The sequence below is a fragment of the Neopelma chrysocephalum genome, unplaced genomic scaffold (genome assembly GCF_003984885.1).
Source record: "Neopelma chrysocephalum unplaced genomic scaffold, ASM398488v2 Primary Assembly neopelma1_59, whole genome shotgun sequence".
Taxonomy (NCBI): domain Eukaryota; kingdom Metazoa; phylum Chordata; class Aves; order Passeriformes; family Pipridae; genus Neopelma; species Neopelma chrysocephalum.
Window position 1 is genome coordinate 25,310,978 of NW_020897714.1, and position 248,297 is coordinate 25,559,274.

At 40.5% G+C, this 248,297-nt stretch overlaps 2 protein-coding genes across 7 annotated transcripts in view; both read left to right on the plus strand.

The window, feature by feature from the left end:
- The first annotated feature begins 5,052 nt into the window (after positions 1-5,052).
- DGKI (diacylglycerol kinase iota) lies at positions 5,053-215,265 on the plus strand. Of its 6 annotated transcripts, none has more exons than XM_027680570.1 (34): positions 5,053-5,310; positions 80,668-80,776; positions 90,352-90,447; positions 92,769-92,843; positions 95,322-95,378; positions 96,576-96,641; positions 102,601-102,672; positions 102,992-103,108; positions 108,793-108,888; positions 109,190-109,264; positions 110,493-110,588; positions 112,373-112,455; positions 113,925-113,985; positions 117,108-117,221; positions 117,775-117,912; positions 119,072-119,150; positions 123,173-123,228; positions 124,061-124,123; positions 124,356-124,429; positions 126,193-126,304; positions 128,779-128,978; positions 142,173-142,273; positions 152,437-152,516; positions 154,260-154,304; positions 157,919-157,988; positions 160,476-160,516; positions 162,097-162,224; positions 162,814-162,939; positions 181,590-181,615; positions 199,662-199,699; positions 201,238-201,358; positions 208,812-208,848; positions 210,619-210,718; positions 211,627-215,265. In XM_027680570.1, exons 1-34 carry the CDS (start codon positions 5,120-5,122, stop codon positions 211,741-211,743), a joined length of 3,060 nt encoding a protein of 1,019 aa, XP_027536371.1. In that variant the 5' UTR covers positions 5,053-5,119; the 3' UTR covers positions 211,744-215,265. The 6 variants fall into 6 exon arrangements, with proteins under 6 accessions (XP_027536371.1, XP_027536373.1, XP_027536374.1 ...); XM_027680572.1 differs by having other exon boundaries at positions 102,992-103,093; XM_027680576.1 differs by lacking the exon at positions 5,053-5,310 and adding an exon at positions 37,266-37,546.
- Positions 215,266-238,786: 23,521 nt separating this feature from the next.
- The window catches only part of PTN (pleiotrophin), an 80,969-nt gene continuing 71,458 nt past the window's right edge, over positions 238,787-248,297 (plus strand). Inside the window, exon 1 of the mRNA XM_027680577.1 lies at positions 238,787-239,087. The gene's annotated coding sequence lies outside the window, so the exon portion shown is untranslated. The remainder of the gene's footprint in view (positions 239,088-248,297) is intronic.

A 248,297-nucleotide genomic window follows, 5' to 3' on the forward strand; every position in this document is an offset into this window, starting at 1 on the left:
TCTTCTAGGAAAGAGACCTCGTATATGAGTACCGTGCATCCATCCAGTAGCAACCAAGAATTTATCCTCTGCAGTATTAGTGATGGAAATAATAGTTCCAGCTTTACTGAAAGTGAAAATGGGAGCGTGAGAGATGGCTTTGATGCCTCCTTTTCAAGGCCTCTTAAAAAAGACTGCTTTAGAGGTTGGAGAAGGCAGCGTACCATGAAAATTGGAACACCGTGGCCTGCACTAAATTTGTGGCTGATGCAGATTTTTGGAAATGCCTTGGTTTGGGGCTAAAAAGTCAAAGTAGCAAAAGAAATTGGTAGTGGAGGAAAACAAAAGCTCCTCCAAAGCTCTACCCTGGGTGCCTCTTGCTTTCTGAACAGGCAATTTCACTTGCCAGAACTATTGATCTAGGGTACTTGTTAGCAGCATCAAGCCATATATAGCATTTTTAGAGGAAAATCATTAGATTGTGACTGATTGGGAAAGTTACCTTCAGCTTAGTTTCAGCTGAGCTCAGTTCCTGCAAGCATACAAAACATGGACCAGTGATTAACGATTGGTTAAGAATCTCCTTGGATCTCAGTATTACCCTTAAATCATCACACAGCAGGTGATGCTGCAGGGAGTCTGTGATTAAAAAAGAAACCCACATACAATGAAGAAATGCTGGGTGATGAGCTGTCAGCCTCACTACCTATCAGCCTCCGGTACATGCTGTTCTTTGAAAAGGATGTTACTGCTTGAAGTCAAGGCTGAATTTTGATACTCCTTTCTCAGGCTGATTCCCATTGCAGGGCAGGTAATGCAGCTTGTGATGCCTCTCATGGCATGGTTGGGTGGTTAAGTCCTCTCCCTTTGCTGTTAGCTATTGCTTGTACCTATTTTACAAGCACAGACTTCACCCTTCTTGAAGGTATTTCATGAAAGAGTCATTCCTGGCGCTCTCTTTCCTGGTTTGTTTGCTTTAGAATTTTTTTAGAAACCCAAACCTCATGCTTGTGGCATACTGGTGAATTTGGTTTACCCTTCGCCATGCTTCAGATTCCTGGTCTGCAAAGCCAGTGGTAGCTTCCTCCTCTCTATAAAGTACACTGAGATTAAGCAAAGCAAGATGATCCAAAGGAGCTAATGATTAGAAACAAAAGCCTTTTTGTTTTCTAATTAATAATAATGCTAATGTGTCTTGTCTCCCTCCAGTTTGTACTTTAAAAAGTTGAAGTAATTTTTTTGATTCCTCATTTTCTTGGTGTTGTCTCTTTGTGGGCTTCAAATGGTCTGCAGGAATGACTTCTTTGACTTTTTATTATTCTACTCACATAGAACTGTATCTACATGAGTTCTATACATTGCTATAGAATTACTACTTTGTGTATCTCCAGTAAGGAGAAAATTACAAGCTCTGGCCCCTATCTTTGCTGTGATACTGCTGAGGGAAGATAATCACTGTAGAGTAAGTCCATGATTTTTGAGTTGTCTCACTTCCACTGTCCCAAGAAATGCTTACGTTCTGGTTGTCCCTCTTTTTTTAAACCTCTGTGGTGAAAACCTGGGTTTGATCCATGCTGTCTGTGAAGGGGCAGCACCCAGGCACTTCCAAGCAAGTGACACTTCATTTCACCTCCATGAACACCTTGGCACCAGGTACCAGGGCATATTTCTGGCTACGGCAGACTTCAGGCAGGAAGGGGAGCAGTGCTGAAAAATAGGTGAAAAATGGTAAAAATAAACAGAATGTACCAGAAAGCAGTAACTCAACAAAGAGCTAATTGTTGTTGCAGGGTGAAGCAGCTCTGCCCAACAGGGTGATCTGCTGAGCTGAGCTTGGTCCCTACACGTTGAGCCTCAGCATCCCTCAGTTACTCAATGGATAAGCAGTGCTCTACTGGAACTTCAGATGCTGTGAATGTTTTTGTGGGGGTTATCTATCAGCATTGGATCGGGAAAGGAAGCTGGCTGCTTGTTCAGTCACATTTAAAAATAAAATAAAAATTTGAGGGGATGCAAACTCTTATGTACACGTGTATAAATATATTTTGTATGTTTTCCTGAAGGTTGAATGTTGAAGGTTTTCCTGAGGATGAATTTTGCATTATCTTAAGGAATATGGAACATTTAAAGTAGACTGACTTCTCACTGGGTAGCCTGGCACACTGAACAAGTAGGGCTGCCCCACCCTTTTCTTCCCCAATGTCCTTTTTCATATATCCACCTCTTTTCTATTAGGAAAAAGATTTTCAGTCCCTCCCACTCAGAATAAAACTTAGCGCAGTGCGCACAGTCTGTGCACACTGGAGTGTTCAAAATGGGATTTAACAGGCATGTGAGTAATGGAATAAACCTCCTTCCCCTGGCTTTGCTCCAAAAGGCTGAAATCCCTCCTTTTGCTGCATTTACTCTTTCATTCCCACCATCCGCCCTACTCTAGGTGGAATTCTAATCCATGCTATTCAAAGCATGCAGTGTGGTGAGAAGTTTCCACCCAGGAAAAAGAGCTCCCCACCTGCTGAACCTTGTCAGCTCTCCCAGTTAAGCAGGAGTCACCGCAGAGCGATGTGAGGCGCTCCTCTTAACCTGACAATGCTTAAACAGATGAGAACTCAGACATGGGAATTCAGGTTTTTGCTAGCATGATGATCCCAGATACTGGTAAAACCTGCTAAAAGTCTATTTTTGTGCTCATCCTTTCTCTCCCAATCCAGCGGTATGTCTGCAGCCATGTCTTGGAGCAAAAGTGATGCTCTTCCAAAGCTTCTGCTGTTGCTGCCTTGCTCTAGCCACAGGGAATGACAGCTATGCCACAGGTGTAATTGTGTAAGCAGGGCTTTCCTTCACGAGCCTCAGATTCTCTCATAATTGCTCATATTCAGAAAAAGGCATAGGAAGTCAGTTTAGCACTTCGCGTTTCAAATGAGTCATGCAAATTGCAGCAGTCGGAGGAAAAACAGGTAACCCCAGAGCAGAGTGTAAATTTGGTCATGTGGGGAAAATGGTTATTGACAAGCAGGAGTCACAGGAGGCTTATGCTGGAGGAGGAGGGGGCTCAGTGGCTTGGAGAGGGGGTAGGAAATTCTGATTAGTTGTTAGGCTTTGCTCCAGGTGCTCTGTGGGAGGTGGAGCGATTAGCTGGGGCACAGGCTACAGTGTTGTTCTTATGTGGACCAAAGGCTAAGACAATAAAGCTGTGAGATGATAGGTAGCATTCTGCTCTCTGAGTGCAAAATTAATTTGCAGTTAAAGGGGTTTTTTGCACATCATTGGCATCTTCTCATAGCAATGGTTTTCACCAAAGACAGAACCTTTAAGATACTACTGATGAGAGAAGGACTTAATGGTGCTGCTCCTCATCCTTGAAGCTTAATGTTGGGCCAGCTCTGAACTGGCCTTTGACAGTACCATCCCAAAATGGATTACTTCTTTACTGCAAAAGAGACTTGGCACAATGTTCTTAAATTGAATGCTTTCACAAGCAACACTGGCTGCTGATTTCCCTGGGAAGTTCAACTGGAGACTTTTCAAATGAGAGCCCAGGTCTCCAGGGAAAAGGCAGTGATGGTTCCAGTAGAGCTCCATGCTGGTGTGTAAATCTCTCTGCACACAGAGGGATCCAGAGCAGGATCCAGACCTTCCTTTTACAGTTCTGAATAAGAACTTTAGTTTTGCTTCTAATAAGTCAGGTATTAAATTGCTTAATTATGTTTTAGTCTATGTGCTTTACTAGTAACTAAAAATCTCCTCTGAGATTTGGAGGAGAAAATGTATATCCCTATTGGAGGAAGCACGTGTGCATGTAGGGAATGTATGCATTGATTATGCATATGGGTAGAATATAACTCTGAAGGTTGGTTCAACTTTTAAATACTCATAGTGTAGTAAAAAGATCCACTTTTCACGACCCTTCTCTACTACCAGCAAGGGACAGAAAGATGTCAGTTGGCTGGCATGGTGAGCCTGTCAGTGCTGAAGCTGAGGTGAAAGATGTGTGCACAGTATGTGCTACAGGTGGAGAAGCTGAATCTTTACATGGGGTTGGAGAAGGAGCAAGGATCAGATGTTAAGAACCTATTGACTGTCATACACCAGGTTGATGCTCAAGATTTTGGAACATTTGCACACTGGTGCATATGGGCATATGGTGCCTATGTTGTTAATCCTGGCAATGGTTGTGTTGTGGCACAGGGATAACAAAGAAGAGGCAAGGCTGCTCAGGGAAGTCGTCTGTGGATCTGGTGAGGTTCTAAAATCTGCTCCTGTGGCCTATGCCTTCTCTGTAGAGTACCCTTGTCCATGCTTCTCTTTGTTTTTTTTCCTTATGTCTTTCTAGTTTGAACTGCATTACCTTGGAGAACTTTTGGATACAGAAAACAGAGCCCTGGCTGAGCATAATTCCTGCTATAATTTCTATATAGAAACAGACCTTGACCTTTTCTGTACTTTTTAATCTTATTGTCACTGTCAGCTCACGTGCTTAAACAGCTCCATGCCGACACCTACCTCTAAAGCCTTCCTTAGTGACACGCACCGAAGAAAAGGGAGAAGCAGGGAACAAGGTGGGAGGACAATTAATTTCACGGAGGGGCACCGTGATGCTTGTGTCAGAAGAAACCTCTTTGAAGTTGGGTGCTTTGATTCTGAGCATACCAAATCGAGATCGCCTAGGGAGAAAAATGAGAAGCAATCGCTAGACAAACAAGCTCGGGGTGTAAGAAGGCGAGGGCGTTTCTAGGTGCTCCGGGACACCAGGACTCGTTCTCAAACATGTTTTTAATGTGATACCGGGAGGGAGCCGGGTGCGGTAAGGCCAGGGGCGGGGATGGGGGGGGTGTGTCGTGACAGGGTGTGGCAGCGGGGGCGCGGCGGCGGGCGCGGCGATTGGCTGGCGGGCGGCGGGGCGTGGCAGTGGGGCGTGGCCACACGGGAGTTTCCCACAATGCCCCGCTGCAGTGCGGCCGCCGATGGATGCTGCGCGGTCGCGCTGCCATTTGCAGCCGCCGCGGCTCGCAGCGCGCCCCGCGGCCCCGGGAGCCGCGGTCCCCCGGCCACCGCCGCCCCCCAGCGCCTGCAGCCGCCGGCCGGCCCTCCCCTGCCCCCGCCTCCTCCTCCTCCTTCTCGGCCCCACTGCCCCGACGCAATGAACCCCCCCGCTGCAGCCGGCGGAGAGGACACGGGGGGGGCGGGTGGCGGCGGCTGCCGGGGGGCCGAGGGCGGCGGGGAGGCGGCGGGTGCCGCCGGGGTCCCGGAGGAGCCGGGGCTGTCCGCGGCGGAGGAGTCGCTGGAGGAGAAGCTGCGGAGCCTCACCTTCAGGAAGCAGGTGTCCTACAGGTGGGTGCCGGGCGGGCGGGCGCCTCTCCGGGGAACCTCTCGGGCACCGGGCGCCCGTGGGTGGGAAGGCGCGGGCGGGTCCGGCGGCGGTGCGGCCGGGCAGCGGCGTGAGGGCAGCACCCTGGAGCCGGAGGGGCTTTTTTTCTTCATTCCGAAGCCTAAAAGAGCCCTCCCAGACCGGCGTTCCGTTAAGCCGGCAACCTACTCAGAGCCCCGCTGCTGCCGTCAGGTTTGGGGTGCTCCTCCGGCGCGGCAGCGCCAGGGGAGATGGGGAGGGTGTCGGTGTACGCGGGTGAACTTCAGAGTTACTCAGAGAGAGAGTCGGGGATCTTGCCCGGCTGCCAGGGGAATAGGTCTGTCTTCACGCTTTGCCCTTTCCGATAACAACATACCGCCCGTGCTCCCGGCGCCTCCAAATGCTCGCCAAAGGGATCCGAAAAACCTTTCTGGTGACACCGCTGCTCCCGAGAGGGGTTTCTCTGTGGGATGTCTCACGGGGTGCAGGTCTCCCCTCCGTGCCCGCTCCCCACCCGTGCCGGCAGCAGTTGCATAAGCCCCAGTGGCTGACAAGACAAGGTGGGCTGCTGTGCCCGGCTCCCCCACGCGTGGCTGGGGCTGAGGGCCGAGAGCGGCAGCCACCGGGGTGCCACGGGACATGTAAAGCAGGGGGTTACTTTCATAACCGGGGTCTTGGGTTTTTATGGCTGCGCATTTATCTCCTATCTCTGATGTCAAATAGATGGGTTTCTCCCTTCTGTAACTACACCTGTATGAAGGAGCTGTTGGTGAGGCTTGTCTGCTTTGTCAGCTAGGATCTGTTAATGGTCCGCATCTGCGGAAACTGATTGCTGTCTGAGAAGCTTCATGCCAAAAAGTTTTCGAGTCTTACCTAATTCTAGCTGCAAAGCCCCCGTAGAGGCAGCACACATCAGTAACTGGTATTCTAATGTGCTTAGGGACAAGCCCTCTCAGCTGGGAGGATAGCAAACACAAAGCTGCTACTTATTTTGTCTTTGCAAGAAGAGAGTGTCTCTAGCTCTCGGTAAATTAGCTGAAGAATCTCCCCTTACAGGGGGATACTTGATGATCTGTCAGTTTACATCTGAGATAGCTTAGTAGCTGATCTCAGTCAAAGCTCCGCATGTGGCAGGGCTAAAAAACGATGTAATTAAACACTCTTCATAGCTGAAGTTTTATATAATACTTCATGTGTGCAGAGAGACTTTCCCCATGAGGGCTGATGGCCCCACTGGTGAGTGTGAAGTCTGGAATGATTCATACTGGTCTCAATAAGGTGAACGGTGCGAAAATGAAAACTTGCTGGACACCTATAAAACATTGCATCAGTCAGTCATCTCTTGTACTTTTGCGCCTCTACCCTGACAGTTTTCTTAGCACACAGCATTTAGGGGCAGGTAAGGGCAGTCTGTAGGTGAGTTGTTGAAGTCAAATAGCTGCTAATGAGACAGGTTTCCTAATGTGTCTGCTCTTGGTTACAGAAATCTTGGAGGTGCTCTATTCAGGTTTTCATTTTCTTATTTTCAATATTTTGGCATTTTCTGCCTTTTTTGGGGAGGGGAAGCAGAGGGGCACAGGGAGGAGATAGTAAAATCTGCTTATAATGTTCTGCTCTCTGGATTGTCCAGAAGTGTGTTAAAGACATGGGTATTCTTGAAGTTTTCTGCGTGGTCAATATTTGTAAGGGTTTCAAAATAAATGCTTGTAGGAGGAAAGGCAGGGTTTTTTTCTCTTCTTCCTCTCTCCTCTCCTCTATCTAGTGTTCAACAAGTCTTGAACCTTCAGATATAAAAGCCTTTTCTTAAGCATCTCTTTATGCATATTACTTGTTCTACTTGATATGTGCAAGAAAGTGCATTTTCTTTGCGTCCTTGGATTTCCCCACCTAATCCTCTTCTGGAGCTGGTTTTCTACTGATAACGTGCACTGTTTCATTTATTCATAACGAGAACAATCTGGGTAGATAAAAGAGTAGAAAACTTCCACAAAGGACCTCCACTGAGCTCTCCACACCCTGCACCCCCCAGGCTCTTTAAATTACTACCATTTTTCTCTGTAAATTATGGTGCTGAAATACATTTGCAAATGTAAATGGCTATATTATATACAGGAAAATCTATTTATATTGGCGCTTGGACTCCCTTATCCACTGGTAGAACAGAACTTATTCAAGGTTTCCTACAGACTTTCAAACCGCTCATTTAGGATTCTCTATGCAGGTGCATTACATTGAAATACACCTATACAGCTGTATTTATACATGCAGGAAAAAACCCCACAACAGTTGGAACTTGCTTAAAATAAGAAAGATTCATGAAAATGTAAAAAAAATAAATCTGTTGGTGGCAGTTGAAAGAATGAAATAGGTGTCTGAAAAGGAGGTCAAGGTACTGTCAAAAGGGAAAAAAAAGGAAGAAGAACATTTGCTGTACCAATATTATGACATTATGGTTTACCTGAGACTGGCTTAAAGTACTGTCTTCCCTCCTCCCTCCCTCCCTGCCTCCCTTTTGTTTTGGTCTTGCTAAACAGCAAATTCTTTCATTATAATGCTAATCTAATTAGCTACTGACATAGTTCTTGCATGCAAATAACTTGTTAGTTTCTCTAGAATTGTACCAAAACCATGCATAACATAGTTCAGAAACCAACGTTTTGTACTGATATGAGCAGTATCTTCAAATGCAGAAACTGCTGGATTAAATATGTAAGGATTTCGTGTAGTAAATACCAATGTAGGCATGGTTGTCCCCCAGACAAACCATCAGGAGGAAAAACTTGCTTTAAACAACTCCGGTGTGCCTCACGCGGAGCTTGAAAGCTCCCCTGACCTTTCCATGTTCCCAATCATTGCCACTTTGCACCTGACAATCCAAAAAGCTCCTTGTCCACACCAAAAGCTCTGCCAGAAGTAGATATCTGCTTGCTGCTTACTTTCTAGCAATGTGCTGTCATCATGTATACGCGCACAGCGGGGATGTGCCACTCCTCTGTGCTTGTGCGTGAGCTAATGGGTTTAAAGTGTGTCTGTTTGTGTGTGTGTGTGTGTGTGTATGTGCTGCCAACACACGTCCCTTAAGTGGATCCTAATTTGCAGACGGGGCGCCTGCCCGGCCTGATGTAATGGGGGGGCGCTGCCGCTGGAGCTCAGCCGGTGGGAACCGCTGGTGCAGAGGGAGGGAAGGGGAAATCTGCAATCAGAAGCCTCAATCCCTTGAAGAGGGGTATCTTGCAGAGCTGGTCGCTGTGTAGACTGAATGAAAGCCAGAGAAATGATCTCCCTTTTAAACCTCATGCTGTTAAATGAGGCCAGCTGACTTAAGACTGGGATGCTGACATCAGAATGCCAGCAGCTAAGCAGCAAGTTTAGGGCTAATTTTTGTTTTTACCCTGCAAATAGGGAATTAAGTATCTTAACAACGTTTTGGCTTCTCTGCTTAAAATCTGAAATATGGGCTCACAAAATGAAAAAAATTCTTTTTTTTTTTTTCATAAACTGATCGAACCAAAAATTCGGTTTCCCAGCCAGATGTGAAAAGGTTGGCAAATGAAAAAAAAAGAAAGTGAATTAAATATGTACGTCTGCCAGAGAGAAATGCTTTCTACAGTTTGGTTTTTGGAGTAGTATCAGCCTCCTACATTTCTAGACCCAGCAGATATTTACAAGACATTTGGACACAAAGCTATTATGTAAATTTTTCTTTCCTTGTAATTTTTATTGTTTTGTCACTGCAAATGCCTGTGAGGAACATCATGGTCTCCTTTAGATAAAGTAAAGATTAAAGATGCTTTCCCAAAGAAATGCTTTATATAAATTCAGATTATACCAAAGGGATGCTCAATAAGAATATTTCCACAATGAAAACTAAGGTAAGAGGAAATAAAGCTCTATCTTGCAGTTTTCCTGCAGGTATTTGCATCTCTAAAAAACTCATCTGAAATGCAGTCTTGTCATTTAATTCTTTAAGCCTAGAGAAATAGTAAAAGTAAAAAAAAAAACAACCACAACCCCCCCCGAAACCACAAACAAACAAAAAACCGTCCTTAAAAACCAAAACAACCAACATAACCTAAAAAGCAAACTAACTGAAGCCATCAATAAACCAAATGGTTTTTAATTTCTTAATTAATTATTATTTAGAAATCCAGGGAATCTTGATTAGTGGCATTGGAAATAAAAATACAGTTTTAAGTTTTAATGGCCCTCTTGTGAGAGCTCAAGTGGTATTTGGCAAACACTTGTCACTAGAGAACAGTTTTTCTAGAGAAATGTGTTTTCATTTTGACCAAGTGGAGAAATCCTGACTGAGGCAGTGGGTGGCAGGCTTTAGAATTCTTGCTCGTGCGTGACTCAGGAGTTTCCAAAAGTGGGACCACAGCGAATCATTTCAGAGACCTGTGCTGCTAATGGGCTTGGCACCTCAGTTATGGTGCTTTGTCTTTGGCTAAGGTGCCTTGCCTGAGCAAGAAACCATTCATTTCCCTTTTAGTACTGGGAGTGGCTGGAGGTGCTGGTTTTCATAGCTCACTGTGTCCAGTTCCACTCAGAAATGTCACCATGTAAAATAGGTGGTTTGAGTTTCTTTGGATGCTGTTTCTCTCTGACTTGCCAAATGAATCTGTTTGGGATGTGCCTTGCGTGCTTTCCCGACCCTTCCTCTGCAAGCAGAAGCCAAGAATCAAGCTGGCCTTTCCTCCTGCAGCATCAGCAATAACTGCTTGTCTGCCATGGCAAAAAGTAACAGGAGTTATAATTAGAGTTGGTTTCATCACTGCATTTGAAGGAGAAAAAGTTATAGCAGAGAAGTTCTGGGAAATCCTTGATTATGCAATCCTTGTCACTGTTGATGAGAATATAAGTACCTGAGACTACAGATGGGGCTTTAGACCAAAATAGAAATGTAAGGATAAGCAATATCCTCATTTTTTTTGCTTCATGTATTTACTGACATGATAGTGATCATAACATGCACATCTCTTCTCAGTAAATATTAAATAGAGAGAGGATGGTAGAGGTGTCTCTATTACTAAGACTTAATTATTTTATGAAATATGACAGCATTTACTAGTGTACTGTGAAGTATTATAAATAATTAAAGCTGGATGGCATTTGTAAAAATGAAAACACCCAACACAAGCCTTTGATCTTTTGATTGTATTGATTTATTTTACATAAGTTTCCTTGAATCTTAATACATTCTAATTCTATAAATGAGTGAGATTGTTCTGCACATAAAGGATGGATGAATTTTTATCTTCTACCAAATGTCAAGAAAATAATTCTCGCTCTCCGGCCTAATCTCATAAGATCTGCTTACAACTGTCTTTAAGAGTTTCGGGTATGTGCTGTACATCTTGTTACCACCCACTCTCATAACAGTAACTCAGTTAACTTTGTCACCAAAACTTTCATCACCATTTTGTCATTTTCTCCCAAAGCAGATCACTGGATGTTTTTGGTACATGAAGGGGACTTCATGAAGCTATTTGATTTATAAAGCTTTGAGGTGGAAATCCCGTATGGAAGCAAAATGCAGGAAAAAGCTATGATAGTCACAAAGAAGGACCATACCATGGGAAAACCAAGTTGACATTTGATGTTCCCTCGTGATATTGAGATGTGGCTGCAAGTCTGGCCATTAATGTCTATACGTCACGCAAAGTAAAGGGACCGTCTTTGAATTTAGAGCATGTCTGATGTTCTCCCTTCCATATCTGGGGTTAGCAGCACTTCACAAAAGAGATATTGTGAATGGTAACTCTGAATAAAATTACTCATGAGCTGCAATGGAATTATGTACATGCTCAGAAGGAGATAAGTGCATCAGTGATTTGAAAGGGGGAGCCTCTATGGGCACATAATAAAGCTGTTGTGTAGCACAGGCACGGACCTGTAGACTCAGATTGCCCTCTTACTGTTGCAGGTGGAAAATTTCACCGTGTAAAAAGTGCTGAATCAGGTGCCACATAACTTTGATGAAGTGGAAAACACTTCTGTTCTGGTTAGTCCTTTGGAATAAATGAGCAGGTGGTCAGTTCTTCTCTCCTGGGTCAGTCATGGGGCTGATAAAATTATTTGCTTGAAGCCTCACCAGACTTTTAACAGGTCTGTTTGTTTGTTTGGGTTTTTTTATTTGGCAACTTGGCTGAGTTGTTGGGAAGGATATGTGTATGTGCAACAGCTTTCTGTGCTCTTTCTTCCACTTCGTTGGTACATCCACCAGAACCTGGGCATGAGATACTCATGTGACAGTCGGACAAAGGATTCCCCACATAATAACAAAAATCAGGAATGGGAGGCTTGTTTCTTTGTGTCCACTTCTTCTAGTTAAAGAACTGTCAGTGAGGAACTTTGCCTAGGAATAAAATGGATGTGGAAAGCTGGAGCTCTTTTGTGTCTCGCTCTACAGAGTTCGTTTTGGTTTTTTTTTTAAAGACACTTTGTAAGTGGGAGTGATGCACAAACTCAGTTATACTGTTCACACACATGTCCTGGTGTAGGTTTGGGGGGTTTGTCTCCTCCTTGTGGTTTTTGAATGATTCTATGATTTGTTGCTCTTAGCAGAGAAAAACTATGTGGGACTGGGTGTATTTGAAAAAAATGTGTAAGAGTACATCTCAACATGCCCAGGTATGTTTGTGTACGGGGTCTGTAGGAGCCTCCATATGGTTAGTGCTGGGTGTTTGATGGCTGTGTATGGGTTAGGTAATGCCACAGTGAGTAACTTCAGGGTGAAGGAAGGTATATGATGGAACATGGGCACAAGAAGGACTTCACTGTGCATTTGCAAGTTGTAACTGTGTGGGAAAACCATCTGTGTTTTCTCTTAAATAATTTCTGGACCTTGTGTGGGCTTAGAAAAGTGTACCAGGGTGGGCTGTGTGTTCTGGAGCCTCGGTGCATGCTCTGTATAAATGCCCAGTAACATAAAATGAAGGGATGTCATTATGTTGCCAATGCCAATGTATGGTGTGTGGGTTTTCAGCCTTTATTTAACTGTACTTTCCTCTGAGGTAATACATATTTATGTACATAAAAAGTTAATGTGCTTGCTCATGGTGAGTGCCATAGGTCTGACGGATGCAGTACCAAGAGCTGAGACCCAGGTTTGCAGGCACATCTAAACCCACCAGGCTTCTCTGGTTTCACTTCTCATTTTTGTCTGTACTGTGCTTTTTATTTCTGTTTTTCTGCTTGTCTTGGTGTGGATGTGCTGGCCTGTGGATATAGCTGCTTCTCTGGTACCCATGTTCTCAGCCCTGAATTCTCCTGTTGCCCTTTCTCTTGGGATGCTGAGCTCCTGGTGAGGCTGTTGCTACTTCATGTACAGCCCACTTCATGCTGCCAGCAGGGAAGTTGATTGCCTCTCAGCCAGCTCATAAAAGGCTTTTTCTGCCTCCCTGGAAACTTGTCTTTTGCATTTTGCCTATAAATGAATTCAGGGAGGATTTTGTCAGTGAAGATTAAGATGTGTGCAGTCCTCACACCAGCACCACCTTGTCTAATGTGCTGGCAGAGACTGTCCAGTCTGTGCTTGAGTTGGTCTCTGAGGAAAACACTGGGGTTGGGATGACTACAGATAGAGAGAAAAGTGGTTTTCTTACTTTAAATTTCATTAGAATTTTTTTCTCCTACAAAAGACCACAGCCCCCCATCTTAGTCTGCAGAAGAGATTCACTAATGAAGCAGAAAGCTGTGTAGGGTAAAGGAAGGGGCTGTTTGTTTATTTGACTCAAAAAAAATCTGGTATTCTGGTCAGAGCCTTACCTTAAACAACAAAATGTAATGCTTGTCTATGATAACTTTGTCTCAGCTTTTTCCACCTGTAAAGCTGTAATCCATGATAATACATAACACAGGCAGTGTAGGACCTGAGTCTTTGTAGCTACACTTTGAGAAACGGGAGAAAAGAGCATAAAGTGACTTATTTAGGAGTGCAGATGGAATCTGTGTGACAAAGTGGCAACAGATCCTCAACTCTAGCACTAACAGCAAGACCTCCCATCCAGGCTAAAAGTATAGTGGAACAGAAAAGGATTGAAACTGCAACATGAAAGTTGCAGGAGAGGCAGAGGACAGCTGTGCATGAATATTGTAATTAGATCTTGCTTAGAATATAATACACCCAAATATACCTAAAGGAGGCCTACAGGAAAGCTGAAGAGGACCTTTTTACAAGGGTCTGCAGTGACAGGAATAATGTCTTTAAGCTGAAAGAGAGCAGGTTTATATTAGATATTAAGAAGAAATTCTATATTGTGAGCATAGTAAAGGCACTGGAACAGACTGCCCAGAGAAACTGTGGATGCCCCCATCCCTGGCAGTGTTCAAGGCCAGGTTGGATAGGGCTCTGAGCAACCTGGAATAGTGGAAGGTGTCTCTGCCCATGGAAGGGGTGTTGGATCTAGATGATCCTCAAGGTCTTTTCCAAACCAAAGCATTCTTTGATTCTATGAACTTTTGCTTCTGACTTATTTCATTGAGCAAATGGGAGGGTTCATGCCTGAGGCTGCCACAGGGCACTAAGTGATTCTTCTGAATGCCTTGACATCTCCAGCTAACTTAGTGAAATGGCCCAGCATAAAGGTGGGGGAGAAGTTGAGGGGAAAGGGAAAAATTTATTACGTTTCTGGTGAATAAATGGGCATGAACTACTATGCTCTTTACAAAGGAAGCTGGTGCAGGGCTAAACCTGTCTGCACTGTAGGATCGAGCCTGATTTTTCTCCATTACTTTCTATACTGCATTTTTGAGAAAGCCTGGTCATTTGAAATACTTGTGCTAGAAAAAAGCTTGGTAATAAGGTCCTGAACCTTTCACTTCTGGCTTTCCATTCAACTGCAGATCTGAATGGCACTGCCAGAATCCCTTTCCATTTAACAGCTGTTCAAAAGCTTAGTTAACTTTAAAACTTACAGTTCATAAAGGGAAACTGCTATTTTTATCATCTGGTCCATCCACCCTTTTTTTTGAGGGTTTATAGCATCAAATACCTAACATCAGCATTTGGACAGCACTCTCGGGCACATGGTGTGATTCTTGGGGTGCCCTGCGCAGAGCTAAGAGTTGGACTCGATAATCCTGATGGGTGCTTTCTAACTCAGCATATTCTGTTATTCACTTCTACCTAGAAAGTTTTCCAGCTCACCAACCCTAGAGATTCCGTAACACTAACACCATTGTTGTAGACAAATGGCCGCGTACTCAGAGAGAAGGGAGGTGTCTAATGGTACTTGGGTTTGAGGAATACTAACTTAGGGTATCCTTGCTCCTCCTGTGTACTTCTGTGGCTAAACATGAGAGATGAGAAGATATAGGATGCTATTCCCTCAGGCTGCCAATAAGGTCAATACATCAATACAATACCATCAACAATGAGTTTGCTTATTGGCACTGGGGAATGATGCTGCTGGCAGCCCTCTAACCTCAGCTATGCTATAGAGGCACTGCAGAGATAAATTATATTGATGCCTTTGGTTGACTGGCTGTATGTAAGAGCTCTTGGTGGAGAGATGTGGGCTCTTTTCCAATTCCAGGGACTTGGAGGAAGATGTTTAGTGATCAGAGGTGTGGGTAGTGGGAATGTGGTGGGCGAGTACCTTGTTTTGCTTTGTAATATCCTTTTCAGATGTATTCAAAATTATCTAGTCCTCCCTCACTGTTACTAAGGAATATGTGTTTAATATGTACATCCACAGTATGCCTAGTTAAGGCTATATGATACGCAAGTGTTTGGGGGTATGATCTGATGCTTTTTGCAGAAGGAGAAAAAGAAATTATTATATTTAATATAGACATAATTATTAGAAGCACTATGCTTATGTAGTACTTCAATATTTGTAATTTCGCCAACTTCAAAATATTTCAGAATTGTAAAGTTTGCTTCAATATTTCTCATTTTTTTTCAAATGCTCACAAGTTATGCTTGTCATAAAAACAAACAGCAAAGTCCCTAATAGTCAGATTATATTTCTTCTAAATTGTATGACTCATCAGGAAGCTTGACCCACTGGGGAACCTTTTCGAAGTGGGGCAGGGATTAAGCTTCAATTGCACAGATTCATCAAAGATGATGAGTCGAACATCTTAGAATCCCTCTGTGCTCTGAAACTGCTCCCTGACGCTGTGTAATATGCAGGAGAGGGGACTGCCTGGGATGCTCTGAGAGGTGCCATGGGGTTTCTGGGCACCATAGGAGAGGGTGAGGAAGCAAAATAGCTTTAAAGCCTGTTAGCATTAAAAGATGATGAGAAAATACCTTCCTGTCATCACTTTATTTCATTAGGTTGCTAATGAGTTTCCTCTAGGGATGGTAATGGGGTAGTTCTGATGCTTTTATCCAATTAGTGAATGATCCCAGGAGTATATCCTTTTGTTGTGAAAACACATCGAGTTTCATTCTGCCTGGAGCATTGAATCCTGCAGGTACTCTGAAGGCAATGAAATGCCATGTGTAGGTGCACACTAGGCCAGGTCCTTCATTATTAATTGCTGATGTTAGCCTGATTTATGGTTTTGAGATGATGCCCTAGAGGGCAGTGGACTCTCCTGTGAAAGTAAGCGAAATGCCAAAGACGTGAATAAAGTTCCATTACGAGTTTCGAGGTTACTTGCAAGTTCAGACACTGAGAGAATTCACATTTTAAAAGCCCTCATGTAGATAGGAAACAAAAGATGAGTGCCTTTGATACTATTGCCTTAAGGGATATCTAATACCAATGTCTTACCAGCTGCTTGTGCTCGTAGGAATCTTTGCTTCTGGCACTGTAGTCACCTCCACATTTCAACTTGATTTAAAATGACATTGAGGAAGGAATTAGCAACAGTACTGATGCAGCTGACATGTTTGGTTGTGGGTGGCCTTCCACTGGTGAAAACAACTTAAGCCATTCTTTATTTTCCATTTTTGGTCTCTGCAGGTAGCTGACAGTTGCAACTCTCACCTCTCTTGCAGGGCAGTATATTTGGCTTTGGAGCAGGTAGTTCTGTCCCTGCCCTGCCCAGTGTTTACCATTATAGAATTTCTGGCTTTCTTTATTTTTTAGTTGCTCTCTGTCCCTTTTAGTTCTGTAATTTGCCTTTCTTGGCCTACCTTCACCAAGACACCCATGCTCTGCGTGGGACTGTGCAGTGCATGGCACAATGAATGAGGAACACAGAAGTATATGAACACTGGGCTTCACATTCTACAAGGTTAAATTTAATTTATTGAGGTTGGTCAAACAGGTTTTTTTCCTGCCTCCAAGGTTAATGTGAGCTTTATAGTCCAGCACTCAATCTCTGATTCTTTGCTATTGAGATGTTCATGATAAGCTGCTTCCTTCCCCCTTTAGAGTTGCAATATAGGAAATTTTCAAGCCCTGCAGTGGTAGACTGTTGCAGAGGCTGCAAAGTGATTATGTGCATGCTTTAAGTGTAATAGGACATAAAGATAGAGACTGTGCCTCTCAGTACAATGCAAACCTATGGCAAAAAGGAAGAGGCACAAGTTGCCTTCTCCAGCTTTTTTTTTTTTTTGGTCCAGCTTTTTTGGGTATTAAAGGAATGCTGAGAGGTGTCTGACAAGCCCCACTGATGCATAACAAACAGTGCTGGAGTGGGCTCACAGTGGCTTGGGTACAGGGTAGTGCTGTGATGTTGTGAGAACTCTCTTGGCTTTGGGAATCTTGATTCAGCCCAGATGGCAAACAGCAAAACAGTGTTTTTCATTTCCTTGAGTCTGATATGGGCCATATCACCGTTTGATGAATGTGCTGTGTTCCACAGTGAACAGCAAAATTACTGAGTGTCAGGTTATTTGCTCTCTGTCTTGGCAGCATTTTGTTTCTCTTTTTTCAGCAGATACTAAAAGGATGAGTAATGCTGGCTGTGATGCTGGGGCAGTTACAAGCTGGACTGTGACCAATGTAGCATTGAAGATGCCCCCTCACAGAGTTTGTATGTGGTGTTTAGAAACTGCTAACCTGATGGCCTTCAGTCTAGTGACCTAGGGGTGGCATTTCTTTTCCCCTCAAAATACCCTTACCTATCAAACCTTAATTCATTTGACAGGGAGTAAAACTACAACCTTTAGCAGGGATGGCTGTTGGCAGACTGGCCTGGAAGGCTTTGATGCTCTCCAAAGGGAGGGCTGGCAAGAGCTCAGATTTTCTGCTTTCCAGAGGACATACTGCATGTCTTTCCCTCTGGGAGTAGCCTGGGCTCTCCCAGTGCACAACAAGCTGCTGTCCAGACCCGTTTTGGGAATGTGATGGACATCAAAAACATAAGCCAAGCATTATGTATATTCATCCAAGCCCATAGGCAGTCTCAAGCCAGAAACACTCAAAGAAATGCTGTCCATGTCAGGATGGACCTGAAGAGCTTGTGTGTGAGCTTCCCCCTTAGTGAATGTGTTTTAGAAAAGCTTCACGTGTGATGATCTTTTTTTTTTTTTTTTTTTTTGGTGAAAGACAGAAACCTGAACCATCTCTGATGGCTGCAACTGGAAGAGATGTTTAGTATGACACACAAATAATTTTATTTCCTCACATGTAGTCATCTACAGTCACCTATTCAAGAGGAAGGGATGTATTCTTTCCAGTTTTCACCTCATGTCTGGTGAGAGATCAGATAGCAGGGAATTGAAAAGAAAAACCTCCTCTAATCCCTTGGTTGGGCAATATGGTATTTTTCCCTAATCCCTGAATTGCTCTCTACACTCTTCTTCCCTTGCCCTACCTCCATATTGCAGGAAATAAAGCAATGAAATGTAATTCTGCCATGAACTTTGGTTGAGGCTGTTTTCACAGTCCTGTCCATGCAATAGCTGCTTAAATTTCCAATTCCCCTTTTTTTTCTGAAGAAAGGCTTTGAGTTTGGTGGTTATATCAGTATCTGGTCCAGATAAAGAGTAAGTCACAGCTGCCCCCAGTGTGGGGGCTCCTCTCTTTTCACAGCTCCTACTGTTTTCCTGTGGGAAGAGAAGATAATATGACTAATCTGGGGAGAGAGATGGAAGGAAGAGAGGAGCTGACCTATGGTTGTGAAAGTGCTGGGTTCATTCCTCCTCATTTCCTAATCACTAAGGGCTGTTGTCTGTTCAGGAAAAGTTGCAGTACGGGCAGTGCCAGGGAGAGCTTCCATCACAGACTGATTATGCCTCTCTCCTGACTTAGCAGAAAAAAAGGTAATTCACTTTATTTTCAGTCTTTGGCCTTTATCCTAAGATTACTCATGTCTTTTCCTTCCCAAAAATCAGAGATCATCCTCTTTCACTTGTGAAGTGCCAAGATACCAGATGGCCTTGCCTTTCTGCCACCAGTGGTCTTATTTTACTATCCTTTGCAGCTGTACATCTTACCAAATGAAAGCTGAACATGACTTTCTCCTGAAGGATCCACGTGGATGTGGGCTCGCAGTTGGGTCTGGGAGCTCTGGCATGTGTCTGCTTCTCCCACCTGCTTGTGCTGGGAGCTGTAGGTCATAAAAAGAAGTTTTTGATCATTTCAGCTCCAATCAGACTTCTGGACTCTTCAGGTGAACAAAGATAGGCATTGCCGGTGGGTCACCAGCAATTATGAGATGAGGACAGGAAGGAACAGTGGAAAGTTGTGCTTAAGGTGCACTAGGTAATGCTTTATAACAACAATTTTTCCAAGATTGAAGTGAGCCACAAGGGATCTGAAGTACAGAGAGAACGAAAAGGAGGAGGGAATACTCTGGAATGGCAGAACCACTGCTCAGTTTCTCCCAGTTCAAATCAGTTGCTGAAGAAGAGAAAGATATGAATTCCTCTCCTGTAGAAGCAGCTTGCTATCTCAAGTCAGCTCTCCTGCCCACTCCCACCCGCAACATAAGGATCATGTCCAGAAAAGACAGGGTTCTCCCGGGTCTTGCTGTGGCTGAGCAGTGTCTGGACAGTGGTCTCTGCTTCCTGCGTGATGGCCCCTTCCCCAGCCATCTGTACTCGAACATACAGTGGGAGGTTTTTGTTTCTGATTCAGTTGCTTTGCAAACGGTGTCACAATTTGTCAGGTGCTGAGCGTGATATTTGCTTGATGGAAATGTTGGCCCTATTGTGAATCAATCTTAACAGCTTCTCGCAGCAAGGTTGTAAGACAATGAGACAAATTTACTACACAGGCAGACAAAGCAGCTTCTATTATGTGTGAAAACACAAATAATAGGAGGATAAATTAAAAACAGCGAGAATATCTTTGTGTCAGGCAGTTGCAGGCACAAAAGTGAGTTTCAGCATCTGATTCGAGTGCCAGAGGTGTTGGGAACAGGGAGGTGTGCCTGGAGGGCTCGTGCCTGACGTGGCTGAGCTGTGGGTCCATGTGAAAAAACAAGGAAGATTTCAAAGACATTCTGTGAAGGTTCTGCTCCAAGAGTGGCAACGGGAAAACACATGATTTTTTTCTTAAAATAAAGTGACCTTTCGCTCGTTCTAAATTAACAGAAAATTGGGCGTGAGGTAATACTTGTGAAAGTACCACAATATATGCACTTGCTTGTAATTCCAGTCTTCTATAGTAGAGAAGGGTAGCTGAATAATTTTCTGTGGAACCTTTTTTTTTTTTTTTTAAATTTTGGCATAATATTTTCCAACTGAAATCTTCTGGAGAAGATGCTGATTTGTTTTCAAAAAAATAGATAAGCAACATATTCATATAGTCATCCTTATAACTCAAATATAGATAGTTGATATTATAGTTCCTTAGAATTTCTTAATTCAGAAGAGAAAAGTTATTTTGCTTTGATTTGAATTATGAGAATTTTCCAAAGAATGGAAGTGCTGTGTTCTGGCAAGCCAAGGTTATTTGATAGTATTTGTGAAACTATCTTGGTCACGGTTCATTTTTTATGATAGAAATGTGTTGTAATAACCACATCTGGTGTTAGTCAGCCCTATGATACTTAGCCTCTTCTGAATGACCAGAGACTGAATGAACATGGAAGATGAATTGTCCTCGGAGTGCTAGCAGGAGCTTCTTGATGTCATGATTTAAGTATATTATCAGAGTACTACGGGGTAGTGGATGGCCATCCATATTTTTATACCTAAACAGGGAGGTCATTCTCCAGGGATGTCTGAAAGCTGAATGTATGTCAGGTGTATGGTTAAGGGTTGCTGGTTTGTTTTTTTTTTCCTTCTCTTTCTGAGAATTTTCTGTGTCTGGGAGTCTGTCTCTGCAGCTACTGGTGGAATGCACCTGGTTAATAGAAACCCAAGTCACTTATTGGGCACCAACTCTTGTCTTACACAGAGAATGAAAGTGATGTTTGATGTTAGGGCTGAAAAGGCTTCTGCCCTCAGGAAGCATTGACCTGTTTTTTTTAGCCATTTCTGCTGTTCCTTTCTGACCATGGAGCAGTTGGATCAGCATTTACCCTCTCCCAGGTGAGTGGATCTTGGCAGGGTGGTGGTCTTTCCCACCATGCTCTGGTTGCTGAATTTGTAGAAGTCAAATTTCTGTGAGATTTGGCTCTCTGGACTGAGTTGCTCCCATCCAACTAATCTGGGCAGTGTAGAAGGAGGGAACCATCATATTTTGAATGGCTGTGTGTGGAGGGCAGTCTTCTGTTCAAGGCTGAAGAGTGTTGGGAACTACAGCCTGAAAAGGAATATAAATAATAGGCAAATTACAAGGCAGTGTTTGTTATAGTAAGTTATGTCTGGGCAATGGATTGCTGAATTGTCAGTCATAGAACAGTGTCTGCTTGTACTGGTTTTGCTGTTCCCGACATATGTCTCCCACAAGATTTGAGAACTTTCTTGGGAAGAGAGCATATGAGTGTGCAGTTCTTGCCATTAAGACTAATGCATTTCCTTCTAATGGGTCTGCTGTAATGAATCAGTCCCCACGTGAACTCCTCGATGGTTGGTGTGACTCCTTACTGGCTCTGGAAAGATTGTGAGTACTGGTATGTGTGAAGAAGTCAGTATGAGGAGAGGAGAAATATTCTTGATGGACAATTTCAGGCTGGGGAGGCTACCTTCCCTGGATGTCCTCAACAGGCATTAGCACATGAGGGAGTCTTCTCCACAGGACCATTTTGCCAACATAATTCAGGCTCTGGCTCCTAATTGCCCTCTGGAAGAGCCCATCTCAACTGCAGGCAGTGGGTGGAAAGTCTTACAAACCTAAAATTAGTTTTAATGTGGACCCCTCCTACAAATAAGATGAGTAGATGTATGTGCTTGATAGAGTTTGGGAAATGTTTCTAAAGGAAAAAAAAAAAGAATTTTTCTTGTAAAAAGCATTTTCAGAAGGAGTTTTTCTGTTGCTTTTTTTTCTTTTTTTTTTTGGCAAGATATAAATTTGCTTTGAAGTGGAAGTGGTGACTTCTTTTAGTGGATACTGGCAAGTATGTCAATTTTATAAAGTGCTGCAATATCTCTACAGCCAAATAGAGATGTTGCCATTTTGCCTGCTGTGAACTGCATCTTGAAAGGGAACTGCTTTTCCAGATGCAAGGGCAGCTGGGAGGCACTTGTTTCGTGATTCGATCTGGTGCAGGACATGAAAGTAAATCTCTTGCCCTCTCTACATATCTGGGGGGCACATTTGTCATGTTTTCCAGGAGCTACAATAAATTACCTGGGAAGTAAAATACGTGGATTGCCCATGACCATGCTGGTCTCTCAGGATTGTTCCTTAATGGTTCAAAGCCAGACCTGGCTGCTGAAAGGAGCATTGTTAGAAGTGGGGAGGCAGGTTCCTCTGTGCAGATCCTAATGTTATTCCATGGGACAGCCGTCTTTTTTTGTGAGCTTTGCTCTTAGCTTGACTCCTGCTCTTACCCTAATTCATTCACCTCAGCAGTGGCACAAGACAAACCTGTGGGGTGGGGGAAGGAATGGGGTAAAATCCTCCTTATCGTGAATATGTGACACCTCCAGCTGTTGATGATGTTCTGAATGGTACCCAAGTGGCCAATATTTGACCCCTTGTTCTTTTTCCCTTTTTTTCTTTCTTTATTTCATTGGGAGCTTGAAAAAGTACAGATGAAATGAAAAAGGACTAGAGAAGGGTAATGTAAATCACTTCAGGCATTCAAGTGTGTTTGTGATTATTCTCCAGGAAGAGAGATGACAGACTGTGGCTATTTGGTTTATAAGTAGAAGAAAATATGATGAAATAAGTGAGCTCAGAGGCTTTTTCTTTACTTGCCATACATGATTGTTATGTGTGTATTTAATAGGGACTTCACTGCTGCAGCAAATCATTGAAGGGAAATATTTAGTAGAATCCAAAGAGAGATTAGGCTTTTATAGGAAAATGAATTGCACTCGTAGCAAGTCTGACTACTGAGCACTCACAATGTCACTGAAGCTGCCAATGTTTTTTTGCTTCAGGCAGTGAGATCATGACCTGCAGGGGATGGAAAGGGATTCTCTCTGTGCACTACAACTTTCTTCACTGGGTACACACTGCTGCCTGTGTTTGTCTGCCTTGCCCTAAAATACCAGGTATTGGTGGGATATTGAAAAGAGAGTTCTTGAACTCATGGGCCAGTGATTTGATCAGGCGTGACAGCCGCTAAGGACCTAAACAAATAAAGAAGAAGCTAATTCTGTTCCCCTATCTAAAATTCTAATCTCGTTTGTGACATCATAATTGGTTGCCATAGGGACAATTATGGTGTCATAAAAAGAGGATTAATGATGAGTTTAAGTGAGGATTAAGCAGCTGGAACAGATGAACTTTTTAATAACTCCTGCCTCCTCTGAAAGCTACTGTTTTGTGCATAAAAATATAGCTCCAAATAAAGAATGATAGGCTGGATAAAAGTCAGTAAATATGCACTGAAGGAACAGTTTTGCATCCAAAAGGATATTGCTCTGAGCTGCTGGGGTCTGTCAGGATGCCGTGTGGTAAAGGAAATCTCATCCACATAGAGAGCTATTAGAATGAGCAACAGATTTCCTGTCTCATGTGGACTTTTTCAGGTGTGCAGCCACACAGTTTTTTCTTCTGTGGATCTTTTTTGTTGCGTTTTTAAGCATGAAAAGCTATGTGTACTTGTGGTTATTATTCCACTGTAATTGGTTTAAAAAATAAATATTGCAAATATGATGGAAGTGAAATGTAAAAGATAAATCAATTTTGATGCAACTTAACTGTTTCCTTTGTGAGGGTGCTTCAAATTTTGGTAACTTATGTGTTTGGAATTGGTTTTTTCAGGAAAATCGGGATTCCTGGATCTAGAATACATCAGTACAGATCATCTGATGCTTTAGCTTTTGCCTATGCTGTAAAGGCTAGGAGGGCTACTTAACAGGGAGCAAACTAGATCAGACAAACAGGATTGTTGTGCCCAAGCAGGTGGGATCTGAACTACTGTATTAAATAGTCAGTTGATATGAAATTTCCATGCTGTTGACTGTATGCAATTTGTAAAGCAAAGTTTTGAAAAATTCTGAAGCATTTCTGCAGCATTAATGTCTGTGCTGGCTGCTTTGTCCTCTCAGGTGCTCTTGCACGTTCCCTCAGAGCCAGGCAGGCTCTGCGTCGCTCGACAGTTCTTGCCACCATTTACTGCTCTGACCTAACCCACTCCAGCAGGAATGTATTAGCAGAAGGGCCATCAACAAGAATCATTAATATATAACAGAGGATGGAAAAGTGTGAATAACTGTGGGTAGCACTGGGGATAGACTCCATGGCAAGAAACTACCTGAGGGCTTGTGTGTGGATGTCAGTGGTTTATTTTGTCTCTGGCTCTTGTGACATTTGCTTGCCTCTTTTTGTCTCCCTCCTTCTCACTCTTCTTGGTGCCTCTTTTATGAGGTGGAGAGGAACGTGTGTTTCTGCCTGCATGGGAGTGGAAACACAGGGTTTCTGAGGTTTTTTGAGGATCCAGCTGTCTTGCTTATTGCCATGATGTTGATCCTTGTGACTTTTGAAGTGGCTGTTGAATGTCCGAGCATAGCTGCCCTTGCACCCATTATTGAAGTGCATGGAAATTCTTCCCAGACTGCCCTGGCTTGCAGACAGTGACTTGTATGGCAGGTATTCCTGCGATGCTCTGCTGGGGTGGCCTTCTGCCATGTGGTGTGCTGGTGGCAGCTGAGCTTGGGTCTGTGTGCCCTTGGCCCTGCTTTGGCCTCTACACTCTGAGCACAAGCCTTTCTCTGAAGCATTTTCAGGGAAGAATGACCAATTCTGTGGACTTCTAAAATTATTTTCAGAACCCTATACAGGAATACATTAATCTCTGCAGCATTGCTGGAATGGCAGGGGACAAGCTGTTCTCTTACTCCAGGAGATGAAATTCAGGAGTAAAGGTTAAACCATGAATTTTCCAAAAGTTTGCTAGAGGTGTAAATAGCCCTTTTGGGGTACCTCCTTTGGGACACATGAACTTGGGGCACCTAAAAGTCAGGATTGCACTGAACTTAGCCAGGCCGAAGTTCTTAGCATTATGGAGGGTTTCCATGGGTATAGTGCAAGTAGGTTTGGATGCTCTTTCACTGACTGCTGCCTTCCTAGTACAGTCTTTCAGTTTCTTTTCTTTCCCAAAGTCCTTGACCTTCATTCCTCCTGGTGGAAGCAGCCCCGAGATACAGCATTCCAGCTCAATCTGCCCTTGTACCCCCAGGCAAAGGATTTGCTGGCCAAGGATCCAACCCTGCTGTTTTGCAATGCTTTGGGAAGAGCAGCTTATAAATGCCCTGAGCAGTGCTCTGGCTAGTCCTGCCCTCCAAGGTAGGTGTATTGCAAAGTAGGAACACTGCTGCTCTGAGCTGGGCAGGCAGCTGGGGAGTTCTGTACTCCCAAATCCCGGAGAAGTAAGTGGAGGGCAGAGTGGCATGACGAGCCCAGAGCAGGGCAGATGGCTTGTGCCAGCACAGACCGCTACAGCCTGGGCTTTCACGGGGAGCTAAAACCTGCTGCTGCTTAGACCTGGGTGGTTCTCTTCTGAAATAGATGATCTAGTTGAGTCTCTTATATAATCCCAACAGGCTGCACCACATTGCTCCCTTGTTGGTTATGGCAAAGGCAAGGTGTACAGCTGGAAGCAAGTCTTCCAGCGAGAGCAGGAGGAGGACGGATGGTGTGTTGTGCTGGTGGCATGATACAGGGTTTGCTCCTTGTCGCTTGGCAGATGTGCTATGCAGACTCTTGCTAATGTTGTGGGTTAAGGAGGCAGCATGTTGATATTCCTGAGATAAAAAGAGAGTTGATTGGTCTGGGATGTATCACTTTGTATACATTATCTGCAAGTGCTGTGAGTGTGAAGCACTGGACTGAGCCTATCTCAGCTGTGTCTTGGGGATGTGTGCCTGTCTGTGTATGACATGTGGTCAGTGAGAGGGCACAAGTATGTGCCTCTGAGCTGGGCAGGAGAACATTATTCACGAGTGATCACATGCAGCTGACAAAGTGGGGAGGCGTAAGATAAATTGGACCTTTGGTTACTTCATACTGGAGAAAATCTGAGCCTGGCTCTCCACTGAGTGCATGCTTGCTGCTGGGGCTGGCGATGGAGGTGCCCCTTGTGACAGGAGAGCTTATGATCTGCCTCTCTGTTGGTGAGGAACAGGATAGGACTGTTCCTCCTTTCATACAGGGCGTGAAGTACATCTGTAGGCTAGTACAACTGTTCTCAAAGTCACCTTGCCTGTGCAGAGTTTGGATGCTGCAGGGATGGGCACCAGCTGTACTCTCTGCCTCCAGGCAGAGGGTTTTCTGGAGACTGGTCCTTGCCTGCCTGGTCTGCAAAAGTGTCTGCTGAAAGTGCAGGTCTTGTGATCTCATGAGACGTTAAAGACAGACTGAACTCAAAAACATGTGGGTGCAGTGGGTTTGGGTGTTAACATCTGCCAGAGCTCAGAGGAAGTACATGAAGCAAGGGGAATTTTTCTGTCTGTTGATATCTAGGTAAGAGTCATGAGCAAGAATGCTTCATTATATGCATTTATATGAGCGTCTTGAGGTCCCTGCACCCTGCTTTCCAAAACATACCCATAAGCCAAGTTAGACCTGCTGTCATTTAAAACCCATTTCCATTCCCCTCCTCTCCCCAAGTCTTTTTTCTCTGTCCCAGGGCAATCAGAAGATTGTTAAAAGCCCCTACCCAAACCTAATAAACAACTTCTTAAATTCTAGACTGTGTGTTTGTTTATTTTACTTTAGCTGGAACTGAAGTCTATTACCAGTCATAAGTTCCCAAAAAGCCTTTGTGTAGGAGATATTAATTTGCTCCCAAGTGGGTAAAGACCCTGCTTTGATTTTATTGGTGATCTCCATACCAAGGTGAAGACCAGACTCTGAGGCTAACTTGGAGATCTTTGAAAGAAAGCTAAAGGCAAGCAACATCACAGATTCCATTAATTTCCGTAAGATCTGTTTCCCAGCTTCTTGGATTCCTCTGGAAAATTGCTGCAGGTGGTTTCAACTTGATCCCCCTCGCAGGAGCATTCCCTGGGTGAGGGTTTTGTGGATCTATCCAGGATGTTGATGCTGCCCTTGCTGGTTGAACTGGGGTCTTCCCATGGGTGAAATGGTAGCAGTTTATATCTTACCTAAATTTGGGCCTCACGTTTTAGGGCTCTTTATAGATATTTTAGAAGTATTAAGTATTAACACAATCTAATGCAGGATAGTATAAATGAGATATTATTTCTGGATTTTTATTTCATTTCTGAGGAGGTGCTGTTCAGTCTTATGAGGTTTTTGATGAAGCTAAATGAGAAAAAGAAACCCCTCTAGCAAAATATCTCTTTAACAGAGCCCCCTTTTCATCTGAATCTGGGAACGTGAAAGTGCAAATCTGTCTCTTGCTGAAAAATTTCATTTCTGTTCTAATTTGTAATAGGTCTCTGGGTGCTGAAACAATTTTCCTTTCTCTGCAGATTTATCTTGAGCATTTCTCGATGGTTTTGAACTGAACGGATGTTTAAAGTACATTTTTCTCCTTTCTTTCCCCTTACATGTAACACAGCTAAGCAGGTTGCTGACCAAAACGAGCCATGGAGATCAAAGTGTTAAATGTGAGTCAGACTATCTTTTAGAGGAGCATTAGAGGATGAGTCAGCTTTGGTTTTAAAAAAAGCATTTTAAAGATGATTGGAAAATTTGCTGAATGGAAATATTTCAGAAGAGTCTCTCAGTCTCCGAGAGAGAAGATGGGAGACTTATTTATCTCTATGAAGAAATGATAGCAAGTGTTAAAAGTGGTAATGATGAGATCATACTAAATTGAAGGTGCTTCTTTGGGAGTATCATGCCCAATGTCCTCAGGTGGTCACTTGTAGCAGAGGCAGTAGTTATTCAAGATGAAAGATCAGGGATGCAAACCTGGGTGAGTGAGTCCCTTGATTTACTAGGCACAGGAGCCAGGAACATGTGGGTGATGGGATGTTGCAGGAAGGAGAAAGACTGAACTGCTCTCTGTCTGAGCTGACCTAGTGGCCTTTGGAACTGGACTTGAGTTGAGATGGTGGAGGCTTGTTATTGCCCCCTGGCCAGTGAAACTCAGGTGAGCTGCAGAGGGTGGGATGCTGTGACCACCTTGTGGGGAGGAGACTTCCTTTTGTGTGCACTGAAGCTCAACCATTTTGGTAAGAGGTTAGCAGGTGTTAAGGGGAAGTGTGCATTTAGGGAATGGAAAGATTAAAGAATTGGCAGGCATCTATGAATGGTTTTTTCTCTCCAGGTTTGTTATACCTGCTTCCTGTATTTCATAGCATTACCTTTTTGGAAAAAAGATGATCAGCCCAGAGGTATAATCCTCAGTTGTAAAGCTGGAAAACACCAGCAGAGAAGAGCTGATGACGTGTAACACAAAATAGCAAATGAACCAGCTAAACAACCATCCAAATTCCTAATAGAAAGAATGTATTAATAAAAAGCAGAAGAGTTGCCATTAGCATGGAATGGACTATTGCAGTGCACTGTAAATGAAGTAAATTATTCCTGAATCCACTCTGACTTTAGGAGCTTTGCTTATAGCCAGACAAAATGTTTCTAAGAGGAACATAGCAGCTTCTTCCTACTCATGTATAAAGATGTACCAGCAAACCATGGTAATGTATTATTATTATACTGCATTACAAGGGTAAATGTTATAATGTGCTTTGCCTGGCTGTATAGCCTTTCATAAAGAGTAACAACAGTTGGAGCTTTTAGCAAAGTCACAGTGGTTATTATCTGTTTGAAGCAAAGGCAAGGGATTCTTTATTTACTACTCTAACTCTTGATGCTCATCCCTGTATTTAAAGTAAAATTTCAGGAGGATCTGGAAATTGCATGGATTTTGCTTGCTCTGTTTTTACTTGCTGTCCTGATGTTCAAACGTTGTCAGGTCCTCCACGGAAAAATAAACCAAGGAGATTGGGTTCTTTTTCCTTTTTATAAGTAACTACTCATGTTTTCATCTAAATATGAAAAACAGGAAGGGAAGTGAAGCCTACTGATGACAGTGTTTCCAGTGACCTCTCAGGAACCACATCTTCCCCCCCACTCCCCATCTTTTTTTCACACGGCTACCCTGGGGCAGTCACAGGGCACTCCTCAAACCTCCCTGGGTCTGCTGCTTTCCTGTCTTCATACTGGGCAGCTCCTGCAGTTGACAAGAAAGACAGACGCTGTGTGCTGGGGGCCCGAGGTGCGGGGGCCGGCAGAACTTCTCAGGAATGTGGGACCGGTGGAGAGACAAACATCCTTGGAATACACGAAGGTTGGAAGCTTTTATATATGCTTGTGCGTATATATCTGTGTGGTCCAAGTTGTCATATGCATATATATCTCTGTGGACCATCTACATGGTTCAAGTTGTTGCAATGTGTGTGTCAGCATGTTCACATGTGTACTGTAGCAAGCTTATGTACTAGAGAAACGAAGATGATCTTTAAGGTTAAAGGGCTCACTGTGTTGTTTTCTGTCATGGCAATTTGAGTGGAGAGCTAAAGAGGAATTTTCTCTGCAAATGTCACAAGGACTAAGTGGCTTTAGATATATGGTGTGGTACACTAGAAGTGCTGGGGTGTGACGGAGGACTTTGCAGACTCTGAGTAATGTTATGCTTTTAATAACTTCTCGTGAATTTATGCCTTGAAGTGCAAAAATTTTAGAGGGTTTTTGTGAAGGGTAAAGGGACTGAAATTTGACCTGCCCTGAGAATCAAGGTTGCTTAATGCTTCTGATCTCTGCAGTTCTCATTCTGCCTGCAGTGAGGGTGTGATGTTCTGGATGTAGCAGGCATCCTCTGCTGCCAACCCACTGGCAGCAGGCACAGAAGGGTGGGCCACCTTCAGCCTACCAGTGCAGTTAAGCAACCTTTCCTCTGTGCCTGCTCCTTTGGTTCCCTGAATGGATAGACTGAGCGCTCATCTCTAATGGTTATTCCTCACTTGGCTTGCAATGGTGAGTGGATGGATTCCCAAGAGTTGGCTTTCCTGTTATTGTCCTTCCTTTGTTGAAATTAACCTGTTTTTGAGAGCCCCAAAAGTAGTAGTTTCAGAACCCTTCAATCTTATTTGTAACTCTTGATGGTCAAGATGTATTTGCCTGTGAATGCACACAAATCACAGTGATTTAGAAGACAGGGTGATGAGTTTGCAACAGCCGCTGCACAGACTGTATTAAGTACAGAATAATTTGGGACAAGAGAACCCCAATTGTTAGTTTCCAACATTCATTAGTGAATCATAATATTGGGTGTAGGTCTTCATAAATCTTACTTAGTTTATAAATTCATTGTCTTCTCTCACCTGCTCAGTTTAAAGATGCATCCCTGTAGCAGGCACCGAACATTGCAAGGCCCCTCTGCACTGTTTTCTCAGCTGTTGAGCCCTCATGCTGTGCAGTGGTTTTCTAACCTATCAGCTCTCTAGTTTCCCACTTCTCTTATTCTACCTCTTAGACTTCTTTCAACAGGCCTTTATCCAAGTATTTTCCTGTCTCTGTCTCAGCAGCATCCCTCATTGAAAACAAAAATTGACTCAACATTAAAGCCTGTAGGATTAATTTATTTCAGTTTTTCTTCTCATATCGTGTCTAATTTGGTATCCATTAAAACAGACTGACTCCCTGTGATTTCTTCTGTGGCTGCACTGAGTTCTACTGCCCAACTGTGATTTTTGAAGCATATTTTTGTGATTATTGAATAAGTGTAGATGACTGTATGAGCAGCTGTAGCTGTGGCCCAAGACTCTGCACCTTCAACTTGTCTCTTGTACTTATTTCTCAAGTTTCACTGACTTTTTTTCTTTTTTTTTTTGCATTTATGACAAGAGATGGCATTGTAGAACCTAAAGTGGTTTTACGTTTTTTTTCAATTTCATGAAATGTAATAGCATTTCTCTAACTTGTAGTGATTTGCCCAGATAAGTAAGTAAGCAAGCATTAAGTGTTTGGGTTTTGAAAGCTGGGAAAGGTCTAATACCATCTATCAGGAAAACAACTTTTATGTAACTGAATATAATACAGTAAAAATAGTCTGGTTTTTTTTCATAATATTAAGAAAAACCTCAATGATTATGACTTAAGAGCTATAAAATTCAGCTTTCTGATGGTATTGGCTGTGACTTGTATTTTTAAAATTTAGTAGCTAGCTAGCAGTGAAGTTTTTGCTAAATCCTTTCTATATATTGCTGCTTTTCTCTTAGTTGCTGATAGTGGCATAAAATAAGTGCATTTAGTGTTCAGATTTCTTGTTGTGGCACAAGATGAGGAAAATTTTATTGGCTAGGCCTATATATGCTTTTCAAGTGTGCCTGGAACAGAAAACCTGTTTTCCTTCATCTGAGAAAGTATATATATTGGAAATACTAATTTGTCTGCTTCCAGGGCTGCTGCTGGAAGTACTGGATGTGTCAGATGCAATGTGGTCCAGAGCAAGATCAGCATGATGTGTTGCTGGTTTTGTTTTCTCCTTTGGCATCTACTCATGTTCCCTTGGCTCTATGAGGAGGGGACTGATGGAGTGACAGAGAGTCCTAGAAAGTGAAAACTAATGACTTTGTATTTTGATGGAGGGGAAGAAGATAGGTGTGTTGGTTGACATGCTGTATTAATTGCTTCAAGAGAGGATGTTTGTGGCTTTAGGCTTTCTGTGTCTCAGACTCTGCTCTATAGTTGAACCTGAAGACAGGATTGAGGCGAGGGAATGGATGGCTTTAAATAGTGATGATGATGATAACAGCTTTCTTGGAAATTATGCATATAGGATGGAAGGTTGAAATGCTGCTAGAGACATCAACCAGCTGATTTTGAAGCTGTGGTGTACTTAACCCTCCTGCCCCTAAACATACAACTCCTCCCCCTTCTCTGAATCCCAGATCTCCAGCTCTATTTCAGGACTTGACTGATCACAAACTTCCTGAAATAAGGGAGGAGGCTCAAGGAGGGTGTTAAATTTGGATATTCAAAGATGTTAATTATAATAGAACCAATTTCCTGATGAGAGCTCTTCTCCACAGAGAAGTCATCTCATCATTGTAGAAACACCACCATAATTAACAGGAGCTGAAGCACTTACTGGCAGCTCATCACAGAGGCCTAGGTTAGTATGTGTCCAGATATCACATTTCCTTTTCTCACAGGAATGATATCTTCAGACTCAAAGATGAGGCGTTTTTGATTAGATGGTACCTCTCTGTTACTGCTAGTGTCTTCACCGTTTTCTAAATAGTGAATATGTGATTCTTCTCTCCAGTTTTCCCGACTTGTAATTATAGTGATTAAGCATCTCTTTGGCTAAAGTAGTTCAGCAACTTTCTAGAGTGTGAAAACTCTGGAGGGCAACCTTTTTCTTATGTCTCTTTCCCCATCTCTGTTTTCCTCTGGTGTTTTGTGTGTGAGGCTTATGCTGCATGTTTGGACACTGAGAAGGTAAATGCTATGTGCCTGCTTCTGAGTGAGGAACAAAATGAATCCAATTCCTGTTACCCAGAAAGCAGACTAGTGCAGGGCAAATCAGAAACCTGTTCAGCTGAAGAAGGTGATTGGAAGGGTGGAAGTGCAATTATTGAAGAGTCTCCTATCTGAGATGAATCACAGTTCAAATTCTCTCCTAGGTCTCCAGCAAGGTCACTTGGTTATGCACATCCCAAATAAGTTAGACTTTGAAGTCTTTGCTCAATGTTGGGGCAGAAGTGGTGCCCATCAAATATAGTTGTACAGGTCAGGGAAACAGCAAAAGACTGCTCAGAAAGTGGAGGCATTTGTTTAGCTCCAGGTGCTTCCAGCATTTTTCCAGTGGATATGAAATGAAGAGACACAGAAGTGTGCTTCAAAAGTGAACGCTGTCTCCTAATCAGTACACAAGTGTGACAGAAGACGATTTTAAGAGCAACTACATTTGGTACAAAGGATGCAGATTCCCTAATTTAATCTGATCTGTGCACTCCTTCTGCTTCAACCTTCTTCTCAGCCATTTTCCCAACTCCCACCTGATGCTGCCAGAATTAGAAGTCTGTCCCCATTCCTACCTAAGCGACCCACGGCTCAGCAGGCCCCTTGCCTTCCCAGTCCCTTTCTGATCCAGGCAGACAGCTTTCCCTACACATATCCTTGAATGTCAGGAACATGTTCTCTGCTCCCACCACATCCTCCTTCTGCATGTACATCCCACTCCTCCCCACCTGTTGCTGATCATGGAAAAGGAACAAAAGCAAGCGTGAGCGTATGTGCAGAGCTCATACAGCAGCAGAGATGTTAATCTGAGCAAATCCCCAGCTTTAGCCAAAGCCCTCTTCCCCCTTCAGTGGCAGTGTTACTTTGCAGCTCATGGGCCTTCCTTTGTTAGCACAGACACTGGGACCCAGTGTTCTTTTCTTGCCTCAGCTACAGTTCAAATACAAACTTAGCCCTCAGTGACTACTCAAGCACCGCTGCCTGCAGAGGTGGTGCATAGTCTGGTGGGAAATTAGGGTACCTGCTAGTCCTAAAACCTGATAAGAAGCTTTTGTTGCCCAAAACCTCTTAAAGCAGGGGTAAGTAGTGATATAAAAATCCCTCTTCTTGCATGGGACAAAGCTTCACCATTCAAAGGAGGCAGGAGGTTCCTAAACCAGTCCATAGCACACCATGACTGTCTGCACACAGCCTATGGGTCAGACCCAGACTCCCTGTGTACCACAAACATTGAGCTGCAGTGCAGCACTGTTGCCTCTCCCCACCACTTGTCTGGTCATGGCTGATCTTCTGTACGTGACGAACTTCAACTTTGCCAAAGGCTGTGCTGGGGGAATAAGAGAGCTATACTCATAGGCCTGTTTGTCCTGGTGTCTACAAGCACCAGCTCACAGAGAGCTACTTGAGAGAAGCCAGGAGTGTAAGTAAAAGTTGAAGTCATTTGGTTGGGCTTTCAGTGGCTCTGTCATCCCAGGATGGAGGACTGCAAGAACTGTAGGAGGAAAGTTGGATGAGGGAGGGTGGTTGGGTGAGGATTTAAAATATGTGCAGGAGTATGTGGCTTAATGCATTGAGTGTGTTGGAGGTGAGGAACTAGAAAAAGAGAAGTTATCTTAATAAGTCTGAGTCACTGAATGAGTGGGGGTGGTGGCAGAGAAGTCTTAGTGAGGCAGGGATTCATAAACTGAGGAGGACACTGTGAAAATTTTGCATGGGATGAGCTGTGGAGGGGAAAGGACTGAAAACTGCTGTGCCAAGCTCTTGTGAAGAAGCCCTCAAGCTCACTGCACTGCCCACCTGTTTCTTTTCAGTGCTTACCTTGTGAAGTTTGTGAAAATAGAGTGTGCAAACCTCTTGAGTCTAATTTCAAATAAATGGCAAATGATTAATGTTAAGTGAATAAATCTTGCACAGTTTTCCCCTTGGCCCTTGACCACCTCTTTCTAGTTCAGGTGCAAACTTAAAGGAGGCTTGATTGTTTTAACTGAATTTCTTTTTAAGGTTGTTCAGCTATGAATCTCTGAGCAAAACTGGAGGTAGGAGACTCATGGGGATTGAAGAAGAAGAAATCACCCCCACAGTGCTTTACTGCTGATCTGTGCACTCTGTCAGCCTGGAATATATGTTATATAGAGGGGCTGGCAAAGCCACTTGGGATTCCTATGAGCACCTCTTCAAAAAAAGCAGCCCCCGCAGAGAAATGAAAAAAGCAAAGCAGAGGGAGAGAGGAAACTTAGGTTGAATTTAAAGATGGCTTTCCTGAAGAACAAGGACCATGTTTGTCAAGGAAAAGACACTTCTGACAGAGGACAGATTAATTTAAAGTAGGAATTGGAACACCTTCATCCAGAATAGGAATGAACCTCAGCTGAACTTTTACCTAATATTATTTTATTCACTTGTCTCTTCTTTCTATTTGTAGGCCTGAGCACACATACATAAATATTCCTGGAGAGAGCTGCTTCAGTGCTGTTTCCAGTCCTCCTGGGATGAAGAAGTAGCAGGAATGTCAAAAGGATCCAGATCCTAAGAGATTATAGTTTGGCAGAGTACAGACTAGTGTGCATGAAGTTAGCAGAGACAGATATTTGAAGGTTCACCTGAATTATGCCTGAATTCTATACTTAAAATTAAAGGGCTGCTTATTTCAGAAGGTGTATTTCTAAAAGAGTTGTGGGGAAGCCTAACTGCATTCCTGCTAAATAGACATGTAAGAGCATCCATGTGTGCTGAGCAAGCAGGGGACCTACGTGCAAAGCACAGCAATAAGACAACTAATTGTAAAGCACAATGTTAACAGCAGCTGCTTTTCTGACAATTACTTGCCATAGCTGCTGGATCTTTCAGATAAACTCAGGCCAGTGCAGGCCTCGAATTAGCTAGAAATCAGCAGTCCAGCTGCTTTCAGAGTAGTACTTTTATCCTCTGGAGGCAGGCTGAGCAATGCAAAGTCTTCCATGAGGACCGTGATTCATATGCCAGTGAGCAGCTGCTGCAGATCCCTGGATATGCCCAAATGATCCTGAAACTCATGCTTGTGCTATGGCGTGAGGTTATTTTGTTGTGGTGTGAACCAAGTATTACCTAGTTATTTAGTTTCAGGTAAATAGGATCCTCATTTGCCAGCCTGCTTCAGTGTTGCCTGCAGTGGGAATTCAGCCTCTTGAAAATCCCCTTCTGCCTGTTCTTTCCCATCTTGACACTGTTAATTTTCTAGGTATTTCTGTCCATGCAAATGAATGAGATAACATTACTCTTTTTCTGGATGATATTTGTTGTACTTGAAATTGTTATGAGGGGAAGAACAGCTTCAGAATCTCCGCATTCAGTATATATATAAATATTTATGCCTGCTGAGATGGATAGCATGGTTAGACAATTGCATGTGCACACAAAGCCACACGTCTTTATTCCTTCACCCACCATCCCTTGCCATTTCAGTTTTTTGTCTCTCTTCAAGGATATACATGAAGAAATAAAAATAAAGGTGCCTCTGAGTGGGAGTTATCACCTTCTAAGTATTGGCTTAAGACCAGCTGAAACAAGGTTTGCTTGTGACCTACATAATTCTGGCCTAGATCTGTGGTCCATAGAAAGGCGAAAACGTGCTTCATGTTAAAAAGCTCTAGGCCACTTCAAATACCTCGTCTTCTTAGTGTTTTTTGTATGTTTAGACTTCTTTCTGTTTTCAGCTTTCAGCTCTGGAACACCTTCTCAGAGCTGTCCCCTCACTAATGGCATTAGAATTGCACTGCTGATGTGTAGTGAGGTAGGACAAAGCTGATGATAGGGTCTGTAGGAGTTGCCATGGAAAGTGTTGGAAAGCTTCATCTAAAATAACTGGGATTAGGTCTCTCCATCATTGTCGTTTGTTTCTCAAGCTGCATTATCCTGCCTGTTGCTCTGTGTCTTGCCTTTGCTTTCTCTCCTGACAAATCCAGAGAACACGCAGGCCTGATGCACCCCTCTGCATCATGGGGGCTGTTTCTGCCAAATTATGGATTGGGACTTGAAAAGCTCATAGGAGCTGTGGAGAAAGTAAGAGAGGAGGAGAGGTTGGTTATCAAATATATTTTCCTTTTTTTGATCTCTTTTCTGGGGTGGGGGGTAAAGGGAGGAGAGGAACTGAGCAGCCCATAAAGGTGAGTACCCATGATAGTTTATTTAACAAGCAAACCAAATAAAGATTAGGGTTCCTATGGCAAATGGCTACCAGCAGAAATACCTCAAGGATTTGGGGAGGAGTGAGGAGAATGATGAGATGGTTAACCATGAGGTCCCACCATTTTGGTTTAAAAAGTCCTTTTCCCAGCTGCAGCAGCATCCTCAGCTCATTTGCTGAAGAACGGCATTTCTGTGTGACCAGCACCAGAGGCAGAGAACACATTCTCCCTGTTGAGAGAGACCTTAAAGTCAACAGGCACTGTGTTATTGACAGTCCTGAGCTGTGTTCCCTCTCTGAGGAGTTTGAAGGAGAGGAGTGGGAGATGAGAGGTGATGAGGAGGAGATGGAGGGACCTCAGAAGCTGAGTGGCTGCTGCAGAGGGGACATGAGTTAAGGCTTGTGGATACGATATCGTCTCCCCTACCCTGGGAGGTCCTAGGAGCCACATTCCTTCTTCCAGACATGAGAAAGGTGGTAGAGCAGCTTTCTTCTCTGGCCTTCAGACAATCCAATCTCAACAAAATTGGAGAGGATAAGTGTAGGTACAAGCAGCAGAAAACATTAAAATGTCAGGTTTGTTTGGTTTAGTGTTTTTTTTTTTAATTTTTTTTTTTGTCATTTTCTACAGTACTGTATGTAGTAGCTCCTGGGCAAGCCTGGGTGCTTTTGTTTGTTCTCTGCTTGATGCCAGACCTCCTTCTGAGAACAACATCTCTCATCAGGTATTGTAATTTTTCCATTTCGAGTTAAAATTCCAAACCACATAGTCATTTGATTCTGGGAGTAAGAGAAGGGTGAAGGAGGTTAAGTATAGCTTTTGTTTAGATCAGCACAGCGTGGAAAATAACCATCTTTATACAACCTCAAGGCTCTGTATTGGAGGCCCTACTGAATGGTTCCCTGATCAACCCCAACCCTGAGAGGTTGACTGAGTGACTTCCTTAACTGGATTTTGTGTGTTGATCTCACTTTCTTGATTTTTTTCTTTTCAATAACTTATTATAATCATGCCCTTCTGTCTACTAGAAAAAGCCCCCACACCTCACACTGAAAAAGAATTGTACTTTTCCTTTGGCATCTGGTGGTTGGCACAGCTTCCATTAGAGCTCATGTTACTGCTGAGCAGTGGACATAGAGCAGCGTTCGCTGCTCCTCCTGGGATATGCACACACAAACATGCACCAGCTTGTGCTGACAAAGGTGAGAGAGAGAGTCTGTCAATCAATCTGCTAGTGAAATCTGAAATTAGGCTAATTCTGGTGTTCATGGGGTAAATAGCAAGTTGTGAACTTGTCCTACTCGAAAGAGCTGCTATTTTAGTTGTGTGATATACTGTGTGCCTGGCTCCATGAGTGTTGGCTATCCAGGATTAAACCATGTGATTCATTCCATGTAAGAAGAGAGCACATGGACAGTGTATGACAGAAGACTGCATGTAGCAGGACTGAGACATGCATGGAACTTACAGACACATAAATAACACTTGGGGATGGATGGACTTTTGTTCTGATAAGAAAAACTTATGTCCAAAATTTTGATAGGTCATAGCTGTTAATAAGAGGACCTATCCCACCACTGTTATAAGTGGAGAGGGTGGATGGGGAAGAAAAAAGTTCAGGATATGGGAAATATGCAGTAACATGATGAAGGGAGATAAGCTGATACAAGAACCTGAATAGAATTCAGGAAAATGAAATATAATGAGGTTTCAAACTAGGGCGGGAGGAGAAAGGCACAATGCATTCTGTGTGGGTAGGAATGAAATGGGGGAGTAGAAACTGAACAGGATAAAAGGGGAGGGGAGGAATGGTTAGTGGAGAAAATGAACAGAGTAAGGAAGGTAGAGATTTGTAAGGCAATGGGAGGGAGATTTAATGGGTGAGGTGGAAGAAGGAAGGTAAGCGAAGAAATAAGTGTAATGAGGGCACTGAATTAGAGAGATGTGGGGGTTGGATACCAAAAGGCGGGTGCAGGGAAAGGAGGAGAAAATGTCTGATTACCTAGGGAAAGCAAAGGTTTTTAGAGAGACATTGGGGAGTGGGGGCAGGCGATAGAGAAAACCGTGGACATCAAAAACCTCAGAGAAAAAAACCCCAGAGCTATAAAAGAAAAAAAAGGTTGGAAAATAAAAGGAAAAATGAAAAAAAGAAACAAACCCCGAGAGTGACAGACACTACACTATCAGAAGCTCCTCAACAGTCATGTATGTTCCTGTGAGCTCCTATATAAGCTTATATTTGTATTTCCCCTAAACCTGCAAAAAGCCGCATCTCTATAGAAGTGGGCAGCCAGGGAACAAATGCCTTTGCCAAAGGAAATGAAATCTCCACAGCTACAGGGTATAACTATCTTGATGAGCTAAGAAAAATACCCTCCACACTGCCTCTGCCTGTATATTTGCTACATAAATTTAAGGTCAGAGCACACTTTAATACCAGTTTCTAATACCTTCCTGCTGTTCAGAGAATACCCTTAGTGTACACAGGACTGGGTAGCATACATGTTTTTGAGTAATTTGTATAATAAAGATTTGAGTTTAGTGGTGGGAGCAAATGCTGTCCTCAAGAAGCAGATGTGATCTGTGTATCTTGAGTGGCTCACAGACAAAACTGTACAGTACATCAAATGCTCAAAATTTGTCCTTTAATCAGTGCCTGAAGTATCTTGAGAAGGAGCCTACTGTCATTCTCTTGCATATCTTCTCTGCCCTGGAGCAGCCATGACAAATTGTGACAGGCACAGCTATAGGGAAATTCCCGTTAGCTCAAGCTGCCCAGCCGGTAATGGCATAAAACAGGAGGATGTATGGGATTCTCTGCAAATTCACAAGGTTTGTTCTTGCAGTAGGAGATGTGCCTAGGAATGCTACCACTTCTAAGCCCAGACCTCAGTGTATCTTGTTCTCTGAATGAATTCATGAGCGTGGCCTGCGGCGTACTATTTCTCCCTTGTTCTGGTGTCCTGCAAAACAGCATATTAAGGAAAGCTGTGATGCCTTCCCCAGGCACTCACTTGTGGCTAAACTCTGTCAGAGAGGGAAGTGCCAAATACATGCTCCGATTTGTAAGCACCGTGAAGGATTTCTTCTAGAGGGGGTTGCAGCCATTCAACCGCTCTGCCTAACAGACCTTTTATAAATATTTCATTTATAGTCAAAGATTGAGTCAACAGAGTAAGCCGTGGATGGGGTGAGGCCTCGGGGCTCTTCAGTCAGACAGAGTCTGTCAGGCTCTTTGTGTGGACTTAAATACTGGCATGACTATATTTCTAGGCAAGGCTTTACTTTTCCAGGCTTAGTTTCAGCCTACATCATATCTCACCTTGCCCCTCCTGATCTCCAGTCAAATTTCCTCTGCAATTGTCACCATCAGGAGCAGGTTTTAGTTCACCACTCCTTCAACTTACCCTTTCATTGGGAAATGACTTTTTCCTTTCATCTGGAAACCTTTCATTCTGGTTTCCTCTCTATACTCTACACTAGAATTCTCCATTAATAGTAACTTCTGTGTGTTTAGACCTACTTGAATTAAAATAGGTTTTTATATTAGAGCTGCATCTGAAATGCAGAATTTCAGTGGTGGGCTGAACATGGGTGGAAATCAATCACGCCTTTGGCTAATCTACAGAAAAATGCCTTTCTGCTTGTGCGAGGGTTACAGGCTTGTGTGTCTGTCAAAAAAACTCCAACTCTTTTGTAATTTTTGAAAGGATGGTGGGAAAAACATTAGTTTTGTAACACTAAAAGTAAGTGAGGAGGCATAAAGACTTGGATGGGGCTATGCTGACTGTTGAGTCCTGTTTCTGTAATTGCAGGTAACCATATAATAATTAAAAATTCTGGATTCAAAAGGAAAAAACTTTCTAAATTTCCTTGTATCACAATTTTTAAGGAACTCTTATATCCTTGTAACAAGGTTAAGCCCTCTAGCACAACATTTGAAAAACTCTTCTGTGCTGCAAGTAACCATCAAGTGAGATGTCAGACATTGCCAACCTCCTGTGTTGCTGCAGGAGTGGGAATTTGGTAGCGAAAACACCCAGATGATCTTGGGGAAATACACAGTGCCATCTGCTATTTGGAAATATAAGAAAGGTGTCTGCTGGTCTGAGCTTGTGGGAAAGTCATTGCTGGTCTCAAGGTGGTGATGGCTTCAGTCACAGGTATATGAGCAAGACACTGGTCAAGTAGCTGAGGGTTTTACTGGTTAACAGTGCCAGTGCTCCCCATCCAAGGTATCAAATGATGGATATTCATTGTAAGGAGGCCAACCAGTAGAGAAATTAAAGGAATGTAAGATGTTATTTCTAGTCTGTGACATCCACTAAATCTATTCAAGTAAACCAAGATTTATAAAGAAGGTTAATTTGTTCTCTTATGCAATCTCAAAATAATAGCATAATCTGTTAGGATGCCTAGCACTGATCCTGACTAAACTGCCTCCCACTTTTTTGGTGGTGTTAACTGCTTTGTGCAAATGTAACAAAGATGGGGAAGGTCAGTCATTCTCCACTTGATCCCTGTCTCACTGTTACTGTAAATTGAACCTGTATCTTATCTGTAAGTGGATTTTATCTGTTCCCAACTGGTGTTAGTGCAGATGTGTGTAAAACCTCTATCATCTTAATTGTGAGTGCTGCTGGTTTGTGTTGAACCAGCAATCTTGTTTTGGAAAATTCTCTTGTTTTTTTTGGACATTAAATATTTAAAGCTTCCATTTTAGTGTGTGCTTTTTGGCTGGTGAAAGGAAAAACTGTTTGAATGCTTTTCTTCTTTGTTTCCCCCGTAGTGTGCTTGCCCTCCTGCACTGACTAGGTAAGCAATTTTATAGAAGGGAGGTTTTTTCTTTTGCTCCTGATGCAGCTTTTCTTGTCAGCTTCAAGCTGCAAGTTTCTCAAGATGAAACCTCCACCTTATGCAGATCTTTGGAGCTTTTTTAAGAAAAATCCTCCTCCCACTCCTCAAAGTTGTGTGGCTTTGTACCACTGTTCTTGCTGCATGCCTGCTGCCTGTTGCAGAGCTGCATGGAGTCTTGGCTTAGATTCTCTTTTTTTCCTCCTCTCCTGTGGTCTGAGATACTGCTCTTGTGTCGTGACTGGACACTGTCTGTATGTGATAACAGCTCTGCTGCAGTAAATTGTAAGAACAAATGGTTTCTCCTATTGAAAGCACCAGCTTTTCTCTGTCTCAGTATTTGACTGAGAATTAGGACAAACAGTTGCTTATTTTCACATTGCTGTACTCCTGCAATCTAAAATAGCTTTCAGAAAGAAAATGAGAAAGTCCTGAGTGCATCTATGAGTTCATCAGCTCTGAAATAGGAGGTAGCTACTGTGAGGACAAAATTGGTGCTGATACCTTGGCATGTGCTGGAGCCAATACTTTCCTGCAGCTGCTTTCCTCAGCAGGAAGAATTTTAAACTGCTCCTTGCCTTATTCGTACTGATGAAGCTTAGCTGGCTCTCAGTGAGTGAGAACTGACCCTATATTAGTGTTTGTAGAGGGTAGACACCAAGAATTTCCAGAAATAAGAATTTTATGTAAGGGGGAGAAAAATCGATATGATCTGCAAAGACCAACTGGATACAATGACTAAGACAAAAAGAGACAAACATTTGCCCCAATTCAGGAGCAAGTAATTTTGGAGGCTCCACCATGTTAGGGTAGCTTTTTGTGAAAGGAGGACAAAATGCACTGAGAGCAGTGTGTGCCTGTGCCTGACTTTCACAGCCAGAGGTAGAAATGCCCCAAGGAGGCTTTCATACAGCACTTCTCCCTGATCACAGGCAGAAAATCCCAGCTGGTTCCTGAGAGGCAGGTGGTTCTTTGTATGCTCTACAGACTGAGTTGGGAGATGGGGTAAGGGGAGCAGTGGGTGGAACCTGCCAAGAGCCTGAGTGAATCATGCAAAGGTAATTTCTGTACTGCAGGACTGGAAGGGACCGTGGGGAGGGTAGTCAGCCAGCAGGTGTTGGCAAAAGGCAACTGCATGGAGTATCATACCTCCCCCAGCCTTTGGTGATGGGCCAAGCAAGAGCAAGGTTTTTCCAGCTGGAACCTACCTCTGGCATGTCTGATGAAGGATAGATGAGGAGGTTGCCCTAGAAGTGTCCAGAACCAACCAGAGATGAGGCTGGAGGCTTTGCTGCTGAGTCAGTGCCTGAGGCAGCCTGTGCCTCCTGCCAGCCATGCAGAGACAGCTGTGATTCCCCTGCACTCACAGACTGACAGCCTTTGCCCTCTGAGCTGTGAGCATGAGCACTCAGACTTTGCAGAGGTACCTGGAGCTTAGCGCAGCTCAGCAGAGATCTCCTCCTGACCCTTTCCAGCCCTATTTACAAAGACCCCTTGCCACCAGCTAAATATTTTGAGCTTCACGGTTGCTGTTAAAAAAAAGGTAAAAAGGCATTTAAACTCTGCTTTGCAAACTATCCTGAAGATTTCATAAAGTGGATATTTTTAGCATGTCATAAAAATATAAAGACTCACTCTTATTTTTATCCCTTCAGTCTCTGCAAAATTAATCGAAGGCATTTACCTTGCTTTCCTTTGCTTCCTTGACTTTGAGAGACTAGCTAACTTTAGGACCCAGGAGGGAATGCATCATCAGATGTTGGCAAACGCTGGCCATGTTTTGTGTCTATTTATAGTAAGTGTGTGTCGAACCACCTTGTCGTTCTTTTCTTAGCATCAGCTGGACGAGCACAGCTATCAATTATCCATGAAGCTAATGATAATACAAGGAAAGCTATGTAAAGCAGGTGCTCAGAGGAGAGAGAGAAAAAGAGGGGGGAGGTAGGTGATAGGACAGGGAAAATGAGGTTTTAGGAACTGAAAAAAATCCCTTTACTCAGCCTGAAAACCCTTATTATCTGTAATAATTATTAATAACAGGGGAGCCTGCACAAAGTCATTGTGGCTGCTTTCAGCTGGTACGTCCCTCCCAAATGTTATTTCCCTCATTTATTTTCATTGTGTTGGCAATCAAAGGCAGTGGGGGTTTTTTGCCTTTTTTTTTTCCCTACTCCCTTTGCTTTTAATAGACCTTAAGCTGTGTGTTCTCCTTCCCCCACCTCTCTGTCCTGGGTTCTGATATTTGGGTTGATAATAGCAGGTTCTAGTTTCCCTGTGAAAAACTGAGCCTCTGGTATTTCTCACGATTGGAGATTGCATGTACACATTTGTTTCCTCTTTTGTCTCCATTTCAGAGAGGATTTTGCCTGCAAGGACTCTGGAGGGAGAAGGGGGGAAGTGAAGGGATGTCGTTCTACTCATTGCCAATGACAAAGCTGATTGTCAGCTGTTTATCAACCTTCTTTTTTTTTCTTTTCTTAGTGTCTTTGCTGCTTTTATCTCTGAGTGCAGGGGAGCAGGACAGTGTGAACTCTGCTCTTGACAGCAGCTCAGGTTCTGACACCATCTGCCACCTAATCCACTTCCAAGGAAGGGTCTGACGTTTGTGTGCATGTGTGTGCACATATACTCTCCCCACCCGGACATACATCATTTTGGCAGACTCACATTGACCAGCTCACAAGCAGCATTTCTCTTCTAAGAATTGGCCTTTGGTGTTGATTCTTTTCTTCCTCCTGATTTAGATTTCCCTGATTCAGTTTGACATGCTATGGTGGGAGGCACTTCTCAATTTCCTACCTAGCCTGGCTCTCCGAGGTGTGACTTTTCCTGGAAGTTATGAGTGTGAGATGCATGGATTTCTTTTGCAAAAGCAGCAGGAAACAGAACAGGTGCAAAATGTCTGTGTCAGGTTCCTTGGATAGCTGGTAAGTGGGCTCTTGCAGGAACTGTTGAATTTTAAGCTTTTCAGTGACATAATGGCCAGTCTGACTGCTGTCTGCAAGCACTGAATGTGTTTCAAGCTTTGTAGATCTCCTTTCTCTCAGAGTACATGAAGAATGACAGTTACTGTCACACGTGATGCTGCGGTGTATCTGCTGATGTTTTTAGATGAACTGTATTCAACACAGTTCACTGATTGTAATGGATTATGTTTGCTCATGGCACTCAGTACTGTGCACATTCAGTGCTGTGGAAAACGGCTTGAGAATTGAGATGAGAAGAGGGGCTTTGGGAAGGATGGAGAGGGAGGGAACAGTATGTATTCAGAAAAGCCAATTGTTTTGCTTGCAATAATCAGTTGTGCTATTTTTCTGGGCTATAGTAATGAATGTTTGAATTAACTTCTGGAAAACAGTATATGTCTCTACTGCTGGGTGGCTTTTGCACCTGAGTGTTGTGATTTCTTCCTCCTGAGTGCTCATGCATAATCCTTTCCTCCCCCTTGAAAGAGTCTCTGTTGTGAAAAATGGGGCTTTTTCCTGGCAGAGGAGGAAGGATTAGTGCTTCTTTCAGAAGTTAACACAGTCTTCAGAAAGGGATCTCTGCCTCTGCCAAACAAATAATGCAACTTGCCTGCAAAGCTGAGCAGAATGCTGCCATGTAATGCAGAGGGTTTGATGCAGGGCTTCCTGATGGATATGGAAAGACAGCCGTCATCTGCAGGGGACTTCACTCTCATTGATTCCTCTGAAGATCTGCTTTGCTTTGTGGTTGGATTTTTTCCCCCTTCCATCTGCCTTTGTTGACCCTCTCCCTCATTTTCCAGGCACATACTAAAGGCAGGATGCTATTTGCCTGTGTGAGCATCATACTGAGCATGGCCCAGAGGAATCCTACTGTTCAGTTGCCCTTCATTTCATCAATCACACTTAAAACAAAATAAAAAAAAAAATCAGTTTCATACTGAGTAATGCTTATTAATGAAGAAAGCAAAGGAACTTTATCCTACCAATTGAAGGCAGATTGCTGTAGAAAAACTAGTTTATCACCAACTTTTGCTAAGTGCATTTTATTTTTCTCATAGCAGAAAAAATGATTTTTTGATTCTTTGAGGTTATTTGTGGAGGTGTTGAAAAAAAGGTTTCTATTGAGATCATATTGACATCTATTGATAAAGCCTGAAAACTTCCTTTCCCATTGCAGAAAATTGCTTTCATTTGTCACTTCTAAAAAAGGTAAGGGAATAATTCTCCACCTTCAACTAGCAATTTAAGATTGATCTGATTAAGACAGAATATTTCAGACAATAGATTAAAGAACTTATCTTCTAACCCTGGTTTCAGCTTTTGTGTAGGATCATTTCCTGTTCACAACAAGACCCTTGCAAGCTTCAGGTTATATTTGAAAGGATGTTCTCCAGAACAGAGTAACAGTGGAACTGGCAGAAGGGTACGATGCTATGGTTTTGTTTAGAGGATGTTGTCCTTCACATTTTGCACTTGTCTGTATAGTGAAAGTAGCAGTGTGCACATGGTGGAACTGGACTTCTGAAGTCACTTTTTTTTTTTTGTTAAACATTGTCTTTTTTCAGTGAAATATGTATCTACAAGGCAATGGGAAAAATGGTAGTGAGTGTTGTGTGTGTGAGAATTGTGCTTCATTTTGAATTCAAAATATTCAGAAAGTCCTCCTTTTCCTAGTTGCTTTGTTTTTCATTAGAAAATATCTTCTAATGACTACTAATTATCACTGATGCATTGGTCATCTAAGATAAAAACAAAGCTCCTTTTACTGCTGGAACATCTCTAGGGAATTAGAAAGCTCTCATTCCCTTCAGTACTAGAAAGTTTAGTGATTTGTTGTTTTCCAGCTTTATCTTTCTGCTTCTGTGTGTCTACCATTCTGTCTCAGCATGGTGATTGTGTCACACAAGCACAGACCTTTTCCAGCCTTCCCTTGAGGTTTTGGCAGACCTACTCAGGGAGGGAAGGGGAATTCCCTTGGGCATGGGTACTCCCTCTGTGCCTCTAGCCAAGCTGCAAGGGGCCCAGCTGGTCCTCATGGGAGATGCAGACTGGTCTTGCAGTTGAAAACTTGGAAAATTCCAAATAAATCCCCGGAAAAACATAAATGTCTGAACTAAATCCAGACATTTTGGGGTCCAATTTCCAGGGAAGTAATATGCGTGTAAGCAGAGCAATGTTGAAGACTTTAGTCAGCTCATTGCAGTCAAGCTTATCCAGCACTATTAGTAAGCTGAAACCCTAAGAAAAAAAGAAAACCTGAGACAAACAAAAAAGGAGCTGAGATTGTCTCCTTTAGTAATGTTGGGAGTAACTGTTAAAAAAAAGGGACAATGGGATGCTGCACCTGCTCCTGGATCTAGCAGTTCAGAATATTTCTGCCTGTGTTATCTATATCACCTGTTTGGATGACTTGAGCTAGCTGTGTTATTCTCTGTGGAGACAAATGTTTCACTGCATTTATTAACCTTACTAGTGAAAAAATAATGTAATTTCTGAATGTGCATAAAATTTAAACCAGATTATATTGTTGGGGTTTTTTAACTAAAAAAAGAAAGGAATAATATTGTATGGCCATGTTGAGACCAATAAACTAATTTGCTGAGCCTGAGTGCACAGTCATTTTTGAAAACATCTTTCATATTTGTTTGTTCGTTCGACTTTTTACTTCAAATTAACTTTGGAAATGTAAGTAATAGGAAGTGACATTTTCATTCCCTTTGTTTTGGAAATGGTGGATATAGCAAATGCTTGCTTATTTCCTCATCTGTAATATGCATATATATGAATTATGGTCAGCATTTCATAAATTGTTTTTAGGCTGAATATTTTTAACAACTTTAGTCTCTTCTGATGACAGGTCAAATAATTAGCTGCAATTATATAGGCAATTGGAAGGCATTGGTCTGTATTTGAAAGTGTAATTTGCACAGCTCCTTAAATGTAACAGTAGCAACTGCTCTACACTGGAGACTCTTGTGTTAGTATTTGTTGCCTTTTTTTTTCCTATTTTTTAATTTTTTTAATAAAAAGGGGAAGTGGTGATCAGAAATACCCATGAAGAATCTGAAAGACTGACGTGAATCTTTGAAAAGTATAGCTTAACTCTGTGTTAACTCAAACAGCAGTAGCTTGTGGTCAAATCCAGGATGACAAGCTCCCATCTGTGTATTTGGGGTGATCTCGAGGCAAACATCTGTTTTACAGTGTGATTGAATTTAAAAACAAGTTACCATCATCTAGAAATATTTGTTGCAAGTAAATTTGAGATTTTTACATCAGGAACAAAATATTACTCTGTTGCTTACTCTCAATACTCTGGATTTTTGATCTGCATGTGCCTATTTTGCACAAAGCAACTAGAGAATACAAGGGGTGACTGATCACCTAGACCGGATGATACTCATCTCGGGTTACTGCAGGGAATAAAGTGTGAAATAGCAGCGGTACTGATGAGGACATGTGATATATCCTGAAAAATCAACAGCTGTTGGTGACAATTGACAAAGCACCAGTGGGGGATCTGCCTCCAGACTGGAGCAGCAAGGTCCCGGAAATCAGGTCATGGGCGAGCTGCCTTGTTGCAGGGGAACTGACTGAGAATCTTGGTATAGCGTAGGGCAGGGTGTAAGTCTAGGGTTGAATTACCATTTCACTTGAAAGGAGGAATCTTACACCTGTTAGACTTTGCAAATATGAAGTTGCATAGATGTGGGATTACAAATGAACACAGAATAAGGAGAGTCCAGTGAAGTAGACCTGAGTTACTTGGTTTTTCAGAAGACTTTTTGATTAAGTTATCTGTCAGGATTTGAAGTACATATCATGAAATGGTGACAATAACAATTAGGAAGTGAGTATAATTTCTGCCAGCTCTCATCTCTGTGCTATCAATTAAATGCTCATTTTAGTCAGTAGGTTCTTAAATTCCTGTTTGTTTTGGTCTGAAGCTGTTCATTTTATATCTCACCCTGGAGGTGGATGAACACAGCTCATCACTGTATCTTTATTCTTTCATTTCTGGGAAATTTGCATGCAGTAGTCTGCTTCCTCAAATATTCCTAACAAAAAACTGCTGTTGCAACCAAATCCTCAAAGACAAACACAGTTAAGACACGCTCTCTCAAAACTCTGGATGAGTATTTGTGCCCATGCCAAATGCTGCAAACGCTTGTAAAGGTATGTACAGATGTATGTCTGGAAGCATCAGTGTAGTTCACAACTGCAACCTCCTGCTCTCAGCACTGATGTTAAATGGCAATCCAACTTCAGACCCTGAATATCCTCTTCCTTTAGGGTGGGTGATCCCTTTATAAGATGATATCGACACACTGAGATAAAGCTGAATGTATAAATGTCCATCTGTTTGTGAGCCTGCATGCTCTTTGGAGAAGCAGGGTATTTCACAGGCCTGTCAACAGGGCAGTTCACATTTGCAGTATATTCATATTTCAAAAAGGAAGAGTAGAAAGTATTTGGTAGAAACTGTAAAGGATGACAGAAATCTCCAAGTAGATTTCGGTGCACCAGGGACTGTGTATCATGGCGACATTCTCTAAATGTCAAGTATTGCGTGCTGGCAAAAATGGTCTAAATTCACATAGAGTGATGTGCTCTGAAGCTGTGGAGTTCTCCAAGGAATAAAAGTCACTGTGGATATTTCAGGGAGGATATCTAAAGAGAGCATTACTGCTGCTGGGGGAAAAAAAAGGGGGGGGAAGACAGAGGAGGGGATTTCTGAGGAACACAGAGGAGGCTAAGTAGAAATTTCAGTGGGTAACTGGGTTCATCCATGTCTTCTATAATTTCCCAAGGATCAGTCTCTTCTGTAACAATCTTATTCTACCTACAATAATCAATAAAATAGTGCACTTTCACTGTAATTAACCAAAAGCAGAACTGAGGTGGGAAACCTTTGCCTAACTCCTACTCTTGCCTTGCCTGCACAGATCTTGAATAAAACTCACCAGGTGTTTCCATATTTATTGAAATTCCCTTAACTCAAGGTTTCCCCTCAGCTTTGGGGTAGGAAATGTTGGTCTAATCACTCTGAATTGTGAAGGAGTCACTGGAGTCCTTTGACTGGAGAGGAGTTCCTACAAAGAGTGAAGTGCTCTACTGCCAAAGGTGTTTATTTGTTATGTTGTTTTAAAGAAAGCATTTGAATTGCTATATAATGTTCCTTCTCTGCTCTCTTTCCTGGTGAATATGTAGGCAGTCGTGAGGAATGAAGAGGAGCTCACATGGCTCTGTATTTGAGTAGGAAACTGCTATTTTAAATCAGGTTTGAAAAGATTATTTTGAAACTGATGATTGTGCCCTTAGAAAAAGCATCAGAGGTGTGGGGACTTGGAAAAATTATAGGGATTGGTGTATTTAGCCCTTTACAGAGTTTTAGGTTGAGATTTATGCCCCTTCATGGGAGGGAAATAGCCAGTCACCTGGATGTTTTGGAAAGACTGAGATACAGGGGTAGAGCTGATGATGCACGACTTGGTTTCTCTGCATCAAGGTCTGAGATTTTGCTTTCAACGGGAGTGCATCTCACACTGTTGGATTCAGCAAGTGTTAGAAAGACTGTGGCTACTACAAGCTACTAAAAGCACTCAGCAGTTTCAGATGGCAAAAATCTCTGCCCAGAGGGAAAATGGTTATGGAGCTGTAGTATCTCTCTCGCCTATACAGAGATGAAGCTGGGAACCAACTCCCGTGGGCTGGGTGAGCTGCAGTGAGTTAAGGCAGGGAGGTGAGCAACATGAGAAGCTGTAGAAGCTCTTGTTCGATGGGTTTGGGATCTCACTAGCAATATGGTCTGTCAGGAAGGCTGTTGGATCTAGGCAGGTAACTGCAGCGTCTGAGGTTTCTCTTCTCTCTACAGCTAAGGAAGCCACCTCAATCCAGTACTTAAGTGCTGCCTGCCATATTTCAGGTTGCTTTGCTATGCACTCCTGTGCATGCTTCCAGGTGAATCTCATTTGCTTCAAAGCAAAGTAGGCAGATGACCTTTCTTTGCAGCTGCTTTAACTAATACGGACTGTGCTCTCTGCAGGAGGTTTTAGGTGAGAAAATTAGCATGTAAAATTGTTAGCATAGTGGTGTTATTCAAGAGTTGTTTTCTTTCTCTCTTTGGGTCTTCATATAAATCACCCTGTGCCAACAGACTTTGGTACTGGGATGTGATTTCCATGAATGATGTGTCTAATATTAATTACAGAACAAAATTGATTCTTTTCTATTTACTGCTTAGAAGGTCATTGATGAGGGTAAGCTCATATTTTAGTGAACTTGTAAATACATGGTTATATCCTATATAGTGCAGAAAGAGTATTATCCAAACAAAGTGGAACTTTGAGCAGTTTAGGATTATGTTCTATGGGAAAAGACAAAACTGCTGTCATTATAAAGTCAATAAACCCTTGAATTGATCCATACTGACATTTTTCTGGGTTGCATCCTCTTCTGCCATTCCCTGTGTGGGAAGGAAATGGTTTTGTGAAAATGTTTCTGCTGATATCAGTGTTGGTGTTCCTGAACACAAAATGAATTCAAATGTTCTGGGCTTCAGTGGCAGCCCAGCACTTCTTGATCCTGGTCAATATAAGTCTTAGTTCTCTTATAATTTACTTGACATGCATTTGGACCTCTTTCTCAATTTTACTTGTTTCTGTCTGTGTTGCTTGCACTAGATAAAAATGTGTTAGCAACAATTTTTGTCTTTCATTCATGGGAGAGAGACCTGTTTCTTTGTTTTATAACTATTTTGCATTGTTGTTAAAGTACTTTTCTACAAAAAGCAAACTTCAGTCTGTATTGTCCTTTCTATGAACAAAATCAGTGATAGAAGAACTGTAGATGTACTCTTCCTCTTAGGTCAGGGCTGCTGATGCTTTTAAGGGGAAAGGGGAAGAAAGGCTTCAGAAATGCACTTTAATTTAGAGATGCATGAGAATTTGAATAGATTTACAATTCTTCTCTTAAAACAATGCAAAGCTGAAGTCTGCAGGGCTTGAAATTGGAAGAAGTCTGAGACAACAAATGGAACTATTGGACTGTATAGAAAATGATTGTCTGCACAGCCCAGTGAACTGAGGGGAATTGCAAGAATAAAAAAATGTACGCAGCTGAATTCCCAGACTTATTTTCTTCTTTGTGAGTGCTTCTAATGGAGACTCACTAGTGGGCTAAAATAATTTAAATCTTAAGGTGTGTCCTCCTTGGCAACCCGGTCTCATGCTGTAGAGGCTCCAAGTGCCTTCACTTCTTTTCTCATTTGTGATGCCATTCCCAGTTTCCTGCAGACACCTGGGACATATTGGCCTCACTGGGGAAGTGGTGTGGGGTAGTTACTGTGCAGAGCTATCTGGCAGCTGAAAGGCAGCATAAACATCTTAGCTGCCTGGTGGAAGCAGCTATTAAGGCACACTTCAATTGCATTGAATCTAAAAATATTTAAATTTATTTAATCTAAATATACACAGAGAAAACTTTGAGCGATGCCTGCTACCTCCACGTTTTATACAGTATTTGAATTGTATCTATAAGAAAGGAAGATACCTATTTTTCATCTAGTGAGGGCATGTTATTCCCTCCCACCTCGACCTCCAGAAATGCTCCAGGAATTATTTAGGACCATCAATAACTATCCCGTGAGCAAGAGCTGTGGTATGTTACAGCTTTAGGGATGAGTGGCTAGTACTTTATTTCCCATACATGTGAGCTTTGAGATAACTGTGAATCCTCTAGGGATTTGGATTTACTATTGATATGCAGACAAATCCCTAAGCCTGCCTGGGATTTGCTTGCATTGAGTTTGGATTGCTCAAGGCTCGAGATGGTCTGAAGTGGCAGTATTTAGTCACACTACTTCTGGTTCCTCTGCCAAAGCTGTTTGTTTATTTTATGATCTAGTTGACATAATGTGTCTTCATTTGCTTTTTTTTTCTTTTTATGAACAACATTCTTCTTAGTCTAGAAGAAACAAAATTGTATTGCATGGGGTGAAGATTCTTGGTCTAGAAACTGATTAAAAAGTAAGACTAGACACAAGTACTTTTTGGTCTAGAGGGGTGTTTTCAGGGATTTATGTGGAGGTAGAACAGTTGTTGCTAAGTGCACTCTTGGAAATTGCTTGGAAACAGGAAATAAACTGTGGGGTGCTGAAACTTGTCTCTAGGCTATTTAAAATGAGAATTAACTGTGGAGTTGCAGAAGGATCAATTGTAATGAATGAATGGACTATAAAATGGGGGTTGCTATTCTGTGTTGATAGGGCTACTTTTCTCCATCTGCACTACATTGCAGTTAACTCAGGCAGGGATGGACTGTGCATTACTTATTACCCATTTGGAGAGAGATTTAGTAGTCACTGTAGATAAGTCTATGAATATTTCTGCTTACTGCTCAAAGAAGAAAATAGAAGGCAGAAAAGGCAACCAGAGCAATAGTAATTTGATCAGTGAAATGGAACAGTTTATGGATGAGAAAAGACTGCATAGAAAAAGTTTTACCAGCTTGAACGGCATGGAGAGCAAACAGAAGTCAGGTAGGGAACAATAATTCAGTCTTTCCTATGATGTAAGAGCCAGAAAACATAAGATAAATTTGTCAAACAGGTTTAAAAGAATGGAAATAATTTTTGCTTACAATTCAATATTGTATAGTGGTTCTCATTGCTGCATAATGTCACGAAGACAAAAATACCTGTATTAAAAGAACAGATAATTGAACACTGTAAAAATGCATTGGTTAACAGGTTAACAGGAATTAGGAGGATTTGATGCAGCCCATTCCAAGGGGACCAAAGCTTTGCTGAAGGCAAGATGGATACGTGGAAGGCAGTATAACTTTGGGCTTGCCACGTTCTCGTGCTTTCTCTATTAGCATCCATTACCAATTTGCTGCAGGCAAAAGCTGCTGGCTTAGGTAAACATTTGGTCTGTCTCAGTAAGATTGTTCTTTTAGTCTTAATGTCTGTCTACAGTGGTCAGAGGTGAGATTATACTACCCTTTGCAGAGTACAGGCTGTGAGCTTGAGTCTGAAAAACAGCTCATCTTGTTAATGTGATACTGAGACTGATCCAAAACCCACTACTAGCAGGGTTGCTGGATCCTGCTGCCTTGGAGTTGCTCAATGTGAGATCCATCCACGCAGGGTGGCACAGACATGCAGGTGCTTGCTCTTGCAGAGGCATCAGGACTGTGTGTGAATTTTAAGCTGAGAAGGGGACCACCCTTGCTGCACTCTCCTAGCAACTCCCCACTAGCCAACTTAGTTGATATGTTACTTGTAAGAACCCGATTCCTTTCTCCTAATAAATAATTATTTAGGGAACCCGTATTTCTTTATGTGGGGCCAGTTATCTAAAATTGTATCTGTGTTACAAGACTCCACATCAAAACACATGAACCTACTCCTACCTCAAGCTGTTGTTCTGGAGCCTCCTTTTTTACAGGTGGTTCCTGCTATGTTCCAGTGTTTTCATTTGTACTGAAAGCTGAAATTGTAGCTGTAATTGTGTGTGTGTTTTAATGGTCTAAAACCAGTTAGGAACTGCAGAGAAAGTTCACTAAGCTTGAAATAATCCATCTTACCCACATGATTCTAGTTTTGCTGTTGAAGGCACAGAAAATCCTTCAAACTTCATAAAGATCAGTCTGAGAAAAGCAATTTTGCTGAGTTGCCAGACAGGGAAATAGCTGCATTTGTCAGATCTCTGATATTTTTGCAAAGCAAGAGAACAGGAATGGAAGCTGAGTTTGGTGGTGTTGTTGGCTTTTCTTTTTTTCTTCTTCACTTTCTTGATGCTCTAGTCTTCATTGCAGAGCTGTACAGAATGATGCTGGCCACTACACACTGATGTGGCTCTGCAGTTGTGCCACTGCAGTTTATACTACCTGAAAATTGAGTTGTGAGACATTCAGCACTTGTTTTTTTTTGTTTTTGTCAAAGCTGTAGTGGAAGTTTTTTGCAAGGTGGTATCATTGACTTCAGAGAGCTCAGTTTGTATCCTCTTGTCCTTCAGCATGTGGCATCATAGAGATCCATGCCAAAAAGAGATTATCTACAGAAGCTGGCACATAGTTTCCAGGAAAAACAATGAAAAATGCTTTCCACTTCTTCTATATGTGTACACAGTGCCCTCCACCAGTCCTTTGAGGTTTGGCTGTTACATTAAGGAAGAGTAATGTGGTTTAAAAAAAGAAAAAAATTGACTTATTGTAAAACTCACCTCTTTGTTACAGTTTCCAGTTCAGAAGTCTTTTTTTTTTCCTTCCTTTTAAAATTATTTTTCTTTTTGAACATCTTCTCTGGCTGGCTGTAGCTGGGGTCGAAGTAGAAGTCAAGCTGGTGCCCTCAGTTCTAGCACAAGATGTATATGGCTCCCACGAGGAAAACAAAAATGTTGACAGTCAAATGATTTTTTTCAGGTACCTTAGTCTATCTACTTCTGATCCAAAGATCTCATTGACTTGCAAACTGGAAAGGAAAAATGGTTTGCTTTACTCACTCAAACAAATAAACAAAACAACCCCCTACCCCCAGAAAAACCCAAACCCAACAACTCCCAAACCCAAAAATGTAGGCAAAACAGGCCTTACAAGAAGAGTGAGAGAGATAAGGAAACGATATCTGAAGAACAGAATTAGTTCTTAACTGCGTATGAAGTACAAAAATTAAGGTGCGTGGGATCAGATTATATTGTCTCTGATTTATTGCTCATTTTAGTGAGGTCTTCTGCACCCTTGGTGCTGTTCTTTTCAGGATTATCTTTGACCACAGAAAGCAACCATTTCTGGCACTGGCATGTTGAAGGAAGCTTGCTGTCTCCGCTCTCCGTGAGGTCCCAGGCTGACCTTTCTAAACTGGATTAAGTGGTTTCCCACCATCTGTGCAGACCAGGATTGTTTGACTTGGACCATCCCCTGTTAGCTTGGTGACTCCTGCCTAATATAGGCCTCAGGAGGTGTGATAACATGTGGTGTGGAACCAGGAGCATTGGGGCAGTGGAGGCTACACGAGCTGTCTCTGTCCTGTTCTGAGAGCAGCTGTGGAATGGTGTGGGTGGCACTTAGTAACATGTTTAGTGTTACATGTTTTGACACGTTCATGGATGACCAGCCAAAGGAGCATCGAGTGTCCTTTGCCTGCTCTCATGTGTCTTGTACATCTGTTTGGCACCTCTCACCTTTAGCTGGCACCTATTGCTTCAGCTGTCTGGAGAGATGATTTCCTGCCAGCTACTTCAGCCTAGAAAAAGCAAAGCTGTAGGTCTTGTTAAATATTGCTTTCATCTAAGATACGTGGAAAATAAAGTTTTGGAGGAGTTTGCTTCTTTTCTTCCCAGTGGGGGTGCCAGTTGAGTGGGATTTGTTAGTCATTAGTCTGATACAAGTAACAAGGATATTCTAATTTGCCTGAAAATAACAACCCAGAAAAAATAACATGAAAGATTGGTTACATGGAATGCTCTGGTTTTTTGTTTAAAGTCTGTAAGTTCACACAAGGACCTGCCCTTCTACCTGCTCATTTTCAGAACGCTTCTGAGGTGTACCCAGTGCATAAAGCTGCCTCCCAGCACATTACGTATCATAAGGTAATGCGTCAAACCGAGAGAAAATAGATACTTTGACAGAGAGTTCTGCACTTAAAAAAGCAACATACCACCTAGCTTCCAATCTTTTTGGTTAGATACTTTTTAAAAGTATTTTCCCACAAAAGGAATTTATTGCTAAGTCTAAACCGTCAAAAGTGAGAAATGTAATCATTGTTTTGAATTGGAAGGGTCTAAGGGGGAATGATAGGTGGTATAAGCAGTGTGGCTTGTTAGCAATGGCTGCAAGTGACAGGTGTGTGGTTCAGTAGCTATTGCATTGTTTTATTTATTTCTGTTAAAGTCCTCAGTTCCCCTTCTTCCAACATGACTTCAGTTCCCTGTTTTCCCTGCTTTGACTCTTGAAAATTAGGTAAAGAGAACAAAAGCTATGCTTACCTACTTTTTTTATAAGTCATGCAGGAGAACTAGGCCTTCAGAGGGGATTTAAAAGGGAAGAGGATAATGGTTTAAACTGGTGTAGAAAGTAAACTTAAGAGGATACAGAATCTAATCTGTGGTGAATAACAAGGAGAGGAAAGTAACGACAATAAGAAGAATATTCAAGTTGCTCATGGTTTTGGAGGGAGTAATGGTAAAGAGGCCTATAAGGAAATAAATCACGCTTTATAATGCCCTTTTGACGTGGAAGAATACATCACATACTATAAAGACTCTATTGTCAATAATGAATTTAATTTTAATTTGAATGAACTGGACAGGCTGGATATTCCACATGTGTGTCTATTGAAAATGAGAAACCTATTTTTGGGGAGGAAAAGACACTTCGTACCTCTTATGTGACATCTGTATTTGGTACTATTTTGTATGTGGAAAAAAATCATTAGAAGCCCAAGTGTCCAGGAGGAAAATCAAGACTTTCTTTTCATTCCAGTCCTCTTCAGTGAGAATATCCTCTCTCTTCTCCAACCAAACTTGTATGGAATTAACGTCTTTTGTCTGAAACAGCCCAAAGGGACCATCTAGAACCCAACAGAACTTACATGTCAAAGTAGCTCTTATATTTTCTCTCTCATTCACATTACTATTGCAAATGCTTGTGTTTTGCTCTTTTTTTCTAAGTCCAGTAGGAGATGCTTTACGTTAGGGACTTTTAAAGGTTTTATTTTTTTTCTTCTGGAAGCTCCAAAGAAAAGAAATAGTAGAGGTGATTAAGGAAACACTGTCAGGGAAAGTAAGGTCATGCTGAGAGGAGAGGTTGTAGCACTTTAACTACTGAGGTAAAGTATTAATCTGGACATTACATTTCTACTGACCTTACTTTTCTTAGTGTAACTTTAGCTGATCAGGGTCAGGCTTAAGTGAAACACTTTAAATCTGAAGCCAGGGCTTCAATCAGGAGGTATGTTCTCCTGTGACTTTTGGATGAATGGAGCTTTTTTCAGTTGGACACGGGTAACAGCTTAAAAATCCCAAACCTAGCTGGCTTAAGAGGTCTCACATTATTTGTTAAACCCTATGCACTGTCTCCACATGGGTGATGAGCTGGTATCTCCCTAACATACTCTGCAGTAGTTCATGGAGGTGCTGGGAGCTGTTAAGAGCTGTCCCAGGTTGTCCCTAGAGGAAGATCTCCAGGGCATGGACCTATAGTGGCTGTGAGGCCAGATTGCTGTCTGGTTGCTACTGGGCTTGGGCCTGTGGCAAAGCTTTTTCTTCCACAGCCAGCAATGTTCCTGTTCCTTCTGTTTTGATTTGTGCCCTCTTTGATTCTTGTCTCTGCCCTCAATATGAAGGTCTAACCTTAGGCTTGACTGCCAAATTGTGATTGCACCAAATTCCTGAGACTGTTTTTAGCTTTTCAAGTCATTAGGCATTTTCAAAAATTGTACTATACACTTCTTTCAAAATAGCGCCTTTTATTTTAAAATGAACCAAACTGTTCACCAGGGTTCTGCTTTAGCAGAGCCAAACTTCCTTCACTGAAACCAAGGGGTAATAGATTCGGTATTGCTGGAAGGGATTTTGTAACAGTGACTGTCAGGCTCACTTGTATGTTCAGTCCAACCCTTAGCAAACTGTTAGTGGTGGGCAGTGGCTGTATAAATAAATATAACTGAGAACACTAGCCCAAAAGGACGTAACTGCTGAAGGAAAGGAAATCTCAGCAATGAGGACATAGATTAGCTAGTGGATGGAACTGGGATGGGAATTTTCTAGTTGAGCTGGGATTTTTCTACCTGTAACAGAGCTGTCCCAAAGAATCAGATCCACTATTGCTGCTGCTTTGGGTTTCCTCTGAAGCATTCTACATGGACCAGCAACAGAAGGACGTTTCTGGGGAGATCCAGCCAAGATGCTGCATTGGAACTTATGTCCCAATGTGAATTGATAGCTCCTGTGGCAAAGGAAAAAAATACATTTTCCTTAAGATTATTTCAGACAAAATTGACTTGAAGCACAGAGGAATTCTTGCTGAACATATTTTGTCATTCCTTAGTCTGTTGCTCATTGTATTTGTTATTATACCATGGAGGCTTGATTAGCTTTTGCAACAAAGCTGCAAACCCTTACCTTCATACTGCATACTATGAGGATGCTGAGTATTGGGAATCCTCTGAGCAAAATATGTGTAGTTAATTGATTTGGAACAGACTGCTTTATTAAAATGGGTTTTTGGCTAGGCTGTTGCACATATTGTTGTGTGTATGTGTTAAGGTAATAAGATGATTAACATAAAGTGTGAGTTGGAAGGAGGAAATTAATCCATGGTGCAGCTAAAGCCCAGAGGTGCATCTGTTTTGGTTATCATGTTTGACCTGCTGCTGACTTCTGCAGGGTGGTTTTGGCAGCCATATGGGTGGATATAAGACATATTAAAGCACAGGGAGTAGGGAGAACAAATAGATGCCCATATTATCTATGTCTATTAAAGTACATTCACCTATGACAACATAGAGATTGTGCTAGCAAGACATTGTGTTGTGTGTTGTTTCCCTTCCCCTCTCCCTATACTTTTTTGCTCTGCTCTGTCTTGGTCCTAGGATTTCCTCCTGACTGATGCTCTGTTTTGATGAGGTCCACAGTTCAGTTTCCCCAAAGGAGAGACTGCTAGCTAATCCCAGGTGAATCATCAAGATAGGGGAGGCTGAGTGATGTGCTATACCCCATAGACTTGGTTTGAAGATAGGGTGTCATTGAGAGAGATGTTAATGAGACATGCTACTTGAGGAAGATTGGTCAGAGAGATGAGAAGCTGGGAGGGGCAGCAGGAATGCAGCTATTCCTAGGAATGGTGTTCCATTTCTTGATATCTTTTCCCCCTGCTCCTCTGCATGCATTTGCTGCACAGGCAGAGGAGGTGAAAATTACAAAACTTACCATATAATAAATTAATTGTTCACTTGTTATTAAGTAATGCTTAATATCAAGTGACTAGAAGAATTGCAAACTTTTCCATAGGTAATCTAAATGTAAAATGTGACCTTCCTCCTTTCTTTCTTCTGGAAGTGAATACAATACAATCAGCCCCTGGAATCCTTGAGTTGCTGCATTGACTTTGAGGGGGAATAATTTAAAGCAGAAGCTTATCTCTGCAAGAGGAGGAAACAGTGCATATCAGCAGCTTTGGGACTGCTCATGTAGTGCTTCAGATGGCAAACCCCAGACTATTTGAATCCAATTATTCATTATCATATATTTTATTGGCAGGCAGGAGTTATGAGAAGAAGGTGGAGAATTTGCCTGAACCAGAGTGTGGCCTGTGAACTGAGTTAGCTGACTGCAGCCAATATAAGTCCTTTAAAAAGAGATCCTCTTCTGATTTTTTCTTTTTCCTTCCTCCTCCCCCTCACTGATGCTGCAACAACCTTTGACAGCTTGCTGTTGAAATCTATTCCCTTAGTGACTGACTTCTCCTCTGGATTCCCTTCTGAGTTACTAAAAGTTGCTTGTGAGTGCTAGTCTTTGTGTGTTAGCCTCATTTTTCTTTCAAAGCCTATGTTTGCTCTATCTGAAGTTCACATGGTGTTTACAACCTATCTAGTCGATCCTTCATTTGTAGAAATGGACCTGAATTCTGTTTCAGGGTATTTCTGTAGAATGAGGATAAAACTGGTTTGGATTTGGACACTCTCCCCATTCGCAGAACTGCAAGGTGACCATCCTTGCTGTGATGTGAGTGCCCCAGCTGATGGCTGTGACTGCAAGGAAGTGGTTAAGCAGAGTGCAGCCCTTCAATTTGGAGAGCACAATGCTGAATTACAGCCTGGAATGTTTGTTTACATACTGGTCGTGCTTTCACGGCATATGGAAAAGGAGTGCTGTTGAGACTGCAAAATTAAACATGCAAAAGTTAGGAAATGCCAGGACGTGAATTTTCCCACCTGCTTGCACATATGCCTTATGATTCAGTCTTTAATTATGCAGTTGCACACTGTTTTTCCACAGAATTCCTGTGTCCCTCTGTGCACAGGATGTCCACTGCTGTTTGAATGAGTAGCTATTCAATATTTTGTTTTCTCCTTATTGTTCCTCATGACATTATTCAGGCTGCACAATGAGGGAGGAATTACTGATGGCCTTATTGTTTTGTTTTGTTTCCTTGCTCTTCTTCACCACAGTATAAGGGGCCAGTGTTTCATGAACACTCTTTGCAGTGGCCCTGCCTGATTGTGGATGCTGTGTTGGCCCCATTCATGAACTGGGAATGCAAGAACATTGGGAATGGACAAATAGCCTCACCAAGTGTTTCTCATTTCTCTATCTCCATTATTTTCCTCATTCCCAGTGTCCCACTTCAAATCCCAGTTGGAGTTTTTTCCTCCTCTCTTACCTGGCTTTAAAAAAATAAATTGATATGGTAATTTTTTTTGTTACCTATATGTGGTTTTAAAATCCTCTCTGGAGGTATCCTGCATCAGAATAGAGCACCAAGGCTCTTCTAAAATTAATACTTAGACAACCACAGGGGAGAGAAAAACTAAAGAATAGGAAAGGCAAAGTTGTTTCTACTCCCACAATCCATCTGGTTTTGTATTATGCTTAGTTTTTTCTGTTTCAGTGAAATTTCTCTATTTATTACCTCTAAGTAGCGCTTTGAGAGATGCAAACACCATCCATCACCTTTCTTTTAGTTGGTAGGTTAGCACAGCACTCTGTTATCAATAAGCAGTAACATATATGGAAAAGAATGTGGGTCTTCTGGCTTCAGGTAATGGTCTGAAAGCCCGGCTCTAATTTCTTTTGGTGCTCTTGAATTTTTGTAGGAATTTGAACAAGCCACCAGTGTAATCTTGTTTCTTTTTTTTTTATTTCTACTAGCCAAAATATTATTGTTTCTCTATCATGATGATACCATTAGAAAAAAATCAATAAATGTCGGAGGATGCTGAAATACTAAATGCGGCAAAAACCAAATAAGTTGATTGTTGTTATACTCATCTGGTTATATTTTAATTGATTTACCAATATATTAGCTTCAAAGGCAATCCCGGTATAAAATATATTGACATGTAGTTACATCACAATGATTCATACGTTTGCTGTAGTCAATATCACAGATTGTGTTTGGTGTTTACATTTTATATGTTCACCGAGTTTACCCAAAACACGAAGTTATTTCTAGCCCTGGTCTTTCTGTAAAGCTGAGTTTTGGAGTCCAAGTTGGCAAAGCGCTGCTGCTTTTTATTAGTATGGTTTAAACCAAAACAGAGCAACTGTCTTTTCCTCTGCGTTAAGTACTCCATTTCATTAAAGTTTCTTGAGAGTCTTATTTCAATGCCATGTAGTTATTTACTGTCATTGTGACTGGACTTCAAGCTGTGGAGCTTTTTGACTTGACCATATTTGAAATAAAAAGAAAAGAAACACCAACTCTGTAAAATAAGTCACCCAACTTTTAGTTTTTCACCAGAACCTTTATACAATATGCAGTAAATATGTGGTTTGAAAAACAAAAATTGTTTACAGATTAATGTGTAGGATCACTGCAGCATTTGGGAAATTCTGCTTTCTGGGTTTGGGTTTTTTGCATATATTTTCTCTGTTTCTGATTCACATTTAAATCTACTGAGAGTTTCATGTTCAAACAAACCTAAAAACTCTTGAATATTTGCTAATCTTTTATTCTAATCTGGGCAAAAGAATCGCATTTGGCATTCCTTTTACCCTCTGGTGTGCTGAGCTCGTAAGAGATAGGGCACACACTTTTGTACAGAAACAATAAAAAAATTCCACACTTGTAGATCTGCTGCCCCAGACCTTCAGTGTTTGGCTTTGTGGGTCATCATGGTGCAAAGTACCACTGGCTTCTCTACTTTGTAGATTAACTAAGAGTCATTTTCTTTTATAGATCTAAATTTGAGATACGGAAGGGACATTTTATTCTTTATACAGTCTCTCTATGGTTTTGTGTGCCTATAAGAGCCTACTAATAAATCAGATATGATTTTCATTTCCACCGTGTGACTTCTGTTTGGCAAGCCTGCTTACAGATCCAATCTTAATTTCTCTTTATTGGTATTAATTCTGTGTTAAAAATCAAAGTTCAGCAGCAGTTCCCAACAGGTTGGTCCCAGTGACACCTCAGGAGAGACATGTTCTGAGCAGCATTGAACAGGAGAATCAAAGTAGAAACAACTACGTAGAAATAATCAGAAAATACTGGGTTTTGTTATCGTTTTTTTATGTCCTGGAAAATAGCAATTTGGCAGATATTTTCTCTGCCAAGTGTGCACTTGTGTGTGTGACATGTAGGCTTTATTTGTTCCACATAGTGCTGGTTTCCTCACACTGAAGGGGGAGGAACTGTATGGGGGATTGTTTCCTTCGCACTGTAGCACCTGTGTAGTGTGTGAAGTCTCTTTGCCCGGGCCCTCTCCTTTGGACAGGCACTGTGCAAACTGATCTGGCACATTCTTCATTGAATCCTTTTAAAACCCGTAGCTCTGATCAGTGAAAAATGATGATATTGCAGCTAGGACAAATGGAGAGTCAGGACACTTAACTTCAAATGAATGAAGAAACAGGTATAACTTAAGTTCAGATCTGTGAGGTTGAAAGTCTTCTCAGCACAGCCCAGAGGCAGTGCAATCCAGTGGTGGAGGGGTCCAATGAGTGTCTTGAGGAAACCTGGCGACTCTTTGTCTTGACCGTGGCAAATGGATGGTCATTTCACACCTCTGCTTCCTTTCCACTCACTGTGAGACCAGTAGCTTTTAACAGCAGAGTCTCTCATTTATGGTGTACCTTTCTAGCTCTGTGAAACTTTGATTTTTGGTTTCAACTCATGCTGTAATGATGATAATCTCCAACACAGCAATCTAGAGTGATCCTTTTCAGTCCCCAGCATGTAGCCATGGGTGGCAGGGCTAGATAAAACTGAGATACAGACACATTGCGAGGGGGCTGGAGTGTGGCAACACATTTATAGTGTTGCTTTTATTAAAGCTGCCCTTTCTTTCTCCTCCTCCTCCTCTTCCTCCCTCAGATGATGATGATGACATTGTTTTATTTGTTTTACTTCTATAGTTAGCAAACTTAGGGAGCCAGATTAAAAATAAAGCAGCAACCCTTCTCTGTTCTAGCCTTGTGAGAGCTGCTTCTGCTGAAGCTTTGCACTGCAAAAGGGGTATCAATTCCTACCCCTAAGTGGGGAGATTGTGCTCCAGGTTGACACGCTGTTGAGTAGCTGGCAATTTCTGTCCTCTTTCTCTCTTTTGTGTGACTTCAGGCATCTGATCATTAATGTCATCTTGGTTAAGGAGTGAGGTCCCATTTCCATGGAAACATGGGGAAATGACTTTGTAATCTTAAAGGTCCTTTATTTATTGGGTAGCATTTTTCTCTCCTGTTTAAGCATTTAAAACAAAGGAGCCTACAGTGCTGAAATCTTCTAAGATATATTGTGTTAAATGATGGGGACAATTATAAAAATGGCATTTAAATTTGTCCTGCTCTGTAATCCTGTAACAATACATCAGCTGGTAAAAAATCAACCTAGTTACCCTGAAGCGAATGGAACTAGACTAATGTACAACAGCCAGGAATTTGTCCCAGAGGTCTGGTAGTCTATGGGTTAGATTTCCAAGGGAAGCTATGGGACTCTCATCACCTGAAAGTCATAGCTGAACAGGTAATGGAAGTATTAATTCTACCTCAGCTGCTAGGTGAACAAAGTAATCTAAAGATTTGTTTCTAATTTATTATTATGCTCATGGATTTCCTGATGCAAGATTTATTTATGTCTAAATTACTTAATTTTTTTTTGCATTGTTTAGTGTCAAAGGAAGACAGTAACTGTGCAGACCTTTTTTTTTCCTGTAGATCAATATTGTTTCCTATTTAGTATTAGACGCATGATGTTAGAAACGAGCATTTAAATGTAATTCAGATACTGTGAATGCTTAGTCTTGATAACTATTTTTTATTTTAATTTGCAGTATATTACTGTAAAGACTAATAAAATACTTTATAATGTACTTGGTGTCATGAACAGTGCACAGAAAAATGGAATGCACAAAAGGCAAAGTAAAGAATATATTTTAAAAGGCTTAACTAGTGGCAAAGGAAATTACAGATTTTAACAAAATTACTGAAGTTGAGGGATAAAATAGTAGTCCAGTCAATGTTAATGTTAGTGTTCCTACTGAAACCTGGTTCAACCAAAGATTTTTAACATTATACAAATTCTTTTCACATGTGAGTCAATGCCCCGTTCTGATTATTTAAAAAAATGTCTTCTCTTTCTCTCACCAGTTGAATAGAAACTGTTCCCCTTTATTCAGCATCTGAACTTTAATTTCTGTTAACCTTCAGAAAACTCTCCAATTGCAAATACTAAAAACTGGTTTGGAATAATGAGAACTACATATGTAAGTGTCTCTTGACAGAGTGTCAAAGGAGCAGTGTAGATAAATAAACCTAAGATGTGATGAGATACATGGATGATATATTATGTATAAGTAGTAAAATGAGAACAAAGAAGGGCTTTGAATTCAGCAATGGCTTTAATTTTTGTTTCCCTCTAATTCCTCCTCTTACACTGCAACCTTGACAAAGTTATGTTTTGCCTTTCTGAACCTTGGTGGTGAAGGGAGGTAACATAATTTCACTTTGAGCTCCCTGAATGTAGGACATCACATATGGAGCTGAACCAGAGATGTCAAGCATATTTGCATTTACTTCAGCGTCAGGCAGCTCTTAAAAATTACGAGAAGTTGAGGGTGTGTAGGTGTCTGGGGAGAATATTCCATCTGGGGGGGAGTAGCACCATACTTCCCACTTGGTCTTCAGTGCAACAGAGGAAATTCCTAAATGTGGGGATTGCAGGGAGAGGCTGAGGGCACCTGTGACTGACCTCTTACTTCTTGGCAACCTACTTTTTCTGCAAGTTTCTAGTTAGTCTGGTTCCTTCTGCATAGGCTCTGGCCTCATTTTCTTTAGAGTGTCTCCCTGTTGGATGAAACTATGGGGAAAGATGAGGTTGATGATCTGTACAGTTAGGGGTGATAGATTCAATAGTAAGTCCACTTCTAGGTGGCTTTTCAAAGAAGGTGATATGAGGAGACAGATGATGCACTTCAATAAGTTGTTGAATAAGTTCCCTCCCTTCTCCGAAAAAGTATTTCTTAATAAACAATTGTTAGTGCTTTCCCTTCTCATTTGAATTTCAATCCAGTGATGATGGATACACTAAAGTGAACATGATCCCAGAACAAGATCTTGTACAGATTAGAAGATTAAAATACTGCTCTAAATTTAGGATGCAGTCATTTGGATGAGATATGATGGCAAATGCCTTTTATTTGCTTTAAAAGAAAAAAAATTCCAATCCTCAGCATCTGTTGAAAATATTAGCTACTCTGATCAAAGCTGATTGAGATCCAGAGCTCTGTGGGAACAAATTATATCTGAGAAAGATGTATCTTTTGGTTTATATCTACATAATGCTGGCTTACTTCCTGTTTTATAATGCATTTCAAAATCTGCAACATGAACAACTCTATAGAAATGAAATTTCACAACTTATAGTGCTGTAAAGAGGTTTTTTGTTATTTATGAGCTTAAAATGAAGTTACAAATAAACTGTTACTTTAGTTAATGGAATATTTTGGCATTATAAATTAACTCATAATGTAGAACAAATAGCTTCTCTCAAGTTTCAATTGCTCTTTGTTTTTCTGCTGCTGCTTCTGGAAAAGCTCCTGAAACATTTTATTGATGAGGTAATTCACTCTTGTCTGCATGTAGTACTTCTGTAACTCCAGCAAAGGTTTCTGGTGACATGATAGACCACGAGAACAAAGCTCAAATTTATTGTGTTACCCCAGATGGAATTACAGTCTTCATCAGTTAATGCAGCGTCTCTCAACTTTGGAAAGTTGAATCCTGACTGGTCAAGAAAATTAAGCTTACAGTATTGCTGCTACCAGCAATGTTGTTTTAAAAGCCTACCCAAAATGAGCAGTCACTCAAATAGACTGTGTAGGTATTTGTCTTCATCTCTTGTACGCTTTGATTAGCGGTGCTTTGTCAACAATGTTGAAGTAATGTCATTGGCATTTGAATCATGACCCTTTTATAACCAAAATTACTGCATCAGTTTCTGTGCAAATTCAGACAGGCGTTGCTGCATTATGGATGGGCTGTGGTTTCAGTATTGCTCTTTGCAACCAGATGCCTTAAAAACCAAAGCAAGGAGAATATCAAAATAAGTGGAGGTTCTGGAGGACCTGTAAGAATCTGAGTTAGCATTCACTGCACCGTAGATTGTGTAATTTTTATTATTGTACACAATTTACTGTTCGTTTTCCTTAGAGCACTGCTAAGTGGGAAGTTTGCACTTAATTTACATACCAGTGTGAATGAGTGGCTTCAGAGCACTTACAGTCTCTTCTGCAGGCACTCCCTCAGCAGTTTTTTCATGTTACTGTAGTCCGGGGGGCACAGACTTGCCCTCAATCACGGTATGATTTTATTAAGTGGAAATAATTTTCACATTCTGATTTGGATGAGTAAGAATTAAGTAGTCTAAAAGTTCTTTTAAGTTGAAACGCTGCAGTTGTCTCAGGTAAACAGTGTTTGTGTTCTGTGCATTTTTTGGTGTGGGTTATGATGTGTTATTAACTTCTACCATAAATAGAAGTTATCTGCTTCTGTGCTTCCCAAAAGCAATGGGAAGTGGAGAGTTTTTCTTGTTCTTTTTTATCTTTCCTGATGGTGCCTAATTTAATTTTTTTTCTTGGTCCTTGTTTGGTATTACTTATAAATAATTGATTTACTATGCTACTGCTAGCAACTAAGAACAACTAATTTGTGGATAATGTCTCGAGTTATCCAAAGTGGTATTGCTTCACTGGAGTCAGAGTTACACCCTATTGATCAGCTGAGGATCAGGTCTTTTATTCCCAGCAAGGCAGCTGCTGGTCACCATGGGGGCATCCCCATTCATTTCAAGGAACAGAGAGCATACTAAAGAAAATCTGGGGTGAAAAGGTGGCAAGAGTATTTTACTTACTTTTTTATTTCTATCTGTTCTGCTAAAAGAGATTTTTCCCCCTCCCTTTATTTTTTTGTATTGTTGTTGTTGCCCAGAACTTTACCTGTCCAAGACCTTTAGTGTGATATTTGTTTTAAGGAAGTTACCTGTCTGTAACTAGGAGGATCTTACTGTGTACTTTCAGTCGCCTCCCTGGTGAAACTTTTTCCAACCTCTCAGTATCGCTTTACGGCTTGAAAGCCTGAATGGGGCTGTTGGGAAGCTACACTGCCTGTGGAGTTGTCAAGATAACCTGCTGTGAGGGCAGCCAGTAAGGATGGGGTTTGTGGTCATACTAACTTGACCAGTTAGGCAATTTTTCCAAAATCTGGATTACCCCTCTCCTCTCTGTTGCTCATGTAGATGTGTCAGTATGTGAACTCTTTGCCCTACTGCCAGCATGGACTGATTCATTTCTAGAGCAGCAAAAATCAATACTAAAAAGTACATTTTAATCCCAGGTAGAGCAGAAATTGGGCATGCCCCCCCTTAAAATGTCATGATTTCTCTATCTTTTGTTATGTGCCCTCTGTTCATGTTCTCTCCTCTTCTTAACTATGTTCATTCTGTCCTTCTGCTCTGGTAAAAGCAACTAGAAGAATGTAGCTGGAACAGCTCAATGCAGTAGCACACTGGGGTGGGGGGTGTGTATCACTTCCTTCATGTCCTCCTCGGTGACTCATATGCTGTGGACCAGGTCCCCAGGATTGCAGGCTGGTTTGGTCAAGCTGTGCTATTTACCTCTAATGAGGAATATCACTAGAAAGAGGGCAATGACCACAATATTGAAAATATTTCTTCTCCCCCTTCTCTTCACTGCCCATTACTATCTTGTTGAAGGGTCTGTTGAAGGGATATACAGTATGGAGTTTGAGGAGAATTTATTTCTCTCTTTGAAGTGGATGTAATACCAAAATCAGCATAACACCTAGTGATTCTGTGCGTTATTGAGTGCTGGAAAAGTGACATAGGAAGTAATCATAAGCACCCTAGTCCTCCTGCACTTGGATGTTTTTCACATCTATATTATGATCCCATTAGATCAGGTGATCTAAAGTAGTTTGAATTTCCATGCTAAGAAAAGGTCAGGTTTTATTTCTCTTTAGTCATATGAGCTCGCAGGGGTAGCCTGGCCTGCCATCCTCTGTATCTGTCAGCACCAAAAAGCAGCAGGGTATTTTTGCTCCTGTTTGATAGAGCAATGGTCATTTTGTGGTCAAGGTGTGATTTCATCCATCAGATGGCTAGTGTCAAAAGAAATGGTTTCTCTTTGTGTGCCTTTTTGAGTAGGTGATGCAACAGTAAAATATGTGAGGAGAAAAATACAGTAAGTTTATTTCTGTATCTTACTATGCTTTTGGTGGGGCTGATGTAATGAAACGAGTTTTCAAGGAGAGTTAATTTTAATTCACAGGATTTGGATTTTCTTTCCTTAAATAATGCTGTACCTGGAGACAGTGCCAATTCAAGGTGTGATGAGCAGTCCACTTTTGCTGATTTTTTTAATCCATCAAGATTTAGTTCTATCTGAAAACAGCATGATATAATGACTATTTAGTCATGTATCTTTGTACTATTATGCAGCATTCCCACACAGGTCAGATCTTAAGGGGACATGTAGTTTATCATGTGCGAGAGGAATAAGACACTTGACTCCATTGCTTCCTTCTTGAAAAGCCCCCAGAAAATACCAGGTCAAAGTTGGTGATTGACCCTCCTTCTCACTGCTACAAGTGATACTTGTGGACTGAGGGTGAAGTGCTCCAGGGTAAAAGTGGGCAGGATGGTTGTACAGTTGATACCTTTTGCTCTGGTAATTTTGTGGTAAAGGGTTTTTGTCTCCCATGCTGTCAGTTACCTTCACATCTTAATGCTCAGTGATAGAAAAAAGCCTTAGAAACTACTCTGCATCTTTCATAATAAGAACAGTGCATAAACAGCTAATATTTTCCTTCCATTGTTGTCTCATCAGAGATTTAATTTTAAATCAGTATTTTGATCACAGTCACTAAGTAATACACCAACACAAGAGTTGAGTGGCATTACAAGTCCCTGTTTTACACTCAAAATCTCTTTCAGATTAAAATAATGCCCAAGTAATATGGCATGCCCTGTCATTAAGGTTAATGACAGATCTCCTCCAGCTCTAGGTGGGCTGAAGTGGGAAGAATTCTGTCAGGTCATGGTGTCTGAGGATTTACCTGACTCTGAAGGAGCACCAGCAACTTAGTGTGTCGTTTTCTGAAGTTTTATAGGCACAAAAGAAACAGCACCCAGTATTACTATAGCCAAAAAGAAATTAGAGGAAAAATAAATCTCCTTCCTCCCTGCTGTTTTCTTGTTATGTTCATTTGACAGTGCTTTGTATTGTGGGTTTTTTTTAGCCTGCTTGTATACAACTGGTGAGTCAACAGGGAGGAAGAAAAACCACATATGTATGACAGAATTTAGATGAAAAAAAGAGAAGGGCAAATTATGAGAAAAATGAACATTTCTGAAATTGGTTCCAAGAGAAAAAAAAACAAACCAAACTCCAGTTATACCATTTGTTTAATAAGATCAGCAGAGCTGCTAACTAGACCTAAGGATATCCACTTTCTTCTCAGCCATGAAGATCACTGCTCTACTTGATGCACTGCCTGCTCTTCCTGTGTCTCCCTGAAAGTTTTCCTATTCCAGGACTGAGACCTAGGCTCAACCCTGTGACAGCTGTCCCTTGGGGTGAGGAGGGAATGCAATAATCTCTCTCCTGACTGAGAGTACCTTGGAGTTTCCCTGCAGCACCATTTCAGTGTCTGCTGTGTGGTGCAGGCCCTCAATGTGATTCCAGTGAGATTTGTAACACTGTGTGACACAGGGGATGTTTTCATCTTAATCTGATGTGAAACCTGATGTGGTTTCTCCTCCAGGCAGGAATGTTAAGGTTTGGTACAGGAAGACTGATTTCTTTACAAATAGTTACGTGTAATTCCAAAGTTGATTATCAAGAATAAGCTTTGAACATAAGTGTTTTTGGTAGATAATTCATGTTTTATTCAGAGCCAAATGAATGTGAATTCATATTTTATAAACACGCTGGGTATTCCGAGGTTAACACCTCGGAGCAGGGCTTGAGTCAGATTCTCTTCCAGTTTTGGAAGTTTATTTTAAGCTGTTTTTCAAGTTTTCTGCTTTCTGTGTATTGAAGGAAGAGAGGAATCTTGTCACAGGAGGTGCACTTTTTCCCTATTTCTGAATCACCAGACAGTTGTGCTGACAGGGAGAGGGGAAGGTGGAGATTTATTATATTTTCTACCCAGATGCCTCATTCCTGGTTTAGTTTTTTTTTTTAATCCCTAAGCCTCCATTATTTGATCCTAAAACTTGTTAAAAGTGATCAAAACCTTTTGATTGAATTTGTGTTTTGGATGCGGTCCTGCAGGAACAGGTTGCTACACAGACTTGCTGAGGAATTGATTCTTGCTTTCTGCTTTCTTCATCTGCTGTTCACTTACTGCAGCAAATCCTTTTTCTCCACCCTCTGCTGAACTCTTTCAGTTTGTTTCAAACAGAGGAATTGAAAGTGGTGGACATGCACCTGCTCCCTTGGGACTTAGTCTGGTGCACAGAAACTATGCCAAACAGAATGGAAGAAAGTTGGCAATGGTATGGGGAGGATGAAGGTGCAGGTGCTTGGGGCATGGTGGTGCTTGTCTTGCCTGGCAGCCACCAGCCCCTGAGGAATGAGGGACCTCTCATCCCCGGTGCTCAAAACAAGACTTTCTAAGCACAGCAGTATATGCCATCAAACTGTGTAGTCTTTGTGGTGAGGCATGAGAAGAAAAGGGCACTTGTTGAATTTGTTTTGCATCAATTTTTATGTCTCATAGACTCAGGGTGGGGGGAGGGAAGTGGGGGACAAAACCTTTGTCTTATCTCAGTTGCTGAACTTCCTTCCTTAGAGAGAAAATAGAATTTATTCGGTTAATGAATGGTAGTATTATATTTTTATCTGCCCTTCTCAAGTGCCACCCTAATGAAAAGTAAATGTAGGCTTTTTTTCTTCCCTCACCCTTTTTTTTTTCTTCTTTTTTTTTTTTGGCCCAAGATCTATGTAGACAGAGCCTCAACTCCATTCCCTGCTCTGCTCTCTAGACTACTTTCTGTAAAAATTGTGTTTAGAATTTGAAAGTAACTTGCTTTTCAGAAGGGAGAATAGTTCTCTGTCCTGTGTTCTTTCAAAGTCTTTTGTTAGAAAATATTTGTTGCTTTGGATTGTTTTAAAGCTTACTTTTGTTCTGGGTCATTCCTTGAGTCCTAGGTATTTATGCATCTACAAGGAAGAAAATTTGATTCTTATATCAATACTTGGTAAAAAAATTATTCTGGTATCACCTAGAGTATTCCTTTTTTTTTCTTTAATCCACAGTCTAAAGACTGTGGAATTATTTTTCACTTGTGTAGTGAATATGACTCTCCATTACTTTTTCAGTTTTTGTTTGCATACTTAGAAATGGAAGATTTTTTTTTTTAACTCTTGTGAGACACTTGTAAGCTGAATGAAAGCTTATAATGGGGAAAAATGTGGAAATGGACAATGAAAATTTCTGATATTTTTCCATTTTCAAGGAAAAAAGACTACACGAAGAAAGAAATGGACACAATGACTCGAGGGCATGGAAAGGTTCTGAAAAAAATCCATGTTTAAAACATCTCTCTGAAGCTTATAGTGCAACACTGCAAGGCACACATTTGATTTGTAGAAAAAAAAATCAGAATACTTTATTATGTATTTTGTGTGAGGCTGTATAGTTCTTGAGCCATAATGACATTTCAGCTTGTGCAAATAGCTTATGCCAACAAAGGATCCTGGCCTGATATAAAAATTACCTTAAATTAGGTTATTTTAGAAAGCATGTGCTAGCATCTGAGTGGCAAGAAAACATTTCCAAGACTAATGTTAAAATGCTGCTCTAAATTCCCTTCCTCCTTGTCTTGTTTTGTTTTCCTTTTCTTTGTCTTCCAGATCAAATGAAGATTAAATGGTGCCAGCAAGAAGTATCCTGAAAAAATACCTTAATCTTATTTTCATCTGGTTGGCAGAGTTATAACATAGAATTTCTTCACTCCTTTTGAAAATCAGTATATATTATTTTAGTGTATTATTAGGAACAAATCACATGATCATACCATAGTCATGTCCATCCAATTTGCTGTCATCATTTTTTTGTCTACACTCGAACTACAGAACAGAAGTCCTGCATATCCTATGATATTTGTCTGGATGAAATGTATTGTTATGAAAATGTTTCCCATTCAGATTTCCTTTGTTTTCTGAAATAGTAAAAACATATCAATCTTCTGTAATGCTGATGTCCAGTCTGCGATGCAGCTGGAAATAATTTATTCTCAGAGTTCCCTAGAGCATTTCTCGTTGTTTACTTGAAAAGACAGTGATTAAATTTTATCATCTTGGTTACTTGATTGATTCCAGAGTCTTTGAAATGTGAGCTTCTAACTCCCTATGCACATCTCTGCCCCACATAACCTCACTCAAAGGATTTTGACCCAAAGATTTAAAGATTTCTGGATCAAGACTTTCACTTGCCTTTTATTCTGTAGAAAGATCACACAAAATCACTGGTTGTTGGTTCAACTTTAACTCTTTGGATGAAATGTGAAAATCCTAGTAAAAGGAATTTTAGAAAGATTGTACAGGGGCATGCATATTGGATGGAATTTACTAAAAAAGGATTTTAATGGTGTGATGATTTTAAAGAGTGGAGATCTGGCATAGCTTCTCAGTAGGAATAAGAGAAAAAGAACAACTGGGCTACATTTGAGGTGGGTCTTGACAACTTTATGAATTCAAACATATGATGTTTGCCTGAAACAGAGTTGACTGGATTTCATGACCTAGAAGGTCTTTTACAGACCTGACTTTTACAGACCTTTAGCTTCAAAGCTAAAGGCTAAAAAAAAAAATAAAATTAAAATCCTCTCCCAAAACAAACTGATCTTGACTGCAGCAAAAATAAAGCAAAATAAATCTGTTTGAAAAAGCTTTTATATCTCTTTTTCCAGCTTTCCTAGGCTCCTTTGTTAGTCTCCTTCTCTGTGAATTACAGGGATAAAGGATACTCTTCATCTTTATTGCATCACAAATGGTGTCACTTTTTTCCTTCCTTCCTCTCACAAATTAATGCTGACATTTCTGTTACTTCAAGGAGTCCTCCAAGGTCTATCACTTTTTGTGGTAAGAGTAATCACCACATTTGTACATATCTTTTCAGAATATTTAAATGAAAGACTGGGAGGGACCCTGTTGGTCCTAAAATTTAGTTGCCATCTACCGTAAGTACCCCTCATGTTTTATCTTATTTACTAAGGAATGTAGGGTATAAATTAAGAGTAAAAGCAAAAAACTCCTTAAGTGAGCAGAAGGAAGAAATGAGTGATACCCAGTGATATGTATAATTCCAAACTCTGATAGGAGCTCAGAGAGAATTCCACATGACTTTGACTTTTTCTTATAATTATCTGTTTAATTATCCAAGTCTTGGATCTAAGCCATTTTCATTTTCCACATTTCAGATGAGGATTGTTAGAGTTTCCAGGGGTATTTGCTGGATCCAGGGCCTGGCAAATGAAGGCATGCAGGAACAAAGTCACCCTGATTTTGATGCAATATAGACTCTGAAGTGATTTATAGATCTAGGACAAGATATATTGGTCACCTTGATAGGAGCTGACACAAAACTCTAGGCTTTCTCTGGCTTCTGAGAAGATGAACTCTTGATGGAAGATAAGATTTAGGGGATTGAATAATTTAACGCAGTTCAGAATCTAATTGAAACCATAGTTTAATTTCCAAAAGGTAAAATTTGGTGATTAATAAATGCCTACTGGTGAAACGAAGAAGAGAATGGAAAAAATTATATACTAGGGATCTCTGGCATTTGGAGTACTCTGCCTTACACTGTTTTGACACTAACCCGGGCTCCAAGTATAACCGCAGGGCAGTGACGATTTGCATGTCTGCATTTGAGAAACTGCAAACATATTCATGACACTACTTGTGAATGCCTCTTTTAACACACAACCTGCTTTGTGAATCTATTTTATTCTTTTAGGATAGGAAAAGTAACCTGCCATTTTTGTACCTAGAATTTGGGGGGCAAGAATACCAAAAGATTTCCTTCACGTGCCTAACAGAAATGGCTGTGAACTGCAGTGTTGACACAGAAAAGGCAACATTGTGTAGCAGAGACTTTTCCCCTGTTAGCCAGATCAAACTTTGTGCAGTTCCTTTTTGCTCCTTTTGTTTTGCCTTGTATTTCCTTTTGTAGGATTTCTCTCTATTGTTTGTGCCTACTAGATTTGTTACTTTTACTCAAGGAGATGGTCACAGAAAGGCTTGTTGGCTCAGTTTGGTCTTGCACTTGATCAATATAAGCTGAATAAGGTGTTTGACGTGATAGAGCCAAATGCTCCTAACAGAACTTACTAGGGATTGATGTATTGTAGTCACTTTTTAGCTCTGGCATTGCTGTTTGAGGTGCTTAGGTAGTGGAAAATTGTTTCACTGTCTTCAGATCAGTCTCTAGTGGACATAAACCACTTATTAGGTACAGGAGGGTTGGCTTGAGGCTGGAAGCAAAGCTGTTCAGAGCTGCATGGAGCTGCAGTGTTTCATGGAGATGTATCAGTTTCCATGCACGTTTAATCAAGCTGGTCTGTGTGGTGAGGGTTGAGAGAGAGGGAGGAAAGGTTTGTTGGGGTATTAGTGATGTGGATGTTGAGTGGCTGGGAAGCTACCAAAATCTTTGCATTTCCATACACTGGTTCCATGGGCAGCAGGCAGTGACAGATGCTTAAGAAAGCATTTCTTGAGGAGTTTTTAAAGATCTGTCTCTTTCAGTGTTGATTAAATTTCTTGCATCAATGTTCACTGCTTAGGGTGCCTGAGAGTGTCCTAGGCTGAGTTGCTGTTTGTATGGATGAACATGAAGAGGATGGGAAGGTTAATGTAGGAGACTAAAGATGACATTGACAAAAGAGCAAAATCAAATCCTAGTGATTAGTTATTGGCCAAGTATTCTGATGGAATTCAAATAAGAAACTGCTGAGAGGGCTTTATAATACCTCCCTTAAACAAACTCCAATCCTAGAAGAGTAGGATGGTCACACAGGGGTTCACAGAGAGGTGATGGGGTAACCCAGGAGCAAGTTTTAATCAGAGAAACCAGTAAAACTGCTGATAAGATGCAAGATTAGTAAATGTGCAGCTGAATGTGATGTGCTGTGGGAGAGCCAGCACAGCTTTTCCTAAGGAAGCCAGGACTGGTGAATCTTGCAGAAATTGCTGAGAGATGCACAAGGCCGATGAACTGGGGTGGTCTGGCGGAGGGGATAGCACATGGTCTTCCAGAAAGCTTCAATAGGTTAAGAAAAAAAGCTTTTGGTATTGAAACTAGGGGTGAAATGGGTGGTGTCCTCAGGGTTAAACAACAGTGTAAGTGTAGGAAGCAATGGGGTGGTTTTCAGAGTTTACTTATGAGTTTACTGATGGGGAGCACCAATGACCTGTGATGGGAGCAGTGCTGCTCACAGAGAGCGCAGTGCTAGGGGGTAAAGCTTGCTGCTGCTTTGCACAATTAGTCATGGTGGGTTGCAGAAAATTTTCGGAAGGATCTCTTGACACTGAATGACACTGCAGCAAATTGCAGTTGAAATGTGAGATCGATGAAGGCAAAATAATGCACATGCAGGAGAAAAAAGCTAACAAGTTTGGACTTTATATTATCATTTAACATCCAGGAAAGAGATCTTTGGATAATTAAAGAGACCGGTGCAGGAAGTATGATGACACCACTGATAAAAAAGACATAATTGAGCTAGAAAACTTTGACAAAGATAGAACAGCTTCAGGATTAGCAAAAGTCTAAGAAGTCTCGGCTGCTTCCACTTGGGGGGTGTGTGTGAATGGAGGGGTACGTGAATAGATTCATAAAATCACAGAAGGTGTAGAGAGGCAAGTGATTACTCGCTGTTACTCACAATATGATACAGCAATTGAATTATCAGTCAGAATTTTAAAAACAGACAGAAGGAAGTACTTTACATTGCCCATAATTAAATTGTATAGCTCATTACATAGCCTGCTGTGGAGACCAAGACTATAAATGGGTTCAGGGAAGGACCAACACATTCCTAGAGTAAAGAGCCATTACAGGCTATTAAGTGCAAAGGTCTGGAAGCAGCCGCCAGCTCAGGAAGTCCTTAAACTACTGATTACTGGAAACTGGGACTGGAGTATGTCAGGGGAAGGATCACCTGATTTGTGCCAGTGCTTCTCTAAACACCTGCTACTGGATGTTGTCAGAAATGGGTTGCTACACCAGACAGATTATTTAATATGACTGAAGTTGGCTCCTTTTATATCAAATGCAAAAAATATGGGAATCGAAGTTGCAGTGAAATAATGGTTGCCCTGTGGTCAGCTCAAAAGGAGAACAGTACCTGCCCAGAAGTCAAGCTGGGAGCAGTGAGTTGCAGGGACACAGTGCAGTCAGCAGAGATGCATGGGGAAAACTTAATGCCAGAGATTAGCCAGTACATTTTCTTGATTGCATTCATAAGCACCAAATTGCAGGAGTGAAAACCAGCTCGAAACAAACTCAGGTGCATATAATTTGTTCATACAGTGTACAGGTGCTGTCTGGCCTTGTACAGGGATTTTCAAGTTGTGGTTGGCAAAGCTGAGAGCTGGCAAGTGTAGGGTTTATCTACATAGAATATTCACAGAAATTCAAAGCTGTTGTAACTTAATTATACAAATGACTGTCCCTTTCTCTGTAAACATGTAGATTAACTTTGAGGAAAGGCTCCCAGAAACCTCTCTCCCAGCAGATGTCCTAGCCATGGGATCTATGGATTTTTATGTTTTTAAGTCTCTGCATTTTTATGTTCTCTCAATCCTGCAGCTGAGAGACTACCCCAATGGGAATTTATGCTTCTATGCAAGGGAGGTAATAACCCCAGCTTTGGAAAGGCAGCAACTCCAACACCAGTGACAACAAAAATGACAGTCAAAGCTGTTAACCACATTCAGCACAAACTTACTCTTTCTCTTCCAAATAGATTTTTTTCTAGCACTTACATGAGTTGCATACTATTGACTAATCGTTGCTATCTTTGAGGGTTCAGGTAAAACTATGGAGTCTAAACAACTCATTGGAGTATATTTTTATGCCTTCAGTGGAGAAAAAGGCTCAGTAAAGCCAAAGGCTGGGATATAAGCTCAAATCTCCCCTGATAAAATATGTATCCTTTGATCTAATAAGTAGGTTGAGTCTCGCCTGACTTTTCAGCAAAATGCAAATCTAATGCTTTTAAAAAAAATCAGTTAGTGTAGTTGAATAGCTTGAATGTTTGATTGCTTTTGATTTTCAAGACAGTCAACTGCTCTGTTAAAGAATTTCCTTCGTGGTATCAGCTATGGAATTAGTATCAGATATATTTGTTTGTTGTATATTCAATGACATAGACATTAATGTTTACCCATGGTTGTTCACAATGGTGATGTGTTAGCTGGGTTGATAATAACATCCACTACAAATTATTGACTAATGGATATGAAAAAGTAATTATCAAAATAGAGCTGATTATTTATGATGCAATATTTCCTAGCTGTTGGTTGCTACATCAGCAAGCTGGCTGCTGTGCCCATTTTAACAAAGTTGTGGACTTCATAGTCTGAAGAATGGAATATATCATGAAACCACAGATGCACTTTTTATGACTGTCTCTTATCAGGGAAACTGTGATTACTTTTACTTCTATGGGAAAGGCTGACTGTCAAGCCTGTGTTCTCGTTCATGCACTCAGCAAAGTGGAGATGAAATTGCTGGGAAAGATAACTAAAAGCCAACCATGTTACCTTGCTATTGGAAAAGTGACAGGTGGTGAAATCTGTTATTTAAAGTAATATGAGATATGATCACCTGGTTACTCAGCATCTGTTATCAGATTTGTGCTACCTTCCCTTTCCCCCCATTTTTCCCTCTCTTGTCTGTCTTACACTTATTAGAATGCCATGTGCTTGCTGTTTAGCTTGACCTCCTTTTTTAATGGGAAAGGCTTCTGGGGTGCATGCAGTGTGTTTTGACACTGTGTCTCTGTTTAAGACAAAGTTCTGATAAGAAGCGGTGTAATAATATGTATTTTTAGCTTGCCCCTGGGCCTTAGGGTCACTTCTGGCTGGCTCATGCAAATTTGCAATCCCTGAGATCATTTTAAGGCTTTTATGTTAAAACAGACCTGAAAAAAATAAGTGTTGCTGTCATGCCTGTGGTTTGTGTGCTTTCCAGGCAAAGCCATAAATCCAGCTTGGCATGCAGAGGAAGGGCAGGCTGTTGGCACAAAACTGTGCCAGGTCTCCCCCAAAAGGCTCATCAACCTCAGCTTGCTCTTAAGAAATGTGGGCCAAGTCTCAGGTTCAGCTGTGGGGGGCTTGCACATCTCTAATTCTGACTTGAAATAGCATCCAAGGCTTGATGCTGAGATATCTGTAGCCATTCATTAGGCATGTTTACCTTCCTCTGTTGTGAGGGCAGTAGGTTTGCTTTACCCCTCTCAGTGATGCAGAGTGGAAAATGTGATACTGCCCTATTTCCACCCAACTAAATTATCATGTTATAAAACCACAAATAGACACAAGAATGTACTCTTTTGTTTAGGAAGCCTGAATAACTACATTGATACTGAAAATAACATGGAAGGAGACTACCAAATATTGGAAGTTTTCTTGAAAAGTATGTTTTTAAAAAATGTTTGTAGTTTCTTGTGATTTATTTCTCTTAGGCCTTAATCTGGTCATTGAGATGGGTGGCTTATGTTGTACTGATATATTTGGCATAAAATCTTCCTTGCTAAATTGTTTCCTCCTGATACAGTGTCGGGTGGTAAAAGTCTTTTCCTTGGTCTTTTTCTCTCTACTGGGTTTCTGTCAAATGCAAAATATCTTGGAAGAAACCCTTAATGTCAATGTCTTACCTGCTTTAAAAAGAAAGGGGGCATTGGATGATCAGAGGCTGATGTTAATGTTCTGAGTTGTCTATGCTACCCACAGGAAGGGGGATTTAAGAGGTTCTGATTCAGTTCACTTGTTTTTTCTAGAATTGCACTGAGAGCAGTGAGGCTTCCAAACTCCTTTGCTGTGGATATGTATCGCACTGTATATTTTCAGGACAATGAAAAGATTTATTTAGCATATGGCTGACCTGGATTGTCTCCACTGGCTCAATTGACCTTTATTGCCTTGGGACAGTGGTAAGATTAGGAGATGCTATAAATAGCTGTTGCACTGTGGGAGTGGTATCACAAAAATGCACTTTACACAAACAGACTGTCATTTCACTTTGTGGGGGATGTGTGTATTTGGCTTACAAAGGGAGATATCTCCCTGAGATGATTTTTGTCCTCTTCTGAATCACTGCAGCTGAAGCTGTGAGATTATTTTGACCACTGCCATCAGGTTCTAATATATACAATGCAATAATGTTAAGAAGCTTTAGGAAATTGACTGTTCACGTGCTGCTGAGCTTTGTGTTGGCAGTGTACTGTGCTTCCACCTTATGGCTCACTGTTGGAGGCAGCTCTGTCAGGGCTGGATGCCTCTAGGGAGACAGGCAGTGGATACGCCCTCAGTGCTGTGCAGCCAGCATCAGAAGGGTTTCTGGTCACTATCTATGACTTCTGAAGGAGGCCACATCTATGCCTTCAGAGCTGTGAGATAAAACTGAAATATAAGTGGAAAGAAGCTGTAATACCTTGGGGGTTGCTGATAGGATCAAAGAAGGTAGTAGTGTATGATTCCTCTTCCTGGCGAACTGGTGTCCCCATGTCTCGTTTTACATAGTTGGATGCTGAATGGATGACTTTTTCTAGTCTATAAACTAGGTAAAGGCAACAGGTGTTGCATTCTTTGTATAAACTCATATTTCTTTCCTCCTATAAAAAGTGTTTGGAATTATGCATAAATTGATTCAACAGATTCAGTTGGTGTGTAAGGAATAGGTGTAATGCATGAGGACTCCACAGAAACTGGCAAACATAACCATATACAGTCCACTGGGCTTGATATTTCAGCTTAGTGCCAGATGAGTAACTGATCTTCATTAAACAGTAATTTCCAGTGATCACATTACTTTATTCTTTTCCTAAACTACTGTAGCAGAAGATGGCATTCAAGCACCATTTCACTGAGGCTGAAATGAGATGTGGTGCTACCTCTTCTGATTTCTGGAGAAGGGTGGGGTGGATGTTGGGTAATTCTATTGGTATATATATATATGTTATGTATACACTCCATGTATACACTCCATTTATTTGTGTGTTGTTTTTTTTCTTCTTTTCTTTTCAACTTGCAGGAAAGCAATCTCCAGGTCAGGCCTCCAGCACTTGGCTCCTGTGCATTCCCTCAACATTGCAGTCTCCAATGGACCAGTGAAGGAACCAAGAGCGGCCTTAGAGTGGACTGTAGGTATTTGGGTTTTTGGCAGTTAATTTGCGCAGTATCTCTAGTTAGTGCTCTCTCCATCCTTGCACCAACATAAGACATTGTGTTGCTATCAGAATTAGTGCTAGTCATCAGGAACATGTTTCTATTATGAACTGAAGCACAAGGCAGAGACATGAAAACTTGTGGGGACTTGAGCAACACAGGACAGAGCTGTTTAGATTTTCCATCATGGAAGCTGCCTGACTACATTTACTCACTTCCCTCTTGAGAAAGTCTGCCATCAAAGGTTGATCTTATTTTAGCAAAGCAGGGTTTTGTTCCTCTGCTCAATGGGCCAAAGTTTAAGGCTGAAGACTCATGTCAAGTTGGCTGTGTCTGTGGAGTAGGTAACTGAAGTCTTTGGCCACAATTCTTTGTAGGTATGGCTAGATTTCTCCCGGGCTCAAGCTGGTGTGTAGACACAGAGAGCATGTTTCCATCCCTCCTGCTTTGCTTCTTTTGTGTTTCTGGGCTGACCACTTCAGGACTGACCAAAAGTTAAAGCAGTTTATTAGGGGAATTGTCCAAATGTCTTTTAAAGACAGGCAAGCTTGGGGCATCTACCTCCTCCCCAGGAAACCTGTTCCAGGGTCTGACCATGCTCTCTGTTTCCTAATGTCAAGTCTGTGCCTCCCCTGGCACAGCTTTGAACCATCCCCACACGCCTTCCATGTGGTTGTGCACTGGTACGAGCTAAGAAGGTGAGCTGTAAGCCCGCAGGTCACACATATGACCCATTTAAAACAAAGCATACATTAGATTTTACATTGAGCTACTGGTGAAGAACTTGGTGCATTGCAGTACCAAGGCACCAGCCACCCAAGTGGCTTTTAGGTGAAGATAACTTTTGATTTGATGAATATGGCTTATGTTTATCTTTGTTCTCTATACCAAAACTGAATGGCTTTCTAGATTGTTTGCTCTCCTTCAACCCCAGCTGTTGCACTTGGAAGTTTAAGGGGATGAAATTTTACAGGTTGTGTTTCAGGAAGTTGGATTAGATTCACTAGGATGTTCTGCAGTTTGAAAGCTTGTATAGAATCCTCTTTGGAGTGCTTTGGAGAATACCTTGATCTTTCATTCCCGGAAACCCAGCCACCGATTCAGCAAGGTAGTAAAAATGTCTGTTTTAAGTCATCGCTGCTGTTTAGTAGAAATCTGAAGGATGAGTCACATAAGTGAAGAGTTAGGCACATTAGGCTAAATTAAACACATTTCAAAATTGTACTTAGAAAAAACCAAGAGCAACAAAATGCCAAAATGAAAACCCTGAACCCCAAGTCCAACAATCACAGCTTGCCCTTTGTCAAAGTCAATTGTCTGCTAGTCCTTTTACCAGATGGTTCCTCTTATGATCCTAATACATAAATACTGCAGGATTTGCTATAAGTTGGTAAATATTGATTAAATATTGTGGGTTTTAATTGTGTTTGTGTGGTGTTTTTGCACTTTACTTTCTGGTTTATGGTTTAGATTTTTTATTTCTTAGCAGTTTACAGCCTCTCAGATTGGTGTTGCTGCTTTACTTCACACTTTATTGGAGAAGGGAGACAACCCTGTGGCATATGGGGAAAAGGGACAGGATAGTGAGTGGCAGACATCTGTGGCTGTGAGGAGCCTGAACTGACCAGCTGTAGTAACTGGTAAATGAGAGAAAGGTATTTCTCGAATCTGTGGCACAGTAAATGTAAAAGAGATAACAGGGAGGTGGTTTGGAGGTGTGGGGAGGTTGAGATGGGCCAAAATTTTATAACAGGTAGTGAATTTCAATCAAGAAAAAGTCCAAAGGTGTATGTGGTAGAGGGAAAAGATATTTCGATTAAGATGTGTTAGAGCCAGACAAGAAATCTTTGTATTTAGTCACTAGAAGGCAACATTGATCAGTGTGTGTTGGATCCCCATCTATTCCATCCTGCTCTTAAGTATTTCTGAGGATGATTCTCCAAGGACCCATGATGGGAGGTCTTTCCAAAGTCTAAACGATGTAAGCATAAATTGTCACTTGACTTAGCAGGGAGGAAACATTTTCTCCCGCAGTCTTCACGGTAATAACTGGAAAGAATTCCCTGGCCATTGCCCTCATTTTTGAGAACTCCCGGCAGGTGATTTGTCATTATCAGATGGTATTGTGAACAGGACACTGATTCAGAGAGTGGGGTTTCCATTCTCTGTCACTTACCTCGTGAGTGAGCTCAGATGAATTGTTTTGCCTCTCAGTACATCAGCCACTCTAGCTGTAAAACAGAGGTGATGATTCTCACGTCCCTTAAGACCTTTTAAAGAAAAAACAGTATTCTTTATTATTGTTGTTGCTACTATCTATCTTCCCTGAGGTTTCTTTTCTCTAACATAACTGCAAGTATCCAGTTTCATCACATTTGTTACACTTAATTCAAGTTAACTTGTAGTTTTACTGTATAGTTTAATGTTATAATTTCACACCAGGGTGATACAGAATATATTTTCTGGAATAGGTGATATTATAGCCAGAGGGGAGTGCAGAGTATGCCTTACCAAAAAGGAACCAACCTAAATGACTGTTCCTGTGATATGTTTATGCATATCCCCTTCTCCCACCCTTGCCCATTTTAGACATCACTCCCATGTGTTAATAATAAAGTAAGTAATTCTAGACCAGATTCTCAAGTAAGTACAGACTGAGCCACCTCATACAGTGCCTTTGTACCCTGAGGATCTAGATCTTTGTGTATTTTTCTACTGCCCTTTACTACAAAGGAATATTACCATAAGTTACCACACAAAGTCCTCCTCTAATTTCCTTTTAAGTACTGCCTTCTAGCTCTTGCTTTCTTTGGTGCCTACAAAAATATTGATAGCCACGAGGATACTAATGTGTTGAAGTTCCCACTAGCCAAAAATACTTTTTGTTTTGTTTTGTTTTTTTTGTTTGTTCATAGTGCATTTTTTCTGTTGATGTCCATTTCTTGTCTTCTCCCGTGACACGATGACTTAGAACCCTGGTTGTATCTCATAAGTGGCATTTGAAGATATGCAGCTTTCATTCTTGGAGGTCAATGAAAAAACTTGACTGATCCATGCTTTGTGTTCTGTGAATGCACAATCAGAGTTCTTTGGGTGCAAGTTGAATGTTTATTATAACCTTATACCATACATTATATGTATAAAAAGCAAAGCCAAAAATCTTATAGATCTTAACAAAACCAGAAAACTGTGTGTTGGAGTAGAAGTTGAAAAGTGGCATTTAGCAAGATGTGGAATCAGGCTTAGCTCAGGAGGGTTGTAGAAGGCACCACCCGATTCCACACAGATGGATTAAGGAAAGCCAGACCTCATCCGGGGTAGAATCTAACAGGAAGAGGAAGGACAACAGGAACGGTTTCTGTGGGCATATAAACTGTGGTAGGAACAATAGGAAAAATGTTGGATTGCTGCTGAATGGGGCAGGAAATGCGGTGAGGATGATCAGGTTAGGGAATACTCAGACTGAATATACAAAAGTCCATGGGACCTGATGAGATGCACACGAAAGTGCTGAGGGAGCTGGCTGATATCACTGCAAGGACAGTCTGCTGTCTTTGAAAGGTTATGATGGTCAGAGGAGGTTTCCGAGGACTTCAACAGAGCAAAAGTTAATTCTGCCTTTGAGAAGGTCAAGGAGGATCCAGGGAGCTCCATACTGATCAACCTTACCCTGATTCCTGTAAAGGTGATGGGGCAAATCCTTTTGGAAGTAATTTCCAAAAATAGTAAGAATAAGAAGTGATTGAGAGTAGTCAGCATTGACTTGTGGAGGGGACATCATGCCTGACCAACCTAACAGACCTCTATAATTAAATTACTGACTTGGTAGATGAGGGGAGAGCAATGGCTGTTATGTTGACTTCTGCAAGGTTTTTGACACTATCTTCCGTAACATCCTTGTGGAAAAACTGATGAGGTATTGGCTAGATAAATAGACAGTGAGGTGACCTATATCAGTGGGGTGACCTATATCAGTGAGGTATTTGTAATAAGTGAATGTGACTTTGCAATGAATCTCTTGCATTATATTCTGTGTCTTTTTGGCATTAATCAGTAGTTCTGTCCACTTACCTTCATGGACAGTAGGTGTTTGGAAGTGCCTAGTGATGTATCATACTGTGGATAATTAACGTGTGTGCTAATGCAGTAATACATGTTTTACATATGATGAAACAGTTCCCTCAATCTAGATAAATTTATTTATTTTCTCCATGACTGGTTTGGCTTCTGCATCATAAGTTCCTAAAAGCTATACTAACTTTTACACTGAAGGATACTTCCCTTCCATTAGAGTGTCTGCAAGACTAATTTTTATATTTGCGAACTGAGTATTCAGTTGAAAAGAGATGCACATTATCAGATCACTCATGAGAAAAGGAGATCCCTGGGATGTGGATATTCCATTAGTCACATAAAAACATGTAGAAGTGGTAAGAATTCTAGTTCCACGTAAGCAAGTGCAAGCTCCGTGCATACTTAAAAATTGCTGAATTTTTTTTGTGTGGATGACACACACTGTGTTCTGGATAAGTAGTTCTACTTTGCTGTTTATTTTTCATGAAGATTTGAGAATATTCTTTCCAGAGAGATCTAAACAGAAAAAAGGTCTGTCATATTTCAAAACAGTGGCCGTAGCTTTTTATTTTTCCAGTGGTATTAAGGACACAGCGATAATGCAGAAGGTGCCCTACCTGAAAATAAGTATATTTCCCGTTGCTGAAGGGAAGCTTGTTATCAGACAAAATAATGGTTCATAAGGTCATAGGGAATCATCATCTCAGTTGATAGCATCTGGACATTGCTCCTCCATGAAGACAAATGTTGTTATTCTGCTTCTGTATACAGATGATCTCTCAGATGATGGTTATGAGGATCTCAAAAGCTCACAAGAGAATACAGGGCGATTCATGCAGAGATGTTGGTGGGGGAAAGGAGAATGGCAGAAAAAGGAAGAGAATGTGGTAAACTAAGACCTAGAAACTGAACACCCCAAAATTCTGAAAGTTGCAGCCTACATATTTTCATGGTTTTTTGAAGGAACATTGTAGTACCCTAAGTCTGTGCTGTTTTATTTCATTCTATGTCCACGTATTACATTTGTAACTAAAAAATTGGTGACTTCTATATGAAAAATATTCCCAAATTAAAATTTGCTAAGGTGGAGTTAAAATTGAGAATATATATCAACAGAAAAACCTTTGAGAAATTGTTGCTGTTTGCAACATGAGTTATTACAAAGTCTGGAATTTCAGAGCTGAGGTTGAAACACAAATCAAACTTGATAGAAAGACATTTGGAGAAAAGACATCCAAACAAATTTGTTTCTGCTCAATAGCCACCTCATAAAGAAAAGGGCTAAAGCTAATAATTTTTGCTTACAAATATGTTTAATTAAGTTTAGATTGATGAGCACTACTTTTATGCTAATCATAAGTATCACCCAAATGCTTATTTCCAAGAAGATTCATCTCTCTTGCTGGAGTGTTAACAAAGGGAAAATTTTCTTAATGGCTTATTTTAGAAATCTGTCACATATTATTTTGCAGAATGTCAGTCAAGGCAGGAGTGGAGGAGAGCTCCATTCTTCCTGTTACAACTGGAGTTATGACTCTTTTGAACTAGAAGTTTGGGCTGGCTGGTTTATTTGTTTGTCTGAATAGCTATAGCTGCTTGACATGGCAAATTAAAACAGTCAGGTCTATCTGCAGTGGTTTTCGAACCATGCTGACTGCAGCCTGAAGAGCAGTAAGGTATGGGGATACTTGAGGGCTTTAGAAAAATGGTAACTCGTGTTCTGTCATTTAACTATGCTGGAGCACTTGAAGAAACCCAGTTGAATTAGTGAAATGTTCACAGCAAGTTATGAACACGTGCATGTAATTACACCGTTCCCAAACTCCTGGTCCTTGAATTCTTATTTCCACTTCACGGGGGATTGTGGGTGGGTGTTGTTTCATATGTTTGCTATACAGAAACTATTTTTGTTTGCTATTAAGGTGGTAACAGATCAGGAGCAATCAAATGGGAGGTCTCCATCTGGGGGAGCATATTGAGTTCATGTGTCCCCTGTGAGGCAGGCTGCATCTGCCAGGAAAGCACTGCTGTCTCCGCTTCAGTGAGCAGGGGCTCTTTTTCTTCCCAGGACACTGAGTTCACACACTTGTGAAGACTGGGAAGCCAGGCGAGGAAAGAGAGTTCCCACTTTTCTTTTTAACACCAAAATATTAGGCCGCAGTCATTTCTGTTTTATCCACAATGATGGATAAAATCCATTTCCACATAGCAAGTCAAAGCAAAACACGTCAGCCTGAAAGCATGATTTGACAGGTCAGCTAAGCTGCCCTAACACACAGCTGGTACCAAAAGCATCAGTTCCACTGAACTTGTCTTTAACCCACCCCTCCTTGTGTCAGATCCAGCAGTTATGTGGTCACAGGGTGAGTCATTTTGTCTAGCTGATTTGGTGGATAAGGTATCTATTTCTTTCCATCAGTTGAACTGATTCTGTGTGTAGCTTTACAGCCACCAGATTTGGCATGAGGAAAATGGCAAGAGCATGAGACTGAGGTTGTGGGTTCAGGGACAGAAAGAGAACGACTGCCTCTTTAGAAGCCATTAACTTCTAAAGCCAACATAGACACATCAAGTAAAAAATAAACCAAAGTGGCAAATTTTTTATGAAAAAAAACCCCTATGTATCAAAATATGCAAGTGATGACAGAGCCTTTACTGTGGTTTAGCTTTGTGTTAAACAGGAGCTCAAACTAGAGGTGATTCCAGGGACCTTTGTCAGCTTATGTGTTGGTAGATGGAGAAGAGTACCCTTTCGTCCATCATGTTGTGGAATACTGCCTGTAAATTTTGCAGCAGAAAATACTGTTTTGTTGAAGTCAAAGTGCTTCATAGAAATGTATTGATTTTTGTAAAAAATTTCTGTCAGAATTGAATGAAAAGTTTGGCTTAGAAAAGGTCAAAGCAGTTTCCTTTGACTATATCATCTTGATTTTCATATGTGGCAACAGAATGTCTCATTGTATAAATGACAGAGCCCTGTAAAATTTAAAACAGCGAAGTTCAAATAATTCCTTTTGATCTTATTGAGACAAATTAATAGACAGGAAAAGATTTTTGAGGGAAGGCATTTCATCTTGGGAAGTCTTAGGTTTTGCTCTGATTCGTGATAAAAGATTTTTCCAGTGTCAGTTTGCTGGAATTAAAATTGAGTTTTTACAGACAGTGCTGTGAAATTGTTTGTGGCAGTAGGTATCTGGAGGTATTCCCCTCATACCAGGTGAGATTATTTACATTTCTGTTACCTAGTAGTGTCAAAACTCTATCATAGCATGAACTACAAAGTTCATCCTTGTAGACTACTTCCTAATTTTATTTACATGGTGATGTAAAGTTAGACATGAAAACCTATGATACGGTCTGGAACAATAGAGAACATCCTCAATCAGTCTAAACTAGGTTATGGAAATAGGCCACTTCATCTTTAGAAATCCTGATGGCAAGTTATGTGGATGTTGTCCGAATGAAGGGGTGTTTAATCTATTTTTAATGTAATTTTTATTCCTTGTTTAAAATTATGTTCCAGGAGCTGTGTGCTTTTTCACTTAGCTTTCGGAGTTGATCTTTCCTAAACATCTTTTATAATCTACAGAATTTACCTCTGAGTTGTAACCTTTGCACTGTTCTGTCAGCAGAGAACATGCTCAGGTCAAGCACTCTTCGATGAGCTCATATCCTGCTGCTTTGGTCCTCTTGTCTCACTCCTCAAGAGCTAGAGAGGATGTTAATATGTTGGGCAATACTGTGGGCATAGTAATTTTATTAGTATGTGACTAGGCCTCCATGGTGTGCTGTAAATCCAAGATAGTTCTTGCCAGAGAAAATAGCTGTAATGCAAGGATAAACACGAGAGAAAGAGTTCACAATCTGAGTAATTTACCCTCTAAGAAAGGCTCGAAGAATTTTTTAAGCTAGTACAAGTTCTTAGAAGCTATTTTGCATTATAAAAGTCCCACCAAAACTATTGTGCTCTGATCTGTACAGTTTAGGAAACTCTCTGTCCCAGGGGGTCTACAGTTCAAGTGGATAGGCAGACAAAAGCGTGATAAGAAATGGAGGTATAGAACATTGTGCCACCAAATGGAGATTAATCAATCAGGGTGCAATGGCCGTAGATTGGGATCCCAGTCTCACTCTCACCTGGGCCCTTGTGCTGAGGGATAATACTGAGTCTGACACCAATGGGAACATTTCTGATGAAGTTACAAGACCTGTAGACAGATAGACCTCTCACTAGGAAAAAAAACAATGTTGGTCTTGGCCTCTTAGTTTATTTGAAGTGAACACCACAGTTGTGGTAGAACCATGTGCGGACTTGCGTAGGTCCTGGCTATTGTGGATGCATGCATACTCTAGAGAACAAAGGATTATGCCACTTCTGCTTTTCTCCATTACCTACGAAATCCGCATGGCAAGAGAAGTTTTCTCATTTTATCACTTTGAAACTGTCACTGGTATTTTAAATAAATTATTTTATCCAAGATGGCTATTTCAGAGCATCCTGCTGTCGGACGCCATCTGTTTGGTAAGCGTCATCATTTGTGACTTCTGCAGTGTGGGAACCAAATGTCAGACTGTCAAAGCATTTTCTATCATGCTCTAATTCTGGCTGAACAGAAATCCTATTTATTCACTTTGCTCAAGTAGTGTACAGTAGACTTTTAGGCTTTTTAGTCATGCCAGGATTACAGTCAAGTGAAAACCATGGTCTGTCTACAACCAAATTTCCTTAGAACAAGAATTTTTATAGAATTAAGGTACAAATTGGATCAAATGAGACTGTCAAGGCAAAGTTAGATATTACCCAATTGATCACTCCTAATTGTCAGTGTGCTCAGTTGAATGAATTATTATTTCACATATAAAGTCTGGTCTCTCCTGGTGGCTTAATGGTTTGTTGATGAATTCACAAACATAGTGTTGATCCAGCCATTTTAAAGAAAGCATTTTCCCGTGACTAAATTATCCTATCCTCCTAAAGCTATAGGCAGTACGTTATTTTTCACTCCTGGGCCCAGTTCTCAAATTTTTGGGCCTCTCCAGTTGAAAGTTCAGTACCTGTGTTTTTGTTTCATCTCTCTTGATTTTCTGTTTCTTTAAAATTCTGTGTATATCTCATGCTTACAAAATCTAAATTACCAGTTAAACTATGCAGCATGTGGGAAGAACATCGGTAAAGTTTCACTGAACAGTGCACAAAAATACTTTGGTTTCAATTGGTGACACATCATTTCATCATCAGCATCCTTTAAGCAGGGGTGGCCAGCCAGGCAATACTGTTATGTGCTATGGCTTTGTGTTGTAGAAAACCAAAACAACACCTAATGGTGTGGTGGTTGTTTTTCATTTGTTTTTTCTAGTTTATTTTAGTTTTCAAAATTCATGTTGCAGATCAGACTTTTTTTTTTTCCCCTCTCCCCCCCCTCTATACTCACATGGCTGAATTTCACAAAACAGATTAACAATCATCTTTTCTCAGGAAAATGCTGTGAATGGAGAGCATCTGTGGCTAGAGACAAATGTTTCTGGGGACCTCTGCTACCTGGGGGAGGAAAGCTGCCAAGTCAAATTCTCAGTGAGTTATTTTCAGATTACTTTTTCTCTTTCTGAGGTAACAAGCCTGACTTCAGACTGATGCAGTGCTCAGTTGCTTGGGAGCTTGAATTGTTTGCCTGTGTTCCAGAAGGAATACAAAAGGGGCAAAAGGCTGCTGTTAAAGACTTCATTGCTTGGGGAAAAAAACCCAAAACAATTTCGAGTGACCCAGATTATTTACACAGTGGGAGTGTATGTAATGAGCAGCTTTACTAACATGGTAAGAGAAAAGAAATTAGAATATCGAGATGTTTCAGAAATGTTCAAAGAAACTAGTCTATTTTACACAAACACATACACAAATATATCACTTATTGCAGTCTCTGAGAGTATAGTCTGATCAAATTTTTGTGATTTTAATCACTGCAAGGATTTGAACTGAATTTTCCAAACTCCTGAGTGCACTCCCCAGCAATGAGTGAACTCATATTCGAGCGTTTACCTTCTTCTATTCGAGAATATTCAAGATTAGCCTTCTCCTATTGAAACTTCTCTGCTGTGTATGAAAACGTTTCATTGGATTGATCTCAAACCCATGTGTGTCTCTGACTGGGAAGTCACTGTTACAATTCCAGTCTCCTCCAGGGGCACTTCCCTTAGTATTTCAGTTAAATTGCTTTACCAGAAGAGAAGAAAAAAACCAAACCTCCTTTATTTTGGTATTTAGGAAGCCACCATCTTTTTGCTTTTATTTAAAAAAATACACACTTCAGAGCATTTAATTCAAATCAAAGCCTTTTGATTCACTAACCACCCCGAGTTTTTGGGGCACTTTGATCCCAAATATCAGTGCTTTCTGTAGCACAAATTTAATATCCATCTCCTAAAACTTCTCAACTGAATTGGTTACTTTACGGCATATAACATTAAGGCCATACCAGAGAAGTCTATGCCTCCTTCAGAATTCCGAGGCGAATTCCCAACAAACTGCTGATTGTTGGTAATATTCAAGGGAAGAGTCACTGTGTGTTTGCCCATTGGTCCTGAGGCACTGGGATTTGGTGAAAGCTGGAGACAGGATTTGTTTGGTTGAGTGGACCTTTGGTATGATGGTTCTGATGTTCTTAATAGAAGTTTGCTTTTCTAAAACTGAGTAACTAGTTCCTCATGATTTAGCTCATTAAAAGTAGAGTGGAAATTTAGTAATATGTTGCATATGATTTGCAAAGTTGTGTCTTCTTGGTAAACACAGAGATAAAAAACATACTCGAAGTTATCAAGTCACAAAACATGTGAAAGCTCAGTCTGCTATGCAATGTCGTGGTTCTTCAGATGAAAGATTATAACACCTGTCCGCATACATGTGAATATGTACAGTTAGGGTGTATCCGGATAATTGTGAGAATCGGTAAAATTATTATAATTATTACATAATATGAACTGAAGCTGTGTTCTCTGTTCCTTCTTGAGCTTATTTAAATATGTTGAAAATTCTAAAGAAATAATTTATTAGAGATTTAAATGGAAATGAATAAATTGAATGCAAAAATCTGAAGAAATCTCAACTTACTGTGTGTTTATAAATCTTCTCTCCCTAAAGAACAAGTCTGTAAGTTAAATTTCTATGAAAATTAATTCCACCTGATTAATTAAATAGAGTTTGTGGAAGTAAAATAAGTCAATGTATTCTCTCTTCTGGATGCATTCTCTTGCCTTTGATATGCCTTGGCCCTGGGGAGTCAATGGAAATTATTTTAAAAGCCCTACTGAAATTAATAAAACTAACCAGCATAATTGAGAATTTTGTCCCTGCTGTAACATATCATAAGCATTTAAAAGCATTCTCTGAGAATTTTATCATTCTCTGCTAAATGACACAAGTACCCAAGTATTTTCCTGCAAGTCAGTGACTAGGCCTATCAAATTAATATTAATTATTAATAATTAAATATTATACGATAAGCATGAAGTGACCTACTCTTGTGAACTGATCGGAGTTCTGTGATTTGCGTGTGTAATTTTTCACCTCTTTTCACTGGCTCTGCTTGTCATCTTCATAGTGATGCTCTGCAGTGTTAACAAGCTGATCTGCTACCCAAAGGGAAACTTTTACTTCTAATTCACAAGCTGGAGTACTGTGATTGTGTTTTTCAGAAAGTTCAGTTTTTAACTGAAAGAGCTTCAGACCTTTTTATTTATTTATTTACTTTTCGGTACACAGCACAGTTGAGAGCACCAAGAGAGCAAAAAAAAAAGAGTATGTTGCATGAGGAGCGAAACATCTCTTGTTTCACAGCTAACTTTCTTTTCCCTCCTGGGAATACTGCACCTCCATGCACACATCTCCCTTTCCTCTTGCAGAAATCCGCTCTGCGGAGGAAGTGTGCTGCCTGCAAGATTGTGGTCCACAATGCGTGCATGGAGCAGTTAGAGAAGGTAAGACATTGCCATCTTCTGGAGCCTGCTGCACCAACACTCTTTTAATTATTTTTTTTCTGAGATTTCAGCCTGGAAAACACTGTATGCCAAATTAAGTTTTCATTGCTGTTTTAACAACACACTTGTTAAAAAAAGTTAACTTAAAATTCCAGCTTTTTTTTTTTTGAAGTGTATTTCTTTGAACCCCATGAACCATAACAAACCCCCAAGCAACAAAATCCAAAAGCAAACCAAGAACAAAAATTACAGAATGTTTTCACAGTTCTAATGTTTAAAAAATAAATTCCCTCTGCTTCTAGATTAAAAATTGAAGCTAGAAAATGGAGTATCCTGTCATGTACAAAATTGGCCTTTCAAAATTTCCCAACTAAAGCCAGAAGAATTTATTGTATGACAGCAATATTTATTATGAGCAATGCAGCATAAATTGCTACTGTGAACATTTTCCCCTGTATTTACTAGACTATACTGTTTTCTCTTCAAAACTTCAGAAATTAAGTTCTTGTCTGTTAAATGGAAAACATCAACCCTTTCCTTTATAGTGTCATTATTTCTGTTAGCGTCTCTCCTGCTTCTCATTTCCTTCAAGGATCCCTCATCACACCCAAGCACGTATAGAATATCTATCACTGACTTCAGTCTCCCCATCAGTGATTTGTCTTCATTATGACTAATTGGAAATGTGCTAAAGAAATCTCCCCCCACCACTTTCGTTCCTGGTGTGATATGTGTAAAGAAATATGTGTGGGAATTTCCCCATTGCTTTCATTAGAACTTCATTTTCACTCCTATATGTTTAGCTATGTTGTTCTTCATAAAAGAAACTGATGCATAACAAATTTATAGCAACAACTCTTTGGAAAGAGTTTTTTTTCCTTTCCAAGTGCTTGGACTCATGTTGACAAATGTCACAGTGATTGCCATAATACCAAGTTGGAGAGGTACCACTTCCACCCCCGATGCTTTTATCCACAGTGAAATTAGCATTAGCACATGCTTTCAGCACAAAATGTTACCAGTGAATTTTTCATGACTTCCCCCATCAGCAGCAGTGCTGACTCTCTATAGCCCAGTGAGCTGGTGGCATTGCCAGATGGAGCAAATGAGCACTTAGATAAAACCCTTTCTCTTGAGCTTGTTTATGACATTTTGGAGACCATGAAATCCATTTCTTGGCAGAGGGTTGTTATAAAGTCTGCATCCCTCTTAAACTCTGTGGAGTTTAAAGCTGGTAGATAAGTCTTCTTCTTGGCCCTTTCTGCAAAGATACAAGTTGTAAGCAAAATAAAATATAAATATAAGCTGGGTGTCTTTCCAACCTGCCATGACTGAGCAATGAAACGCCAGACTGCAATTTCAGGTGAAGAGCAGTGAAAGAAGAGTAATTAACAATGTCTTTCATTTCTTTTTCAGTAATAGGTGTTTTGTTTACTTCTTTTTTTGAAAGCTTTTGTTGTGTTTGTTTTTTTTTTTCTCCCTAGAGCTATTATTTTGAAGACCATTATTAAATGAGGGAAGAACTTATTTATCTGGGGACAGTTGTATTTAAATTTAGAGAAACTTGATCCTTCTACCTTCATAACAGAGGCATAGCTGTGCATTAATCTTAAATGTTTTATTCTTTGAAGGATAGTCAACTTAAGCTTGAATCTATTTCATATAGTACATCCTTACTTCATGTATCCCTTGGTTCCAAGGCCTCTCTCTTCTTCAGTATATTTTTTTCCTTTCTATGTCCTCCCCATTCTACTCTTACTTCTACTGATTTTCTTTTCTCAAAACTTTTTCTTTCTTTTCCATAGGACTTCTTTCTTTTTTAATAAATGCTTTTTTTTCTCTCCACCTTTCTAAAAATGTTTTCCATTCATGAAAGTTCCCATTATCCTCTTTGTCTTTCCCATCTGAAGCTGGCAATACCACTGCACGAGGCAGTACAATGCTCCCCAAATGGTTTGTGGTTGGGGAGGTGAATGAAAACATCCTGATCTAATGAAAACGTAGAAATTTATGGGAATTTACATGGTTCTATATCTGAATGATGATTTCTCTAGGATTTTGTTTAGGAAGACATAAAGATGGGATGTGCAAAAAAGGTCTTACAGAGTTAGATTTCTAGCACCTACTAACTTTTGAGGCCTCAGCTGAAGTCTGCATTTGTTTGCAAATGATCTTCAGAAAAACAAAACAGATGAAGCAACTTTCTTCTAGAGGGAGGAGGTGATTTAAATAGTTGAACTGAGCAGGCAGCAATAGTATTAGTGAAGATGAGGGCTGTGTAGAGGTCTAGGAAGGAGAATTAATATGGCATAAGAAGAGAGATTTTTTCTGACACCCAGGTTAGTTACTTTTTTTCACCTAGTGAAGCTAATATTTTAATAGATAATAAATATTTTGGAAGTCTAGCCTAGATAAAAATACTGGAGTAAATTGTGTCTCAGCTCACTTGAAGTTCTAACAGTTTTGTTTCAATGTCAGATTAATTTTCGCTGCAAACCGACTTTCCGAGAAGGAGGATCCAGATCTCCAAGAGAAGTAAGTAATGGATAAATGATGATCACTTTTCATTTTACATGTGTGCTGATCCACCTGGTATGGTGCTGCTAAAGTGCTTTTAGATTCAGGGGACTTTTACACATTGGTTCCCAGTGGAACATGTTCTCCTCTCCAGAATAAATGTGAAATGAATTCTAGCCGAAGGACTGCATTACTAACACAGACAGAAACCATTTCATCTTTTTGTTCTCTTCATTAATTCAGCTAGTCTGTATTTTTCCTTTTTTTTTTTTGGCAGCATTTTTTTCTTCCTGGCATTTTAAATTTTTTTTCTTTATTTCTCTCTCCTTTCTCTTGCTCTCCTGTTGTTGTTTTTTTTTTCCTTCTAGAAGTAACTCAGACATAAAATCAGACATTCAAAAACCTTGTGGTTTACATCCAGCCACTGTATGAATTCAGCTCCTTTGAAGGTTTTGAAGGTGTTTATAGTTATTACTAATATATTTTTAGATCTGTCTTACATAGTTAAAAGCCAGTGTTTCAAAAACACTTCTGAACTGTTGCAGCTGATTTGTTGGCTAGCTTGCTCTAGCAGAGGTAGCTCAATTCCCAGTCATGCTGGCAGTTCAGTGTTGGCTGGAACAACAGTGTGGTGCAGGCAGACCTCTTCTAGCCCTTGCCTGTGCAGAAACAGTGCCACAGCCCTGCCCACCCACCCATCTCCTGCTCACCTCTTGCTATTTACATCCAGGATGTAAATAGTCCAAACAGGGAGAAAAGACTGCTTCAAGGACTTCCTCACCTCTTTTCCTTCTTTTTCATTGCCTTATGATATTTCATGCATTATAGGACTGTATTTCCAAGCAGAATAGCAGGGGGCCCTGCTTTGTGGCTGAACACAGCAGTGTTTGGGCACTTCCGTACTCTGTGTTTAGGTGATAATTATCTCTGTGTCATGTAATGAACTTTCTTCTTATTGTGGAAGAATACTGAGAAAGTAGTTCTGGCCTCATTTCAACACGGATAAAGAAAACACCATCTTGTCCTTATTCCTCCTACAGTTTTGGTGGTTTTTGAGGTTTCCTGCAGTGACTGCTGCATTTTGCTCCAGGAATTACTACACTGGCTGAAGGGACTTTTCCTTTGGTGTCTGTAAACCGATTTCACGCAGATGGCACTGTTGATTGCAAGGTGCCAAGGTTTCCTATAACATATCTTTTTGTCCTTCTTTTGCAGAACTTTGTCCGACATCACTGGGTGCACAGGCGGAGGCAGGAGGGGAAATGCAAGCAGTGTGGAAAGGTAAGATTTGCAGCACAGCCCAAGTGCAACACAGAGCACTGTGGAATTCAGGGCAGCCAGTCACTGAATTTTTTTCCTATCACAAACACTCGGCCTCTTTTAATGGCTAATGACAAGCCTGAGATATTGAGCAATAACAGCCCTGATTCCCATGTGGGAAGAGAAAGGCAGCTGCATCTGCAGGAATGGGCACATCATGTGTCCTGGGAGGTTGTGCTGCTCTAGCTGCTGAAAATGAGGAGGAAGAAGGCTGTGGCTCCTTGAGCTTCTTTCTTTGTTAAACTAACCTGGTACTAATATGGTGTTCTTTCAGCACTGTCCTCTGTGACAAAATTGTGATGGCCTATTTTTTTAGGCTTCTGGAAAAAGAAAGCTGTTGCTTTATTTCTGCCCCAGCAGGCTCTAAGATTTGTGAGACTGTATCATGTTTCCTCTGCTGCATAGATCATAAAAGTTTATTTCTAAAAAGCTATAAAAAGGAGGAAGAAATATCTTAGCTACTGAAGACCATTCTTCTGAAATATTATGAGCCCCTGAAATATATTGAGAGAGGTTTAAAAATTAAATTAACACAGGGATTTAATTTCCTTTCTCTAGCACGATATTATACTTTTGCCTCCCTCTTACCAACTAGTAAGGAAGTCTGTGTCTCGTCTCCATAGCACAGCATTTAAGTCAGAAGAAAATTTGTATGTAGATTTGTATCTAGATATTCACATAGATTGTCAGCTGCAAGCTGCAATAAGACATGCAGTAAAAATATCTGTAGCATGGGAACAGTGCAGCAAGACAGTTTGCATACAGTATTCTTATTGTATGACTTTGCCTTCCTTCTCTGCTTTTTTGGCCTGGATCTCCCCTACAGGCATTAGGAGTTGATTTTGCAACGGGAGTACTTACTGGCTATCATACCAAAATCTATGCTGGGTATGTTCACATGGGTAACCTTGACTGATATAGAATCATATAATCATTAAGGCTGGAAGAGACCTTTAACATCCTCAAGTCCAACCATCAAATGGAGAATATGGAGAAGAAATCTGTTTTCCCTTTAAATAAGAAATATTCTGTTAAGTCTAACATGGGTATATTGTAATAGATTTGTTCTATGTCAAGAAACACAAAGAGTTAGAGGAAAATATAACAAAAAAAAATCCATTATACTTATTGGCCAAGTAGTCTCCTATTACAGAAAAATACTTGTCTTTCTTAGTGCTCTGCTATCACATTTCTTAAACCCCCGAGTAAGAATCACCTTTATTATTCTCTTGTCATGCAAGAAAACGGGAACTATCGTTGAAATAGAATGGCAGTAAATTTGAAGCAATAAAAGAAAGTATTATTCAGGGAATACCTAAGGATTCTGGTTGGTCTCATTGTTGTGTAATAGTCCTATGCCATGCCTGAAATGGGATAGTTAAGTATTTTAATGATCATTAATAATAGTTCAGATAAAGTTTTTAGGATACACCCACCTCATGCTTCAAATTATAAGCAAGTGGATAGGAATTAATGCACCCCAATATTCTTAGCTTTGTGGTTTTATATTTTGTGTGCCATGTGTGCCATGCCTGACACTTCCTGGTGTCTGACAGTGTTCCACCTTAGATCAGAAATGCAGTTTGGAAGAAATTTTCCTGATTATCCTCACTTATGATGGTTCACATATGGGGACAGTCTTGCAACAAATGAACTGAACTCCTTTTAGATTAAACTTAATTGAAAGTTTACTCTGCAGTTACTAACGGACATTCAGTCCACAGGACCAGACTGCAGCTAGCCCAAAATAAAATTATTTGAAAATCCTTGTGTATAGTGTTCTCAGTACCAACAGAGTCTGTGCTATCACTGTTACACATTACTTGCTAGTGTAGATACAGCTTATATGGGCTCGTCCAGGCTTTAGGTTTCTCCTCTTCTTCTTCCCAGGAGCGGTTTCACTGATTTACTGCTGAAGTACTATATGGAGAAATAAGCACCAGGGAAGGGGGCCTGAAAAGTGCAGTGTAACCAAACAATCTATTTCTGTCTTTCTGTCAACTTGCTGTGAAGGTTTTCTCTTTTTTGTTGTTGCTTTTTTTTGTTTTGAAACTGGAGACTGTAATAGAAGCATGAACAGATCTATTAAAACAAAGTCCCACTGAGCCCAGTATTCAACAATGGCTTAATATGAAAAAGAATACAATGGAGCAGGTGTTTAATGATGCAACCTCAAAACAGCCTCCTGAACTTTAAAAATTTCTGTCTTATGAATTTCCAGAAATGGTGCCTTTATAGTTACATTGTAGCCTATGATAATTTTCTTTCCTAGGATCTTGCCTAGTTGAACCTTGAGTTCCTATGAAGTTGTAGCATTTACAACATCCTTTAACAATAATTTCCTGAACTTAACTACACGCTACGAGAAGAACAACATTTTGGTTGTTTCAAACATGTCACAGTTTTCTTTCCTCATTGCTCCATAGCTGTTGTTTTGGAAGAGATGGTAAATAAATCCCCCCAAGCTATGTCCTCCACATCATTCATGATGCTAAAGAATTTATTTTTTTCTCTTGAAGACATGAAAAAAGATAGTTTTGTAGCTGTTAGCTGTTTATTACCTGGGATCATGAGAGAAATCTTTATATAATTTGACATAAGGATGTTCAGACCATGTGGCCAAGCATCCATTTCATAACTGAGTGCAGTAATAGAAACCTAAGGATGAATGCAAAGGAACCTTTTCTTTGTATATTTCCAGTTAGCAGTGGTTTAGGGATTTTCTGAGACTCAGAACACATCTTAGACCATCATGCTAAACAAACACTGTATTTCTTTAGCCGTCTGTGGTGTCCACAGTAGTGTGCCCTCTGTTATACATGCAGTGTGTCTGCAGTGTCTCTCAGTTACTGGTCCCTTTACAGGCTTGATCCAGAACTTCATGTTTTCCTACATCTAAAGGTAGAACTGAAATTTCTAGTACTTGAAAGGCAATTCCAGTTCTTTGTTATTTTAGCAGAGATCACCATCCAAGTGCTTCTGTTGTAATCTGTGTTTGAGTTGTAATAATACCTGGCTCTCCTACAGTAATGTTGCATTAGGACACCTCTAAGAGCACTAAAAAGAGAATAAATATTGTAGGAAAATACTTGCAAAAATATTATTACTAGCCCTAACACTAGTGTGAAAATAGTTTTTAATGATAAATACTTTTGAGAATATAACCAAAACATACCAGAACTAGTAATCCCTGTGTGCTCTTTTGTGTGCATGAATGTCTATGTTAATTTGGACCTTCAATTTGTCTAAATAATCTGGATCAATCACCAACATAAGCTGGTTTTGTGGCGATTCAGGTGCTCTTTTCCTATGAGTACATTTCTTCAGGTATGCACAACTGTTTAATACTGCAGGAGCAATGCACAATAGGGGATTTCATGTGTTGTAGAGGAACTGGTTGCTGGGGAATCAGGGCTAATCATGTACTGTTAGGCTGATGTTCTCACAAAGGTGAAATTCATTTTCTATCTCAAAACTTCCAACTTGATGCAGAAAACCTCCTTGCATGAACCAGGAACAAGATAACTGAAATTTAGTTTTCCTTCTCATGGAGAGAAGGCAGGAAAGATAATTTCTAGTAAAATATGGGGGGTTCCATCGTTTCAGTTTGATAGTTCTCATCAAATCTCACTGTGACAGTGCACTGTTTATTTTATCAGTTCCTTTATTTGTAAAGCTAGCTTTCAAATAAATGTTATCTTACCTGAAACATGTATCCTTAGGAAGTATTAGTGCACATTTGTAAAGCTATTTGAGGAAGGATAGTGGTGTTTTATTGCTACTTATCATGAATATGTTTTCATTGCTGAATCATTTTCTCTAATTACTCCCTAAAAGCCAAATGGCTTACTAAATAAATGGAAAAATGGTCCATCTAGAACCAGACAAGCTGCTTAGGCCATATGTTTAAAATATGCAACTGATGGGCTGTGGAATTAATGTACTGAATTTAGGTTTTTGTTAGTGGAGGTTTTGGAAGAGAAGAGTTTTCCCCCTGGTTATTACAATGCAGAACAAAACAAAACATTTCATGCTCCCGAGGGACTGAAATCTTTTTTTCTTTCAATGCCCTTTGGGACCAGAAAGGATGAGATTTGTGAGAAACACTATGAAGCACCGATGTAAGTGAATGAGAATAGAGCGTTTTGTCCAATGTCAGAACTCCGTACCAACACTTGGGTCACAGTTACTGTCACTCCGTTCATTCTTGTGCCCACACCAAATGGCAGATGAGATGTGACCAGCCAGAAGCAGCTGGACAGCTTGTCTTTTTTAAGCCATTTTGACTACACTACTACTAAACCTGAATATGTCAAATCACCATAATTATGAAGAATCTGATCTTTGAATTTCTCTGAATGTAAACTCTGAGGCATTAGGGGGAAGATTAAAAAAACCCCAAAAACCTACAAAACAAATCTAGACAGAGGTGACACAAGCCTTTTGGGAGTCGATCATGGAGGTGTGGTCCATCTGGCAAGCTAGTTTGGCTGGGATATAGAGATACCTGTAGAAGAAGCTGCAAAGTGTAGTTCTGCATGGTGGGCAGGCAGGTAGAGCCTCCTCCTCTTTAGAGTATCAGTAGGGTTGTCCTCAACTACCTTGTAAGGACAGATTGTAGCTCAATCCCTCACTTAACAAGACCAGTGCATCTCTCCATGTTTTTTGGTTGGTTGTTTAATTCTCGTTCTTGGTGTGCTTGACCTTGTCATTGGACTGAGCACTAACAGGCTCATTTTTCCTGCAGGATAAGAAGGACCTTAATTACAGAAGCAGTAAGGCAATGTCTTGCTAGATGTTACTAAATCAGATTATAACTTTCTTGCATTGAGTCTTGGGCATTGTCCAGCATGTAGGAGATTTAGGTATTAACTCAGCTTGTCAAAAAGAAAGCTGGCTCACAAATTCATCACTTGGTAGAGAGATTGAATTAGAAAATTCAGGATGATGATGGGCTACTTAATGTGGTAAGAAAGAGGCTTGATGGAAGCTCATGAATAAAGGATCCAGACAACTGCAAATCTGAAGTCTAAGCAGTAAAGATGACTATGACAAACTGCTCAGTGAAGTTCTGGACTTTCTGTCTCTCCAACCATCAACCCAAATCAGTTTTTTTCTCTGACTAAAAAGAGCTTTAATTCAACAAAAACCTTCAGGCTCTATCTTACCATTTGTTGCCTGTGTTAGATGTAAGAAGAATTTATATGACCCAATGGTCTTTCCCAGCCTTAGAATTTAGAGCAAAAGTGACATTTTTTATTCTATAGAATGAAGCTCTTCTGTAGGAGAATAAAATCTCATATTTACTGGTAATAGTGGGCTTTTTTCCTCTTTAAAACTATAAAGAAACATTTTCTTTTATCTATTTTATTTGAATCAGACCATCTTGTTTTTTGGAATTTACAGGAATGATTTTAATCTGAGTCAGCTCAGTAAAACTATAACTTAATTTCCCCACCAGAACATTCCCAGACAGACATCATGGTTGATTCTGCTCTGTAGTAAAAAAAAAAAAAAGGACAATTCAAATTTTTGTTTTTATGTAGAGCAAACAAGACTGCAACATTCAACAGAAAATCTGACACTCTAGGTCTGTAGAAATCCATTAAAATAGGCATTCCTTCTCTATGTTTTTCCATTGTTTTTAACTACAAAAAAATCTAAGGAAAAGCATAAAATTTTGCAGCAATGCTTTTAAAAGTGTGTGCAAAAATGCCCCAGTTGAAGAACATTCTCTGTGACTCCTGTCATTGTTTTATCCCCCAAAAATTTGTTTGTTGTCTAAAAGCTTTGAGGCTGAACCAATGCATCTGACTTCAATGAATAGATTTAACTTAGCGCAGTCAGGTGACAAGAGTTAAAGGTGCATATTTTCTTGTAGTCAGGAGGAATTTAATCCTTTTTTTCCTGGTTATTCTAGGGCTTTCAGCAGAAGTTTTCCTTCCATAGTAAAGAGATAGTGGCCATCAGTTGTTCCTGGTGCAAGCTGGCGGTAAGTGAATAATACTCTGAGAGACTGTGATCTGTGTTTAAATAGGAATGATTGTGGGGGTTTTTTGTTGTTGTTGGTATTGGTGTTTTTGTATGTTTGATTTGGGTTGTTTGTGGGTTGTTTGTTTGTAAGAAGGTATGATTTGGGAAGATAATCTTTAGTTACATGTTCCTGAAACTCCATGGTTTGACTGACTTGAAGACGGTAGAGTGGGAAACGTAGCTCCAGTTTTTGTACCGTCACCCTCTTCTTCCTCTCCATGCTTCTCCTTTATGTTTCTTGACCTCCTTAGTGACTCTACTCTTTCCTTCTCTTCCAGTTTCATAACAAAGTCACCTGTTTCATGCTGCATCACATTGAGGAGCCATGTTCCCTGGGGGCTCATGCTGCTGTCATTGTGCCTCCCACCTGGATCATTAAGGTGAAGAAACCTCAGGTAACTGCATGCTGATGTCTGTTTTGGAAGCTGTGTGGCTGTGCAAAGCCAACCTGGCTTCGCTGCTCGGTTCCTTCACGGAAGCATGCTTGTTCAACCCTGTCTTTATCCCTGAAACCCAGCATACCTCCATGGTGATTATGAACCTGTATTCTCCTGCCCCTTCATCCAGTCCTTCAGTAGATTTCCCTGTTTGGGATGATAAACAACAAACATGACTTGTTCTGAGCTAATCCAGTTCAGATTTGTTCCTGTAACCGAGTTCAGCAAGCATACTGCAAGAAATCCCCCGTGTGGTAGGCAGTCAAGCATGTTTCATGACATAGAGCTGAGCAAATACAGGGAAAAACCATTCACAAACATTCACTTGAACAGCAGTAAGAATTGGCTGTGGCTGGACTGGCACCCTTCTGAATTTGCCATTAATGGACATGTAAAGAATCACGTCTTATTTACATCGGTGCTTGCTCAGTGTCAGCAGTAAGCACATGTGCTCATTTAGTTGAAGGTAACAAACACTAGACTTGAAAGTATTTGTGATGGATGTGATAGGTCCTGGAGAGGATAATTCACTGGTGAACACAGGGGGAAAGGATATCCACAAGAGAGCTGGCCAAAAATTAAAAGGGGGTTCACATCATGCAAGAAGTATTTTTTTCTTTGAAAGTCTGTTTTCACTCTAAGTTGAGCTGAGAGAAACTAATGCTGAACATATCAGGGAGTGAGAAATACTGGTTAAATTTTTATTTCAGAATAACAATTGTTATTTCAGTCCATTCTTGGGAATTGACCCAGGCTTTTTGACTCCTGATTGTCAACAAGAAGCCAAGAAGTTCAGGCTGTGGACAAGGCACTAAGACAAAACTAGTCTTATGAAACTGGAAAAAGGCCTAAGGCCTAAGTGGTGACACTGCTCAATCTTTAGTTCCAGCCTAGGAATATGACCAGCAGATTTGGGCATGAATAGGATTTCTAACAAGCTGATTATTGAAGACAATGGGCAGAGGGAAGGGGAAATATATGTATAGAGTAATCAAAAAATCGACCAAAGAAGTTGCTGTTTCTCTTTTAGGTCAAGAGAGAGTGTAGACAAAATTCCCAGCCACTTCCACTCAGAGAAAAAAGGTTTTTTTTGTCATTGGTAGCTTTTCCCCACACTCTTTTTTCTCTGTTTGTTTTACTCAGGACTCCTCCAGAGAAATCTTTTTTTCTCTCTCTTGTTGAGGAATGTTTGAGTCCTTGACAGGGACTTAATATCCTTGACTAATTTTCAGCACCATACTTGACAGATGTATCCATATCTGACCTTACTAACAGAAACTTTTCTTCAATTTTTTAATTCTTATTTTATTTAATTTTTAGTTAAAAAAACAAACAAACAAACCCAAAACTGTCACTTTTAATTTTCTCTTGATTTGGCTTTTGGCCAAAGCAAGGTACATTCTTTATAATATTTTTAGAGAATATAGTTTCTTGTTCACTGTTTTTTTCAGACCAGTTCCAATTAAAAAATAGGATCTCATCTAGCTAATTATAATTTATGGGAAAATATCTCCTAAATAAAGGTTTAATATGTTAAACTATAAGAAAATATCTGTTAGCTTTGTGTGCCTGAGTCGTGAGTGGAAAGAAGGTACTGCAATCCATTATTCCCTCTCCATCACATCTTGAGTCCTTGGAATTCATGCTCAGTAGCATGCAAAAACCTTGAGTAGCTGAAGCATTAGATATGTGAAAATTATATTTAGCACAGACAATGGGAGTATTTCCGTGAAACTTCATAACAGCTCCCATTGCAGTTATGGGGAATGCATCCTTATTGCTTTAGAAAATACTGATGCATCTTTTGGATGTGTTTTCAGATTTTTGGCAGGAGTCTTGTTTTCTTATTTATTATTTTCTTAGGAAATATTTTTCTTCTCCTGCTGTTTCTGGCCAGCTCTACTGCTATTACCCTCTTCACCCTATAGGAATGTTTGGTAAACACTATGAAATATTCACTGCATTCAATCCACAGAATATAAACACAATATTCACAAATTTTTGTAAATTCACATAATAAATGAATGTGTAACCAACAATCTGTTTTTCACATATTCCACAGTCAGAATAAATTTGGCTAGAAGCTTTTTTTGTTATAAAATATTTTCTCAGCTCTAATTAACTACTTACGTTGGTCACAGACAACTCTTGAACTGAATTTCCTACTCATATAAAATTGATTTTAGTGGTGCCTGCATCCTGTTTGTTTGTTATTTCCTTTAAGCAAATAAGTTGGCTTTTTGTAGCAAAACCTTGCCCTGTTTTATAATTTTTTCTTTTTATTGCCACAAAAATGGTTTTCCATGCTTATTTTGTATAACGTGGGTCACCAGCTTTCAAATATTGGGCTTGCGTAAAGACCACGCTCCCCATCTTGTTGCTAATGTCGTGGTAGTAAAACATCATAGTGTAATTGGCTAAGGACAAATTAATGCTGACAACCTATGTTCTAAATGGGGAGCTTCTTGCAAGCAATTGATTGCAAGATGAAGAATATTCGAATAGCTTTGGAATCGGTGGTAGCTCTGTATGTAAAGACCCACTCACACATGAATGGAAAACTCCCAGTTCCTATTCCATGTTATTCATAATGTGAACCACTTCTGTAACTTTTTTACTGATTTCCAGTGTTTCTGTACTGTTAGCAGTGCTTTGAAACAGCTCTGTTTTCCTGGGGTTCAAATCAATTCCATCTCCTAGTTTGTGAAGCAGGTCACCCCTGTTGACTGGTGGTATTTTTTTATAGGTGAGGTTTGGTAGCCAAAGTGGTGTTAGCTCTAGCAGTAGACTTGCTATATGCTTGTGATATGGGAGAAAAGCAGGTAATAAGGAGGATCTGGCTCATGTATTGAGTCTGTCTTCTGTTTGGGAAGATAAAGACAGTAACTAAAATTCCAAGGTTTTTCTGTTAAAGGTGAGTAAACATGATGTTTTCTTCTTCTGCTCCTTTGAGGCCCTTGAAAAAGTTAAAGTGAATGTTTATATTTCTGGGTTTATTTCTTTATTTCCTCAATTGCTGAGTGCAGCTGGCTTGTCTGATGGTGTTTGTGAACAACCAGAAGACGGTTAAGATTGACTTTCCCAGGCGCTGTTCATTATTAAAGTAATTTGAAGATCAGCGTGCTAAAAGCCTTTGAAAATGAAGGCTGAAATGTTGTAAAGGAAAAGGTTAAAAGGTGTCACTGGATTTTTCTGAGGTAGCCCATGGCCTTTGCACCATTCAACACCATACAAGAAGGACTCCAATTCTCCTGCTCTGCTCACTTAGCTAATCTTGCTGAGAGCTATACTGACCATTCAATAATATGAAAAATCTCTTTTTGAAGACGGACAAACTGACATCCACAAAGGAGAGATTTCCTCTCTAGAGGCAAGTTAGGATTTACTTATGGTGCCCATTTAAAGGTATGCTTTGCTATCAGGTACCTTGCTGAATAACATTATATGTTTACAAAATACTCATCACCTTGTTACGTGAACAAGGTAGTATGTATCCATGTCTTCACTTTAGTGTGCAAAGACTGCTGATACTCTTGGCTTTTACTCTTCTGCATGCTTGCAAAAAGAACCTGCATATGTTTAAGCAGCTTTTTTGCCTCTCATCTGCTATGGACGTGCAGTTGCAATTACTGTAGCAAAGCTTTAGGTTCTGCTAACACTGAGTTGTAGGCATGTAGAAAAAAAAAGAAGAGTGAAATAACACTGTTGTGATGTAGCATAATTTAATGCCTTTTTGAATATGGAAATGAAAATGTTTATAATCACAAATGGAGGCTTAGGCTAAAACTGTTTCTTTAATATAGCTGTGTTCCTTTTCCCTACTCACCCATAGGCAAGAAAAGAGATACATTTTCATGGGATTTAATGACAGCTACGTTTAAACATTCTTTAAATTATTCTTTTAAAATTAGTCAGTGTTTTACTGAACCGTCTTTGCCCTTTCCAGAAGAACTTCATTGGACTTAGGTCTGTCTATTTTGGAGGTAGAATAACAAGTACAATCCTTCTTCTAGAGGTACAGTTAAGTACTTGCCTAGTATTAATTTATAGACTAATATTTGTCAGCAGAATTCACTGCACTTAACCAACACAATAAGCATTTTGAATTTTGCACCTGGACAGACTGATGCACAGGGAGAAGGTTTGGTATATGTGTGAGCTTTCAGCAGACTGCTAGCAAGACTGTGGATCTTCTCTCTGTGTCCTGTGTTTTGCCCCACTCCAGGGATAATCCTTCATCAGAGAATGGCTGAGGAACTAGGTTAAGGCCCCCATGAGAGGCAACTTTGAGTGTAACATCTCCATAACTTTCTGTTGGCATCAAGACTGTTGTACAGTTGATCTCATTACTGAGGTAGGGCAATGAAAGACCGTGCAGATGGTATTGCTGATACACTCGTGTAATCAAGTGCAGTCTTTGGGGTTTATCATGCTTTCAAAATCGCTTTGTATCAGAGTAGGGAAAAGTATGAACACTTCTTTAGGTAGTTTCTCAAAATACCGTCTAAAAGGGCACATGCTCTAAAACTGCTCTGCACTCCTGTCCTGTCTTCAGTATTTTCAGTAAGCAGTAAGGCATGACTATATCCTGGCCCACAAGTAATGTTGAGAGGTGATAAAAAGCTTGGGACCTTGGGCTCTACAGCAGGCTTCTCTTCATCTCCATAATTAAGGACAGTGCCTTTAGGTCTTTGAGTTAGACAGTTGTTAGTTTTATTTCTAGGAGATGTGGAAGCATTAACTTCTGTATCTGGTCTGTCATACTGAAGTCTTGAAATTCTGAAAGTGGTGGATGTGCATTAAACAAAATGTGGTGGCTATTCTTGTTGATGTTGGTTAGCAAGCAGGATTAAGAACAGACATCACTGTTTAGAGATTTAATGATCTCTGCTTGTTGATTTTCATAAGTGGTACACTTTTGAACAAGGTCAGGACAGAAATGAACTTTCGGATGGCTGAGTGAATCTTGCTTTCCCTCTTGAAGCTAGGAAAAAAAAAGTCAATGAACTTTCTTCTGATTCCCCACTTTACTTTAGTTCTTGGTGACAGCTAGACTAGAAGCTGAAATACTGCAAAAACATTTGGAGTATTTCCCATAATACAAAATTTCAATCATATGGTTAGGGTTTCCTGCAGGTATGACTTCAATTACTGAATTAAAATAATTGAAAAATTTAATAAAATTATCCTTTTTGGACTGTTCTTATCAAACCAGAACACCTTTGCACTCAATATCACTGAGCAGACTGTTGCCAGCCTGGAGAACAGCTTTGACATAAGTTCTATTTTAATAGGTTCTGCAAAAATACAAGCAATTATATGTTTTTACCTATGTAGTTAAGTGATACTGTTATTTAAAAACAAAACAACCACCCACCCCACAAACACTCCTCCACTCAAATCCTTAAAAATTAAAATTAATTCAGTTTGTTCCTTAGCAGATGATTACACAAGTTTCTTGGTAGGCTGAGACTGACTCTACAGTGCCAGCATCATACGCCATGGTGGCCTATGTTATGTTGAGTCATAATGGTTGCCGGAGCTAAAACTTGTTGTTTTCTTTCCTAAAAAAAAAAAAAGAAAAGAAAAAAAACATGAAAAATATCTCATTTATCATGTTTTTTTATTACATCTTTATGCAGGTGGTCTCCATACCAGGAGACGAGCCTGATTGGGCAGGAGACTGGAGCCCCGAAGGGGAAACGGGCGTCTCCTACCCCTATTGGGAGGGTTGGCAGGTACAACATGTGGTGTTATGTGAGTCTATGGGAGCATCTGATCTTTTTTTCCCCCTCACAGCGTGGGAAAGTTTCCAGTTCCAAAGCACCAGTCTGGTCTCCGTGTGTGGCTTTCTCCATAAACGGTGGTGTGGAAGTGTAAAGCATGCAGCGCATGTGATTTAAATCTCGAGCATGTGCCAGATACTCTTATCATTCTCCAAGTGGACATGCATGGAAGAGCTTCGTAAAGGGGCTCTGTCTGGGCCTGTCTTCTAAATTTTGTTTTGCTTTTCATGTATTCTTTTTTCTTTTGATGTAGAACTCCTTAAAGACTTCAACACGGCGAAAGAAGAGAACGTCTTTTAAAAGAAAAGCCAGCAAAAGAGGCAATGAAGTAGGTATTCAAGTGCTTTGGAAATCAGGCTCCTTTTGTTTAAATGTCTAAACCGTGAAGTTTTTAGGGTTTTGGTTTATTTCCTTTCTTTCTTTTTTTCTGCATCGTTTAATATATTTTTTCCCTTGGAAAATTCAATGCTACTGAATTTGTTGTTAGAAGAGATAAAACTTGTATGAGAAGTTTTATTTTCTGAGTTGATTTTTTTCAAGAATCAACGTACCAGACTCCAGAAGGACCAGCAGCCTATTCTCTTGGGATGTAAGAGACTCAGCTCGCACCCTTGTTTTCCACTAGGCAGATCAAGGGTGTGAAACTGGGGTTGTGAAGTCCATGGTGAGTGCACTGATGCAAGGCTCTGGTCCAGTCTGAGGATGTTTCCTTCGGGGGATTTCATATTGGAAATATTCTGTTTGTGTGAAAATTGAAATTCGACCACAGAGAGACAGAGAATACAGATTATTGATCTGATGGTTTGATTACCCATGTATCTTATAGAAGACCTTGCTTCCCGACTCTTCTTAGTGGATTGGTTATACAGACAAACAGCTTCATGACAGAGGTGGAGGGAGACTGGCCTCTGCATAGCCAGGGCTCTCTGGTTCAAGGCCTCGCTTGGGTGATGGGAGAACTGCAGACCAGAAACTGGAATCCATGTCTGTAAGAGCCCAGGACAGTATCCTCATTACTGGACTCTCTGGTGTCCTGCAGGGGTAGGGAGTAGGGAGGTAAATAGTTTTCTCATTGATGTGTTGAGTTTCATCTGTGGCATTTGTTCAAAGGTGGAAATGCAACAAGACCAAGAATTCAAGAGCATATTACCTGCAAATAAGTGCTGATACAATTTATCTGTTAGAATGAATTAATGGAATAAATAGCTTATCTCATTCTATTTCCCTTTGGAAAAACTGTTCGTATTAGAAATAACTCTGTATCTGACACATTATTAATGCTGTGTGAATAATTGGGAGTGGGATGGCTGGAAATAATATTGAGTAAAATTTTAAAATAGTTATGTATTACCCTGAGGCGATATTTTCCCCCTCTTATTTAAATTCTGTTGTCTCATCTGGATAAATAAGTCCAGCTGAGCACCACATTGACGTGGCTGTACTATTTCCAATACCTGAGGTAGTTTTATCAGAGCTAGGTTGGGTCTCCTGTGTGTGTTATGCCAGGAAAACATACATAGCTTGTACTAAAGCTATTTCTTGCTTCTGTTTCTCAGGAGAACAAAGGCCGGCCGTTTGTGATAAAGCCTATCTCCTCTCCACTCATGAAGCCACTGCTGGTTTTTGTCAATCCCAAAAGTGGAGGGAATCAGGTAAGAGCATCAGCTGGATCCAGGTCACAAAGTCTTAGTTTAACAATAGGGTTTCTGCTAGTTAAATGACAATATTTCTTGGTCAGTCAGATAGAAAGGACTCTATGTCTTAACTGCAGTCCTCAGAAGAGGTCCTTGCTGTTGAATGACCTTTCCACTTTGGTGGAGCTGGGTGGCTGAAATGGGTACTTGAGTATTTGAGTGGTTGCATTCCTATTTTCAGATTCTTGAAAGGAATCTAAAATGACAGTTTGGAGGTTTTCAAAAGACTTCATCTTTCCACGGAAAATTTGGGTTGCCAATGTAGTTTTAGACTTTTTCCAAAAAGTGGTTTATTTTACTAGGAAAGGCTAGTGAATGAGAAATGACATATTCCTATGGCATTTAAAAAATCATTAGTGGTCTTGTACTGTACCATAGAGAACCAAGTTTCAGTGTCAGCAGACTTTTTCCATAGGATTCTTGGAGTGAATACTTACCCAAGTGAATGTTTTCCAGGTCAGTTCTGCTACTTTTTGAACATCAAAGAATCTGAGTGCCTTTCGATAAACAGGTCCTTCTATTAGAAAAGATTGATGTAAGATACAACAAAGGCCTACAGAGCATGGAGAATAGCATAGCCCCTGTTCACCTTCTCCTCTGTTAGAAGAATTAGAGAGGATATCAAATGAAACTGCTAAGACTGACCCAAAACAAAGGAAAAAGCTGCTCCTTCTCACATTGCATAGTTCAGCTGCCATAGGATGTTGTGGATGCTAAAAGTTTACACAGGCTGAAGGAAGCTTGTGTTTTTGGAAGAGAAAAACCTGGAATACTGAAGTCCTGTACCTCACTCTGGCTCATGAGTTCTATGAATCACATACAGCTGAGAATGGAAGAATACTCATGGCAAAAATCACATTTATTTGCTCTCTTCTTATACCTTTTCCTAAGTACTATGACTGTTATTCTTGATTCTCCACTTAAAGGAAGGTGTCAGGCAGAAGAGCCATCCCTCAGAAGGGGAAGCTATGGAATATTCCTGATGGGTATCCCGAGACCATGTCTGAAAGGCATGTTTGAATTACTTTGGAATACAAGCTCACCCCACAGAGTTCTTAGCTCTCTGCTGATAGTAAGAGCTCCTGCCATTTTGTGTCTAGGCAGAACGTGGAGGAAGGAAACTGAGCATCTGGAATATGAACCCAGGAGTTTGAGAAAACAAAAATCATACTTTTGGATGATAGGTTGACCGCACTGCACTGAGTGAGGGAGCACTGGGGCAGCTGTAGCCCTCAGAGCCCTTGGCTCGTGCTTCATTAAATGGTAGAGGGTTGCAATTATGAGTGTTCATGGTGGTGATGGTGGAGGTCAAAGCATTGTCATTGTATGGATGTTGGGCAGGACAGTGTTAAATGTGATGGTGACTTTGCATACAATCTTGTTCAACTTCTTGCTGTCATGGATGATTGAGAGTGCTGTGGGATAAGAGAGGTTTCTTCTTGTTGCAGGTGATGAGAGGCAGGGGAACGGGTTGCTGTGGGAGATGTTCCTTTGCTCTGACCCCAAATACCTGTTCTTATGAACCATTAGTGATCTGTGTTTTGAAATTAGTCTATGTGCTTACATGTGAACCTTGTCCAGATTGGTGGGTTGTCTTTTCTTGTTTTGTTTGCTTTATAAAGCACAGGAAAAAAAAAAAGAAAAGCAGTTCAAATATAATGAATAATGCACACTATTATTTCTAATAATCATTACACTACTCCCAATTTCCCTTCCTTCGATTTTTTTCTCTCTCTTCTCAGGGTACCAAGGTTCTCCAAATGTTTATGTGGTATTTGAATCCGCGCCAGGTCTTTGATCTCTCTCAGGAAGGGCCAAGAGATGCGTAAGTTTTCAAAACTTCATCTCTGCACAACCTATTTCTTTTCTTTTCTGATGAGGAAAGCAGAGAAAGGTCTAGCTTGGCTAGATTACTAGACTGTGTATGATGTGTATGTATCCAGGTTTTGGTAGCAAAAGGGAGGACTGCAGTGGTGGCTGGTGGCTTTTGTGAGAAGAGGTCAGGAGCTGCTCCTGTGTCAGACAGAGCCAGGTCCAGATGGCTCCAAAACTGACTCACTGCTGATCCCAATGCCTGACCATTCCCTAATGGATGAGAATTACAGTGGGGTGAGGCTGCCTCCAGATTGCCATACGTGACAGCACTATGCAAGTGTCTCTGCTTGCTGAGTAACTGCCTCACTTTATCTGGACAGTTGAACTGTGATCCTCTTTCAAGAGAGAGAGGACCTGTCTTTAAAGGGCTGATTCTTGCTGCCAAGGGTTAAGAAACCACACTTCTGTGGTAATTGAAATGGGGATACTTGCTGTACTTAGTCTGTTCAGCCCTACTTTTGCAATTTAGGCAGCACAAAAAGCTAATAATAATGTAAAATAAAATATTTACCTGTATAAGAACAGTCCAAGTATTTCCTATTCAAGGCACTCAGGATTTTTGTTATTCCTGCTGAAACATCTCCACTGCTGTTCTCTCAGATGTTTAGAGGCTTTAAGGTAGACATACATTTATCAGAGCTGTATAATGGGGCTAAAGGAGGATTAGGTCCTCTGGTCACTCAGCTCTCTACACACAAATGTACCCGCTCCATTACAAGATATTTTGTTATGCCTTTCTTTGATGCACCTGAAGAAGTAGGACTTCAATGGGTGCTTTTTTTGTCTCTCCTGTTGGTATCTTAGATCAGATATCCCGGGAAAGAACTCTATTAGATGTTCTTACCTTCTGTGGTGTTAAAATGTAGTTACCAGTTGAAGAAGCTGTCATATTTTACAAGCTTGAGAAATGGTAGCTCATCAAATCATGATGAGGAACAGTAAATTTTGTTTAAGAACCTCAGAGTTTAAATTCATTTGCTTTAGGGTAAGAGAAAAATAAAGATTGACCTCTCCAGAGGGAATGTGAGAATCTGGCCTTCCAGATTTAGCATGGCAGCATGCTAAGCTGATCAAACACTTGTCAGGAGGTGCTGCCTAACGCGGAAGGAAGGTCCCATTTCACATCCTAATGGGTTTGCATGTGTTTGTGTGAAGACATGAAGTGAGCCACAGGGCTCAGGTTGGGTTGGGGCCGATGTTCCTGTGACTGCCAGGGCTGAAGCCTTGTCACTGCTGAGGCTTTTGGCAACAGATTTTTTTTTCCCCCACCTCCACTCACATTCTTATTAATGAATATTTGAAACTGCAGTAAGCGGTGGTTACACTGTCACTCAGCAAAATGCATAAAAATGCATAAAAAGTGTCTGCATTATTGTTCTGATGGTTTTTTCCCTTTTTTCCCTTTCCCTCCCTGGCCAGGCTGGAGCTGTACAGAAAAGTGCCAAATCTGAGGATCCTGGCCTGTGGCGGGGATGGGACGGTAGGTGGCCGGTGCCTGGCAGCCCTGTGGTCTTTGGCCAAGTGATTAAATTCCTTGTAGTGATGGGTTTCCCGCCTCACAACACCTGCAGAGCCAGATAAGATACCTAATGCTTGTGAAATCTAATATTGGTTTTTAATTTTATGCGTGGCCTGGCCTGTGTAGATATGGGGCCAGATCCTAATGTCCAAAGTCGTTTTTCCTTTATGCATAAAGATTTGGTACAGCTTAAAAGCGATAAAGACTAACTTTGCTGGTCTCCTCTCGCTATTTACATTGATCTGAGGGTCTAGCAGGTTAAGCCAGTGACTGGGAGCCACTCTGCTCCTTCCTGCTGTTGTCTCCATGATGTCTGAGTACAGTAAAGTAGTGTCTTCTCTGTGCCTGAAGAAAGTTAGTTTCCCCACTTTCTTTATGAAGCCTCTGTGAGGAAGGATATTGCATAGGTCATACAACTAGTCTGGCATCTGGCAGATCCACATTCAGTATTTTTCTCTGCAACAGAATTTCTATGTTCTTGGATAAGTGAATAGGTTCAAATCTTTAAAGGATTTGGGCACCTTCGGTTGGAGACAGACTCTGCAGTTTAGGGTCTGGAGGCCATGAGTGCATTCTCTCTCCAGTAATTAGGAATGTTATAAATCCCAGTCTATGCCAGTGAGTGCTTAAATACAGTTGAAAAACTGCCCTTTAATCTCTAGTAGGCTCAGTTCCCCAAAATGCATTTGATAGTAATTTTAACAGTAAGTATGGTAAGGAAAATGCATTACCCCTTGCAAGATGCAATGATTGGACAGAATAGATACATGTAGATGTTTAGGGCTTGGAGAGGTGGTTAGTTTATTTTGTAGTGAGCTGTACCCCCACTCTTAGCTCTTAGTGTGAAGAAAAAAAAAATTAGTGATAAGACTGCTATCTTGCTGGTTCATGGGGAATTAAGACATTACTGAATTATGAATTAATTAAGAAATTAATTCTTAAGAAATGTGCAAGGCATTGCTTTAGCAGGAGAAATAAGCTGCGAAAAAGTTATTCAGTCTGTTGCTGGAATTCTTTCTCTTTTCCATCTGAGGAAACCGGTGTTTTCATAGGGGAAAAAACTATTTGTCATGAAGGTATTAAAATAGAAAAGAATGCAACTACATTGAGTCGGACCATCCTTTGTTTTCCTTTGCTGAACAGTGCAAGCGAGAGGTGGCAGCACCTTCTCATTAGTATGAACAGCACTCCACTATTGCTTTTGCTGCTGCTCAGTTTGAAGCAAATTAATATCTAGTTATTCCCAAAGCCATTACATTTAGAAATGAAAAATCTGGCTCAAATGGACTTAATGAATATGCAATGAGACCAGATGTTACCTTGCATTATTGAGCTGAATCAGAACTTATTGTAACTTTTCTATCATAACTGCTTGCTGTTACTTTCCAGGGCAGAGGTGGAAAGCTTCTCTTTCAAAGCAGTCAGGAGCTTTCTGTTTACATGGAAATGATAGTCTGTGCCATCCTTGATTGTACAACTAATGTACAAGGTTTAGAAGTGACCTCAAGTTTAATAGCAATGTTGTACTTATAAATTAGTAATTTGAAGTTTCTGTTTATCACTTAAAATCATTCACAGAAGTGCTAGGTATTGTAATGTTATCTGTAGCAGTGAGAGGCTGAAGTGCAGATGTGTGGATTAAGTCAGTGGTAATGACAAAAGACCCTTTAGGATTCCCTGACCCCACTGAAGTTATTTGGACTGTTTTTTCTGTCTCCTGTTAACAACGTTGAAGGATAGATATTTTCAAAGATAGAGGATTATTTATCTCTGAAAATCCCTCTAAAAGACCTACATACTTTTGGTGACATCCAAAGTCATGAGAGGTGTAAGTGACTGAGATAACTGTTGTCAGAACAATGAATTTGAATATGGGATCACATCCCAGATGAATGCTTTAATAATTGGACAGTTGGTTATGATAAATAGCTGTCTGATAAATGCCATTTGTGCAAAAATAAATTTGTCTGTTAAGAGACCTGGAGAAAGAAATACCCCAGACTACTGAAGAGCATGGTGGTTGCTATATTTATCAAGCCACCCTCTCTGCTGATCTTCAGATTCCAGCTATTGTATCCGATGCCCGTGTTATGCTGGGTGCCTTTTGTGAAGCTCCAGTGTAATCCCAGTTTGGATTAAGAATCTATTTCAAACCACAATAATATTAGTTGGGGGAAGAAAAATTTTGTCCAGCTGCAGTCAGGATTTCTGTTTTGTCTTATTTAAAAGCTCACATTTCCTGTAGAAACTGCATCTTTGGAAACTCTGAGAGGAAAGAAAGTCTTCTGTTTATTTTTTATGAATGCTTTATTTAAAAATGCAACCCAGGTTCTTCACGAATTTTTTTTTTAAAGGGGAAGTAGTTTAAAGTGAGAAGTAGTTTAATAAAGAGTTCTTTGGTTTTGTGTCAAGAATATTAGTCATAAAATGTTTGGTAACATCTTAAGTAACAATTCTTTCTCTCCCTTGGAAATTACCCTTTAATGAAAACAGAATAGTTTACAGTAATTTGTTCCTTCATATAGATTTCTATTTGAAAGTTTTATGTAGTCCAGAATAAAGACAGGAGAGAGAAATAGCTGTGTAAAATAACTAGTAGCTTAGAATACAAAAGAGACTGATTCATTGTTCCAAACCCAAGGCCTTTAACCCTGAGCATTAAACTATGTCCTTTTTTCCAGTCTTTTAGTCTTTTATTTGATATATATGTGTGTATATCTATATATTATATATATAGATATAATGCTTTGTACTGAGTAAAATAATTCAGCGCTAAGGTCTCTTGTCTGGGAAATGGGAGACTTGGGGGCAAGTTAATGCTTGACATGACAAGTTCTCAGACACCATGCAGTTTTAATGTGTCTCTCACATTTTCTTTCATAACTGTTGTCAAAGGTTTAGTTTCTTTTGGCATAATGGTAATTTTAAAGACATTATCTTGAATTGTCCATTATTATTCTTCGTTCACTTTTGCATTTCTTTTACATGGTCTTTACTGTGAATAGGAATATGATATGATCAAAATATGCCTTTTTCCTTTTAATCTTTCTGACTAACAGTTCTCTGCATTTCCCTTTTTTTAGGTGGGCTGGATCCTCTCCATCCTTGATGAGCTGCAACTCAGCCCCCCGCCTCCGGTGGCTGTCCTTCCGCTTGGCACTGGGAACGACCTTGCCCGCACCCTCAACTGGGGTGGGGTAAGGACTGACTGGGGCACCCTTATGTGGGGGTTCTCAACTTGCTGCTCGGGTTTAGTTGTGTGCGGTGGACCTTCCTTTGGGCTAAAATAGCAGGCAGGGCTGTGTCCAAGGTCTGCTTCACTTTAGGCACAATGGTTTGATTCAATTTCCAGTCTGGGATTTTGAATTACTATTGATGTAGTTGTAATAAAAGTGTACTTACATATATCTGGTATTTCAGGCCAAGTAATGCAGATGATATGCAGGCTTCTAATTTAAGCATAGTTTAAACTTTATTTCTCTTTGTTTATCCTTGACTACAGCACTGGACTTATTCCAGGCAAATACACTTTGAGTGCCTCTCCTTATGGCTTTACTTTGCCTGCCCTACCTTTGTGCACCTCTGTAATAGCTTGTTATTGATGCATCAAAATTTATCAAGGGTCTCAGGAACCTTTGATCTGATGTTTTAGGCCTGTGTGAAAGGAGGGAGGTCTGCCAGGTAATTGGTGAGTGACTTGATTTGCTTTTGCCATCCGTGGCTGATACTCTGGTCACATTCTGCTGTCAGGGTTACACAGATGAGCCAGTGTCCAAGATCCTCTGCCATGTAGAAGATGGGACCATTGTCCAGCTGGACCGCTGGAATCTGCAGGTTGAGCGCAACCCTGATTTGCCCCAGGATGAGCTGGAGGATGGGGCACGTAAGGTTAGAGCCTACTTTTTCCCCCAGAAACTATAGGATGCTTATGAATGCTTTGGGTTACACCATAAGCTGCATGGGTGGGAAGTCATAAACATTTTTAATTTTCTATTTGCATCTCTTCCTTTGGTTCTTTTCATGTGTCAGTGATTCCAGAGTTGTGTGAAATGTAATGCGTTTATTTGTTGTTTGTAACTCCCAGGCATTGAACATTTATGTCAAGGACTAAATCCTGGAAAAAAAATCCCTAGCATTTTATCAGAAAGGTCATTGTTGTTTTTCTCTAGTTGCAGGAGAAGCAACCCTGTGACTACCATCCATTTCCAAATTAGACAAAACTAAAAACAGGATGTAAAATTTTCTTCCTTAGGATTTTGCTAATGGATACCAGCTGTTTGCTACTTTACAGCAAGGTGTAGTGTATTTTTGTATTTAACTTCTTTGTGTGTGGGTCTCCATATAATCTCCATTAATGTATCTTGATAACTGAAGAGTGGGAAAATCTTTTGTGAGGGAATCATATAGTTATATACCATTTGGACTGGAGATGTTGAAAGTGCTACAAGTATAAAAAAAACCCTGATTCTGTGAACCATTTTCCTCTTTTCAGTTATAATTTACAGCTTGTCTGTTGGATGGTACTGTTACCTTCGTACAGCCCTGCTGGGCCTGTGTAACAATGAAGAGGCCAGATGTGTGCTTCCCTGCCTCATGCACCCTCAATAGAATCAGGGCTGCTTCTCTGGGACTTGCATTGGTCCTGGTTATATGTGAAGTGAGAAGAACACAGCTTGAGTTTCATTTGCCATGCTGAGCTTGAGGAGCCAGCAATTATGAAAATCTTTGTATTGATGACATATTAAGAGTGCAGCCTTATGGGAAATCTCAATAACAACATAAGGAACCCTTTGATGTGTTTACAAGGATACATATATGGTTGTAAAGTACTGTAGATGTGTTTGTGTTCTTTGGGTTCTTGTATCTGATCCTCTTCCACAAGCCATTACTAACCTTCAGAGCAACCTTCTGCTTACATTTTCCTGATATGTCCTACTTACTTCTGAGGTTTTCCTCACATGCCAGCTTTAAAGTAGTTAATCCCTGGTGTGTTGAGAAATGTTTCATACATGTTATTTTTACATCTCTTTTTATTATCTAATTACAGCTTCCCCTCAATGTCTTCAATAATTACTTCAGTCTTGGATTTGATGCACATGTTACGCTGGAGTTCCATGAATCCAGAGGTAATAGGGACTTTTTATTTCCTTAGCCTTGTGGATGGGCAGTTACTTCATGAATTAGAAAAGGAGTTGGATTTAACATCCTGTTCTTATAATTCAGAAGGAAAGTTGGAACATAAAACCACAAGATACAATCACTTTCTTTCTTCTTGTATATATCATGAATTTCCAAGGCATTTTATAATTAAAAAACTGAAAAAAGTACAAGGAAGACTGTCATTTACTGGAGGAAAAGGACTAAAAGGGAAGATTTCTGAGGTTTTAGATCTTGTAAAGGAGATAAGTACAGACATAAAGGAAGTTAATGATGATGCAGAAATGTCAGAATAAGAGAAAGAAAAGTCAATTGCAAGTGTGGAGGTGGAGGGAGGAGTGGAGCTGCAAGACTGGAAGTAGCAGGAGGATAATTGTGTTCTCAAGCTAGAAGGCTGTTATCTATGGATGAGTACAGCACATTGACACTGGACTTGATACAGACCCAGAGTGTCTCTATGCAAGTTAAAGGTTTTTTAATGTCCACAGAACTGTCCGGAATTGAGCAGTTGTAGCATCTTGTCTGTCCCTGTGCCAGTGGCAGTTTTACCACCTCATACAGGTTGAAACGTGGCTTAACCAGCTGGGTTTTGGACTGATGTGAACTGCTCTATTTATATGGTTTAAGCAGGAGTGCTCATAGAAACAAACCTGGTTCAATTCTCTGTGTTCAGCTTTTGGTCATTCCAGCTTCATATGCAGGTATTTTTTTCTGAAACACAGCCTCCCTTATCTTCACTGTCATACTATCAGTGTGTCATTTCAAGATGAAAAGACAGCACTCTAATGCCAGGCTAAATAAAGAGCAGGATACATGATGGAATGAGCTAATGCATATTTTATAATGTTTAAGACTGCTTCAAGCTTTAGGAATAATAATGAGGGGCCACAAAAGGGCACAGGAATGAAATGATGACAGCTGTATGCATTTTTTTTATGAGTGCATATCACTATGCATTGCTAATGTGACTGTGAATATACAGTATAGATTAAATGCATGTCTGCTTTCTCATTTAATGGAGGCATTATTTAATAATGAAGTTATGAAGCCCCATAAAGAATGAATGTTATTCCAGACATGCCAGTGTTTTAAAAATTTACATGGGTGAAAAAATACTTGGCAGAGCAAGCTGCGTGTATGCGTGGCCAGGAGAGCTTTTTGTAGCACAAGTCTTTACTGTTGGTGGTTACCTTGTCTTCTCAAATGCTAAAATATACAAAGTGAATCCTATGTATTTTAGGAGAGGGAAGCTTATAGCCTTGGAGATGTTGCTGGTGTGTGGGTTGTATTGTTTTTCATATGGAATTGGGCTGGCTCTGCCTGGAGGAGAGAAGGTTCCCCGGAAACTTTATTGCAGCCTTTCAATACCTGAAGGGAGCTTATAAGAAAGATGGAGCCAGATTTTTACCAGGGCCTGTTGCAATAGGACAAGGGGTAATGGTTTTAAACAAAAAAGAGAATAAATTTAGACTAGATACAAGGAAGAAGTTTTTAACAATGAAGATGGTAAAACACTGGCACAGGTTGCCCAGAGAGGTGATGAATGCCCCATTCCTGGAAACATTCAACATCAGGTTGGATTGAAAAGGCTCCAAGCAACTTGATGCAGTTGAAGATGTCCCTGTTCGTTGCAGGGTAGTTGGACTAGATGTCCTTCAAAGTTCACTTCCAACCTGAAGTATTCTATGGTTCTGTGAAATAAGCAGCGCAAAGCAAATTCTAATCTCTTTTACAAATGATGACAGCCCAGAGAAATTCTTAGCAACAGTAGCAAAAGTGTAAAGAACTTTCACAGCTGTAGCACTTGGGCTATTGAGTTAAGTGGCTGTGTGTAGTTGCTTATGTGGAGCTATTGTAATCGCATATACTATTAAAACAAACAAATACCATGCCTGCAAACCAAAATAAGATAAATTGATATGAACTCTCAGCCTAGCAGGGCACTTTATGCAATAGAGGTTGGTCAGCTGTTATATTTAGAATAAGCAGTGATTGCAATGTCTCAGAGGAACTTGTACGTGAATGTGGCCTTTTCCATGGCAACCTTTATACTTTTCTTGTGACTAATCAGATTGAGACTCGAGGGTTGGATCTAAGCCTCATGTACTTAGCTCTGCATCTTCAGGAAGTGTTCTGGGTAGCGACTCCATTGCCATCCTTATGCTTTGGTAGAGCACGGAAGATGCAATTTACTTTATCCCTGCTGACATGCTGTTTGATCCCTTGGCTCTGAAGGACTGTTCATTTGCAGGAAGCCTCCCCCACACTGCACACAAACAGAGTCTAACACATTCCATTCTCTACTCCCTTGATAGTTTGAGAATGGTGAGGATGTAGTGAGCCTTGGATCTGCAGCCTGTTATTTACTTCTACAGTCAAAGTTGCACTCTAATCAACTTTAGGCTCTATTCTGTATCAGAGAAAGAGTCCTTCCTCCCTACCCATGCTCGTCTGCGATGTCAGAAGTAGGAGCAGTACGTTGAGGGCCTGCTGAGTCCCTGTCCTCAGAAAAAGCTCCTTTTTCATTCTAAACTAGGACTTTGGTTATGGTGAGCATTTGTCGTAAGATCCATGTAAGATCCAGTGCTCCGGTGGCTGCTGTCTGGAGCCATCAGGGATAGTCACATCAAAGAATGTGCAGAACAGGCACTAAGCCTTTAGAAACCTTCTGCTGCTTGGCACGGGGTGTTGAGACCTTCTGCAAAGAGCTGTGAGCTCAATAAGTGGGATGAGATTTATTTATGCAGCTAAATTAATTGTTTGAAGTAGAAGGGCCCCTGACTGAGTTTGACTCACTTGTGACACAAAAGAAGGACGACACAGTGACTGAGCAAGCAGTCAAATCAGAAACTTCAAGCAGCTCATTCTTACAAAATGGAGCCTTATATTGTGACATGTAGTGACTTCAAAGAGAACTAGAAGTATTGTTTTAAGTGGTCATTTGAGAAATAATTTGAATATGTTCACACCAGTGTGATGCTTTAGCCAGAAGGACAGTCTTGGTAGTTGGATGTTTTCACTAGAGAATCACTGAGCAAGGGTGGACAGTTGGTACTAACACTGAATACAGTGCCAGAAGGTCTGCTTCTGAAATCTCTTGATGCCACAGACTAGGAAAGCAGTTCCCAAGGAGAATGACCTGTATTCTGGGAAACATGCCTTATATTGGGAGATTAAAGGAACTCCATTTAGCTTATTCAAAAGAAGGTTAAGAGGCGATTTAATCACTGCCTGTAAGTATTTACTCAAGGAGAAGATATCTGATAGTTGAAGGCTCTTTAATCTGACAGAGAAGTATAATAAGATTTAGCAGTTGGCAGTTGAAGACTGAAAATTTCAAGAGAGGAATCCCCCACATTTACTTTAACAGTGAGAGTAATTAACCATTAGATGTGCATTACTACTAGACTTAAAATTCTCCATCACGTGGAATCTAATAAAAATGAAATGGTTTTCTGAATAGGTTTTAGAGTAACCACTATTTTTTTCCTTGCTGCAGGAATATTTGGGTAGAAATGTCTGTTCCTCAGTAGCTCTTTAACACATCAGAATTTAAGTGTCTGTTTCATCTTGTAATTAACTAATGCTTTACTCCTGCTTAAAAACACGGGTTAGTGTTTCATAAATTTCTAATAATTTTTGGAGATTTTTTCTGCATTGGTGGAAACAGAAGTCTCAAATTGTACTGAGGGATCATAAGATGAGTAGTCTGAGAGGTGTTAACTGAATTCTTGTTACCTCTTTGCTTTTGCTTCCTTCTATTTTCACTCTCTGCAAGAAAGGGAAAGAATTCGATATCAATGTTTGAAATCTGATAGGAGATAAAGGCACAGATGAGGGACAGTCACGCAGGAAAAATGTATTTATGTTAATATTTTCACTGAGTGATATGTGCTAAAAGCACTATAGTGCTGGCAGGGAATGTGAAGGTATAATGAAGTCTGCTTGTTTTGTTAGGATGTTCATATTTTTCTTTTTTATCCTTTCACAGAAGCAAATCCAGAGAAATTCAACAGCCGATTTAGAAATAAAATGTTTTATGCAGGGGTGAGTTATGATTTGTCTTACAGAACGATGCTAACTTAGTTGCTTGAATGTTTGTTTAAGTATTTTCCCCCCCACTTTCTCACATCAGGAGCTCAGGCCAGTTGATTTTGCCCATTGCAATTTCAAGTGCACACACACAGGTGTCTGTTGGAAAGTGCGTGAAGTATACAGGTGTTATACAGAGCTGAGCAGATGAGAGAAATGCCACTCCTTTGGACACGGTACTGGTCATATCTTGGTCCCCCTGCTTCTGACTCATAAGGTTCTCAAGAAATTGCTCCTCTTCTTTCAGGGTTTGGGAAGCACATGAATGGTGACTTTCCTAGAGGAATTCCCAAAGTTTTGACCTGTGTCTTTGTAGCTTTGAGGAACAGTCTTGGATGTAGGGTCATGGGGAGTAGAGAGCACAGATCAGGTATCTGGAGTGATTAATTTTTCATGTGTGAATATGCAGATATAATTAACCAATTCTGCATTTAGGAGGTACATGGACAAAACTTTATTCTAAAGTTATTAAGAGAGAGACACTAGTTTGATAATGTATGACATATAATGTCTTTCTGGATGATGACTCCCACTGTACCCATGTGCCTTAAACATGGAAACAAGTATGTGAGCAAGAATTTGCACTTAAATCCTTGGATGTCCAAGGATTTTTTCAGTTAACCTCTCAAAAGGAGAAGTACCATAATTTAAAAAAAAAATAAATCACATCTTCTACAAGAATAAGTTTGACAAAAGAATAGCATTTTGGTAATGTGCTGGGATAAGAAAAGAGGGAAGAAAAGAGAGGAAGTACTGCTGACAATTCCTGCACTTATTTCTGTTGCAGGCAGCCTTTACAGACTTTCTGCAAAGAAGCTCAAGAGATTTATCCAAGCATGTTAAAGTTGTGGTAAGTATAAGAAATCATAGTGTCATAGTATTGTGGGAAGGGGGTGGGTGTGGGAGGTTGAAGAGAGAGTGAGGTGAGAGTTTAATGGCTCTGTTACTTTTCAGTTTTGAGCATGACATTTGCAACACATTCCAAGGAAAGTCTTGGGAAAGTTGTTACAAAGCAGCAGCACTTCTCTTGTCTGTGGCTCCATTCAGCAATTTCTCTGTGCTCTGTCACTTTGGCTTTGTAGTGTGATGGTACAGACCTGACTCCAAAGATCCAGGAGCTGAAGTTCCAGTGTATAGTGTTTTTAAACATACCCAGGTAAGCTCAAGACAAATGCTTGGAGTTATAAAACAAAAATAATAATAATAATAATTTTTAAAAGAGATCTGCCAGTTGTCCTAGACTGGGTGAATGTGCTGGAAGCATATTACCACTGGGCTACCTTGTTGAGAGTCAGGTGCTTATAATACTGTTAGCAATACAGAATGGCATCAGAGTGCAGTGAAACCATCCTTCAAAGAGTTGAATATCTTGATACGGTAGAAATGCTTAACAGACTCACTTTCAGAAGTTGTGCACCTAACCTGCAAACAAGATAGTAAGGAAAGACACAAATGTCTAGTCTTTTGCTTAATTAGAATCAGAGTGTGAAAGAATGGAAGGAGGGAGGAGAGGGCAGAAGTAGAGGAAAGGGAAGGATCAATATTTTTCTAGTAGAAGAACACCAAACTGTTGAAAGAAGTGCTGTTTTTTAACATGTTTCAAGGTGTCAACTAATAAAAATACGGCTGTATTCTTAGAAGTTGTTAATCTCCTGCTTTATAGAACAGTAGTCTCTAAACTTATTTTGATTGTGCAACCCTATCAGTAAAAATCTTTTGATCACCACCCCAATATGTAAATATGTATATTTATTTCTAAATTATATAGATGTACCACTATACTAATATTACACACAATATTAAGCAAACACAAATAATAAATGAAGAAAGGATGTCATAAAAATGAAACAAATTTACTTTAGTGTTTGTTTTCTTATTTATTAAAAGTAAAAGCAATTCTTTTCTTCACACACTCTAATCATCTTGTCAGCTGTGGATTTTTCTTGCATACACTCTGTGGTGTGTGCACCCCTCTTTGGAGACCACTGCTTTAGGCAAGCTACCACTTTGCTCCACGTGCAGTCCCAAGCGCTCGATCTTTTGAGTCCTGCACTCCCTTCATTGTAAGCTTCTAGTTGGTGTCACCTCTCCAAAGTTCCCCCTTCTATCACTCTCAGATCACTTCTACATCCATTCTTTAATGGTGGAAAAGGCAGATATTACAGCTGTATCTGTCCTGCTGGGACCCCTGGTGGCCTAGTGGTTAGCATGCAGGACTCTCACTGCTGCGACCACGGGTTCGAATCCCAAGTCCCCCGGGCAGATGGTAGCTCGTTAGCCCTGTGAGGCCATCCATCTATGAGAAGGTCACTCTAAACAAACCTACGTCCTGAGGACCTCACTGCCATTGTCCAAGCTTGCTTGGCCCCGGCAGATGAACCTTAGGATTAAAGGGTGGGCTCAGTTCAGCGCAGGCTGTGTCTCACCTAAAAAATCCATTGCGCAGGCTGGAAAGGTAAAAGACCTTTCCCCAAATCTTCGTTCGCGAAGACTGGCCATTATTATTATCTGTCCTGCTTCTTATTCTCCCTGCCACCTCCAGCTAAGCAATGTTTGGCATTCCCTGTGCTGTTAGAACTGCTGAGGTAGCAGGGAGAGAGGAAATGGAGCTCCAAGGCGGGAGTTGCTGCTGCAGCCCCATGCCTGCCTAGCATAGGGGCAAAACAGCTTTATGTCTCAACAGGTCACCTGCAGGAATCAAAGCTAATAGGGAGAACAGAGTGCTGTTGCTCTGGTGTTACCTGTTTCCTGGTGTTTCCCCATTTTCTTCTCACAGAGGAATCTGATAAAGATTATGTTGGATACATCTGTGGGTGTCGTATCAGCTTGGAAACGAGCAGAACAGGCTAATAGGCTACTAGTCAGGACCCCCAGGGCAAACAGCTTTCTCAAACTTGCTTTCCAAACTTCTTTCTGTAGGTATTGTGCTGGCACAATGCCCTGGGGAAACCCTGGAGATCACAGAGACTTTGAGCCCCAGCGCCACGACGATGGCTACATTGAGGTCATTGGGTTCACCATGGCCTCTCTGGTGAGTGCATTGCAGGTGCTCCCCTGCCTGCAGGAGCTGCCAGACTCAGTGAACTCTGTGGGCAGCACGACAGAGCGCAAAGCTGTCCTTGTTACTGAAGACAAGCGTGTTTCCATGTAGTCAGCTAAGGCCAAAGCCTGCGCTGCTGTTAAACGACAGAGTCAAGCTGTAGCTTTCTAATAAAAGAGGTGTTATTTAATAATAAAAGTGTATTCTTTGCAAAATAGGGCTAATTTGCATGTGCAATGCTCCCAACTTAAATGGCAAGATTATTACAGTAACAACACTACAATAAGAGCAGCATGCAGACATGATTTTACTGTGGGAATGTTCTATGATGAAATAAATACTGCTTTTTCCTTTTAACTTTTGTATATTTCAATCTACGGCATAAAAATCCTTTTTTTAAAATAACTGGCTGTTGGAAATAAATATGAACTGTTATATAAAATTATATGCCCATACAGTTTCCAAATGCCCACTAAAAGGCCTGTGAAACTTCACTAATAGCTGTGGAAAACTTATTAATATTTCTGACATGAATGTTATCTCTCCCTTTTATTTGCTAGGGAAATGAAATTCAGCCAACAATTTAAATTTGTCAATGCACTTTCTGTCAATGTTGTCCTTAAAGTGAACTAAAACTGAGTTACCACAAAAGCAATCTCACTGTCCAATACCCTGATGTCCTGCTTATCACAGTGGTCAAAACCAGTGATACAGTGACATAACCTCTTCAGAAGCTGATTAAATGCAGTCAGAGAGTTGGTAGTTAACCCTGTGCTAGCACTAATCTACCCAGGGCACTGCAGCTTGAACTTGGTGTGGCCAGCAGAAGGCCCATATCTGGGCTTCCTGGCAGACTTTTATGAATCACACTCAAGTCCATAACTTTAGGCCTTTGTTGCTGCTATGTCTTGTGTGAATGAGGTTAAAAGTAGGTTTTCACGACAGTCACACACTTTTTGTGTGATCTGCCCCCCGTGCATATCACTTACAGTGGATACCCACGACAATGGTGTTTGCTTCCTCAGAGAGAAATCCTGGCAAATCTAATATTCAAAGTAAGCAAAAGTAAAAGGCAGTCTTGATCAACAACCATTTCTCTTAAAGTCTGTCTGGGTTAAGGATTCTTTTTTGGCCTTTGTTTTTTTGATGGATCAAGTGGATTAGGGAAATAACCTACAAGTAAGTAAAATTTTGTTTGTTAGCCTAATAGATCTTGTGGAGTAAACCTGAAGATTTTAGGGCATGTTTTTGAAAATGCTGTCAAAATTCTATTTAGCATATACCAACTGGCAGTTTTCAGCTGGAAGAGTTCTTGGGTTTGCCATTAATGTGACTCTAGCCAGTCAAAGTGGCTAGAGTGATCTCAAAAACTACCAACAATTTCAGTTGGGGCTTAATTTGAGAAGTAGGGCCCCTTTGAGCTGCTGTTTCTCTTTAAAGGAAGCCTGGGGTCTACAGTTTTACTTTGGTTGTGATGCTGAGGAACTTCTGTAACCCTAGACTGTATTGATATAATCCTAACTTGCTCTGTATATCTCTCAGATGTGCTTGCTCATACCTAAGAAGGTCTGTGAAAACAAGGGAGAGAATTGCTTTAAAAGAACTATTATTATATTATTGATCATAATTTCAGTCAATCCATAATATTAAGTGCACAGAGCGGGGTTAAGGTCTTGACTTGTGTTTAGGCTGTTCTCTGTTAGTGCTGCATTAATATAAGATTTTTTTTCTGCATCTGATAGATGAGAATTAATAGTCACATAGTAGTCATACCATTAAAAAATACATTTCTGCCCAAACATATCGTCCCAGAACTTGAAGGATCTGCTCATTGTCTTCCTTGCCTAATTTCTTTGAAATGAATTCTTAAACATGGTATTTAATTGTTTTTAAAAAGGTCCTTCTGCTTGCTCTTTTCAGCCTGTCTAACGTTGAGGTTGACTTGCTGTGTAAGCTTTCATAATAAGGATTTTAAATTGATCTAATTCATATTAAGGACTATTCTGTTCAGGAAGGGAAAATAATTTTTCTATGTGGCAAGTGTATCTAATTAGGGTTGTTGTTTTAAAAAGCAAATAATTATTAGCATTACTGTTAGTGTAAAAACAAACCAACCAAAACAAATTGAAACCTTTAAGAATGAAAGAATGAACACAAGTATTCATTTGTGCATGCGGGTGTGTGCGCATATAGGAGATGAGACATGCAATGCATGTGTTTAGATATCTGCTTTGTTGCCCACCATTTTTCTTTATGAAATTTCAAGTACTGCTTTGCAATTTTTGGGTCAATGATTGTGCTCTTTTAGCATGTCTTAGGCATGAAGCGCTGTATAATGGATGCTACCATCAAAACTGCATTTTGTATTTGTTAACTGCCTGAACTATCTGCTATGAGGTGTCTTTTCTCTCTCTTTCCTTCTTGTTTTTTATTTGGTTTTTGTTTGTTTGTTTATTATCTTCCAGGCTGCTCTCCAGGTGGGTGGTCATGGAGAGAGGTTGCACCAGTGCCGCGAGGTGACACTTTTAACATACAAGTCTATCCCCATGCAAGTGGATGGAGAACCATGTCGATTGGCTCCCTCACTCATTCGGATCTCCTTAAGGAACCAAGCCAACATGGTGCAGAAGAGCAAGAGGAGAACATCTATGCCTTTGCTGAATGAGTGAGTTGGGTACATGCATGTCCTAATGGCAGGAGCCTGTTTGGGGCAGCATATTTGGTGATGGATTTTGCATGTACTGGACTTGCAGAGCATTTGAAAAATAAATTAAAAAAAATCACATCTTCTGAACTTCCTTTTCACCTTATTGTAAATACTTACCTGACTTTCTTTTACTCTTTATCTTCTGGGTTACCCTCTGTCTTGCTTTTAGATTGGTGCTGTGCCTTTCTGTTATTTATTTAGAGAGGTTTGTGCAGGCTCAGCATTGTGCCTCTTGGCTTCTGACAGTTCTGCATTTGTATGCCATTGCTCTTGAAGTTATTTTGATTTATTTTCTCAACTTTATTGATCTGCTTTTTAAGCTTCATTGTAGACCCTGTAAGAAATTACCACAATCAAGAATTACTCAGGATATTTTGCAATCTCTGTTGTGGGACCATGCTGCCTGGCACTGTTTATGGAGAAAGACCTGAAGGTCCAAAAAGGACTCTTTGTACTTTGTAGGAAACCCTTCTTCACTATAGAAACCCAAATGAGAAATGAGCATTGTAAAGATAAATGGAGAAAGGCTAAGAAAACTGGAAAAGTGCCTTTGCTGTTTTTCATCAATTATACGAAAGGTGAAGCAAAGCAGTCTGACCTGTATACAAAGAAACTGAGCTAAAGGCCTAAAGTTATCAAGGATCCACATTTAATTTGGACAGCTGTGCAGTGAGACCTTAATTTTTCTGAGGAGGTGGGTGTGGAATTTTGCTGTTACAGTTGTAGTGGTGAGGCATATAACTCATATAACTGGAAAAAAAAAAGACAAATTCTGAGGCACACCTTTTCAGGTATCTTAAAAGTAGCCTCTCTCTTTCAGTTGTATATCTAGTGGAAGATGCTGCTTTACTTCCAACTTTGACTCCTGTCCTGTAGAGTTTTTTGTCGTCCCCTGGTTGTCAATCTGTAATGAAAGCCTCCCTGGTTACCTTCAGCATGCTCCTGTTCAACTTAGCACTCTGCTCCCTTACTGAGACTAATGCTTTAAGTTTCAGTAGAAACCCATCTCTCTAACGTGCAACTTCTATTTGCCTGCAAAATACCTAAGGTATACTCATCTTTCTTAAGCAGTGAAGAACAGCAGAATCTTGCCTGTGGGCAGCAGTGCCCAATTTTACTCAACTACTCCTCTTTGATCACTTGTGAAAGGTAGAATCGAGCAGAGGGCAGTCCTGGGGCATCTTTTTCTGCACTGAGGGAGACTAATGCAAATGTAAAAAGAAAATTCTTGGTGTTTTGATCTGATAATTAGCACAGTTAGGTTTGGATTTTGAGACCTGAATTTCAGCTATGGTAAGGAAATACAGATTTGTGGTATATGCCAGTTGTCAAAGGGATATTGTTTGTGGTCTAGCTTGATTTAAATGTACTACTGTGCACTAAATGGCTGTCAGAGTCCTTTGATTTGGCTGAGATATTTTTCTGCACGCCTGTGTCTTGGGAAAATACGCGTGGTTTGTCAGGAACTCTAGTCTCAGATTCACATATCAGAAATGGTGTGTGTATATATTTACATCTATATCTGTATAAGTTTGTGTATGTATTTTGCTCTCAAGTGTTGAAGGGGAAGGAGAGAGGAGTTGAATCTCCTGGCATGATAAAAAGTAAATAGAATGCTAAAGGTTGAAGTCTAGGAAGCATATTAGTGTTGTAAGAAGTTCATACAATATGATGCTGATTTGCAGTATTGCTCAAGAGAGAAAATTTTCAATTAAATAAGTTTATCTACTTTTCTTAACTTGATATCTGGGATACTTCTCCTTGTTCCATTGAAATCTCCCAGAAAGACTTATGTTTGATTGAACATGATAGACTGTTTTTTTATGACTATCATTTGAATGTTAGGTGTCTGAGATAAGTAAGTGGGTCTAGAGCTATCCCTTATTATTAGACAGCTGTTCTTCAGCTCCTTGCCAGGAAAGCAATTAGAAAATTATCTTGGGTTGCAGTAATGCGGAGTTACTATTATTGCCAGCTTTGATATTATTGATAGTTAAGAAGGGCAGTGGGAATGCTCTTTGGAGTTTTAGCTAGTCTCGTGTCATAAGTAGAGAAAGACTTAATTTGAAGAAGTCTTACACTTTTTTTTATCCTATTCTCTTTTGTTCTGGAGGTTTGGGGTTTTTTCTTAAAAGCCTAAAGAGTTTCCCTAAAAATCTTGCTGGCTAAGTTCTCATTCCTGTTCTCCACTGTTAATTATGGTAGCATGTGAAAGAGACAAGATGTAGCTTGGTTTTCTGTGATCAAGCCAAGGCTGTGGTTGGTACTTGTGAGCTATACCAAAAATTGTAGGGAATAGGAAGAGAAACTGTGGTTCAATTTTTCCAGAAATAATTTTCTGAATGAATACTTTCTGAATCTCAAAGCATGGTATTTTGTTTTCACTGACTTTTAGTTTAGATTGAGGAAGAATATCCTGCATAATGGAAGAGAAAGGAGAGGGAAGAGCTTATAGATAAAACATGTTCCATACATTTGAGAGAAAGAAAGGGACCAGTTGAGTGTAAACACTAAAGGAGAGTTAATATCGAGAGTCACTGTATGTAAAATGCATGTTTCCATAAGGTACGTGAAAGAAGAATGGAAAAAACAATTTGTCCCTGTGGATACAAAATCTTCAGTAAGAGTATTTCTTTATCTTAAACAGTTACTGAAGATGGTCAACTTTTGGAGGCAATTCCATCCATTCAGATCTCGGCTTTGATGTTTGTTTGCATTTCTGGACCTACTTCCAAAGGCTGTTGCCTTGAAATTTTTCAGTGCCTGTGGACGAAATTCGGGGGCCCTTCATCTTTCTTGTATAGTCATGTGCCTAGCTTGTCGTTGGTCCTCCTCACTTGTGTCTTTGCAAGGCTCCCGTGTGCCACGTAGCAGTGATTTTCTCCATTTGCATGTCTTCTGTTGCTCTTGGCTTTCTAGTGTGAACTCAGAGCTCTGCATGTCTCTTCATTCAACTTTTATGTGACACATTCCTTTTGTTTCTGTTTAAATGTTGTATGTCTTTTTCTTTCTTCTGTTCCACTCCTTCTCTCTCTCTCTTTCTCTCTCTCTGTCTCTTCCCTGCCTTTTTTCTTGTCTGTCCACACTGTGTGCTGTTTTTCTCCTGGCCACTCATTTCCTGCTGCCTTATAGTATCCATAAAGTGCAGTCTGCTGACCTGAGGAGAGTCTCGGCTCCCCCTGATTCCTTCACTGTGTGAGTATCCGGCTTTCTTCTATTTTAAAGTTCCATAGTTTTTTGTTGTTACCCTGTGTCATTCAACCAGGAGATGGGACACTAAAATCCAGTGACAAATGGGAAGAGGGAGCTCAGGTGACAGCATGACAGGCACAGGATCTTGCCAGCAAGGGCACAGTTCCATACTACCCAAGTAAGGTGAGCAGGACATGTCTGGTGATGGTGATCAGGTTCAGCCATTAGTCCAACTCACCAGAAATCCATAGCAACAGGCAGGTCTGAAGTTAAGTGCCAGGCACCATCCCTGGAAACAGTTGAATTGAGAGCTTTTCCATCCAACGCAGGAGGTTTTCTCTGAACGTGAGGAAAAATGCTTTTTACTGTAGGGTTGACAGAGCACTGGCACAGATTGCCAAGAAAGGTTCCTTAGAAGTATGCAAAACCTGCCTGGATGTGGTCACGGGCAGCCTACTCTTGGTGGCCCTGCTTGAGTATGAGTTTCATCAGATGACCTCCAGAGGTCTCTTCCAGCTTCAACCGTTCTGTGGTCCTGTGAAATTTCAGAAAGCTGCAAGTTCCTCATTGTTATTTTGTAAACAAGGAAAGATTTCCAATTTGCTGTGCCTTATCCCGGGATCATATTTGCTGTACTCTGCTGAGGAGCATAATGTAATAAAACCAACTCTGTCTCACCAATTCAGTATCTAAACAAACCTCTGGAAAAAAGTTGAGATAACCCTTATTGCTTACACAGAACGTTAAACTGGGGGTCTGGGAGAACAGATATTGTCACCAGGCTGAGGGATATCCCTTGGAAAATGACCTCCAAATTTTGATACTGTTCATTTGAATGTCTCATTTGATGTCAGCTGTCAGGATAAACAGGGAGAGAGAGACTTGTGAGCCCCAAATTAATTTGGAAGTCAAAGATGTACTGTATCTTAAAATCTGTAAAAATAGATGAAACATACTGCTGCACTGTGGCTGCCAATTAATGTGTCTGGCAAATTAAAATAAGAACCCATGAGGTATCAGGGAAATTTGCTTTGAATTATGATGGCTTTGAGATTCAAATATTCCTTTGTTTCTGTGTTGAACAACATAGAATGAATCTGAGTTCCTGTTAGTACTGAACAGCAGGGCAGATTCTGCTGAGATCTGGAGGTCGATATAGCCTGTCTTAGATAAATTTCAGGATTTCTGCAGCAGGAGATGCATGGGAATTTGAGCAGCCAAAATTATTAGGTCCATATGGTCTTTGTTGCAGAGACAGTAGAAGTGTAGTGTGATTCTTTGCAAATGTTTATATAAGGTGCATAAGGAAATAAAAATGTTATATTTTTAATTGAGGGTCTTTTAGAAGGAAGGTAAAGACCTGCATTTTCCAGCTGGATATTCAGAAATGAGGAGATGCACATTTGTGTTGTGTGGTTGATGTAAAGGATCACTGAAAAAAAAATACCATTTAAAAATAAAACATAATTGACTTACATAGCTCCTGTAGTCCTTTTACAAGTGGAATAAGCACTGTGGATAGGCTGTGATTATTTTTTTAATTACAAAATCTGTATAAATGAAAATAGACGTATCACTACATTGGTAAATACTACTCCTTTATAGAGTTTACAGGGTAATGGTTGCAGCAGTGTATACATATAAAACCTGTGTGAACAGCAAAAGGGTAATAGGAAATAATATTTTTGCTTTTAGACATCCAAATGCCAAAAAGAATCTACTTTCTCAGATTGAATATGGATATTGTCTATAGGATGAGAGTGTAAGAAAGAACAGTAGGAGACAAGGTGTAAGGGAGGAAGTGTTAAAGCGTGAGCTATTCTCCAAATGCATAATTGGAGAATGCAATGAAAATGCTTATATTTATCTTCTCCCTTCCTTTTCATTACATGCTTTATAGGGAATTGTGTCTCATCTTTTCTTCATCACTTTTTCCTGTTTAGCATGTGGGTTTCTGGATATAAGCTGGAAACGTGTTCTGGCAGCCCAGAAAGCCAGCTGCATCCTGGGCTGCGTCAAAATCAGCATGGCCAGAGGGGCGAGGGGGTGGATTCTGCACTCTGGGTTCCCCAGCACAGGAATGACATTGGAATGAGTCCAGAGGAAGGCCACCAAGATGAGCAGAGGGATGGTGCACCTCTCCTATGAGGAAAGGCTGAGAGAAATGGGATTGTTCAACCTGGAGAAGAGAAGGCTTTGGGGTGACCTAATTGGATCCTTCCAGTACTTGAAAGAAGCCTACAAGAAAGATGGAGAGGGACTATTTATAAGAGCATGTAGTGACAGAACAAGGTGGGTTGGTTTCAAAGTGAGAGAGGGTAGGTTTATATTAGATATTAGGAAAAAATTCTTTACTGTGAGGGTTCTGAGGCACTGGAACAGTTTGCCCATAGAAATTGTGGATGTCCCATCCCGGGAAGTGTTCAAGGCCCAGTTAGATGGAGCTCTGAGCAACCTCATCTAGTGAAAGGTGTCCCTGCCCATGGCAAGGGGGTTGGAAGTAGTTGATCTTTAAGGTCCCTTCCAACCTCAAATATTCTATGATTCTGTCTAATGGGATTATTACTGTTGGATAATCTATTGTGCTTGGAAGGCTAAAGTGCGAGAGAACAACATCTAGCATGCAGGAGAAGAAAAGCAGGTACTGGGATTCCACCTGGAACTTCAACACATGTTTAAGTGACTGTGTGGGTCTAGCCCTTACAGAGCAAAGTGCTCAAGCATTTGGTGAAGTAAGTGTGAGGTAAGAAAGTGCAAAAGGATTTGGTACAGTTGGGCTAACCTGGCTTATCTAGCGTAACACTTATGTCCTAGTTTTGGCTGGGATAGTGCTATGTTTCTCCCTTGTAGCTGGTACAGAGCAGCTTTTTGGATTTAGGATCAGAATAATGTTTTGACTGTTGCTAAGTAGTGTTTACCCCAAGTAAAGGACTTTTCAGTATCCCACACTCTGCTAGTGAGGAGCTGCACAGAAAGCTGGGAGGGAGCATGGCCAGGCCAGCTGACACAAACTGGCCAAAGGGGTATTCCACATCGTAGAAGGTCATGCCCAGTCTATAAATATTCACATTTAGGTTTGTGTTTAAATGAAAGTGTTATAAGTGATCAGCATGAATGAACAGAATGTTTCAGTTGACCCCAATCTTTATTTACATCCTCATGGGACAAATGACAATTAGGATTTAACTGGGGGAGTTAATTCAAAGGGGTCTGACTGCTGGTCAGGGATGGGCTGGCTGGTGAGCAATTGTATTGTGCATCACCTCTTTCTCTTGGGTTTGTTTCTCTCTGTCTCTCTCCACCTCTTTACCATTAAAATAATAATAGTAGCAGTAATAATAATAATAATAATAATAATAATTCTATTTTGTTTCAATAATTAAATTCTTATCTCAACCACGAGGTTTACCTTTTCTTTCCAATACTCCCAACCAAGGGAAGAACAGGTAGAGGGAAGGAGTGAGCGGCTGCATGGTTTGTAATTGTTGGCTGGGATTAGACCACAACAGCCTGGTTTTGACACCTAATAAGGGTCTCAAAGGTTTGAGGTAACAACAGAAACATGCTTAATTTTAATGTACCATTTCCAAGCTCTGCCAATATGATTGCAAAAGTAAGGTAAATTTCTTTTTCTCTTCTGGCTACAGCGTTCTGTTTTCCAATTGCTCTAAACACTAGAACATTTAATTGATTTTACCTGTTTTTTTCTTTAGGAGGCAGGTAATTCATTAATCTGTCACTGCAAAGATGCCTCAAAAGAGTGTGATTCTTTTTTACTAAAGTATTTCTTGTATGAGAGGGGAAGTAGAAGACTTCAAATTCTGCTTACTGAATCATGTTAAAACCTGTATGTGTGTAGGCTGGTGCGGGCTGTATACTTGAAGATCTATCAGAAATTTGTCACTGAATTCTGTAGAGTTGTTGGACTGTTTATTCTTATTATTTCATTTCTCTATGGAGACACAAAGCATAAGAAATGGTTCACTGGGTTCATAAATAATTGATACAGAGATTGGGGCATGTATAATTTAGAAGTCTGTCTTCCCAGTTAAATCAAGCTGGTGGCATGGCAGAAGTGTAGCCAGGTTGTTGTGCAGGAGTGCCAAGCTTGGGCAGGACCCAAAGCTTGCTCTGCCTGTATTGTTCCCTGGGTGACTGGAGACAGAAGCATGTTTCTTAGGAAAACCAACTGTGCTCCAAATGAGTTGTCTGGCATCCTCTCACTTGTTGCTGGATGATTAATAGGGGTGAGAGGAGGAAGTCACAGCTTCATCAAAAGCCGGCTGTGTTTTCTTGGTGAACGGAAGCAGATCAGGTTCTGCTGGTAATCTCAGAATAGGTGCATGTGGCTTTGCTTCTGTGGGTTTGAACCACATATGCTGGAATGAAAGGGATTTTAAAAAAATGAGCCCTTCTCATTTTTTCATGCAAAGCTCTGTTTCTTTAGGGTTTTTTTGTTTGTTTGTGTTTTTGTTTGGTTTTTTTGTTTGTTTTGGTTTTTTTTGTTTTTTTTTCCCGGTGGTAAGGGGTGGTGGTGGTGATGTTGATGATGGTAACATGTGTAGAAACCCCAAAATTCTATAGTTCAGGCATAGAAGAGAAAGTAAGCATACCTTTTCTTTGATAAGCAGTTTCCAGCAGGTGGGTGGGTGGTGTTAAAAATTGTTTCATCTTACAAACAGTTTATCTAGCATGATTTTGAATTTTTGAGATGTGCCTCTAGAAAAACAATGGCTCTGATTGCCATGAGCAGCCTGGTGTACCATGGAATAGATGTTTTCTCACAAAACAGTAGACTTAAAAACCAATACAATCAAATTAACTGTGTATAGTAATTAATGTTTATAAGTTTTAAGATTTTCCAGAAAGCATGCCCTTTTCCTTACAATGGTAGTGATTCAATATCTAGGTAATCTTCTCTGTTCTTGTGAAAAAGTCAAATGCCATTTTTCTGATAGAAAGTAATTCGATTTCCTTGTACTATACTGTCATTTTGTAGCTAAAAAAGGGAAAGAGAATACTTTTCCATTACTGAAATGACATAATTTTTAGGATACAAGTGGAACAATTTTGAGAGGACCTCATGACAACTCAGTATAATCTTTCAGAAATTGTTCCAACTAATTAACATGTGTAGCTTTTCTACAAGCCTCATTTGGATTGTTATTTAATAATGCCCTGAATGTGCATTTCTGGTTCGTTCCAATCATGAGTTCATCAGATAAAATTCAGTATGGTAAACTAGCCTATCTAGCTCCTGATTTGAGAAGATTCATAGTTAACTTTGTGTTTAAATGAAACTGTTATAACTAGTCAACATGAATGAACAGAATGTTTCAGTTGACCCCGCTCTTTATTTATATCCTCATGGGACAAATGACATTTAGGATTTAATTCCATGGATTGATGTGCTTGTGGAAGGGGGTTCTTAATTAGAGTAGTGGAATTCATTCATCTGTACTTCGAATTACTTTTCATTGACTATGTAATACACCATTTTGAAAAATAATAGGTGTAAATAGTTAAAATATTTTAGGTTGAATTGCAGTGAAACAATCTCCCCACATTTATTTCAAAATTGCTGCTCTATCTGGAAAGCTTTTCTTCCTCTCCTTACAGTTGAGCAAGTTGTTTTACACAGTATTCAGAAGCATCCATTTCTATTAATATTGTACAAAGGTTTGCTTTTGGTGACATTCATCACCCTGTTATTTGCTTTTCCATGGATTTGCTTATGTATTTAATCTTTATGGTTTCTGAATATACCGAATATGTCTGAACAAGACAAATTGATCAATTTGTATAATAATATGGATTATTATGCAGTATCTGCGAAGACTACAGAAGTATTGATAGTGGAAGTGTTTTGCTCAGCTGCATTAAATAGAGCTTTGTATGGAGCTCATGAATTCTGTGAATGAATGAGTTAATTAGTTTGGATCATGAGGACAATATCCCCTGGTGTCAATTGCCAGTCTGATAGCATAAGAAATGAATATTCACATAGTAAATTTTGGAGACAAAATTATAATGAATAGGTAATAAAATTTATTGAGACATAATATAATGTCAACCAAAACCTGTATTCTAACAGAGCAAATAGTATTTGCAAATAACTCATGAACAAAACTATCAAACTTCAGTTACTGGATAAATGTTTCTTTTGTGTATGTGTGTCAATATATGTATTTTTAGGGTCGTGTATATATGCCTATACATATATTTGTATTATGAATATATTACTTGTGATTGAACATAACTAAGAGTATAAAATCTCTACCCTGTAGAAAGAGCTCTTGGCATTGTTATTTCTGATAATTGTTTATTTTCCATAGAAAGCTGCTATTTCCAAGGTTACATTATTATGACTATGATAACTAAATTTTTCAAATGGATGAAAGGCCAAGATCTGTTTCTCTCCAGTTATATGTTTTATCACACAACTTGCTTATCTAGTAGTTTTATCCTATCTTTATAAAAATGGGGTGAACAGGAGGGAGAAACGGGAGAATAACAAACTCTGACACTTGCTAGTTGATTGCCCTCCTACGCTGGACCTGGTCCTATCTCTCCTCAGGAAATGCATTACGTTTAAGATGGTGTGCTTATTGTTTCTGCAGAAGCAAATTCTGAGGTATACAGTGCACTGATATACCAAAAATTATACATTTTACAAAAGCATGGGCGGTATTCTCTTAAATATTTTCTAGTTATAAGGTACTTTTTGGAGAGAGTGTCTGTATGGTTCCTGGAACAACAAAAATATTTTAGATTTGCTCTTCATTTTAGATATTTTTCTTCTTCCAGTTCCAAGCAAAGAAAAATGACTTGCTCACTTCAGGTGAAAGGACTAATTTGGCTTGGAAGGTGATGCTGCAATAGGTTGCTGTCATCTTCAAGCTAGGAAATAACATTTTTTTTGTCTTCCTTACATGGCATTAGGTAGTGAGTCAGCATATCTACAGAAGTCAGTGTTGTCTTTCTCTCTCCACTTGGTGTTTAAACATTATCCTGTTCTCACAGGTAGGTTGAAGGGACACAGATGGCAATTAACCAAGGTTTGGCAGATGTTGGTCTGAGGCTTAACATCCCTCCCCTTTTTACAGGTCTTCTTAAGCACTGACTGGGGGTAAACATGATCATTCCTTCACCTTGTTATAATGGCTCCAAACATGGACTTGGAGAAATCATTGTTTCCCTGTCTTTCTTTTCTGTTCTGCTTTCACAAAATATCCAGATTATCCATTGTGATGATGAGGCCAGTTTGAAATGAGACTAGTTGTGATAGGACATTAGTCTACCACTAATTAATTGATAATGTTTGCAAAGAAAGTTCACCTTTGAACTAGTGCTTAGAAACTGAAAAGCAAAAAGCTCTACCATAACTGATTTTATACAGTTTTTCTAGTATTTTTCCACAGCTTTCAGAGTAGTTTGGCTGCTTAGGCCATGAAAGTTTCTTGAAGAAACCTAGTCTACTGAACTGGAAGAGCATTTTTGGTCATAGGCTTAGCAATCTGGTGAAGAGGGCTTTAAACTAAAGTTGCTGGGGAGGGGAATCTCAATCTGTACCAGTGCTGTATTACAAGTTTGATGTCTGTGCCAGCAATGGAAGCCCAGAGAGGGTTCACAGGTCAGCAGGAGAGCACCTCATGAAGAGTGCAAAGGAACTCCAGCCACTCCAGCAAGTATGTTGGATTCAGTGAGGAACCAACTTAAATGCCTCTATGCAAATGTACACAGCATGGGAAGGTTTGTATGGCAAACAGTCCCTGTGATGGGGTAGTTCCTGCACAGGAGTATCAGCTTTTGGTCAAGCAGTTGTTCTGAGCTGGTGGATTGGAAAGCATAGAGTTCAAACTTGGATTGCTCAAAACCAGTACAGATTTGATTCCAGTTTCAGGAGAAGCAGCAGTTTGAGAAAGTTTTTTGGTGTTGGGTTTATACTGAGCTACATTCAGTGCATAGCAAGGATGTCTCTCTTTGTAACATGGTTTAGTGTTACAACAGAAGTAAGTAGCTGAATTCTCCTGTTTGCCCATCCTTTTTCCTCCCAGCTGAGTTCAAAGCTTTATCCTGTATTGTACCAGTGCATAAAAGACTTCACTTTTCAGAGCTGTCAGTCTGTCATTTTCATGAACCCTATTACATGCAGTGAATTATTTCTTTTCTCCCCTCAGAAAAAGACTATGCACTTAAATTTCTATGGTTTCTGAATTAAACATGTTATTATATTTTCTTGGCTAAAATTAAGTATCCTATAATTTTTATATTTGAAACTTGTATTTTATAAAATTTGAAAGGGATTATAGTTCCTTAGACCGTGTTCACTTCTCAGCTAGCAATGTGACATATAAACTTGTTTGAAAAAGAAAAAGAAAAAATGTGTAAGTCAAAATGTAATTATGTTCTTCTTCCATCGATGCACCTCTCCTCCATGTGCAGACACTCATGTCTTGGTTGCTGAGACAGCTGTAGAGACTGCAGGTGGAGAGTGATGTTCTGTAGGATGACATGATGGCACCCGAGTTAGAAAGCTGCCTCCTAAAGCTGTGCTGGAACTTCCCAACCAAGACATCTGTCATTAAACTGCAAAATTTTAAATATGGGCAGTTTGCTGATATCTTGGGGCATTTTGACACAATAGTCCCTCTCAGTCAGCAGAGGGAAAACATTGGGTAACCTATATACTTCTGTCAGTCTTGCTGCCATTCTTAAGCATTTGTCATTCCTTCTAGGCTATTCTCCCTGTATCTTAGGCTAATTTTCCTCACTAATATAGAAACTCATGTTCAGAATGGGAATTTCTTCAGTGCAGCTACTCCTAGCATGTTGTCTTATGCTCCATTTTGGAGGCAACCTAAATTCATTATCATTTATCACTTTTTAGGCAGAGTACTTGTGACAATAGAACTTTTTAACTGGGACTTGATCTTCAATCTTTGTTTTCATCTGTCCAGCTATGACAGAATCATTTATACCAACAGAAAACATGCAACAGCTAACTCTGAAATAATTGCTAATTGTAATCCCACTGACTCTACCAAGAGGTGGCCACAAACCATGTGTTTTGTTAATTCTTTAGTATTTTCTAGTCAATAAGAAAATTACTCTTCAGTTTAGACAGGGAAAAAAAAGGGGACATTTGTGAGATGTGGCTTGTCGTGCACTAGCAGTGCAAATGCTGTACATCAAGTATTTTAAAATTGAGACAAAGAAAGAAGCAAATTTATGACAGCGCACAGTGTTTTGACTTTCAAAAAGCAGTGTGTATTAGTCAGTATTACCACAGGCAGAATTCTACTAACTAGATTAAAACAGAGAATACAGACAGTCTTTTGGTGGAAGGACAGAATGAGTAATCTACTTTTAACTGACCTGGGGGTCAGTTCCTCTAGGACAGACATTTGCTATGTGAACTGTAATACACAGATAGTCTCTCTTTCTTTAAAAATGGAAAATGCAAATGTAGCCATTAATTTGCATAACATTCAACAAAACTGAAAAAATCAAATAACAGGTTATGATATGGTAGAAACCAGCATGGAATAAAAAAAGAAAGCTTTTCAGGACACAGTATTTTTCCATGTCTTGAACTTCAGGTTGGCAGATCTACTGGCTGTGGTAGGGCCCTAGGGATGTACGCAAAGACAAACTGGAGAGGGAGGGGGCAGTTATAGAGAGATGAGACCACTCAGAAAATCCTTTACAACTCCACATCACACGACCAGCAAATAGGCTTCTTGATCTTGCTTATTATTGAAGGTTTAATATCTAAGTTATTGTGCAGTGGAAAGTCAAAATTTTAAATGCAAGAATGGGCCTGTGAAGAATTGGTCCAGTTTTGAAGAGGCTTGCTCTCTTTCTTCTTTCAGAGAAAATTAAAGTCACTTCATATCCTGTTTTCATTTGCTCTTCCAGGGAACACTTTGTCTAAGAAGCTTTCTTTTTTTCTTGCAGTCCTCATTCCATCCCAGATCGCCTGCGGATCAGAGTGAACAGGATTAATTTACAAGAATATGAGGGGCTACATTACGACAAGGAAAAACTCCGGGAAGCCTGTAAGTTGGACGAAGCCAGATTGTAGCTGCCTTTGGTAGAACATTCTGTGTAAATCATACATTGACCAAAAAGAAACCCCACCCCAAAAATAACAACAAAAAACCCCAAACACAAAGTCAAGCATACATTTTTGGATGAGTCATGTAGAGTGTATCTTCATCTATCTCTGTATATGTATTCTCTCTATATAAATAGTCTCTGTAAAAGTCATGTATAGAGATTCCAGCTGCTTTCTTGCTTTCCTATGCCTTTGCAAGTTGATTCTATTTACTGTAAAATAAGCGTTTTTCACACACATTTGTTTTTATTTTTGTTTTTCTGTTGATTCTGCTTGGTTTCTAGTGGATGAAAACATTCCAGATTTTATGATTAGCATCAGATTTCAAACTGAGTTGGGGAACTATGATGCATTTATCTTGGGGAACTAATCTTCCCCAGTGAAGGGCTTCTCCAGACCCTTACTCCTTAACAGCCTTCGGTTTTCCATATAAGAGAATAATCACTGTTTTGTTTCCTCATGTAATGGTTTAATTGCCATGTTCAGAGGTAAGTCAAAAGCAGACAGCAGTTGCTTTGGCAACATTGATGATGACAATCTGCACTTAAAAATGAAGTTCCTTTCCTTGGTGACACACAGACTCATTAATCAATGAGGGACAGGGCTTCTTGTGATAACCATTTAATAGTCTTTTTCATGCATCTGGCTCATTATTCATATTAAATTACAAGCATGACTGTTTGTTGTGCAACAAAGCTTCAGCTCCCTCTGTAATACAGAGCACTCTGATAATTACAGGATGACAATCCTTTTAATTGGTTTGCTTATCTTATTGTTGGAAGATAGTTAAACTGTTTCCATTTCACTCTTCTAGTTCCACCCCTCTTTATTCTTCCAGTTCACCATCTCTCCTTACAACAAAAGAATTGAAATGGCTTAAATTTTAATATAGGTCCTGACAGCCTTTACTGAAGTTTCTGTTAGTGGATTTTGGTCATAGTTAAAGCAATCAAAGCCTTTATCACTGGACTAAAAAGAATTTTAACAGATTGAGGATTCACTGGAGGGGTAATTGCTTCAAGCTTAAATTGAGAGTTTGACCTTGAGTGGTTTTCAGGCCACATTGAGCATACATTTCTCCAACACTGTTGGAAACAGTCTGGTTCATTTGGTGGTCCTTGCTGTGGTTTCTCATTTGAGGGGAACTATCCTCACCTATCCTTACTATGGATGTAAGTTATCTGTGTCTGTAGTTATTGTATATTAGGTCCTTAAGAGCCATTACATTTTCTGACACAAAATACATAACTTATTACATTTTTTCACTGCTGTGGTAAATATATATTTATGTTATTTGTCACCTGACAAAAGTCATAATGATAACATTATAAAAAAATGTCAGTGACTGATCTAGCACCTCTGAGATTTGGTTTTAGATTTTATACACATTTCATCACTTACTGGGTGTGTGCTTAAGAGGTTATCATTAAAAAAAGCAGATGTCTCTCTGTCAAGAGATAAAATGATTGCTTTTGGACATTGGTAGGTCATTTGCCATAAAATCCTTTTGTCTCTCTTTCAAGTTACTGCACAGCCAGCTTGGTAATATAACATAACTGGATTGGAGTATTTTCCCCAGACATTTTTCATGAAGTTGTTTTTCCTACCAGTCCTCTTTTAGCTGTCTTATTAATGCTTGTGCACTACTGCTTTTATGTCAAAATATGAGAAAGCAAATAATATCCCCATTATCCTAAAAGAAATGGGAAAAGATACCTACCTTATATCCTTTGCAGTTACTGGTGATGTCCTGTGTAAGGACATGTAACTTGCAGCATACACTGGTGGTCGTCAGCCTACTTCTCTGAACATACAACATAAGTTTCTCCTGCAAGAATTGTCTAGCCGTTAGTTTTCAGGAGGCTGATCTTGATTTGAGGACTTCTGGGTGATGTTAATTGTAACTGAAGAAAATCATGTATGGGAAGACAAGTGCTCTCTAAATAGTCAGAAACAAAACTGTTTTAAATATTCTAGTCAGTTCCTGGGATTCCATGAAGTAAAAAATGGAAAATCCTGGTGGTTCAGTGATTACAGACTTAACATCTGAGTTTTCCTGTGACTTACAGCAAGCTGCTTACATCTTTTCTGGAAGCTGCATGGTTATGCTAGAGGATTACGAGTTTTTATGAGGAAACTGGAAAACCATGTAGATCTTCTATTTAACAAGATTGGATAGCCATTTTAATTGTATTTCTGAAATAGAAAACTGCCATAAATTGTACATGGCTTTCTGGTGACATGTCTACGGATTGGTGCTGCCTCGCTCTCTCATATGCTAAATACTTATATGAAATAAACCTGCTATGTCCTCCTCATCAAATCATTTCATTGAGCATTGGCACTAAAAATTACTTGGTTAAAGGGGGAGAAGGGAAGTGCTGAGAGCGGAGAAGTGGCTCTCCTTTCTTTACTAAAGAAAGGGATGAGTGAGTGGGTGTGTGGAGGAATTGTTTGTACTAGCAAAATTCCAGAACACTGATATTGGAAAAGTTGTTTCTTGGAAGCTTTACTGGGGAATTGTTTCTACCAGGCCTGTTACTGAAGAGGCACTGGCTTCCTTCAACACGACTGTAGCTCTCATGTATATGTCTGTCACACTAGATGCTTGCAAGAGACTCAGTTTAGATACTTGTTCAGGCTTTGGCAGAATACCTACAACTGAATTCCAGAATACTATACTTAATACTCATTCTCTGTCCACAAGGATTAAAAGCACTTTTACCTCCCTAAATAATTTGAGAACCAAATCAGAATCCCTTAGCAATCTGAATAGGAAAAGGAAACCAGTTAATAACAAGTTATCCCTGAAGGAAAAATAGCAAAGAAGCTATTATGGTTTTTGCCTGTTACATGTCTCCATAATAGGATTTTAAAAGCTTTGACTTCAGTGTACTAATCTGGATCATTTTAATTCACAGTAAATATATTTCACTCCCCTTGTTTTCTTGAAATACTGATTTGAATCTATTTTCACCTAAAATTACACTTCCTGACATATAACAGTTTGTCATACAAACTGTTCCACGAAGATTAATCTTCGCTCTGCTGGAGGTAGACATCTCATTTTGAAAGCCTCCCAAGCAATTAAAGAATGTCATTTTGTCCTCTGAAGGGCATGACTGTCCTTAGCTCATTCTCCTTCTCTTGTTTTCTGCTTTTCTTCTCAATGCAGCTGGCATTTAACCAAGATGCTGTTTCTGAATTGTCCCTTTCTTCTCTCCCCTTGCTCCTTCTTTTCTCCTCCATTCTTTTTTCTGTCAACATCTTACTATTGTCTGTGGGATGATTGATGATGGTGCAGAGGATGCTTATTGATCCTTCAGCGAGGAGGGATGAATGCTTCCATGCAGCATTTTAAGAAAGGAATATATGTTGGCATTTCAGTTATGTTGTAATGTTCTTCACTGCAAATGAAGTTGCCTTCTCTAACACTTTCCTATATATGTCCCAAGCACTTGTCACTCTAGTCACAAGCTTCACCACTTCTGCCCAATATGAGAGTTGTGCATTACATGACCATAACCACCATTACCATATTCAAAAAGTGAGATGGGCTGATGTTTCTAGGTGGACAGATTTTAATTCTGTCTCTCTTGCCTGCATATTTTCTGTGCACTCTCTCTAATTTCCTGTCATAGCAGGAAAGTGTGATCCCAAGCTGCAGTGAGGGTGAACAATTGAGTTATTTTTAAAACAGCTAAAACTTTGTTTGAAACCCTATTTTCTCCTTTCAAATGGTACTAAGAAATTCCTGACAGTGGAGGTATACACAGAAACTAGTTATTTAAAAAAAGTTAGTTAACAGCAAACAAATGATAAACTAGCTAGTGACCAAGAGGTCTTCAACACTTCTTAGTCCTTCCTACCGACACCATTTCAGATTTCGCCATGAAAATGCAGCAGTGAAATAACTCACCATCAGCTGTAACTGAAGAGTTGTGGGGTTTTTTTAATAGAATATGTCAGTCTTTACTGACATTAACTTGTTGTGTATGCCTTAGCTGTAGAGAACCATCTTAGTTTCCTTGATACCACTGAGATTAAGGAGGAATCATACCCAATCTGGGTGATGCCAGTGTCAGAAATAACTCTCAGCTCTGTAGCAGCTCTGGGTTTCCCACACTTCCTTTTACACAGAGGCAGCTGTTCCTTATCTCCTCTTGAATAAAATAGCACACTAGATTCAAAAGCAATTTTTAAAAGAAATTAGTTCCATTTGTATAGCAATTGGACTATCTATAATCTAACAGTGCTTTTCCCTGCAGTCTCCCTGTTCTGTGTGTGTGTGAGATGCTGTAACATGATGTGATGTTAACCTCAAATTCTTCTCTTTGATTATACCTAGCTAGATGTCTATAATGCATGTGTCTCTGCCTTTAATTTCTGTGGGTTATCTAAGGGTTTTGGGTCATCCTAGGAGTTCTTATCAGATACATGGGTGTACATGGAGTGACAGCTTGTGAGTCATTTGGGATGTGTACATGTAAAGTGATACTGTAGTTTCCTCATACCAGGAATACACTTAGAATACCTGAGCTATCAAAGTTATTCTGACTCTTTAAAGCTCAGGGATATGACAGGTCAAGGTAATTTGGAGACTATTCTGTGTGATTTTGAACAACTAGCTAAGTAAGAAAAGGTCAACACTTAGGACTTGGTATTTATATCCTGAATATAAAGGGCAGCAGGGAGCGGCAGACTTCCTGATCAGCCATGAAGGAAATGTGCTCGTATTGAGAAGCAGCTTTGAGCTGGATGGGTTTAGGTGAGATGGGTTGTGCAGCTACAATCCTCTTCCCTCCTGTAAAGGAAACACCAATGGCCATTTATTTGCCAGGAGTTCTTAGGACGCATTGTGGCTTATCTGTAGAAGCTTTGTAAAAGACGCCATTACCTTCACTCTGCTTAAAAGTCACAGCCTTGCTCTAACAGCTTTGTTTTGTCAGTGTGTTGTGTAGACATTAGTTAATAATGCATTTTTTTGTCAGAGTGATTTAGTAAGATCCGAAATTGTAAGGGATTGGATGGATTGCTTAAAGCCACCCAGCAAGATGAAGCCAAGAGGATTAGAAGTCAGTAGTGAGTTAAATATTGGAAACTCTGTTATTGTCTGGGGTTGGGGGAAGGAGTAAACCCAAATCATTGAAATCTCATATCACTGAGTTATAGAATCATAGAATCAATGAGGCAGGAAGGGATCTTTAATGATCCTCAAGTTCCAACCCCCCTGTCATGGGCAGGGACACCTTCCACTAGACCAGGCTGCTCAAAGCCCCTGCCCTTGAACTCCCCCAGGGTTCCACTTCTCTGGGCCACCACTTTCCATCCACCACTTCTCTGGGCAACCCATTCCAATGTCTTGCCACCCTCATTGTAAAGAATTTCTTCCTAATATCTAATCTAAATCTACCTTGTCTTGACACCTCAAAGGGCATATCTATGTTCATTATAGTTCTCTGCCTTCCTTTCGACTAGAAGAGATGGGCGGTATTCCAAATAGATATAATTTTATATTTAGCCTAGAGGAGTGGAGAGAATCAAGAATATTAGCTTCCATTTCAGACTTTACAGGAAACCATGCCGTAGTTTGTCTTCTTGGTATAGACTTTTCTGTGAGGTTTTTCTGTCCTGTTTTACTTTCCTGTTTCCTTGTTGGTTTTCTGATTTGATTTCCTCTTACCTTTTCATTCCTGGTTTTGCCCTTTGGATATCTCATCCCACACACATCCTTCCTGCCTGTCTTAGTCTGTTTCTGTAGACCTCACAGTTCAGGTTCCTGGTTTTTTTTTAATCCTAAATCTTTATTCATTGTTCATCCAGATCTGTGCTGTCAGCTCTCAGTCACACTATCCATTCCCTCTGCCAGTTTCAATTCCCAGCTCTTCAGAGTTTTCTTTCTGTAACCTGTTCCTTTTCGTGTGGTGTTTGGGACAGGTTCTCTCTTCCTTTGGCTTGGACAGCTTTTTCCTTTGTTTAGCAGGGTACTGGAGAAGTCACTGAGAGCCTGGAGGGGATGACTGCCTTCTCAAACCTGGTCTGGTTTAATCTGATAGCCTCCACCGTGTTTTACCTCCTGACCTGTGAGGATTTTAGAGTTGGACTGCTAGTGCTAAAAAAACTAGCAACCAACACATATAGGGAGAATTAGGTTTTTCCCAGTATAATAAGCAAAAGGGATCTGAAGAGGCACATGGCTTAGATTTGTGTGGTAGAGAAAATCCTTTTGTACAAACTCCTTTTTATTAAAACCATACCGGGAAAGCCAAACCTTATAATATTAATGTCTGAATATTTTAGAATTCTCTACCAAGAATTTATTTGATCCTTCACATTCTTAATATCAGTGAAAACCCCTCAGGAAAATGGCATTCTTATAACATCTTCAGTAGTGAGGATCCTTTATTTGCTACATTAAACATTTAGAACCCAATGTCTAACCTCCCCAGTCCCCCGAGGTATGTCAGACTCAGAATGAGTTTTCCTGGCATCCACATTTGCCTTAATGCTCTGTCTCAAGGCTGTTTTGTTTGGGATTTGAGCGGGTTAATATGGTGTTAAGATCACAAATTGAATCCTTTCATAATAGTAAATGGGGAAGCTAATTGAATTCTATTTTTTCTTCATGGTGCCATATGCAGTATATTCAGGCTTCCGTCATTTATGTCCCCAATACTATTAAAGAGTTCACTAGCTTTAGGTATTCAGCATAATGGGCAGTTAATAGGTGGAAGATTTGTTTGCTGTTTATAAATTCCATAGCTAATTTCATGAGGACTCAGAAATCATTATTAATCTTGCAGATAATTAGAGCACCACGTTACCCCTACTGCTGCATCTACCCAACCCTCCTCCTGATGATACTCAGTTTTGGTTAGTGTTGCTAGGAACAAAAAGCTTTCTGCAGTGTTGGTTCAGAATATGAAGTAACTGTCTGCTCGTCTCATTTTCTGGGGTTCTTGCACTGCTGCTCATCACTGCAGTGTGAGTCTGTATCCACACCTTCCTGGACAAAGTCCTTTTTTATCATTCAGGGACCACAAAGGAATGGGGAGCTGGATGCAAGTGGCCGGAAGAGCAGGCGCCTCAGAAGAAAAATATCTGGCACTTGAATGCTGTGGCTTGGCTCATTACCTGAGACTATCCCTTATTTTTTGGTGTATTCCCATGTGTGGAGTTATCCATATATTCACAGGAGTGGACAGTGTGTGGGTGTATGGGAAGTTGCTCTGTAGTGCCTGTGCTCTTAATGTAATTGTTTGTCCTCCCACCCCTCACTTGGCATATTCAGTAATCGCTGTGTCCCACAGCACTGTTCTGTACTGTCCACATCCTCATCCACACAGTGCTATTCAGCAAATAGAGAAGTTCCTCTATTCCTGCATGAAAGCACCCACAATGTTATTGAAGGCCGTGCATGTTGACTTTGTCTTTAACTGGTTTATCATAAATTAACTCCTTTTGCCACTCTTGCGCAGTTTTGCCCTATTTTTAGAATGAGAAACAACCCGATAGTTTCAATCCCATTATCAATCATTAAGTATTTGCTTTTGTTTTCAAACAGCAACTATTGTGAAGAACTTTGGAAGTCTTGGCTGTGTGGTGCATTTTATTTACTTACTGTGGTTTCTGAAAAATGAGGGCTGGGAACATTTTCCTTGCTGAAAGCTAAATGAGTCTTGCAAAAAACCCCAACCAACCAACCCACAGAAAAAACCTCACAAAAAATCCAAAACAAACAAACAAAAAATTTGGAAAGCAGCATTTTAACATATACTATAGTGTTACCCAGTGATGACTTTAAAGGTTTTTCAAAGGACATGAACCATATGGAATGGAACCCCTTGAGACCCACCTCATGCACCTTATCCCTTAAGCCATTGACCCCAAAAGCCGTAGATCGTGCTAATTCACGATTTTCAAACAGTTAAGACAGCACATTTCTTTTCAAGGCCAAAGTCACACAGCCCAGAATTTCAGAATTGTTCTATGGCCATTAGCAACTGGTATGACATAATTTAATTGAAGTTGTGAATCACTACTTTTTTCTTCACTCATTAGATGAGACCCATAAATATTGCCACTAAGATACCTATTGAATATTAGTTTTTGCTTTTTAGATATTTTGGTGGATTTCTTTAGAATTCCAGATGTTCCTAAGGTCCTTCTCTTTCAGGCCGTCAGGAATGGTGATAGTTAAGGATTTCAGTTTTGTGTTATCTGCGTTGTTTTGGCAGGTCAAAGCTTTAGTCCCCATTAAGTGTATAGAAGAGAGACAAAATCTGTAGTGACAGTTTATGAGCCAATGGTGTAGCTCCCTAGTGCTCTGTAGCTATTGGAGGTGTAACTGTGTCTGCTGCAATTCACTTTTTAGTGCTATAAATGAATTTAACAAACACTTCTTTCAGTAAGGCTTGCAAAGGGATCTGCTGAATTGAAGCTAGATAGCCATTAAGAACTCTCTGCAAAGAGCTTAAGGGTCTCCTGTCAGAGCAGGTTAAGCAATAATAAACACTAAGCAAAGAGAATCAGTTTGTAACCCAGAGCATTGGAGCGCGTGAAGCAAACCTCATGATTGACCCTCCTTCCACTCGCTTGTCTCTCAGTTTCTGTTCTGTAATGAAAGAATCTGGGAGGTCACAATGAGCACTGTTCCCACCTGACCTTTCTGAAAACGTGTAGGGGAATTGTCATTGCTGTTGGATGTCAGTGTTTCAGGCGACGTGTGAGTTCTTTTGTTCTTCCTGCTGATCCCTTCTTCATGTCCTTGGTTCTCCCTCCAGCATTTTTTTTCCTCTGCTTCCATTTTTCCTGGGTCTATAGCTGTTCTGCTGTTCAATTTGCTTTCCAAACACAATGCTGGCAGCATTGTTGAACCCTGTGCTGGTCTCTGAGGTCTGCTGTGAACTTGACTGCTGTAGGTGTTTCCCAGGTCTTCTCCCTGAAACCACTGAGCTCCTCTTTGTACTTCTAGCCTTGGTGGACCAGAAAAAGAGGAACTATGTTCCCTGATATCTTTTAGCGCTGTCTTGTTCTCTTACCAGAATGAGGAACTTCTCGGTATTTGAATATTTCTCCCTCTTAATCAACTTGTTTTCAACAGCAGGAAAGGCTGCAGCACAGTACTGTTTTCTATTTATCTCAGAAACCTTGGCGATTTTATGTTGCTGATCATTATCCAGTTATCAAAATTGTTTATGAGTTGATATTCTGCTCTCCTTCTGGAATAATTCATGTGAGGATTTAAATATATTTCCTGCTGCTCCCATAAATTTTTGGGGCATTATTTGATTAAAGACCCTCCAGGGAGGAAAAAAAAACTTTATTCAGTGATTCAGTTTTACAAAATCAGGTACTCAAGAGTGTTCACTTGTTTTCTTCTTATTTAATGAGATCTTAGTAGGTAGCTCTCTTGGTACCTTTCTTGTGGAATCATGTATACTTTTTTCTATTTATTCTTTTTGTGGATTTGTTTTGGACTCCTTTTGGCTGCAAGAACAGAATGACTGTGGAAACCTAAATGTCCTGTTATTAAAAATGTTGCCCTCACCTGAAGGGAATTATTTGCTGGCTTTTTTTTTTTTCCTGACTAAATATGGAGATGTGTCAATTTTGTGTGTAGATGGAAAAATGTCTGTTTTGATTTGAAAGCAGCCCTACATCAAAATAACATGGTGTTGGACAGTTTTCTCTGAAATCAGGCTGTGACTTTGATTACTTTAAATCTGTAGACTTTGTTCTGAAAATAAAATATTACTCTTATTTCAAGGTATAAGGGCACCTCCCTTACTCTTTTTCTGAGGCATGTTCCATTCTTTGCAGTTAATGTTTGATGTTGACATCAGAAAATGAAGTACATAATTTAACTGAATATGTTTCAGCTTCTTTCATGAAACCATGAAAGGTGTTTGAAAACTGAAATATTTGATAATTATAAGTGGGCGAAACTAACAATGAATAATAATCTTTTAAATATTTGTTAAGATTTAGATAATAGAAAGCTTTTGTGAGGATATTAAAAAAACAAAGTCGAAGCCCACTGCAAATCTGTTCAAGTTTAAGAGACTTAGTTAAAGAGGTTTTTCTTTGTTTTTGATTTTTCAGCCATTCCCCTAGGAATTATAGTTGTACGAGGAGACTGTGACTTGGAGACTTGTCGTATGTACATTGACCGCCTACAAGAGGTGAGGCTTTTGTGAATTCAGATATCATTTGCTAATCTATTTTACGTTTCTTTCAGTTCTGAGTGCAGAGGACTAGTAGTTGCAACAACTGTATATTAAGACTGTTGCAATTTGCCTGCCACTGAAATGAAAATTCTAGAATTAAGAGATGATAATAAAAGTACTGAAAGTATTTCTTAAACAGGAAATTAAAAATCACACTGATTCCTTTTAAATGGTAACATAATTGATGTGGATGGGTGTGTTTACTTCTCTTTGATTAAGAATAGAATGCCAGAACTTTCCACAAACGTTGCTGAAATTACCTAAATTGTGCATTAGAAAGTGTGTTATGTAAGGATAAGCATTGTGGTATTTGAGTGGGTCCAGTTATTCAACTGTTACTCTCTAATACTGTCGTGTAGTAATCTGAGAAATCACTAAACACTACAACTATCGAATAGATTGTTCCAAATCTCAGAAGTATATGTTCATGCAGCTAATAATAGTGCCACTCTTATTGCCTTGAACACCTTGACTCGTGAGAGTTCATTCTACAATACAGTCTGGGAAATGGAGACTCCAAATGTATCATTACCCAAATCATTTTAAGTGTGTATGCCTTTAGTGATAAAACTAATGGATTTTCATCACCATACTGTGTCTGATTGTTTTTAATCTCTTAAAAATCACTATCTTAGTGATATCTTTCAATAACATTTACAAGTGTGAGGACATCATGTAGGTTTATAAATCGTTGGTCTGATTTATGTAGGAACTATGAATCTCACCCCTTTCATTGAACTCTTTGGGAGCCATTGATTTCCTGTAAGTTTTGGAACTCTTCACTTGCAGTCAGAATATGAGCCTTAGTATCTCACTTCAGGGTTTCACTTCTTTGCATTTCTGAACATCCAGACCTGAGGTGTGACTTATTATCAGGCAGAAAACCACATTGTATGTTGCATAAGGTGCATACCATAAGGTAAGGTGTAAGATGCATATTTGCAGTATGGAGTATGGAAAATTACAATCAGTCTGGAAGTTCTGGTTCAATTACCCATAGTGGTTGTGGAGGAGCTGTGTTTCCACAACCTTGTGCAGTTTCTGTGCCTTTTTTTTTTTAATGTGCTTGATTTGGCTCAGACCTATTTGCTGAGAATAGAGGTGCCAAGTTTTTATTGAGCTCTGCCAGCTTGGTTGCTGCTGGGGGGCAATGGTCTGTAGGCCAGGCTCTATGGTGGATTAAGTCATGAGCTATAACTATTTGACAAAATCGCTATTAAAATAAATTAGATTCCTGAACCCTGCTAAATATCAGGATCATTCTGATATGACCTCCTTGGAGTGAGGTTGTCTTAAAATGGGGAGAACTGCCAGTGGTTTTCTTCAGTGCATTAATCACTTGAAACTATTTGTAAAAAAAGGCTTAGATTTTTAGCATATTTTCATTAACTTTTTTGCTGATATTCTAAATTTAGATAGTTCTCATGGAACAAATAGATTTGTAGCATGGTAAAGATTCATTAAAACATAATCTCTATATTTTTGAAACTGTTTTTTTTTACCAAATGCGTGCAAATCTAAACTTTAAGTGAACTTTCCATGACTATTCTGTGGTGTTTGTTTCACGTGCTTAAAACCAGTGAGAAATATTTGCAAAATGATTTGTGTTTGCCCAACCACTTCAGATAGTAGAACTGCAAACAGCTCTTGTTGCTTTGGTCTTTTTCATCACTGCTGTGTCTTTCATTCTCCATCTAGGACCTACAGTCAGTACCTTCTACTACACAGAGAGTTCATTACCAGGTGAGATAAGCTTTCCTTTTATTATCAGAACAAAAAGAGTTAACAATGTGAACTGCACTCTTTGCGTTTGAACCTATATGTTCTTGGGCTAAACACCTATGTTTTAGCTGAATTTCTGATTAACATTTATGCTTTAATCTTGGATAGCCATTCTGATTTCTCTTGTACAATCCTTTTCCTTGCAAGCCTTATGGAATCACCTTTAAAACTAGCACAGGATGATGATGGGAGTGATACTGCGATAGTGGTACCTTGCATATTGAAGTGAATGAGAGACTGTGTCCTGTAGGACAAATGACAAAAGTAAAACTTTTTCTCTCTCTGAGAAACAGAACAATAACATGTTATATTGCATAGCTGTAGTAATAAAGTCTTATCAGTGAGAAAAAAAAGGAGTTGTAGCAGGCCTAACCTCTTAATAATTCTGTACATGTCAGTCATCTACTTTAACATAATCTTCAGGGTAATTTTTTAATCCATCTTGGGCACAAATGTGTTTTCTGCATGAGACAAACAATTTTTAGGTGGCTAGTTCTTAAAATTGGTCTCTTTGTGCATTTTACAACTTTATTCTACAATACAGAACTTGCCTTTACAGTTTGAAGTATTGTTGTATATTTCTCTCAGTAAAATAATGCATTGCAGAGCACTTCAATTGGAAGTAAACTAACTCAAACTAACTCTACTGGCTCCTGAAGTGGTTGGATATTAGCACAGAGACTTGACACAAACCATGGTCAGTTGACATAGTTCTTAGGATCACAAGCTTGCATGGTGTTGATAAGGTTTTTCCTAATTTAGCAGTGCAAGTCTTATTGGATCAGCAGGAACAAGTTCACTGAGAAAGCGTACAGAGATCCAGATGAGAGGAACCAATTGTGGTGAAATTGCAGATAATTTCTTGGGTGTTACTGATTACTTGGGTGATACAGAATTCTAGTTTCACAAGAATGCCTGTTAGATGCACTGACTGCAGGCACTATAAGAAAATGCAATTTGGCATGTTTTCCTGGAGTTGCCTCCTTCTTATCAGTTCATGGTTTGTTTCTTCATTTCCCTGTCCAATGTTAACCTCATATTTTTGACATTTCCATCAGTCATTTCCCTGGAACTGAGTTTTAGAGCACTGTTAGTGTCTAGCAAATTGACTAATAAATCAGCATGTATGATTCTATTCCACTCATTATAAATTAACCTAAGTGGCTGCTGACTGCTCCATGTGTAGGAAACTGCCCGAGGTAAAATGAAGAACTAAATCTGCTTATATGGAGAGGTCTAAAAAAGAGTATGAAATGTTGAAAATCAGCTCAATACTTGGCTCTAACCTCTGCAGTTATATCAGTATATGAATTAGTTGCCTAGCCATCTTCTCTAGTGCACAGCAGTGTGAAATCCCTAACATACCATCCATTTTTTATGATGCTACAATTTTGAATGCGCCCCTCTCTGTGTTTTGTCTTCAGTAGGTGTTTGTCCTGGTTTCTTCAAACATGTTTTTTTTCTCAGTGGGTCACTTTCTGCAAACTGTCTTGTTAGGTTAATTTGAGGTTTGTTCCACATTGGTATCCCTATACGAATTGCAGAAATGGGAAAAAGCAGTGGATAAAGGGCATGAATAAGGTGCTTAAAGTGATAGAACTGTCTTTATACCTCACTAATAAGGTGTCATGGGTACTTTTAGGTCTCATAAATGCAGTTCTCTTGTGTGATTCCTCTGCAGCTCAAAACATGGGAAGTCAGCAGAAATATTAGCAAGCCTAGGTACAAATGAGAAAAATTACACTAGATTTGTTTCTCATACTGTTTTGTTTCTCTAATGAGTTTATTACTCATAACATACCATTCTCATGGGCCTGAGACTTTGCAAGCTAGTTCTGCAGTTGATCTGTAATGAAGTCTTGGAAGGAGGATATCACAATATGCAATTTGTGATTCAAATTTATATTTACCAGCATTATCCCTATGTGCACTTTGCCAACATTATGTACTCTATGAATTTTTACTCATTTTTCCTCTTTGTGTAAACTACTTTTTAGTACACACCATTATTGTATGTTTTCTTCCTTTTTCCCTTTGTATAGCTGTCCTCTTCTTTCCACACAGTGGACTAAATATTAAGATACATAAAGCTTTGTGTAGAGACAGATGACAGCAAACCTAATGGATTTCAGTGATCCTTGATTCTCCCACAAAGCCCTCAGCTGCAATACTAGCAAACCTAAGCATCCCACAGCTTGGTTAGTCCTTCTTAGAGAAAGAAAAGGTGTATTTTAAATCTGATTCAGTGAAACCATTGAGATGTGTTGCTTGGTCCCCATGTGCAGATAAAGTTCACTTTATGGAATTTGACACTGTCATTGTCTCCATCTCTCCTGTAGTGAGGCTGGAGACAATAAGCTGTACATGAGAGCAAGGTTTATGAAATTGAGTAAAATCCTCCCTGTTGCTTCTACATTTTCTTTTCTAGTCATGTGACTTGGTATACTACTCTGTAGTCTGTTGTCTGAAAGAGGAGTAAAGTTTAATCTTGAGTCAATATGAGCCTGAATTTACATTGTTTGTAGATGTGCTGATTGTACTGCTTAAGATGTAAATAATGATACAATCTGGCTCTACACAAAGTTTGTGTGTGTGCCCAAGATCCATGCTGTCGTGTTTTACCCTGTGCAAATACATTTGTGTTTAAATGTTATATGCCAGTGGCTTTAAGAATTTGGCTGACCATACACTGGCAGCATGGAGCACAGAGATGACCACCCTCTGCTCTCTTGAGATCCCTTTTGCCTCTCCAGCTCAGTGCGAGCTAAAAATGCAGGGAGGACTGAGTGCTTGGTGAGCACAGGTCAGTAAGAAGGTCTCCCCAGTCATTTAGTTTGGTTCCTGAAGTAACATCTGTCAGATCTCCAGGAGCAGATTTTTTTAGCCAGAATGGGAACATGTTGATGTAGGATGTCTATTTTTTTGACCAGTGGTGGTCCTCAGACCTGCACTCTCCGTATTCTTGGTACAGGGGATAACATGTTTTTTAATCCAATATGCATTTGGGACAGAGCAAAGTGGGGAATTGCTTTGAGTGGCAGGTGAGTAGAGAAGGCAAAAGTGTGTAAAAATACTGCGCTGGAACAAAGGAAGGTGACAGATACTTTCAGGCTCTTGGGGATGGTTCTGTGCAGGGCCAAGAGTTGGACTCAATGATCCTTGTGGCCCCTTCCAGCTCAGCATATTCTGTGATTCTGTGACAGCACATAAGTAACATACAGTAATTAGAGTTTGTGGCTGCTGTTTGATGCTGATGTGTGTCTTTGATCTCTTTCACCTGCCTCTGTTCCTGTTAGGAAAGCTGTTGTTGATGCAAAGGTTTTGATACTTCTGAGCTGAAGGGAAGAGGACAGCTGAAGATGTGGCTAAAACTAACCATGTCAGTTTACTCTTTTGTATGATTGCAGTCAAACCTTGATGTCATGGAGAAGAAAAGTGGGTTTAGGTTATGTAGCTTTTACACATTGTGCAACGTCAGTAGAGCAAAATGAAAAAAAGCATAAAGTCTAGGAAATAGCCCATCTTAGAGAAAAATCGGTTCCTTTTTTAAAATATAATTTCCCTGCCCTATACAGGACCAGGAAAGCTCTTTCCCCAGAGTACTTTCTGTCCAGAGGCTCTCTCCTAGATGGTGCTTCCTAGATGGTGAGTGCATCTCCCTTGTCTTGTGTCCAGCGTGCTTCTTGCCTCTGTTGTGCGTATGAAGGATAGTTCATCTGAGAGTATTAACTGTGGTGGGGTAACTTGTTCCTTCTTGTTACACTGAGCAGGTAAAAAAGGAGCTGAGTGACCCTCTTTCCCCTTTAAGAAGTGAAGTGGGCCCTTCATCTGGCAATCAAAATGTCTGCTGTAGCTTTTTCACCCCAAGGAGACATGCTCCCCTAAGGGAGGTTAGTTGGGTTTATTAGAGTCTCTGCTGTGATGAGGAGACTTAGTGCATGGCAATGCCTGAACTCAGAGTGCAGCTGGCTGTGGCAATGTGCTGCTACTGGTAAGGCTGTGCTCTTCACTCTTAAGTTCTATAGTCTTTAGGCACTGTAGTGTTTAGGTGATAGAACTGTACCTCCATTTTCCTTGTAATACTGCACTTCATGTAATTCCCGAGAGAGCTGCACTTGTATTTGACCCAGACTTTGTCGAAGCAGACGACTTATCTGGGCTTTACATCAGGCTCCAGAGCACAGAAATTAGCAGCTGAAATGGATGGCATCTGCTTTTACAAAAGCTTCAGCATGGGGAGGCTTAAATTTTTAATATTCTAAACAAAAAAAATTCTCCTTGGCAATTTCTAATCACTCTTCCTTGTCTCTCATGAGGGAAATTGATAAAAACATATTGAGAATCTGTTTGGTTTCGAGAGAAAGCTGGGTGGGTAGATGCATTTAGTTTTTGTCTTTAGTATTTGATATTCTCTTGCAGTGCCAAAACCTACAATGCTATATCACTGTGCTCTTGTGTCAAAACTCCAGAGTGAATGGACCTGATTTCACTTGCCAAACAAAATGCAAAGTAGATACAAAAAAAATTGCATCTGATGAAGCACATTGTACATAATAAAATACTTTTGGGCTTAGTAACATACATTATTTGACAGTGGCAAATTCATAATATGTGCTTTATTTAGTGAATCTGCCCTGTTTTCATGTGCTTTTCATGAGTAGCATAAATTTTCCTTGAATATATTGTTAATTCAGAGTGAATATCTGTGGCCATGCATTTGATTTACAAAGAGCTCCCAAGCATGGTATTGTTCTTTAGATTCAAAATTTGAATTAATCCTATTAGACTCATCAGTTTAATTATATGCTTGCCATACTCTCATAGGAACAATGGAGCTTCTTCTGTCACATATTTTAATGTAATCAATTCTTCTTATAAGCCTGAAATCCATTTAATACATTTTTAAAAATATTTATTTCAAATTAATATTTTCAGTGAGTACTATTTCATTAAACCTCACCTTTAAATTCACCATTTAATGGGATAGGAATATCATAGAGTCATGGAATATTTGTGGTTGGAAGGGACCTTAAAGATCGTCTAGTCCCAACCCTCCTTGTCATGTACAGGGACACCTCCCACTAGCCCAGGTTACTCAAGGCCTTATCCAATGTGACTTTGAACACTGCCAGGGTTAGGGTACCCAAAACCTCCCTGGGCAACCTGTTCCAGTATCTCACCACTCCCACAGTAAAGAATTTCTTCCTGATATCTGTCCTGAATTTCCCCTCTTTCAGTTTGTGCCCATTACCCCTTGTTCTATTGCTACAATTCCTAATGAAGGGTCCCCCTCTGGCTTCCTGGTAGGCCCCCTTCAGATACTGGAAAGTTGTTATGAGGTCTCCACGCAACCTTCTGTTCTCCAGGCTGAACAGATGAACAGCTTCAACTTTCTCAGCCTGTCTTCACAGGGGAGGTGCTCCAGTCCTCTTATCAACTTCATGGCCTTTCTCTGGACTTGTTCCAACAGTTCTATGCCCTTCTTATGTTGGGGACACCAGAACTGCATGCAGTGGTCCAGGTGGGGTCTCACACGAGCAGAGTAGAGGGGGAGAACCACCTCCTTTGACCTGCTGGCCGTGTTCCTTTAAATGCAGCCCAGCACACAGTTGGCTTTCTGGGCTGAGTGCAAACTGCCGGCTCGTGTTGAGTTTTTCATCAACCAATACCTACAAATTCTTCTCTGTAGGGCTGCTGCTCTCAATCACTTCTGGACCCAAACTGTAGGTGGGCCTGGGATTGCCATGACCCAGGTGCAGGACCTTGCACTTCGCTTTGTTGAACTTCATGACACCTCTCAAGCATGTCAAGGACCCTCTGGATGGTATCCCTTCCCTCCAGCGTGTCGACTGCACCACACACCTTGGTGTCATCAGTCAACTTACTGAGGGTGCACTCACTCCCACTGTCCATGTTGCTGACAAAAATGTTGAACAGTTTCGGTCCCAGTACTGACCCTTGAGAGATACCACTTATACGGACACAATGAATTAATTAAATTAGGTTCTTGTGGGGCCACTTCACTGACACAGGGGTTGTCTTATGTAGTAGTGGACAAAACAGCCTGTTTGGGCCATGCAGTTCTGCTCAGACTATTTTCTTAACAATGTCTTTGTTGTTTCTGTCTTGCAGCAACTTCTGCTGATCGTTTTTACCGCATTGACAGATCTCAGGTAAATCTTTATTCAGTTATAATTTCTATAGATTTATTTTTTTTTAAAGCTTTGTCAAATGCAGCTTAAAATGAATTATCTACCATTCCTCCTATATATTCCAAAATGTTACTGACGTCTCATGAGAAATAGAGAAAATATTCTGGGCCATTTTTTAGCTGATGTAATTCACATTGTTTTAATGATGTCTTGTGTCTGCTGACCATCTGCTGTTCTGTTTCCTTCCAATTTGATATAAAGATCAGAATTTTCCGCACTTGTCATCCTTATTGTCTTACTAAGGGCATCTGTGTGGCACCAGTGTATTCACATTTATCTTTTCACTGATGCTTTTTGGCACCAGAAGCCTTGATCCTGTGTATGTCTGCCACCAAATAGCTATAGAAGTTAAGGTGATGTTACAATTTGAGAATTAGGAACAGAGCTACATCAAATATTCCTAAAGCAATGTGTAGCTCTGCTGGATTCAAACCTGTGGTAGAGATTTGACAATCTGAATATGTTTTCTAGAAAACATTGAAAATTTTACAGGGCTTTTGGTGTTTCTGATTTGTGACCAGAACAGGCCAATTAGTGGCTCAGCATTAAGTGCAAATTGTTGATTTCACACAGTGGCCATTTGTATCTGGTCCCCCTGAGAACTGTGTAAGCTGTTTCTGAATCGTATGAATGTATTACCATTTCTTAATAAAAGCAGCTAGTGCTTTAGTTCAAGCAGCAGGAGCTATGACTTTAGTTCAGAGTTTCCAGGTTGAGTGTCTGCATGTAGCCACCATGGGACTTCTTTACACACATGTTGTACATCTTTGTTTTCATGTTGTACTTCAACATTTGGAAGGCATGGGTGAAGATGATGTAGATTAAACTAAGCAATCTGATCCTGTTTGACTTTTTCTGTATTTCTTTAATACTTGATACCATACAGATGGTCATCTTTCTCTCCTACTCCTCCATCCTGTGTTTCTGTGGGGAGAAGGTCAATACTGTGTGGTGGTCCCAGCACACAAACAGTGGGAAGTGTCCTGCCTGTTTGCCTACATAGACAGGCCTACTCCCACTCAGTGTTTTTTTGAAGGACAATGAGCCTTCAGTGTCAATAACTAAAAGGAAGGACTAAGAAAGAAAGCTTTGTTAATGGAGATGTGAAACCAGAATGTACAAGCAGTAAAGATCTGGAAGAGTATCCCCAAACAATGAAAAGTTCTGTCAGCCATCACTGAATGAGACACCTTGGGTGTTGATCCTCATTTCGAAATGCAAACCTCAGCTTTTTGGGTAGGCCTATAGTTTTCATCAGAATGACATGGAGTCATTGAGTAGCAGTCTTTTAAGTGTTGCTGTGAGTGTGAAGCTTGCTCATTGAAAATCTTGTTTGCCTTGAAATCAATGAAATATTTATTAGCAACTTCTGATGCATTGGTTTTAGTGTGGTTGTATAAGTATGCACTTAAGTACACAGAGTCCCCTGAATGCTCTTCAGAGACACTAATGTGCAGCCAGCTGGCTCTAGGGCAGCTGGGTGTTCTGAGAGATCAGTGATGCTGCAGGTTCATTATTTGTTGCTTGTATCACTCCAACAGGAACATTTGCACTTTGTGACAGAAATTTCGCAGGACGAGATTTTTATTCTGGACCCAGAGGTGGTAATGTCACAGCAGGTGGGGACGCCCCCAGGAATGCCTGATCTGGTAGTGGAGCAGGCCTCTGGGTGAGTACTGCTGGGATCGGACTTTTCACGGTTCTATTAGAGATAAGCATTTCTTTATGGTCCCCTTTTCTGAAGGACTGTGAGATGTGGGAGGGCAGATATTAAGTGAGGAGCCGAGGACAGGAACAAATCCAGCCATGGTAATGACAGAAGGACAGTAGCATAATCTACATCTACTCCATTAGGCATCCTGGAGCACACAGCAGGGCTAATAAACTTCGGCACCTTTTAACCTCCTCTATAGGTCAAGATACCACTTGACTATCTGCCCTGTCATAAACTTCTAATGACTGAGTTACAAACTCTCTTCTCTGTGTGGTTAGGGCTCTGATACCACTGTATAAGGCCGTGAAGCCCTTTATGTCTAAGCATGATGGTGAAGTGTCTGTTTCTTATCATCCTCTCAACAGACCAAAAATGCTTCTATTCATCTTTAGGAATAGTCTTGTATTCATAGTGAATTAATCAATTTAAACTTGCTATGGGCTGAAAAATGCTGGGAACCACTAAGCATAAGATGGCTTCAAAGTGGAGTACGCAGCTAATTTCTGAGGGGTGAATGCCTTTCTCTTCCTTCTTATATCCCTAGAATATCAGATCGGTGGAACCCTGCTGTGCGAAAGAGGATGCTGAGTGACAGTGGCCTCGGCAAGATCTCCCCCCACTACGAGGTACCTGACAAACAAAAGGACGCCAGCCAGACACATATGCTGCAGTAAGAGCCCTCTGCATTTCTCTGCTTGATGACACACTGTCACTGTCACCACAGCCAACTCCTGGTGTCTCCTTTAAGTGTAATTAATTGTGCTGACATGCTGAAATTACAGAAGTTCTTTTGCTACCTCTCTTTTGCTCCTCCCTTCTGTTCTTCCTCTTTCTCCACTATTATATGTTCTTGCCTCTGCTTCTTTCTCTGTAGCACCCTGAACTCTTAATTAATCTAGATCCAAGGACCCTGAAAGAAAATATGTTATTTTGGGTGCCTGAATTTCCCCCTAAGGAAGTGTTCTTGGCAACTGTTTAGGAGAAAGATCGAAGCATTCACCCTCACTGTAGCTCTGATACAATGTGACAAAGCAGAAACCTCTAGAACTGCGGCTTGTTGTCAAAGATATGGGCAATAGTTTTCATATAATCTTGAACCATGTAGGATGGTTAAACATTGGTTTTCTTTCTGATGATACCCCCATGGAGACTTCTACCACTATATCCTATTTACTCTGTTCAGATTTGTATAAAAACATCTCTTATTCGGATGGCCTATTTTAGAAGTGGTTCTCAACTTTTTGGTCATTTCCCTTTAGATTTTCAGAACTATCAGTAGATCTATAATCACTACCAAAGTTTAGATGGGAGACACCTGTCAGAACTCTGTTGGTGACTTTGAAAGATTCCAATCTTTGGGATTGTTTCCCTCCCCCCGACCCCCTCCAAGTACCTAATGTATAATTATGTACATCACTTCTGATTTATGTTTCTAGTTTTACTGTATGGACATCCCTATGGACAGGTATTAAAACTTAGTACAGAAAAATAGGGAATAGTGACCATGTGGTCCCTGTTTCGGATTTTCTTTTTGTCTGGATGTGTGTGGAAGGGGGCTGCAAGGTGCCTACAGGGCAGGCAGACCATACATTTCCCAGACAGATGCAGTGTGGATGGTAGACTGTGTAGCCATGTGGCTACCAACTGGAAACTTCCCAGCAAACTGGAAACTGCTGTCAGGAGTAGGAGATGTCATGGTAAGAAAGGGTGATGTAGGTAGCACTTACAGGAGACACACCTCTGGTTTTCTTCTGTTGCCCTGAGGGATTCTGGGTTAGTTCTTGGTGCTCTTTGCCATGTGAAGAGTGGTGAATTCAGGTTCACTTTTCCACAGACTGGAGTGGCAGGGCCCAAAATTTGAAGCTAACAAAGCTATGAGAAAAGTGATCCTTAGACACTTCTAGGCAGTATGGAGAGATGGTGAGAACATGTGGACTAATTTCTAATTGGTAAGAGGAATGATTTTGATTACATCAGCATGACTGGAAATGTTTGCTTAGGTGTAACAATTATGTGTGGTAGATTTATTAAGTACAAGAAAAGTCAGCAGCATTGCCCAGAGTAAAGTGTATCTATCACTGCCTGCTCTGAGGAATTGTTTTCTTTACAGCTTTTCTAAACTTTAATTGTGTTGGCTGAAATTTTTCATAGTAAGACTCCATCTTTGACTGTTTCTTTTTCTTGTAGTAAAAACTTGAACAAAAAAGTCAGTTCTTTCTGAAGGCAAGATTTGTGGGAAATGTGCTCCTATAAATTACCTGCTTTTAAATAAATAAATAAATCCAGAGGTTGTTTCCTGAGATGTTTTAGTGCTGTTAGTGGAATGAACTTCATTGGAATGAAGTTTTGGAGGCTTGACATTTAAAAAAATGTCATCATAATACCAGGGAGATGCCTTCTGCTGTCTTGAAAATTACCCCTGAGTTTGCCCTGCTGTTGAGATTGTTCATGCACTTTGGAGACACCTCAGAATCAAGAGTTTTGCTTTCAGAAGTTTCTGTCTGTACATGCTCACAGAGGAGTTATGCCCCTCTGTGCTTAATTCAGGTTGCAGGCCTGCCCACAGGGCTGAGGGAAGGGGGGCTGTGCTGCTCACCAGCTGATCTCCGGTAGCAAGGAGAAAAGGGACGCAGTAGTCATGGTCAAATGGAGATGAGTCAGGAAAAGGTGTATGAAGGAACGAGGAAAAGAGGTTGCAAGAGCCAAAGGAGTAGAATCAAAAAGGGAGCATGTGCAGGAAGTTGGGGAACTGGGTTAGAGGATGGGAGCTGTTAGGTAGGAGCACAGACATGCAAGTGTCTGGAAATCAGAATGAGAATAATGAAAAGGAAGAGGACATGGGGTGCATATAGGTAAGGGAATAGTGAGACAGGCTAGAGGCACAGAGGAAGGGTCTTTGGCTGTTTCTCTCCAGAACCTGGAATTCTGGTTTTATGCAGATTGTTCATTCCACAGATGGGCAAGCTCTGAAATATGTTTAGACACTGCCTCATTTGCTGCCAAGATGGAAGGTGTATAGTAAGTGAGTCAGGGGATCGTGGTGGAGAAAGAAAGATATTATTACTGTTCAGGCACTTGAATGCTGCTCTGGAGGACTGGCTTCTCTGCTCAACATCCCTGACAGGATTTCTGAACAATGAAGATTTACAACAAACTTTTTGCAAATGACCTGTTAACAGTAGGCTCCTCATTCTGTGCAAGTCCACTGTGAAGTAGCTTTGGTTCCTGGGAGGCCAGTACAAGGAGAATTTGAAAGAGAGCAAAGGGCTGGAAACTGAGAAATAGGCTTTCTGTTGCCTCAGGTTGTAATACTAAAATTAATGGAAAGTTTGTGCCTGCTTTCCCAGCTGCAGAATACAGATAATATTGCAACCTCACCTTAGAGGAGCAGAGTGAGGGTGAATTTCATGGCTATGAGAAACTTGGGTACTATGGGGAGACGCTGTCAGAGATGCTTAGCAGGGAATTAATCGTTTTGCATTCTGTGCAGTCTTGGTATTGTGGAATAAATAAATCTTGAGGCTGTGCACTGCATATACAGAAGGATATCATTCAGGTCTCTACTTAAATACTGAGGCAAGAGTCCAGCAGAAGAAAGTGAAGGGTGGCAATGTGATTTAAGGTTGTCACGACATTTAATGCAACGGGGGTGGAGTATGATGCTTGGGTGACACGAGCTCTGACATTTCCAAACTGTTGAATGTTTGAATTTGCAACCTGAAATAGTCTTTCTAACCTGGCACCTTAAAGCAAAAAAAGAAGTGCTTTAGAGAGCACTATTATGTTTTGGTAGCTGAAGTAGCTCACAGGTACTTTACAAAGATTTGTCGCTTCAGAAATTATTTTTCAAATAAAACTTGAGAGAAGGATTATAGCAAAATTTCTAAAGAGGAATATGGCGGAGAACAGAGGGGACAATTCCTCCTGTACATGGAGCTCTTATGGATCTTTTAAGAATCATCAGCGTCCAGTATTTTACATCTAGTCTGAAATACTGTACAGCATTTCCAACTCAAAGTGCATTATCCTGTAGCCTAGGGCAAGTGACAGGGACTTGGTGTGAGAAAAGTGTCATAGTTGACTTACTGGGAATGTTTTCTCAGTGGTCATTTTTCTCCTAAACAGTTGGGAGTGAAACTCTTCAGGTATTAGGAACAGATTAAACCACAGCTGGTCATAATATAGCTGCAGGCTGCTTAGAGTGCATCTGTCATCACTATAAACACACATATATAAATATGTGTGTATATGCATATTTATATATATAAAACCTCTTTGAGGTGAAGTTATTATTTCTGACAAGTGAGGAATGTAGCTAAAAAGTCAAAGTATGCAAATAGAAAGATCCCTTAAATTATTTCAATAAATGGAAGCAGAGAAGAGAATATGTGATCTGAAAATAATTATAATGTTTGATGTTGCTTTTGATCAGAAGCTATTGTGTCAAACTGTAATTTGAATATAATGGTTTTGAGGCAGGGTTCTTTCTGAGACAGAAATTATGCTTTTGTTTTCAATTAACTAAGCTTCAGGTTATTTTCAGCTGGCTTTTGATTAGTGGCATTTTGTGTTTCGTTCTTTTTTTTGATAGCTCTTTGATGTGTAACTGATATATAGAGTGGACAGGACATAAAACAGTGTCTCGATGCAATAACCAGGAGCTGGGACAGATTGTAGTTTAACAGGAATATCAATTAGTGTGAACGGTGCATAAAAAAACACAATAGGAAGACAATTTATTTGGACTAGAGGTATTTGTTCTTAAAAAAGCTAAATATTCTGGTCTGACTCCACTGAAACATGTAACTGGACCCTTGCTTTGTACACGAGTGGGTTCATCCTAATTTTATCCTATGATAAATGGTGCAGTGAGTTATGGATGACCTCATATCCTGCTGTAAGCATTTATTGCTAGCAATATATTTCTCTTGCTAGTTATGTTTGTTACCCTGTTATGTGTTGAGAGCTGGAAAATGAAATAAAATAAAAGCCACAACAGCATACAAAGATGAAAAGGTGACTATACTTTGGTAGAGGTTTAATCTATGTTTTTTAATTGAAGTAATTAATTTCCCCATTTTTGGGGGCAGTAACAAGCACTTTTCTAGCAGCTGTCCAGCTGTGATGGCAATGTATTTCCAAAGCTGCTAGCTGCATTGGCTGAATCGAGTGCATGGCTCGTGAAGGGTGGGTGAAGGTTGGCCAGAATGCCATCTGGTCTTGTCAGGGAGAGGAAGAAAAAATGCCTGTAGGTGCTGGAAGATGGTTGCAGCCCTTTACACTAAATAGACATTAATTAGCTAGTAATACTATGCAGGCATTGCTTTGTGAGGCAATAATAACCTAGCTCCTCAGAGGGAAGAAGAAAAAGGCTAAATGCCAAGTGTTTTAACTCAACCACAAGAATCAGATCATTGCCCAGGAAATCAGTGTGACAGTGCAGATGTTACAAGGTGGTTTAGGGTATTTTTTTTAAGAGAAATCTTTGTGTAGTACAAGATGAGAAGAGCGTCAGGTATACAACTTTGAATGTAGAAATGAGAAGGAATGCTCATTTAGTGAAAGTTTAGAAAAATAAAGAGATGATTCAGAACATGGTAGGCAGGAGCTGCCTAGTGACAAGAACCTTTAAAATGTCAAAGGTTGATGAAGACTTGATAAATCCAAGACTTTCCCCCAAAACTCTTCCACTGGGAAACTCAGCATCAGCTCTTAAGTGGGCAGAGTAGTCTGACCTGGTGTTTTTGATAGCAAAATCTGAATTAATTTTCAGGTTCAGATTTAGTGCAGATTGCATTTATAAGATTAAGCCACAAGAGTGAATTGGGTATGTTTTAACCAGGAACTTGTACACCTGTACAAATTACTTTCCATTGCCCAGATGAGGCTCCATGAGTACTGATTGCTTTCAAACAAATCTTATTTTAGTGAAAGCATAAATCACCGTCTCACCTTTATTGTACACTCCTGTGTAATCTTTATAATAGAACTAGGCCATAACAGAGCACAGAGTCTGTTTTTGCTCAACTCTCCCTTTTCTTTCTTTTCTGTTGTCTTAGGTACTTTTACAGATAGCTTGCAAGGCATCATTCTCACTACCTGAAAGTGAAGCTTGAGAAAGGTTTGCCTAAAGTAACTCTCTGCCTCTCGCTAGGAAAGGAATGTCAAAAAGAAGGGGTTGTTTAGCAAAAGGGAAGATGTAGATTCAAAGAAGAGGGAAAGCAATGCAAAGAGGATTGAGAATAAGTCAGGAAAAGGTAATGTAATGTAATGGCCAGTCTTCGCGAACGAAGATTTTGGGAAAGGTCTTTTACCTTTCCAGCCTGTGCAATGGATTTTTTAGGTGAGACACAGCCTGCGCTGAACTGAGCCCACCCTTTAATCCTAAGGTTCATCTGCCGGGGCCAAGCAAGCTTGGACAATGGCAGTGAGGTCCTCAGGACATAGGTTTGTTTAGAGTGACCTTCTCATAGATGGATGGCCTCACAGGGCTAACGAGCTCCAATCTGCCCGGGGGACTGGGATTCGAACCTGGGTTGCAGCAGTGAGAGTCCCGCATGCTAACCACTAGGCCACCAGGGGTCCTGAGTCAGGAAAAGGTAAACATGGGTTAAATAGGGAAAGAACTTTGAAGAAAGCAAAGAAAAAAAAAAATTATAAGAATATAGCATGTGGATAAGAAATTGAAGGGAAAGCAAGTTCTCTGAGTGAGATTGAGTGCAAAAGTCATGCATTTCAGTGTGGGTCCTGGGCATGTGTTTTTAGAGCTCTTACTGTTGTCAGCATAATGCAGTCATAATACTTACAATTTTACACACATCCCAGATAGAGGCTACAGTTTATCCACCATTAGGAAAACCTTTTTTCAGTTGCTGCTGTAAATCTCCCCCTCCCTCCACTTATGGAGAATTTCTTGACAAAAATGGAACCTGTTAATTTTTTTACACTCCGGTGCACAATTGTGGTAAATAATAAATGCCATATATTTTATGGTCCTGTTGTGAATATTCTCTTCATACACTTCAAGTGTTTAGCCACCTTCATTGGTTTTGGAGATTTTCAGTGGGGAAAAAAAGTAGTAATTATTGATTTCCTTTGGAATTCTACCTTGAAAATATGTGCCTGTGGTTCTGAAAAAATTGGTTTCTGCCCTTCCTCATTCCTTTAAATGTAACAATGAAAATCTCACAGATTTTTGGCTATATTTAAATAATTTTTTTGAAGCTTCTTGCCATCAGGATGAAAAAAATTTTCATCCTGATAAACAATAGGAAGGCTCTTAAAAATGGTGGATCTTGGCTGACAAAAAGGAGTGTATTTTCTCTCAGAAATCTCTGTTTTTAAAGTCAAACTGTTCCAGAAATAGATTGAATTTCTTATTTTTTTCTGTATAGCCAGTTCAGTAATGAGCTACTCCAAGCCAGTATAGTTACTTTTATTTTGTGGTATAATCACTGAATACAAAAACAATCTGTAGCATTGCAGACAGAAATAATTTTCAGTGAAATTCATACTCTTTCCATATCAACAAACAAAAGTCTTGCTTAATGCCCTGTGCTACTTTGGAGCCTGTGGGCTTTCAAAAGTTTCTGTATGGACACCTACTGTTCCTGGTATCTGTTACTATTTGGAAGCTAATTTGAGCTTTCACAATTTTTCTAGAGGAACCTTTATTTCTCCTTCTGGAGCTGCTTATTATACAGCAAAACCAAGTACAGCTGCAGATGCAGAATACATACAAATTTGTCAAAAGATCTGTCATGTACCTAGAATTAAACCTTTTACCAGGACAAACATTAATTCACAAGTTAGTTTTGAGCCTCTCCCACATTTCACCTAATCCATGTCCACCTCCCCCAAGCAGTGTCTCTAGTTCTGGTGACGTTCATCCCTGTCATGACCGGAAGATGAGACTCCTAGATGATGTGTTACTAATTAGTATAGACATCTTAACTCAACTGTAGAAGAAAGGCAGAGTTGGGAGAGGAAAACAATGTTAAAATGACAGAGGATGGAGAGGAATATTCATACCAAAATACCTTTGCAAAGACTGGCCTGCATGAGGTATGCTTGTGGTTTATCCTGAGTGAGGCAAACATGAGAACAGGTGTCCTCAACTCAGAATTCAAGAGGCTTTGCATTACTTGAGTCATGTTGGTACCATCTCAGGTGTGGTTCCAGGCAGGCAAAGATCCTGGCATTTTGCTCTTCTGTCTGAACAGGCACAAAAGCAGGACTAGGGAAAGTGTTGCCACTGCAGCCCTGTTTAGTCAGGGGGTGAGTCGTGGCCCTATGGTGATTGCACCCACCAGACCTGAGGGACCTCTGCAAACAGTGAGAATCAGATGGTTCTGGAAACTATTCAACACAAACTTTCAGCAACTTCTGGTGCCACCCTTAAGTAATTGAATACAGGCAAAACCTTATTTAATCACCTTTTCCTCTGTTTTAATTAGTAGAATTTTTATGTCACTACTGCCAAAGTCTGGCCTTATGTAGAGAGAATTGGAGTGCAGAAAATTCATGGGTTTTACTTATTAAAATTTTTGCAACAGTCACTAGTATTTGGTTCTTGTACATCATCCTGACAACCCCTATCCCAGTAATACTGAGCTTTAAGACCCTGACTTTTGCTTCTGCTCTTGTTAACCATAATTGGGAAAGGAAGAAATAAGAATTTGGTTCAGATTTGCATGTCTGTGGCCTTATTTGTATATGTGAATGCAATGCAAATGGTGTTGTTCTCTTCAACAGCCTTTGCTGTTGAGGTGCCTAATTACTAAGGGGTTTTAATAACAGTGGGCACATCTGATGAGGTGGTTTATGTATCTGCCCCTTCAATATGTGATGGAAATTGAGTACATCCTGTACTGTATCCTGGAAGATGTTTTTATTCTCCCTGGTACTTATAACCAATTAATTTTATTATTCAACATTTAGCTCCCCAGAGTGGATTGGGTGGGATTTTAGCTTCCTCTTTTCCCACCCACCTGCCCTTGAGCCTTTAGCATGAGGGCTCTTAATGACTTTTGTGGCGTCACAACACCTGAAGCACAGCTGAGGAAATTCACCCTGATGGCAAATTATTTTGGCAGAGAGTGACATGCAAAACACTCGCACACACCATGAGACTACAAATTTGTTTCTTTAGAGACATCTTGCCTCTAGACTGACATTCCACTTTCCAAAAGGGGAATGCAAGCAATCCAGCTCTGCTCTTCTCCTCGGGGCAACTTCAAGCAACAGAATACACATGTACTTGACAAAGGAACCATCTTACTTGGATGGAAAAACTCAAGTGTCACCTAGCTTGAAAATGTTTTCTAAATAGTTCCAGTAGATAAAGGGGTGGCAACAAGTTTTCACATGGGATGTAAGTTGTTTTTTTTTTAATTTGGGGTGCATTTAAGGGATAAAAATTTATGTTGACAGAGTACAGGTAGATGGGTACCTTGGTTTTCCTTAAGTGCTTTACCATAACAGCAATATATCTGCTTTCCACTCTCTGGCTGATAGCCAAGACTGAAGCAGTAGAGTCTCTTTTCTCTTTTTTTTGTTACAACTCTATCCTTTTCTGCCATTGACTTCCATCCTTGCTTGCTTACTTTAGCCCTTGGTTTGCAAAGCAGAATCTTCACTGAGAAATAAAACAGCTTTACCACAAAGAAGACAGGAATACATTAAGAGGATAACTTCCTGTAATCTTGTTTTCTGTTTGTCTGGGTAAAAGAAAATGACATTTGATAGTTTGATCTTTAGGGCCTACTGCTTTCCTGCAAGCATTGGACATGTGCTAACTGCACGTGGCAGGAGAAGGCTAGACAGAGTGGATCTGATGATGCCACTGTAGAATGTGAATATCCCTCTCTCCAACCTATGGTCCCCAGTGACATTAAGGCACTGGAAGAGGGGCTGGATGGATTTACTGGGGTGATAAAGGATGATTGACAGAATGAAAGTATGTATTCTTCTGGGCATACTTTAAGCACTGTTATAAATATAGGGTGAATATTCTCCAGCATGGCAAACTTACAGTCCAAAAAAATTTGGAAAAGTAGTGTACCTTGTAGTTTTAGATAATATGTATATCTGTATTTCTGTGTACTTGTTACTTATTTGTAAGAGTTGAAGTAAGAAAAAAACCGAACAACAAAACCCAAAACCCGAACATCCCAGTCCTAGTTTTCTGAGCATTGCACAGGAATAGCAAGCCTTTGTCCATGTGCTCTGTCCCTGCCATAAGGAGCTGCCATCTGCTCAGAGAGGAGAGTGGTTCTTAATGTGTTCTCACTCAGTACCAAGCTGTCTTATCAAAGCCAAAACTAGTGAGCTTCAGAGCCCTGGTACAAAATACAGTCCTGTACATATGTTACACACATATTGGACTACATAGTGTGTTCAAGCTTTCACACTTGGACATCTCATAATATGCATTCAGACTACATTTTTTTAATACCTTGTTCATATTCCTAAGTTCTGTTTTAACAGGCTTGCAAAGAGAATAGAAATGCAGTTTGGTAAAATAAGTGCTCTAAACTATCACACAGAAGTACTACTTTGCCTGAGTTAACAGTGTTAAACTCAAAAAAGTCAAACCTTTGCTAATTTTCTCAAATTCTTCGGATATCTTCATGCTTGTGTTTCATCTGTGGCTGAAAACTGGGAAGTGTCAAAAATACCATGCAACAAAAAGCAAAAGACAAAGGATAATTATATGAAAATAGGTCATCTTTTGAGGTTTGCAATTTAGTATTTTAAACTTGCAAATTTTAGAGTGTTTGGGTGAGAATGGGAACAATATTCTGACATGAGCCTTCACCTGACTCATGGAACGAAAAGTGAGATTTTGCACTGGAGCTACTTGAAAAATTCACTGGTGAGCTGGTTTTGCTTGGTGGAGGTGTGCATGGAAGAGGTTTATGTCTTCTGGAAAACATTGCTTGAAACAGAAAGTACACATGAACATGGGTTGGGTTTGGTGTTCTTGGGTTGGGGAGAGATTCTCTGGTTCACTTGGGAACTGCTGAGGAAATGTGTTTCCCAGGTTGTGTGTCCTGGCATGGCTGCTCTGCAGGGAGCTGTCCTTGCTCTTCCATGTCTGGGATGAGTGTCCTAGTCCCCTGGCTGCAGGCTTGTATGTCAGGGTGTAGAGGGTAGAGTGGCTTCTTAAGATGCCCACCAAAGGACTTCTTGGGTGAGAGGAGAAACTTCTGCAAGCTTAAAAGCATTCAAATTGTCCTTGCTTGTCTGCTGCTCCTCTGCTCTAAGAAAGGAGCACTAAAACCCACAGCTTTGTCTCCGTAGCTGAGACAGAGAGAGTGTTTAGCAGTGCTGGCACAGAGGTGTGTGCAAGGGAGGGAAATACATGAGGAGTGGGGCCATAACACATAGCCCTGCTGAGGTTCCTGGCAGTGTTGATGCCCATGGGCAAGCAGGGACAGATGGACCTGGCTAAATTATGCCAAGAGCTGAAATCAGAGAGACAGAGGTGGCTTGGAGCCAGTGTAACCCTGACTTCTAGATTCCTGTTTCTGTGCCAGGCATCTAAAAGTGCAGCACAAAACCATATCTGAAACTCCCATTAGAAGTTTTATTCTCCATAAATTAGTCTATAGAAGGAGTGTAAATGGCTTAACAGTTCTGCTCTGCCTAGGACATGTGTGTGTTATGCATATATTAAGTTTTTTTTTAATTTTTGGGTCTTTTTTTTTAAGATGGCAAGAAAGTGAGGGTTTCTTAGTGCTTAGAACTTTGTGAAAATCAGGCCACTTATTTTTGAACATAATTGCAAGAATTTGTTTCTGCGAGATTCTTGTGTTTCAGGAACTAAATGCTATTTATCAAATGTGACTGGTTTGCATTGCTGCAACAAACAGACCACTTAAAATAGCTTTTAGATTGTTTAGAAACCCAAAGGGGCCCAAGATTATTTGGGTAGTACCTCAAGATACCAAGCAGCTGATGTGCTTCACCTCCATCTAAGCCTGAGGGCCAAGTGGAGATATGTCTTATGAACCAGATTATATCTGATGTGCTTGCATTGTGGCTGTCATGGTGTTGTGGTTAGAAAAATAATTTCTTTCTCTGGGTTAAATAAAAAACAAAACTCATATCAAAATGACCTCTGTGTTAATCTTTTCCTGGAAAAAGTAAAAGTCCACTGATTCTTTGCTGAGGAAAGAGGCCAGATGTTTTGTTACCTAATTGCACCTAATACATATTTTTTATTTTCATGCAGAATGCCATGGAAGTGCATAAACCTAGCACCTTTAGTTTGTGCTCCAGGTATTCTTAATAATGATCTCTGTCAAACAACATCCAGTCCCTTGACAGCCAGTTTGTTGTTTCACCAAAGCATTACATGGTGTGGCTAGATCTTGCTTTCTTTTAGGGTTAGAGCCACATCAGCTACTGCTTTTCCTTTACCTTTGGCACCTAAGCTCATCAAGATGTTGTCGGGTAGGTCAGGGAGGGTTTTGAAGATTTAATTCAAATCTGGAAATGGAAGAATAGCATTTCAAAGAAGTTGTCATTAGGCCCTCTTATGTTTTGCATTCTGCTGATATACTTTGGTTTCGTGTGATGATAAGAGAAAGAAAGGCCAAGTATTTAAAACAAGAAACCAAACCAAAAACCAAACCCAAACAAACTAATCACCCTAGAGTGATCATGCTGCTCCTCTGGAAATACCTTCTTTTTCAAGTAAATAACAAGCCAGCTTTCTCAGGTCATGTTTTGAGGTAGAATTATCTTATTCAAGATGAATGTGATAGAACATTTCTCTATCCCTTTTCTTTTCCTTTCTTTCTTTTTTTTTTTTCCCTTTTGAATTAACCTTAAGCATGTTTGGATTTGTATCTGATTTTGCAACAAAACTTTTATTCCCTTGTTAAAAAGCAATTCCCAGACAACTCCTCTGGGTGTCAGTACAACTTCAGGTATAGCTGTATTATGGTGTTCCAAACCTTCATTACAGCATTCCACAGTGGACAGAGAAATGGTAAGAGATAAAAAGTTAGATAGTAATGAGAAAAGACATGACAACAAAAGGGACACAGACATGCCTTAGACCCAGCAAGGAATACATCTGAGCTGCCCTGGTTTCCCTAAGAAGCACCAAGTTATATTCCATATGTTGGACTGTTTGTGAACAGCCTGAGTGCAGGTAGAGACTGAGACTGCCCGAGGAAGTTACAGAGAGGCTAGAAAGTATATGGATCTTTGCCTTTAGCAAAATTAGAAAGAAGCAGGCTCTCCAGAGTGTTGTTGCAGGTTACAGGATATGTCCAAACAGATTTCTGCAAAATAATAAATAACTTGAACAGAATTTCTTAGATTCAGGGAGCATAGCTAGTTGGCATTTTCCCATGTGTGTGAGACAGTATGGCTATTGTCTATGAGAAATATTTGAGTGGAAAGAATGACAGGAAAAGTGGAATAGTAAAAATAGAAAGCTTTGTAGAGAGACTCAAAGAACTGCAAAAAATTTGGGTTGAGAAGGACCCCTGAAGGTCATCTAGTACAAATCCTCATTCAAAACAGATCCAGCTAGATGAAGTTGTTCAGAACCTTGTCCAGATGAATTTTGAATATCTGCAAAACTGCAGATTCAGTAATCTCTCTGCACAGCCTCTTCCTCCATTTGGTCATCCACAGGGTAAATTTTTTCCCTAATATCCAATCTGAATTTCCCATATTGCTTCTCCTCTTCTTTCTTCTCTGTCTTCTTTATGCCTTCCCGGTAAGTAGTTGAAGGCAGCAATTAGATTTTCCTTAAACTTTCTCTTCTTACTGAATGAACCCAACTCCCTCAGCCTTTCCTCATATGTCTCTCTTCACATGCCCTCACCATCTCTGCAGCCCTTTTTGGAACTCAATCCAGTTTGCCAATGTCTGTCTTGTTCTAAAGTCTCACAAGCACTGAGTAGAGGGTCAAAAATCACTTCCATCTACCTTATGGCTGTGCTTTTGCAATTCCAGCTCAGTGTGTCACTGGCCTTTGTGGACACAGGAAACTCTGCTGATGTATGTTCAACTTGTACTCTGCTAACATCATGCATCCTTTTCTGAAAAGCTGTTTTTAGCTGTTAGACCTCCCACCCTGTCTTACTGCATGGGTTTATTCCTTCTGAGGTGCAGGGCTTTGCATTTGCATTTCATGAATTTGCTAGCTTGCTGTATTTCTCCAGCCTGTGATGGTCACTCTGAGTTGGGAACATATGGGGTCAAAGTGTGAGGAAGGTCCCAGTAATTCTTAGGCTTTTCTTTTTCTTCAGGTGCCATGGCAGTAAATGGTCATTCCCAGACTGAGCATCATCTGGTCAGGGACCAGGAAAGCAAGCAGTTCTGCCTTTCTACCAGTAAAATATGATACACTGTCTGCAGCTGGGTCTGCAGGGGACTCATAATCCCAGAGGCATTGATACAGATAGCTGAATGAGAGGGTTTCCTCAACTGTATTTTAAAAATACTTAATGTGCTAAAAATTTTCTTCATTTGCAATCAGGGAATATGTGAATAAATCCCAAGAGGGATGCCACTTTTGATTCTGAGGAGATGTACATGTAAAATGAGAAGGAATGGGTTTAATCTGACAGCTCTTCCTCTCCCTTCATCATGGAAAGCTGTTGTCAGACTGAATTAGAAAGTTTGCAGAAATACATTGCTTAAGCAGGAAAAAAGGGGAATGTTCATAAAATCCTGCAGAATCTGCACACATATTGTTATTTGGCCCTTAAATATTAAATAACTGGTTTTAAATAGGCCTGGTGCAGATGGGTTTTGCCACAGGTTTATTGATTAAAATAGCTGCTTTACATCAGCTCTAAGTTTGTTTCTCCAGAGGCTTTTGTCTTCATAAATAATGTACCCATTTGCTGAAATTTTGTTAGAACTCATCTGCTGAAGACTGGCTGTATATATCTAGGTTGCTAAGCCTCAGTTGGCTAAGCTCAAAATTGTGACAGTCCCTGCACTTACCTCCTTAGAAATGAACATTTCCTCTTCTACCCATCTAGTGCTGAACAAATCTAGTGCTTGCACATTAGAGAGTGCACTTGGAAACAGCTCTGATTGTGTTTGGCTCTTTGGGGAAGGTTTGTATGATACAGAAGGCTACCTTGGCTATACTGAGGATTAGATTTTTCCAGCAATTCATCCAAACGCTGTGAGTGGAAAAATGTCAGTGAGCGGTTGGATTGGACCATTAATTTTGAAGCCTGTTTTAGATGGGCATGTCTCATACCTTCAGTGTTTTAAGACTTCCAGTTTTCAGGATGTGTCTAGTGTGTGTATGATTAGGGTCTTTTTACACTATTATTATGGCTTTTTTATGCATTTCTAAATAAGTGTACCTCGTTTTCTAGGAGATGCTTGTGCATTTTGTGTTGTGTTCAAAGAGTGTTTCTTTGCTTGTATGGTGGAACAGACACAGCTTCCCCTTGCAGACTGAGGCTTGCAAGTTCTGTTATCCCTCTGAGTAGAGTTTGCCACTCTGCAACAGGAGAACACTCCTGCAGGACTCATAAGAAAGGAGGGCTGTGACAGCATGGAAAGCAAACAGAGGTGTTAACATGCTTTTCTTCCTCCTCCCTTCTGCTCCCCTTCCCTATCATAGAAATATTTGTCTTTGCTTTAACTATCCACTACTACAATAGCTGTTCGTTAAACCAGAGCAGGAGGAAGGGCAGATTAATGCCTTCGATGAAAATATGTGAAATTAGGCTTCCCTGTCTCATTTGTGCATGAGAAAATATCATTGTTGGTAGAAGAGCTAATTGAATTTCATGCATCTGGAAATGTAGCCAGTCACAGACAATCTGGCCTGTCTTTACTCTTGGGGAGATGGTAAGCCTTTCTTTCAACAAGTTAATTTTACACCAAGACAAACCCAGAAAAAACTAACAGTTGATACCAAGAACAGGATATTGCAGGGCCTGAACTTTTGCCTGAATATTTTTTCTGTTTTGTTTAACCAAATGCAAATCTCTTCAAGATGTCATTTGGCAAAGTGTTTTGACCCAGGTGAGATCACAGATCTTGACAGTATATTAGTTTTTCCCAAAGTATCTTTGACTTGCCTCTTATTTTTTTAAGGCATGGAAGTCGTGAGAATGATAACTTGCTTCTTTATGACAGTAAAACACATAGCTAGCATCATACTAGGAGGGTAGCTGACAGGCACTAGATAGATAGTTACTCTGTGGATGTTAGCAGCTGAGAATCCTCCCTTCTTGGGACACCTGTCTGGTGACCAGTGCTGCCACAGTATGTCTCTCACACTTCTTACAGACCTGAGAGAAAGATGTGTGACCGGAAATATGAGCATCCACTGGATTTTTTTCCTGTCAGGAAAGTCCCCTGTGACTGTGGAGTGAGTGTATGTGGTTTAGAGCAGGTCATACACTTTCTTTCTTTCCTCCCTTAGAGCCTGTCATGAGCATGGGGTAGACTAGTCAATGCATAAAATGCCCAACACTATTAGTATGAACTTTTCAGCAGTCTCACTTCCTTCCATTATAGCTATGAGCAAGAGTCCCCATAGTGTAGTTAGGCCAATATTTGAGCAGTTAGGAAAGCCTCCCCCATGCTAAATTGTATGGCCTGGAACTGTAGGAGGATGTTGAAAGTCCTCCCCATTCTTTGCCAAAATACTTCATATGTGTAGTGGAACAAAGAAAGCCTAGTTTATTGGGGTTGAACTTTTGGTGTCTCCAATGGTGGAAGCTCTCGTTGAGGCTTTTCCTGTGGTTGAGATATTCAAAACCTCTCTTTGTGGCTTTGCTGCTACATCAGAAAGTTTGAGCTTATGCTATTGTGTTTCCTTGTGAAAGCAGATATTGACTCTCTAGCCCCTCTGTTAACAACGGATAACATGAACCAACAAGCTCAGAGTTTATTAGGGTGAGACAGGGAGGTGCATATGTACATATCAAGATGCTGTGGTTTTATAAACCCTATTTTCTCAGGATGCCAGGCTACATGGTTCCAAAATATGCTTGATGAATCCTTTCAACTGAAACCACTGATAGTAGCATCAGTAATAGTGTTAGATATCTTCCTGTTCAAACACTGTGTTCAAGGCATACAACTAAGCAACATCGCAGTAGTATTTTGAAAAATATATAATAATTTTAGGCACACTAAATATGGACAAATATATTTTTCTTCCTTCCTTTCAATCAATGTTTTAATTGAAAAGGCAGTGGTGTTTTAATACTGTCTTTCGTGTTGTTGATGCTTTAAGGAACTAATGACACCTGTTTTACCAAGCATAAAGAAGAGCCAAATAATAGGATAATGTGTATTGGTTATTTTATTGTTTCAAATAAAGATCTGAAAGGTGATGAAACTGTGCAATTAAGAAACAAAACAAAGGAATAAATTCTGCTGATGCTGTGGGATACTGCATTAGCAATGGGTGGAGAGTTAGGATACATTAGCTAAGGAACCTGGCATGACTCCTGCATGTAAAAATATTTTTAAGTACCTCTAAAATTTCCATCACTTGTTATGACCCATTCTGCACTGTTTAACCCTGTAGGAAACACTGTGTGTTGAGTTTTGATCTTCAGAAGGGCTGCTGCTAGAGGTTGTGGACAAAGGTCTGTAGCTAACTGGTCAAAGCAGCGGGACAGTCCTAGTTATGTGTGCTAAATCCTCCAGTTACCTGCATTTCTGCTGTACTTCCACAGACACGGCTGAAGTGCAAGGGCAGAGCTCCTCTGGTTGGCAGCAGAGCAGGATGCATGCCTAGGATATTCAGTAGCAATCAGAGACTTTAATGGCTGTAGAGGACTAATTAATTCTGATCCATACAGACACATTGGCTTCTTGTGCAGTCAGAATCTCAATTAGGCAATCAAATTTTTTCTTTTCACAGTGACCATTGCTCCAGCTGTTCTGTAACTCTTTCCTCTCTGTATTTGCAAATCTTTCTCCTTTTTAAAGCAAAGAAAATGGTATACTTTGTCAGGAAAGTTTCCTTCTTTTCTTTCTATTTTTTTCTGTTTGCATCTATCTAGATATTTGTGTATCTGCTTCTGATGTTCTATAATCTCTCAACCTTCATTTTCAGACCCTTGTTGTGAAATGAGATCATGACTCCTTCCTCAGCTTCTTATTCCTCCAACCCGGGGTTTCTAACCCTTCTTTTCCCCCCTCCAACTCTCAGCCCCTGCTGAGTCAGTTAAATATACATGTGCTCTTTTCCCCTTTGTTCCTTCTTTTCCCTTCACCCCTCTGCAGCTGCTTTTTTTATGTCAGCTTTGATCTGTTTGTTGGCAACACTAACATTTTTAAATCTTTTGTAATTTGTTATTTTTGTACACTGTTGTACAATTCAATATCTTGGAAAGGAAACATGGGTTGCCCCATTCACTGCAGGAACAAACTCATTGTTACCTGGATGGGAAGACTATGTATGTAACTGAATCTGTGCTGAGGCAATGGTCCAGTCCACTGCATGCTGTCAATCTGGTTTAAATAATGAAGGTATATCCCAGATTCATCTGTACAGTTAGGCCCAGTTTTGCTAAGCCAGGCTACTGCAGCAAAAGAGAAAATGAAGGGTCAGTACTTAAGCCTCTTTATGTTCCTTTGTTGTGGGTGGTGACCAGAACCATGAGAAGTGTGATCCTTAGTGATGAGAACTGTGACACAAATCCCTGGAATTCAGTGAGGTTCTTCTGTTTATCAGCAGGGGCACTGAGAGGTCCCTCATGTTTTAAAACCCTTCACTCTCTTGAAGTATTATCAAAGGCTTTATCCACTGGTTAGGGTATCCTATAACTTGTGTTGCTGCTGGTATGTTTCTGTACCTACATCTGTTCCAGACCTTTTTTTTTATTTTTTTATCTGTTCTGTTGCTTTTGTGAAGATGACATGAACTGTTATTAATTATGACTAGTGTTTTATGCTGGCCACTATATTGACTTATGGCAAAAAAAAAAAGCCACTGTAATGACTGTGAGTTCCTGCTGAGATGTAATTTCCTTGACCACCCCTAGTTGAGAGGTTTTCTCCTGGCAGTGACAGTAGTAGATGAGTTTTTTGCCAAGTATCTACAGACACTCTTGGCATCAGTCCTCATGGACATGACTCCATATGGTCACTCTGGCCTGCAGAACCTGCTGCTAGATTATGTCTCTGTCCTTTTCAGCTCTATTTTTTTTTTTGCCAGATGCCTTTCAGTCCTCTCTTCTAAGAAATAAAGAATAAAAACTTCAAATTAGTCCATGGCCCATTCCCCACACTGAGACTGCACTTTATTTGTGGCCTTTTTTTACCAAAGATTGACTGGATTTTGTTGTTTTATTCCAGGTCACCAGTTTCTTCAGAAGATCAAGGTAAGATCTGTTTTATTGATACTAATGGCGTATTAAAAATGAGACCAAAGAATAGCTAGTAAGCTATATTTTAACACCCTCATGGTGGAGAAAAATGACTTTGTAAAAATGAAACTTTGATCTTGATCAAACTTTGCTCACCCCTAGACATTAAGCGCTTGATCATTTAGGTGATTTAGTTGGGACTGACAGAAGTTAAGCCAGTGTTACTTGTGAAATCAGTCTTGCTTAATCAAATGGAACAATTGCAAGCATTTACAATTTATTCACCCAACTGTATAGGGCTTCACCTGTGGAAAATGATGGCTTAAAGGAAAATATGTGTTTTTTGTAAAGATAAGTGCCTTTTTTATTACTCTTACAGGACGGCATTTTTGTAGCTGAAAGGAGAGTCTATTGTGCTTTAAAATCTTGAACACACATTATCTTGTGTTACCAGTAAAGGGAGTTTGGTAGGACAGTATGGAATTTAGTGCAGCTAGGAGCTTCTACATGTAAAAATCTTACGCCTTAAAGTAGCAAGTGTTGCAGGTTATGGTAATATGCTTGCACAGAAGGAGACTGAAGGATCTGATCTTTGCCTATGGACTGAAGAGGGAGTTTGAGGTAATTAGCTGGTTAATAACTTGACCAACTTAGGTTCTTAGAGCTAGATGCTATAAATATCCCTCTACAGTACATTAAAGTATGGTTGCATTGGTACTGAAATCAAAACACATACTGTAAGGGGGGTGGTAATTGCACTGACAGAGTTGCATGAGGAAGGGAGGGAAAAAAAAGAGAGACTGACTGCAAGGAGAAAGTTCATCATGTAACTCTGAACTGGGAATACTATTTTGGGCCTAAAAAGAAATAAATATCTATTTTCTTCTGGCGTTCAATTTGTATGCAGTCATACAGTCTGCAAGTTTTCTGGCCAATGTAATAAGTATTATTCAAGAAAGGTCCAGATGGGAATAGTAAGGACTGCTGCAAATGGAGATGTAAGGAGGTCTGAGCCTGGAAGCATGTCACTGAACTATGTTAACTTGGAATGTGGAGTGACTAGTTAGGTATCAACCTAAATTAGCCTTGGCTCCAGCCAAGATCTTTTTAGTCCAGTATAGTGGCTGTCAAACATATTGTCATTAATAAATTCTCTTTCATCTCCTTGACAAGTTCTTTCTTAGTAAAGAAAGATATAAAACAAGCCATAAAAATGGACAAACATGTAAACTCAAAGATACATATAGCCCATATATTCCATTCCTAGTGTCTGATAGCAGTGGATCACCTGACAACTAAGAATATGAGACTGGCAGAAGTATACAGGTTTAATTTCCTGGTGTAGCCTATTAGCTTCCTATGATTTGCAGCTCATTGATTTTGTGAAGCAGATGGAGTTTTCCTGTTTAATAGTTCATCTGCTTTTTACCATGACCATAGTACAGGAGACTTGTGAGAAGTTAACAACATACCTCATGTCTCCAACCCTCAGAGGAAAGTTGAAATCATTATGGTCTAATATACTATTTCAGGACCTGGATTCAAGCTGCATTTCAGTGCATAAGCTTGTTAGTGATAGGCTGCTCTTGCTTTTTCATTTCCCTTGAATTTATTCTATTGCTTCATTTTCATCTATTAATGGAGCAACAGACAGTGTATATGTATCTCTTTGTGAATCTTTAAAGTTGAGTATTTTCTGCTGCCTTAATGCTTTCCTTCTTTCCACTATTTTTATGCTATTCTAGTTTTTTCACAAAACCTTCCTGTTTGCCATCTACCATCTCCTGCCAGGGTCTGGCTTTTCAGGTTTGATCAACATCTCTGAATAACCTCTTCCTTCCCTTTTTTCCTTTTCTCTCATAAGAAACCTCCTCTTAAATGTAGAGTGAAAGGGATATGTTCCCTTGACCGATTAATGATACTGCTACTTATTAGATGTTTTGTGACCATGGAGTATCTAACTAGACTTGTCATCCATGTGTAGGAGCTTCTCTCAAACACAAAAGATTTCCCATGTCCCGGTGACTTTTCAGAAAGAGAGGTCCAATACTTGGATTTTCTTCACTGTGCCACATACAGACCATGTGTTAGCATTGAGCATAGTATTAGAAGGAAAATGTGATAAAAGGGCTGTAGCATAAGTTTTTTTAGAGCCTACTTGCTTCTCAGTCCACTGAGACTGCATGTGTGGAAGCATCTCAAATTAGTCTTAAATCTCAAATGTCTTACCTAAACAAAAAAGAGAGGGTCCACGAGAGAGCTGAAAACTTATCTCTGAATTGCCTGTCTTTTATAGTGTTTATGCAGATGTCTCCTGGTATATTGTTCTTGGAGTATGTATCCTGGAATCAATTTTGAGACTTCTATTTTCATTAATAATCAGTGCTCAACTGTGTGCCTATTCAATATGTTAAACACTTATGTAGTTTTATAAGGCAGTAATGCTTTGGAGTACACAATGGTTCAAGATCCAACTGTAGAATAACATACCTTCACTGGTATCACTCTGTGTCCAGTGTTACAGCTCCTCTTCCTACTATAGGACACCATTCTAGCGCTGATTTTCTGATGACGTGATATTGATAATTTCTGAGAAAAGGCATTTTCTCTGTTGTCTTGGATCTAGTTCTAACCTTCCACTTGGTTCCTGATCTTTGTTTTGTCTGCTTTAATATTCAGTCCACCTTTTTCTTCTACTATTTCTCCATGTTTTTTTCTTCTTTCCGTCATCTTTGTCTTTCTTTTTTAAATATCTCTTTCCCATCGACCATGAGGTTGCATTCTGCATAGATTCTTGCATTGTGCTTCTCTGTTTGGTTTCTGAATGTCCTGAATCACCTCCAGTGTGGACTGCCTGCTTCAAGTACTAGTTGCAAACAGTAGCTGTAGCATCTGTAGTGTACTAACAGACTTTCTACCAGAATTAGCATCTAATGCGAGTGGCACTTCCATTAATCCCTGATGGGACAATGCATTATGCTGTCTTGAAAAGTGGGTGAGGATAAAGCACCATCTGTCTGAGACTGGGCATCTATTGAACAATTGTAACAGCACACAATGCTTCTTGTTGTGGACATGTGTTAAAGGCACCCTTATCAGTTACAAAGCAGAGCCATTTTAATTGGCACGGAAAGGGAAACAGTACTGCTAGAAAATGCCAAACTTCAAAAGAAAAAATGGCCAAAACCTTTTAGAGATTTTAAAAGTTTTGTGTCTTTGTTCTTGGTACAGGTAGTTAGGAAATAGATAAGTAAAGAGTGAAATCTATCATCTTATTTCCTTTTTTTTTTAATTAAAAAAAACCCCAACCAACCAAATGAAACACAAAAGGAGCAGACAAAACCCCTAACCCTCACATTCTCTAACTGATTGACAAAATGATACAAGCCAAGTAAATACCAAAGCAGGGTAGTTTAGACAGGGGATTGGAGGGATGACTCTGAAGAATGACATGGAGGAGCAACCTGTTCAGTCACATAGGCCCTGGTGCAGTTACATGCCCTGCAGCCTTGGAAGACAATGGTCTTCTTTGGGTGTTGGGATTAGCTGAGACTCAACAATGGGCAAGTGTCAGGGCCGTAGAAGACCGGGTGGATGCCATGAGGGAGGGCCAGGCAAGTGATCTGTTAGTTAATGGTACCACCTGCTGTATTTTCACTATATAAAAATCCTGGCCATGTGCTCAGGAGTTCTGAAACTGTTGGAGGTTATTTCATCCATTGTTTCTAGAGCAGGTATGGTACTGTGAGGGAATGCAAACTTTTAATGCATTGCCTGGCTAGTGCACAGTTGTTGTCTGATTATTGTTAGGTGAATTGTTGGGGGTTTACCAAACCCTTCCTTCATCCTGCACCTTTCATTGCTGCACTGTAGATTGCATGTACACCAGGTTGTACCCTGCCTGCTCCTCTTCACAGCCACCCTGTAGAAATTTGCCTACAAATTTTCCACTGCTGATGTATTAAATGACAATATATTTTTCATTATCTTTGGCCTAACTTTATCTGGTCAAATTTGCCTTATCTCTGCTATTTTTTACCCTGTGTGATTGAGTTGGCTCTTCTTCATCATGATGTAAGCAATTGAGGGAAACAGTCTTAAAAAGAGAACAGTGAGTTCCATTTCCATTTCAATTATTCTGAAAAAAATACCAGCAAGTTCTTGAGTGTTGCTATTAATGGTGTAGGGACATTGGCATGCTATTCATCTAATGGCAACTTGGAGCTGATGCTGCTCAATACTTGTTTGTCTAACTTCAAACAGAAGAACCTTGCCTTTGATGGAATTACTCAGTGTTAAGTAGCTATACTAATGCACCTCAAGTAGCAGTCAACCAGAGCTTAATCCTTATGCATCTGAGTTGCATTCTAATCTGGAGACAAGAGGTTTCAAATATTTATGTCACTGCTCTCTTTCTCATTTCTCTATGAACCCATGACACTGGGCTTTTTGCCTTGTTTGCTTTCTGCAGACATGTATTTTTTTAATATCTTTTTGCTGCATCAGCATAATTTCTGTGATTAAACTCAGGGTTTCTGGTTTTTTTCTGGTGCAATAGATTCAAAATTCATGAGTATAGGGTACAAATGAGAAATTAAGACAAGAGGTGAATATATCCAGTGAGAAATTTTGGAGAGAGTTAGTTATTACAAAATAATAATATTATTCAAGAGATTAAGGTAAGGGATGGGTTTCCTGCTTGAAAAGATAGATAGCGACACCGAAAGGTCTGTCAGATTCTGACAGGTGGTGGCTCCATGCTGATACTTAGTATCCAGCCTGGATATCCTACACTTAGAAGGGATTTGTGTAGAGCCGGGAGTGCATTAGAAGTGAAGTGAGTTTGTAACAGTGACATCCAAATTAGCTTCTATTAGAAAAAAATTTCCACAGCAAATGCTTGACTCAGGTTCAAACTGGAAGTTTGAGGTGAGAGGTTTAATTCCGTCTCTAGATGTCCCTCTGGATTGAGAGAGCTGCTGTATGAATTATAAGGAAGAGAGTGATCAAGTGCATGAATGGAAGGCAGTGGCAGCTCCATCCCATACAGGAAAATGCTTTTCTGTGCAATGTCTGCTCCTGCCTTGAAGGCAGAATGTCCTGTGCACTGTGGTATTTGCTCCAGTGCTGTCTGCTCCATTAAAGAGAGGAAGTCTGATTGCATGCAAGGAGGAAGATGGTTGTAGGAGCCTCAGAAAATAGCACAGGAATGGATAACACTTCTGTTGCTCCTGGTGGCCTGTGGGAACACAGGCTTCACTGTCTCAACTTTCTTTCTTTTTTATGGAGCCACTGTTCACTAGTGTTGCTAGTCATAGTCTGCAAAGGGATGTTCTCAAGAGTTTTGAAGCCTCCTGCCACACTGAATAAAAGGACGAGCAGGGTGCTATGAATGAACCCAAACATCTCAGTGCTGGTAGAATTGAAAAAATAAAAATAATGAATTGCTATTTGGAGCACCAGATACCTTCAAAAGAGAGAGCTGAGAAGCTGTATGGGTGATGTTGCAGCTGTTTACCTAGCAACAAATTGAGATGTCTTGGAATGCTTCCTCTGAACAATTCAAAGACAGTACAGTGGGGTGTACTGCACTGCAGGTATTCCTTTTGATTAGTTAGCCACTTTGGGAAGAAAGCCCCCCTGGATAGTGTTTTGAAAGTATGTCTGTGGCCAGCTGAGCCAACAATATACTTGGGGATCTGCTCTGGTGATATGGTTTGAAGCTGGCTCCCTGCCAAGTCTCCAAACCTTACCACCAGAAGTCCCCCCCCCCAAAATAAAAAACCCTCAGGGAGAAGAGGGAGAAAAAAAAACTAAGAAAAACCCGAAAACGAGAGAGAGACAACCAAAGTGATATATATAAATATATTTACACTTATATACAATTTCACAAGGGAAAGGGAAAGGGGAAGGGGAAAAGGAACAAAACTAAACTAAAATATATATATATATATATATCCCAATCAGTAGCCCGAGATCTAGTAACTAAAAAAAAAGTTAGCAAAGAAGATATCTCACTACTCTCCTGGGACAACCGAGAGTCGCTCCGGAACGATCGCCGGCAACCTCTGTCTCCCAAGGTCGGCAAGGCCTAGCCAGGCCTCGCTCCCCAACACGGCAGACTCAACAGCAGGGAACCTGCACCTCCAAGCTGCCGGAAGGAAAGAGAGCGAAGGCCTCTCCTCCTCTCTTCTTATAGTCTGGCTTACGTAAAAATCGTAGGGAATACTGGGTAAATCTGGACCCTTCCTTGGTTACAAACTGGTCACCAAGGAAGGCCTAGCCCAAACCACCACATCTGGGTTTGTTCATTTGCTTCTCAGCAGAGGCTGGTATTGATGCAGATCCAAGGTATCCATAGCAAGAGGAAGCATTCTGTGAAAGCACATCTCTAGGGCTGAGGCAGATCCTCTCTGGACAAAACCTTGAAAAGGTGCCTACACCCCACCTTTCATCATATCCAAGCAGCCTGAGGGGTCAGTAGGCAGCTGGGAGGGAGACATCTGGCCGATGTGGGCATCTGAATGGGTAATAGATGAAAACAGAGAAACATTTCTTACCAGATGGCCACTGCCATTATCCTTTTCCCCTCTGGAGGAAGTAGGAATAAGGAATGTGTTGTCTTAATCAGAGCACCTGTTTTCAAGCAGAAGCTGTGGTTAACCTTGCAACCTACTTTGCTCCTGTTTTTTGTTTCTGACGGAGGTTGCTCATGGTCATATTAGAGTGGCAATCACTTCACCCACAGAAGACCCTGGCTAGAAAAAATATTCTTGAACTGACTTTCGGATGATTTAGTCTTATTGTGAAGCCCTAGATTTAGGAAGAGTTACTTGGATATTGCCAGGCAAAGGAACTGCAGCCAGTGTTGCAGTGACAAAAACTTCAAGGAGTGTGCTAAGAGTGCCTGTGATGGTAATGGTCCACCAAGTCAGGGAAGAGGGAGGAACAGTGTGGCCCACAATGTTCTTTTTTTTTTTTTTTTGGCTGTCCTCTTTATTTTTAAATTAAAAAATAAACCATTACTTAATTATTTTACCTAGAATTCTCTTTCTGCCGAAGTGGTAGTGGTTTGAACCAGGTTTTCCCCCTGAAACTAAGAAAGTGGTAACCCCCAGGGGGTGGTGACCCTTGGGGCTTGACCAATCAGTGCTCCTGCAAAATATAAACATATCTCTGGAGACCGGAAAAGAAGCAGTGGTTCTTGTGGTGAGAAGAAGAGGTGGCCATGTTGTAGAGGCCACGAGGAGAAGGGGCTCCGGCCCCTTGGGGGCCTCTGCCCCCCCAGCCCCCGGTTGGGGGGCTGCAGGGACTCGGAATGGTGTTGAAGCTGGGCTGAGTGCCTGCGGCTAAGAGCTGGGGGAGTTTCTCCCCTGTAAATAGAAGTGAGAGACGCTGGGAGCAGCGACGGAGCAGAAGCAGAACAGCAGTGTCCGAAGAGCAGTGGCAAAGAGCCAACTGATAAGAACCAAGAGAAGCAGCAGATGCCGGTATGCAACTGAAGCAGACAGAGAGCTGTCTGAGGAAACTAAAAGAGCCAGCAGCAGAAAGCAGGACAAGAGACCCGAGCCAGCAGCAGGAAGAGAGTTTCGGAGGGTAAGAACTGGACAAACCAAAACCCCCAAACTCGCTAGAGACCCCTCTGAGAAAGAGGAGGGGGTGGTGGACTGAGTGGAGTCCTAAAGTGCAGTATGCACTACAGAGAGGAGCTAAGAAGCTCCGGCCTCCTGAGAGCTCAGCCAGGATGGCCAAAGGAATGTGTGTGGAGGGGGTGACCTTGGGCTTCCCTCCCCCTTTGCTGCAGCTTCAGAGAAGCTGGCAGCCATCTTTGAAGCAGAGCACAGAAGCTTTGTGAAGGGGCTTGATTTCCCCTGAAGATACCAGACTGTCACGAAGACCCCCGTGTTTCGTGATATGACCGTGGTGGAACGACCTTGTCTGGGGTTACGTAGTCCACGGAAAGACCCTTCGTTTGGCGTCGAGGGGCCGAGAGGGGCTTGGAGACCCCCCTCGTGTGTATTGGCAAGGATCCAGCTGCAACTGCTGCCTGAAAGAGAAGAAGAAAGCCTACTGCCTAGAGAGAGACCTGTTGCTCAGAGACTGGAAGGGGTCTTTTCTTCTTCTTCTCTCCTGGACTTTTATTTGGAGAGAGAAGAGATTTGGCCCACTGTAAATATTATTGTCATGGTAGAGATAGATATAGAGTTAAGATTGTTTGTAATGTATTATAGTATTTATTTATGTGTATAGTCTTTGTAATATATTCCTTCCCCCATATTGAGTCTCGTGTTTTTGTCTGGAAAACCCATCTCACATGGGATTGAGATGTGTGGTGGGGGGCTAGGAATCAGAATTGGATTTGGGCTTTTTCAAACCATGACATAGTGCCACTCCATTGATAAACTGGCTGCATTAGTCAGCCAAAGTCTTCCCTGCCTTGTGTTCTCACTTCATCAGAGACATTTTCTTCTACCACATCACTCCTGAAAATGACATTAATTGTTCATGTCTTGGCTTAAAAATAAAATGGGTGGAAGGGAAAAGGAAAGAAAAAAAAGTGATGATGTGTGCCAGATGGTACTTAGTTTATCTGCAACTGTTCTTTGGGGGTCTGAACTATTTACAAAGGAAGTACTTTTTCTTTATCATCCTTTCCTTTTGTAAATCTGAGTTAAATGGTCTTGCAGAAAAAGTTCAACATTACGGTCCGAATGCTTCCACTCCTAACTATCAACTGCATTCTCAGCTCTACACCAGTGCCACATAAACAATTCAGGTTGGACTCTAATTGGCATCAAAGTAGCTTTAAACTAGTCTGAGTGAAAATGGGGCTTTAAAGGCAGCTTGAGTGTAATTTACATCTGCTTTGAAAGCCTTTTTATCCTTCCACAGTTGTATGAAGGGACTTCTGTGTAAGTGAGAATTTAGCCTTTCTTTCCCTTCAGCAAGCATGTGTGACTATTTTTACTTCCCCCCCCTTCCCCCCCATCCTCCTCTCTAAACAGTGGCTTGGTGCTGTTGTTTGAATTTAAAATTCTTAAAAGGTAAAGGTTCATAATCTGTATCCCTAGCCATCTAAGTAATGGGTGATGTTTTTGTATGTTAAAATTTTTGCCTTATTCCCAAGTTAGGCAAACAGGTGCAATCAAAGCTGTGTCAGTTCTCTTCTTTGACTCTGCACAGGATAAAGGGCTCTTGTAAGTGAAGGACAACCCACAAATATTTAAAAGGGATTTCTACCACTTTGTGCAATCCTAGAAAGAGATGTTATTGGGGCATGACTTATTCAGAGGGCCAGTGGACTTCAAAAGTGTCTCTCAAACAACAGGAGAATGTGTGCTTATGCACACGTTTTCATGTACAGATGAGTTAGTTCAAGATACTGTGTGAAGGCCTTCATAATATTCCTCTTGCTGAACGGTCATGAGACATCTGTGTCCAGCTGCTGTTCAGCTGATGTGCTTTTGAGCTTTTAGTTGCAGCAGGTTGCTGCACTGTCGGGTTTTTTTGTCTCCTGGGGAGCATTTTGACCTCTCAGGCTCTTTACTTGGTTGTCTTTTGTGGAAATAGGGCCTCACAGCAAAGTTATTTTGAGTTACATAAACTGGTGCCATTGCCCTCAGATTCGGTAAGAAGGCCAAGCCTTTTGCAAATCTGAAAACCCATAGAGGAATCTTGTTTACCACTTGTTTCTTTAGGACAGTGGGCAGTGGCAGCAAACAGACACATTTTGGAAAAAAAAATTAAAAATCAATGAGTCTTTGCTTTAGTCAGCACAAGAGATACTGTGTTCTAGGCAGGAAGCTTCTAAACTGCATTTATTTTTTGTTGTCATACTTTCATCATGATTCTTATGCAGTCTTTGGGCTGAGGTAGAACTCCTCTAGCAAGTCCAGGAACCTTTTCCCATTCCCATGCCAGACAGTTGCTTCAGATGTAGACCACCCGATTCTTTCTCACGGCTAACTTTAGATTGGAAAGATATGACGTATCTTTCATATGTATGACATACATGACCAGAGTTTCTAAAATGGCTAGCAAGAGACTTTTGTTTCTTTAGAAGTTATAATTACATTTATAAGTTGAGGCCTTTTCGGGCTTACAGGCAATCAAGTTCCTCATCAAAATGCCTTTTGTGTAGGTATAGCACAGCCTCTTTCTTGAGCACTGAAACCTGAGACTGACTCTCCTGGTCTGTTTGCCATCTTTTTGCTGAAGATGTTTTGGTTTGATTGCTCAGTGCCAAAGATTAGAAACTGTGTGAAAATATTCTTCTGTCAGATTCCTCATCAGTGCATGGGCTGTATTTGCAGGATATTCTTATGACAATGGACATTTTGTTCAACCTGAAGAAGAGAGAAGGCTCTGGGGACACATCATTGCAGCCTTACAATACTTAGAAGGGGCTTATAAAGAGATGGGGATGGACATTTTAGCAGGGCCTGCTGTGATAGGTCAAGGGCAAGTAGCTTTAAACTGAAAGAGGTTCAGTATAAGGAATACATTTTTTTACAGTGTGTGTGTGGTAAAACATTGGCACATATTGCCTAGAGAGGTGGTAGAGGCCCCATCCCTGTTAACATTTAAAGTCAGGTCAGACAGGGCTCTGAACATCCTGATCCAGTTGAGGATGTCCCTGCTCATTGCAGGGGGGTTGGACTAGATGTCTTTTAAAGGTTCTTTCCAACTCAAACAATTCTATGATTCTATGATTTTTTTTTTCCTGAACACAGCTTTTCCTGTGCATAAGGAAAAATTCAGTCCTGATGGTTTATGATAGAAACAAATGCTTGTGTCCTTTTCTTGGCATAAGGTGTACACTGCTATAAAAACAGGCTTCAAAAAGGGTGAGTGTCTCATATAGGGTCTCGGTGCATGTTTTTTGGCCCAAGCTGTTGGCTTGTATTCAGGGACCTTTGTCTCATTCTATCAGGAGGAAAATTTGATTTGAAGAGTCAGACAACTGTTAGAAGAGCAACGAGGCTGGTGAAGGGACTTGAGCACAAGTCCTATGAGGAGAGGCTGAGGGAGCTGGGGTTGTTTAGTCTGGAGAAGAGAAGGCTTAGAGGCGACCTCATCACTCTCTTCAACTACCTGAAGGGAGGTTATAGCCAGGCGGGGGTTGGTCTCTTCTCCCGGGCAACCAACAATAGGACAAGGGGACATGGGCTCAAGCTCTGCCAGGGGAGGTTTAGGTTAGATGTTAGGAAGAAATTCTTTACAGAGAGGGTTATCAGGCATTGGAACGGCCTACCCAGAGAGGTGGTGGATTCACCATCCCTGGAGGATTTTAAAAAGAGATTGGACGTGGCCCTTAGTGCCATGATATAGTAATTGGAGTTGGATCAGGGGTTGGACTTGATGATCTTGGAGGTCTCTTCCAACCCTACCTATTCTATGATTCTATGATTCTATGTAAAGTCCTTTTTCAGTAAACCCAGAAGAAGTGATTTAACTATTTATTTTGGTGTTTTGTTTCCCCCCCCCCCAGCATTTAGGAGACCTCTCAACCTACAAGGCTTAATTTCTGTTTAATTTTTTTCATGGACTTCAGTAGTTACTTCCACTACTTGCAGGTGCATAAAGTACATGAAGAAACATTTAATTGCTCCTTTCACTCAGCTTATCTTCAAAGCAAAATATTTAAGCATCATCAGCTTTGGTGAGACTTGAGATTGTCTGTAGATCAAAGACCTGTGAGCTCAGTCATTCCAACAAAATGTTATTAATTTTGTAATTTAATTTCTCAGTTATGTAGACAGTTTGGCGTGCATATTTTATAGGGTTTTTTCTTTTTGTAACTTTAAAAGCAGATTAAGTACTGAAAAGAGGTAAAGTGTTTTTAAAATCTCAAATGCAGTGATTTGCAAGTTTTATTCATCATGGATCCCTAAAATTGTTCTATGGGACTGGGAGACCCTTCAGAAAAATCAAGTGAATGTGCTGCTCTGTATCTTAGGTGCTTGTTTGTCATAGTCCTCTCAGAAGGGAAGTAGCCCACAAACCAATTTCCCATGGTGCCCCCCCACCCCTTTTCAACTGCAGGTTGAGGTTGAAGATCATGGCTAGAGTAGAAAAGTCAGATCTGTAAAATTCTGACTAAGTTATGTTGCTGTCAGTTTGTCATAAAGCTATTACAAGCAATTTGTTGTTTAGAGAGAAAAGAATGTATTTTTGAATGATACTCTATATGGACTCCACTCATTTGAGAGCATAGCTTTTTGAGTGATTGAAATAGAAGTTATTATTGATTTCTGTAAAACTAGTGAAAAATAAAAAACAAGGGCTTCTTTTCTTATCATTTCTGTAATGCTGATTTTTAACAGCTGAGAAGACTCCAGCTGTGTAGAAGCACTCTTCTAGTTAGGGTCAGCTTTTAAATTCTCAATGTGTAAAACAGTAATTACTTTAAATTTCTGACTCCATGAATTCCACAAGATCTAAAACAGCAATAAAGAATTGGAAATGTTTTGGAAGCTAATGATAGGCCAAGTTAAGTTTAATAACTCTCAAAAAATCTGATGATGTCATTTCCTATAGTTTCTTCTTCTTTATCAGCTGAACAAGGTTTGAGCAAGGCAGTATTTCATGAGGTATTTCTTAAGAGTTCCCCTGAGCAATCTCATAGGAGATGGTAGTGAACACTGAGACTCAAATTCTGAGGGCCCCACACTAAAGATCCTATATTTTTTATTAGCTGCCTCTAACGTGTAAGAAAGATCCAGCACTGAAATGCTGATGGCATATCAATTCCAAATGCTGAATCAGTGTTTAGCTGATGTTTTAGAATCAGTGTTAGCTGTGTTTCAGAACAGGCTGGACAGTTGCAGGCACTGCCTGTTAAATGAGGTTTCTACATGATACTAATCACTTCAGATTATCGACTTTCTTATCTGTGCCTTTAGAAAGAGCTAAAGATTTTATGAGCCTTAATTCTCTTTGAGATCAGAGAATCCTGGAATGGTTTGGGTTGAAAGGGACCCTAAAGAACACCTAGTTCCAACTCCTCTGCCATGGGCAGGGATGCCACCCCTTAGATCAGGTTGTCCAAGACCCCTCCAACCAGTGTTGAGTTGAATTCTGCCATAATTTCCCACATGCTTAAACATTGTTATACTCTGATTAGATGCACTGTTAGCCTGGTATTTTTTAACTCATGGTAAGATGTATTATTGCAAATAATACTTTGCTCCCACACTGCATTTCAGTCTTAGATCCAAAATAGGCTGCATTTTAATCAGCCATGGATGTAAAAACTCCTTTGTGTGGTACTTATACTTTATAACATAGTTTTATGTAATTCTGCTGCCTCCGGTCACAATTTTTAGACCTTCACTTTATTTTTGTTCACTTTTTTATTAGCATTCTATGTGCCTTACTTGGTACAGCAGTAATGGGTTCAAATATGGCTCTGAAAGGGCCAGATCAGGTGTACAGTCTGACTAATAAAATCTGGAAGATATTTATGGTTTATGAATAACTTTTACTCATGTAAAAAGGCACATTACCCCTGTACTGCTGATGGTGTTAGACTAGAACTGTCCTGTTCTTTGAGATTCTTTCCAGTGGAGACCAACTCCTCTTACTGACTCACTAATGATTATTTAACTAACTTCGTAAATATCTTCCATGTCAACCTACTTTAAGCAAAGAACCTTGAGATCCTGAGATGTTACTTACAGGGGTTTATAAGAGTTTTTTTCTTCATGTTCTTTCTGAAAGTGTTTTAGCATTAAAGTTCTGGTGTAATAGTAACCTGGCGATGAGCTCTGCTTCCATCCTCGGTGTTAGGCTGATCAGCAGCTTTGGGATTAGGAGAAAGTTTTTCTGCAGGACAGATAGGAAGGGATAGTTTGAGGTTTTCCCTACTTGTGATGCTTCTGAGAATTTTCGTGGCTTTTGAAATGAGTGCGGTGAAGGTGGTGACTTCTGCCCCCTCCTGCCGTATTGTTTTGATGTGTTGCAGTCATGGGTCTGGCTTTGTTAGCCCTTAGATTTATGAGTCATTCTCATGCTGCACCTGTATGGTATACAAGGAACTCGCAAAATTTCTGAGACCAAGAGCATTGCCTGGTGGCAGCAGTGTCATATCTTGAAAACCCTTAAAAGGGGGACTTCCTATTTTCCTCTTGTTCTGTTAGCCGTCTTGAAGGTGATCAGTCATGTCCCCTGGAATCATGCCATTCTGAAAGATCCCCTCTGTCTTAGTTTCACTCCGTATTTAGAAAAGTTGGAGGTCATTTTCTCTGGAGATTCTGTAGTCTGTGGAGGGGGATGCCTAAAATGAACTATTGCAGCAAGCACCAGATTACTTTCTATGGAGAGGTACTTTCTGAGCGTCCAAGCAGCCCTATGAGACCTCTTAGTCATCTTGCAGCCTCTGGAGTTACTGGGTACAAATACCTCACTCCTTTGTTATCTGTTTGCCAGTGTTTAATGACTGATTTTGCAGCACTGTTTTAGTGACGCTGGCTTCATAAGCAGAACCAGAGCGGAATTGATATTTCATAAGTTAATTTTATGTCTGGGGAACAAAAATGTTTGTTGTAACTCAGTGACATTAAAATATATTTTTAGAATATGAAATAAAAATAGCTGTTTCCAATGGAAGCAATGGGCACTAACATAGAAATTAGATGAGTGGCACATGCCATAGGAACAGTGTTCTTTTCAGCATGTGTGAGTGTACTAGGAGTTGTTTATCCTGTGACTTGAGCTGCACTAGCTTGCAGCATTACCAGAATTCAATTAGCAGCCTTTTTGACAGGACTTTTTTTTCTGTTAGTGCATTATCCACTTGTGTCTGTTCAATATTTAATTTATAAGCCAAGTGTGTGTATGAGGGGGTTGGTTTTGAGGTCGGTGTTTTTATGGTGTTTTGGTTTTTATTTATTTGTGTTTGGTGGGGGGATTTTTGGTGTTTTTTTTTTTTCTTTTTGTTTGTTTGTTGTTTTTTTTTTAGTTGATTGGGTTTTTTTAATGAGGATTCTTTTGTAAGTTGGCCCACAGGGGTAGTTAGAATCTCATCTCAAAATTCACCCAGTGGAAACCAGAAGCTGCTGTTACATAGATCACCTGCATTTCTGGCTGTCCCTATCCTAGCAGATAATTGTTTCTGTCAAGATCAGTCAACCTGGGCAGTGATTGACACATTTGCTGGCAGTTTCAGCAGAGAGGTCAGTGGTGGAGTAGGGGCTGTACCAGTAGAGAGGGTTGAGCTTTGCTGAGCAGGCAGCCTGGGGAGTCCAGCACCACTGCAGACTGAGCGTTTCCTCGTTACATGGACAGAGCACTTCAGTCACCTTTCATCAACAATAAATCTGCTTGCTAAATAAACATAAAAGGTAATAAAACATTTTTATTAGTCATGACAAATGATTGTTTCAGGAGAAGTTGAGAAAATAATGACTTGATTAAAATATTTATTAAATCAAGCAATTTTTGAGATATCTTTAAGATCGGAAGGTATTTTATGTGTGATAAAACAATGGCATAATTAATTTTATTTATTACACCAGTGGTGCAGTTTGCTTAGAAGAAATAAAACAATTCTCACTTTAATGTTTTTAATTTTAAGCTAGCTTGGCGTTGCCTGTTAACAGCATTTTTCTCCAATTTCTCAGTCTGCTCTCTCTTGTCAATGCCATCTGCTTGCTTGCTTCACCACCTCTTTAACAACCAGGTGATTTTTGCCATCTCCACCCTCCTCCTCCATATGCCCAGCAGTCCCATTTCAGTTTATAGGGTTAGTGTGCTGAGCAATAGTCATATGTTTATTTAAGCATGTTCCCTATTCTAAAGAACCTTTCTCCATTTCTAGCTCTAAAACTTCTACGTCTTCCTGCATTTTGGCTTACAGCACTGAATTATTTTAGTGTAGTCTAATCTCTTGTTATGCCAGCTGGTTTTGTTGATCTGTAATATATTCATTTATGCAATAGGTTCTTCTCCAGCAAAGCACTTAATTTTAACAGTGCAGGTAGACTTGGTGTGAAAAGAATGTAATTAGCTCAAAGCTAAGCACCTGCCTAAATGCTTTGCTGGATTTGAGGCTCAGGGAAGAGAGGAAAAGATTGGTCTAATTATGTTGAATGTGTTTTAGAGCTGCTTTATCCTAATAGCCTTATCACCAGACCAACTTCTGGTTATGGATACTCAACATAGAAGGTTTTTCTCATCTCATCAGGCTTTTCTTTTCATAGAATCCTAGATTTCCCTCCTGGCTTTTTTGAACTATAATCTTAAGCATGGCTTGCATAGGAAAATGTATCACTGCCTCTTAGGAAGTGACTTCAGGGAAGACATGTCTTCAAAAATTGGATGTAGAAGGAAATGAATAACTGGTGTCACCAGATCGTTTGATTTTCACATGTATGAGGAGAGCAAAATATTTATACAAGTCCAAGTCCAGACTGCAGTAGCCTACAAAATAAAGGTGGCAGTAAGACCAGATTGATGGGGAAAAAAAAAATGACACAAGGGTTAAATTCTGCCCTGCTATTAGTTTGGACTGAGCCAGTATTAGAACTATTGAGGAAAAAAGCAGGATATAAACCACTGAAAATGCAAACTGAAGAAAAGATGTACATGTATTTTCTAGCTCTTACTTGCTGGTGTTTGCCTTTTTCCATTCTTAAAATCTGTGTGTCCTCATTCCCACAGATGCCCGGGGATTTGTAGGACATATGATTGCTGAAAAACTGCCCTAAATCTGATGTTGCAAGAATTGCTGCTACTGCTTTCCTAAGTCACAACTTAGCTGGACTAGGTTTTTGCTTTTCCCACTGCTGCATGGCCAGGGCATGAGGCATTACTGAGACCAGAAAGCCATATAACCTCACGTTTTCAAAGAAAAGCACTTTTGTTGAGTTGCCTTTGAACATCCTTCCTCTTCTGTAGTGTTTAGCTTGGATGTGTTGTAATTTCTGAAGGCGTAACAAGCTCCTCATGGAATTCACACAGTGCAGTTTCCTCTGTGTTATTTTTCAGAGGCAAAGCTATATTACGGTTTTCTTTCCCCCTCGTTCCTCCCTACATAAACTTTTGGCATCTTTATCAAGGATGGCACTTGAACAAATGCTTAATTTGATTGCACTGCCTAGACTCAAAGATAGAAATGGGCTTAGACATACTTGAAAAAGCATGAACTGAGGCAGATGTTTAATGCTTTCTAAGATGCAAACCATGTAAGTGGTTTTCTCAGAAAGAATATTCATAATTGTTTTTTTGCAATATATATCATGATAGAAGGAGGAAAAAAAGGAGATAACCACATAGTGTTAGGCTTGTAACAGCCTCTCAGGGCAATACAGAGTCCCAGGCTTTTGCCTTCCTTCTTCTTTTTAGCAGGTTCAGGGCAGATAGTAGTGGGTAGTAGGAAGCTCCTGGCTCTATGTGCAGCTCTGTCCTGCCTTGTTGTGAGCCTTTGTCCACTTTGCCTCTTTCTCCTTCTGTGTCTGTTTAAAATACAAAGGCTGAAAAGGTGAAGACTGGCTCTTGCTCTGTGTTTGGCCCTGTCTGCCAAACCCAGGGGACTTGCTCCCCGCTGGCATCTCAAAATGTTTTTGTAATACAAATAATTATTAGGAAATTTCTCTTAGTCATCTGCAACTTGGGATTCTCAGTGTATTGGAGGCTGACTGAGTATTCCACCACCAGTATGACAGAGTCTGAGAGGTCTGAAGCTACTTTCGGGTTCTCTGTGTGGATGTCATTGATATCTTCAGTGATGGCTCAGGTGCCAGAAACTTGGCCAGCCCTGTGGACACTGTTGCAAGGGGCAGAAGTGTCTCAAGGGAAAAATTCAGATAGAAGCATGCAATTTCAGGACAGCATTGGAAATGCTGGCTTGATGTCCATACAACTTTCATGTAACATGGGCAGTCTTCTGCCTTTCCAATAAGTGTTAGTGCAGGTTTTACATTGATTTGGTAGTATATGAGAATGCAAGTGGACTGAGGTATCACTCTTAACTTGCATATACTGTGAGCTGTGTTCTCAGCTGTGAGGTTATATGCATAATGCTTTCTACCTGACATTAGTTTTCTATTTGTCTTTGCAGCACTTTTACAGGCAGTCGTATCTGGTGATCTACTGAAGGTAAGTACAGAGCACTGAGTGTCCACTTATTCATAGTTTTTGCTGGTCTGATATACTGTAAATTTTATCACACCTCTGCTCAAAATATAAATAGACTGCTATGGGGACTGCTGGCAAGTGCCATTTTACAGCCTTTCCAGGAAACTCTGAATACTAGGGGAACACATCAGTCAGGTGAGGTGTGAAATTTGAGTGAATAGGATCTGGTGTTAGACAGCACCTTTCAGCTCAGGATTCATAGCCACTGCATGAAGCACTGTGCCAGTTACTAACAGGGAAATTACTATGTTGAACAACAGGGTAGTTCTGACACAGCCTTACATAGTAAAGGATATTTTACACCAGTGAGGTTGGTGGCCAAGCCCCCCGAGTTGATAGATCATTTTATGTCTACCTAGGCAACCACCAGATCAGATAGAACAAACCTCATCTGGTTGTTTTGTCATCTGATGGGTGTCTCAAAATACATAGTGTCTTGGTATAGTTGGTTTGGGAGGAAAAAGTGCTCATGCAAAAATGTTTTTTTCCCCTAAGGCTGAGGTCCCATGTCAGACAGCTAATCAGGCTGCGTGTTTCAGTAGCCAAGTCAGGATTTGAAAACATGCCCTTGAATTTGGATGAGGACTGTGATTAATGATTGCAATTTTATCTATGAGAAGCCAGCTTGGAGCCATTTATAAAAATGACAGTGCTGTTAGGCCAACTTTTTGCCTGCATGTGCCCCTTCTATACCACTGCCCCAGATCTTATGGCTGCAGCATCTAGAGAGCAGTTCTTCAACCAGCAGTCATAAAAATATTGCCTTCTTTCCACTTCTTGAAAAGTTTTTGCTTGAATTGGCTTTGACAGGGAAACTTCTTGCCCTTCTTTGGATGTCCTGCATCATAATTAATGCCTCACTGTTGCAGTTCTCTCCCTTTTCTGCAGTTATTTGCACTGCAAATCCCACCCCCATTCCTCCCCCAAAGTCTGCAGCACTTCTGAGACCTGGCTGATTGCTGTTTTACTCTCATTCTTACCCCACATAGTGCTTCCCCCTCTGCCAACCCTGAACACTGGGCAGAGAGTGAGAATGGAGATCCGGGATAGTTACCTCACCTTCCTCTGGATTTTTGGGTTGGAGTTTTCTGATTTAATCAGAAAATGTTTGGCTACTATGCTGAGGAAAAATTGGAATCTTCAGTAGAGAAGCCAGAATTTTCTATCAAGTACATACATTTTAAAATATTCCAACAGTTTCACCGTATGTTTGCAAGCACTGATAACAAGCAATAATTCATCAACAATAGAGTAGCAATGTCTCAAGTTTTAGGAAATGCAGACTATTCTTCTTAACCCATATAATTGTCAATACTTCTAGTCTCAGTTGTTTTACATTGGAACCTAAAAGCTGGCTTAAAATTAATTATTTTTTGTACTGACCTCCTATGAAAACTGATAAAGAAATTTACCTGCATATTTGTTTTCCTGTTCCTCCCAACTTATCCTTTTGTGTGGTTTCTCTCTCTCTCTCTCTATTTCTTTTTCCTTCTTCCCAGTTCATAGAATGCTGTAAAAAAGGAGCCAATTTGTTAATCCAAGGACCTGATCACTGCTCCTTGTTGCACCATGCTGCCAAGACTGGGAACGGCGAGATTGTGAAATACATCCTGGAACACGGTGAGTCACAGTAGTCAAATCCACAGAGAGCTTGTATTTCAGCCAAGTATCAGTCAGGCAAAACCATACCATGCAGCTGGAAGTGCCCTCACTCATCTGTAGTCTCCCTCAGCAAAATGTCCAGTGTGTGTGAGCAGGAGTCTGGGAATGTGGCAGCAATGACAGTAATGGCTCCAGATAAAGTGTGAAAACAAAAATTAGAATGGCTTTTGGAGAGGATGCTGTTTTCACAGTTGCATCAGCTGGGGGGCTGTGAAGAAGCAGTGTGATGCTCTAGTTAGAACCTCTGTCACAGCAATCCTCTGAGCTGTTTTTCAATTAAAGCACATGTTGTAGAAAGCATCTAATCTCTTTTAAAACATTTACAGGGCTGGAGAGGCCATACAGCTATTGTTATTATTTCAGTATTTAGTAACACACTGATTTTCATTCCAACCTTATAATATGTCTCTGATAGATTCAAGATGAACCAATAGCAAAAATTTCTGATCTCCATTTTATATTTATAGGCTGTGATCATGTCAGTGCCCTTTTTTCCTTTTGGCTCTTCTTATCTTTGTCAGTATCAGGGATTGCAGGCATCCTTACACAGGCTATGCAGCAATTTGTTTTTGTCTGAGGCAGCCACGTTTAGGAGTTTCTGCCTGTTGAACTACAGTAATCTTGTTCCCCTTTTGCTGGAGAGTTCCACAGTAATACAGACAATGCTCTGCACATAAAGCTAAAGTCACAGTTATCAGCCTTCTGCACCGTAGGAAAAGTTTTCTAGTTCTTCAAACATTCTTGTAACTCGTCTCTGACCCCACTTCAAAATATCAATGGCTATTTTGGCTTCCAAATGTCAAAATCAGCTGCATTGTTTCAGCAGCAGTGTTAGCTCTGAACACAGAGACTGCCTCTGGCAATTGGAATAAGTGTTAGCTAATGCTCGAAGGCTATTGCAGAAATTGTACAGAGAGACAAAAAAAGCACAACTCATAAGAAAGGAAAAAGTAACAATCCATGTGTTCCAGCTTGTCTCCTAAGTTAAGTGTTTACATAGAGGTGTCAGGTAGTCTATAGGTCCAAGTTCCTGTACTGTCAACAACAATCTGTGATTTAGTTCATTTGCTCTTGTATGACAGAGGTACTAGAGGAGACCTGTCCTCTTTCAGTGGCAGGTGGAAGTGAGGAGGAAATCCTTATTAGCAGCAGACTTCTTGCATGACTAACTCAAGGGAGATCCTGGTCGAGGCAGTCATTCGAGTCCAGCAAGTGATTCAGGTGACAGTTACCTGTGCACCTTATTCATTTAGATAAACATAAATGTCTAGTATCATTTGCCCTTGGATATCCAGGGCATTTGCATGGGTCTACAAGATGTCACCTGAGGCCTAGAGGAGGACCAACCTGGACTGGCAGCCAAAGCCCAAGCAGGCATCCCTGTCATTCCAAATGCATCACAAGGCTTGTCCATAGTTATATCAAATTGCACAAAATGTCTGTGTGTGAGCAACTGAACTGTGCCCCAAATATCTGACTGAGGGGGCTGAATTGCTCTTTTACTCTTTTATGTATAGATACCTACATATGGATAGGTAAGTGCAGTTGGCCTTGTATCCAAATAATGGCTAATTTTCTCACCAGTTCTAACAAGCCTTACCAGTGCTAACTCTACCTCCTATTTAACTGCTCTGGATTATCTCATTAGTCACAGTGCATATATATACCACTGAATTCTGTAGGCAGGCATAATTTTGCTTTATTTTCTTACTGGCCCTGGTCTCTTTTCACCCTGCACATGACCTATGCCAGTTCACTGTCATAGATACTCCTCCTGGATTTTTCTTAGACACATATTCCTTAACTTAGTCAAAGTCTGACTCAGTTACTGTTCTTTTGTTGGAGGTTTAAAATGAGATCATTTAACTGGTAAGGATGTAAGCAGGGAATCCATGGGAATTTTTGAAGTAAACAGAGAAATGTGAGGGATTACGGACTGTTAGACAAAGACAAATCAGAAGGTTGAGCAAATGTCAACTCAGTTCTTCTCTCCCCGCTTTATCCCCAAGGATGGCAGGAAGCTTTTGCAGCTTTCCAGACATGTGTCCTCTGGGCTTCTCCAAATGCATTGTTTGTTTAACATTCTCCGGGGATCAGAGGGTGCATGGGACAATGCTCTAATAGAGGCCTCCTCTCTTCTCCCACCAAGCAATTAATGAAATTCATTTCTACCCTGGGCACTTCCCAGTCACAAATGAGCTCTCTTGCTGAATCATCATCATCATAATGTTCTTGTTTTCTTTGCATTCTCTGGCATCTGGCATCTTCTCAACGTTAATTACTGTGCACAACCTGATCCAACACTACTCATATCTGAGGCTTTCCCTGTATCTAGCTTCTCATTTCTGCCGATATCCACCCTTCATAAAAATAAGCCTTACTCCAGTTCTGGCAATTGCCTCTGCCCAGCTGCACTTCCTCTGTAGTGTGTCTGCTTCCCATACACGGAGATAGTTAATGTTAATGGGAGTTGCACTGTAAAATACCCTCAAGCACACAGCACAGAAAATGTATTATTAACCACACAGGGAAAAATCTTCTGAATATCTCTAAAAAAACAGCAGCAACAAAACAAGACAAAAACCCCTGCATCAGGAATTTTAACTGCCTAGTTTGAAAATCGTGGGGTGAATCAAACGCGATACAGGAGTGGGACCCATAGAACTAGGATTATGGAGGAGGAAAAATGGTGTAGTGATGCTGAGGCTGTCCTTTGTGAAGATGGCTTTATGCTTTCTGCAAACATGCAGGGTACATTAATATGAAAGGTTATTCTGTGATCACGATCAGAATGATTTCAGATGTTAAGGGAGGAAAATAGCCTATCTTAAATTAGAAATAGCAGAGATGAGTCACACAAGGAGACTGCTGTGCAGTATTGCCAGATACTTAGCAGTGGACCAGCACAAGCCTGGAATAGCAGCCGAAGCACCAATGTAGTAGGTGTCAGGACGACAGCTGCTTATTGCTGCAGGAAGAGTTGTGTTGGCTGTTGCCCCAGCAAAACAATTTCTCTCTATTCCCAGTGCAGGAAGGGCAGATATGCAGACCTATCCGTTGTTCAAGATTGCCTTCCTAAATCAGGAGTCTTTTGCTTTTAGTAGGAGGGTCAGCCTTAAAGACTTGTCTGTAGCTGAGCTAAGAAATGCTTAGCTAGAAAGAGAGGGCCAAACTTGGTAGGTATCGGAACCACAGCTGCTTATTGCTGCAGTCAGCAACTGCAGCACATCCTAGTGCATACACATTAGAGAAGAGTTAACTGCTTACTGGCTTAGCACAAACAGAATTGAGGAAGGCTTAAGAAGTTCTGTTAGAGAAGGGGCCTCCTAAATCATCATCTCTATTTGTACTTGGCTTGCAGTCTTTATCTGACAGTTGTGAAAAATTTATAATTTATAAACTTTATACAAGTAATTCCATTTGCCTTGTCCTTGTCTTCTCCTCTTCTTCAGAAACTCAAAAGACAAGCAAGAATTCTATAATTCATCTGGGCTATTTTAATTTTAAACTGAAGAGAGGGCAGATGTTTACAGTTGCCTTAGGAGTTTGTGGTGGGAACTTCTAATGCAACAGTCAGTGTGTAGAGCATCTTGTCCTAAACATTTCTATGTCCTCAAACCTCAGTGTCCTTGCTCCATTGAAAAGCATCCTCTGGTAAAAAAAGATGATGCTTTTGTTAATCTTAGCGCTGCAAAGTCCAGAGTTAAGAGTCATCAGTGAATTCAGATTTGCATCCTGACCAGATTCAGGAGTTCCTAAGGTGGCTTTTGGAAAGCAGATTTTACCATGACAGAGATGTATGTTGGGGACAAAGTTTGAATAGTCATCAGAAAGCAACACTGAATGAGAGTGAGTTTGTATGACATTTGTTAGTATGTCTAGATTTGCAGAGTGTTTTAGGGTAGTTGTCATTTGTGAGGGGCCAAAGCAGAAAAAGAGTTAGTCTTTCTAGAAGGCACAAAGTATAAAATAGTCTATTTTCATTTGCAAGTTTACCAAATTTTAGGGCAACAAGACAGAGAGAGAGTTAGGGTGGAAGGAATGCTCCCATAACCTGACTATCCTCTATGTTACAGTGGAAATTCTGAGCTAAAAGACACTGGCAGGAAAAAACAGACACTTAATTTTCACATCAGGTAAAAAAGAACGATGTGGAGTTAGGGAAAGGCTTGAAGTAGTTCTGAATTTACAGATTACTGTTATTTTAAAAATATTCTCACTTTGAAGGTAAGGAACCAAATCCAGTGTTTTCCCCCACATAACAACCTCAGTCAAGTTATTAAACAAAGAGGATTTTGACAGATAAACACGTAGAAATGCTGATAACATCTGGAGTTACTGCTTAAAGTAAATACCCTTCTTCCCCAGTTCTATGAAGGACTGACAGGACAAGGAACTGGTAAGGGTTAGCACCTGTGAGTTTCCTTTGGGAAGCTGTAACCACAACCATCAGAGAGGGGTATGCTGGGACCCCAGAGGCCTTTCAGAATATGTGGTTCTGAATATTTCGGAAATGCCTCTGAAATATGGCCATTTAGACTCTCTTTTTTGTTGTTGTAGTGAGCTCAGTGAAAGGGCAGCTTCTTTTGAGCATTTCCTTCCCTTCCCTCCTCCCATCCCCAGCTCAGGACGCTTTGCCTCCTGAGAAACTGGTAAAGGGCTTCGTGGAGTGAAAGAGGGCAAAAGGAGAGAAGGAAAAAGGTTAATAATTCTACACAGACCATCTAGGGGCAATGGTAAGGAAAGAGAATGATCTCAGCTGAGCTTCCCCTTGGTGTGTCATGCTTTTCAGCTCCTTTCATGCGAACTTCTCCCCCCCATCCCCCGTCCCCATCCTGCCATTCTTCAGCCCCCCAGTCTCTTTTTCTCTTTCTCTCTCTCTTTTTTTTCCTCCCTCCACCTCTCCACACATTTCTATCTTTTGTTTTTATTTCCCCCCCTGCTGTTTTCCTTGATAGAAATCTCACTCATGCATTTCCCTTCCGGATTTCTATTGGGTTATTTTGTCCTCTCTCTCTCTGAGCCTTGGTCCCCTTTTCTTTCTCTGCCTCTTGTCCCAGAGTAAAACAGCCGCCTCCCTGCTGGGTCAGGATGACAGTGCCGTTAGCTTTCCCAGTGCCAGCCCTTCCCACATCTGTGCAGCTTTTGTCCCAGGGCAGAGGGGGATTTGGAATGGTCGGTTGGCAGCGCCAGGGAGACTGATATAAAAATGAGGTCCAAAAGAGAGGGGAAAGGGATTTAAGAGGAGGGCGTGAGATGGTTTAAGAGAAGCACAAGTGAAAATAAAATGCAGAAGTAAAGGCCACAGCCCAGGCTGTGTGTGAGTTGGGACATTCCAGCTTCAGAGATAGGCCAGAGAGAATGAAATTAATGAATCCTGGTATCATGTTGTGCAGCTAATTGATTAATCTCGGTATCTGGCCCTTATGCATAACTCAGGTGGAGTCAGGGCTCTCCCATGAAATGCTTAATTTGGGACAGTATACAGGAGAACATCCTTTCCACTTAGGCAGAATGTACCTGTCATCTCCTCAGGTCTCTACTCGCAGGCTGCCCTCTCGGTCCTCAGCACTCAGCATCTCTGTCTCAGCCCTGTTACTTCTTCCTGCTCCAGACCAGTTTTCCTTCACCCTTGGCTTCCTATCTCTCCAGGCCCACTCTGCCCCAGCTTCTTCTCCCTCTCAAGTCGTATTCTTCTAACTTCTCTCCATCCTTCCTCCTAACCTTGTAACACCTTTTTCCTCTTTTCTGGGCAAGTACCTCTACGCCCCATGCAGCCAACCCAGTCACCCTGTTCCACCTTAGCAACACAACCTTCCTTGCTCCATCCATGAACAGAAATAATATTGGCAGTGTGTCTTTTCTAACACACTGCAGTCCATTCCTGCTTACCTATCACTGGATGTGTCATTGCATAAAGCAATGGGGAATTACCTCTATTTTTGAGAGAACGTGATTTTTGCATGGAAAAGGAGTCCTTTTCTTCATATGTGCTTTTTAAATATTCTTTTTCATTTCTCAGGCATTACCTTTCTTTCCTCTCAATGAGAGGCCCTGCTTAGCCCCTTCTACCCTTCTTCACGCTTATGGGAGCTTAGGGGTCATGAGTGATTCTTCTTTTTGATAGGCGGGAGTGAACACAGAACCGCCAAGTGTGGAGACGAGCTGTGTGGTGGCAGAGTAAGGGTGCTTTGCATTAAAAATCAACAGTGGCTAATGAGCTTGGAGAACTGTCAAGATAGATATGCAGTGGTGTACAATGCCCTCTGTACTGGGGACTAAGCCACCACCCCTTTCCCATGACGACAGAAGTGAAGGAGTTACCTGCAGCTCCAGGAGCCCCCAGTGATACTGCATGTGTACATTGTAAAAGCAGTGAGGTGAAGACCGACTGCTCTGATACGTTTTGACACATACTCAGAGTGAAAGGAGTGTAGAGAGGTTGTGTGTAGGCCTTTGTAAGCAAGTAGTGTGAAATTCCTCAGTTTCAGGTGAGATTTGCTGTAAGCTCTTGAGGACTCTTGAATTTCAAAGTGTGCTGAAGAGAAATATTCGTGCATAGGAAGGAAAATTACTGTAAAGTTTCCCTGTTTCCCTTGCTAACTGCCCCATAACCATCTGGCACTGTACTCCAGAGCAGTGGAGAGAAGAATGATACAATAGACTGCAAAGGGAAAAGTTTTTCTTGTTTCAAATGCTATCCAGATCCTAGCCTTTCTGTATCACTGTAATTCAGTGATGGAATTTGCTGCTATAAATATCTGTCTATAGTGAATATCAAGAACAAAAGAACATAAACATAAATGCATTATTTTTTTTCCACTTAAAAAAAATCTTTTATGTTTTTCTTAATCTTACTTTCCTGATCATTGCTAACCAGTTGAGTACAGGATTTGCATATCAATACAAAGACTGCTGGGAATATTCCACCCTGATCTACATTTTGTATGACGCTATTAAATGAAGTAGCACAGGGATGTCATTCAGGATGGAATTTGGCTAATTTCAACTTCCTAATGACATTTTCCCTCTAGTAGTAACAATAGATTTTAACTTGCAATATATCAGGCTTTCCAATATATCAGCATTTTCAATGCACTGTACTTATGTGAACCACTTAATTGAGCAAGGTGAAGAGTGAGAAAATAAACCCCATGAATATTCATTCCCAGTATAATTTAGAGGCTGATACTCCCTAGTGCTGACACTACAGCAGTGACTGTGCATTCAGAATTTTGCTGGTGCAAGGGCTCTCACAAGCAAATAGTACACTGAAATGTGACATACTTGTGCAAGTTGAGCTTTCAGTTGGCTGCTTTTATGTATTTGTACTGGGAATCTTCTCCTGGTAGACATAGTCTTCTAGTCATGCAGACAAATGCTATATGACATACCTGACTGTTTTTTGCAGGTCCATCTGAGTTACTGGACATGACAGACAGTGAAACGTAAGTACAACTTACTCTGCCCTTCACATTATGTGTGTTAGAATAGCAGACTTCTCTTGGTTTTCAAATGCAAATTTTTAAACCAAAAAAGCTTGTAAAATGGCACAGCTCTTCAAAAACAAAAAAGCAGACAGAAGTCCCCCTAAACACAAACATCAACCAGATCATATGTGGCTTCCTGGTCTAGAATAAATGTTTCTTGGACTTCATAAAGTACTTCCTCTGTATTGCTTTCCATGCTTCCTTAATCTTTCTAGAGGAATTGAAGTCCATTCTTGATTCATCCAGGGTGCTCTGCCTTGGTTCTCCCAGGTGGCCACAACCTGTGCAGTTGAAGGTTTCCATCAGGTAGTTAAAACATCAATCACCTCTACTCTTATATAAAACAACCCCCCAAATCCAAAACTAAACAAAAAAATTACTTTACTTTCCAGTTCCCAACTGCATTAAATCTTGTTGTATAATTGAAGTTTGCAAGGGAATCAGGAATAATCCCAGAAAGTGTATGGGATATATGGGAAGCAAAAGCCATCTTTCTCATAGGTATTAAGCCTACCATTCCTCATCCCACAGTGCCCTCCTCTGCTAGCAGAGAACACCTTGTGCACAAGGTGCATGTGTGAAGTCCAGAGGTGATGGTGTCTGGATGGTTCTTTTCACCCAGTAGCATAGCACAACCACTGAAACAAAGTGCTAGTGAACATGGCTACAAGGTCTTCCCTTTATAAAGGTCCCTCTGCTGCTAACTCTTGAAAAAGGAAGGTTCAAGCTGTAACTGGCAATATGAATTTGTCTTTTGATCCTCAGGGGGAAATCAGGTAGTATCCCATTCTGATTCTAGTTCTCCTGCAGCAGGGACAGATTTCTTGCAGGGCTGCCTATTAATATTTCACCTTCCCCTGTCATGGACTGGGGCTGAAATTCCTTTATGCATTCTCTGAGTAGGTAGGTGAAATATTTGTCCTACTACATGCATTTCTTGTCGTTTATTATTTTGCAGGTTTTGTAATGGCCCTACATGTTGGATACTTGTGTTAAGGACACCTTTTGAATCCACTCAAAGCCTATTTTCCTCCTCTTCTTAGGCAAATCTAGATAGATTTCTTTACTCTCAGTACTATAGTCAGTCTCAGAATCCTCTTACATGTAGCTCTAGTCTGAGTGAGGGGCTCAGCAATAAATGTGCTCCCACTACACAGTATTCTCTTTCAAAAAGCCTGTGTTCAAGCTTTCCCAGTAGCTCACCAGTCCAGCAGTAGAAAACAAAAACACAGCTCTTGCTTTCATACATCCAAGAGAGCAGGGTATCAGAACCAGGGCAGCAACTGCACCAGTCTTAGCTTTGATGGGCAAGATTTTTCTAGGATGAGTCCGAGAATGAGGTTGAGGAAATAAATTGCAGGAAGAAACAAACACTGTTGCTGTTTTGCCTGCTGTGAAGTAAGAAGGGAGCTAGTTTGCCTTTGCAGCAGTTAGCAGAACTGGCATTTGGATGGGAATGTGACATTCAGTCCTTTGAATACTTAAAATCTATGCATGTTTCTTTCCCACCCCTCAGAGTTCTTCGTCTGCTATTTGTGCATTGCAGGCTTTCCTACTGAGTCAAAGGATGTAGATGCTAAGGGAGAGAGTGCACAAGCCTACCTCTGCCAGCAAGAGGGAACCTCGCAGAAATGCAGCATCCTTCTGTGTCTATCCTCTGCACCTCATACTTCGTAAATGTACATTGGTGTGATGTGTCTCACTGCTGGTTTCTGTACTTTGGTCTAGGGGTGAGACAGCATTACATAAGGCAGCCTGCCAGCGCCACCGCGCCGTCTGCCAGCTCCTGGTGGATGCGGGAGCCTCTCTGAGAAAGACAGACTCCAAGGTAACCCAGCTCCATCAACCACTTATAAAATACTGCAGCCAAGCGAGACCAATCAGCATCCGTCCCTGCTGTTCGCATGATTGAGGCTTCCTTGTGTGGGCCAAGAGCAACTCTTTTTAAACAAGCCATTTATATAGAAAACTGTATTGATTTAAACAAGTACAAGAGACTTCAGTTCAGTCCCCAACACGGGTCATCATCACCATAGTGAGAGCCTGGCCTCAAACTATTCGGTGTATTGGGTATGAATGAGACATCTCCATGGCACAGCAGTATCCTCCTTCTGTGTGGTCAAAAGAGAGGCCTGTGGGCAAGGACCACCTGCAGGAGCCTTGATTTTGGATTGCATAGCTTCCGTGAGGCTTGATTATTGTGGCTGACTTGCTTTGTGAGGATGGCTGTCTATTTGCTTTTGCCCCGGCTTGCCCCTGTGCTCACTGATGGGACACTAACCACAACCCTCTCTTGGTGTAAGCTTGATTGAGAAAGAAGTCTGGGCAAAATTAAATCTGAGGAATATTCTGTCATTGAAACAATCTGATTGCTTAAGAACGTGGTCCAGAAGCTGCCTCTCTGGAATTTCTGAGCATAAACATCCTGTGGTCATCAGCTGAGAGTGGGTTGGTTCTCGGGGTTCTAGAATCAGAAGCATCTTTGCTGTAGGAAGGCATTCAAAAACAATTCCCACCATGCTAAGCTGTACAGAGTAGCCCATAAGGGGAAGAGAGATCCTCTATGATTCTGTGATCTCTTTTTCAGATGACAGTACTGTACATTACAAAAAGCTTTCTGAAACAGCTGAAATCCAGACAAGTGGCTTCTGACTTGTTAATCTTCTTCTGCCCAGGAATCATCTGTTCTTCTAAATGTATTAGCATAAGATTTTCTCTTCCTGTTTCTTATTCTAGGGTAAGACCCCTCGTGACAGGGCTCAGCAAGCTGGTGATCCGGATCTGGCTTCCTACCTGGAGAGTCGACAAAACTACCAAATGGTTTCCCACGAAGATCTAGAGACAGCAGTCTGATGTCTGAAAATGTCGAAGAGGATCCTTGGAAGTCTCGAGGCTTCACCTGAGGCGCTCAGGCATCATGTGAAAAAGAAGCTGATGGAATCAACGTGTCTCTCACTCTAGTGGAAAATACCTGAGGACATGCCACCAGTTTCTAAGGGCTACTGAGTCTTGCCACGGAATGGTTAGGTTCCATAAGTTAGCCCATGATAGATGAGGTGGGACACTCAAAGGTCTGTGGAATCCATGGGCCACGGAAATTTACCGTTATTGCTTCCAGCAAGTAGCATGAACTTCTCCCATGTTCATCTGTACAATTTATTTAAAAAAAAAAGGAAGAAAAAAAAAAAAGGAAAGACTTAAGAGGGTGTGGGGGAAAAAACTCCAAACTAACTGGGACATTAAAGCACCCAATGAGGCCCTCCTCCATCTTTACAATTTCCTGCGTTCCTTTTATTCTCCTGTTCCCCTCACTTCTCATCAGTTAAATAGTACCTGCTATCTCTGTGTTTTCTTCACAAATGGTCAGGCAGTAGCAAAATATTTGAGGAGCTCTGGATGCCCTTAGGAAAAGTCCAGTGTTTTTACCAGCTACGCTCCCTCCCTTGCCGTCCTCTCAAAAGCTGCATCCTCAGTACCCCATTGCCATGGATTTTCCTTGCTTTAGGAGAGGATGCTGCCTGTTGCCTTGTTTCCCAGGGTGTGGGGCACAATTAGATTTACAGCAGTGACAAAACCTAACCTCGTTGTTGCTGGATATGTGGTTATGGTAGCCTCACAACACAGTAATTTGTATGGAAAGGAGTTACATGGGATATACCATGTCGAATGGCAGAGCAGAAAGTTACCAGTAAGGTTTCTTATATTACTTTTTGTGTGTGTGTAATGACCAATCCAGTTCTGCCCAGGTTTCAGGCCTTCCCAAAAGCTGATAGTGATTCTTTACTCTTGAAAACATGGGTTTTACACTGGATATAGATTTGTGCAATACTGAGGGAGTTCTGATGGACTGATATATGGACCTAGTGCCCTTTGCATGACAGCCAGAGATAGGAAGGAGGCCTAGAACATCAGCAATCAGCCTTGCTGCTGCCAACAAACAAATGGGCACTGGCCCAGTCGCATGTGGAATAGAAAAACCTTCTTTGACTGAACCTGTAAACTATCTGATTCTTCAAGGGAACAAAGTTTCAGGGAGTCTGTCCCACTGGAGAAGGACAAGCAGCAGCTCCTTGCCTCATTACCCACTATAGGCTCAAAAATGTAAAGCTTAGCCACTGTAAAGGCCCGCTGTGTCTTCACTACTCGTCTGTTCTCTGTCTTATAACCATAAGAGAAAGCAAACACACATACATACAGGCATAAACAAAATGTTCCACCTTTGGGTTTCCAATTGCTGCAGATATCTCAGCTGTCAGAAATAACAGAGCTTCCACTTCTACTTTGTCTGACCAGTTCCCATGAAGACACTCATGACTGAGTTTTGGCATAATTCTTGTAATACATTTTTGAGTTTTGCTTTGTTGTTTGTTTTGAAGGATCCACCAGTGTTTGCTTTCATATGCCTTGCTAGGTGTAGCTCTCTGGTAGATGGTGATCATCAGGATTACATACATTTGGAAACCATGAAAATAACTCAGGTCATTATCCAGATAAGTTTTTCTTCCTTACTAGAGGTGGAGGAAATTAAATGTATTTATTTTCTTTTTCTTTTCTTTTTCTTTTTTTTTTTCAAACAAGTGATTGTTATGGTAGAGAGGGAGGAGCTGAAAAATATACTTTTAATTTTTTTTCTGTTTTCAGAGGTTCATTTGATATGAGCAAAATATTTCCGTAGTATTTCTTCCTCTGGAAGGAAACTATATATATATTTGTAATCTATAGGTCAATGGTGACATGAAATGTATTTTGTCTTATTTTCTGTCTTTCTCGTTTAAAAAATAAAATATGAAAGCCAAATTCCTTCTCTTGGTAGTCATCCAGGGGCTTGTGGAGAAGGTCAGTATGTGTATATATTAGAACAGAATTTGGCAACTGTTAAAATAAAAAATCAGAATATAATTTTGGTGTGGTATGTGAAATTTCCACAGGGAACATTCTCACGCTGTGGTTTCATGGTAGGCCTTGCATCATTTCCCAGCAGTGAGAAAAGACATTACTGTAATATTTCTATATATTGGATGATAATAAGAATTATGTTTCTATCAATTTTACCTTTTTGCTTTGTTTTACTGATGTGAGAAACGGAGGAAGCTTCAATGACACCAGGAGCTTAGCTCTGTCCTGTGCTGGGGCCAGTCTGGTGCCTGAGCAGAGTGTGGTCACTGAGCCTGTGACAGCTCCCTGGTCCTTTAGTCCCATGAAACACGTGGAGCAGTAAAGGCTTGCTTTAATCACGGGTAGCTTCCAGGGGCCACATGTGAATTATGATAAGGGAGCTGGGTCTGGTCCCTCTCTGTCTCCAGTGGTCCTCCCCTTGTCAGGCTATCCCTAGTGCCTGGGAGGTGGTTGCACCTGTGGCTGGCTCTGGAGCAGCTTGTCAGAACGTGCAGATTTCCTGAGCAATTTTGTGCCATTTGGGCTGCTCGGAGGAACTCAGAGCACACAAGAGACTGTGGCTTGCCTTTTTCCCTGGAAGCTGGAGTATGATGATATGATCAGAGTGAGTCCATTGTGCCCCTGGAAAGCTGCCCATGCTGTGTGCTCAGCTGAAGACAGTTACTTGTATGATAAAAGCACTGGATAATGATAAAAGCACTCCCAGCACTGGAGTTAGGACAGGAACTGGCTGTATGTAGTGCCTTTAGTATTCAAGCTGTCCCAAAGCACTGCACACATAATGCACGAGATACTTGTGATGTGTTGTATTTGTAGGTAACAGAACATGTATATTGTTTTCTAAAATGGCAAGGAATATCAGAAGTTGGTTCACTGAGGGCAGTTTGGGACCGGGATGCTACAGGATTATTCCTTACCGTTTTTCAAGTGTGATGGGGTTCTCAATTTTGGACAGACACCAGAAGCAGGCAGACTCTGTAGCAGTCAATGATGACCTATGTATTGAATCTCTGGAGCACTTGGGGTCTAGATTAATCCAGTGTAGTTGTGCCTGCACTGTGCAGGGCCCAAATTTCAGTGTGCAGCTGGGAATCCACTTAAATTATATGTAAAACATTTTGATTACTAAAAGTGTCTGTTCAGTGGCCGTGTCTATTAGTGTGTGTATATTACTATATATATGTGGATTTATAAACATCAGTATACATATATATAGATGCACACACACATATACACACACACTTAAAATTGTGCCATTTGAATGACAAAGTACCTAGGGATGCTCAGCTACTGACATTGCTGGACTGACAAAATGTGATTTTCCATTTTAATTTGTTATTAAAGGGAACTTTTTTTAGTAGAGCTGAGGAGCTCCTGAATTGTTCCATTGTACTGGTTTTACTATCTCATTTTGGAGTTGAATGGAGGGAAAGAAAATATTTATAATGTTGATAAAATAAACTTACTTTTGTAATTTAATAGCATCAGTTACTCTTATTATTTCATGTTTTAATGCTAGAGGTATCTTCTATGTGTTATCCAAGGTATGATGATGTCATACATTTTTCACTAATTATAGCATAGAATCATAGAATGGCTTGGATTGGAAGGAAAGATCATCCAGTTCCACCCTCCTGACATGGGCAGAGACACTTTCCACTAAAACAGGTTGCTCAGAGCACCATCCAACCTGGCCTTGGACACTTCCAGGGGTGGAGCATCCACAACTTTTCTGGGCATCCCTCAATACTGCGAGGTGTGAGGTTGAGTTTTACTCATGTAAAACAAGGGTTCAAGACAAATTTTATCTGTTACAAAACAGGCCTCAGACTCCAGTGAGGAGTCCATTTCACATGATAACTTGCTTGTCTGTGTTTTAGCACTTCAAGATGTCTGTAGGTGTTTTTACTGACACCTGTCACTCTTGCTTTTCCCCAGCAGCAGTAGAATTTCTCAGTCTCAACTCATGGTGCTATAGCCTGGATTCAGACTACATGAGATATCCCCTGCTACATGAGGACTGTAGAGCAGAAGAATCATAGACAAAAAAAATAGTACAAAATTGATGGATTTTTTGCCATTGATCTTCCCAGCTGTATTTGCCAAGCTGGTGCTGCTGTGTAAGAATAGATGGGGCCCATGGTTTTTCTGGTGATGTGGCTGCGGGAGGTTTGTTTCAGTAGTATTTAATGGCCTCTTTGGCTCATTTTTTAATTTGTCTTTTCTGTGACAGTGATGTGCACGGTAGTGAAAGTTTCTAACACAAAACTTTGTCTAGAAGTGGTTATTTTCCTTTCAGCCATCCCAGATACCTCCTATGAGGTATGCTTATGTGTTGACCCTTCCAGGATGACAAAAGCATGTTGAGATGATCTGACTCTGGACTATGAATTGGGCAACATACATTGGTAGTCTTAAGATTTCTGGGAGGTTACTGGTACTCAAGAAATATATGGGCATGCTGGAAATTCGGATGCTTCGAAAGTACTCCAAGGAAATTCTGTTCTTGCACTTCATGTACTCCAAGAAAGAAGCAGTTTCATTTGCTGATCCATTTGAGGTCTGTCATTTTCCTTCCCCCACTTTTTGCTTCTTGTGGACCAGACTGACATCCATGGAAAAGTGTTTCATAATACTTGCTTTTAAGCTTGCTAAAAGTAACATTTTGATTTCCATTTTGTCTATTCTTTTCCATTCATCAGACATTGTTTCCTCTATTTTCCTCACTGAATCTGAGCCAAAGTGACATTGGGTTATTAGCTTCCTAATTAATCTAAAGCATAAAATGTGAGTATCTTCAGTCATTTCAGCAGTCCTAGAAACAGCTTATATTCCTGTGCCTTTCTGTATGCATGTGAAGCTATAGAACACAGTATTACAGTGTTTACTGTGGTACTCCACTTCTCATTTTGCTTTCTTAACAACTATTTTACTTAGTAGTGGATTGCTACAGCATTAAATTCCATGATCTGCCTGCCAAAATCTGTTGATTGCAATGGCAACTTGGTAATGTGCTAAAGTTTACTTGCTAGCATATTGATGAAGACCGGAATTTTATGTGGAGGATGTGTCTTGAGCTTCAATATGTTAATTTCTTTTGTAAGGGCAGAAAGCAGCTCATGGCTGCACTGTGGAAATGCCTCAAGGGGAACTATAACCCAACCCTGCACCCAGCTGTTGAGATGAACAGAATATATAGAGGAGTTGGGATGTCACAGCATTTGCTAAGGAGTTACCTCTAGAGACAGACTGCAGCACCTTGGCACTTGGCTTGGACTGCCCAAAACCAAGTACTTGGGCTGTTTCTCACTTCTGTGTAAAAGCTGGCTTGAGAGGAGTGAATTACCCAGTGTTCAAAGCTAACCAGTCAAAGTGACCATGGCTACTTGTACCCCAAGTTATGCCATGGCACCACCCTTCTCTGGACTGCCTACCCAAGATCCTCTGCAGGTACCAGAGCTCAGGGGCTTTCCCTCCCCAATGTGTTTCCAGTTCCACTGCCCATGATGGTGCCCACAGAAAGTGGTATTTTCTCATCCCCTGTTCATGTGCTCTGGAGAAACACCCCCTACCTCAGCCAAGAAATTTCCTGGCTCACGTATGGTGCCATTTGTGCAAAAGGGGAAAATTCCCTCCCTCGGGCCTTGATCACACCAGTAAATTCATTACATTTGACTTCAGTGATTAGGCAGGCTTAGAGCTGAATAACCTTACTGTATTCAGCCATCAGAGTGCATCTTGTCCCCTGCCTTATTTATAAGGTGCCACATTCCAGTCTCAGCTGCAGTTTCTTGTTTCTCAGACTTTTTTTTTTTCTTTAAAAACCCCAAGACAATCTATCCTATGCAGTACACATGTATCTAGTTACTCAGAGAGTGGGGAAGACAGGCAACTCATTTTAAAACCCTCTCATTCTGATGTAGCACATGATGACTTCTAAAGTCTAAGGAGGGGGATGACTTGAAAAAAAATCATGTGTTTCAACGTTCACACGTTTATATTTCAGGAAATAATTTGATGCTAAGCCCTTTAAAAACAGTCAGCTTATGCTCTTAGATCCCCTACATGTCAGAGATTTGGGGAATCTAAGAAGGCAGTGATTCTCTTGACAGGCACATACAATTAGTTGAACACCCGAGGAAGCAAAAGTCTTGCTTTGTTCAAAAATTTGTTTCTATTTTGTGGCCTTCATCCACTAGAATCAGAACCCTGACTTAGGAACGCTATTTTAGAGTTCACCAACATGTTAACAGCTCCAGCACTTATATACAAAGTATGTAGAAGCTGTAGCCTTTTGACATGCAAGAAATAAAGCACTACTTCTTTCAGCAATGTAATACTACATATGTAATTGCTTCATCTCAAGCCAGCCTCCTTTTGCTGGTGAAGTGTAACACCTGGCTCTTCAATTAGTCCCTGTCTGGGAGGCTGCTTGATGTGTAACCTACCACTCAGCACTGTGGCAATCCAATGCTCTGTTACGACAAGTGCTGCAGCAATTAGCTAACTACTAATGCATGAACCACAGTAGCAATTCATTTCTTAGTATTACACTTTATTTTAATGAGAAAATGGCCTTCTGATTCCAACTACTTTAATGACCTTCAATTGCCACTTTTTCCTCAGCCTGTGGTCAAGCAGAGGGAGAAAGTAATCTCTGTTCCTATGCAGGAATCCAAATCTTGTCTAGTAACGGTACAAACCGGTTAGGTTTGTAGGTATGGAGAAGAAACTCGAGAAGCTCTTGAACCTGATGCAGCAGACATGAGTGATTTTTTCTTGGCTAATTAGGCTTTAATAAGTAGTCCCAGTTTTCTAGGGCTGTTTTTGGTATGTGACATTCACATAAAAAATGAAAGATGGCAAAATTAGAAAAGCAAAGCGAAGGTGGTCCCTGGGAATGGGGACCCTACAGAATGGTTTCCACATTCTTTGCCATTTTCCAGATAGGGAATTGCAGTGCTACTTATTGAATATCACTGCAATGAGTAATTATGTACCATAATTAGATATATCTACTTGTAAAAAGGAGGTGGGTGCATTTCTTCTCTGAACTCATTGCATCCAATTTTTATGTCACCCAGGTATGGAGGTGTCCCGTTTCTGCCCCCAAAGAGATCACCACACAGTCTGGTGGGGAGCACCCTCGTATTTGCAAATCTTGAGGCTTCATGAAGTGAGACATGAGCCCTAAGGTGTACAATGACACCTCTCCCTGCTCCTTAGCCATGCTGGAGGTTTTCCTTCCAAATGAGTGGAAGAAACGCCACATCAAAATAAATGATTGCTGTAGGCTACAAAGTGAATAGCTTTCTTTCCTCTCTTGTCCCCCACTTCAGCACTTTTCCAGGACCAGGGTTTTTTTATTTCATCGGAAAGGGAAAACTGTTGATGTGCCTGTTTTAATAGGAGATGGGTGCAGTGGCAGTTGTTTAGTCCTGTGGTATTGCTTCTATTGTAATACTGTCCTTATCCCCATGGCATATGGGAGGAGTACATTCGTGTCAAAGCTAAGAAAACAAGTGATCTTGCTGGCAGCTAATGGCAGGAAGGAAATGGAACATAATATTATTTAAATTTGATTTTAAATAATCTTCAATGCTCTTTGCTTTTCCTTCTCCCCCCTTTTTCTTTTTCTTCTCTCTCTCTGTTCTTCATAGAGTTTCTGCATCGAAGTCTTTAATCTTTCATCAGCTCTTCTTTCCTTAGCTCATTCTACCTTCATTTTTTGACCAGAAAGGTCAAAATCTTGCTCTTGTGCTTACCCTTGGAACACTTCTGCTTGACCAGTCACAGATGGTTGGATCTCCTCTGACCATGTCCAGACATGGGTAGGAAATGTTGAAATTCTCTCTACTAGGAATGGGTTGGATGTGCAGTACTAAAGGCTCCTCTGAGGGCAGTTGTAATGCCTGACTTGTAATCTCAGGATTAAGCAGATGGGAAGCATGATGGACTTGGGTTTTTCATATCTGAGGGGTTGATTTCAACATTTCCAGACTTATCAATAGAAAAATTCTTTTGTATAATTTTTTTTTTTGGCTACTCTCATGGTTCTTCCTTTTGTGATTTTCCTGTCAAACAATCTTTTCCCAGGCAGATTTTATTGCATTGCTCCGTGATGTACGCGCAAGAAGTGTCAGCTGTTTCTAAGTGGTAAGTAAGTGTGCTGGTCTCTCATGCTAAATGGCTGGCCCTGTTACTGTACAGTTTTCTGCTCAGCATATATCTCAGAAAAATCACAGGGAGGTGGCAGAGGCTTATCAGGTTTTTTGTTCCATTTACGTGTCACTGTCGAGTCATTCTCCTCCATCTGCTTTCTTTGATCGCTCAACGGCTTTGTGAGAAAAGTGGCTGAGCCTTCAAAGCACTAAGCAGCTCTTGGGAGCTTTGTTTCTCCCTAGCTTGCTGCTGCACCTCTCAGAGCTGGGGAAAGGGAAAGCAGGGGATGCCTTATGTGCAGATAGATCACCTTACTGGCAAAAGTAACAACTCTCAGAAGGCTACCTATTCCAGGCAACCTACCATGTGCCAGGCAGAGTGTAAAATACATATGGACATCAGTAAGCTTGTAGGAGCTGACTTCCTTTCTAAAGGGCTCTTCCAAGCTCTTTTTGATTCTCTTCCTCATGCACCAGGACAGGGATTCCTGCCTGTTTCTTCACAGAGCAGCTGTCCTGAGACTGCCCTTTGTAATGGCTGCCATCTAGCTGCCTTCATGCCATGCGTTACACGTGCCCTATCTCCTGTAACTCTATTGGAAAACAAAACAACCAAGAGTTAAAATCCCTTTCCAAATGGACTTGAGAGCTGCCAGCCTTGGCCACTGACCCATCAGGGTGCTGTGCACTGGGGAGGGGAACATGGAATTCGACTGCCAACATTCCTCTGTAGAAATTTCCTCAAGGTGAAATGTGCTTTCACAGTGGGAAATGAAGGTTATTTGTCTTCTGCCCATATTGTTTTGTGTTGTAAACCCTGTGCCAGTCATTTCAGATGCAGCCAGCTTTTTGGAAGCAGGAGGATTTTGAAAAATTTTTGAAAGTCTGGCCAGTGCTATAGCTGAGGACTTGTGTTCTGCAGCTCCCACACAAACCTTCTGGCAGTCCATGGAGGTTTCACTGTCCTCTCCGACGCAGCGAGCAGAATATTTCACTACAAACTACAGGCCTGCCTTTGTGCCTCTGCTGTTGCTACTTTGCTTCTGCACAGCTTTTAGAACAGCTATGGCTTTGCAGCCTTGCACTAGGAAAAACTAAGATGTCTTGTGGGAAAACACGATTCTCCTATGGACACAAACACTCATCAAGTTGCAGGTGTGTGCTAATGAAAATTCAATGTACATAAAGACCGAGCTTGGTTTATGAGACTGTCACAGCTAGCTCAGTGGAGATTTATTTCAAGCAAGAACTGACCTGTTGTTTTACTGCAAAACATAAAGGCTATGCAAAAAAAAGTCACTTGATTTAATGATATGTTTCTGTCTTATGATAGTTTACAAGTCGAACTGTGTGCCACATGGTTGTGTCATGGAATAGGGAAAGTACTTGCTGTGTGTTATAATTTATCAGTATGTTTCTCTGGATGTGTTGTGGTCAAAGAGATAGACCAGGAGGTAGTAAATCAAGGGTTTGAGATTTTATTCCTGCCACTTTCCATGAGTCATTTTGGGTAAGTCATTTAACCTTATTGTGCCTTGGTTTTCTTATCTGTAAAATGCGGATAAGATCACCTCCCAGTACACAGACTACACAAGTAATGTGTTTCATGTTATGAGCCAAAATCTGCTGTATATTAACTATTTTTGAGTTGGTTTTTTTGTTGTTGTTATGCTTTGTAATGTTGCTCACGCATAGTATCCTGCTTCTTCTGGAGCCATTTTTTGAGAGACAGTGAGAGTAGCCCTGTCCCATGCTTTTTAGTTTAGCTGGCTTAAATTGAGATAGTAAAGAGTGCTGGAGGATCACAATTTTCTAATGAACTAGTTTGCACTTCTCATGCTTGATTTCCATGTTTGAGCTTTCTTGTATTAAAAATTTTAACTCAGGTGATATTTCAAGTCAATGAAAGCATTCAGGTGGTTGCTTTGGCTTCAGGGGAGCATGTTGCTGAATTTTAGAGCAATTTTATTCCATCGTATTGAGTTCATTGAGCACAGAATGTTTCATTTGGAAATGTCCATCTCAGAAATGCCACCTCCCTCCTATCACGTTGGTATTACAGAATATTGTCTAAGAGTCCAGAAATCACCACTTCAGTTTGTTGGTGCAAAAGGTTTCTGGGGAATGAAGAGAAACATCTGAGGGAAGAGATTCTCTGGCCTTCACACCTCTGGTCACTGAGCAAATGGGAGATTAAAATTGATAAAGAACAAGGCCAACAGTTAGGAAAGAGTTAGGGAATTGGAGGTGTCTTCTGGAAAAAAAAAAGAAGGCTAAGAAGGAGTCATCGTTATGTGGGATGGTGATGAACAGACTTGTGATGGAAAGGCTGAGTTTCCATTGAGCTATACAGTGCTGCTTCCTGGAGATGACAGAGAAAGGACAATGGACAGATTCTGATCTCCTCCGCACTGAATTCACTCCAGGTGACCCAAGATGTGACGGAGGTCAGAATCTGGACCACTCCATAATGTGTTTGGCCCTCTGAATAGAGTAGTAAAGTCAAACAACAAATGTGCATTTTTAACTAACATTTCATGGGCATCCAGAGTTCTAGTATTTGTTTATATCCTATTATCTGAATCCACATCTGTTCCAGGGGTTGTAATAACATCTCAAAGGGCTCTTTTATGCTACCTGACCCCATGCATAATGCTCTGGAGCTGTGCACCTTGAGGCTGCCAGCTGGCAAAAGGAATCAGAGGCATGCAGCAGTACCCATGAACTGAGGATATATGTTTAACAGAGAATCAGAGTACAGATAATAATTAGTGAATATGGGATGGAGGAGGGGTTTTTTTGTAACAAAGTAAGAAAGTATTTTTTTCCATGATTTTCTTGCATTTCCTATTTATACAAAGTATCTTGATCACTGTGTTGCTAAGTAAGGAGATTTTAAACTGGGGGAAGGAAGAAATATGTATACGGTGAAAGAGCTGATTGCTGTTCCTTTTGGACGCTTTTTCTGTATTGTGACTTGTGTGGAAATGTACAGAATAAAAGTAAAGAAGCGCATGCCTTGGCTGGGCTGAGTTTCTTTGTGTTATTTGCCAGCAGAACTGGGTTGCTGTTTCTGGCAGAGTGAAAAGACCAGTGTGACTTGAAAGCTGTGAAGAGCTAGGGGGAGTGGAGGAAAGGGATGCAAGAGTCCAAATTCTGCATATATGTGTGTGTGACTGTGCAGGGAAAGGATGGGAAGGGTGTGGTAAGCCTCAAGATAAGCCAACTTCAAGCTCATGGTAAACAAAAAGGTTAATGATACCTTTAACACTTCCAGGGGAATCTTCTCGGTCCCCTAGTCAACTCAGATTGTCAGCACAGCATTCAGTGTGCGCAGGAGAAATCCAGCAGAGATTAGCGGGACTGTAATGTAGGCATATAGGTCACCTCAGGATCTTAGTTATGCATCTCAGGAGTGTTTCTTCGGTGCATTCTCTGATTCACCTCCGTATTATCTTAGGACTAACCCCTGAACATATAATGACTGTTTCTGCCCAGCTGTGTCTGACTGAAGAATTTTATCATGGCCATTCCTTGCTTTCTTGTCTCCAGCAGCTGCCCTTCCTGCCCCATTAAGGAGTTTCTGTGCTGTTTCTGACACCAAGAATTTGTGACCTCTCTTCTGTGCAAGTCAATGTTTCCTAACCGTTCCCCTACCTCTACTCTCCCACCCTGAAATCGTATTTCTGAATAATTTTGTGATGTTTCCTTTGTCCTGTCTCTCTGGGACAGCCCCTGCCCTAAAAACACCTCCCTCGCACATGGTTCTGGCTCCCTCCTACACTCCGAGCCCTTTGATGCTCAGCGCTGTTGCCAACAGCCAGCTGTGTGCTTGTCTCTTTTAAAGGATATCTTAAGCCCTCTTTTCCTGCTGTCTCAGAGAGCCTAAGAATATTATTATTAATAAGAATAGTGCTAAAAAGACTAACTGTTCTGCCTGTGCAGGACTGGCTGGAACTGGATGAGGATGTGACCTCGTTGTAAGTTACACTGCACAGTGAGGAGGCACTACCAAGCACAGCTTTGACGTCCATAAGCACTGTGGTACAAAGCACTAACCCCTCCGGGGTCCTTCACAGTCACCAGCTGCACCAAATGGCTGCCAGCTGCTCTCTGGAAATGTCTGCGGAGAGGAGCTTTTTGGTGTGCTCAGAGCTGCCCTCACAGCAACATCTGGAGGTGTTCCACCACCTGCAGGCAGAGCTGCTCAGTGGTGCGTTTAAAAAAATGAGAACGCAGCTTTGCATCCTACTAGTTTTGCACCCCAAATTCTTAAATGTGTGTGGCCTTGCACGTGTGTGTAGTTCTGAAGAGAGTCCAACTGCTCATTTCTCATCCATTGTAATTTCCCCTTGTTAACTCAGCATCTCATCTATGTTAGCTGTTTCTAACGCAGAGCTGGTTTCTAGCCAACTTAACCCTACCAAAATATTTAATAAAGCTGGTGAAATTCATAACTATATATATACATACTATATACACACATATATAAATACCTATCTCACATGCTAATGTACTTTCTTAAGTGGGGAATTCCCTTTTCTATGGAACCTCTCTTTACATATGAAATGTAATATTTTTTCTTTAAAAAGCTAAGGCTTTCATAGCAGGAATGTAACTACAACGAAAAAAATAAAAATCCACTCTTGGGAGGAAAAAACCCAATCCTGACAGGAATCATTTGCTTTGAAAAAAACCCCAAACCCCTGCAGTTTCACTGCAGCCAAGTGACTTCAGTATTTCCCTGCAGTTAAAATGTGGTTCTCTCTAACAAGGGACCTTTTAAACTAGGTAGTGATGCTTGTAAGAGAGGTTGCCAAGGTTGTTAAGTTTAAAAATAGGTAAATATTAGAAGCAGTCCCATAATTTCAAGGTGTTGGATCTCATATTTTTGCATTCAAGGCTTGATATTGATATATAAGTATTATATTTGCTGTATTAGTTCACAGCAGGCATACCATGGCACAAGAAAACCTTCAGAGATGCATCTTGTCTTCTTCTGTCCCATCTATCCACAATCTTAACCAGCACTAGGGTGTGTGTGTTTGCCAGGAACTGTTTTTATGTGAATGTGGAGTTTAAGTATCAGTCCATCATGTCAAGTCCATGGATTCTGCTGCTCTCATTCAGTAAGGCAAACAGTCCTGCAGGTATTAAAGGTGAGCTGTGAAACCCAAGACACAGAAAAATAAAGGGTTTGTTTTCTGCAGATAAGAAGCAGGAGTTACCTGCTGGGTGTTAAATTCAGGTGGACAATCTGTAGATGATAAGAAGTCAGGTAAAGCATTGCCTGGTTAATATCTATAAGCAATTTCCTATCTAATCAGGAAGCTGACAGAAATTAGCAGGATGACTGTCAGAACTTTTGACTGCAGCTTCTTTCATCCTACATTTGCCACCAAGAGTGAAGAAGAGATTTAAAAATGAAAGAATAAGATTAAAAAGGTAGTTCTGAATGATATTTTGGATCCTGGAGCCCCATCCAACCTGAACAACCGTGAGTCAAAAATGGTGATATATGATTCAGACTAGTGTTTAGTCTCTAGATTTTGGGGGTTTTGTTCCTGATATAATCAGCCAGCAGGCTGAGGATTGTGTTTCTAAGAAATAGGGTGTGATTACCTGTCTGCTTCTGTTAATGCCTGTATGTACCACATAAATTTCTTTGCTGACAGAATTGATGATATTCTAACAGGCTCTGGTCTTTCTCACTCCATTTATGAATATATACTTAGCTCCAGGAGTATCTGTGTTTTGCTAATGGGTCTTACTCTGATCCCTGAAGTACATAATAATGGGATGCAAAGCTTCATATAAATATAAGGGGTTATTATTCTGACTGTTCACTCTTTTTCCTCGTTTCTCCCTTCTGTCTTTTGTGAGTTGTATAATAGAAGGGCAGATATGAACAGTCATGTCCAGTTGAAAGAGATGATCATAGAATAAGGGGTCACTGGATAACTAGCAGTTTCTCTATTAAAATTTCTCTGTAGTTCTTTACAGTCATTTAAAGTTTTTCATTTTAATTTTCAGGTATGTGCCACCTAATGTTGCTGTGAGGGCCTGAAATTTTGTATATACTCACAGACATGACCAGAATTAAAGTTATGGTAAACCCATGGACAGCTTACAGGTTGAAGCTTGTGATTTGAAGTTTCCCCTAATACAGAACCAAGTGAGTAGTATGTCTGTAGCTCCATGATTCTACAAGTCACCCTGAAATTCTTACACTGGATTTGCAGTGAAGCTGATTTTTACTTGCAGTGCCCATCTCTGAAAAGTGACCTCCTAATGGGAGAGCTAGTTTGGTATTGCAGTGCTCTGCAGATAATTTGAGACTTTTTTTCACACTTTAGTAATAAAGGAGGTCAGATCTGTATCCAGAAGTCAAACACCTTTGTGCATATGCGGGGGAAAGAGAATAAGGGCTAATTAGGATTATGAGGCACTGTTTGATTTAGGATATTAATACTTTCCAACCTTCTCATTTTTCAGATTTCTTTTTTTTAAGTTTCTGTAATTTTCTGTATTCTAATTTTGAAAAACCAACAAAACAGGATCTGGATTATCTTTTTGTTTGGTTGTTTTTTTGTTATTAACAAACATTGACATTAATCTTTCCAGAATATTGATTCACAGATCCTTCAAAATGACAGCCTTTTTCAATGTCTCAACTCAGTCATCCAATAAAAAAGATTTCTGTAAAAATGACTATGTGTATGTGTAAGGTGAAGGGTCTGGAACATGAGTCATGAGAAGCAGCTGTGGGAGGTGGGTTTGTTCAGCCTGGAAAAAAGGAAACTCATGGAAGACCTTATTGCTCTCTACAATTACCTGAAAGGAAGTGGTAGCAAGGTGGGGATCGGTCTTTTCTCCCAAGTAGTAAGTGATAGGACAAGAGGAAATGGCCTCAAGGGGAGGTTTAGATTGGATATTAGGAAAAATTTCTTCACTGAAACAGGCTGTCCAGTGAAGTGGTTGAGTTGCCACCCTTGGGGGTATTTAAAAGGTGTGTAGATGTGGCATTTAGTGATGTGGTTTGGGGGTGGAGTTGGCAGGGCTCACTTAATGGTTGCACTCAATCTTAAAGGTCTTTTCCAATGTAAATGATTCTGTGATTCTATGAAGGTCTTGGATCCAAGGACTTGGGAATCGTGAATTATTCAGAAACATCATTTTGTTTGGCCAAAGGTAGTTTCTCTGCTTCAGATTCGTTCTTACTACTTCTGCCTTGGGGAGATGAAGCTTTCGGGTGTGAGACATTAATTTCTGCTTCCAGACTGTTAGTCATAGTTGTCTCAGATTTACACCTTGGTCCTACGCAGACATATTGAACCTTCCTGTTGCTGCTTCTCTTCTTTCCTAACCAATATGGGTTTCTTTTGCAAGTCTTTGCTATGTATCCTCACTAGATTACAGAAACAATTTAAGCACACAAAAGCAAGTGACTATGGACTTCCTCCAGACACACAGCAAGAGACGTCTTTTTTACTCATGTGGAAAGAAACTTCACTTAGGCTCCCTAGCCTTAGTCAGCATCTAATAACACCTGAAGCTTGTTTCACGAAAGGGGAGGCAGATGCTACAAATTCAGTATATTCTTTTGTGGCTGTTTGCTCACAGGCAATGCATGCAACATCTTCTGCTAAACACAGCAGAGCTTCTTAATTACAGGGGGTAAGTTTTTTGTTCAAGGTTTCCAGGTCTGCCAGCACTGTGAGACTTGTTCAAAGCATTTCCAGATCAGAGAAGCTGTAGTTACTGTCCCTGAAATTATATGGAAAGGGAAGGAAGGGGCTATCTCTCACTGCGTGACTGATTGCCTTCACAAATTGTCTTTGCTGTTCCTTGATGTCTCACATCAGAAATAGGCTTAGCTGGGCCTCCTGTTTAATGTGAGAGATGGGTTATGGCTCACCAACTGTACACAGATCTATGTGCCTGCTGCACCCAAGATGGATGTGGGAGTCATCATGAGTAACATCCCACAAGAAGGCTTTAGGAACTGAAGAAAACTGTCTGGATCCCAAAATTTCAGTTTGTCAATGTGCAGACTTTCGTGAGAAACCTATCTGCTTATTAAAACGCACACTGAATTTCTACAATATACTATATAATTTTTATATACATATATATATATATATATACACACACAATTTTTATAGTACAATCATAGGCTAATATAGGTTGGTGGTGAAGTCTGGTCCAGTTCTGTGCTCAAACCAGGGTCAACTTTGAGGTTAGGACAGGGTGCTCAGGGTTGGATCATTGTGTATGGTACCATTATTTAGGGTCTTATCAAGGCTTTCCTTGGGTTTTTATAAAAACGGAAAGAAAGAAAAAAGTACTTGCTCTAAGGACCTGGGATCATGAGTAGACAAATGGGCTGCTATTGTCCCCACTTCAGTAACCTGAAGCAACACAAAATGTATCTGATTTGCAGAATCAAGAGCTGAACGTACCACTGACAGCTAAAGAGAGGCTTCTTTCAAAGGCACCCAGGAAATCAGTGCTAGAAATAAAGCACAGACCTGCAAGTAAGTCCTCTGGCTCTCACTATGTTAAATTCATATCTGGCAAATTCTATTGTACTGTGTGTCTCCTATTAAATTCTCTAGTTTCTGCAGTCTCTTCTGCTGATGGTTGTTTCATGAACTTATGCACTTTGCTTTGAGTTGCTAGAGTTGTTTATTTTTTCTTTCCCTGAAGCTAAAAGTTGCATCCCTATTGTGTAGAAAATAGGAAACAGATTTGTTCTTCTCAAGTGTGTTGCGCCTTTAAATGGGAACTGGAAGGAGAATGAGGGGACAGCCTGCAGCCCTGTCACATTCTTTCCATTGATACACATGGACACCAGGCAAAAGCCTGATTCTGAACCCCCCCAAACAATAGATATGGAAATGTTTTTCTCTTTTATTTAGTTTTTCTTCTGTCCCTCTTAAAGTGAGCATAGTGGTGAAAAACACTACAGGGCCTGGTCTAGGACTCGTGCTCTCTGTTACTGCATAGAAAAAGAGAGTTGCTTACCCCACAAGTTCGAATACCAGCATACTGGCCAACAACAACAACAAAATGGTTTTATCTCAGCGTGAACTAAACATAACAGTTAAAAAATGATCTGCTGCAGGATACAGCTGTGTTCATGCTTACCTAAATATGGCCAAGCAGTGTGTTTGACTGGAAGAAGCAAATGGATCTTCCAGACGAGCAGGTAAGTAATTCCTCATCTTCCCACCACAAGGGTAGGGGGTGTAGGTTCCCATGAAGGTGTCATGATGCAGATACTGCTCAGCAGTCTGACTCAGGCCTCAGTCACCACTGTCTTTCAGTCCTTTTCTTGTCACCATTTTCTTCAATAACCATGAAATAAGAGAGTCTAATGAGATCTGGTGCAGCTGTAAGACAAAAGAGCAAGTAGTGCTGGTGTTGTTTGTCATGAGATGGGAGAGGGATAATGCATAGGCTGTTGCTCTGAAATATTAATTAACAAGAAAAAAGCAACACAAAAAACTAATCTACACTAACACAAAGAAACAAACCTTCAGAAAAACTGACTAATTTAGTCTTCTTCATATGTCAATTACACAAATGTGTTTCAGAGGTCATAATGCAAAATTTGGCACCAGAATGATGATAAAAACCAGCAGCTCAGTCTTGTCCAATGTCTCAGGTATTGATGAGATATATGAAACAAGACTTCTTCAAGCTGGAGGACATTTGGTTAATGACTTTTACAGTTGTGAAAGCTAGAGTTTTCACAATGTTGGTCTAGTAATTCTGCACAAGGGTAACAGGAAATCACTTTCCATTTTCTTTAATTTGTCTTCATTTTTTAGACAGTCTGAGCTTAAAAGTGGCCTGTATTCTGAAAAGGTTCCAATTGCAATGCTCTTCCTCTTCTCAACTGTCCCATATGACAAAGCCCCTGAATGTTAAAACAATATTGTTGGTCTTTCTCAAATTCTTTTCAATAATCTTAGTGGGTGAGATTTGAATTTTGAAAAGCTGTAATCAGAGGAAAGTTTGAACTAGTAATGGTTTTTTGACATCTTGAGTGATAGCTTGATGCTCAGCGAGTTTGAGTACCTGCCATCCTGAAGTTTTATGAACATGTTATCACAGCCTAAGAAGGTGTAAATTCCAATGGATTTACCTGTTCTGTTTGTTTGATTGTTTTCTTTAGTAACAGTAAATCCAGAAAAATTTGCCTTAAATCCCCCTCCTAGAACAATTCTCATAGCAAAGTACTAGGTAATTTTTCAGACTCAGTCACACAGCTGGCTTATTATGTTACTAGGGAAAATCATAGGTGAAAATAGGCTTCACAGTGAGGAGAGCTTGAATAAGTGTCTGCCTACAGTTTGATCTGGGCATTCCTTACAGGATGCATCTGAGTTCTAGACAGGCTGGGGGAAAAAAATCCAGCTGTGAGGGTTCACCTAGGATTGAATAAAAAAGTTATCCCTGTTATTAAACCAGGATTCCATGGAGGATGACTTTTTCCTGTCCAGATCAGGTAGTGTATCCGTTTGCAGAGACTTCACCCATCTTCACTTTTCAATTTCATGAACGAACAAACCCCAAACCCCCACACTTGCTAAACAAGTTTATAAATTCCCAGCACTTCTTTCATCATTGGAACAACTGGGGGAAAAACACTATATAAAGAGCATTGAATTACATTTGTGACCTGGTCCTATGACTATGCTTCAAAATTAGGTGTTTTTCATTTTTTTGTCCCACACTGTAGGAATAATTTAAGACATAAAGGGAGTATCATTTTACAACATTCCAAAACAATAATTCATCTGGAAAATTAATGGTACCTGTAGATGCTAGAGTAAAGACAGGCAATGCAGCTATGAAAGTGCTCCTCATTTCCTATCCCAGACAGCTGAAACAAAACAGATGTCACACAGACTCAAAAAAAAAAAGGGGGGAAAAAAATAAATCAAAATCTAAAACACCACTAAAGAAAGAGTTCAGACAAGTGATGCAGGTTCATAGACTCATACAAACTGCTTGTAAAAGTCTCATGTTTTCTACCTCCTGAAAATATATGATGAAGGAAACATAAATAGGCAAATTATACCAGGAGAATGAGCATTTTGTTAAATATTGTGAATATTAAATATCATACTGCCTTCAGGCAGTTAACAGTGGTTCCTAGCACAAATCTGGTGGTGTTTCTGCTTTCAACTTGACGATGGTACAATTTCTAGACATATATTATTTATGCCATCCAAATCAGATCTTATATTAGCATCATTTAGACAAAGAGAAGGATGTAGGTTATTTAAAGAGAGAGGGACAAATGCTGAAGAGGGAGACAGAATTTAATTTAACTGTTTGGAAAGGTCTACTTTACAATATCTTAGTGTTTTGTTGGAATAATTGGAAAAAGAATAGCCTGGGGAGGCAAAAACAATTCTGAAGAATCTCTTGTAGTGTTGAAAAGCAAATTGAAAGAGCAAGAATATTGCTAATGATGTACAAGTTTATATATCCTCTTAGGTTCTGCAAGCTCATTAAAATAATTTCATCAATAATGGCATATATTAATTAGCATTAATACTAAAAGTAGAACAAAGGGGACCTTAGATAAGATTGTGTTCCTTTTTTTAAGCATTACATTTATAATACTAAAAGATCACGGGATCTTCAAAATACATAAGGTTCCTGATGGATTTCAGAAGACAGAGGATGAGATGTTCCTATCCCTTTCTTGGTAGAATTAATAAGCCAATAATGACCAAAAGAGCTATGTATTCTACAGAGTTACTGATTGTTCCTGCTCCTCAAAGTAGAACTAAATGTCTTTGCTTGGATCCAACTCCTTTTAGAATTTCCATAATTTCACTTTAAAAATGAATGGTGAAGGCAAAATCATTACCAGCAATAGCTGTAGTGGTTTTGTCAAAATGAGCCTAAAATAAGGATTGTTTAAGTGAAGTCAGAATTTATTCTGCCTGGGAAGATATCTTCCCGTATTGTACCCCCTTCAAATTCCTGATGTGCAGAGGAACCACTGAAGTGAAGAATATACTAGAGGAAAAAAACCAAAAGAACAATGTGTAAGGTAAGTGTGGTTATTTTCTTGAGTCTTTCTCACTTATGTTGACAGTTCCAAGAATTAAAAATGTGAAGAAAAAAAAAAATCCTCAAGAGAGAGGCTCCAAATGTTAAACATTTATATTTATTATATATTATAACATAAAAAATTGTGATACACATTTTAAAACATATTCTGAACATATTTATATTTACTCTGGATTTTTTTAAACGATCTTTTAGCATTTATATTCTTAACTTTTTCTGTAAAGAATGACTGGAAGAATTAGGACTTTCTCCCCGTTGTTTGCATGTCCACTTTTTACTATTGAAAACTACATGTCTAATGCAATCACATAATGCTGGGAACTAGGTCTTTGGGGAAAAACTCACGTCATTTAGCAAGAAGTGTTAGCATTGCCCATAGTAATCCCCATAATTCGATATCAGCATGAAATTTTTAATGTGGATGTTAAAGGGTTTTAATGTGCTCATTTTTTTTAATAACAGCCAGTCCAGGTCTAGGTCTGTGAATGATGATGCCATGTTTTGTTAAACTCCTGAGCATGAAAACCTAGATCAAGCTGACATTGAAGCCAACAGCATCCCACAGGAGTTTCCATCAAAGATGTATTGTGCTTTATGAGGGCCATGCAACTGGCTCAAATCTCAAGCAAGCAATTGCCAGTAAGTTAAGAACAGATGTACTTAATTTTGTTCTTATGGGGGAAAAAAATCATGGCCATTACATTAGCTAATGAGGTATTGCACATGCACAGGTTATAACTGTTCGTCTTCCAGTTCCTATGTTTCAAACAACAGACCTTTGATGTTGTTTTCTCATTATGTGTGTGTCTATATATACATTATATATCTACTAAATTTCCCCTTTGCCATAGTTGTTTCTAAAAAATGGTAGCAGGGAAAGGGTACTACATAACCTTAATAAAATTTCACTTCTTATTTTGTTTGCTTGAGAAAATATCTAGCTAGCTAGATTTGCAACCCTATCACCATCAGAAGCAACCATTTTAGGGCCTGAATTTTATTATGTCCTACTTTATGGAGAACTGTCAGTCTCAATGCATGTTTGCCTTTACTACAGTGACTGCAACTAGCTAAAGTGAAGCAAAAAAACCTCCGTTAGCATACACAAGTTTCACTGTAACGACTGAAAGCTGGTGAGCTCAGCTGTAAACTGAGGCTAAGCCACCAAAGTCTTGGAAAGAACAACTAAGAAGAACTCTCAGTAGTGTTATTTCTGAGCTTGTTTGATAATTACTTGTTAATATTGTATTCTCAGTGTTCCTTGTATTGCTGTGATTTCACTTAAACTCATCATCAAGGATTTAGCTGTCTGTTCTGCAGTTGCTCTGAAAGAGAACATCTCATCATTTGATTGCACGTAAGGAAAAATTGTCAAAACCACTTATATTTGTCTTTAAATGTCTAGTTTAGCATCATTATAATTACACAGGTGAACTCTTTACAAATTGACAAATAAATCAGTTTAGAAGGTAGGAGAACATTTTGATAAGTGGAATTCCTTCTTTGTTCATACATCCAGCTCAAAGTTGTGCTGGTTGCATCATACCGTGGATGCAGAGGGTGTTGTAATGGTTGCTCCCCACAATATTACCAGTTCAGGGGTATATATTAAGAAATATTTATTTAATTATATAAGCATCATTGGATTGAAAGGTAGTGATTATGTATTTCAAAATGTGGTTTCCGTAGTTTTACTTTAACTGGAAAATGGTTGTGTGTCATGATTCAGCTCATAGGCAAAGGATCAGAATGCTTTTCATTTTCTAATCACTTGCCCACTATATAGTTAGTGCCTCTAATTTGTTATCGCTGGCTTGCCACTGAGAGTAAAATTGACCATTTCAGTTCAGCGCCTAGGGGAAAGGTATTTAGTGCTATATCTGATACTAGCTGATTGTCTTAATGAAGTATCAAGGACTGATTTGGTGGGATTATAAGTACTATCTTTTCTACTTCTAAAGCCAGTCCTTTTATAGAGTAGTTAGGCATGCAGGTATAGTGCCTTTCAAAAAATAGGTATTACAAATCATGTTCTTCCTGAGAAAAATTGAAAAGGAAATATGCATTCTATTTTTTCAGTAATTTTCTGCCGTAATTTTGAAACAACAACAACAACAAAAGTCAATTTTATTGATTCTTTTTCAGTGGAAGAACATTTTGTTTCTGCATTTTGCTTTGATTTTCCCACAGAAATACATAGTGACAAAACCCCAGAAAACAGAACAGAAATGGTAAGTATTGCTCAGCCCTTCATAATAAAATGCCATTTTGTTTTTATTTATACCTCTCCCTAAACTGTAAAACCAGAGTGAAATGAATGTGTTTATATAGGAAAAAAAGCGATAATGTACTCAAAGCAGGAAATTTTTTATCATAGCTATTTTATTTTAATGTAATAGACTTCAAATCTTCCATTCTAAGAATTGCCAGCACAAAAGAACAAAATAGTGAGAGAAGTCAACATACGATGAGCTGTCTTTTAAATGCTGGGGTCTGGAAAAGTCTGCTGTGTCACATTATATTTGTGGATTTCCAACTGCAACATGCAGATATATGCACATGAATAATTTCCAGCAGAAGAGCTCTAATCCCCTTGTAGAAAACAGCATCAGTCAAATGTGTGAAGTTACAATATGTATTCATGGTTTGGTGACTGAAGCTTAAGATCGAGTTCTGGGACACTGACTTTGTTTTCAAATATCTTACGTTTTTAGCATATGTGCTTGATTGAATAACTCTTCTGGGTCCATGCTCTCTGTTTTCTATCTTCCACGTGCATCTAGAAAATGTGGTTTGTTTTTTTTTTAATATGCTGGATTGCCTTGATACTAAAGAGTGAGGTATAAATTATTATTTTTGAACTCCATGGATTTTTCTACTCTAATTATAAGATTGATAGTCTCTGTGACAATATTGTGCGTGCTTGAAATGAAAGATAGAGTGAGAAGGTACACAGCTCAGTAGTTGATTTCAATCTTCAATTCATTCACTAAATAATTCAGTATCACTAATGGAAATCTGATCTTAGCATGGGAGTGGGGATGCAGGGCACTCAGTTGCCAGGGTTTGGCAGCTCAATGGTTCGGGAACAACAATGGAGCAAAAGGTGAAAACACCTTTAAACTATTGTAGAGTTCTCTTCTTTGCTTTCCTGGAATCACGTTACGTTTTCCTGGAGCTGCTGTTGCTGAGGATGAGGAAAAGCAGTGAAAGAAATTGATATTTACAGTGTAACAAACAAACAAGCAAGCTCAGCTCCAGCTGACCTAACTGGTGTGCAAGGGGTGGTGTTTACTTTCTGAAAAGTACAGCCTCATTCTACTCAGCAGTGGGACTGAAACCAGTGTAGATCTTCTTGCAAGAAAGTTTCATAAAGCCTTGTACTCCGACTTTCTGAGCTTTAGAGTCAGAATTTTTCGAGGGTATCTTTGGAAATACTCCTTTTAGAAGCTCCAAGTAATCTCCTTCAGGTGGCTTGTGAAGTGATTACCTAACAGTAACAAAGAGCCTGGCTTCAAAGAGAGAATTTGGTGTTTATGTTTTTTCAAAGGAAAAAACCCCACCTAATTGGAAGGGAATTTATTATGGACGCTTTCTGCATTTTGGCAAAAACTGTTTCTAAAGGTGAGAGCTCCTTTCCCCAAAATGGTCTTAAACTTTTACTGTTTGAATGGGGATTCTAATTAGGATCTAATACTTTTGGATTGTTTGTGAGAGCATTTGCATGTGGCATCAATCAAAAATCCTTTTATAGCTTCTTATGGCCCTAACCTTCACTTTTCCTTTTTAAGAGATAGCTCAGCCCTGTCTTTCTCATTTAGGTTTTCAGTTTTTACTTTGGGTTGCAAAGAAGGTACATGAATACAGAAACCGGACTTCTACAGCTTCCAGTCCATTACTCTCCTCTGTTTTTTGATCAGGGTGGAACCAGCAGCTACAAACAAATGTCAAGGATTTTAAAGGTAAATATCCCTGACAATCTGCAGCAAATTCTCCTTTCTGGGTTAACTTTGTGTTCAGAGTAGAAAAGTAGTAGTCAAAAAGTAATTTTTCAGTAGAGGTTTCTTTACATGTCACTGTATATGTTCACTAGTCTGTACTTCCAGAGATCAGGTAGCAACTATATAATTGTCTAGGGAAAAAAAAAAAGTCAAGAGAGACAAAACAGCAGAGAAGATCTGGAGATAAGATTCTTCAGCTTTACCATTTTAATAATGAAAATATCCCCGTGGAAGTAAAGGGTCATACTTATCTTTCATCCATCCCTTTTCTCCACTGTCCTGCTCTTTTCCACTAGGAACCAGCACCATAGACACCTTTAAGGCTGTGACTAACATATAGTTGATGACTTTTTATTGGCAAAAGAAGTTACACTGGTCCTTTCAAGATTGCTGTATTCACCGTCTCAGCTTCTGTGTCTTTATGAGTATCTCAACAGCAAAACTTCAGTCAAGAAATTGAAGTGTTATACTCCATTAATTCAAAGGTATCTAACATAGTGGGCAATTTGGGACAAAGAATATTTTCCTGTGTTTTACAGTGCTTATTGCAAAGGAAACCTCAGTTAAGCCTCAAGGTGCCATTGAGACAAACAATATGAACATTAAAACACATTTACTTTTTGTCAATCAAAAACCTAAGTGCTCTCTTTTTCAGTCATAGTCCAGACCATAATATGTCCTTCGAGAAGCTCTGCTAACCTTGTCTGCAGTTTTATTTTGGAGATTCTGAGTCAAAACCCAAGCCATATCACTCGAAACTAGTTTCTGTGCATGTAAACTCAGTTTCAAGAGAATAATTTCTGAGCTATGAAAAATTGTAGAAAATCTGTGACCATTTTTGGTCAGAGATTATCTGTTGGCATTGCTTCTAAAATTAAGTGGCCAAAATGAGGATTTTAACATCATGCACATCTTTGTGAAAAGCAGTTGCTTTTTGCAGAAAGCTTCCACTGTTTTATGAAAATGTTAGTTTTTCAGTGTTTTGGCTAAGACTCAGATTTCTGTAAAGAAAGTAAGAAATCTCTTGACCCACTTCGACGAAATCTTTTTTGGTTTCAATCAAGGTGAACTTACAGCCATCGTCCTCTTTCCTATTTTGTTACTCAGACAGGATTGATCACCTGAAATGTGCTATTGTGGTTGTATGGAGAATTTCTGGGGTCTGAAATGTGTCAACCACTACCAGGTGTTTTTTGATGGAAAGTTTCTTTCTCTAAATGTTTGTCGTGCTTAGCACCATGATGTCAGGATTTCACTGAGAAGCCCTCAGAAAGGTGCAAACTGGCATTCATTCAGCCTTGTATGCTCTGAAACATGAATACTATTGAGTGCTCATTTCCACTCATCCAGCTGCTAGAAAGTATATTCTCTCCATCTCAAGACATCACTTTACACTGCAAATCAAAATTGTTTTTTTAAATTACATCACTGTCATTAAAACTGCCGGTGGTGCAAATCCTGAACAGCCATGCCAGGACTGAACACATAACTCTGTGATGAAAAGAAGATGCCAAGGTGTGGATAGAAGGGGGTAGTTTACTTTACTAAGAAGGACTCCAGGTGAGTGCAATTGCCTGCTCTGGGACTGGCTGTACAGTGCTTTTCATTGTCACAGATGGTAGGTGTTAGATGATGCAATGTGTATGGTGCCAGACAAATTACTTTTTTAGCTCATTCCTCTGGAAACAGGAGAAGAATCTGAACTGGATTTCTGTACAAACCTGGAGCAGGAGCTGCAAGCTGCAAACCCAGCTGAGACCTAAGCAGTGAATGGACCCAGTCTTTCAAGTGAAGGCAGAGACTTGCTCTGGGGAAAGGGAATTACACAGAAATTGCCTGGAGTTTGGAACAAGTCCACTTGGTTTAAAATTAAGCTGTGAATTGGGGAACACTCTTATTCAATGTATATAATGAACCTAAAAGTTGGAAAAGTCTGCTCCTAAATGAAAGCCTTGATGCAACTCCAGCAACCGCTACAACCAGAAGTGTTGAAACGCCATGACAAAAGTTGTTCTCATGCCGCTTTCAGGCCACGTTGAAATTAAAACCTAGGGGAGGGGGCTCAGTTTGGTGAAATTTTTTTTTGTTGGGTTTTTTTTTGTTTGTTTGTTTCAGTTTTTTTTTTTCGTTTAGTTTGGTTTTGTTTGGGTTTTTGTTTGTGGGATTTTTGTTTGTTTTTGTTTCGTTTGGTTGCTTTTTTTCTTACTTGTTTCGCACTCTTCAACAGTACTTCCAATCCAACACGGCCCCGGTCAAAATGGCAAGCGAGTCAGCGAGGCTAAAGTAAAGCTCCCCAAACTCTGACAGCCAAAGACGACCCGGGCAAAAGCTGCTGTGGATGTTTCTACCTGCAAAGGCAGCTGAAGCCCCGACGAACCCCCGCACAGGGCGGGCCGGGGGGTACCATGAGGTGCACCCCCCGGCCCTCGGCTCCCCCTCTCGCTGGGTACCGTGAGGAAGAGGAGGGGAAGCTGCCTGGGCTAACAAACCAAGTAGGGGCACCCGGGCCAGCCCCGGTGCCGCGGGGTCCGCGCCGCCCCGCCGGGCTGTCCCCCGGTGCGCTCCCCCGGCGGGAGGAGCAGGGGGAGCTGCCGCCGAGCTCCGGCGGAGCGGAGCGGCCCCGTCCCGCCCCCTGCCCACCCCTGCACCCGCCCAGCCCCGGCGGCGGGGGCGAGGCTGCCCCGCGGGTGACCCGCCCGTCGGGCGCGCCCCCTCCGCATCACACGAGGGGGCAGCGCGGCTGCTCGCTCTGCCCCGGCGCCCGCCTGCCTCCCTCCTCTCCTTGCCTCGCCGCAGCCCGGGCTTCGCCGAGTCAAAGCGCGGATCAGGTTCCCTGCCTCCAGTATAAAAATCTCGGCGAGAAACCTCCGGCGGGAGAGAGAGACGGGGCGCGGGCGGAGCGGGGCGTGAGGTGGCGGCCGGCGAGCCCGTCCGTGGGGAAGCGAAGGGACGCGCGGCGGCCGCACCAGCCGCTGCTCACCGGGGACGGTCGCTACTCGCTCCTTTCAGCTGCGGGAGAAGAGCTTTTTTGACACCCGAAGTAAGTCCGAGGCGGCGGCGGCGGGGGTTCCCAGAGGGAGTCTGCCCGAGGGATGGTACCCTCCAGCAGATCTCCTCGTGTCTGACAGCGCTCGCTCCCCAGGGGCAGGGTGGGAAGCACTTTCCCCTTGCCTGTCTTGGCTCCGGGACACTTGCCCCAGCAGGGCTCCGCAGAGGGTGGCCGGACAGAGGGGCCGTGGGGCTGGGTGGGAGCCTGGACCCAGCGGGGTGGTGGCGGGCACCTGATACCCCGGAGACATCTGCCCGAGGGGCAGACGGGGGGCGAGGGCTGGGGGTGTCCGGGAGCACCCTGGGCACGGGACCGCGCTGTGCCGTGGTGGGGAGACGGCGGCGGGTCGGTACGTGGGAGCGCTTGAATGCCAAAACAGGGTCAGAGGGAGAGAGGTGGCGGTGGGTGACGTGACCCAGAGGGAAAGGGAGGCAGGAGTCCTCGGGCAGGTCCCTTTAGAGAGGACAAAAGGGCAGCGGAGTGACCGCGGAGCGGCAAACCCCCTGCAGGTCCCAGTTACCGTGTGCCAACAATGTCCCGGCTGAGACTCGGGATAACGAGTTTAAATCGTACCTTCAGACCGAGCACTGCAACTGATATTTTTTCTTGGGACTTTGCCTTCTTATCCCTTGTTTACTTCTGGTGGAACAACTGAATCTAGGAAGTGCTGATAGATCTATTTAAAACTGCCATCGTTAGTTTGTGTCTTCTGCTTCCTCCAGAGGGATGGGTTGGGAGAAAGTCTGAGTTAACAATGGTGAAAACACAGTTTTCTCTTTGTTGAGCATCTATCGTGGTCTCCAACATTGGTTCTTCTAGCTCCTTACCCTCCTTTTCCCCCTCCTTTTTAAAAGTGAACTTTTCACAGGGGAAACGTAGTCTTCATTCTTTGAGAGCTTATCTGCTCCTTTTACATCTTCCAGTTGGCTGTTGCACATCTTTCTCTTCCACACTGCAAGTGGCTTTTGGTGAATGTCTACTGTGCTTTAGCTTAGAGATACACTTGGAATTTGGCTTCTAGGATGCAAACCTTAGAGACTAGTTGGTTCTTGGGAACATTGTGATGTGTTAAATCTTTGCGAGATAACCCTACATCTATGGATAGTGGTAGGTGTTTTAATTAAATCCTGTTTGCTTTAAATTACTTGTATTACAGTAGAGGAACGCTTTACCTGTGGCCATCAAGTCTTGAATTCTCTGCCCTTTCCTTGTTTTGCCTTTGGGCATTGGTTTTTTTTGAGCTTTTAGCAAAGCTCAACTTTTTTCAGCAAGAAATAGTAGACTGAGTGTGTAACTAATGGTATTAGGGAGAAGGAGGGAAGGGGTGGGGAGAGAAAGAGAGTACAAAAGGAAAGTTGTTACAAAGAAATAATTATTTTTTACCTGGTCTGATCAGTGGTCTTGAGCTGATTACAAAAAAATTTAATGTTTTTGTGTGTTTGTTTTGTTTTGTTTATTTCAGTTTCCTCCTTGCAAAGGAAAAAGATAAAAAGTCTGAACTTTTGATCATGAGAAATTGTTTGAAGAGAAAAAGGAACCTAGGTATTTGTGACAGAATTTATTAACCTGCTGGAGAAATTAAAATTTGGAAGTACACGGACAGGGTACTTCATTGGACTAAAAAAAAACCCCAAACCCCCAAACCAACCCAAAAAAGCAGCAGCAAAAAAACCTGCTGCATAATTTAGTGACTTTTCCTAAAGAGAAGGAAAGCAGATGTTTAATATACTCCTGTCTTCAGGCTAAGCTAAACTCTTCAGTGACTTATTACGCAGGAAGCTTTGTGTGAAATTGAAGGACCGGAACTTACTGACTTTAGCATGCTCCTGAGCCAGCTCTTGGGTGGGAAAAAGAGAAGCCAGCAACAAATCTTTTTTTTTTTTTTTTTTTTTACAAATGGTAAACCTTTGTTTATAGTGTAGAAAAGGCCTAAGAAAAACAGCCTTTTTGCAGTTATCCAGATGTCTATCCCCAGATATTTGAGATGCAGTTTGTGGCTGATACACCCTTGCCAGCAGAAGGTTTGTCTTGCTATAGTATTACAAAACATAGCCCTGCTATCCCAGTACCATATGCCTGTGTTCTACGGCCATACTGACACTGGGGACACTTTGGAGGCTTATCTTATTCCTGACACAGCTGTACTGATGGATGTTTTGTGTAGATTAATCTTTCTGCCACAAATGTGAATATTATTATTTAGTGGACTTCTAGCAGTTATGGCTCCAGCGAGGTACTTCCCTGACACGTCCTCTATTTCTTCTTGATTGTTCTGGGAATGGTTGTTACTGAGTGCTCAGATAATAGTTAAAAATAATGCTTTACAGGAGCTCTGAAAATACACTCATTTTTTGTTTTGTTTTGTTTTTGTTTGGTTTTTTTTTGGAGGGGGTTGTTCGGATTTTTTATTTTGTTGTTGTTGGTTTCCTTTTTTTTTTTGCCAGGAAAGATACAATTTATCCAGTGTTATAGTGTAACAAGTGTTTTAGTGTAACACTAGAGCATTAGGGATGGAGTTGGCATGGCTCATTGCTCCTGCTCTGTTCAGGCCCCCTCATTACCTACATTCCCAACCGTGGCGTTTTCTGTGGGAATTGGTCTTTAACAATGTCCGCTTTGCTTCGATATTTACAACCTCTTGCTGATCAGTGTATCAAAAGCATTTTCATTTAGAGGATGCATTTCAGGACTTTAATTGAGGAAATCTCTTTGTTTCAAGCCTCTATAATAAACCATTCAAATTGCTGTCTTTGAACGAACTAGGTCACTGTAACGCGTGCACACATAGAGTAATTCTCATCTGCTTAGGGTAGCCGAAACTCAGTTGAGCCATATCCCTGGTGAGCTTGTCCCTGATTTATCCTTCTTGGACTGGCTTGTTCACAGGGAGCTTATGCTGAAAATTCACTGTTGGAGGTCATTCTCCATTCTTGGCATCTCTGGCAGCCTTAAGCTTAAATTGCAGTCTCGTTTTCTATCCAATCAATACCACTCTTATGTCGCTGAGTTTCCATGGTGCCCCCAATCTTCTGTCTACATATTGATGTCTGACAGCAGGAATAGCATTCTGTGTTGCTATATATACTTACTAAACCTGTCAAAACTATTTAGGGTCTGTCGCACTAATTTATATCCATATCCTGATATTATTTGTATCTGTTGAGCTTTGACTGATGGAACTCGCTGCACTAAGGAATCAACCCCAACAATGCACTCCAGGGATGGCTCAAGGAATGGATGTTTTGAGAAAGGGGAAAAAGACTCTCTTCTAGAGTAGCTGGGGTAGTCTAGAATCCTTTGAGCACAAAAGAGTCATTTTGAAAACATCCAAGTCTCAATGGCTCCAAGTTAATGCTTTGGAAATCATTCTTCATTGTGCTGCTCTGAATGCACAGAGGGTCCTCTCCGATGGAGCCATGCAGAGGAAAATAAAAAAGTGGGCATTGTCAAGTGTTCAATGTGCATTTGATGAGAGGTGGGGAAAATTTGAGTCAGTTGTCTTACATCAGTTTCTTCAGCAGAAACACTGTGGAAAAATTAAATTAAAGGAGCCAACAATGTCTTCTGTAATGTGGATGTTCTTGTTTTACTGCAATAACTCACAGAGCACAGTAGTTGTGTAAGAAATGATATGGTGGTGTCTCTGTGGACTGACACAGCAGCAGCTAAACTATGTGAGAAAAGGCATATCTTTCGTGTATCACTAAATTTCAAGGTACTGATTCTTGTTATTCATGCCAACAGTAATAGACTCTAAAAGAAATCAATAGGGTTTTTTTATTTAAATATGCTTTGCAAACTGTTGGATTTGAATTGAACGGAAGTGGCCATCAGCTGAAGAAACTCTTTAATCTCACTACCTTTAACTTGAGATTGATCCAACTCTTGAAATAAGAACTGGCAGTTGGTGTGGGATTTGCTGGCTAAAATTTCTCTTGTTCTGAGTTGCCAGAAGAACTGATTTTATGATGTCAGGTTCATCAATACTTTTCAGACCCTCTTCAGGCTTCTACAGTCTTCTCACTAATGAATACTTTTACTTGAAGACTTAAAAAGCCCCATTGCAGGTGATAGTATTAAAGTAGTTCAGTTTATGTTTTCAACTATGGTTTACTTTGTCATCATGGAAAGAGTCAGCAGGACTTTACCAAACTAGACACTCTCTTGGCCAATATGTCTTACCTTCTTTTATTCCAAGGAGTAGAATCACTGAGCCATTTAAAATATCTGGCTCTACCTTCTGCAGTGGCACCATGATGGTTCTGTTGTTTTTTAACTTTTTTAATTTCCTTCCTTGCTTATATGTGGGAGTGGCTTTGTAAAAGCTGTAGTCATCTTGCAGACTGCTTTTTAATCTTTTTTAGACTGAAGATTGAGAGAACACAGCTGTAGGCAGCTTCATGAGATGGGAAGGGAGAATGTGAATGTAATAAAGAGCTAACTATATTACTGATACAGCCAGGGGATTTTTCACCATCACCATCCTTCTACTCCAAAAAGCCACTGCCCTTCCTTGCATATTCTGGTTTCAATGTGGATAACCTCTGGAGGTGAGGAATGGAGCTAACCATGTCTGAGGCAAAATCCAGTTCCATTAAGTTAAGCAAAATATATTAATGTGTTATTTTGGGCCCTAGGAGCACATTGCTCAGTCAGTGCCACTGATTGCACGGCAGCTGCAAGAGAGGGGTAAAGACTTAGAGCAGAAGAGCATTAGAGGAGTTGAGGATTTTCTGGTAAAAATAGTCTCTGAAAATAAATAGTGCTTGGGGCTCCAGTACACTGCCATTTAGCAAACTGCAAAGTTCAATTTTATACTGGGCCTTTCTCCTTTGAGGCCTGCCAGCACTATTTCAGAGCTCATTAAAGATTTCACAAGAGTATTATAAAAATCTTCCTTCCTCATTAGTTTCTACACAGCTTCAATGTAGCTTGGACCCTGTAAACATCCCCTATTTAGTTGTAGATGATATCATTGTCAAGTGCCTGTGATAAGGGAAGAGAAAGAGGAGAAATTCTGTAACACCTCAGTGTAAATGCGTGTTTTGGAATTGGTCAAACAGCTAGCTAACAACTTAAATGAAACAGAATTTTTGCCATCTTCCAAAAATATTTTTGGAGCTACTCCCTATCTGTACAAAAGCTCTACTCTTAGAATAAAACCAGACAGAACAATTGGGAAGAAAGAGGAGGCTAGATAGGCTCTGCTTTTCTTCTGCAAGCATCCTTCTACACACCTGGGCTGATGCTCAGTTGTCTAAGGGAGGCTGGTCCAGCTGGCAGTGGAGACAGGCACAGGACTGCTGAAGCTGGCAATGAGGTGGAGGTAGCCTATTTCTTAGGCTTGAGTGCAAAGTTGGTCTCGACCTTCTGAGCTTGTTAAGGCAGATAGACCACTCTGTTATCTTTACCGTCTGACTTTGCTAACTGCATTATTTGTTGCCTTATGCTGCCCCAAAAGATTAGAAAGTCAGAAATCAGATAATTTCACTTTAATGGTGTATGGGAAAGGAGGAATTCCTTGTGTATTGACACAAACAGTAAATATATAGATATCTGTGGAAGCAGAGTATCCCTGCTTGATTGAAGGCAGCAGAAAAAACTGAACTAACTTTTCAGATTCAGTTCCAGTGAATATCAGGCACAAAACCTGTTTTGTTCTTTTTTCTTTTTCTTTTTTTCCCCTCAGTGCCATGTGAACAGTGGCATTAGTTTAACAACCAACTAAAAATGATATAACTATTGCATTTAAGGCTTCCTTGTTTTGACTGGATCATTAATACAACGGATTCATTTATGTATGTGTTTATTTTTTTAGCTCTACTTCTCACACATCGTGTATCTCAAAGTGCAAAAGAGTCTTAGTAGTGCAATGCAAATGTATGTACCCATCTGTAGCCAACAACAGAAGGCTCACAGTCTGTAGCATCTTTGCCTCTGTGATAGGAGCATCTAAATTGTGCTTAATACTGAGTGTAAGCATTTATCATATCAAAATCTTTGTATTTGAAGATATTTTACAGGTGGTTTTGCCTTTGTCTTTTTTTTCTAAACAGGTTTACAGCATGTGAGCAACATTGGGAAAACTGACTTTGTCTCAAAAATATCCATTTTAACATTACCGTGATGCACTTTTAGACACTTTGTTAGATGGTAAAGGATGGATCTCTTAAGAAAGGTCTATTGACTTTGAAAGTGAGATGGGAAGGGACTTGGAAATAACCTTGGTAGAAATGTGGCATCTCTAATATGGTGATGTATCTTCAGTGGCACTACAAAGTCACAGCTTGCTTTCAGACAACCAAACTTCTTCCGTTTCAATATTGAGACCTTTCTCAGCTCACTAGAAATCATATTCTTCCTGTTGAGCAGAGATTAATATTAAACCAGGCACACATCCTCCAGCAATTATTTAGGCAAAGCTGATGTTTCAGCAAGAGCCTCATCAGAATAAGGATTATAAAATTCACACTAAGATTTAGAAAGAGTAGGCAGTTCTTTGTTTTGGTAGCAAATTCTTCAAAATAAGGTGAGCTATAGTGCTGGTGAATGGTTGTGAGTCTTCTTGTACTTCTTGAAGCAAAATCTCATTGCTTTAATTGAAAGTGCCTTTGGAGTGAAGCATCTTTTAGTAAATTAAAGATAAATCAAGAGATTGTTCTGATATTCTGCCTTAATTCCAGTAGGAAAACACTTTGTTCCTTTAGTTTGAATAATAAAATTTACATGTTAGAAATAGCCTCCCCACCTCTATCACGTTAAACAGAAATAATGTGAACTTGTTCTACCTAGGATGGTTTCACCTGGAAACCCAGTCTTCTATGGTAGTGGCTTAGCTTTCCTCCTGGTGCTGACAAAAAACCCCTGAGATGCTCTGGTTGCTTCCCAGTAGCTTGTGCCACCTGACTGCCTGGTTGTTTGCTTGGATTACTGCCTTCCCAGAGGTCAGAAAGATGTTTTGCTTTGTGCAAGAGTCACTTGCTTTTATTAGAAGCCTGTCTGGCTGCAGCTGATATGCAGTAGGGATGGACGGATGGAAAAAATCTACCAGCTTTCCCTTTAAGGCCAACAGATAGGATTTTCAGCAGTCTTCCAAAAATGTTGCAAGCTTTGATTCAGAAGCTTCATGTCATTTCACTTATTAAATCCTCACTTTTCTAAGCTGTCCCTTCAGCCCATGTTTCTTGTCCGATTTGCGCGTTGTCAGACGCTTTTGCTAATCTCTGTAGTTGATGTTTGTTTAAGTGATTATTTGGCAGAAGCGTGTGAGCGGGCGTGTGTGTGTGTGATTGCTGTTGGCATGACAGTTGGTATGATATGGCATTAGCATACTTGTTCCATGCTGTGGGCCTCCTCCTCTTCTAGGCTTATTTATGCAGCAGAAGGACAAAAAACCCCCAAACCAAACCAGAAACTCACGGGGGAGCCGGTTACGGGATGGTGATCCTCTAGCAGGTTTGACCAAAGATCTACAGAGTTCAGAAGAGCCTAAAGGTTGCTTTCACTTTCTTTCTGTTACTAATCCTAAATAGACCATCCACCAGCAGAGGATTTACAAAGAGCTGCAGGAATTATGGGCTGCCTAAATAGGGGCATCTACATTGAATCTATTTTTCCCTATGCTTGCAAAATAGCATGGGAACTGTGTTTATGGGATGATAAGGAAAAGGCAAGCTCCTCTCCCTTCATGTTTGTTTGCTCAAGAACATGTCTTTAAATGGGACATGGGTTTTAGTTTGTGTTTTGGATTTATTAATACTGAGTGGTTATTGGGATTATTTGTATATATGTTTTTAAGAGGTGCTATTCTCTGCTTTCCATCGCTCGTAATTTGAGATATAGTTTTTGTGCAATGTTGGAACATCTTTATGGGCTCTGAATTACCTCATTGAGAACAGTGGGATTTACTCAGACAATGTAAATGTAAAAGTGCCTGTGAAATCTTTGCCTGATCAGTGCCTTCATTTGTAAGTTTAACACAATTAGTGGAAATAAAACTCTCTGATGGCACAGTAGGTGTTCAGGTCCATGCCCTTTGTGAGTGGGTGGGGATGAAATCTCTTGTGATAAGTTTTATAGCAATACATTTAGCATGGGGCCTTTGACAGCTTCACTTGATATTTTTCTGGACATCTGTTTAAGCGTGAGCTGCTCTTGTACTATTTTTATTTTTTTTTTTTCTTTTTGTAAAAGTCAAACTAATGGTGAGCTGGATTTCTCTTCCACTTTCTGAAGTAAACTGCTTCTGTTGGTCCATGTTAATAACTGTACACTTTCAAGGTAGAGTCTGGGCTGTGCATAACCCTTTGCTGTAAACATGTCCCTGAATGATTGTGTAGTGTTGTAAAGGTTCTGAGTTTATCCTGATGAGAGGTAGAGGCTGCCATCTTCCCACTGGGATCAGTCCTTGGTTTTATCTCTGAAGGGAGAAATCTTCCGGGATTAACATCTGAAATGTTTTGTAAAATTGGCTGAAATGAGAAATGTAGAGAGAGGGGAACATTTTCTCTCTCTGTCTATAACTACGTGCAAAATTGGTCATGTTTTCATGATGGAAAAAATCTGAAGTTCAAAAAGGGATGGAAATGTGAGGAAGAGTGTGGGAACTTCCTGCTGTTACTCATAATTTTGATCTATAAAAGTTATTTTGAAGATGCTTTCAAAAACATTTATAGATGCTTCTACTATTTTGCAACTGAGTTAACAAACATCTCTTTTACATCTACTTACAAGCATCTCTTCTTACTTGGTAGTATAATGTGCTACATGATCCTGGCCTTTCTTTGGCTGCTTCTCTGTGCACAAATACAGCATCTCTGTGATAATTTTCCCAAAGGGTTAGAGCGTTTGAGAACAGCTGGAGATTGAATACTGACGCACAAGAAAAGGACTAAAAAATGAAGGTGGTGTGTTACAGCATCTACTGTGTTCATTTAATTGCTATGTACTATATTTTAGTTTGAATTATTTATTACTATATCTGAAAGTCCTTTAAATAAGAACCCCTCTTTCTTGTGCTAACCACAACTGTAGGTTGAGTGGATATGATGAGTGTGTGTTTTTATAGAGGAAAAAAAGGGATGTGTAGAAACCTTGCCCTGACATCATGCTTTACACACATACACACACACACACAACAAAAGCAAGTGTCTGCTTGGAGAAACTTTTCAAAACTCTAGGGATGTGTAGCAAAAATGTCAG

What these genes read in the sequence shown, in the direction of transcription:
- DGKI (XM_027680570.1), top strand. Translation starts at nt 5,120, where the DNA reads ATGAACCCCCCCGCTGCAGCCGGCGGAGAGGACACGGGGGGGGCGGGT. An exon ending in AGGAAGCAGGTGTCCTACAG is followed by an intron (nt 5,311 to 80,667) that starts GTGGGTGCCGGG and finishes TTCAACTTGCAG; the next exon opens with GAAAGCAATCTCCAGGTCAG. An exon ending in ACCGCATTGACAGATCTCAG is followed by an intron (nt 160,517 to 162,096) that starts GTAAATCTTTAT and finishes TCACTCCAACAG; the next exon opens with GAACATTTGCACTTTGTGAC.